This window comes from Mugil cephalus, chromosome 18 (genome assembly GCF_022458985.1).
Source record: "Mugil cephalus isolate CIBA_MC_2020 chromosome 18, CIBA_Mcephalus_1.1, whole genome shotgun sequence".
NCBI lineage: Eukaryota > Metazoa > Chordata > Actinopteri > Mugiliformes > Mugilidae > Mugil > Mugil cephalus.
The window spans coordinates 4,376,749-4,665,106 of NC_061787.1; the positions used below are offsets into that span (position 1 = coordinate 4,376,749).

General features: G+C 42.5%; 4 protein-coding genes across 8 annotated transcripts in view; all 4 read right to left on the reverse strand.

The window, feature by feature from the left end:
- Nucleotides 1-6,537: 6,537 nt before the first annotated feature.
- Nucleotides 6,538-158,226, reverse strand: sema5a (sema domain, seven thrombospondin repeats (type 1 and type 1-like), transmembrane domain (TM) and short cytoplasmic domain, (semaphorin) 5A). Of its 2 annotated transcripts, XR_007110754.1 has the most exons (23): nt 157,854-158,226; nt 118,364-118,575; nt 106,176-106,275; nt 103,528-103,573; nt 93,928-93,990; nt 89,230-89,328; nt 81,548-81,761; nt 79,933-80,218; nt 78,403-78,538; nt 72,187-72,391; nt 68,075-68,282; nt 66,482-66,599; nt 60,444-60,625; nt 57,476-57,619; nt 52,184-52,331; nt 40,410-40,635; nt 21,522-21,731; nt 18,297-18,467; nt 17,924-18,079; nt 14,615-14,659; nt 12,969-13,180; nt 9,229-9,450; nt 6,538-8,001 (listed from the first exon to the last, which is right to left on the reverse strand). XR_007110754.1 is itself a non-coding variant. In XM_047568522.1 (22 exons), exons 2-22 carry the CDS (start codon nt 118,509-118,511, stop codon nt 7,882-7,884), a joined length of 3,237 nt encoding a protein of 1,078 aa, XP_047424478.1. In that variant the 5' UTR covers nt 118,512-118,575; nt 157,854-158,221; the 3' UTR covers nt 6,538-7,881. The 2 variants fall into 2 exon arrangements, 1 of the variants encoding a protein (XP_047424478.1); XM_047568522.1 differs by lacking the exon at nt 9,229-9,450 and having other exon boundaries at nt 157,854-158,221.
- A 23,587-nt stretch (nt 158,227-181,813) lies between these two features.
- On the reverse strand, nt 181,814-195,830 carry si:dkey-118j18.2. Its single transcript, XM_047568378.1, has 5 exons — nt 194,407-195,830; nt 193,864-193,951; nt 192,893-193,052; nt 188,538-188,670; nt 181,814-183,777 (listed from the first exon to the last, which is right to left on the reverse strand). Exons 2-5 carry the CDS (start codon nt 193,881-193,883, stop codon nt 183,575-183,577), a joined length of 516 nt encoding a protein of 171 aa, XP_047424334.1. The 5' UTR covers nt 193,884-193,951; nt 194,407-195,830; the 3' UTR covers nt 181,814-183,574.
- Nucleotides 195,831-196,595: 765 nt separating this feature from the next.
- timm21 (translocase of inner mitochondrial membrane 21) lies at nt 196,596-199,709 on the reverse strand. Its single transcript, XM_047568340.1, has 6 exons — nt 199,224-199,709; nt 198,200-198,262; nt 198,002-198,099; nt 197,826-197,899; nt 197,604-197,709; nt 196,596-197,130 (listed from the first exon to the last, which is right to left on the reverse strand). The coding sequence occupies exons 1-6, from the start codon at nt 199,531-199,533 to the stop codon at nt 197,038-197,040; spliced, it is 744 nt and encodes a 247-aa protein (XP_047424296.1). The 5' UTR covers nt 199,534-199,709; the 3' UTR covers nt 196,596-197,037.
- Nucleotides 199,710-201,722: 2,013 nt separating this feature from the next.
- The window catches only part of neto1l (neuropilin (NRP) and tolloid (TLL)-like 1, like), an 87,371-nt gene continuing 735 nt past the window's right edge, over nt 201,723-288,358 (reverse strand). The window contains exons 2-12 of one of the 4 annotated variants that reach the window (XM_047568825.1): nt 287,798-287,854; nt 287,544-287,678; nt 286,997-287,245; nt 229,899-229,940; nt 229,512-229,639; nt 221,865-221,947; nt 220,025-220,170; nt 213,260-213,373; nt 209,601-210,228; nt 208,615-208,689; nt 201,723-202,511 (exon numbers count right to left, since the gene is read on the reverse strand). In XM_047568825.1, the coding sequence (XP_047424781.1) occupies nt 208,629-208,689; nt 209,601-210,228; nt 213,260-213,373; nt 220,025-220,170; nt 221,865-221,947; nt 229,512-229,639; nt 229,899-229,940; nt 286,997-287,245; nt 287,544-287,678; nt 287,798-287,854 (1,643 nt within the window). In that variant the 3' untranslated portion in view covers nt 201,723-202,511; nt 208,615-208,628. Of the gene's footprint in view, nt 202,512-206,015; nt 207,701-208,614; nt 208,690-209,600; nt 210,229-213,259; nt 213,374-220,024; nt 220,171-221,864; nt 221,948-229,511; nt 229,640-229,898; nt 229,941-286,996; nt 287,246-287,543; nt 287,679-287,797; nt 287,855-288,358 lie in introns of those variants that run through there. The other 3 variants (XM_047568826.1, XM_047568824.1, XM_047568827.1) reach the window with 3 other exon arrangements.

The window sequence follows — 288,358 nt, forward strand, 5'->3', positions numbered from 1 at the left end:
TCACAACGTAATGGCTTGTTCATGGTGACCTAAGGCACAAATAAATACTTCACAATGAGCAATTGGCCAGCTGCTCTTATAATTCATTGTTGTATATTTACAATAGAAATCTATTTTGACATTTAATTTTGAATGAATAAAAAATAGATTAGAATCAGTTCTGAGTTAAATTGCCTGTGAATAAGTTTTTATCTGAATTGTTTGAACTGCAGATCAATTTAAGGACATATTTATTGGTTAAAAGAGACAACAAAACAGATTGCTTTGTTTGGATAAGTCTTTAATTGCTTTTGTAGAGTCGTCACAAATTGAACAACCACCGCCGGGTCCAGTTGATCAAACATTTGTTAAGTGAGTCTGCAGGCGTGCAAAACAAACGCTGATTTTAAATTCTTTATGTAGAAAAAACAAACAAACAAACAAAACAAAATACGATAAAAATGAGACTCTTGTTTGTGCCCGAGGTGTAAAGAAGTAAAATAAACACACACAAAGTTTATAATAAGCCCAAATCATCCACACACGCAAATAAAATGCAGCCCCACACTGAAATGACTGGTGGTACAACAGTGTTAATGTCCACTGAGATAGACGTTTATAGTCAAAGTGGTTAAAAGCAGCTGAAGAATAAATCTGCCCCAAAAAAAGTTATATTATTTCCCCCCCCATGTATATTTTTTGTTCAAGTATTGTTTTTATGTTTTTCTTTGTTTCCTTTTTAATATATTTATTTATTATTTATTACATTTTTAGTCTTATTCTTTTCCTTCTTCTTATTTTATATATCCATTTTTTATTATTTTATTCAGTCGTGTTTACATCCTCCATGGACAGTTTTTGGATAGTTAATACATTAATGGCGTAGTTTCTTCTTATTTTTTTTTGCATATACCTTGTATTGTTCTGTTGTTTTCTTTTTGTTTCTTAAAGGTGCAGTGCAACAATGTGATGGGAGCTAGTTTTAGCTGTCATAAAGGCGTTTTCTACTGATTGAAATTAGGATATAATGATGCTTGATGTTCTTTTGCGGTCTTGAAATGAGACCATGTTTAACACGAACAAAGTCCATACTAACGGACCCATTCACAACCTTGTAAGTGAGTTTTCGGGTAAGTTTAAAGCTCACAAGTTGGTAGTAAATCTATCTTCATAATACTTTTATAATAATAACATTTCGATATTCTCAATAGCTCATCCTATCGTTATGTATTTGCATTTCTTACATTAGCATCCAGTAGTTTGCTAAACTGCTAGCATGGACAGTTTATAGATGACAAGTTGTCTTCCCGTGTTGTAACTGCAAGCTCACAACTTCTATTTAAAGGCAACATGCTAATATGAGCATGCTAGCATGATAATAATAAGTTTAGAAGAGCTTTGCCACATTCACTGCCATAGTTTAGCATGCTATCTGTTTATGCTAACGTTTAGCTCTAAACACACGGATTACAGCAAGTTAAATGTCTCGTAAAATAACCTTCTCAACAGTGACCAACATCTTCAGTAATACTGCTACAAGTATATATCGGAAAAACAATGGATTTCACTGTCGCAAACACGATTTCCATTTTCCATTTTCACTACTGATGGTAAAAATAGAATTCAGAATATATTATAATCAACACAGCTCAGTCATTAAACTCATCACAATCGCATTATTAAAAACGTCCACGGTTCACTGGACGTCAGACTTTGCCATTGACGTTGCACTTTGAGAGGCACCTTCGCTCCGCTGATAAGACCCGCGAAAACGCCATCAATAGCCCTCAATGTGAGTGAATCCAGCTCAGACAGAGCCCCTCTGTTCTGAAAGGTCTCCCCGATACAGAGGAAGGAAGCGGCAACAGCGCCAAAGCAGCTGGCCACGCCGAGGAGAATCGGGGCTTGTGGGGAAGCTGGCAAGGAAAGATGGAGGAGACACGGTTGGTAATTGGAGCGCGCCGATATCCGCCATCTTGGCTCGTTACCTAAATAACAGCTTTGATTGAGGTGAATAGGCCCATAAAGGGATGTGGCGGGGCTGATAAGCTTCACTGTGGCTTGGCCCGGTCGTCGCGAAGGCTTTTTGGCACCCGCGAGGACTTCTGGCTTCCTGCAGCTGAGACCTGGATCGTCGGGACGGGCACCTGGGATTCCAGATGCCTTGGGGTGGAATCTATGGCGGCATCTCTCAACTGGCATTAGCGCCTACGGTGACATTCATCCTTCAGTCTGGCATGACTGTGCAGGCAGCGGCGTGCCAGCTTCCTATCTACCCACACATATCTGTCTGAATGAGCGCTGCTGGAAGTTGTGCCTCCTTCTGTCTGGATTGAAGAGAAAGCTGAAAGCGGGAGACACAGAAAGCTGGACCGCGATCTGGAGACGTGGAAACTTGCATCAATAGCAGATACGGATGTAATGAGGGTATAGGATTTGGATGTTTGGAGCAGTGGCGAAAGCATCCTTTTCCTTGAAGACGTCACAGAAACAAAAGGAAACATTTGACTTTAAATATGGCAGCAAGGGTGTTATGGAGATTAGAGCTGCTTTGAAAAATCTCTCTCATCTGTTTTCTTTGAATAATGCTAATCTGGACCGGAGCTGCATTAAGGGGATGCTGGCTTGAAAAGTACAGAGAGAAAAAGACACTTAAGGGAAAGCTCTAATACACGGAGGGATAGTTAAAGCATCTTCTGTCTGGGTCTCGGTCTATTTACAGCCTCTAAGTAACAACAAATAAAGTGGTAAATCCACAGGGCTTCACCTCGGCCTCCTGTGGAAAAAGATACAGGGAGATGGTGAGGTAATGCAGACTTCAGCCGTGCTATGCTATGAAAAGTATCTAATTTAATCTGCGCTAACCGTAACCTCCTTCTGTGAAAGGATTCCTCTCCGTGACAGGCGTCAGTAATCACTGTTATTTTCCGACTGCAAAGAAACACAACATTTTTATGACAGCTCATAAATTGTTCAGTAGTCTTCAGTCTTCCCCGGGGTTGTTTAGTCAACATCTACCCCCATCACTTTTCTCCCGGCTCATACAAACATAGCACATCAGCATACATTCATCACTGCGTTTCCTCTCTGAAAGCATTTTTGGTTTTTTAGAGCATGACTGCATGAGGTCTTGTCCTCGGCCTCTCGGTTTAAAGTTCTCCTGGTTCCCTGCTCGCTAACAAATGCCTAAATAGTTTTGGCTGGCGCCGACCAACATCTGCGGCTCGCCGTCTGGGGACGCAATCTTGGGGCATTTGAATATTCTTGGTCCTGCTGATAATTCAGTGCTAACAGGGTGGAGGATGGATCCACTCAGGGATGTGCTGCAGTCTGAAGCACGGTGATCCATGTGAATGAGAGAAAATCTGGTCTCGATTGAGAGGAGAGAAAAACAAAAAAAGAAAGAAGAAGAGGTGCTTAATGGGGTGTTCACGCTCTGTTACCTGCCTGACAGGTACAATCTCACTCACTCACCTTGTTTGCCACTCAGAGGCCTCTGTATACAGGCTTCTAATTAACTGCATGCTTCGTGAGCAAAATGGCTTCATGAACGGAGACGCCCAGGCTGGTACACCCATCAGGCATAACATTATGACCACCTTCCAAGACATGTGACTGATCAGAGACTGGACATGGACCTTCTGAGGGTCTTATGGGACTTTTCCTGTTAAACGGTCATAATGTTGTGGCTGAATGTTCTTTTTAGTTTTTTTGGAACTCACTGTTAAGCCTTGTTGATGTGTCTTCGGCCTGACTTAATGAAACATTGGTGAAGGGCACTTGAAAACCCCAGTGATGTGCGGCATATAGCCCACTGCTGTTGGCTAGGCTAGTTAGCTGGCTAGCTTCTTGTTATTGCTAGCTGGTAGCTGACTGCTAGCCTGCTGGTCGGTTTTCAGTTGGATTGGGCTTCTAAATGTGTTTTGCCTGGGATCTTGGCACAAGGGATAGTAACATCTTGTCCTGTGTTGTCCTAATGAATATTTTTTCGTTAGCATGCTACCATGTGCTAAACAGCAGCAAGCAACGTACAGATGACAGTTTATGGGGGAATTTCACAGGTTTTCCGTCTGTTTTCAGTTTGTTGTGACACGGTTTGAAAGCCTCAACGCAAACAGAAGCAGACATTCACCAAAGATTTATATCAGTACACAAATTCCTACAAGAAAAGTGCAATGATCTGAGCACCCTTGAGAACTCAGTGATCTCCAGCAGAGAGAGGGAAGTGTAACAGGTGTGTTAATCAGGCACCACATGGCGTCTCTTGATGAGAAATCAGGGAATCACCGTGAAGTCACTGTGAAAAATCAAATAGGTGTTGAGATAATTAACTTAATAATTAAAACAGGAATGACCAATCTCATGGTGGTGAAAGGGAGAAAGTTATAGGCCTGAGTAGCTGTTGGGATATTTCACAAAGACTGACATTCCCATTCCCATCCTCGTTCCACATCTCAGACTCTTTGACTTCTTTATACACATGCGAGCACCCGCGCAGTTACTCTGACATGCAGAAGCCTTGCACTCGCGACCTTTAGCTGTGACCTTTAGCAGTCCCCAAATGCCACTTTGGCAAAGTCGTTTATCGTCCGCGGCCCTGCTGTCAAAGTGGAATGTCACATGTGTCTGACTGACTACGAGCCGCATGGCTCATGTTGCCGGCGAATTTATTGAATGGTGGTGAAACTGCTGAGGAGCACTTACTCGTCCGCAGGCTGTAGAAGTGTACGCGCCGCCGGAAATGCACATGCGTCACGTGTGCGCCCAGAAATGATCGAGGTTTGGCGAGGCCAACGCGAAACAAACTACTGAGAGAGATAAGTGCACATTTACTGCTGCTCACATCATTTTTTTCCCAACCTTAAACAAACTCCCACACTTTACTCCTCTGCCCCACAGACGTCTTCACAGTTGGTGATGTTTTTTTGAGGGGTGTGGCTTAACTGGAGGCAAAAGATTTCAAACACTATAGCCTGTAAACACCGGTTAGCATATTTCAACAGACTATTTTGGCTGGAATGGATGAGAAAAACGCATATTTTAGAGAATATACTAATGTACTCACTCTTCAAGACAGTGGGTGTTAATTTAAAAAGTTGACGATATTCACCGACCCCTACACTCTCACTCTCTGGATGGACGATTTGATCAAAGGAGGACGTAGAGGGGACATAGTCTGGTCTGTCTTTATCTACAAAGATATTACAAGTAGTAAGTGGAACCACTGTGGAGGGTAACATAGTAAATCAACTTCTGCTTGGACACCCCTGAAACACACAACTAATGTTGTGTTAGTTCGTGGTTAGCATTAACATGTAACAAGAATCCCCAAAATACTGATTAAAGTAATTTGTCAAATCATCCATCACTCACTGGACAATTTGACAGGACTGCCCACTGTGCAACATTTACACAGACATAACTGAGAAACCCGCCGTCTACACGAAAGAAAAGTTAAAGGCATAAAAATCATTAGACGCCTTTAACAATGGCTTGAATGGACATGATTTGCAATAGAAGAATTTGTCTGTACAAACACAGAAGGGCTGTGTTTATCAAGTGAACTTCTCCAACAAAGATATTACCAGAAGTAAGTGGAGGGTAATGTAGCAAATTCAACTTCAGCTTGGAAACCCATGACTCATAATGTTATCCAGGCTGAAACCGATGATGCATTACACATTAATCTGACCTGATATCAAGTATCAGTGCCCTTTGGTGATTGTCTTACTCCAATCATTTCTTTTAATCGCCAAAACTAAAACTAAGACTGTGACAAAACTTCATGACATTTTCTTTTCTTTTTTCTTTTTTGAAAGTGACAGTGTTTGCCTCCAGCTAACACAGTGACGTCACAGGCGTAGGCCACGTAAGGGTCTATAGTCTCCATCATATACAACCATGTGTGTCCGTGTTGCCGTACTGTATTTTCCTCGGGTGGAGAGAATGAAGTCAAGGCAAAGAGAGATTGATTCTCTGAAGTCAGACCCTCAACCAGCCAAACAGCAGGGTGATTAATAACACCCCCTCCATTACCCTCTGCACACAGATGGGACGTCAGGTTGAAGGTTGATGGAGAACAGCGCGGCGTGTGGTAATACACCCCATCATACAGATTAGAGTTTGGACATCGCCCCCCTCCACCTTTACCCCGCTGCCTTGCGCGATTTGTATCCTTCACGCATCCTTCCAGTGCTGCCGTTGCCATTTGTCACTGCTGAAGACTCCTTTAAAAACAGGTGGAGGAGATCTTTCCCTCTGGTTTTTGGATGATTTATGAAGCGCTGATGCGCCGCTTATGGAACGGTGGTTTCACAGCGCTCTGCTCCAGGAATATCAAAGTCTCCGAAGTTGTCAGAGCAAACCACGGCGGGGCGAGAGTGTCTCACACTCATAAGCAAGTGCCTCTTATCGTCTGCTTTCACTCAAGCTGAAGTCATCTTTAGGTTATTCATTATGGCGAGAGAGGAAATAAACATTTATGGGATCAAAGGCTTCGGAGCGTTACAAATGAGATTGTGAAGAGCTGAAATTGTGTAACTCACACGCTGACAAGTCTTTTGTGTACGAAGCAGTTTTAATTTATGCACAGTAACACAAGCAAACATGTAAAAAGAGTTAGTTGCAACTGAACCATTGAATAACCCAATATTTGGTTATACACTCTGGACAGAAATATCTGAATTGAATGAATGAATTTCATCTTACAGTTTACAGGCAGCGCTCCTAGAGTCTGCTACGCTCTGTCTGTACAGTAAATGCTGTTAACATCCTGCTCTCACAAATACATATTTAACTCAGAAGCCAAAGGAATAGTGAACACTATCAAAATTCAAAAACATCATCATTATTATTTTTTTTTATTTTACAAAAAATATATAAAAAAGTACGATGACAAAGACTAAACTTGATGCAGGTTGATATGGATACTCCCAATTAATTGCCTTTTTTTTTCTTTCTTTTCAAAAGAAAATGCTCTTTTAACACTTGAGACATTGAATAAATGCATAGAAAAATCTACAGACATAAGCTTAGAACGTAACCTCCTGTACAACAACATAGGCCAAAGAAAGGGAAACATTTATGAGAAAATAATTTTACATTGATCAGTCCAATCACTTCTAGCTGCTAAGAACAAAACAAAAAAAAAAAAAAAAAGACATGGAAACTTGATCACAGACTTCAGATATCTACATCCTGACTCTCGGACAGGGGGGGGGGTGGTGGATATAGAGCCGTCTGGAGATTGCTGCAGCGGGCGGTAAATGGTAAAAGCCACCGGGCATCAGTGCAGCCTTTTGTTTTTCATGATGTGTAAAACCAGTCCAGAACCAATGACGAGCAAAAAAAAAAAAAACGCTGCCTGCATCGCCCCGAAACCCTGGAATGCGATCAATCATGCAGAACAAAACAAAACAAAACAAACAAACAAAAAAAAAAACGAAACAAAAACGGAGAAAACACGTAAGATGAAGTCATGCAAAGCGACTTGTGGTTATTTCCCATCGTTACAAATACAGGTCTGTTTTAGAGGCGTCACAGGAAAGTTAAAAGGGATCACGTTCCCAGCAGTCTCTTCGAGTTCAATTCTTCTTTTTCCCCTTTTTCTTTTTTCTTTTTCAGTTGTCCACATTGAGGATTCCAGTTTTCTCAGTGAGAGTCGAGGCAGGGTTATGCCCCCCGAATATCGAGCTTTCCGAGTGTACCCCAAGGCACCTGAGAGAAAGTGGGCATTTATTTCCCTCTGTTGGCAACACCGCGTGTCTTTTTTCTCGTTACATACCAGCTGCCATGGAGTCTCAGAGCGGGACCGCCCCACTCGTTGTGTCACGGATCTCAATACAAAGCACGAAAGGAATAAAAGGATGATAAGGTAGGTAGGTGTCCCCGCTGTGGCATGGATTAATAGTCATCGTAGGTGTTGAGGTCGGTGAAGTATGCGTTGGTGTAGGTCTTCCCGGCAAGCTGTGGGTTGAAGTACTTATTTCTTTCCTCCAGAATCAGATTGTTTTTGTTGAAGGCCTGCAAATAAGTAGACGGAGAGAAGTAAGGGGTGAGTACGGACTTGTTTGCGACACATGGATCAAGTGATTATTCAAGCCAAGATGGCAAAGCTAAAAGCAAATCCATCTACGAGCAAACCCCCCCCCCCTCCCCCTCCCACCACCACAACCACCCACACAACCCGCAAAAGCAAAAAAAAAATAAATAAAAAAGAGCAACACAAATCAATGCGAGGCCGCTCAGTGAATGAAACATACATTTCACAGAGCAAGGTCAAAGCATTTGCAAACAGGCTGGAAAAATGATAAGCCGCCGCAGGGCGAAATTATTTTTGATGCGCGTCCGCGTGTCCACCTCTGTCATCGCTAATACCCGGCATCAGCAGTTTTTTATGGCCCTCGGATTGTCGGTCCTCCAGGACAATCCGAGCCATAAAAATCGATCAGGGAAGAGTCGCTTTTCTGTTAAACAATAAGGAAGAGCCATGGGGGCATCTTCTCCGTCCCTGCATGACGCGGTAAACATGGAATGAGTCTCTGATGTGGTGCTCAATACAACATCAGCAATTTGCCAAATAGATGTGTTCATATCCAGTCTGTTGTAGGAGAGTGTGCGCTAAGAGTCCCTCGGGGCAGCGTAATTGAACACTTGATGATGCTGCATTTGCAGCTGATGGATGCCTCCGACTGACACTGATAGGGAACAAGTGCTCGGGACAAAAAACTCATATATTTCACTCAGTTCTCATTATGTGATTTGCACACAAAAGGAATGTAATCAACACTGCAGCAGCCCCGGAGACGGCTATGTGTCTCTGCAGGTGGCTGCTTTTAAGCAGCTGCGCTCCCGCGCTTGTTAGCATCGCTTACTTTGTCGTCTTGCCTTAAACATATTTAATTGGCTCGTGAATGATTATATTTAAATTTCTGGTGCGGTAAACACAATGTGCTTTAAGCGGCATTAGTGATAGAGAGGGAACAGGGGAGTTTAATAAAACAACATCACAATTAATCGTCTTTGTTAGCCCATCAAATCAAAAGCATCAAGTGAAAAATACAACAAAGCAAAGAAACATGAAAAAAAAAACATGCAAATGAAGGCACTTGTTGACGGAGAGACAAAAATAAGAGGGGAGGATATGCTGCCTTCTCAAAAGCCGAGAGGGAGAGGAGAGGGGGGAGTCGTGATGGTGGGATGAGGGGGGTCCGAGCAAGAGAAAGAGAAACTAGAGTACTGTACGCCAACCTGCCACACACAGGAAGTGCCACAGGAAGTGGAAGGGCGGGGCACGTTGGGGAAGAGGAAGTAGTAGCGGTTGGGGTCAAAGAGTTGTTGGGAGGAGGGGGGTGTTGTAGAGGTCAGAGGTTAGTAGAAAATCTCCAGTCCACGCATAGACACCCCCATGTTAGCAGAGAGAGGCTGGTGCATGGCGGGGTCGTCCAGGGGCAAGAGTACCGACACGTCTGGCTGCAGGGAGGAGAGGAATGGGCAAGAGTCATCCTCAGAGAAACCCCAAAGCTGGGCTCAGACTACAGGAGTTTTTAAAACACTGCCACATTTGAAATTGGTTGCATCACACACGAGGGGGGAAACTTCACAGACATTCTCTCTGATCTCATACTTGCACACGCTGCAGGATTTGAAAATAATAGTAGCGCAGCGCCCGCTAAAGTGTATTATTTATGTTACCGTGACGGATCGGCGGGCGTTGAAAAGCGCCGCCCGTGTGGTCTCACGTACAAACGCAAGGTACAGAGGCTGTGATGCAACGACGTGCTGTGAATCTACAGATCCAAGCTGGTTTATCAAACCACCAAGCAAACCATAGACGCTAGCTAGCTAGCTAGCATGTGCTTTAATGTTTACCACTGCTTGCCTCCACTGTGAGCAGCTTCAGAATCATTCCTGTCAGTACTTGTAATGCTTCAGGTACTGGAGGTTTATGAGCTGGTTTGTAAACACACATCAGACAATCAAGGGTAAATCTGTAAATTTGTCGAAGGGTAAATTGGAGGGGATAAATTAGCCTCAAACTCCTGTAGTCTGAGCCAATCAGAAGGCCACATTCTGTCTGCTTGAAATATGATAAACTGCAATGGTGACCTAGGTTTGTAATCACAAACTAGACGGCTGGAAATACTCCATCTGGCCAAGAAGCCAGTATGAAGGGTGTCTACGGTGCGTCGTGCATGCTAATAACGGCTAATGTGTCATCAACAGTACGATTTGAGCCAAATACTACAAAACATGGCATCAGCTGTTCATCATTCCTTCCCATAAACACTTTAAAGAGGCATGTTATGGTCCCGTGCACTCGGCAGAAATGGCAGAAAATTCACCACTGTTGGAGGAAAAGCTGGAGGCAGAACGTGCCTTTAGAAAAATTAGACATTGTTCATTTGTCACGCAGCTCCTTCTGTATTTTCACATCAACAGCCTGTTCCCACATCCGCCACTATATGCAACCGCGCTAACTGAATTACGCTCGACGCTCCTGACTGTAATTGCGTGACAGATGAGCGCACCTCACACCTTCATCCAGTGATAAAATTACCTTCGGAGAAGTTTTTCGCTGCGAGCCAAAGGATACGTTCACACCCGGTGACAGCTTTACCAAACATTAACATATCTGTGATCCAGGTATTGACTTGAGTTTTTAGCACCGAGGAGCCTCTGATCCTGTGTACCTCCTCCTCAGGCTTTTAGATTTAAAGCGGAATCAAGTGGACCGAGCTGAATATTATTTTCCAAGATGATTATTTCCAAATGACTAGCAATTATCTACCATCACAGACTTGGCGGCCGCACTTAATTACAGTTGGTTGGTCAAATTTTGGACTTTTCAGTCTTGTGCAGCAGTGTGCAACGCGCCGTGGCAAGAGTCGCTTTTAATGCCTGGATTGTAAGGTCTTTATTTTAAGTGTAATGAAAGGATTACTCAACTTGTAATTGTTACAAGGTCGTCTATTAGCTTTCTATCTGTAGTAGAAGCCAAGCATAACCTCCAAAGCCGAGCATTAGCACATCATTAACTACCCTCATCGGTTTATACGGTCATTAAAAAAAGGCCCATTCACCAAAGCAGTAGTAACTGTACTTTCTGAAAGCCGGGGCCGGATGCTCTGAGAGACTCAGGTAACTGGAGCAGCTACGTCCTGCTCTTTATTGGATTGCAGTTTATATCTGAGAGAAAACCTGAGTCGTGTTTAACTGAAATTCCCACAGCCTCATCCTCCGACCGACTGTTTCGCATTTCCTCACCTGTTTGTTAACTTGCTAAACTGTTGGTCTCAGTGGCTTTTAGAGCTCAACGACTGTGTTCTCACTGTGCACCATCACTGTGCACCATCACTGTTACCGCAGCATTTTGTGCGCACGCCTTCCAGTGTTTCTGGGATAAGCTCACAAATTCCAATTGAAGAGAAAAAACGTCTTTGTCTTCCTCTGTCTGAATCAAGGACACTTAGTTTTACTATTTATTCAGACACTGTTATTATTGTAAGCTGCATATCTGCCGCAGTGATTTCCCAGCAAGTTACAATAAACGTTAAAACACCACAACGTTTTTTATATTTTCTTTCTGGATCTATACACTTAGAAAATTATATCATGCTAAAAGGCTAAAGCTACATGTTCATCACCTTAAATGTTCAGAGAAACAATGCAGACAGACAGAGAAACTAATTCAGATCATGAGACCAATCATCAAAAGTCGCTTCTAAATCAAGGGTTAAAATTATTCATAGTTTCTTGGAGTTCTTCCATCACACATACAAGTGTCTTCCTGAAGTGTCTGTTCTGGAAACAGTTCTGAATATTTAAGAAGCCAATTGGATGAGTGGAAAGACATCTTTATGAAACCTCAAACAAGTCCAGCTGCCTTCGTTTTAGCCCCCAAATATTAGAAGGGTTCTGCTCAAGGTGTCTTCAATTCAGGCCGTACCAGTAACATAACAGATTAACAGCCTATAAGTACCAACAGAACGTCCAGAATGTTTCCATTTGCTTTAGTGCAAAGAAGAACAAATAAATTTACATTTCATTGAACTATACTTAATAAAAATAAGTGCGACTTGGCCACATCGCTGTCTGCTGTTTAGTCCTGGCTCTGAGTGTTGCCTTCTGTCCACTTTTCTTACTAAAACAAATTAGGAACAGTACTTATTTTCACTGAAAAATTGCAGTCCTCTGTGTAATTTCTGCACTTTGCAAATTTGTGCTGCGGGCCAGATCAGACTTGGCTCATCAGGGAGATACATAAGTAAAAGAAAGTCTCATTTTGGTATTTTTATTCTGTCTAAAGGCCATTATTTTGGTAAAAAATACACAGGGTGTAAGAGCGGATGAAAAGCCTTTAATGCGGAGCTTAGGGAATCCTTGAAAAAGCCCAGCTGGGGCACAGAGTATCTGTGGACAAGCACTAATCACCAGCCCAGTCTGGCACTAGAGGCCTGATGTATCAGTGGATAAGAGGCTGTTTGCACCACACGAGTAGCTGGATCCCCTTCACTGGCTCAGATACGTCCGACTGTCTGCTCCGTAGGACGCAGTAATGACACAAAGAACTGGTCTAGGCAGGGAAATGTGCAGATGCAGTGCCGCCTCGCTGATTACCTACCCACGCACCGATAAGTAATTGCATTAGTATGTTATGAGAAAGCTGCGTATGAGCACTGACACAGAACAAAGTCACACACTGAGACACACAGCACACGGAGAGAGGGTGAAACCGCCTATCTGTTACACAACTAGAGAGGGAGTCGGTGTGACAGCGAGAGTCGTGCAGTAAGAAGTGTATTTAATCACAACTGACACTGGAGGAAGAGGCGAAACCGTTGCTCGCTGACTCGCAAGTGTGAGCGTGACATCGATTGATTAAGTCAAACAGTAAGGAAATGCTGCGAACCCCCTGCTTTGTCTCTACACATCCTGGAGACCTGTCAGACATGACCCTCGGCGGACCCGGAGCGAATCTGTCTACAGACCTTGATGGCTTCCACCGAGTCGTACTTGTCCAGCTTGTTGATGTGGTTGGTGATGCTGGTGTTGAGCGGCGCGGCCGAGATGGGGTGGATGACGGTGGCGTCGTGCGACTGCTGCTGGTAGCGCTGGCAGTACGAGTAGACCAGCAGGGTGACCAGGCAGCCCAGGATGGAGCTGCTCAGCCCCACGGCGATCATGTGGAACAGGTTGAAGTCTGGAAGGAGAAAGAGAAGAGGGGGGGGGGGTGGTGGTGAGGCAAGGACCCGGGGGTAATTCTCTGGCCATACACGCAGGGAAGAGGTGGTAATTGAAGTGGCAATGTAGATGGGTAACGATGTCGTTTGGTACAGTGGGGAAAAAAAAAAAAAAAAAAAAAAAACCTTTGGGAGCTGTTGCAGAAAATAGAGAACATTGGTGGCATCTTTTTTGTCTTTTTCTGTTTATGTGTTCACGCTGTGCGCTAGAGGAAACCACTCAATATTCTGCAGTAGCATTCACCCATCATCTACATAACAAAAAGAAGAAAAAAAAAACGGATGTATTTTCATATGCTGCCACACTCTGTTTGTCTGTACGCTGGGGCTGCATTTATATAATGAATGTGAGCACAAAGTGCACCGACTAAAAATGTTTGTGATGATTACGTTAACTCGTCCGACCACTTTCAAGGCCTCGTAAATAAGAACTCTGTGTAAAGACAGGTGTAACTTCAAAACCCTTCCTCCAATTTTGATGTGAAAACCTGCATATTAAACACCTTTACACATACATGCTACAGTGGTTCCCAACCTTTTCTCCTTTTCCCCCAAAATACAATTTCATTCAGTTTCAAAGTATACAAAAATATTCTAACTCTAAATTGCAAACAACATATACATCCTCCTAACTTCTTAAATTTGCTGTCCATCTTTCCGACAACAGTGACTTCAATGAAGAAACGCTGGCTTAGATGATGCCTTCATGAAAACTTGGAAATTCTAATTCCAACTCGGAAATTTCACGTTACAGATTAAAACATGTTTGGTATATTATCACCATTTGCTGAACATTAAAACATGTGCAGCAGCTATTTTATATTTTGGAATGAGTCATTTCTGAGTTTGTCAACTCAGAACTAATTTTTCCCAAGTTGTCATGAATGCAGCATCAGCTTCACCTCGATCTCAACCTATTTTTGCAACACCCGCCCCCCCACCCTACATCTGACTGGCTAATGATGTTAGCTTGGAGCTGGAAAGCTGTGTTACTACCACTGGTGGTTTAATCACAATCAAATGCCTCATGCTGCAGATCCAGCACAGTAATACTGGTTAAAAACTGATGAAACAGGTGATGGTGAACTGATCTCTGGTGCTCCCCCTTTGCAGACCCCTGATAGGCTCTATAAGGTCTTTTAATAGACTACTGGAATAACAAAATAACTGCAGATCTCGCAATTTGCAGTCAATTACTCGCGAAATCTTCTCCCCCAAAACCCCTTCACGATACATGATTACAAGTATACACACATTACATCACTTTGAAATGAGAGCTGCCTTCTTGGCTTGATCACCGTTCTTCTCCAGCGTATCTTGGATACGCTTGAACGCACACAGAGAGATACACAAACAGAGATGCACGCACAAACACACACACATAAACAAATTACCTCCACAGCGCCTCTCCTCCTGACTGGAGCGGGCAATCGAGACTTCTGACAAAGGAGAAGAAACAGAAAAGGTATGAGTATTAGATCCAAAAACCATCCCCACAAATGCAGCCTCCCCCCATCCTCATAATCCCCAGTTAGCAAGACAAATTGTAACCCCCCCCCCTCCCCATCTACGAAGGTGAGAACGGAGATGAAAACGACACTCGACACGAAACAGATTACTGTAAAAAACACCGCGAGCTAATCGAGCTAAAGGCACCCGGGGTGGGTTATGAGAAGTATCAGCTCCCATTAGAGGAAATGAAGTACAAGACGCTGCTAATGAACCTTAATGGACTACCTTTCCCATAAAGGGGGATGGATGATAAGGTATAAAGGTAAATGGGTAATTCTATAGCGGCTTGTGAAGGTTTTTCCGCGAGTATCATATCCACACTAGTTAACGCAGAAAGGTTGCAAATGTGCGTTTCAGTCAAATGTTTATTCTCTCCAATAATGAATGATCCTTTATGAAACATGGTCACTCTAGTAATTGCTTGCGTTCCCAGTGAATAACATGAGCATCCGTTGTTAAAGGGAGGAGTGATAATGATCTGCGTGCAGCAGAGATCAATGCTTCCCTGTCTTGCATTACTGCCTGTCAATAGAGAGATGCCCGTCTAAGCAGATGCCAATACTAATGGAGTGTTTGAGATATGAGTTTGTGTGTGAGGTGCGTGTGCGTTGCAGGATGTATTTTTAGGTTCCACAAGGAAAGGAATTTCTCAGCTTTCCGCCTTTATGCCAGAACGCATTTAAAGAACCAGACCAGGAGACTCTCATTAAAACTGAACTGGACAAGAACATTGTTGTTTTTCTTCGTGTAGTTCTTCACGTATCTTTTACACGGATCGACAGCTTGTGCTGCTTTTTTTTTTCTCTTTGTTTGTTCTTTTTTTACCTGAGACATGCAGCTATTTGGACACGATTATTCTCACCAGGATATATTTTTTTGTTCTATATTCGGTTTTTAAAATGCCATGAACATATTTCAAATGAACCAAAAATAACAAAACTCTCTCTGGATGAACGGATGAATATGTCAGTTATTTGTAAACTGAGTTGTGGGAGCGTTCTCACAAACCATGACCCTACATTAATTATATATACTGCTGTTCAAGTTTGCTGTAGATATATCTGCTCCTGACCTTTATTTTGTGTTATTTATTATTTATTCTGAAAGTCTAATGTATTTTGTACAGTTTTGTATTTTTTACGCTTTGATTTTTACGCTTATTTAAGCGCTGTACTTGGTACCAAAGAGACCAGAGACAAATTCCTTGTATGTGCACATATACACAACCGAACAGCATCAGTTTCCTCTGGTATATTTGGTCAGAGCTTCATCCTACAGCAAGATAATGACCCCAAACTTTAGTCCAAGCTCTACCAGAACTACCTCAGGATAAAAACTAGATGGAAAACTTGAAATCATGGACCATGGCCCAGTCTCTACGAGTGACACACATTTCTCAGAACTTGTGCAACGAAACTGGACTCTCTGGAAAAATATTTGATTTCCGTTTTAGAAAGAAAAAATTTCAAGTGTGTTCACATGTTAAATCAGACAAAGATGGTTACTGTGATGAATCCAACGTTTAGAATACATTCTGGGTTATATACTGATTTATTTTAAATTTTTTTAAACATCAGTTATTTATTTGGCCAGTCAAAGGTTTAAAATGCACACATTTGTGTTTTAAAACCTTTGCCCAGTAGTGGCCAATAAAGATGATTCTGATTGTGAATTTGTCTGAAAGGAGAAGGTCATGATGCATCTGAGAAGTAATAATAATAACGATCTCCTTGAAACATGTCCTGCAGTAATAATGTGCACATTCCTGAATGTGTCGTATGTGCTGCTCACAAAATATTTTCAAAAATATTCAATTAAAAAAGTTTTCATTGACACCCTGTTGTTTTAATGTCCCATATTTAGTTATTTACTTCAAAAACTGAGAGTGTAGTTTTTACACCGAAAGTCAAAAACAGCTAAAACGCAGTCTAGGGACGTCTGCTCTGTGATAAACTGTTTGACTCTAGGCTACAAACCTGCGATAACCGACCCGCGCACGTGCAATTAGATCGCAGCTTATCCTGAATTTAGTTCTGAAGCAATAATGTGTGAAACGTCTGCCGTGCCATGTGTGTAATGTGGAAGGCAACTCACAAATGTATTGATTCTGTTGCTGCCTCGAGCTACAAGTGCTGAATAAACACAGAGGCTCAAAGCCTCAGCTCACGTTCTTATTAAAAAACAACACAGATTACGTGTCTAAGCAACATCCACACGAATGAATGAAAGGTCCAAAAGTTTCCCAGAAGAACACTGAATTATCATGCTCTGAAGTTTATATGGACGAGTATCGTCCACTCCATGTGCAGAAAAAGCCTTTTTAACCTATATGAATCCTGAATGTGTTTTTAATGGAGGTTCTCCTCATTTGGATGGAGATTTGTTCGGCTTAAGGAGCATGAATCAGAACCCGAGTGGCGTCATTCCAGGTGAGCAGTTTGTTCCCCGCGTGAAATCAATCTTATCTTGTTTTACCAGAATCAACGCCTAACGTGTGGTTAATTATATTGAACTGACATTTAAGAAGTTGCACCTGTATTGTTAAGACGTGACTCCCACGCACTCTCCCCTTAACGCCGCAGTTAATCTCGTGAAGAGGGATTCCAACATTAAAGGTATTAAGGAAACACAGCTGCCAGAGAAGATTGATTAAACGGGCAAAAATGCCTCATTGACCCGGTTCAGAAAACAGCATACAAGAGCCATTTCTCCCATCTGAGGAGGGTAAAACTGCTGGTGTAAGTGCTTTTTGCATGGCCCGACAAGACCGGAGGCTCGTAATGAAACTAATACAGCGGCGGGATTGTTGGAATGAGTAAGGAGACTGCCCTTAAGTGCAGCACCGGGGTTCACGCCCCCATGTAATCACCTGCCGCACTCTGAAGTCCTTGAGCAACACGCGACTAATCCCGACGCTCTCCAGAAGTGCTGCCCTGTCGCTGAACCTGACCTCTGACACGGGACGGGTCCCTCAGAGGGATCAGTAACGTCTTTCATTATCACAGGATTCTTGGAAATGAGCTGAAATTACCGCTGCGAGCATCTGGCGGTGGGTGGTGCACGAATATGTGTGTGTGTGTGCGTTAAGTCATGCATGAATGCCAAACACATTACCGAAGAGGAAGTTGGTGTGTGTGCTCACGTACTGTGTATAAAAGTGTGTGTGTGTGTGTGTGTGTGTGTGTGATTACCTGGTATAAAATTGGAGTCAGGAGAGCACGGCCTGGTCTCGGTGTTGTTTCCTGAGCACTGGTTTCCGGTGGGGAAAAGGACATCGCAGTGACGCACGCGCATCTGGGCGCCGCCGGAGTCACAGTGCGACCACTCGGACCAGCTGGACCAACTCTCTGGAAACGGCAATGACAGCACATCTCACAGTCTGTCCCTATGTGTGTGTGTGTGTGTGTGCAGGATTAGTTTGTGTATATTAGTGATGCATGGGTGCCCCACGAGAGGCCGAGAGAAACTAAAGAAAATAGGCAATAAACTGGTGATGGATTGGTGGCCGAGTCAGGGCACTAAGCTGCTTATCACAAAGGTGTGTGTGTGTGTGTGTGTGTGTACCTGGACAGGACTGTGTGTTGCACAGCGCCTCCTCAGTGTGCAGCCCCAGGCAGATGTCCCCTCCGTAAGCCGGCGGGGGGTTGCTGCAGGTTCGCGTCCTCATGTAGTGTCCCCCTCCGCACGTCACCGAGCACTTGGACCACGAAGACCAGCACGACCAGCTGCCGTCCACTAAACAGAGGACGGCCAGTGTCAAATTGTCAAATGCGAGAACGCTGTCAGCGACCAAATGTGCACGTTGGTATTTTTAACGTCGGACAGAAAGATGGAAAACACAGGCCGTGCAGAGGAGGTCACAGCGCGAGTGCTCGGCTTTTATCCGGTGTATCATGGAAAAACATCGCCGGGCTAAGTGCACTCGCTGGATCGGAGGTGGTATTTTTTTTTTTTTTACCAAATGAGAAATGATGGAGAGCTTGCGAAATGTATAAAGGACTAAGGAGATCACAGAGAAGTCTTGTGTTGACACAGAAATGGAGATATGCTGCTAGGAGACGGCCACTCTGACATCTGTTCTGAAACATAATGGGCAACAAAGCGTCTATGACCTGAAGAACAGGGTACTCTGCCCACTGAAATCATAAAACCCAACACAGAGCTCATTTCTTTGGTCTGTTCCACATTCATTTTTCACAATGCAGTTTCACAATCCCTCCCACGGGTTCAAACAAAGCCAAATAAAGCAGATTGACAGTTCCTTGTCTTCTACAGTTGCTAACATCCATGTTTTGATATTTCCTAGGATTTCTTCTCCAGAACAAAAGTTCCTCTGCACATCAGGTGATTGGAAGTCGTTCTAACAACAATGAGGACTCGGTTCGATTGGGGAGCTTTTTTTTTTTTTTTGGTTTGTCTTTTCCATTCCTCATTTGGTTCATTCTGCTTTCAAACTGCAATTTCTGAGGCGCACCGAACTTTCTGAGCAACGTCACGTGTTTGAAAGGGACGCACGTTGACTGGACGAGGACACGGAGCAGCAAATGACGTTGCCCGTTTTGGAGATACCTTTACGACAAATGCTTTTTTCCTCAAGTTTATTTTTTACATGTGCAAATAAGGCCAAACAAAAGTTACAAGGGTGCTTCCGAAAATGCAAATGGAGGCTTTTCCAGAGTGGAGTTTAGCCATTAGCAAACCATGTTGTAGCTTCAGTAGTTGGTAACGCCGCACAAGACGCACTGTGTATTGCGTCTCTTCCTGATTCTGGTCCTGTGTTTACTCAGTTGAGCATTAACGCTGCCTACGAACCGCACCAGAGTTTACTTCCAAACGAACCAAGACCCCCGTGTCCAAGCGGACCAGACTTCACTTGTTTGGTCTGGACCAGAGTTCGGTTCTCAAACGACTATCGGAGGAAACAAAATCTGGTCCATTTAAAGCCGACCAAACAGCTGTGGTGCGAAAGCCACTTAAGTCACGGGTGATGTAGAAAGAAAGAGTGTGAGAGTCTTGAACGACATCCAGCTGTTGGAGCAAATACCCGACACCTACAACCCTTGAACTCACAATCTCTCCTGAGATTAATAAAGACACATAAAAAGCACCGGGCCTCCCTTCGTGTGGTGCCAAACAGCAGCCGCTAAAAAGGACATAAATATTCATGACAGCATTGGCACGCAGACACACAAAAGCCCTACTGTATAAATAGATGAATGGATTAAGAGAAGGAGATAATAAAAAGAGAGCAGTAAAAAAAGACGAATCAAATGGGGGGGCAATCTTTGCACATGAATCACAGCAGGGGTAAACACCCTCGGCCAATCATCTGGATGAAAGCGTCACTTCATCGTAGCATTGAGCAATTCCCTTCTCAACTGCCATTAAAGACCTGAAGGTGGCTGCCAGCGCCGCGCAGGTAATTGAAGTTGCCGATGCTTTTTGTCATCTCAGGGTAATTTCTCTATTGCAAAGTGACACACGGGTCGATTTCTGGCCCTCGATGACTGATCGTCTCATCTCTGGCGCCGATTCAAGAAAAACACGGATTCATTTGTTTCCAAACCGGGCGGATGCTAAGCACGACACCTTTACCTTCTCACTCTTCACAGGTTTAAAACGCACTGGATTAGCCACGGGAGGATCTGCCCGCCTGGTTCGCCTGCCTCAGAATAATATCTCACTTTCAGAGCGGTGCTAATTGGACCCCTCTGCATTAGTATTCATTGCTACTCAGGAAGGGTTACGTTGGTTCCTTTGGGGTTGGGGGGCAGGAGCGGGGAGTTGTTCATCAACATACCGTAAGCTGTGCTTTTATTACAGTCAACATCCCTGAATGGGTGTAGTACATGTATTAGCATAGCGATGCGGCGCAGGGAAATCAAAGCGCATTCACCTGACATTTTTCTCAAGGGGAACACTTCGACAAAGCAAACCGGAAGCTTTTAGACCCGTCCGAAGACTTCATCGGTGATAAAAGCTTCGCGGCGACGACGTTTAAGCTTCCCGAACGGGGCGCGCTCTCTCCGAATGAATTAACTGGCTGTAAAAACACTATCGATGGCCGTCTGCACCGTGGTCTCCTTCGCTTGCTTACAGCCTGGCAGCAGTTATGAAGACGGATCGCGGGGCGCTGAAGGCGACGCCGCAGATCCAGGCTTTCAGCAAAGACGCCTAAGCCTTTCTCCAGGGCGCCTGATTAATAATCATCGGAGATAACGTCCTGCTTGTCTGCTTGGCGTCCGCGCTGGATACCAGGTGTGCTTTATGCCAAACTAAGCACTGGATTTCCATTTAGACAGCTTACTTCCCTTGTCAGGCGGAGTATTCTTTTAATTAGAAAGCTTCCTCTTGCCGTCTTCCGCCAGAGGAGTGTTGAAAATGCATTGTCTCAGGGCTTTTCGCAACAGAATAAGGCCTCCCTTAGCTGGCAGCATAATTACCCAGCAATGTAATTACATACTGGAGCGCCACAGGGATTTTCCCTTTGATTCTTGGTGTAAATTGGGGTCTTCGTCATACCTCTTATCTGCAACTGATTTCTTTTGAGGTTCCTGATGATTTGGTAAGTCATTTTGTCACTGTAGATCTTTATCCATTAAGGATAACAAAACAGCTCACTGTGGAGTAGTGTATATTTATCTCTGACTGAAAAAGATAGCTCAGTTATTGACTCCCGGTCTTGTCTCGGTGTGCCGTATTTGGCTTATGGCGCCGATTTCGTTATTTATGCGTGTCTTTGCTGCTATAATGAATTAGCAGCTTGTGCGCACTGTGTTTGTTTCTTACCCGGACACGGTGTGATGTTACACTCCTGATATTCCTGTGCTGGGCCCAGGCAGGTCTGGCCTCCGTACTTTGGCTCCGGGTTGTTGCAGGTCCTCTTCCGGCTGCGGATCCCCCGGCTGCAGTCTCTGCTGCACTGAGACCAGGAACTCCAGGAGGACCAGCCACCGTTTACAGTGTGGCCGGAGATTCTCCCAAGACGAAGCACTTCGCCTGTTAGGTGGAAGGGACAAAACCTACATGAGACTCTTGTCAAAACACCCCTGATATTGTTCGTGCTTCTCAGCATTCTCAGCATTGAGTCAGCATTTCCTATAAACCCTGATGTTTTCTCGAGAAAAAAAAAAAAAAAAAAAAAAGCAGATGACAGTTGTCTTCCTTTCCCGGCATCAGTGTACGCATTTGTTTTGAAGAGCAATAAGAGGGCAGGCGGTCAATAGCAGCTCTTGATAACAGTGAATGCGCCTTTACTCTTACAGCTGGAAGATACTCTAAAAGCTTTAGCTCGATTTGTGCTGAAAGAGCAGGGTCCATCTATTGGCCTGTGTGGTTTCTGAACCAGTTTGTGCTGTTGCGCTGACAGGCAGAGGCTTTTAGAGGCTGTCACTCTCAGATTCTACTCTATGTGTCTGAAATGATATTGATGTCTCGGGCAAACAGAAATGCAAAGTCTGATTTCATGAATTCATGAATATGTTAATTAGCTGTGCTAGTGGCATGGTTCTGGGGATGACAATGTCAGTCTGTCATACTTGGTTAGTCCAGCACCTCCATTCAGACGGATTAAAATTTATGGTACGTGGAGGATGAATGCTAATGACCCCTGCTATCTCCATGAGTTTGACATTTTGTGGTTTTGGGTGAAACGCCTCAACTGATATTGGGCCATAAAATTTCTTCCTATATCAGTGATACCCCCCAGGATACGTTGGTTCATGAGCTCAGCCTCAGAGTTCCTGATCGATTCTGAAGCCCGTGCTGGCAGAGCCTGACTCCGCCTCATTTCTGGCTAATCCAAAAACAGGCAAATAAGGGAAAGGTGTGTGGTGTTGCCCAACAAAGTGGCCTCGCCTTGAGTTATATAAAACTACAAACCTTTGTACAATCCTTGAGTAATAAAAACGTTTTATTATGAATGAGGACATTTATTTCTGCGGTAAATTCAGTTTTTTGTTCTTCGTTTTTTTTAACATTGAGCTTTTTTAACCATCGACTGTATACAAACATGGACAACACGTCCCCACTTCCTTACATTGGCCAAACTGACGCCAGTTTCCCGGGGATACGGGCGGCGCCATCTTGTGAGTTTGGTGCCAGACTCTGATCAGTACTGTCTGAGGGTGGAGCCATGATATCAAGGCTCCGCCCACACCTCCTCCAGACTCGAGTATCGTTTAATTAGTACTGCACTTTGCTCTGCCTCCACCAGTTACGAGGAAAGGAAAGGATTATAGACTGAGCTTATTTATTAAATAGTTGTTATTTTTATTTTCTCACGGAGCGGTTGGCACGGCAACTTGTAGTCATTGTAGTGTCAAATCCTGTTTCTGTAGCTCCAAATAACTGTTTTCACATTCAAAAAATTGAATATGACAATACTACCAAAGTGTTTTAATTTGACTCAAGTCCCGCCCACTAATATGGAGGGGGTGGGGCTTATGACCTATACTGCAGCCAGCCACCAGGGGGGGCTCTACTTGCTTCTCACTTACTTACTCCTGGAGCCAGAACCCAGATGGTCATTCGAGGAACTGCAGTTTTTGTCTTAATTTTTTTCAGAGATTGACACTTTGACATGCTAAACTGAGATAAGGAACAGTGTTAACATTATGCATTCGGTGACAACCTGTCAGTACGTTGTCATTTGCATTCAAATCAAAGCATCCCTTTGCTAAAGTTGCTAGCCTGACTGTGTTCTTTATGCCCTTTCGTGTACTAATTTTTAAACGAGTAAATGCACAAATGTCATTCATCATTTAATTCTTCCCAGACCCTTTGTCGCTTTCCACAGATGGATTCAGCGAGAGCTCAACATGTCAACATGCCTGCACATCAAACAGCATCAGTGGGCTAATCTGTGTACTCTCGTCTGGAGTGAGTCGAATGGAGGATTCCTAATGAAATATGAAACCGTAATTTCTATTAAACTGTAATTACTGCAGGCATCAATCAGCGCGGTGGAAATGTGCCTTGCGCCCAGAGAGGGGGGAGAAGAATAAGACGCGAGAGGAAGCTGCTGGCCTTTTTGAATGAAAAGAGTGAATGATTATCATCTCCAATGAAATTACAGCCACCATCCAAGCACTTGTCTGATGACTCACTCATTCGACAAACTGCTATTATTTTAATATTACTTTTTTTTTTTTAATATATTTCAGATAACAATGCAAATCTACTTCCTGCGCTGCTTCTGCTCTAACTTGTTTTGACTTTTCTTTTTATTTCCATTTCAGTGCCGTTTAAAAAGACAGCGGAAGCGCATCTGGATTCTGAATCTCAACCATTCAGACATGCTACCATAACCTTCCCCTTTTTGTTTGATTGTCCTTTTAATCTTTTTTTTTTTTCCCCATTATCACAACCTCACCTATTTCGCCAACTGTATCTCTTTATCCTTCACTTCCTCTCTGTCTCTTTGCCATTAACCTTCTCTTGCTTTTTGTCTAGCTACCTCCCTCTCTTGTCCTCCAGCCTGGCCTCGCTGTTTTGTCAGCGTGCTCTTTTCACTGACAGTTATCACAGCGCTGCTGCTTTGTATTCTCAGGGAGAAGACAGTGTGTTTACCTAGCGCGAATCCTCGACCTCTTCATAACTACGGCCGACCTTGGCGGTGCACAGGCCAGCTCACCCCGGCATCAAGCTGGCGTGAGCGCTGACAGGCCCGCCGAGAGCTCGAGGCCCCCGCTCCTTATCGATTCTGAGCAGGCAGTGGCGTGGACAGTCCCGCTTGCCACTGTGACCCGTACTCTTTATCAAGCCCTGTGCAGCTCAAGAGACTGGCCCGCTGCACTGAAGGCGATGGAGCGATTCACAATGATGCTTTTCATATGTGCAAACATGTACACGAGTCTGGTTGGAGTCTGAATCATAGACTGTATGAATATGGACAAACCCATTGGATTCCGAACCTTGAAAGTAAAGCCTGAAGTGGATGAGCTTTACTCCGCCCACACTTGGGTACAACAAATATGGACTCCAAACTCCATGCTACCTGTCAATCAAAGCAGAAATGCCTTAAATTATGCAGAATTATAAACCTTAGTAAAAAATAAATGAATGAGTTAGAAAAAATTCATCCCCCGAACAGTTGTCATGAATAGTCAAATAAACTATTGAGACCAAAATCGTTGGGCTTTATAACATGGGAGTCTATGGGGATTTGCTCCCTTTTGGAGCCTCAAGTGGCCAAAAGATGAACTGCAGATTTTTTGCACTTCCTTATGGGCTTCATCGCTCAGACCTGGAGGTTACCACTTGTCTGAATCATAAACTGTAACAATATGGACGGCGGAACTGCTCATTAAAGCGAAGCCTAAGCGAGTAGAGCTCCCCCTGGTGACGACAGCTAGTCACCAGTATCGTACCAATACTAGCCAAGGCTAGTATCGGTATGATACTTTATTCAAATCCTAGTATCACAGCAGCATCACACTGATGCCGTTACTCGGTACTCGGAAGAGAAGACAATTACATGGGATGCAGACCCACTTCTTTGGTGGAAAATGAATGAACCATCATTTCCCTGTTAAATTGTTTTATATTGTAATGACTTAATAATAATAATAATTATTGCCTAAAATATTTGCCCTCTGTTTTATCATTGTTATAATCAACTAACTAAAGGCAAAATTATTAAGTTATTCAATGACCATGACATTTCAAGTAAAAAAAGAGTATCGGTATCGACGATACTAGCCTTGTATCAGATTCATACCAAAATTCCAATTCCCATCCCTCCATGCAACATCATGTTGATGCAAGTTCAAGTGTCAATTCTTTGCTTAGTTTAATTTTAGTTTGATGCTATAGAAACAGAATGTTAAAACAAAGAGTCGCACACTCGTAGCCCTGAAGATGCTGAAAGTAAGAAGTATTTTAATGAAAAAATTGCAGGCATCACCAGTCACTCTGTGAATTCGCCCCGTGAGAGTTGATTAAAACTATTTTTAAGAGTAAGCTGAGTGTATAATCCAACATTTCCTTGTAACTGGTGGAGGTAGAGTAGAGAGTGTAGTATTAATTAAACGAAAACGCTAGCGAGCCTGGAGGATCATGGCTCCAAAGTCGCAAGATGGCGCCAAGGAAGTGGAGACATGCCGTCCATATTTATACGGTCTATAGTCTGAACACACACACACAAAATGCATGGACTTTTAACTACACCACAACACACACACACACACTACACTTTGCTCATTTTGCTTTAGCCTGAGACTGCCCTGATGTACTGTGCATATTGTTAACAGTGTCTCACAGGGGCTGTCCTCCCATCTGCAAAACAAACAGCGTGGTGCCCTCCCTCTCACATAGGTAGAGGGACCGGATCCATTGATCCACAAAACAACCACACACAGCCAGAGAGAATTAATCCTCGCTCTCCTGACGAGCCGGGCTGAGCCAAAACTGGGAAGGACACAGCGCAGCATCGAATAGTCCCCACAGCAAAGAAACTAGGACATGGAGAAGGAAAAAAAAAATAAAAAAAAAAAAAGTCCCCTCCTCCCTCCCCGTGCTCAAGCTAACAGCCAGCTCCCAGGCAAAATACAACGCAAACAAACTCATGAACCACTGCGAGAGAGTGTGAGACCTTTCAGGCCGCACACAGACAGACACGCAACGGTGTGCAATCTAATAAACTGTACAGGCAACTGTAAAGGCAGAGGAAGGAAGGAAGGAAAGAAGAAAGGAAGAAGAAAGAGGCAGGGATTGAGACGCGATGACATTTGCAAGATGGAGAGACATCTGGGCTCTAACATGGAGAGGTGGAAAAATGGCTAACTTTAAGGCGAGAAGATACGCACTGTTGAGATTTATCAACGCCAGAGAAACACTGGACCACACCGAGAGGAAAGAAGTACTTGTTCCAACCTGTCCTAGATTCTCAACTGCACATTTACACCCCATTACTCTTCCTCCATCCTCCACCTTAACTTTCCTGATCAGATCGGCCCTGTGTCTATGTGTAGAGGGACTCGTTTCTATGACATATTCTGAAATGAAAGCCTTTTGTAAATATGTTACATCTGCTAAAATCATACAATCCTGACTGTTTTACTCTGTATTCTCCACGGTATTCCCCGTGCCGTCCTGGGGTCTGCAAAGACAACGTCGACCAAGAAAACCCTCCAGAGGACTATTCTCGTCTTGGAGCCAATTAAAGCGCCATAAGAGTTCAATTAAAAATGCAACCCCGTAGAGCGTGAGGGATTACAGGGAGTCACTGAACGCACTGTGATGGGATGTTTCTTCACCTGAGCTGACTTCTGGAAGTCTGTGATGTTTTTAGGAAGATTAAAGGCCCAAGCTACACCTTCAGATTGTGGTGTCCCCTGCTGAAACTCACCCCCTGTTTTATAGGTTTGATTACAGAGAGATTTATTGGAATGAAGGGCTGCAATATCTGGGTACAAGTGCAAGATTAGACCTTAACGTTTAAGGGGATTTGCAGTGTTCAGTTTCTGGTTGCAGTTGTACACCATTAACTTTAAACCAAGTGTAGGTTGCATGACCGCCAACTTTGGAAATGCAGAATTTAAAGCACCGATCAGTCCCAATATTAAAACCACTGACAGGAGAAGTGAATAACTTTGACCATCTTGTGACAATTCAATGTTCTGCTGGGAAGCTTTTGGACCTGGCATTCATTTGTGTGGATGTTATTTATGCATGTAGCACCCACCTAAAAGAGACCAGGCATGGATGGTAAATCAGCTTTCAAATGCAGGTTCCAAGTCATCAAGATTTGAATTTAAATTCTGCTGACATTAACTCTTTGACTTACACACTAAAAATACGATTAATCGCGATTAAATACCATTGATCTATTTTAATCACGTGCAATGCAAACTGAGTATTTTGACATATCCTTATTAAAATGTTCACACGATTGTACAGATTCATACAATATAAATACGGAAGCTGTATGATGTATATTTTAAACTGTTCAAAAGTGCTATAGCTCAAAAAGTATAAAAGCCACATACAAATTTGTGTTTCCGGTACTTGTTTTCTGTACCGTACCGCATCGACACATCATGGTTTAGACTGATATATGATATGGGATGCATTCATTTTTGCATCATTGCGCATGGACTACACACAAAGGTTGACACATCCTCCATGACTTCTCTTAGCTAAAGCAAAAATGTGCCAAAAGACGGAGCTTGATAGGAGTTTACATGATAGTTAGCCACCTGAATCTGCACCAACCTGTTACTCAATGCACGCTAAAATTTATTATGCATATAATGGGCTGACTTATGTAAAAATTCACCCTCGCACAGTTGTCATGAATGGGAACATTAGCTGTAATGTTAACAAGACTTAGTTCTGGAGCCTGCCTCCTAGCGCCCGCATGAGGAACTGCATGGAACAACGCTTAGACACCACCATCTTCTATCACTCACAGGTTCTACCACCTGGGAAATTTTACATGCAGTTACTTGCCCAATCAAATAGGTGCAAACGACTCTCAATCACCTTAAAATGTCAACCACTTTTCTAAATCAAACAACATTAGTGAACAAAGGGCACCCAAAAAGAGAATAAAATTTAAGACCAGAATCTCTCCACTTATCTCACTTGCCTGTAATCTCAGGTTCAACAAAATACCAACAGTCTGTTCCATATACTACAAGTGTTGCCGGAGTTTTGACCTTTTCATACATCCACTACTCCTCAACAAACGTTTCGGTAATTGAAGAAACAGTTTCTCATACTTCAACCAACAAATGAAAAGACAGATTTTTTCTGTCAAAGGAAGCTTCCATTAATGAAACATCCTTGCCTTGGGTTATTTGAAGTACCACAGATTGGCTCCTCGGTCTGAGGTAGCATACAGTCTGGTCAGAAAAACGCAACAAAGTGGAAAGTGAACCAACGGGCACAGAAAAGCTTAACGCTAAGAGTCTGAATGTGTGCACCCACTTTTCTTGGGTGTTACCCTGATTAGAGGGAACTGTCAAAATCTTTGTGGTTTGATGTTTTGAAGAACTCAGAGAAATAATTTCACACATACGCCGAGCAAAGAGAGGATTTTTCTCCTGACCGGCTGTGTCGTTCTCTGTTGTTGCCTGCGCTGGTTTGCTAATTTGTTTACTCTATGTCATCAGAAGTGCCAGTGCCATAGCAGGGGCGAAGGTGAGGTGAGGTAGCGTGTCACTGCACTTCCAATCTTACCCTGCAAATTTGGTGTCAAGTGAATTGCAATTAGGTTGCGAACTCTATCTGGCAGCAATCAGGAACAGGGCACAGGCTATGAGCTTAGCTAAGGTATAACCGGCAGACGTAAAAGGAGGGATTGTATCATCAGAAACTTTGTAAGAGGTAGAGTAGTATGAATACGAGCTATTAAATACCGTTCAGTGTTGTAATTGACCTGCAAAGACAGACAGCCAGCCAGAAATGGAAAAGACGAGATGGATTAAATACATTTCACCTAGTATATTTAATCAAATTTAATAGCTATTGTGTAGATTATAACTTTTTAAATTAAGACACACTAATTAAGATTTAGTGGCTTAACTATAAGGAGCATTTTCTTTTTCTCTGAGAGTCTGTCTTTTCCACTTGAAAGATTATGAACCCCCCCTCCCCATCACTGTTACGATCGTCTGTCTTTGTGGGAGAATCACATTCCACTGCCTTTCATATTCTAACCTTGATTTAAACAAAACTCAATCTCTTCAGGCTGCAGAGCGGAACTTTTGTCTCCTCGGTCTGAACAAAGACGGTAATTACAGAAATACAACGAATGCGTATGTTTGGTGCCTCAGTCCCTTTTCTTAAAGGGGCTAAAGGGAAAGTCACTCAAACCAGGAGACTTAGACACTTAGACTTAGACAGACTTTAACCTCCTGAGACCCTGCGTCCTCATATGGGGACATTAAGCTTTAGGTTTTATTGTAGCTTGTTCAGCTTCCGTCATGTTCAGGTATTAAAATAAACAGTTTTATATTTTGTCACATATTAGGTGACTTTATTGTAATATAAATAATGAAATAATTGCTGTGTCCACATTTGAGGACGTTCTACTGATCCCAGATATCGTGGAGAAGCCAGATAAAAGCTTTGTCTCAGGAGGTTGATGATCCACAAAGGAAACTGCTTGGTCATAGTAGCTTAATTGTTACAAAAAGATGAGCTGATGGAGAGATTAAGTAGGGACCTCCTACCTACTATATGTGTTCTATATTAAACTTGGTCTAGTGCTATTTATAAATATACATTATTATTATCATTTTGCATTCAACATTAAACTATCCCTTATCCCTTCACTAAAATATGTTGGATTCATGTTAATGTGTATTTAAAGAAAGAGTGTTGAAGAGTGTTTGGTGTAGTGGGTTGGATGGATTGTCCATAATGGATTGTCCTACCAATCACATGTCCAGCCTTTTGGATCAATTTGTTGATCCTACTGATGTCTTTTTTTGCTGGCACTACTCCCCCAACAAACTACATTAAAAGTACAGACTAGCAGAAAGACTCTAGGAACTCACTGCACACATTGAAAGACCTGAGCTTAATCAGAAAGCAGAGTCTACTCAGGCCCGTCTATTTCGTTCTTTCAGACCAGCAGAGACAAAATTCGCAGAACCCAAGTTACATCGCTAACTTTTGTGTCTAGTCACTCCACCACTCTTCAGCTCTGGCTAGCAATCACTGCTGGTCGATGAACACAACACTGAGGAAGCCACATGGTGGGAATGCCACTAAAGACACTAGACAAAAGTGATATAGGTTCAATAAAATATATGCAAAAAGCACCAATATTTACCTACATTTACGCTACTGGTTAAAAGTTTAAGAACAACGTGCAGCATCCTCTGGTATAGTTGGTCAGAGTTTCATCCTACAGCAAGATAATGACCCAAAACTTTAGCCCAAGCTCTACCAGAACTACCTCAGGATAAAAACAAGATGGAAAACTTGAAAACATGGACCATAGCCCAGTCTCTAGACTTTAATCCCATGCTGCTGGTTTGTGATGAACTGGACAGAAGAGAAGAGTGCCACACATTTCTGGGAACTTCTGCAACAAAAATTGGGAGGATTTTCCAAGATGGTTACTTTGATGAGTCGAAGGGTTAGAATATATTTTTGGCTCCATACTTTATTTTTTATTTTTAACTTCAGTTGTTTATTTGGTCTGTGCTTTCATTTCAGAGTACAATGAGACATCAAACTGCATACATTTCAATAAAAAAAGAAATATTGAAAGTGTTTGAAAACTTTTGATTGGTAGTGTATGTGCGCAATCATTCTTTTTACAAATGTTTCCTATAGAAAGAGGCACTTCAGTGACCATGGATGTACAGTATGTGTTGCATTATACAACACATCCATTATACGACTTGTATAACCGCAACAGCTTCTGGTTTTCTCCTTTATGAACAGTGAGGCGTCCCCAGAAGATGAGGAGTACTGACTACAGGGAGACGGAGCCAGGCAGACTGAGACAATAAGGACGGTGGAGCGGTTGTCATCCGTCAGAGTCGTCCCTCAGCTCCGTCCTGTGTCTGCTCAGTGTCTGCTCATGACATCCACGCTGAAGAAACTAATCTGTCGTCCAAGAGAGGGCCCCAGCCTTGATGCCGGATCAGCTGAAGTGAAACACATCAGGCTGCTGACACGCCACCGTTTCTCCCAGGGAAGAAAAAAAAAAAAAAGACAAAAATGAAGCCATCACTCACCGACACAAGCCGGCAAAATTACAAAGTCTCAACCTTCTTCAGAAACGTCTTTCATCTTTTCACTGCCTATTTCTTCCCCTTCTGTGTGCCAGCCTCTGCCTTTGTTAGATGCAAATAATAAGACACAAGGGCAAATTGTTGATTTTAAGACGATATGCGACTCAACATTTAAGGAGTCGATTGAAGCAGGCAGGAGTGTCTGTTTCGCGGGTATGTGACTTCGCAGAAATCATGATAGACAGGTGACTGGTTTCAATTCTAGCTGCAGTGGGAGGGTGGGTTCCAGCTGTGTGCTGATTATAGCTGGCTGGTCTATAACGGATCGATCATGAAACCCTCCCCCTGAACAACGGGTTCACAGTCGCAGCTTGGCAATTTTTAATGTGCATGGCAGGGAAGCGTTGGATCTTGTCATTTTGGCAAAATTAGAAAAACTAAATCAGAAGTGTAAGAAAAAGAAACTTTGTTATTGGCTCCAACATAAGCTAAGATTGTTGTTTCTAGCTATAGAGGTGCTCTCTATCAGTTCATCAGGTTACACATTGAACCTGTTGATCTATGCAGGTCTTTGCCCAGCAGGATCACCCACTATTGATTACACATTGATCAAGCGTAACATTATAGCCACGTTCCTAATATTGTGTAGTTCCCCCTTGTGCTTCCAAAACAGTTGTGACTCATCAGAGAATGAACATGGGTCTTCTGAGGAGTTTGGTAACACAATGTTGGTAGTGGGGGGCCTTTGGGTCCTACAGGTTGACGGGGTTAGGGTATAGATACTTGACTAGTTTGGGATCTAGTGAATTTGGAGGCCAAGTCAACACCTTGTGCTGATCTTCGTGCTATGGGGTAGGGGTCCCTGGTCTGTCTCTGGGTGGGTTCTACATGTCTAAGTAACATCCACATGAATGCCAGGTCCAAACGTTTACCAATAAAACACTGAATTGTCACAGGATGGTTTAAATGTTGTTCACTTCTCCTGTCAGTGGTCGTAATGTTTTGCTTGATAGGTGCATGTTCCCCATTTTGGTGAAGTTTTTCTTGATCAGTAATCACAGTCAAAATTGCACACTTACAATCACCAAGAACATTAGTGAATCCACGTCCAAAAAGCTCTTTTTCTTATGTCTTATACGTTTCCTTCCTACTTGAATCAACACTTTTGAGGATGCTGACTTTCAGCCTGATGTTAGATTTAAGTCTTATCGTGTGCAGCATGTAGCATTCAAGTGCACATTTTAAATCCTATTTACTATTTCAAAGCTTTCATAAAAACTGTGATGTCAGCTGACTGAAGGAGCTATGTTAATTATCAAGGTAGTTAAAGGGGAAAATAATCAGTGAAAGCTTCAGCTGCCTGCAATAGTGTCAGCAGTGATCAATGTGTGCTTAACATCTGACAGATTTATCATATTAAAATCCATTTCTGCACTCATGTGATGGAGGAATAATCAGAAGGAAAAAAATCACGAGTGGGAATAGTCACTTGAGAGTCTACACGACGACAACATCATCTGAAAACCACGTGAATGCACTGTTTGACACCTTGAGTTTGAATAAGGCATCAAACTGTTGGGATACTAACAACAAATACAAACAAGGCAGCGTGCACAATGGAGAATATGCAAAAACCCATTTCCTTGTGTAAACCACAGAGAGGCCGTGTTTCATAAATTGCCCATTTTGCTCCGAGGGCGATTAAAAATACATGCCTATACGGGAAATTATGCAGATGATGAAATGTTTGGCTTTTCATTCAGGCATGTGAAATGTGATAAGAAGCAAAAAACGGCTGCAGCGGCTTCTAGACTAATCACTGGCTGTACTTGACAAGAGAGGTCTTTAAATCAGCGCAGATCTTGTGTAATTAACTCGTCGCTATCATTACGCCATGATCACTGATACGAAACAAGCCGGTATGTTGAATATAAGCTCATTGTGAACGCTTGGTTAAATCATATATGCATAATTTGTCTCTCATAATGCTGACAGATTGAGATCTTAACATGAGAGACACAAAGGAGGAGAACCTCAAACATCCATTCATGCCGAGCATTGACGGGACTAATTCTCCTTATCTGCACGTCACAGACAAGAGTTCCAGGTGAGTGTCACTAACATCTGCCGCGTCTATGAATATAATCCGAATCGTCAAATGTCAGGTATATCTGGTGGCTGTGATGCTCAAAATCTAACAACATGCTGACATTCTGCCTGAGCAAGGGGGAGATGAAGGAAGACGTGGCAGAGCAGGCTTTTTATTGAGTAGCGACATTAGCGTGGCAGCGAATGACAGGAAAGTTCAAGCATTGACTTCAGATGAGCAAACAAGATATGAAGACATTGTTGGTTGGAGTGTGGGAAGAGTCTACAAAGAAAAACCTGCTGTGGTGTTCGGTTTTAAGAGGAAGTCTTTTGTTTGCACATTTTTACACCTTTTACCTGCTCTATTATGTGCATATTAGTGGTGGGCCGTCAGGGCCTGCAAGACCTTCTCCACTGGCATAAAAAATACCGGAATAACAGACTTTATTATATTTTCCATGAATACCTATTCACATCCTTTTATTTGTTCTACATTTTTAATTTCTCCAAGATATTTGGGATCAGTAGGACATAATAAATTTAAAAACTATGCATCATCTTTCAACAGGAAGTGGTAGCTTTTGAAAAATGTCCTCAAAATGTCCTCATAGGTGGGGACACTGGTATTATTTCATCATTTATATTATAAAGAAGTCACCAATGTGTTTATTTTAATACCAGAACATGGCTGCGCAGACAGAACAATGAAGTCCCAACATCCGCAAACAAGTACTTTCTTATTTGGGACATTGTAGTTCGTTGCTATTGATAAAATTTGTTAAATTTGTGAGTCTTATTAAACTAGAAACATTAATAAGCATAAATAAATAAGTTTTAACCTTTGCTACTGCTAGAGGACAGACTATCTCATCCACTAATGAGGACGATGGGTTTAAATGAAGCAGAATAAGCTGCAATAAAACTTAAAACTTCATGTCCCCATATGAGGACGCGGGGTCTCAGGAGGTTAAATAATTCCTAAAGGTCTGATGCTTCCTTTCATAGTTTTTTTTGTATTTTCATACAAAAATTCCCATTTCAGCATTCATTTGTTGCTAGGGTCAAAGAAATCTGCCTTGAGGCCTTCAGAATCAGTTCTGCAGGCCCTGCAGCATAAAATAAGTGTTGTATTAAACTGTTGCTTCAATCAATCAGATGCTCCTGCTAGCATGCGTACGGTGACGTCAGCGTATTCACAGCTAGCCAGAGCTAGCATCTGTTGTGAGCTGGAGGAGCAAAAATATAGTTGTGTTAATTTAACAGCTGTTTTGTTACCACACAACGGCTGAATGAGGAGAAGAAATGGATTTGGTAAAAGTAATTTTCAAGATGGACTTTTCAAGAATAGCTGGACATCATTAAGATAAGTTGTGCAACTCAGAAGCTACAGAAAAGGAATCGTCAGCCACTTTCAGGGGTGGGTGGGTGGGGGGTGGTTGTATATAGCTGGAGGGCATTGAATTCCTAGGTGGACAATGCACGGCCCAACACTGCCGCATATACCATTTATATGTACTTTCTGGCAGTAACACATCACGCGTCACAAAAGTGTGCTGCTTTTTCAGCAATGAGAATTGCAAGGGATTAACTCACACTTGGTACATTATAGTTCTAGTAAATCCCAGTAACACTTCAGTCGGTTCGGTTGACTTGTTCGCTGACTTGACAGGAATTTAAAGCTCCTTCTGTGTGCTTTCAGAGCATAGGTGGCTGCAGTGTGCACTAGCTTAGAGAAAGAGAAGGAGCTTTGGTTTTGTGTCTCTAGCCTCCAACTTGCCACTGCTACCTTCGCCTACATTCTATTTTTGCTTTTACCCTGTATTATTCCCCCATGAGAAAATATTTTCTCTGCATTTAACTTTGGGGGGAGGTTTCCATTCTTGTTCAAGGCACCTAAGCTGTGGACATACAAGGGGTTTGAAGCAGTGGCCTCATGGCTCCAAATCTGCTTCTGTAGCCACTAGTCCACATTCATCCTTGAGGACCCAGCACAGAGCATCATCCGTAAATACGTCCTAACCTTCAGCTGGTTTTAAAATGTAAACATGAAAAGGGCAAGCGGGAACTTCCAAGATCTGCAGTTCCACAAATGGCCACTAGATGCTGACTCCGAAAGGGAGTCGATCTTCGTTGGGGATGGGCATCGATAACCAGTTCTTTTAAAGAAGAACAGTGCAACGTGAAATTTATGCAGCACCGTAATTTCAAGAAAGGATGGCCAACCAACAGGATGAAACATTTGATGACAAAGCATAGCACAAATAAATTGAGTGCTATGTGTTAGACGATCTCCAGCAAGTCTCTGTAGTGCTAGTGAGGATCCAGTGACCAATTTCTTATTTATTTTCATACACAAGCTCTTATCTCTTGTTTAGAAACTCAATAAAATTGCTAATGTTTACAAGAAACCAAGAATGCCTACTTTTTCTAAACCAAAGAATCACAGGAGGATCGATAAGCAGAATCGATAATGGCATCCGTATCAATAAAATCTCATCAATGCCCATCCCTAGTCTTCATATAATGGAATGTTAAAATATCAATTTACAGCAGAAATAATCACGTTTGCAGCCTGTTCAAACATCTGTTTTTATGTGTCAGCTGTAGAGGGAGTGACATTTTTATATAACAACCATTGACATTGCAATAAGTCTTATATTTATTGTGAAATAAACCCAGGGCCTCTTTGACAGATATGTGGGTGTGAGCATCGGTCAATAACTACCAGGCTAGACTTGCTTCTAATCGACTGGTTGCCTATTTTTGAATTCCGCTAGAAATTAGATAGAAACAGGATGGTGAAAGCCTGTACCACCACCACTGAGCTTTAAAACCAGATTTATCTTGTGTTCTCGATCGTCGTTATAAAAAGTCATTTTTCTACAATACGTGTGACCTTTGTGTGTGAAGCACTAAAGAGTTTTGTAACCTGGGCTGAGAAACGTGTTAAGAAAAGAGTACGAAAAAAGATTAACTTCTGCAAAAGTCTTCACACGGCGACGTGTTTTTTTTTTTTTTTTTTTTTTAGAGGCTGTCACCAGTAAAGCTGAAGATGTGTGTGGAGTACTAATCGATCGCTCTGAGCCCGATGCAAATAATAAATCTTTATCGACTGACACTCCATCCCTTTCGGGCGATCATCATCTCAGAGGAATCTCGGCGTCCTTTGCCCAAACCGTGGACGTCAATACAGATATCCACCGTGGCGGTAATTATCTTATGACGGCCTCTTGCTTAAAGAAAAGTTAACTGCCGTCCTCCGGGGGAACAAACACTCGATGCACACATTCACACAAACAGGTGCACACGTCCGCCGACCACACACACACACACACATAAATACACACACCAGTGCTCTCCGGATGGATGGCAAGTTTGATAATGGTTGAAATGAAGAAGTGGATCACTGGAGTCTGTCCTCTTTTTTGACAGTTATGACTTAAAACTCCTCTGAGAAGTGAATCATATTGAAGTCTGGAGATGAACAATCAACGTGGGATAAAGCGAGGTGTGTGGGGGGGCGCTGAGGCTGTGCACACCTCAGCAAGCCTTGTTTACTCTGCAGCCGAGTGCAGCTGCACTTTTAGGATGAAGAAATTGTTTAATACGTTGACGTTTCTTCCCTCCAAAGCTCGCGGCTAAGAAGAAAAAAACCCCAAAACATTTCTTTGATTAAGCCAATGTTGAAAAGAATTTAGTTGGAACATTTTAAGAGTCGTCATTAAGTAAATGACGGGAAAAAAAAAAAGATATAAATTCACTGTTTTATTAAAAAGGCTATGATTTGAGGCGATGCAGACGGGAAACGTAGCCTGAAGTGTTGTTTAACAGTTTATCTGGTTAAAATCCCACATTGAAATGAAACGCTGATAACCTCTGGCACGGACTGCCCTAATGAAGTCTGTCTCCACAATGCTGAAATAAAAATCTTGCCTCCAAAATAAAAGCCTAAATATAACCCTGCAGCACTCTTGATACATAATTTGCACTTTAACGAGTTGAGTTAACAGCACTCACAGTTTTTCCTGACGGCGAAAACACAGCAAAAAAAAAAAAAAAAAATCCCACAATATATTTGTTGAAAGGATTAAAAACTCTTTACCATCTGCCTTCCGGAGCCTATAGGCTGCTTGAATCTGACAACACTGACTGACACGTTGCCAAAAGTAGTGACATTGTGTGTTTTTTTGTTGTTTTTTTTGGTTATTCTGTAATTAACACTGAAGCTAATCTGATGTCAGGCTTTTTTTGGTGACAACCCTTAATGAAACACATTGTGTCTGTTACTTCCTCCCACTAATCAGGAACGAGACAGACCTATTAAAGCTTGAGCCTTTGTTCTCGAAAATGTCTCAGATGTGTGGCTGTCACTCGCCTTAAAGCTTCTGTCTCGCAGTCAGGTTTTCGTCTGTGCTTGTCGGCGCTCATTTAAGACCCTTCTGGAACATTTAAGGCGGCTTCAAAGTGCGAAGGGGGCCGACTTGCACTGGAGGAAAAGGCTGATATTATATTATAATCAGAATTGAGAAAATATAGGAGAGAGGAAGAGGCGAGAGGAAGGAGGTCCCAGTTGGAGACTGTATAAAGTGGGAACCTCGGTGGTTACCGCAGCATGTGGCGTTTGAGTGGAGTAGCGACAGACCACCCAGAGACACAGATGAACTCAGAGTAATGGAAGGCCACCGCAGCTTAGTCGGGCGCTAACTCTTAAATCCCTGAAAAACAGCTTTTCCCTCTGAGGCACAGAGCAGCGCCATAAACAAACTTTAACTGCTGCATCTGTATCTGAAGCCCTCTTTGCTCTTTACTGACTGTGGTGCCGTGCCAACCCGCCTGTCTCCCCCTGTAATACGGATACTTCCACTTAACAACATAAACAACTTGTCAATTAGCAGCCCCGCTTGTGCAAACATTTACAGCGTTCAATCCACCAGGGGCGTGGCTGGCGGAGACTCTGCGGTGCACCGACTCGAGCGTGAGGGAATCGCTGCGAGGACGCTTCTTAGAGGAAAACTGTAATTGAACTTCGCGTCTGCGGGTGTCTGTTTTGCAGGGAGCTAAAATTTGCTGTAAACCGCTGATCGGCTTTGCGGATTGGAAGTTCATTAATGTGTCTGCAGCTTTGATCCGCCGATAAAGTCGGGGGAGGGTGAGAGCACAAACAGATGAAAGTTTTACAGGACAAAAAGAGAGAAGAAGTTCTAGTAGGTTGGAAAGAAAGAGGTTATGAACAACAGAGCTGCAGAAATTATGGATTAACCTCCTGCGATCCTGCGTTTTAGGTTTGTTGCAGCTTATTCTGCTTCATTTAGACCCGTTGTCCTCATAAGTGGACGCTTTTGTCTGACATCTAGTAGCAGCAAAGGGTCAATACATTCTGTGGACAAAACCTCATTGAGTTTTATGGTTGAAACTTGCTTTTTCTGTTTTGATATCACATGAAATTTTGGTCGATATGAAATTTAACAAATTCTATCAATAACGAGCTTCGACATTACTAATTAGCAAGCACTCGTTTGAGGACGTTGTTTGCTTGTGATCCTGTCTTTGCACAGCAATGTTCAGGTATTACAACAGTTTTATGCATTTGTTGCACATCGGTGACTTTATTGTATTACATGATGAAATAATCCATGTGGCCACACGTGAGGATTTTTTTTTTAATAATTCTTCTACGCTAGCTGGGGAGCATGCTAAAGGTAAGGCTAGCTGAGTGGTTTTAGTAGTTAATAGTAGGGCTAAGCTAATCTCTCGGTTGAAAGTCACATGGTTGTGTGGTTGTAGCATGGAGGCGGGAGACTCCAGGACGCAGGAACTCACTGTTAAGCCTTTTTGAGGCGTCGTGGGCCCAACTTGAAAACCCCAGTGATGTGCAGCATATTTCCTACTGCCGTTGGCTAGGCTAGTTAGCTGTGTCTTCTTGATGGTAGCTGAATGCTAGCCTGCTGCTAGTATTTCAGTTGGACTGGGCTTCTAAATGTGTTTTGTTTGGGATACTGGCACTAAGGATGTAATAATGAATGCTTAGGTTCTACTAATCCTAAATATATTGGGGAAATTAAAATGTGTTGCAAACAAAACTTTGGGTGTCAGGAGGTTAATATAGATGGTATTAATCTAATACATGGAAACTAACAGAGTAAGGGAAACTAAATGTTTGGGTGTTATGTTGGACGAGGATTTGAGTTGGAAAGCACATATAAATTATACAAAGTTAAAAATATCAAAAGCAGTTGCTATGTTACATTAGGCAAAGGATTCTATATATAATAAAGCACTGTACATTTTATACCACACTATATATATAGAATCCATATCTGAATTGTAGAAATTCCAAGAATTAAAAGTAGATTACAATATTCTGCAAATTATGTTTAAAGCTCATAAAAAATGTTACCGATCAACATTCAGAAAAGGTTTGAAAAAGGAGAAAGTGAGTGTAACTTAAAAGGAACAGAGACCTTTAAAAAAAAGGACTTTTGGAACGTTGTGTTTCTGTGAAAAGAATCTGTGTTAATTTGATTTATTTATTTTTGTTCTGTTTGTATGATGGAATAGTATCTTGGGAACTAAAATGGAAACGTGTCAGTCAGTGTTGGCAGATACCTATTTTATTTTATTATTATCATTTTTTTTTTGCTGTTGTTGTTTTTTAATTTAAGCTCTTTGTAAATTGATTCTTTGGGGTAAAGCAGCAGATTATATAAGATTATGCTTCTTTCTGTTCCCTTTCATTCAGATTTGGGAAAGTTTTTATTGTTTATATTGAACTGTTTTGTTTTAATCAATGAATGAAATACAAAAACTAAACAGATAAATAGGACGAGGAGGTCGTGAACTGGCCTGAGAAGACGCAGAAAGTCAGATGCGATGAGACGAGAGAAAGACTCACCGTCGGTGGAGCAGCCGGTGGATCCGTCGCTGGAGCAGTAGCGCATCTCGATCCTCTGCCTCCCCACTTCCAGAAGGCTCGGGTCCGGGATGCGAGCTTTGCACGTGTAGCGGAAGCGCTGCTCGTAGTGGCCGCCGTTGTCCGAGATGTTGACGGGCGTCCACGGGGTCCAGGGCGTCGTCTTCTTGAGGTCAGGACACGGCAGGGTGTTGCACGACTGGTACTCCTGCGCCAAGGAGAGGAAACATTTCAAAACTTAGCTTAGTCAGGAGCTTCTGTTATTTCACGCTTTTTTCCAAGAAGGCGAATTCTAAGTAAGAAGAGATAATCATAAACCATTAATGTAATAATTAGTGCCGACAAAAATTCCTTGGTGTATTTTCCAGGCGTAATTATGGACAGGACAATGGCTTTTGAAATTAATTCCAGTGGCTGGTTTGAAATTAAACAGCTTATTATATGAGGAAATAAACAGCCTTTTCAAAGCTTTCATCATCGCTCATGCTTGAAAGCCTCCTTGATTCCAGTTCTGGCTGGTTTACTGTAGCGTATACGTTACCAGATGCACCTCATCTTCAAAAAAAATAAAAAATACCTCTCACAAAACCAAGAAAACAGAAAATTCTTCCTGCACACGTACTGACCGGGGACACATTCCCATTAGGCTGCCTACAGAAAGCAGAAAAGGTCAAAAACATTCATTATGTCTACTTTAAGCTTTCAATAATGGTGTCTGATTCTTTTGGTAAGACAAAGGGTATAGGTAAGATTTTAAATAGCTGATACGTTTCCTTCAGAGGCATCATCTAGAAGTAGATGAACATATCATTTTAAAAAGGTGCTCCTCCTGCAGGCGTTGGCCACCGAGGTCACACCCTTCAAAAAACTCTTCCTACTTGTGGTTCACCCAAAAGATAAAAAAAATGCAACATCATTTACATACGGAAGAGTATTAGGGCCACCCATGAGAAAAAAATCAGAGGAGGTAGAACGAGGGCTGGGCGATACTGGGAATTTTGGTATCCATTTGGTACCAAGTTAATGACGTTTGTGAAGGTTCTCAGTCATCCAGGTCATGGTAATCCAGAAAAGGGGTTGAATAAGGTCAGCAGGACTTATAGGATTTCTTGAAGACGTTTCACCACTCATCCGAGTAGCTTCTTCAGTTCTGATAAACTAGTGGGAAATTGAGGTTTAAATAGGAATAAACTCTGTGGGTACCACCCACCAGGAACTTGCTTGACCAGAAACTGGGGTCACTAATTGGCATAATGGCTGGTACTTACCTGTCCTTGAATGGGGGGAACTGTGTGCCTAGGCTAACTTATCCTATGAATAGAGCTCTGATGAAGCTATTGTCCATGGGAGCCTGGAGGCTCAAGGTGTGAATGGTGTTGAAACTTCTTGGGGACAGATGTCAAAATTGAATTATAAATAGATAGTAAATTAAATCTCAGTCCACCTCCTCTGTTTAGAGAAGCTTTCTCCACTTTGACATAGATGGCTTCCTTAACTCCTCTCTCAAACCACCTGTCCTCTCTGGCCAGGACTTTGACGTTGGTATCTTCAAAGGAGTGTCCTTTGTCCTTCAGGTGGAGGTGGACCCTGATGAGTCGTTCCCTGATGAGCCGGTTCTCCTGTGTTGGGCCATGCGTTTGTGGATGGGTTGTTTTGTACAAGTCTGTACATTCCTCACTACACTGAACAGCAACACTACATTACTCTGTTTTTGTCGAGGTGTAGCCTAGGCACACAGTTACCCCCATTCAAGGACAGGTAAGTACCAGCCATTATGGAAATTAGTGACCCCAGTTTCTTTTCAAGCAAGTTTCAGGTGGGTGGTACCCACAGAGTTTTTTCCTATTTAAACCTCAGTTTTAGTTTATCAGAACTGAAGAAGCTACTCGGATTAGTGGCGAAACGTCTTCAAGAAAGTCCAGCTGACCTTATTCAACACTTTTTTTGGATAGTTTATTATGATTATAACAAAATACAGGACAAATAATTTGGTAAATAAACTGTTTTTTTCTTAACTAGTTACAAACAATTTAATAGTATAAAATCTAAATAATTCCTCTTTTTCTACACACAATTGTTTTAGAATAAAAAGTCATTAGTGCAAAACAAGAAAAAGGAACAATGTGACAGAAATATAAGCAACACCACAACAATGGAAAATAAAATCAGCAACAAAGTCAGTTGAGCAAAATAAGTAAACAAAAGCAACAGTGTAATAATAAATCTAAAAATTGCTCAGAGAGGGAAGTGTTGGCTCCTTCATTTTCCACCACAGAGTGAGTCTGCATCCAGTGTAATTGTCTTCTCTTCCGAGTGCCGACGCATTTCAATAACAGCATCACGTCCAGCTGTGAGATGCTGCTGTGATGGAAGGATTTGAGAGTCAAACTCTGTCCATATCCACCTTTTACTACAGGTGGAGATGGAGAAGCTCCTGACGCACACAGACTCAGAGAGAAGCTGTAACAAAAGCATCAATCTCATATTCTTATATTGATCCAGTACCGATACTGGCATTGGTAACGATACTATAAATATTCAGACCGAGCACCTTTTTAAAACGACACTTGTACCAGATGACGTCTCTGAAGAAGTCTGCAGGCGAGAGTGGAAACTAAATCTTACCTATTTCCCTTTGTCTTACTTATTATTGAAGATCATTGATCAAATTTAATTCATAACCGAGGGGAGAGGAGGAGACTTGGAGACAGAGAGGAAAGTGTAGAAGGTGTAGAAGAAGAAGACGACATTAATGGCGGCCGTCAGAGCGTCCGCATCCGGCTTCACGAGGGAGGCAGGAAAAATAAAAAACACAGCAGCGAGGCTCTCCCTCTCCCTCTCCCTCTCCCTCTCCCTCCGCCTCCCCCTCTCCCTCCACGTCAGCCAATTTGTCTAGTTATTTAAGAAATAATCTACTTCTTCTGTGGTGCTATGTTTGAATATTGAAGAAAATAATAGGTCGGTGACAGCCGGTCCAACTCCTTCTTTTGTGCCCAGTGAAAGAAATAAGAAGTGAAGAGGGGAGGGGAGGGCGGGGGGGAGAACAATTGAGGTAAATGACACCGTAGAAGAGAAGACGGCCGCCGTTTCCCTCCCTTCTCTTGTTTATTTATGCTGAATAGGACTTTCTTGAGCGACGGCCAGACCTTGGCAAAATAAGATAAGAGCTCCTTTCTGCTCATCCGTCAACCTGTCGCATGGGATAGGATGACAGGTCAGCTGAGGAGAGGAGCTCTTTACATTATACAGTACGCAGGCCAATTTTTCACCTCCTTTACCCCCCTCCCCTCCTCTCTCATGCTCTCACGTTGAATCCATCTGTCTTTATATTCCTTTCTCCCTGTTTTTTCTTTTTTTTTGGTTCCTTTTCTCACACCGCTCATAACTCACCACGCGTCATCTCTATCTCCACGTTTCTTCTTCCTCCCCAATCTCCGTTTCATCTCCCTCTTCTATGCCTCTCACACCCCTCCACCCCCACCCCCTCCTCCCACCCCCCCGGGGGGCCAAGGTTAAGAACACAGGGAGGATTTAGATTCTGTTAGAGGCCCCCGTGATGAATGAGGGTGTCGCCTACCGCCGCAATTCCCGCCTCTCTTCCGTCCACGGCCGCAATCATCGCCGCGACATTAATATTTAACATCGCCGCGATCTGTGATTATCAGCCAATGATGAGGAGGAGAAAAAAAAAAAAAAAAAAAAAAGGGAAAAACCAAGCGAACCAAATGCAAACGATCTGTGGGTGTTTGTTGGTGTGAGTTGTTGATGGTGGCCAAACACAGTAAATATTTAATGAGCCTTGTCTGGTAAGCGTTTCTCCCTGTACTCTCTGAGGATTAGTGTCGATGCACAGGGCTAAGGAGATAATTACTGGGTTTAAAGCTAAACCTCATTCACGGTCTCCGAAGGAATCCACATTAACTACAGTTTAAGTATACGCAGTTCACAGAAGGGCGGTCAGTATATACTGTACTCAGCCTCATAAAAAGACACATAGGCTTTATATAATATCTGTACCGTGGACTCATTAAATCAATGGTCCCATATAAAGACCATATAAAACCAGGAGTGGTAGTAGAAGAAGAAGAAGGGGTCAGGTTTCCACCATGACCCCTGAAAGAAAGATGAATGAGCTCTCCGTGATGTCGCCCACAGGATTCCTTGAAGAGCTTTTCGCCGGTAATCCATCATTAGGCAAAGGGGTTTGAGAGCGGAGTGGAGCTTAGCAGGTGACACTGAGCCGGACGTTTGGAGACGTACGGTGGCAGCCACCCGTCACTCAAAGAGGCAAAATAAATGTTAATAGGTGAGTTCTATGGACCGGCTGGTAAACGTAGCTATTCCTAGTGTAAAGTTGGGTATTTTAACGTGGAGGTCTGTTCAAGGAGGTGCAAACTGTCTTTGGGCTGCACAATTCATGCATAAAGTCTTCTTAGACATACATTATATGTTGACCATTGCAAGAGTGTCTAAATAAAAAGAAAAAAGAAAAGGGGCCACATCTGAAAAACATTTTTCCCAGATGTCTTATCTCGTTGCTTCCAGCTGACAGCGGTGAGCTAACAAAAACAAAAACAACGCAACCACAAGACAAAACAACCTGCACACTTCACTCAGCCACTGCCTCTTTCAGAGAAGCGAAATGCAGCGAACACGGCGGAACGCAGCCGAATGCGACAAGTGCCATGTGGAACACAAAATTGGATTCAATTAGTCCGCTAATTTTTCACTCATGCACCCAACCAACCCCCGCTCTTCCCCTCCTCCCCGGGCTAAAGCGGCGACGCGCGTTATGGCCGAATGGGGAGCAGCGATTTTATGCTGTGAAACACCTTTAACAGGCAGCTGCTCAGAGACCGGAGGCTCTGTAATGGGTTTCTGTCTGGGGCTCAGGAGGGCCGTGTAGGAGGACGCTTGATAGCATCTTTAGTGCCTCACCCAAACAAGTCGCTTGGCCGGTCAGTCTGGAAGTAGTGGTCGGGTTGTTTGTGTGTGTGTGTGTGCGTATGCAAAGCTGTCAACTTTACTATTGAGTGAAAGTTTTTGCCTCAGCCCGGCACCCCGGCACCGTCTTTTGGGAAGCGCGTGCGTGCTTATAAGTTTATGCATGGCTGGGTTATGGATTCAGGCAGCTCCTATCTCATTCTGTCTCCATCCACAGTCCTCTCTGCTCCTTATTTTTTATTTTATTTTTTTTTTGCTATCATAGACTGAGGGGATACAAAAAATAAAAAAATGAAGAGAAAGAAAGTCTATGTGTGTGTTTGGGAAGTCTCAGGCTCCTCAGTCTCTTTCCTTATTTTAACATATGAACATCGGCATAATCATGTGTTCACAACAATTAATGCAGTAGCTTTAATAAGGATGGAATATTTTACTGTGATAATGAATAAATACTGTAGAATAATCTCACACTAGTAGTAAAACATGTTTGCGTGGCCCCATGTTAGCGCTGATGTGTAAATCTGGGGACATTTACGACTTGGAGGTAAAAATAAATAAATAAGTAAATAAAAATTAAACATTATCATGAATAGCAGAAACAGCCAGTACGTTTACATGAAAAAAATAGTTATTGCCTTAATCCGACTTTAACTAGACAACTTGAGTACATGTAAACACGTTCTCCTTATCTGACTAAGAAATCCAGATCATTTTCTCCAGCACGTATACGCCTTAATTGGACTTTAACTGGACAATGCTTCACAACCGATGTACTGGCGTATGACCCCGGAACAAACATCTAAGAAAGACAGCTGCAGAAGAAGAAGAAAGTAAACAAAGCCAGTTGAAGAACCACCTGAGGGATAGCGCCATCTTATCTTCACCAAAAGTAGTGCGCATATTACATACGAGATTAAAAACGTTTAAATATTATCCATTTGGTTGTTGTATGAAATGCTGGTCTGTTGCACGAGCGGCTCTTGTTTATTATATGATGTAATTGGTCAACCTGAAAGGGGGCTGTATTAACACATATCGCCACCTAGTGTGGAGGAGGAGGACGTGTTCCCGTCAGTTATTCGATTTTCTCCGTTGCATGTAAACTGGGACAAGGACCTCATTCAGAAAGTCAAATTTTGAGCACAGCTTAATTCAGTTGTGCATGTAAACATACTGACTGACAATTACGGTTTCATGTTCTTTGACATATTTATTCATATTTAAACTGCTATGTCTGTAACGTCAACATCAGCACGACTGGTTACCATAATAACTATAGTCTGTGCGCAACATTTTTTTCCCTCATTCATAAAAAGCTAAAATTAGGGACATTTTCAGGGACAGCTTTAGCCGGGGGACAGGTCATCTAAAACGGGGACTGTCCCCAGGAATCAGGGTTATGTCTGGTCACCCTAAACAACAAAAAAAGAAATAACCGACACGTCACACCATGTGTGTTTAGAAGCGCTACATATGTCCTATATGAACGTAGGAATACTGAGTGGAGGGTGAAATAAACTGCATGTCTTTAATTCTGTATGTGTGTGTGGATGAAATACAAAGTGTGCAAAAGGGGCTCTGTGGTTTTTCCGGTCAGCTGTGGGAGGTGAATAATAAGGAGTCGTGCCTCTCCAGCCTCTTACCATCATTACACTCATTATGATTCTTATTGGACTGGGAGGTGGCTCCAATATGTGTGTGTGTGAGAGAGAGGAAGGCGCTGATGAATACAAAGATGGCTACATTTACACACTTGTACTTTCATGTTTAAGTGTACAGTCCGCATGTGAGTGTGACTAATACCTCCATCGCCCCCCCCCTCTTCCCCCTCCACCATCACTACATCCTCCCCGGTGCTTACATCTTTATCTACCGAGGCCGTGGAGACGGAGTCCTAATGTTCTTCAAGTCTCTGTGACACATCAGCTCAATTAGCGGCGCCGACCACAGCGCACTTTGTCAACCACTCACTCCTCTCCCTTTCTCTTTCTAATGAAGCCTGCACCGGGCTGGGAGAAGGCTACACACACACACACACACAAACACACACACACTGACACCCAACAATGCAAAAAAAAAAAAAAAAAAAAAAAAATACACGAGTGTGTTCGTGCATCGGTCTGCCTACACAAACACAGCGTGCTTAACTTTCATTTCACAACCAGGCTGAAACGACTGAGCTCCTCGCAGGTAAATAGAACAGCTCTCTATTTTATTAGGCAGCCGTGTGCGCCGTCAGTTCTGCGCGGCCTTTCGTTTGACTTATTTTAACTCCGGGAGGCAGATTCGACAGAGAAGAAAAGGTTCCTCTTGATCCTCGGATATGAGAGATATTTGATGTGCTTTACTGTACAAAGCAGCAGACACCGCAGTGAGTGATATATTCATGAAGACAGCACAGGTCTCAGGGAACATTTTCTTTTATCTAATACTGGGATTTAAAGAAAACACCAGCACCGACTTTAAAGACAGAACTAGCTTCTCTCATATGTGCCGTAAGTGTCGGAGCTTTTTAACGTAACAGAATGTTGTGCATTAAATGAAGTTATGTAACTTAGGTTCAGAAACATCCAATTCACAAACCCCTCCCTCTTCTTTAGTCTCCTTTATAATCTCATTGATTCCTCCATCCACACATCAGAGGACTGTTACTTATTATCCTGTGTAATAATGAATGAAATTGCACTTTCAAAGTGTGTTTGTGTAAAGCTCAAATGAATGAGAACGGGCGGTGACATTTAAACAACTGCTTTCTGAAGTAAAACAAAAAGAACTGAATGAAATACTTACTTAATCTCAATGTGTATTTTTTGGGTGGGGAAAAAGGTCGATCGTGAAGTGTTTATGTTAAGATGCCACAATCTCTTGTGATAAAATACATTTAGAAGCCCAGTCCGACTGGAAACTGACCAGCAGTTGTTGCTAGCAGCCAGCTACCAGTTAGCAACAACAAGCGGCACATCGTTGGGGTTTTTCGAGTGGGCACCTCTCTTCACCGATGTTTAATTAAGTTACTTTAAGCCCACAACACCTCAAGAAGGCTTAACAGTGAGTTCCAGCGTCTGGGAGCAACAGGACGCTAACCTACAGTCCGGATTGGTGCGACTGTTTCCTAGAAAAGCTGCTACCTAGAAGAGAAGTTCACGTGACTTCTGCATCTAAGTGGAAATACAGCTTTTCACAACTAGAACAGACAACCTGTTTGAATTATGAGTCACTGCTTCAATGCTGCAGGAGGGAAATTATTATTTTTCTTCCAATTTATCCAAGGTTAACTCACTGCAGAATTGAGGAGTCGTCACACAGGAGGAGACGCGGTTAAGAGCTGCACTAATGGTAGAGGGCGTCGTCGCTGGGCTGCTGTTTATTTCCAGCCCCAGATTTTTGCCAGTAGCTCTAGGGATTCAAACAGTGCAGATACAGTGAAACGAGACGGACGTGCTGCACGGACCAGGGCGCAGACTGATGAAGTTGCAGTCATGTGGCCTTTTGAATCAGCAAAATGAGGCCAAGAACGCCCTAGGAGGAAAAAAAAAAATAATAAAAAAATATGTTGATTACATTAACACCGAAGCCGATGTTCTTGGCAATGACACACGGGGCAGCGCGGGTTTGAGAGAGTTCGTTCTGAAGCGCGTGGGAGCATTTTGTTTTCAGGGTAGCGGCGTTGCACAGTCGAAAAAAAAAAACAAAAAAACTTTGCCCTTGACTTGAATACCTGCTAACTTCAGTTGAGCTAGTCTGTATGCGCCTGAGGTATCGGCAAAGAAACTTCAGGGATCAATAGAGTCACAAAAAAACAAGTAACAACCGCATGGACTATGTTGTTTTTGCTCAGTGATTCACTTTATAGCATGCTAGGAGTCATATCGACACCACTGCAGCAGAACGTTTTTTTATCACCGACTGTGGTGCAGCTTTGCACACTCTTCAAATAGTTCCAGGAGTCTTGTGAATCTGCAGCCTGACATGTGACCTGGAGCTGAGCACAGGTAACTGCGACCACATCAACACAAATACTGAATATGCATAAGAGTATAAGATGTAGACTGGGCTCCGTTCAGGTCTCAGTAGGAGGCTAAATCTAAAAAAAAAAAAGTAGCTGTGATGACAGCGGCTCCAACATGTGTGCGTGGTCTCCTCCGGTTTTAATTAAATATCGACGTGTCCGGGGGATGAAACGCAGACAGATGGCACTTAAAAATGAACTCCATCACACTTTTTTTTTGGGGTACTTGATGAAATTAAAAGAACTTCGCTCCCATCTCTCGTCGAGCGATGAAATACTCAGCTAATAGCGAAACCGCCTTCAAGATGTACCTGTTTATAGAAGCGCATTGAGGCAATTGTTATACAGTAACAGCTGTGCCATTTAGCACCTTATCACAGTAGTAAATGAAAGGCAGCAAATGTTTCTTTGATCGGAGTAAATATGCAGCTAAAATACAAGCTGTCCAAATAAAAAGTCCTTCCTGGCAACGAGGTGTCTGTGAAGTCTGCATGTAATTACAACTCTGGTGGCTGCGCCGGCCCCAATTAAGCCCGTGTCACAACGCTAGAAGACAGGGAGTCGATGAGGAAACAAAACAAAGGGAAAAGGGGACAACAAGTCACAGTCCAAGAGCAAAAAGGAGGAAGAAGGACAGACAGATGGAGCGCCGCGTTCGTAGGAGACACTCATTTGGCCTTTTCCGCTGACCCGGATCAGGTTTGTCTCGTCCCCTGACACCAATAAAATACTATGTCTAACATCTCCAACAACTGAGACCTGAGCGCTTCTCCAAACCGAGGGTTTGGACAAACAAGTGGCGATGAGGCACTGAAGGCTCGTTTAAGGTACTAGACGGCTTAACCTAAGCCGGCGCGAGTCATTTATACTCGTGTGCTCGTCAGTCTGTCTCGTTAACGGAGGGTACGAACGTGACATCACAGTTAGCTGAGGAGTAAATGTTTCGCTACATTAGAAGAAACAACTGGAATCCAGACACAGAAACCTGGTGTTGTGGTTCACATTTAGTGTCAGGTAATATTAATTTATGCTGTATTTGTCTGATGAAGTCAAACCTTAAGTTACTTCTTAAGTTCTGGAGGGCTGTCAGATAAGTTTGTGGATGTTGTTGTGTTGGCGTAGTTACGTCCGACAGTAACTATTTCAGTTCCAACAATAAATAACAATGAAATAAACAGCTTGAATAATAAAATGAATATTTGTGATCACGTGGTTTTAATGCTACAACACTATTATATTGCTAACGTTACTTCTCAATAAAGCTCTTAGCGTTAGCATCTTTTATTTAGCTACGTTTATCATAACTGAAATGAGCTAAAACTAACTCCACTTTTCCAAATGAGAGGGTATTTACTGATACGTTTCACCATGTTTTTACCCCTCAGGGGGCGTGGCCCCAGGTGGAAGTGACGTCATATGCATACCCTCTATAGGAGCTGTGAATTTTTGTTTCTACTTCCTGTTTCCCTTCTGCAAAAGTTATACATATGTATCCTCGAACCTCCTCCTTCTTTGATGTGTTCGATATTTATTGGTCCAAAACAATCTATTTGAAACTTGGAGAAGCAGCTGGGAATACAAAAGTGAAAACACACTACTACCGTCTGCGTTGCCGTTACACATAGTTACATTTCAGGGGTGGTGCGTAGGGTGCGTAGGGTCTGGGGTAGGGTTGGGGTTAGGTTAAACAAATTCACCCTGGGACGATTCAGTGAAGATAGTGGCTGCTGTGCAACAACAGAAATGCGTTGTCATATGTGAATGTGTGCGTTTTGGTGTGTGTGAGAGAGTGAGAGTGAGGAAGCAGGATGTGTAACACTGGATGATATGGTGTCACTAGTAAATTGCTACTTAATGGGAGGTCAGACTTTTCATTGTGGGTGTCATGCAGCCAGGTACTAATGTGTCATGGGCAATTATCAGATGCTACATGTGTTCTTGAGGTGGCAGAGCCTTGTGTGTGTGGGATGCGTCGTAACGCTGGCAGTGTATTATTTAGCTTCACTACAGGCCATTACACAACCTGTAGGATGTGTTTTTACAGCTAAACGTGTCTTTTCCGCATTGGATTGATTTTTTCTCTGAGAACAAATTTCACCCGTCATCACTTTAATGTGAAAAGAAGTGAACGTCTGTGTCCCGGAAAATCATTCTACATACGTGCAGATGCAAAGAAAAAAAATGCACACAGTTTGCTTAAACAATGCCAAAAATGCGCATCTCTGGCATGACGACAAAGACACAAACAAACAGAAGAACACTTCAAGGATCCCATGCATCCACAAGGCCCTGACCCATATCCTTTAATCCATTTCCAAGAGGGACATGAGACGCTACAGCTATCATGTTCATTCTCTTATTTTTACCAGGACTGCAGATGAGGGAGTGTGTGTGTGTCACTGTGTGTGTTTGTGTGTGTGTGCGATGATAGCACCAGAAATAACACAAGCATCACATCATTCTGTCAACAAGGCTCGTATTTCAACACTTCCTTGCATCATCTGTGCTTTGGAGAAAGCTCTGTGGCAGAAAATAAGCCCGTTCATATGTGCAGTGGTTACTGTGTGTGTGTGTGTGTGTGTGTGTGTGTGCGCGTGGTATTAAATAGGTCTTGGTAATAAATCTGATGCCTGCTGCCACACATAAATACAGCCAGGGGATTTGGTCGTGTTAGATGTTCCGGTTTCATCACAACTCGCTGTTCATCGCATCAACTGTTCTCAGGCTTAGCCCCTCAACAATTGGTAGTAGAGATCTTTTCAGAGGTTTTTTTTTATTATTTTTTTGTGTGTGTGACACATACCTGACCACACCCAGGGCAGTCGTTGCCGTTCTCGCAGGTCCTGCGCCGCGACTGGATGCCTCCGCCGCAAGGGACGGTGCAGCGTTCCCATGCCGACCACGCCGACCAGTAGACGTGTGGTGGGCAGGGCAGGTGTTCGTTACAGTATCTGGGAAGAAACACAACAATGGATTTTCTTCATATATTTTCTGCGTAATAATGGCCATTAAATGCACACTCCCCCTTTAAATGATGAAATTGGATGAAGGGTATTGGACCGTTTTAATTGCACTCGCGTCTAATTGTATATATAGCCAAACAACCGACAATCTGGCAGCAAAAGTGACAAAAGCAATTACGGCCATCAGATTATAAAGCTTTAAAATCCCCAAAGGAAACGAAAGAAGCTCGAGAACAGGAGTTTATTCGACTTAATTAGCCTTAGAGGCACTGCAACAAGCTGTTCAAACAACACCGGCTTGTCCTGCTTCAATGCAAACGGCTCATCAGCGTCCAAGTTTCCTGCTTCTTCTGCTGAAGTCCAGTCTCATTCTTACGACTTCAGTCTCCACCGTCTCCTGATTAAAATATCTGGTGCACTGATAAATGATCTGCTGTCTTTGCTGGCTGGTTTTGTCTCTCTCAAGCAGCAACAAGACTGAAAAATGGAAGCGACTTGGAAGTGACAAAAGAAAAAAGCAGTCGCTCAAATGAACTCTTCAGGCTGTCTCGGAAAATTGACCTCCGTGTAGAAATGTCCAACTGTGGTGCAGAAATAAACAGCACAAAGACTCATTGGGGAACAGCGACAGCGTGTACACCATGAAGTGTTGCAGACTCTCTCCTCCCGGATCCGCTGAACCTCAAGAGAAAAATCTCTGACATATTCTCTCCCTAAACTGCGTCGTCTTCAATAGCGATAGACATAGCAACAAACCTATCCAATGACGTAGGGAGTGGCGTAAAAAAGAGATGGTGGAGCAACAAAACGTAGCAGAAATGCATTTTGAAAGCTGATTTTCTTTAAAATGGCTGATTTTTACGATGTTTTATATCAGCATCATGTTTAAGATATGTAAACTTTAACTATGTTGGTGTATGTTCTGTTTGTTTCACGTCCACTTTAAAGCTTGGGACAAAAACTCAAGAGCTAAATAAATGCTCCATTCATCAGTACGTTTACATGCACGTGAAAAAATTATTGCCTTAATCCGACTTTAACTGGACAACTGAAGTGCATGTAAACACGTTACTCCTTAGGACGCCCAGATAATGTGATTGGAAATTGATTTTCTCCGCCATGTATACGCCTTAATTTGACTTTAACTGGACAATGTGTGTGTGCACGCTCCATGATTGCTGCGCTGGCGTATGACCATGGAACAAAAACATCCAAGAAGGCCGGTTGCAGAAGAAGAAGGTAAACAGAGCCGGTAGAAGAACCACCTGAGGGATAGCGCCATCTTATCTGCACCATAAATAGTGCGCACATTACGTATGAGATTAAAAAAGCTGAACTATTATCCATCTGGTTGTTGTTTGAAATGCCGGTTTGCTGCATGAATGACTCTAGTTATTTATATACGACGTAATAGGTGAACCAGAAAGGAGGCCGTATTAACCTACTGACAAGACACATATCGCCACCTAGTGTTTCGGAGGACGAAGACATGTTCCTGTTAGTTATTCGATTTTCTCTGTTGCATGTAAACTGGCACAAGGACCGCATTCAGAAAGTTGAATTTTGAGTATAGTTCCGATTGAGCTGTGCATGCAAACGCAATGAGCGACAGAGTTTAAGTTATGCGTAACTAACTATGGGTGCGGCTAATTTGAGTGACCGCGTTGCCACAGGTCCACTCATCATGCTCCACCTCTTTGCTGTGGAGCGAGGGGCCGACTAGCAACGTCCTCCACATTGAGATTCTTTAGGAAACCTTTGGGTGACATCGCGGTGGTGATTTATATTCAGTTCATGTTCTGTCTCCTGTTTTAAGTTGGGCAGATAGCATGCTTTGGGTTTATCAGAACTATTTTTAACTTGCTAAAACACTCCATATAGCTGAAGTGCATACTCGGACGACTTATTTGATCCACCGCTATCGTAAAAAAACAACGATAAATCCGTCTTTCTCTAATTACGCAACTGTGTTCTGTAATTACTAATATAATAAATGACAGGAGGGACAGTTTACAAGCGTTGACAATGGAGCGTCACTTATTGGATCATGTACGCCGCTCCTCTGGGCTGTCTGTGGAAAACAGAATGGCTGCTTTAGCTGTCAGACCACTAAAATTATACGTGAAGGGCACCGAAGACGTCACCGCTCCTCTGAAAAACCTCTGCACCGTACAGGAATAGCTACAAAGAATCCAGACCACAAGACAGGGATGTCTGAGAAGGCGTGTAAACTTCACTTGAAAGAAACCTTTACAAACCCGTCACGTCTCTTTGATGTGTGGAGCGCGGAGAACGCCGCCGGGAGCCCGGACATACTGTATTGTATATGTACCAACCCGAACACGGCCGAGGCGCGGTGGCGGCGGAGGAGGCTCCGTCTCAAATCTTAATGAACGTGCGTATACGGCTTTGCATTATTCATTGACGGGGACTATTAAAAAAAAAAAAAAAAAAAAACAGCCACAAAGATGCATGCATCATCTCTAATTACGTCGTTTCACAAGGCGGGATTACTGCGACGTCTGAAATACTTTAACTGCTCAATCCTCATTATACATTAACGGCAGACGATTGCCAGGCTTATTAGAGCCGTTTAATTTATGTTTTAACTTTTACGCGCACTATAAAATTGCTTTTATAGCTATTTTGTTGTGTTTTTGGCACCGTTGAGACTTCTCGGGCTAAAATAGCTTTAATTTACAGCCTTCCTCCAGAGGCTCAGACTAGACGTTTTCTATTGTGCTGCTCACAAATAACCAGCTATTCAAAAACTACATTCTGTACACCGTGTTTGTAAATTACTCAGAGCTGTGTCTTCCTTTCCGCTTTCACTAATCTGCATGCTGGCAGTGGGATGATACAGTAAGGAGGAGGAGGAGGAGGAGGAGGAGTGTTGAAAAGAGAGGACAAGTGTGGATTGCAATCTTGTGCACGCCTCAGAGGAGGAGAAAGATGCACGCGCTCACATAGACACTTGCGCGAATGCCCTTGTGGCCCTTCTGCTGCAACACAATACAAAAAAAAAAAACAAAACCCTGCGACCGATTCAGTCCTAAATCATCACCATGCACGCTTTAATCATTTCCGACCACTCTTTGTTATCTTATCCTCCTCTCTCCTCCTCTAAAACACACAGAGCTGATCAGACTAAAACGGGGCTAATTAGCCGCTATAGGCTGAGTAAGCAGTGCGGACGCTGTCAGTGTGCTGAGGGAAATGCCAACAGAAGGTTCATAAACGCAGGCATTAACCAGACAGATTTAAGCCCGTAGCGCTGCTGCTGCCGCTGCGTACGGCCGGGGCTTCACGGCATTAGCTTTATCTTTAAAAGCTCTGCTCGCTGCAAACAATCAAACTTAATGGAAATGGAAATAGAGTGTTGGCGAAAAAGACACACACACACACTAAAAAAAAAAAAAAAAAGAGGTTTAGCTTTGTTGTTTTTTGGGGAATATCTGTGTGTTTACGTTCTCACGTCAGACGCGCGCATGTCTGGACATAAGGCGGCCGCGTTAATCCGTGAACTCCAGTCGAAAGTGTAAGAACAAAAGACGCCTCAGCGCAGATGCCTAACACCTCTGAAAGGAGCGCCATAAAATAAAAGCCCGTCGCCGCATTAAAAGAATCGTTTGGTAAAAGCGAAAAGCCGTCAGAGTGCCAGTCCTTCTCGTGCCATTAACGCAGATTAAAGCTCGTATGGAGCGACTATAAACGACAGATGGCGCCGCGCGGATTCAACGACAAGTTTTACCCATTTGCTTTCCGAGTGCTGGCGTTAAAGATTCCTGACACACCTGGACACGTTCATACTGAAGACACACGTTTTTGAGCTTCCTTTCTCTCCCTCAGGTAAACTGATAGTCGTCTGGTAACAGGATTTCTATCTCTTCTATCCACACACACAGACACACACACACTGCACAATGATTCTTTTCCAGCCGTCCCAGCTGGCCCCTAACTGACCTAAGGTGTTTTGAATATCTGAACAGTGCAAGTACCTCAGAACAGGAAGAGGAGATGAAACAAATGAGATTAAAGCTGAGAGAGAGAAATAGAGGGGGTGGCAAAGAATCTGCTTCTGGCCTCCCGTGGTCTTTAGTGCCAGCCGACGTTTTTTTTTTTTTTTTTTTTTGGTGCGGTTGCCGAGTAACTGGGCTGTGCCGGTCACTGCGTATATTTTCCTCAGGGCTCCCGGCTTTTTTTTCTTTTCTTTTCTTTTCTCAAGGACCGTTCCACCAGGAGCGGCAATGAGTAAGTAAAAAAAAAACGGAAAGGGTGGATGGTCAGAGGAGGAAGAGAGCAAATAAAAAAAGTGAAACGAGAGTAGAAGGAGACCTAAAAAAAAAAAAAAAAAGAAAAATACTAATAATATCAGGTTCATCCTTAAAGGCCGCATCCAATTACTCGTCCATTACGATGCTGCTTCTGTTGTCATGGCGACAGTTTACCTCTTTTCTCTTCCCTGTACACCCCCCTTGAAATGTTTGCGCTTTTTTCTGTCTTCACCTCTGGTTAACAGCTGGATGAAAAACATCACCGCTCATGAAAACTAACCCGAGCTTTTCCGGGAGGGAATTATAATTCAGGCCGATATTAAAACGCAGGGGAAGCTGTCAAGCAAACTTTGAAATAACCACAACAAACTGAAGGGACAAAACTTTTAACACAATTCTTGACCTTTTTCTACCTGTGCTTCTTTGTCTCTTTGTGCTTCTTTGTACCTTTTTTCCTTGAAAAACTGATTAATTTAAGGCCTTGTCGGTTGCTTAGGAACCATGCAAACAACTTTAAAAAGGCGATTATTCTACGGCGAAGCTTCCAAAGCTTCAAAACGCGGTCTGTGTGTGAAAGCCAGATAATTACCCAGGCACAGGCCTACCCCACTCATTCCTTAATTGGCTGTCACACAGTTGGACAGAAGTGAGGAGGAAAAAAAGAAAAAGAAGAAAACAAAAAGTCAGAGTCGAAGTCATATTTCTGAACTGCAAGTTGCAAATTAGAAAAAAAAAAATAAAAATTTTTAAAAATGTGCACACATGCTCAAACACAGCCTGTATTTACTTTAATCAGTACCTGTCAACAAATGGGTAAGCATGTGTGTGTGTGTGTGTGTGTGTGTGTGTGTTGTTTACCTCTCCTCGCGGTTCTGGCCCACGCACACTCGGCCGCCGTGGCGAGGCGTCGGGTTGCTGCAGGAGCGCTGACGCACCTGGAAGCCGATGCCGCAGCTCGTGCTGCAGGGGGACCAGGAAGTCCAGGGAGTCCACGCTCCGTTTCTATGGAGACGGCGTAAAATCAGATTGTTTAACCGTCAAACTGAGGCGTGATGCAATTCTGTCCGGCAGATATGAATTTTTAACTCTTCCGATCACACCACGTGACCCGCTCCTTTGTGGACAGTTAAATTAATTCCTCTGACGCAGACACAAACACGCTGAAGATGAACTACTGTATATCTCATACAATCACATAAAACACCTTTGCTGTTTCTTGGGACGGAGTCTGGTGTTTTTTTTTTTTTATTGTCGGAGAAGAAATAAAATCTCAGGCTGGGAAGCACATTCCTCATTAGAGGCTGCACAGAGGAACGGACAGGACGCCATACATCACCAGAATGAAACCCGGTGTCTCGGCTGCCAAATGACGAGCGCTGGGAAATTATTTAACTTATGAAAGTGTAGAATATACACGCGCGCACTTGCCAGTTTATTAGGTACACTAGAGAAAACAAATCCATTTTTATATAACAGTCCTGCCTTTTATAAAGTTCAGTCTATATTGTAACTGGGTAAAAAGGTTGTAATTCAACAGTGTAATGGAGGCTGTAGTTTGTGGTTCTGTTAAATTGGAACAAACGTTAAAGGTTTTCAGTTATTTAGCCTCGTCTAGGGACAAAAATGGGATGTCAAAATAATAGAAACACGTGTCGGTACTAAAGGTTTTAAAGGCTGTTGTATCATGAAGTGTCGACGAGTCACTACATGGACATGTACAACGTGGATGCTACCATTTAATACTAGCTGAATTCTATTAGCCGACACTGCTGCTGTTTTTGTAGAGAAAGTGTCTTTTGTCCTTGATGTCAGTGAATGCACCACACGAGAGACGGAAGTTATGCAAGAGGTACATTAGAAGTGTCAGACAGTGTTTATGGTCTGAGGTGCTACATCTAGTCCAGGGATGGGCAATGTAAATGATTTAAATGAACTTCCTAACCAGATATATAGCAAACATTTTAAATATATATAATATATTTTTTAAATAAGCGCATACATATTTTTATTGAACCAACATATATGACTGTATCTCGATATATTTCATGCTCAAATGCATGTATAAAGAATTCAGTCTTCAACAACAAAGGGTTTGAACATACTTTGATTTTTTTTTTTTACAAGTTCAAAGGGCTTTCATAAATAAAAATTACCATTCAAAGACGGCTCAAACCTGCTGCACAGCAAACCAACATAACGCGCAAGAACTTATTTTGCTCATTTTTACAATTCAAACATCGATATTTTTCCTGCAGAACTGTTCTATGTCTATGTCAGCGGATGCCACCAGCATTATGGGGCATTATCGCCACCTACTGGCCCGGGGTTCTTCCTCGCTGATGTAGAATAGCTGGTGGATGCGCTAGGAAATGTTTTTTATATATTTCGCAAAAATGAAGCCAGGGGCCACTCGGGTCGCCCATCCCTGAACTAGTCTGCAGAGACTAGTCGATTGAACTTTCACCACATAATAGTCGACCTTAAAAAAAATCTAAGATTTCACGCAGGTTGTTTTATTAACTGAACTGGAAAGTGAGTGTATAAGTACATAAGAAACAGACTAAATCAACTTCCAGCTAATACTCATGAAGTCCTAAACCGAGCCACTAGTGGCTGATAATGGGCCTATTGTTTGGACGTGTAGCGAACAAACGAATCCAGTCTTTCCATTTTTCTACCTTACAATGTGTTTTATTTCCTGCCGCACTTTGATTCATTAAATAACAGAGGTGGGAAAAAATAATACATACTTCTAATACACATCGATTTTGAATGTCTTAATATCAATTTTAAAAGAAAAAGTCGTATTTTGGGCCGATTTTTGAACGACTTCCACACCTCCATCACCACTTTTGTACATATATACAACATGTATTTTAAGCTGCATTTAAAATTTCTCAGTGAACTATGTCATGATATTGCAATAAGTATCATATTGTGATACATATCGTATTGTGAAGTCCTGGCCAGTACCCACCCTTATTAAATAATAAGTTACTTCCAATTAATTTCTCGAAAATAACATAAACCACCAAAAACATCGTTGATTCGCGTTCAGTCAAAAACAGTTTTTTGTCGCCATCAGCGTCTTTGCCACAATAATCAATCAACTTAAAGCACCAGTCGCAACCCTCAGCCTGCAGTGCAGACACCGTGTGGCTGCCCTCCTGTGGCTCGGAGGGGTATTACGCCTGAAGACGAATTACGGCTCTTAACACTACTCTTGTGCGAAGGTCACATAAGGCGTATGTATATGTACATATATATATAACAGCATGCATTAAGCAGTACGATTTACAGCAGTTTAGCAGCTTCTTCTAAACCAGGTCACTGAATTAAACAGAGGTTTCAGATGAGACTAATCTTTTTCACACCTATCAGAAGCATTTCTGCGCTACAGCTCTCTCATTTTAAAAATAAATACGTTGCTTCCGGATCACTGTGAATTGAATACTACTGCTACTCTCGGCCATGTTTTACACTAAGAAAAAAAAAGTTGGAAAGTTTTCAGTAAATAATGTATTGACACATCCCGTATATTTGGTAGGCAGAATACTGATGCGGCAGCAGCTCTTCAAGGCAGAGTGTTAAAATCAGTACTATGTCAGCCAGTGCAAAAAACAACACCCAATCAACACTTGTTAGCCCCAAATAGCTGACGGTGAATATGCAACATGGAAAAGTTTACTGAGTGTGGATTCCTAATGAGTAGGTGCGAGGCAGAGGGAAAAAAGTAATTAATTAATTTCGCATATCTATCCCTTTTTTTTTTTTTTTGTGTCTCATTGCCATATCCAGAAAATGATTTGGTTCATGACTCATTTACCTGGAGCAGTTGGCGACCTCAACGCTGATCCCGTGACACTTCTGGCCGCCACACTGGGGGGCGGGGTTATCGCAGGCCCGCGTCCGACACAGACAGGACCCCGCGTTGCCTCCATCGCTATGGCTACAAGTCGACCATCCTGACCAGGAACCGAAGCCTCCATCGACCGTCACGTTACGGACCTGTAAGGAGCGGGGGGAAAAAAAAGGAAAAAGGGCCAAAAACAAAACATTTTAAAGTAATGGCTTTTCTCAGAAACTGGCGATTGCATTAGAGCAATGCTCTCAGGAATGTGTTGCTCAGGGTAACGCAGCCCACATGTACGAGTGGATGCAAGCCCAAATCAATTTCCCTCAAACAGATGCAGAAATAACTGCATTACATCATCTGTGGCACATCCTAAAATTGTGCAGTTATGTGCTGTAAACATGAGGAAGATGTATGAAAATAGTCTCGGGATATGATGAGGTCCCAAGATGGAAGACGTGAGATTCGGGGAGAGGGCAGATGAAAGATGCGAACAGACACATTTGAGGGGCAGGAATATGAGGAAATAAAAGTGGCCCCCTGTAAATGAAAATCTGCAGCAAAACAGAATCAAGCAGGAAGGCTTGGATATTGCAGAAGCTATGAAGCTATGAGTGGCGTCCTGAGCCACACACACACACACACACAACACAAAAAAATAATAAATAAATATGAGAGCTGCAGATGATATGCACCATGTCGCAGCCACATTTCAGTGTGATTTAAAAATGCAAAGAACATTCTCGCACGAGGAGAAGAGAGAGCATGATCATCAGCTGCTTTGGCAGGAGCAGAATAACGCCTGCCCTTCGCTCACATTTGTAATTGAACTCTGCCGCGTGCCTAAATAGGCGACGCTTGGCTGAGACAGACAACATCTGCATCAGCCGGCTGCCTAGAAATCAAACAGCCACGCGAGAGACAGCCAATATCGCAACACCATTTACAGCTGGGACTGTAAAGGATTTGGTGGATGGGTATTAAAAAAACTCTGTGAATATTTTATGCTGCATTTTTTCTCATTAAAAAAAGCATTAAAATAAAATGAATTCTTTTTAACTGGTGGGACATGTGTAATATCTTTCATTAAAACGGCAACATAGAAGAGAAAGGACACCAGAGAGAGGATTGAGGATTAAATCTGAAGGATGATGAAAAGCACTCAAATTTGAAAGAGAAATAATTTATTTTACAGACTGAAAGTGCAAGAGATTGTCATTTCTTATATTCTAAAGCATACTATAACAGTAAAAATGGAAAAAATGTGCTTAAAAAAAACCACATATTGAGTGGATTTACTTTACCAGAGTGAAAACTTGTGTTGCTACGACTACTTCCCCCTAAAGCTACAGAGAATCTAATTTTTGCTTCCACGCAGACATGGGGCCGCGGTGCCAGATGGCGTTTGTGAATAGGTCGGTAAAGCATATCTCCTGTCTCTGCCTACACAACAAAACTGGGCGCGCAAACCCTCCACTGGCCTCCAACGTCTACACTTCCACTTTGCCGGAGAACAAGCGGTGCAGTCATGAAAGTCGTGAAACTGTAACTGTGATAAAAGACCACGTCTTATTTCCCCAGTTTCTACGTCTTAAGACAATTTTTTTTCCCTGTTGTTTCCTGTTTCCTGTTTTTTCCCGGCCTCAGACCAAACTTATCGTACGATCGTTTCTCTTAATCCGCGCCCACACCGAGGGTGTTTTCACACCTAGTCCGCCGGTGCATTTCCTCACAAAGGTCGCTTTGTTTAGGCTGGTGTGAACACAACAACAGCAATCTGTTTCAGAACAAATCAACCGAGCTGCAGCCGGTTACCGTGGGTGGTCTCAGGGTAATTAGATAACCACAGACCAATAGGAACAGGTCGTTGTGAAGCCTCCAGAGCAATTACACTTCCCGGAAATTTACGACCAATCACAAAACAGTTTGCAAGCAGCCGGGTTTACATGGAGACTTTTTTCTTTTTTCTCAGTGATCTATTCCGATTTGATGTTCACATGTGCCTCTACTTTTAATCTGAACAGACTTTTACAGACGTGAGACAGATCGATGAAAACATCACGTGACTGATCAAAGATGGAGGTCTGTCGTCTACTCAGCAGTAGTTGCTATTGTTTTTACACTTTTATTATTAAAGAAAGAGCTTGATTCGTAAAGTTTCTGGGGTCATATCCACTTTTCATATTGTTTAGTCTTAGCTGGTCTTCAAGGTTTTGCAGTGGTTCCAAATTTGTTTCATGCTTCGGTTTATCCCGGCTTCGATGAATTTTTGATCTGAGTGTGCGATAACGTCTAGTTCTTTCAGAGTTGTTATTAGAAACAAACTCTCCACGGAGCCGCAGACCAGTTGAGTTGAAACATTACTGCACGTTTACGCTCAGGCTTCATTCAGAGACACCGTTTACCGTTGACTTTCCATCGGTTTAGGAAAAGGAATATTCTACCGCTGTGAAACCAAAGGAAATTCCATTCTGTTTGCGGCTGTTTATTCCAACTGAGGTGTTTATATGGAGCATTTTCATTCGGTTTTGGCTTCAAAACCGACTGTAAGCAGAATATTTGACCCTATGTTAACACATAATTATTGTATTCATACGACAGTTTCATGGTCTATGCGATATAAAAAGGGCAAATATACGATCATTTACCATTTGAGTGACAATGAATAAAGCAGCTGTTTCATTCAAATGTCCTCCTTAGGTTATTCCTTAGGTCATAGGGGTCCGCAACCACTAGGGGAAACATTTTTTTGGTTGATTAGACATTTGTTATATATTTTTTTCAATTTCCCTCCACAAATTATTATTTTCTTTCTTTCGGTAAAGTAATAAATGGAGGCAGAAGGAGTTGTCTTTCACTCATTTAGCGATACAGGAGCTGTCTCACTAGACCTGTCAATCTAAGCCTCAGTAGGCCCCTCCCCTATCGCCGCTGAGCCAATCACAAAGCTGCATATTACACGCTGACGTGTCAGGTTTCCTGCAATTGGCCGAGAGCCTATTCAGTCTCCAGGTGAAATCCCAGAGGCACGAATGCAAAATGATAATAATGATGAATATTTCTAGACGGCACTAGGCCGAGTTTAATATACATCAAATATAGTAGGTAGGGGGTCCCTACTTAATCTCTCCATCAGTTCGGGGAACTGAGCCTGAAAAATGTTGAAGACGAAACGCAACAGAATCATATTTCTTCATTTCCCACCTGGCAACACTGGTGCGTCTTCACAATCTGAATCTGGTTTAATGCAACATTTGAACGATACTGTTTAACACAGGTGTGAAAGCACCTTAAATAATAAGAATAAGTGAGTAAATAAATATTCTAGCAGCGGCACAGCAGCCACCAGACGATAAACCATGTATTAGTGGCTAAGCTAAGCGAACATGCATGTTATCTTTGATCAAATCCTGCATTTTAAGTTCGACATCTCAGGAGAACGTACTTATTTTTCCCTCCCCCGTGAGAGTTAGATGAGAAGATTACCGGCACTCCCATTTCCCTCCATTTATTATGATGCTGGAGACAGGAGACACCTTAGCTTATCGTACTGATAGGAAAGTGTGAGGGAGCAGCTTATAAAAAGTTCTATCGTGTTCGTTTATTCTGAATAAGAACTGAAGAATAATAATAAAAAAAGAAGAAGCCGAGGGTTTATGGAGAGGTAAAGCTTGTCTTTCTGACACGGATTATAAAAATGTGAGAATACTGCTTCTGTGTTCTTGGTTTTATGGTGCCAGGCTAACTGTTTAGCCCTGTTTTCACTCTTTAGACTAAGCCTGTCAAGCTTTATGTCTGTCATCAAATGAGCATATTGTACTATAATATGTACATCTGTACTATAAGCAGCACACAAACAGTCTGATCAGCTCTGGAAGCTTTTGCCCCGAGCACAGCAATAAATAAATAAATAAATAAATATATAAATAAACGTTGCCAGCGTCAATTATTCCTGCACGTTTATGCCCGTTTGATTGTTTGTCCACGTCTATGTATGTGCACGTGGTGTTGGCCAAATTTTCTGCTCCGCTACCAGATGTCACTGAGTGCTCGGTGACTCTGGTGCCAAGCATCGCTCCGAACACGAAGCCGCATTAAAATGGGTACAGAGGCCCAGCGGCACGACGCTCGGCTGTGACTGGCCCGAAAATGACGCCCCCGTGAAGTCGCTGAAATTGATGGGGCTCGTCGCGCCCCAATGCTGCTCCCAATTTTTTGGTGCATGTTAAAATAAATGGAAGAGCCGTTTTGCTAACGAACCAGCTGTCAGAGGTGAATGGCTGAGGCACTGAGGGAGTCGGCTCCCTTAGTGCGGTTCAGTTCCTTTCTGTAGCGAGGACAAGTCTGGTTTTAACCAAGCGGCCACCTCCAGGTCTGAGCGGTGAAGCACATGCTGAAGAGCCAAAAACTGCAGTTCACCTTGTGGCCACTTGAGGCTCCAAAAGGGAGCAGATCCCCATAGACCCCCATGTTAAAAAGCCCAAATTTACAGAATTATTAAACATGTTTACAGCCTCGTGCAAAAAACGATTTTGGTCTCTTTTAGTTTGTTTCATTGTTAATGACATTTTTTTAATGATTTGCATAATTAAGGGCGTTCCTGCTTTGAGTGACAGGTGGTAGCCTGAGCTAACAGGTAGCGGAGAGTTGGGTGGGAGGATCTCAACGTCCGACATGACCCTCCATGTCCATATTTGGAGTATCTGAGTGTGGGTGGAGTGACACTCAACCACTCCGCCCACTTTGGGCTTCCATGGCCTCATCAACCAGCCCAGTCTTCATGGTCTGGAGTGATGTGTATCAGACCTGTGGAGCTCCATAAACCACATCTGCCCCAGTCTTCATGTCCTCCTCCAGTTGTCCACTCCTACCTGGATGAACAATTCGCCAACCTGCCCAAGATTTCTGCCCAAACATAGATCATCAGCTATGTGTTATATTACTAGATTCTACATGTTTCCTTCAGCTTGATGTTTGTATCTATGACAGAAGTTTGTTTATCTTGTTTCTCCTGCTCTTCTTTTCTCTCTATCCTCTCTGTTTCTGGCCTTCGGCAGATGTTTCCCTCCATATGAGCTGGTTCTGCTCAAGGTTTTTTCCTGTTAAAAGGGAGTTTTTCCTGCCACCGTCGCCCTCAGGTTTGCTCTGGAGGTTGCAGGCTGGTTTTTGTGAAGCGTCTTGAGAGGATTTGTATTGTTGTTATTGGTGCTATATAAATAAAACTGAATTGAATTGAATTTTCAAGGTTCAGAATGCAATGGGTGACGTCAGGATCGTTTGTCCATTGCATCAATGGTTTTAACCCTTTAAGACCTAAAAATCCACCCGTAGATAAAAAATAAATAAATTAAAAAAAACCTTGTGGTATTTGAATTACCGTAACTCACCAATGGACACAATTCAAAATGTGGCTGACGGCTGGGATTTTGTGCTTTCTGGAAACTGCCATTACAGTAATTATGATGCATCACTGCAGTTGGCTGTAGGTCGGGAGGTGACGCAGGAAGAGAGAGTTGTTTGGAGGAGTTTGCTGGTAAAAACGAAGTTGAGAAGTCACGAGTTCAGCCACACTTTGAATTTTGTGAGTTACGGTAATTCAAATTTTTTTTGGAGAGGTCTTAATCGTCACAGCAGATCAGTTTGATCTCATTTGGAGAAGAAGGGAGGTGGAGGCAGCCTCTCCTGTGGAACCAGCTCCCAGTTTGGGTTTGGGAGGCAGGTATCCTCTCTACACACTCTCCTCTATCCTCTAATGTTTTATCTAATTTCTAATATTAGTCATGCAATTTTGTGCTTCTACTGTATAGCAGGTTAACTGCTGTGTGCTTGCTCTGGGGGTTTCAGACCGGATTTTTTAAAGCACCTTGAGACAGTTTATACTGTTATTGACGCTATATAAATAAAATTGAATTGAATTGAATTGGTTTTAAGGGAAGGACGTAGATTTCAACCAGCCAGAAACGGCTACAGTGATGTATGATCGGATCAGATGGCGACTGAGTGATACTCACGGGACATTTTGTGATGCTCTGCTCCCACTGGCTCATCCTGACACTTTCCTCCAGGGTGGTGCACTTCTTCAGCAACATGTCCCACCCACAGTACGGGTCCCTGGCTCCCACACAGGCTCTAAAACAAGAGGAGAAAGTTCAGATATAATGGGGCTTTCATTAACCTGTCACGTTAAGAGTACGGACGGCTGAAATAAACCCGACTGAGAGGGGAGGTCAGGAAGAAAGCGAGAAAGACAATGTGGAGAAGGGAATCATGAATGGAAAGAGATAAGAAGGTAGAAAGTGGAGAAAAAAAAGTAATTTTGTTTATGAATGTCAAATGACGATATGGAATAGATTGAATCAGCATCATAAAATTACGTCTTGACACAGTTTTTCAGAGTTATTTTTCAGGTAATCTTCAGCCGAGCAGCCGGATTAGTTCGCCGTCGGGTTCGAAATGCGTTAATTCCTGAACAGCTTATCAGGCCGGCCAATATTCACGGCGAGAAACACGGCGTCGCGGAGCGGAGAGCCCGGTTCTGTCTTCGCCGTATCTCCTTCGAGATGGTTTATTGAGTGCAATAAAAAAGCCTGATGTTAGTCTTTTCATATAAATAAAAGCCTGCGGTGACAGCACAATGGCATATCTTTGAGCCGCAGGCGTCGACGCCGCCTCCCCGGGCCCCCGGTGAGATGTGACAAAAGTTGGCCGTGAGGTTTCATAACAGTCGCAAACAAGTGCGCTTATGCAAGAAGAGGAGGGCGATACGTTATCTATTCATATGAAATATCAGAAAAAGACAATACATCGCGCTTGGCTCCACGGAGAAGGAGGAAGCCGCGGAGTCGTCAGGGGTGACGACAGCAGAGCGAAATTAAAGGGCGAGGTAACGTGCAAGGACCTGTCAAGGGGCCTTCAGGGCCTCGCAGATCGCACACAAGCCATCAGCCATAAACAGAGGCAGCCTGCTAATATTTCAAACAGGTAAACCTCAAAGAAATGTCAGTGATGAACTCGGTAATTCCCCCGTGTCTGCCACTCCGTATCCATCTTTATTAGTTTTGTCTTCTCTAATTTTCTTGCGAAAGCATGACAGATGCGCGGCGATGGCTGCAGCATATATCACGGAGCCACAGCTGTAATATGAAGCCCGAGCCCTTTTGTGCGTTCCAATAACGGCTCATTGTGCGAGAGATAAGGAATGCAGGTGTTATTCCTTTTTTTTTTTTTTTTTCCCTGCGTGCGCCCGATGATGGATGGGATCCCAATCTCGCGACGAGTCTTCCCACCTCTGCCTCGGGTTTTTCTCTGCCAATATTTATGCCTTGATGGAGCGTCTTCCGGACAGACAGGAGCTCGATACATCTGATAAACGCGCACAATCGCCGCGGGGCCGATGACAATGCGAGACGGCGCAAAACGCCGGGGCGGCCGTGGGCACCTCCAGTGGCTCCGACAAAGCTGATTTAGAGGGTTTTAAATCTCGCCGAAGGCCCCTGACCAACACAAAGGGGCCTGTCCCTCTCCGATAAAGAGAATCTTAGAAAAAGGAGGCGGCTTTAAAACTTATCCGCGTTTTGACGGCCTATGTTTGTGCGTGTACTCACTCCCTGCTCTTGTGGTAGCTGCATCTCTTGAGCGGGATCTTGATGACCTGGTCCCTCACGCCCACGTAAAGCTCGCTGCGGCTGTGCAGGATCAGCAGGCTTCGGATGGGCTGCCTCTTCCTGGGCGGGAACAGCTCGATCTCCTCCAGCAGGCAGCTCCCCGTGGACTGGTTGAGAGGGGAAAGCACTTTCCTGATAGTGCCGTAATCTGGGAGGGTAGAAAGAGGGGAGGGGGGGGGGGGATTCGGTCAAAAGGAGGGTGAGAAAGGTGAGGATGGAAAGCGACGGAGGAGCAAAGGAGAGTTTGAAGAGCGGCGGAGTTTGAAGGGGATGAATAAGGAGCGGCGCATGCCAAGCTCGGTTACGCCATCAACAGGCAGCGCTGCAGATGCGACCGGGGAATCGACACGCCACCGGAATATATGATTTGTGGCCTACTTTTCTTTAAGGGGGATATTCCGCTTTGTAGTTCTGAAAGGCGGCGTGGAGTATGGAAATCAGCGTCACCGTGAAACACGTCCTGACCTTTATTTTGCGTAACTCGGACCCCCCGCGGGATGAAGTTAGGGGCGAATTTTCTTCAGGGAGCACTAGAACAAACACCATCTATTATACATGCGTTCCCCCGGGTGAGGAGAGGGTAATTAGGCGCGCGGTGATGCCACGGTACAGAGAGGTGAAATGCTAATGATAACTTTAAGGCGAGGAATGCAAAAGTTAAGTTTTGCTCCGAGCTATAGGGGCAATAATGTAATTTCCAGAAACAAGGAGGGGAAACTGAGAAATTAAATCATAATCTCAGGCTGTTTTTTTTTTTTTTTTTTTTTTTTTTTAATAGAGGCAGGTAAGCTTCATTCTTTAGTTAGTAACTATATCCAGTCACTATTACCTCATGTATATCACACTGTTCATTTAATACAGCATGATCTGATATTTAATGGTGGTTGTGGTTCGCAGCAGGACTTGTGATCCCATTACAGGCAGCTGACTCGCTGCAGCTGGTTGCAATTATGACTTGCGTTGCCCTTTTACCATTTCTCTTTTTATTAAATTTTTAAAATCATTAATATTTTATTGTACTTATGTATTTAATTATTGATGGGTTTAATTGCATTTGTACACTGCACCACTACTACAACCTAATGCCTTCCTTTTGGGATCAATAGAAGCTTATCTTGTGTTATTATGTTCATGTTTTATTAAAATTGTGACTAGTGTGTGGTCTTGTTTTTATTATTAAAGTTTTGTCAAGGAATACTGACCTTTCGGGGGCCATTTCTGATTGATGGACCCAACAATCAAACCTTGTTAACACCTGGTTTATGGTAAAGGTTACCTCAGACTTCAATTACAACTTAGAGGCTTGTCATATGCAGACGTTCTCTGAAGACACTGCAGTTGTCGGGTGTATCAGGGATGTGGAAGAATGTGGTGAACAACTTTATCTCATGGTGCAGAGAGAACTAATTCTGAGCTGAAACTAAGGAGATGATAGTGGATTTCCAGAGGTCCAGCCTGCAACCATCGACATGGAGTGTGCAGAGGAAGGTTCAGTACCCGGATCTAAATCTGGATCACAAACGGGACTGGTCGGCTAACTCAGCGTACAAAAAAGGTCAGAGCTGTCTCTGTTTCCTCAGGAGGTTAAGGTTATTTAATATCTCCTACACCGCGGTGAGCTGGGGAGGCAGCGCTAAGATGAAGGAACCTTGACAAACCGATACAAAAAAAGAGGCAGGAGCATAGCTGGAGCAGAGCTGGGCCTTGAACAAACTTCCAGTCCATCATGAACAACATCCACCACCTCTCTACACGACACCACAGTCAGACAAGCTGCTGTCTCTGCGATGTATCCCCTCAATAGAAGGCCCTCAGAATGATAGAACCATTTCATATGTGTGTGTGGCTGCCTACGCTATGAGTAAGTGATATAATTTCTTTTTCGTGCGTGCACTTGGTTAAAAATTGATGAACCAGGAAACCATGAAAAAAATAAAAAAATGTTAGCAACTACGAGATAAAGAAAAAGCACAGTTGTGAATAGCAGAGCGACATCGTGGAACGAAACAAACCCCGCACCTTGACATGTTTTGGACCCCTCCAGTTTGAGTTAGAAAGGTTTCCCACAATGGCCTCAATCAGCAGGGTGCGTTTAAGCGTTCATAATAACGTGTGATTAGGTACAGTACGCGCGCTGGCCAAAGGGCCTTGGCAGCGTTTCAGATGTTTTCATTAGTGTCTGGTTAGTGTCTGGGGAACTTGCAACGTGGGCAGCTCTGGCCCAACATTGATCACAGCCCCATGCAAACACAGAGAGGGGAGTTTTTTTGAGGGAGATGCCAAGCACAGAGGCAGCGAACTGGAACGGGCGGCGTGTGTGTGCGCGCAGGGATGGCGTTTGTGTGGATATGTGAGCCGTCCTAAAATAACACTGAGGATGCAACAGGAAGATCATGTTGACATTTCCCAGAGGGCTTATGGTACATAAACACGGTGAAGTGGGTCGCTGTGTTCACATTCTGCTCAGTACACCTGTATATAATACATATATGTATAGCATAATGCATTCAAACGCTGACTTGGTGTCTATCTGGTGACTCGCTGATACAGTTTTGCACCCACCCCCTCCCTCCCTTCGCCAAGTCTAACATCACACACTGTCACGCCTGCATGATCAAACAGTCGGCTGATAAGCAGACGGTGCCAGGCGCATCAGACATCCTAAACGCGTATGGGCTGTACGTGTGAGTTATTAATTACCCGTCTGTCTTCTCCTGACGCTCGACGCTTTCGCGGTGTTCGCGGTGGTTGGTGTGTGTGTGTGTGTGTGTGTGCCGGTTTTGCATGTGTGCAGGAGTTTCAAATCTGTCAGCGCATATGGACGACACGCAGACGTAAGAAGGGATCGCGTCAAAGACGAAGCTTGATGATGATGCGGATCGATCGCTTCCATTATTCTTGCTGCAGCCTTTTTTTAGTTTCAAGCTGAGTGTTCTCCAACAATCGATTCCTGTATAACTAACAGGCAATATCTGAAATGCACGATATAATATGTTTTTAACATTATACTATTGTCTTGCTACAGTAAAAGCACTTTTATAGTATTACACAGTAACCTATGCATGTAGTCATGTAGTCAAGCCGGTGCATAATATAATTGGCAACAACAAATACTATTTTCTGATTGGCTGAAGCAAAGCCTTTGCCTCATTCAAGGCAAAACAGTAGATTAGATATAGATTATTATCTTTTTTTAGGTGTATGTGTGGCGAGTTTATTAGTCTATTTTGCTTTTTGTTTTTCACTTTAGCAGCTGGGTAGGATTAATAAACACTTAAGCACAGCATTGGTTTGAACTGCTTGGTCCATTAATTGAGAAAACTGACAGCGGTACCACACACACATGAAAATATTACCAGAGTTTAACCGTCCCGGTGTTAGAACAACTCATTCTTTGCGTGGTCAATATTAAAGCATTTTATAGCTTCCTCTTGTGTATTTTACTCTGCATATTTGAAAATCTTCTCCTTGAAGTTCACCTCAAATGTTCTTATTTGCGCCATGCGGCTAAAGCTCTCGGTTATTTTGACAAAGTTTCGTTGGAAATCTGGGTTCATTTGGCACTTCAAATGTAGCTACTGCCACCTGTGGCACCTGTGTGTTACTACATCTATAATTGGCTAGTGCACCTTTATTTGTTCGTGTAAACCTCGCCCCTCAGGTCATTATAACTGAATACCGGCCACTATTAGAGGAAATACGGTAGTTACATTTCTGGGGAGGTGTACGTCAGTCTCGGCGCTAGTATATAAGCATATAAGTGTGGTCTGATCTGATGCTGTTGAGTGAAATCAGCGATTTCTAAATAAATTGTCCCCAGTTCAATAGAGCAAAAAATATTAAAGTCTGACAGAAAAAGCTGTGCCTTTGTGTAGGATCACAGATAAAGCCTGTTTTCAGCACCTTTATAATGTCACGAAACTACATGAAAATTACGCGAAAAAGTGCCGGCGATGACAAATGAGGCGGTAACATGTTGACGCGAGCACTACACACACACACATACACACAAAAAAAAACACATGCAGAAAAAGTGTCAGAGGGAAACCTACCGGTGGCCAAATAAATGATGTGGAACAGCGTGTCTTTCCCCTGCACCACGTCCACGGCCACGTGACTGAAGCGCACGTTGTCCTCCATGAAGTAGGGCACGGGAACCACCGGTTGCACCACCTCATGCATCAGCAAGAACTTCTGAGCGTTCTGCAGGTTCCTCTGAGTCAGGTTCACGTAGGAGCCCGAGTCGATGGTGCCGCACTGTGGAGAAGTCGAAAGGGACAAAAAAAAAAAAAACTGCATTAATAAAGGCAGAGCGCTTTGAGACCGCGAGTTTTATAAGATTAAGATTTTTGTCTGGAAGTAGCACCAGAGGGACTGAATGGTTAAATGAACAAGACTTTAATGTCAATTGGTGCCTCAGCGAGATGCTTCTCTATCCTCACAAGCTCGAGGCTTTGCAGTGAACACACTAAATGAATGTGTGACTAAGCAAGTAGTTTCCCTTTTATTCGATTTTTTACGTTTCTCATATGCACATGGTGAATTCTGTTAATAACCCAATAAAAATGTCTGGGTTGTATCACGCTTTACATAAAAAATAGTATATTAAGAAGGATTTCAGGGCTTCAAAACACAGCGATATCATTCAAACAAAGAGGTAACCTCTAAAAAAAACCAACAACATATAACAATACCAGAAATATCTCATATCAATAGGGAGATTTCACCGGCACAGATTAATTTAGTTCTATCAGACGCTGACTGCTGGGTCCACGTCCTCTGAGTCTTGGTGGAGTTTTGCAGCTGAAGCAGAAGGATCTGATATGTGAGATATTTCCCAGAGTTGATTTATTAAAAGAAGAAGGAAATATTACAGCGTCAAAGGCATGTTTCATATTATTGTGCTGCCGGATGCTGTTTCAACTTCGGGAAAAACTGGTAATTCCTTGTGTTTAAAAGGCGTGATTATTCATCTGCATCTCTTTTCTCGGAAGTTAATAAACGATATTTGACATTTTGAATTAAAGCTGAAAATTATTCCAACAAGCGTGAACCTCCTGAGACCCGGTGTCCTCATACGGGGATGTTAAGTTTTAGGTTCGTTGCAGCTTTTGTTTGCAATGTACTGGTAGTAGAAAAGTCAAAGCACTTGTTTATTTATGATTCTCTAGTTTGATGCGACATGCAAATTAAACAAATTTAACAAATTCACAAGCACACGTTTGAGGACGTTGGGATTTCATCGTTTCCAGTTCTGCTTTTGAATTAAAATAAGAGTTTTAAAGTTTGGTTTTATACAGTGGTGACTTAAATTGTAGAGTGAAATAGTCCCTACTCTCTACTACTACTTCCAGTTCAAAGACGATGCTTATTTTTTTATACTTCTTAGGTTCCTACTAATCCAAAATACCTAAAGATTTAATTTAAGATCTTAATTAAGATGTATTCCAAACAAATGCTTGGGTCTGAGGAGGTTAAACATGTCATTGGACCATGCAAGGAGTAAACAACATATCTTCTTACTAACTTTGAGGTATCAAGTTAGGGCGTGTACTTCTTAATCTAAATAAACTATTTAAAGTTGTCACAAAACTGAAGAGAGACACTTCACTGAGAGACGATGATGATAAAAAAAAAAAAAGTGGAAATATAGACTCTTTTCCTCCACCGAGCTGAACGGGAACAAGGTGAAGCACGGAGTCATTCAGCCAGGAGAGGTGGGGGCTGGATGAGTAAAGCTAACCATGCATGTCCTTCTCAGAAAAAGAGGTCCCAGTCTGGGGTCAGGATAGCGGATCGAGGCCCTTATCCGCAAAAAGAACGGGCTTACGCTAAGACAGAGAGCGGGGAAAACAAAAATAACCCGCGCTCGGCAATTAAACCGACCCAAATGACTGGTACCGTTTTAGTTCGGAGCGTAGCCTCGCTCCGGGCTAACCATACGCCGCCTCTTCTCCGCTTAGCCGAGGCCGGACCTCGGGTGCCGATTAGTTCCCGCTGACTACCTACGATAGGAACAGCGGCACGACCGCTTTATCCAGATCAATCCTCGGCCTTCTCTGGGCTGACACATGAGAATCACGGAGGGCTTCCCCGGGACGGCGAACGGATCAGGAGCGGTCTCGCCACATCAGGAGCTGGGAAATTAAAGCCCTGAAGGAAGCGCAACACCGCGAGGAACTGTGAGTGAAATATAGGAAAAATAAGAGGCGTGCGGTAAAACAAATGTCTCCCTTTTGTGTTTCGTCCTTGCGTCGCGTCTGCATGACAAAGTCGGGCGCTGGTGCGAAGGCGCGACGAGATGGATGCTGTGATTTCCTCGTTACAGACAAGGTGAGGGACACAACCGTCATTTGGCCGAGTTCCCGTACGACGATGCTCGTCTCCAGCGTGCTCTGCCAGGATGATAAGTGCCGCGCGGAAATAAGGTCGTTTTGCAGCATGTTTTCACAAAATGGACTGTTTAAAAAAAAAAAAAAAAGCCTCTCCGCTGAGATATCTCATCCCCTTCACTTTTACTCCAGCTACCTCCAATTTCAACACGTTGTTAGGACCAGATTTTGTTTTACAATTACAAAAAATACTTAGCAGGAAAGCAGAGGAGACTTATTATTTTGAAGAAAGCAACTACACATATGTCCCAACGTATGGAGCTTAACAATAAATGTATTTTTACAGTAGGCAATTACAGAGTGACAGAAACCCTATACAACACGGATAAGGTATTAGCTCCTAACGCACAATGACTCATAGCTTGAATAAACCTAGCAGGATCAATGCATGTTGTGCAAATAAATGGAGGGATTTTCTCTGAAGACAGACAGGGAATTAAACCCTCAATCAATGACCAGTGAGAGTCTGTTGAGTGATGAATTCACAGTTATAATTATCCCCATTTGGCAGAAATCTATAACCTTTTTTGTCTTGTGGGTGTATTTGTGTACAGTAAATAGGTACGTGGCCAGCGGTTTTTCACCGCACCGGGTTTTTTTTTTCCAGTAGGTGTTTGTTTGTGTGTAGGTGGAAAGAAAAAAAAAAAAAAAAAGAATTGGCCATAAATCCTGCGCTCATAAATCTAATCCTCCAACATTGACAAATGCTTGATGAAGATGTCACCGAAACCTAGATAAAGTGTGCATCGGTCCAGCGGTGAGGAGCAGCCATTGTGCCCGGGCTTAAGTGGAAAGATGGGGATGGAGAGGAAGAGCTGATCCCTGTTTATCCTTGAGGAGCACAGCCACATAAAAGCCCACGGTACAAAGAAACCCCTCTTTGGTGTTCCTACAGCACGCTGAACAGGAATAAATCTGTAGTCAGCTTCGGCCAGATAGGGAAAATTGGTTTTCCTGAAGGTAAGTGAATTTCCGTCAACTAGCTGCTGACATGTAGATATGTGAGCGCATGACGACGGCGAGAAGCATTCTGCGTCGCGGATTCATAGGAAACTGTCACAGCTGGCAGTTTCCTTCGATGAGCGTTTTATCCCCTCTTTCTGCATGAGCACGTCTTCGCAGATAATGTGCGCATGGAGCTCCTCGATAACAGCCATTCATCTGCCGGCTCGATGGAAACATGATCGCGGGGCCGTGATTTAAAAACACGTTACCCGTCGGCGGCCGGGCCTCAGAGGGGATTCAGCCGCCTCGTGGAGCCTCCTTCTCTGCACAGCTAACAAACGAGAGCTCATGTTCTCCTGCTAATAAAACACCCCCTCCGTGTCATCAGTGTGGAGCGGCGCTTCAAATCAGAATAAGGCGCTCGGTCTGCCCCTCCGAGTTTTAGGACGGGGCATAAACATGAAGTGCCACTTGTGCAAAACAAGGACAGTTTAATAGGAGGGACTAGAGTTCACACAACGAGGCTACGAGACGTCTTCGAGGAATGATTGCGCCATTGTAAAAATCACTGGATTTTATAACGAGCGGTCGTAACGTGTACGTTCCTGAGCGGAGAGAGAGAGAGAGAGAGGGGTGATTGAAAGAGAGAGGATATTAATAAAAAGTGAAGAGCTTGCTGGGAGTCTGATTTCCGTTCGGGGCGAATGCACATTTATTTATCAGGATACAAAGCACATACATAAATGTCCTCGGGCAACGCACCTTGACGTACACGTTGTATGACATATTTAGCGATGTGCCGCGTCTAAAATACCACTAGCATTAACAAATGATCGCCCACGATCATTGAAGGGTAGCTCTGAACTCGGATGTGGATGCACAGCTCATAAATTGCCTTCCTGAATATGTTACCCCCCCCTCACACCTACGTGGCCTGACTGATGTAAAGGTTGGTCAGAAGAATGATCCAGAATGAAACATGTCCGCTATATATAGTATAATCGTTTGCACAGATATTAATCACTCTCAGAGGATCATTGATTAAAGTCATCTCTATTTTTAACTCGAACATGACATGAACACTACTGGGCTTGATTAGACATCCCATCAGCCCCTGCTCTACTTTGTGTTTCTTCGTTAATTAACAAATGTTGCCGTGTTAAGTTAAGATTGAGAGAAAGCTGAACATTTCAGCTCATTAACATGACTATATGCGGCCCTTTTCAGCTTGGTAGCATTTAGTTTCAATTCGATTCAATTCAATAGACCCCTTCACAGTTTGTAAACAGTGTAATGTTTTTTTTTTTGAGGGGCGGGGCTTAGCTGGAGGCAAAACATCAACAACAACACTATAGCCTGTAAAAGCCAGTTAGCATATTTCCACAGACCGTTTTGGCAAGAACGGACGAGGAAAACTTATATTTTAGAGAATATACTAATACACTCACTCCCCTGAGACTGTGAGCGTTGTTTTAAAAAGTTGACTCTGACTGACGGGACTTTATTTACCGACCTCTACACTCTCACCCACTGGATGGAGGATTTAACCAAAGGAGGACACTTCTGTCTTTATCACCTCTCCAACAAAGATGTAACAAGAAGTAAGCAGAACCACTGTGGAGAGTAACGTAGTAAATGCAACGTCTACTTGGACACCTCTGAAACACACAACTAATGTTGCGTTAGCTAGCGGTTAGCATTAGCATTGACATGTAACAAGAATCCCCTAAATAATGATTAACTTAACCTAATTTCAGTCACATTTTATTCTAATAAATCGTGCAATAACTCATGTTCACTTTCTTGTCATATACTTGAACATATTTCTTTATACATTTATTGGACTCTGGACTCACCATGTGCAATAATTTCCCGCTGTGCGATACCCCATATTCAACACATGTTCATTCGTACTTGTGCATAGAGTTTACATTGATATGTGTATTCTTATTCTAATTGCCTACTTATTCTAATTATTCGTATTGTCTAAACTGCTCTTTCTTCTGAACACTGGTTCACTTTGAGTAGAAGCTGCTGTAACGAAAAGTAATTCCCCCTCAGGATCAATAAAGTAATTCTGATTCTGATTATCCAGGCTGAAACAAAATGATGATGCATTACATATTAATCTCATCTGACGTGAAGTGTGCCGTCGTTGATGATTGTCTCACTCCGCTCCTTTCTCTTAATCGCCAAAGCCAAACCAAAGTTGTCTACGACTGATGGTGGCTGGTATGTGATAAAACTTCAAGTTAGTGGTTTTGATTTTTTCGGTTTTGGCTCCAAAATTACAGCAAGATTACTTTTTTGTGGTTGACAGTGACAGTGTTCGCTTTGCCTCCAGTGAAAGACGTGATGTCACAGTGACGTAGACCATGAAGGGGTCGATACGACTTTATTTGTCCCGAAACCAATTGAGTTTGACAGCGATAAGCAGTGTCCATGTCTACACAGACAGCAGCCAACACTCAACAATAATCCATGCTTCACTTTATTTATTACACTTTATTCATATTGTTTTTCTTACGTATTGTTTTTTATATTAATTCCGGCCTGCCATCACACACAATATGATGCTGCTTTTGCCCACCCACTTTTGTGATTTTATTCTGTGGCTCTTTATTTTTACGTACCACTCTGGTATAAATAAAGTTTTTTCTGACTCTTATTCTGAATAATCAACACTGTCGGAGATAACACAGGATGCACAACTGCTATATACTTATTTAAAAGAAGTATAAGAAGTTTAATAGCAGAGGGGGTAAAGGATCTGGAATAATGATTTGTTTTCCTCTTTAAAAATGCCTTCATGAGGGCTGAATGTTTGCAGCTAGCTTTCTTGACCACCCTTTCCTCCCAGATGGAGGGCAAGTCTTCCTGCAGAACTCATAATTTTATTCAGCCTTCATTTCAGGATAGCTTCTTCATTACCTGAAAGTCCGGGTTGGGGTTGGGGTAGGGCAACCAGGCCGACCGCGAGTTCTCCTGGTACTTGAAGGGCCCGTTGAAAACCTGCGCGATGGCACTGAGGTTGAAGGCACACACTGCAGAAGCGGCAATGCTGTTTCTGAACGTCGGGAACAGAGATGTAGGGGAAGACGGAGCCAACAGAGGAAGAGATGATGAATGAGACAAGGAGAAACAGGAAAAAAAAAAATGTTAGAATGTTCTGATTTAGAAAATTACACTCGAGTACAAGCAGGAAACTGACCTCTGTGTGTTTGTGTTGCTCTCCACCAACAACACAAATCAAACACCGGGGCCGACAGACGCCGGCGTAAGTGATCGTCATTATTGGATTATAAATCCAGCAACGGGACACAATTAAACTGCTCCGCTTGTCTGATTAACTGTACAGATCTCAGGCCTGAAATACAGCTTTGACTTTTTCAGCTGTCAGTTTCAACAAGTACCGGTCTCCTCCCCTCGGAAGAGAAAGTAAAGAATGAGAGTATTAGGCCTCGACTCAAACCGAGAGACTTGAATGTGAATTATAATCCAGTGCAGCTGTTCATTAAACTCTGTGCCTGCAGGGAGAAATGTTTCCAATACCCTTCAAAAGGACTTCTTTTTTAGCGGCGCGAAGGCATTGACCATAAAGAATTGATTACTCAGCTTTTGATAATGGTCTGTGCATCCGCGTGTGTGTGTGAGCTGTGTGTGTGTGTTGTGAGTAACAAAAAAGAAAGATGGAGCGACAACGAGAGGCGACAATGTGGTGTTTGTTGAAAACATAAAATAATAGTGTTCATTACACTCCAATATATGCAGGAAAATACAGTTTAGAGTTTTTAATAGAGTGTTGATGAGCTTCTTTTGTGGGATGCCGGTCCTGTTTGTGGATAGCTCGCAGTGTGCACCGATCAGCCACAACATTAAAACCACCGACAGGAGAATAACACCGACCATCTTGTGACAATTCAGTTCTGCTGGGAAACTTTTGGACTTGGCATTAATTCGTGTGGATGTTACTTTTCAGCCATGTTGCACCCACCTAGACAGACCAGCCCCCCCAGCCCCATCCAGATGCATTTACAAAGTCAGAAATCTTCTTTAGAAGCAGTTTCCATGCAAATGAAAACATTGAAGAGCAAATATGGGAACAGTTTGTAACGGATTGGGAAATTTACAACAGTTTTTTTTTTTCCATGTTTTCTGTTGCAATGAAAGACTATATACATGTATGACACTTTTGCACCTTTTATACACATTTTATAGATTTACTACTAGAAAAGCAAGGTATGGCAAGATTAATTTAGCCATATATGATAAAATGTGGCAGTTTAACAGTAATGAGACACCTATTTGTCTTCTTATGTCTCTGGAGCGGCTCATTTGCCACAATTATTACAGCAAAGTGAATTTAAGCCACGTGAGAAAATGGGAGTGCCTCGGGTTCAGGCGTGCACGTAAATTGTAATGAAACATTGTACGTTTTACATCTATAAAAACGTCACTCACACGTTGGTGGTGAAGATGCCGTAGAGCAGCTCCAGCTCAGGTAAGTAGAAGGTTCCCTGCAGCTCGTTGTAGTTGAAGGGGATTTCTCCGGGTCTGGAGCAGTTCAGCCGGGCCTTCATGAAGGTGGTCCAGGTGTCCTCCAGGAGGAACCGGCCCCCGATGTCGTTTTTGCAGACGCGGCCGGCGCGGGAGAAAACCGTCCGGCCGCAGTCGTGCTCCACCGCGTTCTCCCGGAAGAAGAAGTAGGTGAAGTTGCCGATGTCGTAGGAGGAGACGAAATTTGGTTCTGGAGACGAGAGGCGACACGAGAAGGGAGGAAAATCAGTGGGAGGAAGGAGAGGAAGGCGTAGAGAGAGAACGAGAAAAAGGTGAAGTGCGGAGAGACGAAGAAAAATAGCGAAGGATAAATATTTAAGGTTGTGGGAGTAAGAGGGAAGAGGAGAGCAAATGTGTTATGACTGATTGACTCCCAGTGTGTGTGCGTGAGAGCGAGGCAGCCCACACAACAGCAGGTGATCAGGATTAATAACTACAGGCCACGTTATTAATGGCATTGTGTTGTAATAAGAAAACTCATTTTTCACTCCCCAAACCTAAAGGTTAGGATGAGAAATGACCAAAACAGGTGTAGCGTAATAGCTCTCCCCCGTATCTGAGACACGCGACCCCCGCGACACTGTCACGGATAAGACGTTCATCTTTATGTATGGCATTATTGGATCTAAACCGCGCACTTTATTCTCGCTGACAGTGATTTAATCCAGCTTTAAATGAAAGTCCCCCCCCCCCTCTTCGCCGCTGCCACCACCACCCACCCACCACATTTCAACCCTTTTCTCCTCTGCACCTTCGGAGGGCAGTGCAGCGGGAGACAGAGGAGAAAAATCAATCCGCCATAAAATTAGTTATTAAACCTTGTCCCAGAAGGTTGCTGCCAAGAAATGTATGTGGTAGTTTTTAATTTTTTTTTTTTTTTCAATTTAACTTTAAAATGTGAATCAGATAAAAGTCACTCGCTGACAAGATACTGATTGACCTGCTCCTCTGCAGGCTGGACACTTTAAGCCGTCTGAAGTTCTCCCCCCCAATCTGCTCTGAGGAGGTTAGCGCTTGAAGTGGGTCTTTCAGGGAAACGAGACATTGATTTTTTTTTTATATTTTTTTCTTCTCCTCTTCCTCAAAGATGGGGGAGCTAAATATAAAGGTTTTCTCATAGCTTGCTAACTTCGGAATTAATTACGCTCGCCGATAAAAGGCGAATGAACAATTATGAGGAGTGGATCTCCATTTTCGGAGCATTCGCCTCACTACAATGAGCGGAGGTGATTTGAGGAGGAAAACAATCCTTCAAGAGAGACAGACTCCCTTTGCAGAGTCCCTCGCTAGATAAGCGCCTGCCACGCTCAAGCATCTTTGAGCAAGGAGTGAAATCCCCACCAGCTGCAGCGCTAATGTCAGCGCGAGAGCTGTAAAGGAAGAAAACACAAAGCGAGGAAAACAAAACTCCATTATGTTTCCCCTCTGCTTTAAAGGGTAATTTATCTTCGTGTCAGAACCTTTGCACGCATTTACATAAAGTGCAACATTTATCTCGGTGCCAAAACACCTTCCTCACCGTTCAGCCACTTGGAGTTGTACTGGGCGGTGCGTAGCGGTGGCAGGCCGCCCAGGCTACGGTAAATGGCCGGGTCTCGTCCGGAGAAGTCCATGGCGGTGGCGGCGTAAAGCTCCCCGCTGGACGTGATGAGGGCCGTGGAGTTGTGGAGCGGGTTGTAGGGACACCGGGCCATTCCACTGATCTGATCGTGGATCTCCGTCAGATTGGTCAACTGGGATGCAGAGAAAAAAGAAGAAGATTGAGCAGGAAAAAATTGGTTCTGAGCTGGTCGCGTGTTTCATGGGCGCCAATATTCACCCATAGAGAAGTGGCAATAACAGAGAATTAAACTGGATTAAAAGTTAAAACGTGCCACAGGCTGCAGCGCCGGGTCGGGACATGGGAGGAAACTCCACCGTTTCCCCGGAGCAGCAGAAGATTAAAAGGACGAACTGGATGTCAACTGATTTCTCCCCATTATTTAAGGTGAATGTCAATGTCTCTCTGACCTTTAAGATTTTATACAGGAAAAATAAAGTCGTACCATCATTAATGTGAACTTTAATGTGAAATTTGTGCTTTACAAATGAATGAAGTTTGATAGGATGTTCGTCTTGTTCTCGAATACAAATAATTTGAAGACGAAATAAGTAAAAAGTCCAAGTCAATCAAACCTTTCCAAACACTGTATTCAGGTTCGGCCCCTATTAGTAATAAAAAATATCCTATGAGTTAAAAATAAGATGCAATCCCATGGGAATGAGATGCACTTTCTTCTTGTTTCCACATAATAGATTGTTGCAGAAAGCCAGCATAAGAATATAGGCCGGCGTATCAAAGGGCAACATTAAAATGCAAACCGGAGGAGTCTGGTAATGTTTTGTTTGTTCCTGCCAATATGCAAATGGAACAGCGGAAAAAAAAAAAAAAACACTTCAGCTCGTTATGTTTTGTTTGGTTTACATCTACTGTGAAACACACACGAAGATATATATGAGCAAAACCTTCAGTAGCAGGAAACATAATCAGAAAGCACATTTAGAATCATTAGTAACGTCAGACACACAGCACAGCAGCTGCTTCGATGTTAAGAAACCACCTGTTAGAAAACCAATAAAATTCCTAAAACAGGCATCTTAAATCAACGCACTCCTGGCTGCAGTGTTTCATGGTTTGGCTTTTGATGTCTCTACAAGAAGGCCAGCTGTTTGTCTGGGTATAATATTATTATACCACATCTTTGAGAATCCTTTCTGAGCTCCAAAGAGGCTCGATGTGAGATGCAGCCTCCCGCCTTTGAATGTGAAGCCAAACCCCGCGTTTTAAAAATACTTTACAGTATAACCCTGGCTTAGCCCTCGACACACTGCACTGATTCCTACTTAAAAAAAAAAGAAAAAAAAAAAAAGAAATGCAGGCCATAGCTCTGTGCTTCAGCCTTGAATATCAAAAATATGAGTAATGCAATTTTTAAATCCAGGATGTAATTATATTTTATGGTGCAAAAGTAAACACAGCGTAAGGGGGGATTAGCTCATGGTTTGTGCTTCCATCCAAGTTCATCTAAGTTCTGAGGACATGTACATGATGCAGACTGCACTAATCTCAGGTTTAGAAATGCGCAAACGATCATGCATTTGAAATTACTTTTCCCGTCAATCACTCGGCTTCTGCATCTTTGATTGCGCTGCAGAACGTCCAGAGACAGCACACGCCTGGAATCATTCAAATCTCTGCTCTCTTCACATATTTTCACTGAGTGAATGATGTGTGGATTCCCTCGCTTCTTTCACGGAGAAGAGCCGACTCTATTCAGGGTAGTTTCACTGGGAGAACCGGTGGACTCCTTCATCCAGTTTCCTGGAGCTGGTCCATTTGGATCCGGGGTTTCCGTTAACTCCCGCCGCCTCTGTTCATACCGAGCCACGACAAAACAGAGCAGCCCTGTCAGAGCTCCGCCCGGGCCTCAGATGAAAGCCTGGTATTGACTCTTTCTGTGGGACCGGAACAGTCATTTTTGGGTCAATTGGGTCATTTACGAAAAAAACCAGAGTAGGAGTGATAAATAGATCGCAGCGCATCCGTTGCATTTTGAGGGAGCGAAGTGAAAAGTCGTCTGTGTGGCGGTCCCAAGCAGCTGCACGAGCAGGACACTGGGACGCCTCTGATGGAGGGTTTTCAGAAAAGAGACGGCTCACGGTTTAGCTGTGAGAGCCAGTTACGACTGAGCCGCGACCGTTTGCTGCTGGGAGGATTTTTAACGGTGACAGGAAAAACCTCGCCGCGAGCTCCACGTGTGATCTGAGATGTGTTAGTGGACAGGGCTGTCGATGGCGTCCCACTGCGCCGGGCGGCAGGCAAATGACACATCACAGGAGCTATTTGTCAAGTGAGTGTGACCAGAATGTCGTACATGGCTTCTGTACACACTGCAAGTTGGATGATGTAACATTAATAAGTTGCAGCTTTATTGCCGTCAGTCCAACAAGATCCTCCAGCTCGTGCAGGTCACGGTACATCCAAAAACGTTTAGAAATATATATATAAAAAGATCTAATCAACCAAAGATTTTGCAACCAGTGCCTCTGGATTTACGCCTTAAAGAACGATGCTCTACCGACTCATCATCAGGGTCCGGTCTCAAGGTGTGAACGGGTTTGAAACTTCTTGGGGACAGAAGTTAAGACCGTACTGTAAATTGATGGCTGATTATAATTCAGTCCACCTCCCCTGTTCAGAGAAGGTTTGGCCAATTCGTCACAGATGGCTTCCTTTACTCCTCTCTCAAACCATCCGTCTTGTTGTTGTCTTCAAAGGAGTGTCCTTCGTCCTTCAGGTGTAGGTGGACTGCTTAAGTGTGGTTTATGTCTCTACGGGACATAAATGGCGCACGCTGTAAAAAAAAAAAAAAAAAAACTCTACTTCCTACTCCACTTCCTGCTTCACTTTCAATGACTGAAACTTTCACCAAAATTTCTCTGAACATGAGTCATACAAATGTTTGTATCTCTGAACCACCTCAGTTAACCTTTTGTTCCAAAACAATCCACTGGAAAAGTACGGAGGTGGAGAAGCAGCTGGAAATACAAATGTGTAAATACACTACTGCCAAACTGACGAGTAGTAGAAGTATAAACCTATAAACCGTGCTCTTATAGAGCAGGTGACTGACTTTCTGGGAGGAGGGGAAGGATATGTGTCGTACAACTGTTCATCCGTAGAGTTAATGAATTTTTAGATCTAGAAAAGCCCCTCTCTTCAACAGGAGGACCCCGAGGGGGTCTAAATTTCTTTTACACATTGACATGAATCCAACATATTTTAGTAAAGGGATAAATGGAGGCAGAAGACATTATCAGCACTTCAATCACAGGAGCTGTCTCATCAGTGCACCGTTCCACACTAAACCTGTCAATCTAAGCCTCCCATACACAGTAGGCTCCGCCCCTATCACTGCTGAACCAATCACGTGTTTGCATATCACACGTTGACTCTCTCTATATATACAGATAAAAGAAAATAATTGACAATTTCAACTTTAAACATAGCTAAATGTTTTGTCATTAGGGGAACCTGACAGAGTCAGTGTGTCATGTGTGGCTTTGTGATTGGCTCAGCTGTGACAGGGGCGGAGCCTATTATTTAAAAGAGGCCCCGCCCCTATTGCTGCTGATTGGCTTTGTGATTGGCTCAGTAGTGATGGGGCGGGGCCTACTGTGTACAGGAGGCTTAGATTTACAGAAAAAAATTATTGTATTATCTGAATAGGTTAATATTGAACGCAAAATGGTAAAGATGATGTACTAGTTTAATATAGAACACATATAGTAGGTAGGGGGTTCCTACTTAATCTCTATCGGTTTGCAGGTCCTTGCCCTGGCCTAGTCTAGTTTGCTTGGTTCAGCTTTCATGGCCTGAACGGGACATGCAATGCAAAGCTGGCAATTGGGAGACACCTGAGATAGTGAAAATTCGAGAAAGTTCTTAGTTGGATGCCAAATTTGGATTCGCCTCCCAAAGAGCAGACAGATAATAGTGTCTGGTTGCACTGTAGGATACATGGGAGGAGGTTTCGTTCTCTCTCTTTTTACAAGTCAGGTGCAATAAAACCACTGCAGAAGGAGAAGACACAATAAAGAAAGCCTGTCAACTATCAAACAGTTAACAGCTGTTTAATCTAAAACCTCAGGAGCGCTTATTAAAGTATTAATATTCAACGCTCATTCCCCGTTCATCACCGCGGCCGATAGTAAATCTGCCCCGGCGCGATTCCGCCGCTGTTGCCGTTCCCAACCCGTGTTTCACATTAACCGACGTACAGTGGGTAAATATGACAGCGCCTGATGAAATACTGCTATAATAATGTCATGACATTTCAACTATATGTATTTTCACAGTGGTAAACAGTCATTATGAGCAGGTGACCTTTGGATGCGGTGCTTTTGGACAAAAACAAATGTCATCATAATAGTGTACTCACGCCTCCTTCTGAAGAAATCCAGCAGGAGGAGACGCAGATGTTTGACCCCGTCACTGTTCTAAGGTGGGTACAATACGCTGACATTTTGAATGTTGTTCTATACTTAACATCGCCGGGCATGTGTCACCCACTGCGACACGGCACAAAAAGATAGTTAGAAAGATGATAATTAGCCCAGTGCGACTTTATAATAAAACTGAAAGGTGGATTAAGGGCTACAGCTAATAATAATAAAAAAAAAAAAAAAGCAGAAGAGAGATATGAGTGAAAACTTTGATTTCCACTAGAATAAAATATAGTGCAGGAAAATAAAATGTGACAAAGAAGAGCAGCTGAGTAAAGGCAGTAATTCGTGGAGAAGGGCAAAGCGGCGCACATCAGATAAAAGAGTGTGTTTACTCGGAGGCCGGCGCCGCGATTATCGGGAGTAATAAGCTCAAGGCAATATTTTGATTACGACACTTAACAAGTTTGAGGTAACACGACTTCTTAAATAAGAGAGCTTAATAAGATTCATTTCATAATTAGTGTACATCCCTGGCTGCACAACGGGGAGGCGACGAAAGTCACAACAGCTCGGAGAGTGATACCAAGATCACAGCTCATTTGCAACTCGATTAAATGTCTTGATCATCCCTGACCTTTCCTTCTGACATTGTCGGTTCAATCAGCAACGTTTCAGTCTAATTTCCAGTGTTTACGGGCTCGAGACGTCACTGTTATTCAAGAGTAATAACTTAGTGAAAACATCGCTTGCGTAAGTAGAGAAGTTGTCAGCTTCTGTGCCGCACTGAGGCACGGATAGAAGGACAGCTACACCTCACAAGGCCGGACTAGTCAAGAAAAAAGTTTTTGTTTTCAGAAACTCTGCCGGTTGTACTGAAAGATATTAATTATTGACGATGCACCTAACATCGCTGAATAATTGAGGAAAGGCTGCATTTCATTGCACAGGAATTCATATTGTAATTTGGAAAAGGGAGAATGCATCAAGTTCTCACAAAATTACTTCTACTCATACTAAAGAAAAAGGCGGGACCCAATGCTGGGATGACACAAAGATGAATAATTACAATAATAAAAGATATTTTCATGTTTAAATAAATGCATTGCAGCATCCTATTTTTCACATGGTTAGCACTGATGTCTCACAGCACCAAGGTTCTGGGTTCGAATCCCTCGAACCGACTGTGGCCTTTCTGTGTTAAGATTAGATGTGTTTGTGTGGGTTCTGTCTTTGGAACCAAATTAGGTTCACCAGTGATTCTAATTCGGCTGTAGGTGTGAGTGTGAATGGTCGTCTGTCGTTCTGTGTTTGCCCTGAGACTGGAGACCTGGAAAATCTGTCAGCACAACCTGGTAATCCACAGAAATGTGTTCATGTGTTCCCTGCCATGGCCGGACATTTCAGCACAAACAAAAACACCCAACAAGACAAGACAAGACAACCACCTCGGTTTGAAACTGGGATGGAAGAAGCAGAACTTATCTATATCCAACCCCAGTCGTCACATATACATAACCTGACTTAAGTTAATAATAAAATCATTAATAATGATCCTTTTTTTGTTCCCTGATGAGAAAATTCTACCATTCATTTGTTCATTGCTGCAAACGTGCCCCATTGGGTTGAGAGAATAAACATGAACCTTGGTTTATACTTCCAGGTGGAGCCGACACCGTTGGTTGTACCAGTGAAAGCATTCATACCTGTGTGGTGGTGTGTTAGCATTGTTCTTTAAGTGCGCCACTGAAATGCTACGCGGTGACTAGCTAGCTCTGTTGACTAGTAAACAAAGCTAACTAGTCACCGCCTAGCTAGTTAGCTCTGTTGTGTTTCACTCTGTACTTCACACAACGACGAGTGCAACGTTTGGAGCCAAACCACTAGCCAAAATAATGTATCATTGTAAAAAGTAGCATGAGTGGGGGAGGTCTGTGAGGATTCTCAGTTCATGGCGAATCTTAAAGCTAAAAGAAACAAACCAAAAAAGTGTGAGTTACGTCTTAAGTAGATGATTTACTTCTAGTTTTAGCTTTGCTTAGAAAGTCTGACTGAAACTAAACATGCTATCCAGTTAGCATGCTAGCCAGTTTGCTAGCTACACTATAGCACTTCAAGGTTTGGAGTCTAAGAACTGACTTTAGTTAATAATATATTCATTAATGATGATCCTTTTTCTATCTGTCGTGGGAAAATTCATTAATTCATTCTTTCATTGCTGCAAATGTTGCCCTATTGGGTTGAGAAAATAAAAACAAAGGTTGGTTCATACTTCTTTATACTGGTTTATACCTGTGTGGTGGTGTGTTGACATTGCTCTGTAAGTGCGCCACTAAAATACTAGATGGTGACTAGTTAGCTCTGTTGACTAGTAAACAAAGCTAACTAGTCACCGCCTAGCTAGTTAGCTCTGTTGCGTTTCACTCTTTACTTCACACAACGACGAGTGCAACTGGCGTCCGGAGCCAAACCACCAGACAAAATAATGTATCATTGTAAAAAGTAGCATGAGTGGGGGAGGTCTGTGAGGATTCTCAGTTCATGGCGAATCTTAAAGCTAAAACAAACAAACAAAAAAAGTGTGAGTTATGTCTTAAGTAGAAGATTTACTTCTAGTTTTAGCTTTGCTTCGAATGCCTGACTGAAACTAAACATGCTATCCAGTTAGCATGCTAGCCAGTTTGCTAGCTGCACTATAGCATTTCAAGGTTTGGAGTCTAAGAACTGACTTTAGTTAATAATATATTCATTAATAATGATCCTTTTTCTATCCGTCGTGGGAAAATTCATTAATCCATTCATTCGTTCATTGCTGCAAATGTTGCCCTATTGGGTTGACAAAATAAACACAAAGCTTGGGTCATACTTCTTTATACTGGTTTATACCTGTGTGGTGGTGTGTTGGCATTGCTCTGCAAGTGCGTCACTAAAATGCTAGATGGTGACTAGTTAGCTCTGTTGACTAGTAAATAGAGCTAACTAGTCACTGCCTAGCTAGTTAGCTGTGTTGAGTTTTACTCTGAACTGCACACAACGACGAGTGCAACTGGCGTCTGGAGCCAAATTGTTCCTACAACATGCAACTATTAAATAAGCTTATGTGTTTTTCCCCTGACTGAAATAGTAAAGGTCTCAATAACTGGCTTAAGAATCATTTCTGTTAGGGTTTAGCAACATAAACGTAGCGTGGTAAACAACAAGAGCTGCTGGTCGTACCGTTCGGTTGGTGCAGATGGGGGTGAAGGCGTTGGTTCCACAGGTAAACAGCCTGTTTCCATTCACCAGCAGCACCCTGATGTAGTTCTGGCACTCCTCCTGTGGAAACACACCAGAAAACACACACATATCACAGTTAGCAGCAGCGCCATTATCTACCCACCGACAAACAGCAGCATTAGGCAGAGGCACAAAATTACACTATATGAGAAAAACACCTGGAACCAAAGGAGGGCTGACGAAAACATGGCCAAGCTACAGAGAGTCAAATCAAGGCTAATGTCCACACGGCTTAGCCATGTCACATCTTAATTCAGCAGGGACCGGGTTTGGAGAGGGATCTGAATAAGGTGGAGAACAGATAAATACGAGAGCCGTGGGAGAGGACCACTCAGGATTAGTTTAGAAAATTGCCTTGGCTCTGTTGACCGGTCAAAAAGTGGGACAAAACGCAGCCCTCTCACATATTTCATTCATGCTTCTTCTATGCCGGCTCTCTACATTAATCAATTCAAAGCACTTTTCTCTAAATGATGGTGAAGTACATGTTCGCCGCTCTGTTCCTGGCCCTCGCTCCTCCTCCTCCTCTGAGGTTTGGGGCCGTGCAGTTTTTTCTTGCAAAACCACTCAGTACCTGGTTAAAAGCGCTCGACATACATAAAACGAACCGGACGGCGGGAATGATTGATTGAGCGATCGACTGCCGCTGAACGTCGCGAACACTCAGCATCACCGTGAGGCTTTTTTTTTTTTTTTTTTCTTCGTGGAGGTTTGCCGGTGATTTCCATCAACGAAAGTCATTCGGTAGTAGATGTAGCAACAGTAGTCTGTATTCATGTCAGAGAGGAACATTTATTTTTGTCCTAGGACAGGGTAATAAACTCACAGGGTCCCCTCCATCTGTAAGGGGCCGGGGCTGGGTTGGTGAGGGCCCCTCGCAGAAATTTAAAACCTTGTAAATCTGCTATTGTCTGAGCCACTTGAGGTGCCTAGGGCGAACACTCCTCCTCCTCCTCCTCCTCCTCGCTCCCCCTCTTGAGGGTCTGATTTAGGAGTGGAGGGCACGGTGGCGGAGATGGAAGCAAGGCGGGGTAAGGGCTTTTATTTCCCCCTATCAAGATGAAGGCTGGCTCGTAAAACAACTCGTTTCCTGGTGCTAAGCACAAGCCTTAAGTATGTGCGCACGAGTTTATATGTTTGTTTTCGAATCAGAAGGAGTGCGCATGAGTAGGGACACTTGTAAAGAAAGCCTATATTATCTGAGCTGTTTGTGCTGCCTGTTATGTGCCGCATCCTTGTATGCATGGGAGGGGGAGGGGGGGGAGGTGGGTTCTTCTTCTCTGCGGTTTGTTTCTGCAGTAAATAACGGCACATTTAATATTTGCCCAGCTTCACAGTCTTGACTTGTTTATGAAAACTTCCTGACAAATGTTGCGCGCCCGTACCATAATACGGAGGCTGCTGCGCTCGGCTCTCGCATTATAAAACAAAACAGAAGCGGCAATCAAGTCCCGTCAAGTCAATTTAACTCTCTTTTCTTCTCCCATATGAAATAAATCAAACACACAAGAGAAAAGAGGATGTGTGCATTAGGGGGAAAAAAAAAAAAAAAAAATACAATCACTTGCAAATTCACTCAAAGCACAATGACGGTTTCTGTGTAATAGCTTAAGCGATGGTATATTGCTGTGCGTCAAGCTTTGTAATAAACTATCGAAAGCCCTGTCAGCTGCTGGAGGATGAAGTCTTTTAATGCTATTCTTAGAGCGCAATCGCAGGAGCTGGTCCTCGGAAAGGCAGCAGCAGCGAGCAAAACAATTCGACTTTGCCAGCAGACAGCAGCGGCTCTCAAGGACCGAGGTAGCTTCGCTCTGTAATTTACAATGGCTATCTTCTGCTGGCCAGCCTGTGCATGCCTATTATGGGTCCCTAACCACCTTTCACAGGAGGATAAATACACAGCGGCGCGCTCACATGCACACAGAGAGCGAGGGATCGGGGCCCGGGCAGTTCACCTACAGAACGAGTTCAACTTTAAACCATCTGTCGCCGACTATGCCCCGCTAACCGCATACGAAAACACACACTTGTGCACGGAGAGAAATTACTGAAACAATGGGAACTCCCTTTGTGCGCGAATCTATAAATAAGATTTAGGTGGGGTTGGGAAGCTTTTTACTTCACGATGAGTTGATTTAAACCCTCTTTGAGGTCAATCCCACACGCGAAGAAGGGATTCCCAGAGAGTCTATGTGTGAGGATGAATCCTTTCATCACGTTTCATCATAACTCGACCGGTTTGAATTTAGTCTGACGTTTGGTTGTGATGTATCCGTAACAATGAAAGGAGACATCTTTTTTTTTTTTTTTTTTTGGCTGTTGTCACAGCCAGTTATTATGTACCACCAGTGCTGGTGGGAAAGTGCAACATCTGGGGCCTCCAGTTGCTCTTGTAAACAGCATTCAATCACGAGTTATTTTTGTAGGTATCCAAACCCGTAGGAAAACACTGAATAATCATGGCGGCTAGGGCAACTCAGGATACTGTGCAGCAACGGCGGAGGTTCTAGTGTGTAATGGTTGTGGTGTTGTTATTCCACTGGGATATGAGGAGAAAGTCAATCATTTCCAAACATGAGTGTAATTTCCCGTCAAATCAGAGTAATGAATCCACAATAACTACGAGTAAAGCTCGGACAACTTTATTTTTAGGCACGCCGGCACAGACATAGCCTGGAAGATGGTGATGCCAAATATTTGCAAAACCAAATCGCTGCAAATGCGATAACGTTCACATCCTCATCTTCGATGTCTTCGGTGCCCATTAACCAAATGGCAGCGTGCAATCATTTAGCGCTATGTGGTAAACAACCCTGAGCAAGTCACTGAGCCCCCTGTTGCTCCCAGTGTTTGGTGCTGGTGTGTTCTTGTGTGAGACAATGGGTAGATGTGTCACTGTGACTGTGAAGAAAGTAAAGTGTCAATAGGTAGAAAAGCGATAAATAAATGCATTTATTTATTTATTATTTACTGGGGATGTAACGATACACTCAACTCACGATTCGATACGATGTCCGATACTGAATTAACGATACGATTTTCTCATGATTTTTTTTTTAACAGAATGAGTAGAATGAGGTAAAAGTATTTATATATATATAAAAACTACTAATTATATTTTCTCTTAAACAAATTAAAGAGAATCCCTTTTTTTAATGTAGTGACGTACGATGTCGATCAAGTGAATTACAAACTAGATTTCGCCCTCTGCTGTTTAAAAAGGGCATCACAGTCCATTTTTTATCTCAGCTGACTTGAAACATCGCACATTTGTATCAATGACATTTGTACCTGTGACATTTACCATTTGACCAATCACCTGCTGGACACCAGCAGGTTAGCAATGATCATGTTATCATGCTGCTGTTGCAATTTAGCTGGTGAAATAAAGACGGACGGCGCAACAGCTCCTCAAAAGCAAGTAGAGCTGCGCTAACACACTAAAAATCACTAAAACATTTATATTTCAAGGACGATTTCAGCCCTTTTTGGTAGCTAATATCATGTTGATACATAAACAAGTAGCAATATGATATGAAAGGTGATAATATTATTTGAAATATGAAATTAACGTCACCTTGGACGCTGTATAGCACCAGCACACATTGTTTTAACTTTAATCAACCTAAATGCAGGAGGGACAGTGAATCACCAGCCATTTTGGCCTCAGTAGTTGGCTGATGGGAGTGAGCTACACTCTTCTACTAATATTGCAGTGTGCGTCTGGGATTTCACCTGGGGACTGTGATTGGCTCAGCAGCGATGGGGGCGGGGCTTACTGTGTAAAGGAGGCTTAGATTGACAGGTGTAGTGTGTGAAATGGTGCTTTGTTGAGACAGCTCCTGTATCGCTAAATGCCCCCATTTATCCCTTTACTGAAATATATTGGATTAATGTTAATGTGTATTTAAAGAAATTGAGAGGAGACTGAGGGGGGAAATTGATAAAATCTTTAAAAAAATACACATCAATCAAAGATTTTGCAAACCCCCTGCAGCACCTCTGCCGACTCCCTAGGGCTCGCAGACCCCCCCGTTGAAGACCTATGATCTATGGTTTAGCTCAAAGTGCTGCATCACAGAGACGCTAACATGTCTCTCTGTAGTTATCCTGCCAAGACACTGACTGGCGGAGTGAACTTTATGCCGCTAGGTTTCTTCATGTATATCAAACAATGACAACTGAATAGGATCACGTTGGAGCTGAAGCTACAAAATGTTAAACAAAAGCTTCTTTTTTTTTTTTTTTACAGAAATTACCATAATGAGGAAAAAAAGAAAAGATGTTGGAGGATATGGCAATTTCCAATTTTGATTTAGTATTTTCTTCAGCCACTGAGACACGGACCAGGAGACACACTTTGAACCAATCATAGTTCCTGACGTCTGCATAGCTGCAACACAAAATTACATTACCGGGGAGGTGCATTTCAAGCCACGCAGCAGCTTTGATGAGTTTGCAAGTGGAAGTATTTCACTAACTACATGGCGTCTGTGCACTTCCTCTGGACTGGAAGTTAAACCACTGGATAAGATGATTTCTTCTTTTAAAGCAGTGTTCTTTTCGTCTTTTACGATACCAACACTGAAAGTTTTCAATATAGCGACAATGGTGTGTTTGTGCGTCGCTTCCGCTCACCTCAGATTTTCCCCGGCTGAAGCAGGCTCCCTTGGTGAACTCATCGCAGTGCCACTCAGCCTCCTGCAGAGACACAGAATAGTAGCGTAAGACTCACAATAAATCATCGAGAAAGAATAAAAATAAAAAAAATAAATAAAAAAAATTGGATGCCATGTGAGCATGGAGCACTTTCAAAACCCAAACAAAAGCATGTCTGCCTCTCGACTGTGGCAACATTCCCGGCGTTTTGAAGACAATTTGGACAATTCACATGCCACAGAAGACTAGAAAACACACTTAGAGAAAAAAAAAAAAAGTGATATGAAAAACCGCGGCGTGATGAGTTTTGAGTCTGCAGAACCGATCCGTGGGTGCCGGTGATTCTTGACTCGGGTGGGAGGAATGGATTAAAACGGAAGAGAGAGGTAACCGAGTTTGACATCGCATCTCCACTGTGCTCTCAGTGTCGAGCAAACACACTTTACAAGCACGCGCAAGTTTTGCTAAGCCACGTTAAATACAGACACAGAATCCAATTAAGGTGTATACCGAGCCGAGAGCTCGAGAAACAAGTTGCAAGGGGCGACGTCGATTTGATTTATGTGCCGGGGAAAAAGGAGGGATCTTACGACATAACAGGCGAGTCCCCGGAGTACGATGTCAACGTGATTTACATGAGGGGGATGGATTTTAAGTTTTACTACAGAGGGGAGGAGAATAAGACGAGAAAAAAAAAACCTCGACATGTCTCCTCCGAGGGTGAAGACACCAGCGCGCTACGGGTTCTACCATTTAATTTCAACCTGACCTCTGGGGAACGGGGGCTCTCCACCCCCCCTCCCCATCTTTGTTAAAATTCATGACATGAGCGTTGGCTCTGGGAGAACACCGGGGCCACCGCAACCCTCGCAGTTGTGACAGGTAGAATTAACCGTTGCTGGCTCCGGCTCCGGCTCCGAGTGACGGACGGGAAGAGGAATCCTTGACGATGATACTCGGTGGCAGGTCAGGAAAAGTCTCCAGAAGTTAAAACTTCCTTTTTCCGGCCACAGAAATACGACTTTCCTTCGGTAATGAGTAGCCAGAGGTGCAGGCTCCACCGCTCTCCGAGGGAATATAGTAAATATCACTAACTGATAATGATAATATATTACGTTTCACCTTGGTATCAGGGGCTGTTTTATACCAGGACAAAGTGGGAAAGGAAATCTGAACTCGGGAGAACTTCCTTCATTTCCTCTTCAAGTGTACTCTTGTGTTTTATGACAAGGCCCTTTGCTTTCTGCCTCAGCAGGCAGCGCTACACACACACACACACATAAACGCACACATACAGAAGGGAGCTTAGAGGGAGGAAAGAGCTCAGGGTGTGTGGTACTATTCAACGAGGATAAGATATGGAGCATTAATGGGAGCTGGCTCCTCTCCTCCGTTTGTGTGTCAGTTCACATTCCAGGCCAGAGCCGGGCTATTCCGGGGCCGCGCATCCTCCGCAGCCGCAAACCACACGCATCAGCACAAACAGCACGAGCAGCACAAGCGGCGCAGGCTGCACACGAGAGCGCCACAGCTGGCCCCCGGGTGGATTCAACGTGGGCGCTAGTCGCAACAGGAGAGTGGGGGGGAGATGGGGGAGAAAACCTGTTAATGGCCTGAAACCTTACTCACTCACGTTCTGCGTGAAAATCAATCGTAACACGATGCAACAATTACAACTTGAGATCGCGTTCGCAGGAGCAAAGCGGTTGCTTTTATCATTACGGGGAGATTTCATGTGCGATTCATCATCGTTCGTAGCGTGGCATATTTTCAGAACACTGCGTATCCTCGTTACATCTTACAGACATCAGCTTCATGGCTACTGGAGGGGTGGGTGGTGTCCATAAGCCGGTTAATTCGGGGGAATGAGTTGGCATCGCTGACCACTGAAGGCACCCGATCGGACTGCCCCGTCTCAAATGGTCCAAAGTAAGGAACAGCCGCGCAATGGCAGACACCGGAGTCATTAAGAAACATTAAAAGCTCATTAACATGCTATTGTTCAGCCCCTGCGCTCCAGAGATGAAGCTGTCTCGGACTGAAATATGTCTGGAATGTGCTGTCGTTAAATAATCATTTTTCTTTTGCTTTATAAGAGGGAGCTGCTTTGCGGAGGCCCTACACTGTGCTCCTGTCACCGGGAGGAAACTAGAATAAAGACACGGAGGGGAAACAAAGAAGATGAGATGGAAGGAATGAATTCAGCAAAGGGGGATAAGGGTGTTGAATTAGATCAGAAGAAAGAAACTGTATATAAATCATGACACTGTAATAGTGTTTGGAGAAAAGCTCAACATATACAGATGATAGAAGACTATTATAGTTTAGAATAACTATTTGAGTAGTGAGTTGTCAGTTCCAACCACTAATTGGCAGTAACACAGTGCAGTAAGTACTGTAAACCAGGGATGCGTCCAAGAAAGAACCTACAAATTGCCGTTGCAGTTCTGCAAATGGCCACTAGAGGCTAGTTCCAAAAGAGAATGAGTTTTTCTAACTAGGGAATGGAGCGTCTGATCTATCCCTCTATGCTGATTGGTTCTGAGCTGGTCACGTGTTTCATGGGCGCCATGTTAGATACATCTAACCAATGTTCACCCATAGAGAAGTGGCAATAAAAGAGAATAAAGTTGGATTAAAAGTTAAAATATGCCACAGTGCAACACAGGATCAGGAAAACACACCAAAGGAAGTTATGGGAGCAGAAGATTAAAAGGAAGAACTGGATTTCTCCCTATTACGTGAGGTAAATGTCAGTGTCTCTCTTTGACATTTGTTGAAATTTTATGTAGGAAAAATAAAGTCGTACCATCATTAATGTGAACCTTGATCTCAAAAACACCGCTTTGCAAATGAATGAAGTTTGAAGGTAACTTAGCCTTATGCTAACCTTATGCTAGCTAGTTATCTAGACTAAAGACTCAGAAAAATAGCAGCTAGCGTCATATATACTGTGAAACTCCATGTGTGCATGTAATTTATGTCCATGTAGATAGATAAATTTAACTGACATGTAACTTTTCCTCGGGTACTACTAATTTATTATGGCTAGCGTGCTAATGCTATAATCATAATTCTACTTACTACTATTAGTAATTTCAACCTTTAAACGGTGATGGTTGAACACGGAGACTGAGGAGAAGGTAAACACAGCTCCATGACTGATGAGGTGATTGGGCTACAAAGCATTTTACAGGCTCATTTAAGATATTTAAAGGAAGTAGACGTTGGGATATTTAAGTGAGGACCTTTTACACATTGACAGACATTAGCTATAACATTTATAGGCCTGTTAATGGTGAAAATAAGACATTAGCTTCAACGTAGCACATCCGCCCCATAGGGTTACACTGTAGAAACTAACCTCTGATGTAGCAAACATGGCGCCCATGGGTTGAGTTGGACAAACTCTCTCTAATAGTCCATGTTAAAATCTCCAACTCTGAAATAAAATGCTTTTAGTTTCTATATCTAATCTCCCTGTTTATGACAAATCACATCAAGAATTTATGCAGAATTGAGAGCACAGCTGCTTTGAGTGACAGGATGATGAACTCTCCGGTCGCCACCTGTCTGACTTGGCATCACCCACACTCCACCTCTTTGCCCGTTACTGAATCAGTCAAGAGTCAGGTGGAACGGCACAACAGCCACCCACACACATCTTTAAATCAACAGTCGTATCAGGTAGTTATCGGTGATAGGGCATTTCTGGGAGGCATTTCTGGTGCGCTGGTCACGCCGTACGCTGCGGGACCATGTGCAGCGCTCAGATCCAAAAAAATACATTCCACTCAGACCAATACCGTTTAGACCGCAACACCGTTTAGAAAAGCGGATCACTTCACGTCGCGTTGAGACAATGGGGAGTTTGCGGCGTCTCGAACGAACGCGCTCTCAAATAGCTCGCCTCTCTTTGGGCTTAAAACGCTGGAAGTCGTGAGGTTCTTCCACGACATTCTTGGCGAACTTTGATGTGAGCCACTCGAGTAATTCTTCCACCGCCGTTCTTTTGTTTCATCTCGCAACCGCGTTTGGCAAAGCGGCGACTGGTATCATTACCGGCGGGTACGCTGGCAAACGCTCGGAAAACAATACCTACGTTGTAATGGGCTGGAATGATCCTTGAAGTGAGATAAAGTGTGGCAGAGAGACTTTGGCAGACGTTCACAGTTTCAGGGAAGAAGATGAAGAAAAAAAAAATTCCTGATATGCCGCGTTCCGCGTGTCCACCCTTCTCGCCTGCCCCCGTAATGGGCGCAACCTTCAGAGACGAACCATTGTGCCCCCGAGCTTCTCGTCAGGCCTCACACTGAGGGGCTATTGTCACCGTCGGGGTGAAAAAAAAAGGACAGAAAAAAAGAAAAAAGGGACAAACAGACGAGGAAAAAAAAACAACAGACGAGAAGAAAACAGAGTCCAACTTAGGAGTCGGCCAGAAGAAGGGAGACTGTGTGGGCAGAGAGAAGTAGGCAGGGAGACGGAGGAGGGCTGAGGGCTGAATTCCGAAAGTTTCCAGATATGATATGGAAATACATTTTTGCATAAAGAGACTCGCCGCTGACAGCCGCCTGGCTGCACGAAAACGACCGGCCTCATTCACAAGTGGACGGACGGGTTGAGGTACGAGAGCCGGACGAAAACCCCCGCAGGGGGAAAATCTAATCCGTCTCATGAATAGCTGATATTAGCTTTTTTTTTTTGATGTGCCCGCGCATTGTTTACCATTCAGAGCGCACGTCTGCTGATGTAAGCTGCTGAAAGATTTACACATGAAACAGGTCTCGGTGTCATGTCTGAGCGCGGGGGCCCCCGAGTCGTCGTCGTCGTCGTCACGCTGTAAACAGATAAGTCAGCGTGGATGCGACCCCCTGTTACGCCTCTCACTAACGCTCACCGAACACGCTAGCATCCGCACCTCCGCTTCGCGTCCTGCTTTTCATTCTATACATTCACATGGCCGTGCTAGTGTTCTGGTAATTGCATTAGCGACGCTTCCAGAGCTAAACAGGAGGGCTCCTGTTAGCGGCTGATTAGCAGGCCTAATTGTCTGGACGGCGGAGTGTAATTGCGGGAGATAGGCTCGTGAAATACAACACGGAAGAGCAGAAAGGAGCCTTTTGTTTTCTTTGGACCCGCCTTCCTTCTCAGTGGCACCGCGAAGAGAAATGGAGGCTCAATGTACGTCTCAACACCGCGCACAGTCTGTTGCCAAGGGGAGCTGTTATGGATAGTGCTTCTGCGTGCCAATGCAGGAGGAGAGAGGCTGGAGTGGATCCCCACTATTTCCTCCTCCTCCACCTCCTCCTCCTCCTCCTCCTCCTCCTCCTCAGCTGTATTGAATGGTGAACAATGCCACTGATCCTCCTCATCCCAGTGCTTATTGACTAATGCTGCTACACTGTGTTTCTGATGAAACTCTGCCTCATTGTCTGCATCCTGTTTCGATTTCGCACGGAAACGCCATCCTAAAAGTAGATTCTTAAAGGCTGCGTCGTCTTTTTTTTTTTCTTTTTCTAATTTCTCCTTACATTAGCGCCTTTGACAGGAATAATGGGAATTCAACAGGGTTTCGTTGTGCCTGAAAACGTGGGCAATTTGGGTCCTTTCAATTAGGGCTTTTTTCAGGAGCAGCATGGAAGTGTGCCGCTTTTTTTTATTTAAGCAGGTGTGAAGCTAAAAAATGGGCAGAGGGGGATTATTTTATTTGGGTATTGAACGGCGTCAAAGGGCATAATTTGAAGGGCTCAGGTGAGGACGGGAACACGAGGCCGACTGGTGCATGGAGCTCGCTTGGCCATTCATCAGCCCTGGCAACACAATGGGAAAAGGCCCTGCCAGCATTGATTCGCCTGCCCAAGGTTGGCAGCAGCCGAGTTCAGGGAACTCAATGAGAGACACCGGGGGCAGGAGGACAATGCTGAACAGATGTGGGATATAATGCGGGGTTCACCTGTAGGCGGGGAAAGGAAACTGTACTTTGCAGTTTTTCTTGCAAATTCTTTCGGCGGTGGTCGGCCTAAATGTCTCATTAGCTCACAGAGAGTCTTTTCTTTTTAATAATTATTTATTTATTTTTTCCTACACAACTTTGAAAGTGGAGCAAGGGGGAAAAAGTATCCACCTTTTGTTCTTGACAGTGTTTTCCAGATCAGTGAGGAAGAGGGCAGAGGGTGACAGGGAGAGGAAAGGCCTCTTCAGGCGCTGGAGAAAAACTCCTGGAAGTTTTTTTCTTTTTTCTTTAGAGACTCAGTTTGAGACTATGCTTGGAAGTTTGTGTTCTATGATTTAGTAAATGCCACCTCTTTGCTGTGAAGAGTTCCTTAGACGAGCTACTATGCACTGATCAGCCACAACATTAAAAGCGTTGCCAGGAGAAATAAACAACATTTAAAGCATCTTGCAACAATTCAGTGTTTCTGCTGGGAAACGTTTGGGCCTGTGGATGTTACTTAGACATGTAGCACCCACCTACACCAGACCAGACATGGGGCGTTTGTTGACCTGGCCTCCAAATTCACTCGATCCCAAGCTGATCAAGTATCTGTGGGATGATCCACAGAGACCCGATCCCTTCAACCCATCTGCTGCCAGACACCACGGGACACTCTCAGAAAGAACCATGTCCATTCTCTGATGAGTCACAAGTGTTTTGTAGGCACAAGAGTGGGGGCAGTTGATGGCACTGGTGCCTCACAGCAAGAAGGTCCTGGGTTCAAATCCTGGAATTAGGAGGGTTTGATTCTCCCCTTGTTTGCGTGGGTGTCCTCCAGGTACTCTGGTTTCCTCCTGCCCCAAAAACATGGCTGCTAAGTGCTTTACTTGCATTGTACAATTTCCTTGTTTAATTACAAATTTAGGCACTTTACTTTACTTACTAGATGGTCATAATGTTATGCTTGATCCGTGTATCTCTTAAGGTCTTCAACATGTTTCAAACTATGCACCCCCAAACTGATGGAGGGATTAAGTAGGGACCCCCTACCTACTATATATGTTCTATATTAAACTCAGCCTAGTGTTATTTATAAATATACATTATTATCATCATTTTGCATTCAATATTAAGTTATTCAAATAATGCACAGGTTCAAATATTCTTTTTTTTTATTTCAAACATGTGCAACTACCCTAAACATAAACATACATGGGATTTCACCTGGGAACTCTTAAATTTGTGGGGGAAAGTTTAAAAAATATATGAAAAATGTCCAATCAACCAAAGATTTTCTGCAGTACCTCTGTGAACCCCCTGTTGAAGACCTGCATCTTAAGGGACTGAACCCTTTCTACTTGGGGAATCCGTGGGGTGGCCTTAAAAAAACACACAGGTAGTTGAAAAGTAAAACTTCTAGTGGCTGAACATGAACTCTTTTAATAAAGGTCATTTTTTCTATCCAACTTCTGGTGTAGTTGGTGTTTTCTATTTTTCATTACCTCCAGCAAGGAGGGCATTTACTGAGGAGATTAGGGTTGCTGGCGCCCCGGCTTGATCAATCTCCTTGTCTCAACTCGATATGTGCAATAGACCAGTAGCGTTCGGCTACCACCCGTAAGCGTCGGTGCTCTCTAAACCCCCTGTAATACAGGCCACCAGGTATTGAGAGTTTATTTTCTGCAAAAGGTTTGAAAACAACTCATCGCACCACATTAAAGGGCGAGAGGACTAGCAGATTTCTCCAGAACGTGTTTCTTATGCATGCACGTACGGGAGGGGGGATCAGTCATCGATCATGTGGTGATTATATCCAACTCTTTAACGTATTACGTCTGCTCTAAGCCTTTCGCCCTGTCAATTCATACACAGCCCCTCTCTTAACGCTGCCAGTCATGCAAGAACAAATCACTGCCACAGGGCTTTATCCGACATGGCTGATGCGTGTGGATGGGGTGAAATCACAAAGACAAGCGTAGGTGTAGCTTTTAGCTTGATTTCCTTTAGCGGGGAAAGAATAAAAAAAACAAAAAAAACAACAAAAAAAAACATAAAAAATCCTTTGAACATTAACGCGCTGAACTTCTAGACCCTGAAGTATTTGTGCCCAAACTTTCTTTGTTGACTCTGGAGCTCTCAGCACCATATTTCCTTGTAAATCTATTTGATCAGCCGGCAATGAGCGCAGTGTGAGTGGAGCAACGGCGCCAACGGGGAAATTCTTTCAGGTTCTTTCATATCCATCAATAGTGGGAATGAGGAATATATGTAAACCCAGCGGCGACAGTCAAGCAAATCTCTGTGCAATTAATCCCTCGGCTTCATGCTACGCTGAAAGGGAAGGAATTAAAGAAAGTGCTAGCGGTTAAACCTAAATTTCCCCTTGACTCTAAAGCTTGGGTCCATTCAAATGCAAAGGAGGGTCTAGTGCACAGGTCAGCCCAATTTTGGTCCCAGGCCCCGGCGAGGATTACCAGATGCTGTTCTCTCTGGAGATGACGTCTCGGAGATGAGGGCTTGATTGGCTCAGAGGCTCATAATAAATCTCCTCGCTGATTCTGAAAGCCGAGCGCGGGGTGAAACGAGGAACGGAGGAGGCTGCGCGGAGCATCTTTAAAAAGCATGTGCGTCCCAGCGAGCGGGCGCACAATAGACGGGCCCTGCGTGAGTCCTCGTCTATCTCTGTGGGAGGGGGTCTCAGCTTTTTTCCCTCTGTCTGTGTGCTGCCGTCTCACTGCTTCCTGATTCCTTTGTATTCACCACCCTCTACTCCCTCCTACCCAACAGACTTGCTTCTTATTCCGTCTGACCGTTTTCCTCATTTTCCCTTTCCATTCGGCTTTATGTCAACGGCGCTCTCCCCGCAAACCTCCATTCTTCTCCTCCATCCGGGGCCGTGTTTTTCTCCTCCCCCTCCTCGCCCTCTCCCCTGGTTTTGTAAATGGCAAACATCACGAGTCGTCCGGGCATCAAAGAAGCCTCGCTGCTACCGCCCACAAATAAAGCCCTCTCAACGCGTCAGTGTTTGCATGGTAACTCGGTGGGTCACAAAATGCTTAGCTCCACAGGTGGGGCTCACGCAGCAGCGAAGAAAATACAGCACAATGACAACAAGCGGGAAAGAAACGGAGATTTAAAACAATAATAATTGCCAGCTTTACTGCTATTTATGCACATATTCTACACCGTAGGCAGAAGGCGAAGCCCCGAAGCTAGCGCACTTTGCATTTCAGAGCATTTTATTGTCTGCGAGGATGTTTTAAGAAAAGATTTAACCAAAACATATTAAAAGAGATTGCACAAGGTTTTTGAACCAACTCGAAAAATGCGGAAAAGTATAGCTCGGGAGTATATTCCACATAAAGTTTCAAATTGGATTTAAACACGAAGGGTGTTAACACAGACTTCACTGTCATCACTCTTCCCTTCCTCCCGCGTATCAGCCCACGGCGCCGCCGAGCGAACCCAACGGGGAGCTGTTGTGACGTGTGAAATGCTAAACCCTTTTACTGTAACAGCTTTAAGTCGGCTACGGCTAGCGCAGCGTCTGTTGGGAAAAAAAAAAGAGTCACACGAGCAGACGGGGAGTGAAATTCACTCGGGAAACTGGGTGAGTCAGACAAAGCGAGAGCATTAGCACTCACCTGGATCAGTGTCAGGTCTTCCAGATTGAGCCTGAAGAGGTGGTTTCTGTGAAAGGAAGGAAACGTGTGAGTCGAGGCTGCCGTTTTCTGTAAATAAGCCAAAAAGGAGGAAAGAAAAAAAAAAAAAAAAAGCATTTCAGCATTTTTTTTTCCTCGGAGTCCTTTCATCTTAACACCTCTCATCAGTAGTGCCACCTGTACTCCAAAAAGAGGGCACACATAAAAGAAAAAAAAATGCTTAAAAATAGCATGAAAATGGCTCAGATAACTCTGAGACGTGTCTGCAAAAGACAGTTTGGATGGAGATTAATTCTGTGCTTGTGGCGTCTAAAAGCCTCAAACTGCTGAAGACACAAAAAGCTAAATAAATTTCCTCAGGCCCATTTCCAGTCTTTTTGTTGCATTTTTTTTTTTTCTTCAAACAAATGCAGCGGAACTCGACAGCAATGCAAATATGTTTTATTGTGTAAAATCGGTACGGAGCTCTAAAGCTCCCCCAACTTAGAGGTTGAAATTAAAAGGTTCAGTGGTGACATAAGGAGCTGCAGTCAGTAGAGATCGACCGTTATCGGCCCGATATTTGCATTTTTTTGCCAGTATCGGTATCGGTCGATGCGCAAATGAGTTCGCCGATACATTTTTTTTTTAAACCCAGGATTTACAGACAGGCGCATCCACAGGCAGCCCTGTGCTGCTGAAGAGCTGCAGAGCGGTGCAGCCCATACATGGCCCCTCCCCCATTAATACAGTGCATGCAGCTGGAAGCTGGAAAATGCTTGTGTTCACAGGCGTGTTGAGTTAAAAAAAATGTTTTTTTTTGTTTATCACTCAGCACCAACACATTACAGTCATTAGCAACAGTCCTAACTTTTACTGTTTACTGTTGTTCAGTAGGAGTTTGCTAGCTGACCTTTTTTTTCTCTAGTATCGGTCGATCTCTAGTAGTCAGACCACTTGAATGACCTGAATACAACAGACCATTGCAACAAAAGATGGACCTCTAGGTTCCTCCTATCTATAATAAAGAGGCCAAAAAAGTGTGGCTAAAAGGTTTTATTTTGCTTTTCCTCAGGGCGTTATGAGTAATATTAAGAGAGAAGCCAAAGAAAACAGACTGAAGGACAACTAAAGCCTGGCGGGGAAATCACAGTCAGAGCAAGTGCCTATCCCGCTTTGCCTGAAGCTTTTCTAATTTGCGAGGCATAAACAAAACGGTTTCATTGGCATTTCCTAGCTTTTCAAGAACATTAGATTCTATTGAATTCAGTCTTGAGAGGATTTTGACTTAACAACGTCTCAGGCTGTCCACTAAACGAATTACGCTCCATTACCTGAATGAGATTACACAAAAACGCGACAATTACGACTAAAATCATTATTTATTGTGACCTTTGAGACGTCACATTTATCCGTGTTTTGTACCACAGGTCTCAGTAATCCCATTCCACTGAAAAGATAGACATTTGTCTAAAAAAAAAAAAAAACTAAAACCGGTAAGACCAGCATGTAATTTCGAGATCTAATTTTAGAGCAAGAATCTTCCCACTAACACCTGCTCTCTCAGAGATCCATCAGTCTCCATGGAGAGTGGCCATCAGCCGGGGTGTCGGTGTGGCCCGGGCCCTTTGTTTTAGTGTATTGATATTTGCATCGATCCCTCTTTGCTCCCATTATCGCTCATACTTTTGACCCGACCTGAGGAACATCCATCTAGCCGCCTTGCATTTCACAGTTAGACACTGGACAGCTGTCGAGGCCGGCGGTGAGAATTGAAGTTAATCGCTTATTTGATTTTTCTTGGAACTGGAAGTATGTGTTGATAGGACTGTCTGTAGTGTAGCTATAAATATAAGATGGACACAACACTAACCTTTCATATTATATTATATTATATTATATTATATTATATTATATTATAACACATCTTTGCTATGTGACTCAGTGGGAGTTTACTCACGTCTCAGACCTTCATCCTTCTACTCCTCCATCTAAAGTTCGTAGGTGCATTAGTAAATTCCCCGGACTCACTTTGTCTCAGTTTGTTTTGCTGCTCTCCTTCCTGACGGCCCCGCTGTTATCTCCTGTAGAGATTGTTTCTTCCTATTGACAACTCGAGCCATTAAGTCAAGTGCCCGGACGCACTTCATCAGGGATTTAGATACAAAGTCGCCCCACGTATGAAATATAAATGTGTAAGGAAACGCTAAATAAAGAAGCTGCAAGTGCACAAAAAAAAGCATGCACATATCTTAGTTAAAGACCACTAATAATCCTGAATTTACCCTCAAGTTAACCTCAGTCCAACCTTCTATTTAAATAATGGGGACTTGATATACTGTATGTCCCCGACAGTCAAGCTGGTCCCCACAACGTGGCTGATTTATGATGCTCCAGCGCACGAGCAGCGCAAGTACACACACATTTTGGCTGGGCTCGACAAAGACAATGGACTTGGAAACAATCACCAAAACCATTTATATTTGGCTTGTGAATACATCCACAGAGAAACTCATCATTACTCATGCAACGCACTGACAAACACTGCAAAAGAAGAAGAATGATAGGAGGCGCAGGCAACAAAGGACGGAGACGAGTGGGAAGACAGAGAGAGAGAAAGAAAGAAAAGAGAATGGTTGGATAAGGGTTACCTTGCACCGACGATCAGTTCGTTCTGGCCGGGGTCAAAGGTCAGCTGTGAGTAATCCACCGTGCCCTCCGCTTTGAACCTGGAGATCCACGGCTCCATCTCTGCCAACGACACCAGAGGACACAAGGAGAGTGAGCCAATGAGAGCGCGGCGTTTACGACCGCGTGACAGCTGCGCTGAGGAATCATCAGGGTTCAAAGGGCCGTAGTAACTCTTCTGAAGACACTCAAACAGATTTGTAACAAGCCTGCAACTCTTTGCGCTCCTGACTTTGCTTAGATTGTGACTAAGGGGCCATTTGTTCTCCGTTCATTTTCAAATTTCTACGTAGAAAAAATGCAAACTTGATGTAAAAAATCTGACAGTAAATCAATTGTGTTACAGGTGAAGATTTTGACCTCAGTTGAGTAAAAATTTCCTTAAGTATTATTTACATTTATTCTCACAAAGCAGATGAGTTTATCGAATATGATCCCATTCATTGAGCTCAAAGTTTTAAGTGTAATGCAAGAATAGTAAGAATAATGACAGTGTTATGATTTTTTTTTCCAGTATCCAGATGCTTCCTCCACCACTGACGGCCGGTATCTTCTTCTTCTTCAAAATAATAAAACACCTTCACTGTCTAACATGCTGCACAGACCATAAACTCCCCTGACACTTGAGAGATTTCCATCTACATAATTAAACTTTTAACTCATTCACAGCCCGGCGTTTCTAAAGAGACAATGGCATTTCGTTCCGATTGTTCGGATCCACTCATTCTTAAGATTTAAAGATGGCAGCTGGCACATTTCAGAACGAGTTTAGCGCCTTTTTGTCGGAGCAGTTCTTTAACAGGTTTTTTATTAAGTGAGATAAGCGCTCTGAAGAAACAAAGCGGCGTAAAAGGAAGAACGAAAAGGCTTGGAGCTGTCACACACACACACACACACACACACAACTGTTTCACATATCCACGAACGCACACACACCCCAAACAAAGTGAGATGTCTTATGACTCAACGGGAAGCCCTTGGATTTTTATACACCGTCGAAAACTGCTGCTGAATGAACGGCCTCAAGGAAATCTATACTCTGCGCACATTTTATAGAAACTGACCTTGTCTCTGTGGGGAATTTGCAGAGATATCCCAGACAGACGCTGACATATTATCCACGACATGCCTGTTCTCACGGCGCCCAAACTATTAACCCCTGACCAATCGAATCACGCCATGAGGACGGCCTGTCTACTGTCCCGTTACTTGATAGGTTTGGCCGAGGGTGGTCAATCCGTCATTACAGCGACCCGTGTTCTCCATCGCTCATCGCTTGCATGATCTGCAGTCATAATAACGTAGCGCAGCACCACTGCATCACACAGGTTGGGTTACATGCGTCTATGCGTTACTTCTACTTACTGCAGTGTCTTAACTAAATGCAACATATTAACCAGATATAAAAGCTTAAATGAACGTATAAAACTTTGCATTGCTAAGCACCACCACCACTGGAACAGCCTCCTTCTATAAAGGAAAGCTGCAGCCTTGCTGCCTTTAAGAGCCACATTTAAGCTTAGACTTGATCAGACACGTCATCATGTATAATAGCCAGTAAAACTCTTTCTCTTTTAGTCCATTTTTCCAAATCCACACTAGTTCATTTAATCTGATAATCCACGTTTTCCCTGGTCTGTCTGTATTTACAGATACATTTCACCTTGTTTCTGCCACTCAGGGGGCGTGGCCTCTTTTTATCCATTTCTTTCCTTTCATTAATATTAATATAATAACATTTCTCACATGTTATACGTCACTCTTTTTAAATGTGATCCTGCGTGTCCGCTCACAGCTACATCCAACCAGCCAATGGGACTGCAGATGGAAACTAGCCTAATGTGGCACATTTACATTTACACTGTATTGTTCATTAATGTGCATCGTCCAGTTCTTTTCTCGAGGAACTAGAACCTGCATGAACGTCTTGGACTCGGACACCAGCACACAGGGAAGCAGCGGTTTTGCAGCAGCGGTTGCTACAGCGATTTAAAATCCTTCAACGCTACATTTGCGAGCTATTTCCAGACTCCAAACTTTCAAAGGGACTCTTTTTTTTAATTTACCGGAGAGCTTTCCACCGGAGTCGTAACGGAGGGAGAGGACAGCTTGAATATCCTCCTCGAAACACATTATCTGCTTCTTCAGGCGCACCTGTCAGACAGCGTTTCAAATGAAAGCACGCTCTCCCTTGACTGCATCAAAAAAGCGAGCGGCTTCGGGTTTCTGTGACAAACGTGGGATTTCTGAGTGGCTCGAAATAAAGACAAACGGAGCCGAGGAGCGTCTGCAACACGCGCAGAGGGACCGAAAACCCCGGCTCTCCTAACAAAAAACAACATCATCGTCTGCTGAGAGATGCAGCGCCGCTCGGACGCAAAGACAAATTCCCTTTGTTTTCTTTCAAGTCTCCGGAGATAAGTGCATGAGGAATGAGGAAAGAGCGCCACAGCTTCTAAGTATCACCAACGCTACTACGTTTTCATTAGCCGTGGTGTCATAAATATCTGGGAGGTCACGACCGCCTTCACCCCAGAAACATCTCACTTTGTTTAATGGCTGCTGCTCTGCCTGCTCCAGAAGGACACGACAAGTTTTGGATGTGCCAATCCTACTGGCTCCACTGGGCTTGTTTTTTTTTTTTTGTTTGTTTTCTGTTTTGTTTTTTTTTACGCCATCCAGAGGATCCTCGGCATACAAATGTAGCCGCGACACCCCCGGGGGGAAGACGGTGCTTGACGAACACAGCTACTCCCCATAAATCTCCCTGACGCGCCAGGGGAGGCGCGCTAACGGGGTGATGGAGTGCGCGTGTCTGCGTGGGAGACACGAAGAAGAGAGGGGAAGTCTGTCGGGGGGCAAAAGGTTCTAATTGAATACGATAGCAGAGATGAAGGATTTGCGACCGTTTTTTGACGAAAGCCAAAAGGAGCCATTCGTAAACATTTGGGCCTTCGTAAGGACGTGAAGCTAAATATGCAGAAAGCTCTGGCTGGGCTGTACTCAGAGCTTGACATTAACATTTTTGGTCACCAGCCACTGCGGCGAGTCGTTTTCCAAAGTTACAGCATTTCCACCAGCCGCAATTTTGTTGTTGGTAAATTATGGCCCTCGTTGCAGCGTGGGTCATTATCAAGTATCAGCTCCGATAAGGTTCTGCGTCGGCCTAAAGCTCCTTTTACATGAAAATATGCAGTCTATAGTAATAAAAAGTGTGTTTTTTTTTACCACATATTAAAAGCTCACTAAATTATTCAATAATGTTGCACAAAATAATGATTCAAGGAGATTTTATTTGTGTAAAATTAGCGTAGCCTATAGTTATTGTCGCCTCTCTTACCCGTCCTGTGCTCTTTTCTTTTCTTCGTTGCAGAGGACATGTTATTCTTCAGCCACGTATCCAGTGTTTTATCCTCTCCAAATAAATTAAATGTTATTTTCGGAAAATACTGCACTTTGTTGGTTATTAAGTGAGTTGAAGTCGGGCGTCGTTGGTTGCCAGGGACAACAGTGTCTATCCCGTTGCCAGGGGCAACGAGGTGAGGTCCATCGAGAAGTAATCGCCGTTGAATGATTGGCGATTCGCCCAATCAGAATCGCATATTCAAGAGAGTCGCGTTCTAATATTCGTTAAACAGCTTTTTTATCTTTCTGCGTTCCATCTTCAGCTTTTCTTTTGTTTGTCTCCTCCTCGGGTTTTCAATATGAATACGACCTCCACTTCACTTTCGCCCAGGAAATGCCTGACTACAGTGACGTCGGTCACGAATGGACCAATGAGCAAACACCGTGCGCACGCGGTGCTCATGGGAGTTGTAGTGTCGTAGTCTCACTCTGCATTTCGTTTATTATTTCAGATGTCGTTTGAGAAAACTAAATTCAAAATTCAGCCCGCCAAGGTGGCTAGTGGGAGTGGCTGTATTTGAAATTCACCTGTGTTTGGCGGGTTGGCGGGTGTTAATGTCAAGCTCCGGCTGCAATGCCGTGAATTGAAAAGCACACTTGGAAAGAGTTTTGAAAAACAACACTGCAGGATACCGAGCCACGGAGACTAATTTGAACCATATCTCGTTATATTTATTTGTGTTCGGATGGATTGTAATAGCTAATTTTAGTTGCACCCGGGGAGGTACTTACGATCGCGCGTAGAGCCAAGAAATCAACCTTATCGTCAACCCAGCAGAAAAAGAAGCTAATAAGTCGTCCTAAAAAAAAAAAAAAAAAAAAAAAAAAAATGTAATCCTATGCCCTATCTCGGGAAATGGATTTCAGTTATGCTTTGCGTGCTACTTGCGTGCAGCCGCGTATTTCAATAATGTAATCACATCACGGTCATGCTTGTGCGGCGGCTGAGTGAATCAGGGGATTGGCTGCTCATGAGACGAAGGCGTGATCACACACAAAGACACGCACAGACTCGCACACATGGATTGCGGTGAAAAATGCAGTGCAGCCAGCAGGGCTCTGAGCCAACAACATCAAATATATAAATATATATATATATATATACCCCACCCCTCCCCCACCTTTTCTGGTCGCAGCTTATCCCCTTAACCCCTGTCTAGCTTCTCCTCAAAATAGAACCTCCCCCCCTCCCCAACATCACTCATTTGTTATTCCTGGCTCTGACACGAAGCAGTTGACACAAAGACAAAATGACAGGATATATAAATATTTACTCCCAGCATCGGGGGCCACGCCAGTCTCCAGTCAGCCGGCGCGCTCGAAGTTACCGCTCCACGGGCCGCCGCCAGGCCCGGCAACAATGGCAACATGTGGAAGCAATTCTGAAACATGAATGGCTTTTCTGTGAGTGGTGCAAATAGAGTGTGGCAGCGGGCGCTCACATAAATGAAGAGCCAGTTCGCTCTAAACGCAGCCCCGCGGTAATAGGCGGCGGCGGCGGCGGCGGGCGAGAATGGGCGCTATTTGTTCAGGCCGATGTAAGGAAGCGATCGGTCCGAGCGGTCAGAAAACAAACACCTGCTCGGTCGGAGGAAACCTGAAGGTCACGTAAGGCCTTGGCGCCGGGCTCCAAGGTTCCTCGACGCTATTTCGAGGCAAGAAGCTAATTTAAAACCCCGAAAGGAAATAATCAAACAGCTGGAATCGCTGTGCTGCTGTGGCCGAGGGGCAGTCAGTAAATCCTGCGAAACAAACCACCGTGAACCCACAAATAAATGTGCAATAAAACATTTAAATCAGTGTGTGTTTAGTGGCTTTTGACCAAAGCTCTTAAGGAAAAAAAACTGAAAACATATAAGTAATGACATGAGGGACTTTTATTGCGGTGGGCAAATGAAAGACACACAAATCCAAAAATATGGACAGGCGCTTATTCATCCCGCGACAGCTTGTCGTCCATTAAAATAAAACACGACTGGAACACGGCTGACCTCGGACATTAATGAAGAGAAGCTAATGTTGTGGAATTGAAGCCCTGAAGACCTTGGAGGGCTTTACATTTAAAAGAACCACCCCCAGCTGACCAATTAAAGCATCTCTGGACGCTCGTTGGAGCCTGTTGCATTTATGAACGCCATGAGGCCATTTGTTTATTTGCCTTGCCTTGCCTTGCCTGCCTTCCCTCCCCTCTCCCTAACGATGTGCTCGCTGTTTCGGGGATGATAAAAGCCGCGTTTGGTCGGTGGCTGTAAAACAAGTCCACTCCTCAGAGACGTGGCCCTCATCTTGGCCTGCGAAGGCATTGTTTACACCACAGTTTATAACCTTTAAAAGCCTTCAGGCCTACACCCAGGAACGCTTGCTTAATACGACACTTTATTAATAAAAAAAAAAAAAAAAAAAAGAAAAAACAGGGTATCTCAGGGGCTTTCGGCTAAAATAACAAATGCTTGGTCAGGAGTCTGTTTCCAACAAGATCAAATCTTTCAACGTCCCCCTGAAAATAGCCCTATACATAAATGGTAGACATTTACATTGGACCTCTGCTGCAGCTATATTCAGCTGTGTTTTTGTGAAAGTGCAGCGAGCGTACCTTAAGGGTAAACATCGCCGTTGAACTGCACAGCGTACTTTTTTCTATCTCAAACCCCCCATTTCTGAAACCGCCACACAAAGCAAAAAAGCAGTCTTTAGACCAGAGCACTCTTGCACCACAGTAGCAGTTCTCTCAGCCAAGTGTTGTGCCAAGTCAGAAAACCGCCATCCCCAGCGGGGTCAAACCCGAGTGAGGCACGCCCTTCCACAGTCAGGCCACAATCATACAGATAGAAAGAAACGCTGTCACTGGAGCCCTCTCACACAAACCTAGACCTTGGCTTCTCACGATGGGTCACAACCACTCAATATGCTTTTAACTTCTTCTTTTTTTTTAAATTTTATTTACCGAATCAGCTGAGAATTTCAGGCGTCTAGAAGGACTGAACATCTACGGCTGTAGCAGTGACAAGACTTGTTTGTTCTTTTTTTTTAAAAAAAAAAAAACATGAATACTCTTGTTTTAGCTCTAACAATGGACTGAAATTAAGACGAGATGAATGGACAATCTATTTCTGATCTTTAAATGGCATAAACGTTTTAACTATTACCATTTCACGGTCCTAAAACACAAAATTAACAATGGAAGAAAAACAAAATCTTGTATTAGGAGAATGTAACCAAATAATCACTGACTTTTCTGCTCAATAAATGTTCAGCTTCATCTTTTTTCTCAGTGCTCCAATGATGTGTTGAAGCATCAGCTAATCTCTTGTGTTTGTTTCAACAGTTTTTAAACTTAACGTTGAGGTTAAATTTAACCTCAAGGAAAGATTAAGTAGCAGCGGCTCACCAACAACAACCATGCTTGGCTGCGTCGTAGCTTTTGATTAGTTAACAGCATTAAAAGTCATCAACTTGACCTTAAAGGAATAGTTTGCTTCTCGCAAAGAAGTTAAATGACATAACGATATCGATTTGTATATGGTGATCAATAGGTTAAAATATTTAATCGCGATTAATCGCACGATTTCCACAATTAATGTGCATTGACGCACGGTTTAAACGTACATTGGAGAGGATATTTTCCAAGTTTTTACAACTTGCATCAACGTGGGAGTGGACAAAATGTTTTCTTTCTGCAGAGCATATGGACATTTGAGAGCTCTCTGCACTGTTTGTTTGAACTGGTGACAACTCAACTCACATCGACAAATGCAGAGAGCCTCGTCGTACTGGAGCGAACCATCTGGCAGGGCTGTGAAGCTGAACTTAGCATTCACTGAAATAAGTGTTTCTAAAAAAAAAAAGTTTTTAACTCAGCATCAATATTGTTTCTTTGGCCACTTCTTGATTTCACAAACTGCACTGTGGGTCCGAGTTATAATAAAACACATATGTTAATTTGTGCTAATGTGTTAACTGTGACAGCCCTAATTTGCACTGCAACAAATTTAACTCCAGCAAATTATGTTAGCCACTTAGCTAAATACTTTTTTTGCTGTTTCTCATTTGCTAATCAGCACAAGACAAGAAATCATGGTTTTTATGTATTAAGAAGGTGAATTTTAGCAGGTTTTGTCGCTTCCAAACAAAGTTAAGATCCTCTCTGTTTTGAATCTGTATGCTGAGGCAAGTTAAGCAAGTACGACAATACTTATACTTATATATATATATATATATATATATATATATATATGGACAAAAAACAAATCTCCATATGAATGTCTTTGTTTGACCAGAAGGATAATATATGTCTGTTTGGAGTGGGGAGTGTTGGGTTGTTGTTATCCACAGGGGTATATTTAATGTGTTTGTAGTCCTCCCAGCTAAGCTTAAGAGAAGTCATGGCAGCTTCACACTGCACACTTAACAACCAGGGATTACGCTACATTACACGGAGCACAATGACTCACAAAGGAGAATGATAATAGGTTTAACGAGAGGTTTTGCTTGCGTTGCATGCACAGTTCATGCATGTGAACACATGCCAACGTGCATATATGTGACGGCATTTTCTGTAATGACTCATGGCCTTTTTTTTTTTCCCTTTCTCTTCTGCTTTAATTGCAGTAAAGCAAGGGCTATAATTTCTGCCGTCCCTGAAAACGCTTTGTATACAACTCTGAACAATGGGTTGTGTTTGAACTGCATAAAGACAATCATCAGGCCATGAACGAAGAGGTTAAACTGTGCAGTGGAGATATAACTGTGAAGACATTACTAAATGAACATATTCACGACAGAGAGGCATTTAGCAGGTTCTCAGCAACATATTCTTGGAATAAATACAACTGAAATGCTGGTAAATAGGCTGATAGAACCGCCGTTAAAGGGAAACAATCAGTCCTCGTATGAAAGAAATGAAAAGGTCTACAGAACATCAGAGCTTTAAAACAAAGCCGGTGTGTAGATGGTGTCAGCAGCCTTTAAAAGCAATTTAAAACTACATGCGTTCCGTACTTGCTTCTGCATCAGTTCCATTTTATGACAAACAGCTCCACCTTCGCGTACTTCAGACAGTTTGACTGCGGGTGTGAGACGAGCCCAGTCTTATGGGAGTTCATGAAATAGTCACAAAATTCGATTAAAATGATTTGAGTCCTTGGATATGAATTTTCACTTTTTTTGTTTCACGTCTCTGAAAGGAATGCACTTCAGCTGCCTTTTCCTGGTGTTTTTGTTTTTCGCAACCTAATGATACCGAGGCCGAAAGAAATGGAAGCAAATAAAATAAAATGTAAAAAATAGAATGAAAATGGTGTGCGCAGGACTCAGACTGGTCATAACTCCTTTGTGCAACCACCCTCTTTCTGGTACTGCACCTTCACACTGCCAATTGCAATACATCTTTTTTTAAAAGCCTTTCTCTGTCACGAAACAAACTGACAATTTGTCCGGACAAACACAAATCAGTTGCTTATATTATAATCTGTGTCTATTTCACAAACGGCATTGGCACGGCACTGAGGTGTCTCTGTTTACCGGTTTACTGTGAACCCTGAAGTCGGAAGCTATGGACAAAACAAACCGACATCAAGGATCTTTCGCTTCGATTCGCCGGCGTCTGGGCCAGAAAGTCGATCTTGGATCCACCGCCAACAATGCAGCCAGCTACAATGCAGGTTCTGCATCTGTGCGAAAGTAAATGACTCTTCACACCCAGGGCCGTCGCAACTTTGTGGACAGGCAAACCAGACAATTCCCTAGGGCTTTGAGCTGGAAGGGGACGATGGCCGATATTGCTCCATACCAGTGACAATGATGGAACCCCTATACACACTGCAACAGTGACACTTTGGGCAAAATTAAGCAAACCTACCTCTCAGAGGTAGAAAATCAAAAAACAAAAGGTTCCTCTTGCCCTCAGACTGTCTTGCAACAGCCCTGTACATTCAGCTACTTTAAGCTAACAGGACAGGAAGGTGGAGATGTCTACAACCCTTTGCACAGAGCTACTTTTCTCTTTTTTTTGCACTGATTTGTTGATCTGAGCAGCCAATCAGACGACTGACCAACTCCTCCTGTCGCAGATTCAACAGCCGCCAACAGGGGTACAATTACTGTCAGCGGTGCGGCCAAAACTTGGGTCACAGCCGCTTACTGACGGCCCGGCCCGGGCGCTGGCCAGCGGCCCGAGCTCTATGCGTCATGACCTTTGTCCGCAAACAATGGAGCTAGAATATGCCATCCATTACGCTTCGAGTCATTCTGCCCCGGCACTGAGAAATGTTCAGCTCTTTTTCCAGCCGATTGTAATTTCTCGCATTCGACTCCCCCCGGTAAACCGTGTTCTTTTTTTTCCGATCGTTGCTTTCAACAGCTTCCTGACTCCACATTTAACGAGATACCAGGAGTTGAACAAGAGAATATGTGGAAGCACGGCGCTCTCCGGCAGCACTTTTCCACACTTCCCAGGGGATCGCGGGAGTTTGAAAACTCCCCTTTCATACTGAGAAAATACTGTGTGAAGTGGATTTGTTCCAAAAATCGAGCTTATTCTTACAGTGAAAATAAATGAAATATATGCCTCGGAATCATCACGTTTCAAAGTAGTTGCTGTTTGTTTTTCTTTTAGTATAAAGTAAATCACTGATGGTTGTACATAGAAAAAGTAAATGCTTGTTGAATATTCAGACTTGCCTTGATTTAAGCTGCTTTGAGCCATTAGTGCCTAAATATGTATCTGATAATACACATTTTTCTTGGTCTCTCTCTGTATTTGCTGCTACATTTCACCATGTTTCTGTGTATGTATATGCATACCCTCTATTCCACGATATAAAAAAACCCCAACAACATTTAACTTCAAATGTTATCCCGGCCGGTGTGTGGAAGCGACCTCGTCTAAAGCATCATCACAGCTGATCACTCAGACCAAAGACTTTCCTCTTTGGTGGACTGCGTCCGAACACCGATTGAAATGTCGACCCTTTTTTTATTAATGCTCCTATATTTCAACCAAAGCGTCAAACCGCTGGAGCTTAATGGGCCAACACGGTGCATTAGAGAACACAAACGCATTGACCGCCGCTGACCCGCTAGCCGGTGTGCGATTGTCCTCGCGCGGAAAAGCACAAGGCAGGAGCGTATTACATTAGCTGGGCAGTTAGTCATCATCACCGCATTCAATTGGCACACAGGGAAGAGGGCCACCTCAGCTAACTAGGAAGTGACAAAGACCGGGAGGAAAGATGGAACGGGGGGGGACACGCTCGGGTGCAGAGTGTCTGCGCCGTGCGGTAGTATTGAATATGAGGATGCATATGGATCTTTGCACACATGCAGTGACCTTGCTCTTCCAGTCAATTTGGCCCAGACAGAATGCTATGTGATTATCTGACTGGGACTCTGCTGTACTGAAAACAGCTCAATGACATTTTGCTGCTTCGCCGTGGGCAGACAGGGCCGCATCGATCGCTATCGATACCCTTTGTCGACCACGTTTCAAAGAATTTCATTGCAGTGTAGTCGGCCGATAGCGTATATATGTAAGGGCGATGAAACTGGATGCGGAATGTACTGTATCTAAAAACTGCTGCAGAGTTAAAGTGCACGAGGAAAGCCATGCCCGCTTCGCAAGAACAAATGGGGAAAGGGTTTTCTGGACGGCAAAAAAAAAAAAAAGGAAAGAAAAGAAAAAGTTCATAATCACTTAACTTTTCCAAGTGTAAGTTTTCCCCTTTCAGCACATTTGTAGCTCTGAGCCGTGATTGTGGGTAAATTTATCCTTAAAATATTCCTTTTTTTAAACAATGGCTCCTTGATTTCAGTCTGACATAGACAAAGACAGGCTCCCAATTTCTACTGGGCGACCTTTGATTCTGCCTGATGACGAATGGGAACAAAAATTGTCAAGATGGTTTTGACTTTTAAATGTTTCCAGTGCACTCTTTTAAAGTAACACAAATTCACTTAAACGTATACCTTCCCATTCATTGAGAATGTGTGTCCAAACTTTTGACTGGTAGTACTGCACTGGAAGGCTACAGATAAAAAAAAGAGGACATGATTCTTAAAAAGAAGTATCACTCGGCAATTACGTAACGTCAAAACACGAAGAGAAATCAAAAAGCTGACAGGCCTGCCGCGTCTAATTGCAGTTGTCGAGATATAATTGGATATTCACAGTCGGTAGGGAGGTTAGCAAACACTCAGTTCACATTAAATGGACTTATTCTGGGTCAGACGAGTACTTCTGCCTAAAGCCTATAACGTAATCAGAGGCTCATCACTCGCCACGGCTTGCAGATTTTAACCAATATTTTTTTCGAGTCTCGTAAATTTTTGATGTTTTTCTCCCAAGACTTTATGTTCGAGCATAAAAAACATCGGTAGAGAGTACATGCTTACATGCTTCACACGACAACTAATTGCAAACTTTCTACTCTAACAGAAACCTCAGGTACTTCAAGGTCTGCACTTTCTTAATCTTAGGTCGTCGGTTTGCTTGTAACTCACGCAGACGTGTGTGGGGAAACGGCTTGTGTGTCTCTTAGCAACGGTGAAACGCTGTGTTGAAACCGTCCAGAAATGATCCATATATAGTCTACGAGTTTAACCGTGTGAGAAGCGAAGGAACGGAGGGGAGGTGAAAAGGATATAAATAACCGTAATGATGGAGGAAAATAAAAAGCGTAATGAGCCATTCTCACGATCTCACCCTGGTGTGTGTCTGTGTGTGTGTGTGTTGGTGTGTTTGTGCGTTTACCTGAGTGTGGGACGAGTGGGTGCTCCGTCTTGTAACAGGGCGATTCGGGCAGCAGAACGGGCCCCCTCCTACCGGCCACGCCTCCGGGCCGCAGGACCAGCATGCACTGCAGGAGCAGCAGTGCATGCTGGGCAACAGGGCGTCCCATCGGGGCCTGGGCTTGGCTCACTTCTCCTCAGGCCTCAGGGGCCAAGAACATCGGAGAGACACACCTGGAGGAGACAGATTTCAGGTTTAAACAAAGGTGCGATTTGCCACATTTGATCCGAGAATTGCACCTTTGTGTAGCTACAGTACGTACGCTGAGATGAAAAGCAGCGAAAATAAATCTTTACCAAAAGGGAACGAAGGAGAGAGTTGGAAACAAAAGAGATTTGCAGGAAAAAAGGGCAGAATATGTAGTGATGTGCTACCAGGTCGAGTGTCAAATCAAAATAATGCAAAAAATACACAACTTTTAGGCGGAATTTACACAAAGTATTGGTATCGGATCGGTATCGCCGATACCAGCTTGAATTTCACTCAGTATCCGATCAGAAAGTAAATCGGTGGAATCGAACACGGAGCGAAAGCTCCTTGCCGGCACAGAGTGACCTCTGACCTTCCACCTCCGACACCAGGTGTATGAACCGGACCCGGTCTGCATTACCTCAGCCTCCTAATGCCTGCGCCCTTTGTGGAAAGTCGCCGCTCCCTCTGCAGAAAGAGCTTTGTTGTGTGCGACGATGAAGGGCAGAAATAGCTGAGAGCGCGCAGTGCACCGCGCATCAATGTGTTTTCCATTATTAGGAGTCTATTTCTTTGTGTGGGTGTGTGTGTGTGTGACTGATAAATGTACAGAGCTGCACTACACTCCTCACGGGTCAATTAAACCCTATAGCTGCTGTAAATCTGACGTGTTTTTTTTTTTTCTTTCACAACCGAGCCGTCCAATTGCTGTGTGTGATTATTCTATAATGCTCTGGGCACATTGGTGCTGCTCGGAAATTTCACGAAAAACAAAGCAGTTTGCACAACACTGTCGTGCATGATTTCGTTCTTTGTGGGGGTGAATTGATGAGCAGTCTAGACCATCTACATCATTACTTTTTAATCATTTGTGTGATGCTATTATCAAGAATGATTCATGCTGTGCGCAGCAGAAGAATAAGCTTTCCCTGAATGTACAACGCATTACGAGCAGCATGTGTGGCGGAGTGAATAAATACACTGAAGATCCAGGCTGTACAGTGCCATTAATGGAAACAACTGGTTCTCATAACCAAAAAAAATGGGATTCTGTTGCTGAACCCTCGGAACAGTCTTATTATCTCTATTGCATGTGAAATTGGCTTTTCATCTGTCGTCCAGTCACTGGAAAAAATGGTGCTTTGTTGAGCGGGAGCAGAACAATCCTCCCTCTGTGGCCGCGTTAATTTAGTGTGAATGGAAGGATGCAAATACACAAATACTATGACTAACACGTTTGTTGCGGGAGAGCAGCATAAATATGGAAGAATCTGGCCACTGCAAAAAAAAAAAAAAAAAAAAAAAAAAAGATGATGTGAGTTAAGAAAAAACCTCGTCTCTATTTCCCTCTGAAGTGTGAATCCCCCTCACTGCTGGAAAGCTGCAGGGGCTCTGGGGTAAAACACAAGCCACCTCTCTGAGCCAGCTTTCAAATGAAAACCTTAATGCAGAGAGTCTGGTGGTTTTATTTCATTTTCTCCTTGAGTGGAAAGTTTGCTTTGCCTTTTACTGTGCATGAATGAGCTCCACGATCCGGGGACCTATATGGAATTCCCTCAGTGTCCAGTGCATAAATGCACAGGCGGTGGAGATATGTGCTTTTTCCCTTCACCCGTGGAGTAATGTAAAACACCTGTCAACTACAGGAGGGAAAGCTAGTGACAGCCACTGCCAGTTTCCTCGCTCTGTTCCATTTATCTTTTTCGTCTTGACGGTTCTCACGTCAGCTTTTCGTGCTTTCGCTTTAGTCAAGCTGTCGTTTTACATGCCACTTCTCTTTGTAGGCTGCTTTCTCTGACAGCCTTTAACAGTGTTTTGCACACCAAAAAAAAAAAAAAGAAAAAAAAAGCCATATTACCTGTTGCTTGACAGCCAGCTGAGACATTATTCAAAAAATATACGTCTGCGTTCACTTAGGGAAAATATTTCATGATCTGCTGGGCACAGAGGGGGAACCTGGTTTAGGAAATGAGATTGTGGATGTTTTTACAGTGAATGTCTGTGGGTTGGATGGATTTGCTTGAGCATACAGTACGGGCTGAGTCCTAACTTGAACACACACAGACAGAAACACACTAATGGGTGTCTGACAGGAGCAGACGCTGAGGCCGGCAGGTTGAATGCCCTCTCTCAGCCTCGGTCACTCCACAACAACCCTGCTGTCATTTCAAACATCCATGTTTGGAAAACCAAATTTTACCAACTTTTAATGCTATTTTTTTAAATAAATGTTATATAACAACATCTCAGTATATATTTGTTCTTGTTTGTGTTAAAAATTTCAATTTGCATTCAATGATTTGCCGCATACTGGCTACTGCTGCTGGCTAGGCTAGTTAGCTGGTGTTTCCTTGTTGGTTGCTAGCGGTAGCTAACAGCTAGCCTGATTTTTTTCCAGTTGAAATGGGTTTTAAATGTGTTTTGCCTCGTGTTACGCAGAGGGTTGAAATGTAGTCGCATATCCCATCACTTCTCACCTACTGCTGTTGGCTACGCTAGTTAGCTGGTGTCTTCTTGTTGGTTGCTAGCTGCTAGCTGAGTGCTAGCCTGCTGGTCGTTTTTTTTTCCAGTTGGACTGGGCTTCGTAATATTGTTTTGCCTCAGATCTTGGCACAAGAGATTGTAACATCTCATCCTGCGTATTAATGAATAAAGATTCATAAAAAATCCTTTTGTTTTTATTCTGTTACGTTTACATTAATGTTTAATCATAAAAGCTCATTAGCGCTAGCTAGTAGTGGTCACAGTTTAATTTAACCACAGAATATAATCTTGTGAAATTGGTTGAGGTTTAAAATTATTATTTTTAAGTGTCAGTATGAAAAATAAATAAGAACTGTAGCAATTTACAAGTGAACACTTAATTGCCTTTATCTATTTTTGCATAACAAAACAAACCCATAATCAAAACCTCCTGATACACGCTGAAACAATTAAGACCTCCAACATCTAAGATACTGTAAACAGTTGCCGTAAATTAAAGGGGAAAAAAAATGCACGTGTCATTTTAAAAACAACATGACTCAACCCCCTGTGTGAATCATGCCTTTTTAAAGTAAGTAACAGACGAATCCAAACCAGAACCATTTGTTGTTTAGTTCCCCTAAAGTGTTTCTGGTAGATCCTATTTTCTCTTTAACTCCCCACAAGCCACTGACTGGTCCTGTGGGAGAAAACTGGAAGAGGTTCCTGTGCTGTTCAGTGCATCAACTCTAAATCATCTCCAGGGCATTAGTACGAGCCTCCGCCACCTACTCCTACTCGCTCTCGTACATGAGAACACACGTACAGTGCCAGCGCATTCAAGGCGCACAAGCTGAAATCATCCAGGGACCTGGTGATGGATGACATCCCGGTACATTTAGGGCACAGATCAGAGGAACCACTAGCCACGTTAAAAGCTAAGCTATGAGGTCCTTTTAATTTTGAGAAAGAGAAAATAATCTAAAGTCAAACAGCTCTCTTCTAATATATCACGGGTAAAATGTTCACTGCTAGTGGACCATGTGTCCACATAACCTTTAAAAAAAAAGTCGCTACCTGGGGTACCGGCCTCCTACTGGATAATTACTGCATGGGTGATCATCTTTCAGCCAGTTATTTAAGTGATGCAATGAGTAGCTTCTCATTTCTTAAACAACCATGTAGAAAGACAGATCCCGTGGTGGTGGTGGAAAATATGTTTGAGGAGGGTAAAATCATTGGCTGCATCAAGCAGAGAAAACATCTAAGGAGGTTGAAGCAGAAACTACTAAAACTGGGTTAAGAACTGTACAACGCTGCATAATTAAAAACTGTCTCGTCTTCAAGGAAGAAATGTGGTCGGTACATGATCAGTACATTTACATGCATGAGAGGGGGAAAAAAAGTATTGTCCTAATCCGACTTGAACTGGACAACTATTATCCATGTTGTTGTTGTTTGAAATGCCGTTGTGATGCTGCTGCATGAACGACTCTTGTTTGTTATATGACGTAATAGGTCAACAGGAAAATGGGGTTGTATTAATCCACTGAACAGACACATATAGTGTGGAGGAGGAGGACATGTTCCCGTCAGTTACTCAATTTTCTCCATTGCATGTAAACTGGGACAAGTCGAATTCTGAGCATAGCTTGATTAAGCTGTGCATGTTGATGAACTGAATGATCACTTAAACGTTCGGTGAAATCAAATCGAACAAGGCTACGTTTAATAACTCAAAGGATTGGGACTGAACAGGTGTGAAGTCTTAAGAAAACCACTTATCAGTGAGGCTAACGGGAAAAAAAAAAGGTTTCAATTTGCTTGGGAGCATAAAGATTCGACTCTGGAGCGATGGAAGAAGGTCATGTGGTCGGATGAGTCAAAATTTACCCTGAATGATGCCTCCATCATGCCTAGTGTCTACTGTACAAGTCTGTCGGGGCAGTGCTGTGATCTGGGGTTGCTGCAGTTGCTCATGTCCAGGTTCAGCAACATTTTGTCCGAAGAATGAATTCAGCTGAGGTTATTCCATCAATGGATATTTTCTTCCCTAAGGTCGTGGACATATTCCGAGATGAGGACGCCAGGATTCATGGGGCTCAAAGTGAAAGAGTGATGCAGGGAACATGAGACCAGACCTGAACCCCACTGAGAATCTTTGGGATGTGCTGGAGAAGTGCAGTGGTCAGACTCTAATATCATCAATACAAGATCTTGATGAAAAATGAATGCAGCACTGGATGGAAATAAATCTTGTGACATCGCAGAAGCTTCTCACTGAATCAATAACACAGTGTGCTGTAATCAAAGCATGGAGGTCCAACTAAATATTTTGGTGGTGACTTTTTTTTTGGCCAGACAGTGAACTGGAACCTTCAAAAAGGCTTTATGTCTGGCAAAAAAAAAATAAAAAATAAATATGGAGATAAAAAAAAAAGAAGAATTGATCAGTTGTTCCTGTGCTCTCAGAGCCAAAGTGTTTTGCCCAGGGTTTCGTTTTGCAGGATACACACAGGTTGGTCCACCTTAACACTTGGCAGCTACTCTACGTTTCGATTGTGGCTTTATGGCTTTGTTTGCTTTTTTGTTGACTAACTTTGCCAGTTTTTCAATGATTTGTGTTCTTCTTTGATTTAAAAGAAGCACTGACGCCATGCTACATAGTTAAATGGCTTCTTTTTTTCCCCTTTATTGTGATTTTCAACCGCGTTTTATGATAATCGGGAATACAGACTTGCCAATAAGATGAGTCATCCATTGTCAAAATCCTCTCGACATCCGAGAGTCTAAACACGGTTCTGAAAAACTGTCCGGACGGCCTGTGCTGTTCTTGTATCAGACTTCCTGCTCTGTTGGACCCGTCCTTCAAAAAACGGACCGCCTCATACAGTATTCATCCGGGACGCTTCTGAAATGCGCAGCAGCCAGTCACCCTCTCTGCGGAGGTGCCCATGCGAGACTCTGCAGACTTGGGACAGATGATGGAATTCGTGTGAAGCTGCCTCGGATGTGGACGGTGGTGGTAAAGCTTGGATCGGCTTTTGGGGAGAAATCGATATTTTTATTGACTCGAATTTGCAGCCGAAATGAAGATGAAGTTTGGAAATGATACCCATGCTCTTTCGATTCAATCCACAGCTTTATCGTTAAGCATCAAACTCAAATTGTTCAAGTTCTTTAAGCTCTAATGCAGGAGTCTTTTTCAACGTTTTTCAAGCCATGGACTCCCAAACAGACGGAGAGATTAAGTAGGGACCCCCTACCTATTATATGTGTTCTAGTGCTATATATAAATATGCATTATTATTATCATTTTGCATTAAATATTAAGAAACCACTTAGCCTTTTACTAAAATATGTAAAATCCATGTCAATGTGTATTTTATATATATATATAAAATGTATACTCAACCAAAGATCTTGCGACCCCTCCTGCAGTACCTCCACGTACCCCCTAGGGGGCAGGGGTGCCACAAAATCTTTGGTTAATTACACATTTTCTTGTATATATTTTGTTAATTTCCTCCACAAATTAAAATTTTGTTAAATAAACTAATCTGAATCCAACATATTTTAGTAAAAGGATAAAAAAATAGCTTAATATTGAATGCGAAATGATAATAATAATAATGTGTACTTATAAATAGCACTAGGCCGAGTCTAATATAGAACAAATATAGTAGGTGTAACGTCTCCACTGTTAAAGACAATATGTTTGTTGGATTACACAGATGATAAAACCACTTGTAGCACAATGTTAAAAAAAAAAAAAGGACGCGTCAGGATGTATGTGGACAGCGCAACACACACACAGACACGCACACAGATGCACCTTTGCGTTTTATGAGTGGGGGTGTCGGCTAACCAATCAATGCGAGTCTTCCTCCAGTAACGAGTGGAGAGAGGATCATATTAACACCGCTATTGATTTTGTCTGAGGGGGACTTCATGACGGCTGAATTGCATTATACATAATGAATAAGCTGCTAAGCAAACGCTGGCTTTGTCACTTTGACACACACACACACACACACACACACGTTTGTCAAATGCGAGCAGCGCGGTGATGATCCATCTGTCCAAACACAGTCAGGGGAGTGTGAGATCGGGGTCACACCACAGTGCTGATAGATGCCTCTCAGGCTCCCACCGCTCTCCCCGGCTAGACAGGACTCACACACCACTAAAAAGCTGCCCACTTTAAAACCAGAGCACACATAGACACAACTCATCTGCTTTATATAGCTGTAGGTTTTTGAGGCAAGAAAGCCTATACACAGGAAAGTTTTATAGCAGCACCCAGTTTCCTCTGGTATAGTTGGTCAGGGCTTCATCCTACAGCAAGATAATGACCCCAAACTTTAGCCCGAGCTCCAGCAGAACTACCTCAGGATAAAAACAAGATGGGAAAACTTGAAATCATGGAGTGGACCATGGCCCAGGCTCAGTTTAATGTCAAGTGGGCCTGACCAGTAAGATAACAGTATTTGTATTTGTTTTAGTGCAAAGAAGAGCATGTAAATTAGGAAAACATTTAATAAACTATCCTTCAAACAAAATAATTTGTTAAGAAAAGTAAGTGGAGTTTGGGTACATTGCTGTCTGCTCTGCTAGTCCTGTGTCTCAGTGTTAAAATTAGGAGTAGAAGTTGATCAGTTCATTGAAAAAATGCCCTGTCTTCTACGTAATTTTGCAAATTTAGACCAGATTAGACCATCTGGTGGTTAAATGAGATATTAAACTTACATTTGAATAAAAAAAAAAAAGAAGAAACTTTTGACCAGGTAGTGTTTTTGTGTGTGTGTGTGTGTTTTGAGGTTACTGCCAGTTGGTTTCTTTTGGCGATTGTGGCGTCTTATGTTTAGACGTGACAGGAATGATTGAGATATTTGCTTTTTTTTTTATTATTATTACTTTCGCTGTCTGTATAAATAAAGGACATCTGAGTCAGATTTTCTAAAATGTCAGGCTGACTGATTAGGTTATTAGTGGACTAAATTATTGGTTGATAAAATAATGACTGAGTCAACAAATGGAAAATTCCACCATCGACCAACAGGTGAATAACCGGTTTTGCTGAGCAACAACCATCACATGGCCGAGGGGCCGGTGGACGCACAATCTGATCTGATCAAGTAACAAACCAGGTGACTGAGTGACAACGTTGCTGCTGCGTAAAACACAACTTGATCGACAGAGAGGCCAGTGGTCCGGCTGCTCTCCTCCTCTAGCTGTCATCTCTTTTAGGTCAGACGTTTTTTTTTTTTTCATTCTCCTCTTGTTATCTGTCCTCCGACCCGCCCGCCTCTACCTTCCATTGACCTCTTCTTCCCTCGCTGTTTACGCTTTTAGTCCGCCGCAACCTGCTGGGTCTCTCTCGGGCTCAGCGGAGGATGACGGGGGAGAATGATGGAGCGATGATTTTGCCATCGAAGGCGTCGTCTCCGCACAGCGGGGTCCTTTCCGCTCGGCGACCCCCCCCCCCCCAAGATCAGAGGGCAGATTAATTCCGAGCGAAGAAATGTTTGTGTCCCTCCAAGAGTGGGATTGGATCAGATGGCGTTTGTTTCAAAGCCTTATCTGTGCTTCCCAGTGTGGCTGTCGAAGCACAAATCAAATGTGCACATGTACAGTTTTGCACCCAGTCCTAGAATGCATTTCACACCCCAGCTTCCTTATTCTGTGCAAAATAAATAAATAAATAAAAAATCCCTTCCCGTAAGTCGTGCTGTGTGTGTGTGTGCATGTGTGTGTGCATGCATGTTATTACGCTCTGTACTCAATTATACATTGCTTTAAAAATTTGATGCAACAGCGCGGATGTGAATGTGGAATGAAATAAAACATTCTCCATAAAAACATACACGTACTGTACATGAAAAAATAAAAACGGTAACAATGGTTCCCATATGTTCTCATATATGAATCAATAGATAATAAGCCACCTACGTCTTCTTGTGTAACAATTAAAGACTTTCATCTATACAATAGCAAGAACACCTAACAATACAATTATACCTGAGCTATCTTCAGAAAAGCCTTGGACTTATACAAGATGTTGCATTTTGTATTGAATTATAGGGCTGGGCGGTATATATATATTTTTTTCGTTATGATATGAATTTTTAATATACCAGCATACCGGTGCATTTGATTACACAACGTCTGAAACGCCACGAGACACTGTTCCAGACCGGACCATTTTCAGTGTAGCGCTTCTAAACACACACTGTGCGACCGTGTCACTGTGAGGCGAAGATGGAAAGGTCCGAAAATTAAGGAGCAGAACGAGACACGGAAGAACTTGTCTCAAAAAAGGTGCCATGACGGTTGTTCACGGTTTTCTTTAAGGTGACCAGCCGCTTTGCAAATGAGGAAAAAAAAAAAAAGTTGCACGCAGACTACAGTTATTACGGTAGTATTACGGTAGCTAGTCGTGCTGCTATTGACATTACAGGCGTAGCAGTTTAAATATGTTTAAATATTGTTAAATATGTCAAAATAAATTAAACCGTAATTGTCCCAGTTTCCTAATTTCATCTTGAAAACATTTATTTATTATATCTCTGAGCTGTAAATGTCCCCAAATTTCCAGATCACGGGGCCACGCAAACCTGTTTTACAACTAGTGTGGGATTATTCTACAATATTTACTCATCATCACAGTGAAATAGTCCATCCTTAGTCAATCAACTGCATTAATTCCTCTCTCAACCGGTAGAAAATGTTGTGAATATGTGAAATACGGTAATAAACCGTGAAATTACTGTGACATACATTTTCGGTCATAGCGCCCAAACACACTGAATTATAATAGTGAATAGTGGTTTGAAAAATGCTACAATAACAATTGCAGTCTGTTACTGGGTTTGGGACCTCCGCGTGAGATCTAGAAGACACAACTGCATGTCTTTCTGTTTGATTTCGTGCTCTCGGCATATGGAGGGAAGGGAGACAGCTGATGAAACACAGGCGCTGGGGGATGAGAAACAGAAGTGAGCTTCTGGTGGTGGAATGTAACATTGCACACTTCTCTACTTAAGTTTCTGTGCGCAAAGTTTGTTTCACAAAACCCCTTCGGAAAAGTTTTACAGTAGATCTTCTCGGGGTCAATTTAAGATAATGTCACACTCCTCTGCTCCTGAGTAATGGTTGTACACAGCTCCGCCTCTCTGCTATATTATTATTATTATTATTTTTCATCAAGCTGGAAAACACAATGAACGTCAAACACACCAGAAGCTTTGTACGCCTTTAGTGAGTTGTGTTTTTTTTTTACCACCCTTGATGACTCACCTGACCACAAGCACAGCTCTGGAACAGTTATATCTGGGACGTACAAACGCGCACATTTGATACTCACAGAGCCACAGAAACACACACACACACACACACACACACTCCCGACTCTCTCCACTGTCAAAAACACACCCAGCAATTTCACCCGCGTCCCACCCTAAGCCTCCAGAGATTCACGGATCCTGCAGTTATTTATACGCATCTCACTCACGCTGACGCTTCACCACGTGCCTGAATGTGGTCCGCGTTTGTGTATCTACGCAACGCAACTCCAGACGAGGCAAAGGCGAGGCTTCGACGACAGCAGTGCAGTGTGTGGAAGAGAACCTGACATCGTGCCTGAGAAGAGGGAAACATCTGGGTGAAAAGCTCTCGCACGCTAGCAGATTACAGCCGGCAGCAGGGACTCGACTGTTAATGCATCTGCTGCTGCTGCTGCTTCCGTGACAACTGAAGGAAGCTCAGTGTCACCTGTGACTTGAACCCATGACAGAAAGGTAGGCCGGTAGGGCTGATGTCAAAGGACAAAGAGTATTCACCTCTAGACTTGGGTCAAGGTGCGGCAGAGCCAGGATTACTCCGAGTAATCTTTTCAAATGCAGCTGGAGTAGGGCTCGGTAGAAATGTACAATCACAACATTTTCTACTGGTTGAAAGTAGATTGACTAAGGTTGAACTATTTTACTGTGATGATATATTGTAAATATTGTAGTAGTAGCAGTAAAACAGGTTTGCATGACCCTGTGTTAGCACTGCCGGCTGATGTGGAAATCTGAGGACATTTACAGCTTGGAGATAAAAAAAAAAAATAAAGAATTAAATGTTTTCAAGATGAAATGAAGAAACAGGGACTAATAAGGTTTCATTTATTTTGACATATTTAATTATATTTATATGTCTGTAATGTCCATAACAGCACGACCGGCTACCGTAATAACTGTAATCTGTGCGCATTCATTCCTAAAAAAGCTGAAATTGCTCTCAGCAGTGGGGACAGCTTTAGCCGGGGGACAGGTCGTCCAAAATGGGGACTATCCCAAGAAATCTGGGACATCTGGTCACCCTAAAAAAAAACACGAACAACCAACACGGCACCTTTATTTTGGCGCAAGTCCTTCGGTTCTGCAGCTTCTTCGTTTTTTGGAACTTTCCATCTTCACCACGCCTGCAGTGACGCAGTCGCACTATGTGTGTTTAGAAGCACTATATTGAAAACTGTACCATTCTCAGCATTGTGTAATCAAATACACCGGTATGTAGGTGTATTAAACATTCCTTTAATAACGCATAACGTGTATAAGTGAGATTAGCACCAACAATTTGAGGTAGCTAGCTCTAAAATACTCTGACAACTACCTAATAAACATATCGCTGCTCATCTAATGAAGAAAATAATTCCTAAAAGGAAAAATTTTGACTTTGAGACCCTGATTTTCTAAGGAGCTTTTAGTCCTTGGAAAAATGTCAGACACAATGTGTAAACGATTTGGCTTCAGAGGCCCCAGGACTCGGCTCAAACGTAGCCGGCATGCGGGCGCGAACTTGTAGTGATCAGCGGATTTCCTCAAACTTGTCAAACTTCTCGTTTAAAGTTTTCTCCGCACAAAAACCGGCCCTGACGGCGGCTCAAAAGACAAACAGAGCTACATGCGGCTCCCACCCGAGGAACGGCGCTATCAGCTATCAGGATCAATGAACGGCATGCACTCTGTCTTTCAGAGCCAATTACCATCATCCCACAGACCCAGAAAGCTGATGAAACCTCAGCGTCCGGGCGGATGCTGCTCCTGAGAGGTGTCTATACAACACTGTCAGCTTGGGAAAAAAAAATGCAACTGATCAGCTGTTGACACGGCGTCTCTGACACATAGTACAGACCCCGAGGCTCCTGTCTGAGTCCCTCTCAGTGTCAAGAAAGTGATGTTCACAGGGACCAAGTTGTCACAACAACCTTGCAGCGCTGGAGTGGAATCCGTCCCAAAACTACATTTTAATAAGAGCAGATTTTTCCAGAACATGCCCAGCGATGTAAAACAAAGTCAGTCCTCTGATAAGAGACGTGCTCCGCCATTTTTTTTCCCCCGTACTTCTTCATGTGCCGAAATCAATGACGACTAGCGACGAGGATCCACGCCAACCTCGAAAACCCCCGAGCTCATTTGCAATCGTGTATTTTTCTTTCCCTCCCCGGAGACGATCAAAACAATCCCCTTGTCGATGTTTGAAGATATTTCTGTCACTTTCCGAACATTTAACTGCTCGGGTATCAAAGATTCCCTGGCACTTCAAAGCCTTTGTTCTCGGCACGGTGTATTAGCAAGGCCAATCCACATGAAAGGAGCGGCGCCTGATGACTGATGACTGATCAAGGCAGTGGCTCAAAGATAGCCACGGCTCTTCAGGACTCGGGAGACAAATAAGTTACCACACACGCAGGAAACGCAAACATTAAACTCACACCGGCGCATGCACATTCACCTGGGACCGCGGCGATAAGGGGCATAAAGCCCACCACTGAGGAATGGTGACATTTTTAAAGCTTTAATTACATGCTTGGCTAACGGGTAGCCGACTGTCTGGCTGGGCGCAAAATTACACTATCACTGTCTACAGCTGTGCACAGATGCAAAGCTTCAGCCTGACTTGCCATTCACACAAACACACACACACCTACCTTCTGATCCTCTGAGGTGAAGGAATAGAGTGAAGGGGCTCGCTGCCCTGCCAGTATCAAGGGTAACTGCTAACTACAAGACCAGCTGTTTGATCCGAACTCCCGAAAGGCCACAGAAAATGCTTCCTTGATGTTAACCGGACGATAAATGAAAAGAAAATTACAGTCATCCAAGGGTAAATTCTCTCATTCGACTACGAATGTGGAACGACTGAGTGGAGGCTTTTTTTTTTCTTTTTTTTTTTTGTTCTGCACAGAATACCGCAGCTTCGAATCATCCAATTTCTAATATCATAATCAATCATCTGCTTTAGCAATGACAGAATATGACCGGGGGGATTGATGGATGAAATCTTTCACACACAGATTCCACTGCAGGGGTGAGTCGAGTCTCTTTCGTTGCACTCGCGGTGAATGAACGGGGCTTTTATCTACTTGTGCGGTCGAAGCTGGAAAGTAAGAAACACTTGTGCATTTCTGCATAATTTGGAGGACACATCTTCATTGTGTGCGGTTACACTACACCCAGGCCACGTGCAGACACACGCTAAAAATTGCATTTTGTATCATTGCCCTCCAGGACGTCAGTGGGGAGAATTCCATCCTTGGTTTTCAAGATCTTGTTTCTCGATACAGCATCGATTAAGGTGCTTTTTGACTGGAGAGGGAGTTCGCTTAAACGAATGGTGTCATACATCTACGACAAACTGAACTCACAGGAATATGTACCCACATCTGGAATGAAGACCTGGGATAGAAATATGACTGAATTGCTGGATTTGGGCATTTGGGCATAACCCAAACCATCAATAAATCCATCTAAACTTTTGCCCTGGAGCACATGGGACTGGTTCCTGACCCGTATTGGTCGTTCTACCCTCAAGGAACCACTGGCTCCTTTGCACGTCTTCTTTGGGAATGTCTGAAGGTAATTGAAACTATATCAGTGCTGACAGGGGTAGAGTTTCCAATGGATCTTGCAGCACATCTTTTAAGCTGTCTCAGCTGATTTCACACGAAAAAACATGTAAAATCTGGTTGACTGGCTTAACTGCAAGATTATAGCCCGACGATGAAGACACAACACTTTCAGGACTCACTGGCTTCGGAGTTTTCTGGACATTTTGTATTTGGAACGTTTGCAGAGATAAGTGCATCATCTGAAAATAGGGAATCCTTCATGGTTGGTTGAAAGGTCGAGGGGGATGGGCTGGGTTGGGATGGGGGGAGGGGGGTCATTTAAAATTGTAATTGACTAAGTTGTACCACTTTTTTGTGTTGATGTTTAATAAAATATTAATGAGACAAAAAAAAATGCATTTTGTGTGACCTCTCAGACTCTGAAGCTGGTATAATTAATATCAGCTGCGTGTAATGGGTCAGCAATTAACCCCAGAAACTCTACAGCTTCTTTAAAATCATCATGTTGAATTCACATTGACCTGGTAGACAGAGACAAGATCCCAAATAATAGTTAATTATAATGATATCAATTTAAGAAAATATACTCTTCAATGTAATAGAACCTGTTTAAGTTAAGAAATGATAAAATAAGAGGGATTATTTACATTAAAGGTAGAATGAGAGACTTTTTTTTTATCATTAATGAACATCTGTTACAGTTAAGGCTTCATCAAACATGTTCACACAATACTCTCTACGTCTCTGCGTAATTTGCTGAACCCCCTGACACTTGAATTGAAGTTTCTGTGCAGACGTTCCCGCACTGGGACACAGGTAGAGACGTGTTTTACTTCAACCAGCATTGATTGTTTGCCAAAGTGTAAAGAAAAAATCAAACGCAGTGAAGATTTAGTGACCTACGGCAAAAAATAGATTATTACAGATAGATGGGATAGTCCGTGATAAACGAGGGTTACTAATGTTACTCGGGTTCTGTGAAATCACTTTTTTATCTTTTTAAACAGGATCTCTGAAGCGTTGAAGAAAAGTTTCTGAGGCTCAAGATAAAAAAAAAGAAACTATTTACCATTCAGAATTACAGTCGAAGCAAGAATACAATCTACATCAAGGACAAATACGGATTGGGTTTGGAAACCACTGGGGCAGAGACGAACATTCACTTCTTGGACACGTTCGTATTCATAAAATATTTGGAGTGGGTCATTACATTTGTTCGACCTAAATAATTGATTATTGTCTGTGGACGCTTCTGAAGACCAGTCTGGGACTTGGGCAAACAAAGATTTTATTTTTCTGCATTATATTTTACATCCTTTAAAAATGAACTCTGCTGCGTTTTGAGGGGGTGATGAAAAAACCGCTAAGGAGATCTGAGTTGACATCGGTTTAATTTAGAAATAATTGAATGTTGTTTTTGCACCGCAAAGCGTTTTGCCACTACAATACAGTACATTAAACTCATCATCACTGTTGTGTGTTATATCAGTAAAGTTGAAATGAGTTTAGTTCAATTTTGGAATTCAGCAGTTTTTCTTTAATGGAGTTCATTCGTGAGTTTTATTTTATTTTTTTATTTTTTTGAATTGTATTGTATTAATAGTGTATAGATCGAACTACAAACTGAGCTTTTTGACATTTCAACTCTCACGTTCAGTTTCTATGAATGACGAACAGCTACAAATCTAGAAAGCTGGTTTTTCCCACTTGTTCAAACCCAAAAGGAGGCGAGGGGACAGGGAGACCATAATCATGTCTTCCCGCATGTTACTTACTCGCAATCAACACATCTAAGTTTACAAGCGTAACAGGCTCCTACAGCTCAGTAATTATATGCCTGGAAAACAACAGCCACCTCTTTGGAAGCAAAAAAAAAAAAAAACATACTTCTACACACATAAGGGACCTACAGTTGGGAAGGGAGCCATAAGGAAGCTGCCTTGAGATGAGTCGTCGCTCGGTATCTGAAGAAATGTGGCAGGAGGGATAGTAAATTAGCTCTCGGCTCCACTGGAACCAATTAATTACCCGGCTGTGTGTGCATGTGTGCGTTCGCCTGCGTGCGTCTGGCCTTTGTAATTTGTCCCGTTAACACCAGAGATCTTACGCAATGGCTGAAAGTTATAGGATTAATGAAAAGGGAGAGAGAAGGGGCTTGTTTAACGATAGTCGCAGATAGTCTCGCGCAGAAAATGATGCAGCGGCAGAGTGTGCGTGTTAATGCATGTGTGTGTGTGTGTGCGCCTGCCTCCGTCTCCGCAAAACCTGTCTCCCCGGGGTGAACTGGAACAACAGAGGAGCAGCAGCAGCAGAGTCGGAGACGCAGCCTGCGGGCATGCGCTGCTGCGATCGTGTCTCAGCGAGACGGAGCGAACAGATGTAGGCCTGCATCTCCTGCTTTCTCCGAGGAGCCGAGGATTGTATTTCACCGAGAGTGGAATGGACAAACTCCAACTCCTGACAGTTAGTCCCCCCCCTCGCAAAATAGAGACACACAACCTGCACGCCTCAGCCCCGGGGCTACTCGAGTCCGTGGATCTATTAAAGCCACGTGAAGCACAAAAAAAAGAAACTTCTGCTCAACTATGAAATGTACCACTTCAGTAATCCTTCCCTTTTGGTTAATTTCTACTGGAGCAGGGCCTAAGGGTAAAGGCTTTAATTGGGCATTTGATTCCCACTTGGTGTCTAGAAGAAGACTTTATTAGTCAGTGGCACAATTAGGCAGCGCAGGACTTCAAACCTATTGATTCCACAGTTACACGTACACTATATCAAACGCACTGGGGTTGCAGTTGCAGATAATGTCACGAAAGCGAGCACCTGGAAATTAAAAAATGTGTTGTGTCGACGCTAAAGTTAACGAGTAGCAAGTGCTGTGCAGGGGGAAGTTTGGGATGTTTGCACAGGTGCACCTCCAAAACAGATTTGCTACACCAACAGAATTTAATAAATTAAAAAAAATAAACTAAATTCAACTGCAAACATATTAACTTCACTGGTGAGACGGAATAAAGTCGGTGGCACTTCTTAAGGTCACGGGACCCACACGTTAAAAATGGCGAGCTAATAAGCTGATTTACATCCCGTGAAGAAGGGAGGGAGCAAAGCAAATGATCTGTGGTGTGTCTTTGAAATTCAGCACATTAAAGAGGCTAACTTTTAACATCAGGACTCGGTGATTAGGATTCTGCGGGGAGGCGGTAATTGCACTTCCTTCTGTGTGATCCGATGTATTTCCCCCACGAGAGCGGCCGGGCTGTTTTCAAAAAAAATAAATAAAATGAAATAAAAATCACAACAACATCTCGCAGCAGCGACGCGCTCTCGGAGGGGAAGGGAAGGGGCAGCGGATGGTGGATGGTATTAATAGATGGGGAGCGATCCATTCCTTACGCGGCTGCATCGTGATGTCTGTGTAACACAGTTTCCTCTGGAGGACGACGGCAGCAGAAGCGCTTTAAGACGGTCCCTAATGACGCCCGACAAAAAAGACGATAACGTCAATCAGATGCTATATTTTGTTCATTAATCCTCTGCAAAATGCCAAAATCTGTTTAACGCAAACTTTGTTTTAAGACTTCAGCTCCGTTCACCACTTTTTCTTCTTTGTTAAAAATAACTTGTTAACCTTAATACCATCTTTGCATGAATATTCAACACCCTATTTATAAAGCACTAAAGCTCATAGCTGACGGCTCTAACGCCCCACATTTTCACAGCTCTACTGACTTTGTGTTACTGTAAGCTTAAAGGGCTTCAGCCTACACCGTCGCTCTTACGAATACATGTCATCATCTACATGCTTAGGTCTAAAGGCTTAATGACCAGGTTGTCCTTCAACGTGTGCTCATTAACCACTACGGCGAAGGCTTCTGTGCAGGTAAAGTCCGTCTCTGAATGCCAACCGGAAGGTCACGAGAGGCGGTGATTTGGAGCCGACATTGCATCAAAGGAGAATCACGGCTTAAATGACAATATGCCCCCATGACGGTGCAAAGAAGGAAAATGGTGGCACATGTTAACCACACTTAACGTGAACTGCTAACTGGGGTTGCAAAGGGGAATTTGTTTGAATTTAAAGTCTAATTTAATTTAATTAAATTTACGGACGTTAACGTGAATTACCTGGAAATTTGGGATAATTTAAAGAAACATATATGAGTCACATACCAACGTAAACATTTTCACGTTCGCCTGGAATAGAACTCTCGTCCGCTGCATTTGTTGAGTTCTGGGGGAACTTTTGTGGCTTTCTTCACGTCTTTGCACGATATTTGCACATAAACAAAGAGTTTCCATCAACTTTAGCTGGTGGGAAATGCTTCCGCATGCTGGATGGCATTTTTCTGTTAAATGAGGTTACAAAAAAAATATGTAAATATGTAGTAAATAGTAAACTAATGGAAAGGCCAAAACATTTAAAACTGACCTATGAAATCTTGTGTGGTTACATAAAACCATGCAGCCGGAGGCAGAAGAAACAGCATCACATTTTACGCTAGCTAGCATCATGATAAGCTAACTTCTTTAATGAAACGGTGCTAGCTAGCTTACAGTTAGCATTCTGGTTTACCATTAAGCTAGCAATAGGTTTTGCTAGTTAAACTTTAACACCATAGATCAGATTTTATCTACCTCATATCATCTTCAAAACTTACTTCACTGTGTTGTGGGTTCAGAAAAGTTGTTGTATTAGTTCAGAATTCTAGAAATTATTGTGCATGTGATGGAGGAATGCACAACAATGCATGTAGGGGGTGTGGCCTCAATAGCTATGCAGGAAGTAGTGTGCTATGTCCCAACAACACATATTATACTCAACTGTACTCACATCAGATCTGAGAGTTTTAGTCAAGATTACGCTCCAGTATATTTTTCTCCAAGCTGTATTAATGCTCCTCCCCTTCAATTTGATAGTTTATTCTTGTTAAATCCCATAAATTCCCAAGGAAAGTTTCCAAATTTGAAAATTGACGTAATTTTGCAACCCTACTGCTAACACCAGTGAAAAATCTCTTTGCAGCTGAACGTAGCAGCGTAGAGGTGAAGGCCGTGCTTTGTAGACAAGGACAGAAGGGGAGAAATCTTCTGAGGGGGAAATATGAAACCGAGACTCAAGCAGATTTTCTCCGGGTGTCTTTATCGATGCTGATCCCTCTGCGCGTCACGCTACCCCTTTACTAATCAGGCCTCACCGTAAAGTTAGCCCGCTGTCTCTGCCTCCGATCAGTGACACTCTGCCCTCCTTCAAAAGCACAAACTGCACGGTTGATCCACTCCACTGATGTACTGCTAAATCATCAACATGCCACATTAGCTGGACAGATGGACGGCGAGCGAGGCAAGAGATTAGATCGCAGATTTGGAGGCCGCACGGGGGGGACGAGTGAGGACACACAAACAAAGTGAGCGATTGTCTTTGAGGACAACGCGTCTGATCTCCCTTATCAGCATCAGCCTTTGTACAACTTGATTCGGGCCGTACGCAAACAGATGTGACAGAGTCGCTTTAACCGGAGCGAACTGTCGCTTTCTGAGTGTCCTTAACAATAAATACATTTTACTGTGAAGGAAAAAAGCAGTTGGCCTTTACCGTGGAACAGGGAATGCTGACCGTGCCATTTGCAGTCAGCTAGTATTACTAAGTATGGACTTCATTTATCTTATTAATGACAGGCTCTTAGTGAGTAAAGTAAAGGAGGAAAAAAAAAAAAAACACTACAGCAGAGCTAGGGAGCATTAATTTAGAAGCAGCAAATGCATCATCAGCTCAACACTGCACTCTGCACATGGAGGCAAAAAAAAAAAAACTCAGTGGATGTTAGTTGAGAACGTGATGTGAGAATATTCATTCCACTCATCGGTGATGGAGCCACGACTGGAACAGCGGAGGAAGGTTCGGCTTCTTTGCCCCCCGACAAGGCACAATTGATTTATGCTCATCAAGGAAACACACACCTACACACACATCACCACTCAGACTACTCCTTGAAGAAAGGTCAGATCAAATCATGTTACCACCACCTTCCTCTAATGCGGGGGTTTGTCAAACATATGGCCAAATTTGCTAATTTGCAAAAAATTAGGTAGCTGCCATTTTTAACGCTCTGGAGTCAACGACGTGCCAATTTAAGAGGACGTAGCAGCAAGACGCAGCGTCGCTGAATCTCCGTTTCAACTGTTGTAGAAAGTGCTAAAATTAACCTATATAGTAGTTTTTAAATTGTGTTGACAGGCCAAGTAAAACTAGACTAATATATATAAATAATTTACGCCACAATTATTCCTTAATATTGCTGTCGCGCTAGCAAGCAGAGATCGCTACCTAGCTTCAAGTGCTCAAAAGAAAAAAAGAAAAGAAAAAAACGTGACATCCGCTTCTGATTGGTGGAAAAATGCATCCCGTCAACCAATCAGGAAGTGATGTGTCAGTGGTTGCTAAGGAAGAGGGAAGAGTTGTGGGAGTGACGCTATATTCAATCTATGGAGTGAAAGAAGTCAGAGATTTGGGGCTTTTAAATATAATTACTTGTTGTTACACCTGATAGTTTGGTAAATGGTTATAAATAGTTCTACAAAGATGCCTAAATAATTTACTGCATTTTATTGGAAATAGTTACAGATATCTTTGCTGTGTGCTAAATTTGTACATAAGATTTTGAAATCTACACTTTAGATTAGAGGCAAAATGGTTCGTTAAACATGTTGAAAAATGTAACTTTTTCCTACTTTTAGGAAAATCCTACTGTATTTTGTAGTTTTAATGTGGGTCTAGGTCAAATGTGTTAATAAAAACTGTTAAAATTAAAGAAAATGACACAAGTGAGGTCATGCTGAAAAGAATGAAACCAAACAAGGCAATGCAAACCGTTTTTAAGATGAAATATATATAGTCAAACATCTGTCCACTAGAGGTTACACTGTTTAAGTCAGAGTTGCAGATACAACACCAGATCCAAACTGTGCACTGCCGCAATGCAACGAAATGAGCAATTAATGAAGGCTGTTCATGAAACGTTTTTGTAAAATGATAGTTCATTAAACGTAAACGTATTCATAGTCCACGCTCTAAAGAGTCTCAGCATCAGCACCGTCATCCCATAGACTGAACAGTATCTTTGAGTATTAGTATTAAGTTGAATAATTTACACAATTACAACCGGAGCTTTGCAGTCCAGACTGTGCCCAACAACTGCTGATAGATGCAGACGTCAAAAGTCAATATCGCTTTTCAATCACTTTAAAGTAAATAACATACTTTTCACAACGTATTCTCATTTAATTCTTTGTTCCACACAGAGGAAAGGCCACGTTGACATTAGCGTTCATATTAAAGTTCATTTCAATGAAAATTTGCTCTGAAAACAAATATGAGAATGAACCGTGTTATTGCAAATTTTATTTTTCTGGTGTCCTGTTAAGTAATTTATGATAATGTAGGCTTTAGGAGAATAATGTCAAATTGTAAATCCCACATGCGGCAGCTTGAACAAATCTGACACAATAACAATAATGAGCATCCAAGTCTCAGTGTTACGATTCTACGATAGCAACGCACCTGAAAAGCATTTAGCCTTCGACGGCGGCGTTTCTCTTTTCAGCTCACGTTACATCCTCCCTCATAATAATAAACATTTGTTTGGCAGTCGGATAATTGCGAGTCTCCCGGGGTAACGGCGTCGCCATGCCCCCGAAACCCCCGACAACAAGGAACGCCTCTAATTGAGGAAGTGCAACATACAGAAATCACTTTGATAGTGTGTCATCACTTCCCCTCCACAAAAAAAAAAACATAAAAACAAAACGAGAGAGCGTCTGGGATTAGAGTCTACAAAGAGCGAGCGTGTACATCCTGCCTGTCTGGCTGTTTGTGTGCAAACCCCCACAAACAAAGGTGTATTCACAAATGCATTCTGATGGGACAAATTGCACATCAAACAGCTGTAAATTGGCGCGTATCGCACAACATAATGCATGCAGAACATTTTTCTTTGTCTGGGTAAAAACCACAAATGTGACACTATCAACGAGAAACAGAAAAAAAAAAAAACCTCTGTCTTGCTAGGAGGTGGGTGTATGGCCTATAATTGTTACAAGAATGCATGTCTCAGCAGGTATACAGCAGGTGTGCATGGGTGTGTGTGTGTGTGTGTAAACTCCAGGCTTGGTGTTTGTGTTTAATGAGTTTTTGTAGTGGAAACTCCACGGTTTCCGGGATAAAAGTGGGAAGCTAAAGTCTCTATTCGGGCCAGTTTAAACTCTGGAGCCTGCGTAGCTGCAGGCTCCTCTGCTAACGTGATTAGGCAGGTATGGGCCAGGAGAATTGTGGAGAAATGAAGGCTCACGCAAGGACAAGCTGAAGGGGACACACACACACACACACAGGTGATCTTTGTCTTCTTCACACCTTCTTTTCTGTTAATGCACGTAGGCAGTTTAGGCCACGCCCACATGTACCGAAACAACTGTTTTTTTTTTCTTTGAGAATTTCTCTTTAAAAATGGATCCTTTGCAAAACTAGTTGTAGAAGTGCTGTAGTGCATATCCCAGATCTATGTGTGGCGCTGTTTTTTCTGCTACAGCCAAAAACAACAAGAAGAAGAAGAGGCGGAGCATGCACATCAACCCTGCATGTCTTATACAAATATACAGTCCACATTACAGTACTTTTTAGTTCATCGTAGTGGTGAAGTAACAGTATATGTTGGACCTCGCCACCCAACAAGGGTTAATATCTGCAGTACCGTCACAAGCCTGTAGTCCACCATTGGTGTTGTTGTTGTTGTTATGAGACATCGGGGCTAGAGGAGAGAGGGGGCGGAGACCTGGATGCAAAAAGTTGCAATTCCAGTCACCAAAAAATATGGTCTCAGCCTAAACACGCCCAAAAATCGGATTCGTGCAGACGTGGCCTTAGGATTCTACGTCAATTTGTTAGCGCAGCCTCTAAACAGAGCCTATGCAAACCCTAGCGCCATAGCCTGACGTGCACCTCCCCAAAAATCTAACGACACGCCGCCATGATGCAGAGCGCGAGAGCTGTAATTGGTCCATTTGGCAGCAGCGTGTTTCCGCTTTAGCGTTGCACAGGTGTCTCCACAATTTTGGATCAATAAAGATGGGACACATCGAGGAAAGGTTAAGGAAAGTTTCAGTCGCCATTGTTGAAAGTGAAGCAGGAAGTAGACTAGCGCCTAGCATTTGGGTAGCTAGGCTCATATCGGCATGTGTGTAGGTTACAGTGCATAAGTTCCGTCATACCCTAAAAAAGCCTTTAGGTAAAAACAATACCGTAAAAAAAAAAGTGGCAACAGCTACATCAACGTCCCTCGATGGAAGAGGGGAAGCACAAGCAGCCGTGGCATGTGTCTATGGCTGTGACAGGTCTAATTTAAGCTCACAGCTAAATATACGGTACAGTGCAACACTACTGCCCCTCTGAACCGGGCACTTTCATGATGCCTTTGATGGCCCCACATCAAAGCTGAATATCATCGCTTTTAACTCTAATATATTAATTCTATGTTTAGGCCCCGCTTCATGTTTGAGGAGAAGACAAAAAAAAAAAAAAAAAAAGGATGAATATTCATCATTACGACACCTAAGAGCCACGAGAAAAAGCTGCATCGAGCTCCTCGCATTTTGGTCAACTGACCTACATTTCCCAGAAATTGCGGCATGTATTAATTTGAAAATACCTTTCCTGTGTCATTACCGTAGCAATTACAGGTTGTGCTCTTGGTTAAAACCCACCCCCCCCCACTCCCTCACTGCTTCAAATCCCCAGGATGCCTGTCACAGGAACACCGGGTGTATTTAATGTGTGGTCTCCACCAGCCCTGGGGTCCATCTGAGCTCGACTGCGGGCCAAAAACAGATGTTCCTATGCTTGTGTTTGTATGTGTGTGTGTGTGTTCTTCCCCACCTTGAAGTCTGTGTGTAAAACACATGTGTGTGCACAGATGTCTACCTGACCCAAATGTATCTATTACTGCTGAAATGCCTCTTTCTCGGTGTGTACCTGACCCACTTGTATCAGTGTATGTTTACTAGCATGTCCTTGTGAATTTGCACCTATGTGCCATCGTATGGACCCATTTTAAGGCGAGATTTGCTGCTATTTTGCTTCGCTTAACATGTCTTCTATCAAACTACATTTAAAAAATGCACATTTAGGTGTTCGTTTCACTGCACTTTGTCTGTGTTGCGCCTCCCATTTACTTACTCGTAGCACCGGCATATGAGCTATTGTTGCGCAGCTCTTTTTCTCCTGCAAAAGTCTGTCAGGCCAAAATATGGTCATATCCTTTGTATTGGCAACCAATTGTGAAAGTAGAAAGGCTGATCCAAAGCTAAACTCGAACTCTTATTGGTTGGTGTCGTTTTATACCAGTCTATGTTTATCTGGATATTTAAAAATGCTTAAAAAGTCTTCGCTAAGAAGAAAATTACAGCTCAGATTAACAAGAAAAGTCAATGAAAAGAAACATGAAGGAAAGGAGACGGGAAGTCAAACTCATCTGAGTTCATTCGGCATTAAATTTTCTACATTTTGATATTATATACGTTGATATGATTATATGATATGTTTTGAAGGATTTGAGTAGATTTGGTTTTGGTTCGTAGTGGTTTCCAATAAAAATATATCATTTATATCGTCGTCTCAAAATGAGTTTTTCTTCATATTCTGAGCCAGAAATCTCCACTTCAGTAGCACTTACACATACCAAACTTTGCATGTACATTCATAACTACATTCTGCAGGTATTTACTAAGCAGATTTCTCATATATCATTCAGAGCATGATTTATAGAACATTTTAGTCCTAAGAACAGGGCAAAAATAGATTTGTTTTGGACAGTATTTTGTAATTTATGGAGTAATTAAGAGAGATTTCCCAAATTCCCTCTGTAAATACCCGGAAATCCAACACATTCACAAAATGAAACAATAATTTTGAACCTCGCTCATTATTCAGATTTCTGTTCTGGAAACGTATGGAAATGAGTGCATATTTAAGCAGATAACTCCTCATTTGCACATTTAAGTATAAATTCACAGAAAACTTGCAGTACAAAAAAAAAAAACCACTGTATTTATATAAGTAATCAACTGGAGAAGTTTCATGGTGATATCTGTTAGTTAAAAATTTCACCCTATTCACCTGTGGTGTCTCGCCTTAGGTCATTTCTGTGTATTCGTCTGCACCATTTCGCCTCTTTCTCAATATGCAAATATGATAAGCTCATATTTTTGTAGAAAAATGCAAATCCTCATGTATGAGACTGATTCTGTTGTAGCTCTGGAACGTATAATTGATCAGGTTCTCAAATATGATTTTTGGGATATAGACTGAGTCAGAAAGCATGTTTGATAGAACAAGATTTCCATGTGCTCTAGGAAATGAGTGTTTTTGGAATGTGCTTGTAAAACCTTTGGCTGTGTTTATTCCACTTACATATGGGGAGAAAATATCTGGGCAAAACTCAAACTCAATTTCAACCTGGTTGCAACATAAAACAACCCATCTCAGCCTGTAACACGCTCAAATCGACCTCCAAACGATTCGTTGGATCAACCGATTAGCTCAGTCGAGTGCAGAATGACAAGAATTCCAAATTTCTCCAACGACTGTTAATTTTCAGATAAGCAGGTTTCACGGGTCTCTTCCATACCTCTTCCACACCCAGAGCAATTTCACCTCTGCACTGCTGCCCCAGTGATAATATGATATCCAGTAATAAAAGGTAAATAAAGATACTGGTGATTATGCACATGCTAAATGCACATGGCCACTCTGCAAACATGAATATGTCACTTTTTAACCACTTTTTTAGAGGAAATTATGAACATACTCATTCAAAATGAGTTGTCTGGGATTGTTTTTTCTTCTATGAATGATATAAAACCTGCCTTACGCAAGTGCACCCTTAGTGAGTCCTTAACACAACCTAGGATGCATTGGATCTCCACCACACGACTGCCAGTGTTGTACCACTTGTACCCAAAACTGGCCACTTGTGATCGGATGTTACTGCAATGAGACCTCATTCTTTTCAACAGCTCTTTGGTACAAATGAAGAAGTCGCCTGCAGAAGTTCTCAGACGACGCTACGATTGTGGGGGATGGACAGGAGCAGGAGAACAAGAATCTGAAAGTGCTGAGAGAACCGTCTTCTCATCACTACACCTAAAACCAAGGACATAGTGGTGGATTTCCGGAGGTCCAGGTCCCACTTGCAGCATGCAATCTTCAACAAGGAGTGTGTAGAGGTGGTTTAGACCTGTAAGTACCTGGATCTACATCTGGATCACAAACTGGACTCAGTGCAGAAAAAAGGTTAGAGCCGTCTCTACTTCCTCAGGAGGCTAAGGTCCTTTAATATCTGCTGGAAGCTGCTGGACGTGTTCTACCCGACTATCGTTGCCAGTGTCCTCCTCTACTCTGTGGTGTTCTGGGGAGTAGGAACCTGGACAAACTGATACAGAAGGAGGACTCTGTGGTGGGGGCAGAACTGGAAGCCCTGAGATCAGTGGCAGATGCAAGAACCTTGAACAAACTAGGGTCCATCACGAACAGTGGCCACTAACCTCCACACGGCACCGTAGTCAGACAGATAGATATGAAAGATAACCACCTCACAGTTATTGTTCTGGCCCAAGTTCACACCACAAAGTATTTCCCACAGGTTAAGAAGGTGCCTCATTATGTGAGTCGAACACGAAGCATCAATGGAGCGCAAACGACAAATATCATTTAAAAGAGGATTAACCCTAGACAGAATATTGATCTGATCCCATTCCCATAAAAGATCCATAGCTCCTGACGTCACTGAGTCTCAATATGATGTTTCTTTGGGCTCCACTGTAAGCCTCTGTGACCTGTGGTTACTCCTAACAGCCTCCTCTGAGTGGGTTCATGTGTCTCCGTAGGGGCGCACGAGTCTGGAGATGTTTGTTTTTTTATTTTTATGCAGCATTGGGATCATTTGACCACGGTATTTTCTTTGTATTAAGTTTTCCAGGCTAATTTCTGAGTGGCAGATTTCAGCATTTAACATGAATCTGCTTGTTTCAGTGACATGCTATACCGTTATCTCTACCAGCGCACCCGCTGGAATTCCCTAAAATAATGTTTGTTTGAAAGTATTCTCACGTTCAGCTTTCAGCACACCAGTCCTGCACCTTCATAGAAACCAAGAGTGTGTTATCGCGCAGTCACGCTATTTTTGTTCAGATGCGTGCAGTCGGGGAACAAAGTTCAGATGTGTACGTGCGTGACGATGGCGTCTCATAACTACCCTGTGTTTTATTCTCCAGCCGAACCCTCCAGTGAGTTTGTCTGCATCTGTTTAAGTGAGCACGTGTCCCCGAATTTAAATGTCCATGTGAGGGGGGAATATATTTCCGTGCATGTGTGTCGTTTATCCGAGGCACCGCGCGGGACCCGTCCGTCTGAAGCATTCGACGGAGTAATGGCCTCCAGTCTCACGCTGCCCGGCTCTTCAAAAAGGCAAAGAGACTGGACGAGAAAGTCGTTTGGGTTCACTTGAGGTAGATTACTGGAGAGAGGCTGGGAGTTAATGAGAGGAATGGAAGAATAAGGAAGGGGATGCAGGAGGGGAGGACGGCTAGAGGTTGGATGAGATGAAATTGAGGGACGGGGTGAGGATAGAGGAGGCTGGAGTGAAGAGGAGAGGGATGTTAAAGAGGTTAGGCAGGGAGAAAAGGAGCGAGGTGGAAAATGGAGAGGATTAACAAAATAGAGTTAAGATGGAAAGAAAGAACTTAGGAGCACTTCAGAGACAGGGAAAGATGGGCTCTCCATAAATAACTCCCATCGCACCAACTAAAAGTGCAGTCCCTCAAATGTCTCGGGTGCTTGTGTGTGGATGCCATGTGTCAGAGTGGTCCCACGGAGGTAATTGAATCGGGACACGAAAACAACAGGAGGACTAAGTGAGGGCGAGGCGGTCAGGCACAGCTGGAAAAGCAACATCCCCACCCCCTCTTTTAAACTACAGGGAAAGGAAACACCGGGAGAAACAGCGGCATTCAGAGCATCTGAGGCGGCAGTGTCCAGAGAGCTGACTCGGCGTGGCCTTTCAAAGGAGCCACGGCTCCAGGTGCAACCCAGACCAGGTCTGTTTAACATCCACCTCTCCGTGTCTCGTTTTTTTTTTTTTTATTTTGTTTTCCCAGTCCACTTCTACCTGCCTTGTCTCTAAAACCTCATATTTTTTTCAGTTTTGATAAACTCCAATCATATGGCAATCATCCATCTCGGTGTGAAAATTGATTCCAACTTCTGGCAAAACAGGATCTGGAGCTTGGATTAAAAAGGTTTAAACAAAAAATAAAATAAAATACCTCTAACGACACATGCGCTTTTACGGGCGGAAGAAGCTGAAATCGAGTGAGAGGCGGCTTAAAGTGCCTTGTTTGCGCTTTTAACTGGGCTCATCCAGTAAAAAAACACCTCTATTGTAAAGGGGAAATTGCCTGTAAAAACTTCGCCTCGGCAACCTCGTCCCTCAAACCGGAGCAAATCTGGAAGCGAAGGCTGGAGTCTGGGAGCGGCGTGTAAATAAACATAAACAACACGAGGTGTAAACGAGCCAAACAGGAGAAAGAGGGGCGGCGGGGGGGTGGGTGGGATAAAAAAAAAAGTGTTTGAGTCGCATCTACAGCTGGGCCAGACTGTTAGAGTCTGCACTTTTTCTATTAGATAGGACCCCCCGGCTGCCTCATACAATTATGTTATTCATCTGGGGCTGTGAGTGTGGGTGTCTGCATCGGGAGACAGTGTCTGGAGGTGATAAAACAGCAGAAAGCACATAAATAATGACTTAATGATCCCCTCAACCCTTAGCGATAATGATGACGATGGAGTTTTCCCGAACGGGGACGCTGGTGGGGGCGGGGTGATCCACATGTGGCTTCCAGGTGTGTTTAACTCCAGCACTTTTTTCTTCTTAACCTCCCAACACTCTGTTACTTTTACTTTGTTCAGGTCCTGCCAGGCCTCTGTCACTTAAAAAAACCTCTTTATTTAAATAAGGGTCAGAGCATATTTATGAACATTATAAATAAGGTAAATATGCCAGATTGTAGCCAGGGCTAATTTCCATCTGTTGTCCCCTAAAATACTTCAAATATCGGGCCGATATTTGTGTTTTTTATTGTTATCAGTATTGGGCGATACACAGGTGTTCGCATATATATATATTTATACACATATAGATAAAGAGAGAGATATTTTTTTTTTCCCTAGCAAGATTTACAGACAGGCGCACCCATGCAGCCCATACATTGCCCGTCCCCCACTAGCAGAGTAGCTGGAAAATGCTTGTAGTTTATTTTTTTAAACAACAAGTCAAACAAACTTCAATTTCGTTATCACTCAGCACGAACACATAACATTAGCACCAGTCCTAACTTTTACTGTTGCTGTTAAGTAGGAGTTTGCTAGCTTATGTTGTTTTCTCTCTCTGGAAAGCTAATAGTGCAGGTCGTCAATCGACCACAATAAAGGTTGATGTTCGTCTTTAAGTTGAGACTTGCAACATTTGTTATCATCGTGTTTTTCCATGTGAATGGAGGGAGGAAAAGCAGTATCGGCTCCAAATATCGGCGCAGAAAAAGCGGCGGCACGTATCGGCCATTGGTATCAGCACAAAAAAAATCCACATTGGTCAATCTCTAGTCCCTAAAGCAGGTTGATGTTCATAAAAACATGAGAGAGAGAGAGAAAAAAAAGTACATAGAAGAAAGTGTAGAATATACCCTGGAAGGAACAAAAAATGGGCTTTCATTCATTAGCGATTAAGACAGGAAAGGAGAAAGACCCATAATCCAGATTGTACATAAGCTATTATTGCACATAGCCCTATTCCACATTCATACCCAAACATATTGCAATTAGTCCTATTGCACATTTCAACTAGAGTAACCAGACATCACTCTATTACTGCCTTACTGGCTGGTTCCATGGTTACAGGACTGGGTTGATCTGAGCCACTCCTGTGAGCGTGCAAAAGCCCCACGCTTTCAGGAGAACATTAATCATTCCGTCAATTTTTTTTTTTTTTTTTCCATACCAGGAGAGAGCATGAAGTGTCACAAAGCAAAAGAAAGTAATTCTGAGTGATAGACTGCGCGGAACCACGCAAATCAGGCGCACGACTAAATTATAGCCCAGCCGCTGAGGCAGAAATAAAAGTATGATTTTCATAATTGTTTCTTTAGGTGCGTTCTGCTTTACAACAATAACAGTAAATCATTTGACTGTACACTGCAATTAACATCCTCCCCGGCAATCGCCCACCCCCCCGCGGCTAAATGCGCGCCTATTTGTGTCGAAAATGTTTTTACCGTCTTGCGCCGAGAGGGTTTTTTTTAAATTATTTTGCCAACACACAACTGGCTTTCGCAGCCTCTGCAAAGCTCGGGAGTTCAGCGAGATCTCCGAATGTCGTGGATTTGCGCAGTCGGAGGGGAAGAAGTAGCACTAAAGAGTGAGAATCAGAGATGAAACAAAGAAGCTGTAATCTGCCAATTACTATAATTGCTTCAGCTACAACGCGTGAACCCTGGAAATGCGAGAGGGCGAGAAATCATGGGAGCACGTACTAAAGCACCGAAGTCGTAAAAATTCAGAACTTACTAAAAGAAGGCCAAAAAGAAGCGTACATTCGGATTGAGAAGGTGTTAATTGTAATATGTGGGGTCAATGGTTGGGGTAAAGAGGGAGCCGGCGTGGGCGTGAAGCTCTGCTGATGACAATGACAGGTTACGGTGGGTCTCCATGTACGCGGAGGGAATGAAATGGGTCCAGGAGGCTGAAAACCGCACACGTTGCTTTGTTTGGTGTCATTCTTTTCAGCACAACCTCACATTTAAGGTTATTTTTTTCATTTTGACAAACTTTATTAGCACAAAGCCACACTAAAACCTTAAAATCCGAGTAGAAAAGAGTTGGATTTTTCACTGTGAACATGTTTAACCGACCATTTTCATAACTTGGAATGCAAATCTAAAGTGTAAATTCCAAAAGTTTGTGTGCAAATTTACCAAAAAACAAACCTGTTTCTAACTATTTCTGTTAAAATGCAGGAAATGCATTAAGGAATAATCTAAAAGTCCCAAATCTATAACTTCTTTCTCTTTGACTCCCATAACTTGACCAACCATTGACACATCATCTCCTGATTGGTTGATGAGATGCATTTTTCCACCGATAGGAAAAGGTTTTTTTGTTTGTTTTTTGCTTTCGTGCGTTTGAAGCTGGCTAGCTCTCTCCGCTAGCTAGCGTTTTCCTCTTCACCGTTTCTCCGTGCACCGACATGATGGTGAATTTCAGTGAAAATCGTGGCACAAATGATGTATAACAAGTCTAGTTTTACTTGGCCTATCAACACAATTTAAAAACTGGTATATGAAGTTGAAGTTAGCACTTTCTACAAAAGTTGTAACACTTCGTCTTGCTGCTCCGTCGTCTTAATTTGACCACGTGATTTAGACTCCAGAGGATTAAGACACTGCTCATAAAACCAAACCCCGGAGTCGTTCGTTTCCTTGTTTAAGTTACTGCACGTCGACCCTGCACTCTGACCTTCCCGTATCAGAGGAGGGCGAGGGAGAAGGATTATTTCCCTCTGGGGATGAATATAATATTGTACAACATTATGGTTTCAGCGCAGAGCGAGGGGGAGGAGGAGGAGGAGGGGGAGGACGGTGGGGGGTGTAATGGGGTTGGGAAAAAGGAGACAAAATGTCCCATTTTCTGTAAAAACAAACTGCCTTGTAGATCTCCAGCTGCAAATTTTCATTTTTTTTTTTTTTGCAACTCCAGCATAGGCAATAAAGGGCAGGGGGAAGAAAAGAAACAACCTTTACGTGCACAATTACCTCCTGTGCATAAGCTGCTCAACGGCGTCTTTACCGCCCGTGCAGCACAACTCCTTTTTGGGAGCTTTTCTTAAGTCAATAAAAAGACGTTGACCCTGCAGTAAAGTGTCTGCTTTTCGCCCTTAACTGTTACTCTGCTGCCCGGAAAAGCCTTCGGGGAGCAGCGTGGAGCGCAAAGCAGATCAGGATGCTACGGGGCACCAGCATCAGAAGGGCGGAGGTCTATTTTTAATGACAACAAGAGCGGCGTAACAAAGTGTTGTAGCAGGGCAAGTCCAGAGGAAATATATCCTCTGCGTGGGAGTTCCCTCCTCCGCTGGGCCTCTTTTTTTTTCTGAGGAGATGTGCAGGAGCTTAAGTCAAAAACAACTACGAAGGATTCCTGCAACAAATCCATTTTATCCTCCATTTAAAATCATTTCCCTGAGCTGATCTCAGCTTATCCCCATTAAGGAATATTGGCCCGATTGTCTTTTCTTCTCTCGCTCCCCTGGCGCCACGGTGAAGTGTGCTTCCGCTGCAGTTTTCTTGCACGCGAGTGCAACCTGGAAAGACGGGGGTCAGGGTTGGGGTCGGGTCGGGTCGGGCCTTGTCACACCGAGGTCAGAGCCATCTGAGAAAGAGAAACAAGAGCCCCTTTCCTTTCCCCCCCGCACCCAGACGACCTCCAGCGTCCAGACACACGCACCTGAGCTGCATGTGAACGGGACTGTTAATATTCTCCGTATTTGCGCACCGGGATATTTTTTTGCTGCCTCCTCGGTTTGCTCCGGTTTGCTCAATCTTGGGGATGTATTTGTTGATTTGACTCCTCTGCTCTTCCGACAGCCTCAGTTTCGAATCTCAGCCTACGCTGCACGACGCTGCAGGGTTCTTACGCTCACTACACACCTTAAAACGAGGGGATGTGTGCTTCAGTTTTCTCTTCTCCGTTTTTTTTTCTATGCAAAGGAAAGAAATGATAATAAAAAAACACATCTCATCTTTAAACAATCCGCTTCGGTCCCAGCAGGGCAGCGCGGCGGAAGAAGCGCGGGCTGAGAGTCAGCACAACTCTTGAACGTAACTCGCTTCTCTGGGGAACTCTGCAACACAATAGAGCCCGAGCAGGAGAATAGAAACATTCTCTTGTTTCATGAGCAGCATAATAAGACCACTGTATTAGCCAACCAACAGAGTGTATGGGAAAAAAGGACACCCCTGGCAATGCCTCTAGAATTACTCCATTGTCTTCTGCAGCAACTGATATCCTTATCGCCGTGGCCCAGTACCTGGATAGACTTGATATTCCGTAACAATCCATCCACTGAAACCAAGCTCCCACTCGTGTACGACGCCACTTAACTCCAGGTGACCACGTCTTCTCGTGCGCGCAGCTTTAAAACTTAATCAAAGTCAAGGCAGGTGGGCGAGTCGAGAAAATACGGAGCCTCTGAGCGCTCGTTCTTCCCGTCGGTTTATTCAAGGAAGAATGAAATGTTATTCGGGAGGTATAATAAGTGGTTTGTTATTCGCTGCTGGTGGTTTAGACCCAGACCACACATCCTCCGTGTGGTTTCACCTACAGAACTGAGGCAGCTTTGTCTCCGCGGCCGCGCAGGCTGCGCGTTTGCACGGTGAGACCGGTGAAAGGCGTGAGTCATTAGGGTTTTCATGTCTGGCGAGTGTGGAGTGCTGCAGTCACAATTTTTTTTTAGGGGAGGGGGGGGAGACAAAGAGTGACTGTGTGGGAGCGCTTTGCCACTTCACCTCAACTTCTGCACGCAACATGGCGACGTATCAAAATCCGGCAAGAAGGCGAGACTTTGTGCAGCGCAAATCCGCACAGTATCGTGACCCTAAAAGCGAATGAGGTTGTTAAAAAGTGGAGACACGTCCCTGTCTCCTTTCTTTGTCTCGTCTTGTCCCTGTCCTCCTGTCCCTGTCCGAGGATCTCTCAGCTGAACACAGCAGACAGAGGCGTTCAGGGCCCGACCAGACCGCCGCCTCCCAGGGGAGAAGCTCCATCTCGTACATTTAACAATTTTCCCTCGAACCCGCGCATTGTTCCCGTCTCGCTCATATCAACCCTTCCAATCTCCGTCTCTTCTTTCTTGCGCCCTTTTATTTTTCCGCCCATTCAAAAAGCAAGGTGCCTCCCCTCATTGTCTGGGAAACTCAAGTTCCTTATCGTTTCACCTCCGCCGGCGTTCCTCAATCTGCGTTTCTCTCTCCGTATCTCCCCCCCCAATCTCCCTCTTTATCTCGCTTCCGTTCCCATTTTTTTCCTCCGCGCGGCCAAAACTACAAGCGGCGGCCCGCTTTATCTTCCAGATGCTATCGCGAACGTTCGTCTGAGGTCGCCTACAAAGAATACGGCGCGCTCTGTAATTCCACTCTCGCATCCACGCGCCGGGGGAAGCGGCCCCTTTGCAACTCGAATGTTTCTCTTTCTCGAGGATACTCCTCTCTGATTAGCCCTTCGTAATGATTTCAAGGCACAGATAAATGTTTTCATTTGCTGCAGATTAAAGGATTTTCTGTATTTATATCCTCTCGCTGATCAAATTAGAGCTTCCCTGTCTGTTTTGCGGCGCTGCGACAGATGAACTTCCAAACGCATCACATCAAACGGGGCTTCTTATCGCTAAAATCACACGCGCCGCGAAGATAAGGCGCGACGACGGGCGTCCCAGGACTCGAATTTCGAGCAAGACTCGAGCTACGCCACCTCCTGCTGTGGATATTAGAAAACATATGGAGAGCGCGACGTCACCAGCTCGCAGGAAGTGCACAGCCACGCGCCTGCTTCAGTAACGGGTGGCAGGCTAATTTGGCTGCGACTATACATAGCGAAGAGCGTCAGAGTCTCGCAGGAGGCAGTCCAGTTTTGCTCTCACCTAAGAGGTACAAGCTGCCGCCCTGAAAGAGGAGGAAGCTCCCGCCGAGAAAGAGGAATACACGAGCCGAGCGCCATTATCAAATGATCCTCTCATTCATGCTTCAAAGTCATTCATCTCGCAGAGAAATACAGCTGGGTGACGGCTCGGGGGACGGACGAGAGGGAAAGTGTGCGCTGCCGGCGTCTCTGTGTGTGTTTGGTGACAACTCATGACTCATTTCACCCTTCAAACGGCCCCGTGGCGCTCAATCAGTCAATAAACAAAGACCAGCGAAGCCTCCTCGCTCCCTCTCCTCCTCCTCGGTCTCTCCTTTTAAGATCCTCTTTTGCCGGCTCCTTCCCCCTGACTCATTACACCTCTTCACAACGTTCTCGTCTTCTCCTCCTCCTCCGCCTTCAGCCGCTCTCCCTCCCTCTGAGGCACAGGTGTCAAACATAAGGCCCGCGGGACGAAAGCGGCCCGACAGAAGGCCTGACCCGGCCCTGCGGCAATTTGCAAAGTATATAGAACAGAAGAGCAGTTTTATAATGAAAATGAAAATGCTATCGCTAATTTGTCCGCTGTTTTAGTAAGAGAGGCGGACTGAACACAACAGACAGCAATGTGCCCAAATTGCACTTATTTTTAGAGAAGAAATTAAAACATTCTCCAAACTTACCTGTTGTTTTTGACTCTAAAACAAATGGAAAAGTCTGGAGAAGTCGTTACTTATATTGTTCTGTTATGATGCTGATCCGCCCACAAACTAAAATGAGTTTGACACGTTAATGTCTATATTAACTCCTGCAAAATCTTTTTTTGCAGGAGTTTATATACACATTAACGTGAGTTCGACATATGTAAGCAGGGGGATAAATGTCTCAACAGCACATTATTCTACACAGAACGCCACGCCAGTCCAGACCTGTCAATCTAAGCCTCCTGTACACCGTAGGCCCCGCCCCCCATTGCTGCTGAGCCAATCAGGAGCCTCATATTACATGCTGACTTTGTCAGGTAGGTTTAGGGCAGTTGGCCACTTCACATATTCGAAATTAAAAGAAAAATAATAATTATATTGGATGCAAAATGATAATAATAATGTACATTTATAACAGATATAACATATATAGTAGGTAGGGGGTCCCTACTTAATATATCCATCAGTTTGGGGGGGTTCTTGGCTCTTAGGGGATAAAAGTGCAACAAACTCCAAACTGAAATAAGTTCACAATAATGGCCTCTCCTGTTTCCCTCCTGCAGAAGTTCGGATCCATCTCTGTTCAACCTTTCACACGTCCCCTTGGCTTGATCCCTGGTGAAAGAGAGGCTTTGGGGATTATTTAATCGTGACCCACATAGAGTCTCCCTCCCATCACGGTTAAAAGACACACTCCTCAGTTATTTGAGTGTTGTCTGAGGCTGCAGTCGAGAGGGAGGGGGGGGCAGCGCTAATAACTGCTTCAGAGGCGCTATAATTCCCTCTGACGCGCGGACATGAGACGGGACGTTTTTCCTTTTTTCTTTTCACCACAAAACCCGCAAACCTTCATTCTTGGATCCAGGCGGCAGAAATGAACAGCGCATCCTGTCTGAGCCTGAACGCTCTGGACTCAAATCATTTCCTACACCTGCCCTCGCTGCCGTTTTCTGCTGCTTAGCATGCAGTGTGAAATTACCACCGCTTCCCCCCGCCTGTTTGACGAGGATTACATCCCATCACGGAGCTGGAGCCTGCGCGCGTCTGTCTCATCAACTCATTCCCAGCTCTTTCCACACATCGGCCTCTCAACTTCTGCGTGCGTTGTGTTTCGTCTTTAGACCTATCCAGCTGTGAAGCATTGTCACAAAAAAAAAAAAATAATATTCACAGCACATATTTTAAGATCGTGCCTGTTTACGAGGCAGCCTCGACAAAGAAAAGAAAAAAAGTGATCTAACTCCATCTCAGCTTTTGTGAGAACGAACAATTCGCGCGGACGCACACGTGCCACGCGGCTCCGCACCTTCTCGCCTGATTTCTGTGGCAACCGCCGCGACACCTTTGGCGTTTATAGAACAGGGAGCGACGCGGACGATAAACTTTCATTACGCCAACATTTTCATTTGCTTCAGTGACCGACAGGCGCTCAAACGCCCTCGTAGGAAACTTTCCGGGGTAGCCATAGCAACACCCCCGTGTCTGGCTAAATGACTGACAATGGCATGAAATGAAAAAACTAAAAGAGAAAGTTTGCTTTCTCTGCTGGATTTGGGGGCTTCTAACATGCGGGATGAGACAGTGGATCAACTACAGTCGTGATATCAGAAGCGGAGGGAAGAGCGAGGCAAGGATGCGATAATGCCTAAGTGGTTGTGGAGTATAAATAGCCCGAGAGCACAAAGCGCAGCGGGAGAGAACAGCAAACCACTTCAAGTATTGTCTCCGAGTTTACTTGAGTAAAAGTAATAAATCATCCACTGAGGGGCATTTGTATAAACGGGGGCTTCCACGCAAGTCTCAGCCAATGAACCCGGGATCTTTTTTTGAGGCTTTGTGTGTGTGTGTGTGTGTGTGTGTGTGTGTGTGTGCACAGACAAACCATCCCCATCTTGTCGGTGTCAAAATAAATAGGTAACCAAGGGGCCTTAAAGAGCACCGAGGGGCCAGAGGGTAATGGCTGTTTAGTTTACACGTGCATGACAATGCCTTTCACTCTCACTCCCGACGGGGTTCGACCCCCAGTCATGAGGGGGAGGAGGGGGAGGAGGATCGGGAGAGAAGGGGGAGAAAGGAGGAGGAGGGGAGGGGGGCGCCAAATCACAAAGGTCGCCGACAATGGGCTTGTCATTCAGCCGGTTTCCATGGCGACCGCGCGGCCCGCCGATGCCGCCGGGGTCATTTTCATCACGGATTTCTCCTGGCTGGGACTAATTGCCGTGTTTGTGCCGGCGTTCCGTGTCAGCGCGCGGGGTAAATTCCCGACACGGCGCAAATATCAATCACGCTAATCATACGCTGCTCTTACAGTCTTACAGGGGGCTGTGCTGGGGTGGTTCTGTGGCCGGGTTCCTCCAGTACCTTCTCATTCTCATGTGATTGCATCCCAGTCTATTGCTACACAAAACTAATGACCGGGTATTGATCAAATCAGCTGATTGTAATCACACGTTCAGGTGTGTGAGGGGTTTGGAAATGCACCTAACAGCTTCCCAAAGTTCAATTTCCCATTTTATCCAGCAAATCTAAAAAATATCAAGTGCTATTATACCAGAAAAATCAACAAGTTCACCCCTGGGAGCAGGAGCTTTTCTCTAGATAACTAATCATTGCAGCTCTAATGCTTTTTTTTTTCTTCCTCCATTCAGTATTTCTCCAGTGGTTCAGATGCAATATAAACTGGCGTCTTTTGCCAAAAGGCATCTCATCTTATACTTTCTTGATTCAGCACTTTCCTGTCTTCACTCTTGTTTTGTATTTCCTTTCCCTTTCTTTTCCTTGGGGAGGGGGGGGCGGGGGGGTTAGCATCCGACATCTAATAAAAGCCTGGACACCGAGACGCTAAAGTAATTCATCCACCTGGACGAGGGGGACTTATTTCCAACTGCTTCAGTGTAGGTGTGAAAGAGCCCAGCGCCGCCGTCCTGGTGCGTCTGAATCCTTCAGATCTGAGGATGCTGAGCGAGTTCATGAGAAACGTGGCTGTCAAGTTCAGAAGGGAAGAGTGGCCGAGACAACCGACAACTTCCCCTCGAATACCAGCGAACAGAGAGAGCATCTGGAGTTCTCCACAATCACAGGAAAAAACGTGAATGTTCTCTAAGAAAAGGCGCAGACCTACAAAAACAAAGCGTTAACAGCACTTAACCGCACACAGATGCTCATGGTCAGGGTTGGAGATTAGCATTTATTTATCTGCGAGGAGAGAGAGCCGTAGCACCTGAGCCGCATTAACTCCTCAAACGATAACAGTTTTAAAAGATTTAATCAAGCGCACTGGCCACAGCCTCAATGTGAGTTTTGTGAAAGAATATGAATAGTTTATATTGTAATTTAAGACGAAGGGAAGTTTAAAAGATGATTTTATTGTGTCGTGAAATAGCTCTTTGGTAGTCGTATAAAACCACAGAGAAAAGAAGAAGAAGAAGAAGAAGAAAAAAACCTTCAAGGGCAGCTCTGGCTCCGCAGTGGAGAAAGAAGGAAAGTTTGAGGTGTTTCGCTTGGAAGCATTGAGAAGCTCAACAAAGAGCATGAGAGGAGTAAAAGAAACGTCTTGCCGCAGTGATTAAATGTTAAATAATCAGTGTCTCGGAAAGGTCACACATTCTGTTTGTGTCCTTTGTGTGTCGAACGCAGTGACATCTTTTCACAGAGGCAAATGGAAATCTTTAGTCCATCAGGGCACAATAAAAGACATCTGAACCTGTGGCAAGAAATATATATATTATATATATATACACACACACACACACACACACACACACAACCAACCAATTAAGAGTTAAAATGTCTTGCATATCAGCTGTCAAGCCACTAATATATTCATGTGTTTACTATAATAACGTCTGTTTGTTCATTTTTTCCCCGTAAGAAACCAAGATTCTCCCAAAACGCACCTCTGCACATGCGAGACTGAGCGCACGAAACTCGAGCAACTAAAACTAGTGCACATGACTTTACACCTTAATCGCCTGAGCAGACATTAGAAAGTAAAAGGAAAAAAGGGGGCAAACACTGGTGAATTTGCAGGATATTAAAGATCCGACGGGAGCTCCGAGGGACCCGGCTACGGCTGCACTCTGCCAGCACCACCAAGCGGTCAGACACCGCAAAGCGGAACGCAAAACTTCTCAAACTGATTATTTATCTTCCCGTGATTTTTGCGGACAACTGCGCGCACCTCTTCGATGCGGGCACATTCCCCAGTTTGCGTCGTTTTTTTTTTAATTTTTTTATGGCACGTTCGCAGGTGACACGGGCGCATAATTGTGCACCTGACGGGGAGTTTAATCCAGAGAAAACAAACACCTCGCGTTAATAAGAGGGTGAAATTGATATAAAAGTCACAGCTCAAGAATAATGCACACACACATGCCCGTATGACAACGAAAGCCGGTGCAATTCAGAATAAAATACGCGTCTTCTTACCAAGTGAGGTGCCCAACTCCCGTTCATCTAGCAGGGAGCGAAGCTGCGAGTCTTGTCCCGGTGAGAAGAGGAATGGTGAGGAAACACAGAAAATAAAGATGAGCCGAAGATGAAATATCCTCTGTTCTCCTGCCTCTCTTGCCAGAAATCGACCTCGGTAAACTCCTTCTTTCTCTCCCTCTGTCTCTGCAGAGATTCCTCTGCGCTCTGGCTCGTCCCTCCGGAGCCCCGTGTGCTATTTCTGCCCCCTTTAGAGAAGAAGCGCTCTGTGCCGGTGGCTCCTCGGCGCACGGTTTGTAATCGGACACCGCACCGTCGCGCTGCGCCACAGACAATATGCCTCCGCTCTTTTGGGGTGGGCTGGTGCGAGAAAGCAGCGGCGCCCCTTAAGAAAAAAAAAAAAAAAAAAAAAAAAACTTTCCTTGTACTAAGACGGTCGGTGCTTGTGCAGAAAATAAGAAAAAAAAAAGAAACACAGCCAGGGGAGTGGAGGTGGGTGGTGGGGTCCAATCCTGCTCTCGGCTTCAGCTGCGCAGCTCAGGAGCTTTTTTCTTTTTTCTTTTGACTGCTGAGGACTGCGCCCCCACTTTGCGCGTCCACTCCAGCAGCGAGGAGGAGAGACGTGGCAGCGGCGCACAGCTGTCCTGCAGGTGGAAGACAGGGGACACAGCTCGAGTGGGGCGACTGGTTTTTGCAGCAGTTTGATCCACGTTGACATTTTCACCGGGGAAAGAGGCATCGGGGGAGGTCAGGGGTCATTTCGTTCGTGTCACGCATTGTTTTGAGACACGTTGGACATCCACTCTCCTCCTGGACATATTCAAAAACTTTATTTTTTTTATGACACATAGCAAAAAGTCAGTGGCAATTCAGTTTCGAGGAGTCTTCAGCAGACTAGTGGAAGTAGAGGGATGATGCCGTGGAGAGTTGGACCGTACCTTTCACATCCTAAAGCTTCCATTGATCAGCAAATCGACCTGTTTAGAAAGTAAATATATGTGTGATGTGAAAGAGAGATGAGGAGAGTGCTGTGTTTCTGTCCCTTCATGCATTTTAATAGTGACGTCCCCTCGGTGAATGAACAACACGACCTCCATCGAGCTCCAAAAACCAAAAGCGCCACACGCACACACACAGTTTTGGGCCTATGACAAATAAATAAAAGTGTGCCCGTCCTTCTGACAGATAAAGCAGAGTCAACAACAGTCGGTTAATACGCCTCTTCGTTAAACAGGAGCGTGCCTCGGCGCATGCCTCTGCTCCCGCGTACCCACATCTAAATTCAAATCAGGTAATTTTCATAAAAATGTCGCTACCCACGATGGGGGAAGTAAAGCCGAGATTTACATTTCAAGTGGCCTCTGTGCAACTCTGGGAAATGCGTGGGTAACCTTTTCCTTTTCTCTCGCTGTGCGGGGATACGCGAAGGGAGCAGATCTGCTTTTTTTTTTTTTTTTTGAAATAACAGGATTGAAAGGAGGCAGAGATCCTGAAATACAAAGCAAACATTAAAAGAGACAATCCACTGAGTTCTGAGACAATAAACTGGCTTTGTGCCGTGTCAGAACAGGCTACTAGAAAATCAAACGTAGCTTCACACAAAGAAATGTCTGTGACCTCCAGATAGAGGTTCGACTCCCTCGCGGTCAGAGGAGGATCCCGCGGAGCTCCACGGAAACGTCCCGGCGAGGCCTCGGCATCTCTGAGCGCGTTTCGTCAGTCAGAACAGTGCAGTGTTTTTTGAATGGGCCGTCGGACTCGGTGAGGGATGATCGCTGAGTACATCAGGGAGGGATGAGACAGAATGAATCAAAGCTACGGTGGCATTCGGGTCGTGTTTGTGGACGCGTGCGTCCGCCTTTGTGGCTCGGCGCTCTCGCTTCACGTCAGGCAAAAAACACACTCAAGTTGCCAGGCAACCGCAAATAATTCTAGTTTCACGAGGAGCCTCCTATATATTCCACCTGGTCACGTACGCGAGATCTCAATGGGAAGGAATCGTGTTTGAATGTGGCTTCACCTTGCAAATTTTCAAGGCAATGGGCTTTTAAAAAGGTCATATTTACTCTGATGTAAAGCTAAGACTTAGATAGACTTTACTGAGCCACAGGGGAAATTGCTCGGTCACAGTATCTCAGTTGCACATAAAAAAAAAAAAAACACTTTTAAAAGAAGAAAAACATAATTATATATATATCCTGACCACTTGGCTGTGCCTCTCCATGTACGCTGATCCGTACTAAAATAGTACATCATTTGCATATGTTCAAATGTACAAAAAAATTAATACAAATTTTGCTTTTGCGTGTACATCGGTACGTCTTTAAATAAATAAACAGATGAATTTCGCCACATTTCAAAGCCAAGAACTTTCCCCGTCTGGTGGAGGAACCAGTCAATCCGCTGCACAAACCCTCTGCGTGAAGCTCAGCGTGGTCGTTTTGGCCGCCTCCATCTTGGCAACGCCTGACTCCGCCCACCTGACTCAAAAAGAGTGGGGTTGAGGTTGGCCCCTAGCTACCTAGCTACCTGTTGTATTAAAGCTTTTATGTACAACTGTCACACCTGTGTAAATGGAGGTCTCAGTTTTGGAGCTAGCATTGAGTGGGTTTCGTCTTCCTCACAGCCTGGACTTTTGAATATGATCTGGTGATTTTAGTGCCTCTGTTGTGATCCTGTTTTTATTCAGTAAGCTCCTTCCTTGGGTGTTTCTTGTCCTGCTTTACTTCCCGTTTTTCCCCTCTTTGATGATTGTATGATTGGTTTCTCCATGTGTGCTCCTCATTAGTTTCACCTGTGTCATGTGTGCTCATGTATTGTATAGTCCTGCCTTTGAGTCGCCCTTTTATATTTTGTGTGAATGTTCACTTCCTCATGTTCCTGGGTTCTTGTCATGCTTTTTGGGTTTCACCTGATTCCCAGTTGCAGCACTTCTTTTTTTATTCATGTTACCTTGTTTCCTGCTCCTGCCTCCCTCTGGGTCCTCGCAATTCAGAACGTGACAGTCTTGGCTCATATTTCCAGCCTCGGAGTCTGTCGTTTGTGTGTCTGTCTGTCTGTCTGTCTCTGCAATAGCTTGTAAAATATGTTTGCTAACTTTAAGTCTGGCCTTTCGAGCCTTTTTGTTATTACTGATCGTCTCTTCTCCGGTGTTGACACAATGCAATAAGCGCAGTCACCGGCAGCACGGCTCGAATCCCCTCGACGGTTATTACTGTCATAGCATCTCTGCTTTCTGTTTCGTCATCATTGCCGGTTGTTGTATAGTCGGACGCAAATATAACATGTAAAGACAGATGTTGCTTTTTCACAATTAATAATTTTTTTTTGGACCACAGTGGAGACCAGTTTAAAGGAACCTTCTCATTTCTGGGTGGACTCGTGTGGTATTTTATGCCTGGTGCGTGCAGCAGGATACGTTTCCACCCCAGAAGCTTTGTTTGCTTATAATCACGTTCCGACAAGGTTGTAGGTGATAAGAAATGAGTTGGCTGTCTGCTTTATGATTACTGTTTAAGCTTTAAAAGTGGCTGCTACCAATATGTTCCACTGAGGGCGGGTAGGTGAGGCTTATCTATAAATGCTTTTTGTCTCTGCGCAGGCGGAGCGAACTCTATACACATGCAATAAAGATGCTTGCTCTTGGTGAACTCACTTAACTATAGAGTTTCTACAACATAAGTCCAGCGAGCAAATGATAATTTCAAAGCCGTATCGCAAAGAAAGGAACGGAAGGCCAACTTTTGACCAGATCTGAGGAGAAAACCTTAAAAGACTTCACTGGAGAATTAATTCATTGTCGCGTCTTTATAAAGCGATGGGAGCAGACCGACCGCTTGTTTTGGCGGTAAATCTCAGCTGACCATAGCTAAGCCTCCCGAAATCTCTCTGTCAAACAAGCCATCTGTCAAGCAGTTTCCCTTCCATTTCAAGCCTCAGGTCACCTCACACTTTGCAAACACCACCAGCCAACAAGCCAGCACAGCCACCGGGGCATGCAAAACACACTTACTGACACGTAAGTGCAACATTTTCACAAGCTGACTTTGAAATAGTAGCTCAGGTGGCAGCGGAGGCGCACAGGTGACTGCGAGAGTAAAAAAAAAAAACAAGGTGTTTTGGTCATTTTCCCGGGAGAGGATGAGGAGCTGGGGAATAAGCGCGGGACGTGACTACGAAAAAGACAGCGAGGGTGAGGAAGGGAACGAGTGAAGCTGGCCAGCTGTGAAAAACTGCAGTCATTCCTCACTCTGAACTCCATACCTGCAGACTCAATGAGCCGTCCCACGCTGCAGCAGGGCCAAAGCCGTGCGATTTCTCAGGCTTACTCAGCCTTAGTGTCCCTGCAGCAGCAGCAGCAGCAGCAGCAGCATCCACAGCCTTGTAGTGCCAGGACTCCGCAAAGTCTACTTCACCAGCCACGCTCTGCAGGAGGAAGAATTGGACAACGATGCTGTAGCTGTCACAACGTCAGAAGAAGAAGTATGCATGCGGCAGGGTAGAAAGCTCCGCAGTGGGTGTCGGACTAGTTTATCACTTAAAAGATCTGAGATAATGCATTTCGATGCTTGATACGTGCTAACACCGAGCCTCCATAGGGATTAAACTATTGGTCTGTCAACTACTTAATGGATGAATATGAGATTTGGCATAAATATCTATGGTGACCATAGCAACCCGTAATACCTGCGGGAAATGCCTACGGGCCAGCGTTTTCACTGTGGAACATCTCACGTTCCATTAGCCCATTTTTTATTTTTGTACATACACAAAGCAAATGAGGGCTAGGTCAGTATCAGCAGAAATAAAACAAAATGAAAAGGTGCATTACATAAGACAGTGGGCTTGAACAAGATATCAGTATTCATCCACTTTCTCCTAAAGGATAAAGGTAATTTTCTCCATAACATAAGTAGAGTTCACAGTGCTTGTTCCTCTGGAGCCAACGTTTCGTTATTGCTTCTTTTTTTTTTACTAGCTACCACGAAAATCTTCAAGAGGTTCATGTCCCTTTTGATGAGGCCTTCTGGATTTTTTCTGAGATACGGAAAACTAAATATATGAAATCAATTTGGACTTCTGGTTCGGTGTTACCAAAAACTAGATCAGGTTCTTCCAACAGAAATCAAACCAAAAAGGACAATTTGTAGAACTGGATTGTTTTTATTTTTCCAAGTTTGGAGCCATGTTTTTTCTGAAATTACTAAATTAGCTTCTTTTTCCCAGCGCTGTTATGTTCCTCTTCAGTAAAATAAAGCTCTTGTAAAGTTTGTCAATGACACCTTTAGTGCCTTATAAAACTGTTAGCATCAAACAGTATTCACGTTCATTCTTATTTAGCTGCTACTACCAATGAGCAAATGTTAGCCACGATGTTTAAAATAATAGCTGGCACCAATGCAAACATTCAGACGTTTAGCTAATGTTAGCATGCCCACAAACTGAATGTAGCTCGGGTGCTTTTTCTTTGCGGCTGATTTAATCAAACGGGCAGTTTATGTCACTTTATTCTACTCTGTTTTGTGCGATTTCAGCTCGATTTGATGATTTCTCTTATTGTTTTTAACTCTATATACTGTCTGTTATGTCATAGTGCATTCAGGTCTTACATAAGGAACTCTGAATGATGTTATTGTTGAAAGTAGCAACCTAACTTGCGCTCTTATCATGCTAATGTTAGCATTTAGCGCAAAGTACAGCCTTATTGAGACGTTAGCATGGCTGTAAACTCACTCTAACACGTAAAACAAAGTCAGACAAAAAGAACGACTCCAATGGCTGAACTTAAAACTCACTCTCAATGTTAAAAACATTATTAAAGTTTGCTCCATCTTTATTTTATCCTTGGAGGTCTGTCCAGTCCTCATCACCCGCAATACATTGCAGAGTGGAGGTATGATAGAGTGTTTTTGGGGCCAAATCTGTCCATAGGTTGTGAATAAATGGACTGAGTGAGACAATGAAATGCAGCACCAGAGTCCAGGGAGGTCATCTTTCTCGTTTTCTGCCCAGACTCTGGCTGGCTGTATTTGTCTTTGTCCTCCCCTCTATGGCCCGTGATGGATAGCGAGAAGAATACGGCGGATGGCTCTTCTTCTACCCTTCTTCTCTTTTTTAGTGTCTTCTTCTTCTTTTTTTTTCTTTCCTCCACCCGATCACCATTAGCGAAGTGGCCAAGTTAAGGGCTGGAGAGATGAACTCTGCGAAATTCAATCTTGAGAACTGAAGGTTTGGAGGCGTGAGGTCTTGGCCTCATGGGCAGTTTGGAGATTGCTTCAGATTAATTAATGTCAAAACGGAGAGGGTGAAGCCGTAGAGAACAATTATGTATGTGACTGCTGGCCACGATGTCCACTCACAGGAAAAAAAAAAAAGGCCAGTGTGCTGATTTTCGTCTGTGTGCTAAGGAGATATTTTATTCCCAGTCTGTAATTTTGAGAAGCCAAAAGCAATTTAAGTGGAGATAGAGTAGGCAAAAGCTACCCATGGCTAAATGGATAGAAAAATAAAGCCACTTATGTAAGTACTCAAGGCACGCATAATCCAGAGGAGCCACAGTGGGGAAAACTACCACCATCTCCTGTGTATTGTAATCTTCTGCAGGCAGCCTCAGAGTTAAAAGGGGAATACCACTCAATTATAGTATTCAGATTTCATTTACGAAGCTTGAAATTGTACAGCCACCTCGCACGTCTGGACGTCCGAAACCACCGTATGGCACCTGCTGCGTGTCTATTTGAGTATAAAAATGGATTTTCGGAGTGGATCCGGTATTACCAAGGCGGCGCTGTCAGCTTAAAATACACCCCCATCTGGAGAAAATCATCCTGCAGTTACAGCCACTTCTTCACCTTTTTCCCCCGTGCATTCTTCCCGGAGGCTCGCGTCAACGGCGAAACGGTGCAACATCTCAGTTTGAAAAAGGCGGAGAAAGTGTGCTCGGCTCTGTTTGTGCCACATGGGAGCCACGCTGACCAAACTCTCTCAGGACACTGGAATAAACCCACCAGTTTCAAACTTAGTTTCTCGTGTTTCAGGGTGAATTCACCGGCCTCTCTCGCCGCACGGTTGGCTACTGCCCGTTCTCATCCACAAGTCCTCAACCAACGAAGGCACAGACGTCATCCGCAATAACATTAGGGCTCAAAAGCACTAGATTTCCCAGTCGTGCACACATTTCTAGACACGGCTGACGTGCTTTGCGGCTTTGTTTTATCTCAGACGTGGAACGCACCTACACCCTGTAGACAGAGCAGCGCGGAGGGAGCTTGATTTTGCTTGAACCGGAACACACAGGAAAACAAGAACGGTCTCGCTACGCTGCAAAAAAAATGATCCTTTTGGAAACACTGATCCACGTGCACATCGTAGAAATACGAGGGAAACTAAATATGTCAAAAACTAAGGTGTATTCAGACTGAGGAAATGTTTAACATGCATCAAGACATGTCTGCAGTCTTTGCATAATACAAAGAGCTGATTTTTGTAAACCGACTTCCAGAACTTGCACGTTAAAGGAAAGAAAATCCCCAGCGAGGATGCCGACATCAACCGAAACATGCACTGAAACTGATAATAATCAAAGTCATTACTGGGATGTTATCATTTCTTATTATTCTCACTAATACAGAGCCTGTTTTTTAATATAGCAGAGGAACTCATTAGAAAGGACGCCCCATTGAAAATACACACATCCATCACTGCAGCACCTCTCTCTGTAGTGGGGAGCTGCTGCAAAGCCTAGTAACATGCTACTCATGCTTCTCATGAGAAACTAGCTTTCCTGACAGGGGAAAAAAGGGTGCTAGGGTAATTGTTTTTGCCCCACATCAGACAAGTTAATTAATTTCAATTACTGGCGGCTCTCCAGTCGAGGGTTAGAAGTTAAAGCCGGGCCAGGCTGTGTGGAGGAGGTAGAGTCTAATATTTATTTTTCCCATTTATCAAAGAAGACACAACCGTGCACTGAGGCCATGATTTACCTGTGAAGGCAGACTTCTCTCTGAAGTCGTCTTAAGAGCTGCTCTGCCTACTGATAGAGCCAGTGAGCTCAGGAGAGTCTGGCCGTCCTCACACAGCAGGGCCGGGGACCGTCGAAACAGCATCAGAAGGTGGAAGCACCGGCTTGTTTACGACGAATTTAGGCCACTCTGCAAAAAGAAAGAAATTCTTTTGGTTCGGCTTTGAACGTGCCCTGCCCCCCTGTAGACGCTCTCACCTTTTCCCATCTTTGAGGCATGCCTTTGGACAAGATGAAAGTAGATGTCTGAGCACTTCAGTCGGGGTACACTAGAAAAACTATATGGAGGCAGCTCATGGGAAGTAAGTGCCTCTAAAAGCAGGAATTCAACAGATGTCTGAATTGGGCACAACGCCGTAATAATGAAGTCACCTAATGAATCTATCATGCTAATTAGGATATTTAAAAATGTTCTGTAAAGCTAATGGACAGAACACTATATTTATATATTATGGTAAAATTTGTCAGGCTGCAACTTGTCCGTAGAAGAAGTCCCATTGAACACCTTAACTGAATCTTCTGACATATAACTGCCCTCGTTGAGCTAAATGCTAATTCGCTAGCTAATGCTAATGGTGCGTTCCATTTGTACTCAGAAATCGGAATTTGCGAGATGGACTTTTCAACTGGAACATCCCAAGAAGTCGGATTTTCTACTCAGAAAGTCGTAGAATCCTCACTACTCCCCGACTTGAGTTATTAGAAATTAAGAAATTAATTAGAAAATCCTGTAATATTCTGTTTATTAGCACTTCTGTTGCATTAAATTGGTCATACAGACAGGATGTTTTCCGCGTACATGTGTTGAAATGCCATTACAGTGTAATTAAGTTTTTCATGTGTTATGTGGGAACTACAAGCCCATGTCGTGCTAACAACGGCTAAAAACAGTAGCCTGTTAAAAGCAAAACAGAGTCAAACACCATCTTGGCAAACTGTTTAAATTAAACAATTTAAATGTTTGAATATTTTTTATGCATTTCTGTCTTGTGTGGTCTTGTAGACTGTTCAAGTTATCTGTTCAGTTTACGATTTATGTAACTTAAATAGCCTAAATTTAGTTCAACATTATAACAATAATGTGAGTTAATATCAACACACCAAGTTATATTGGTTCAAGGCCAGAGCTTTCATGGACGTGGCCACCTTTCCAACTTCTGTGACTCCGAGGGGTAAATAGAACCTACCATAAGAAGAACAACAACAACAATAAAGGAGGTCAGTGTTTACTGTTGCCCACAGTATTCATGGAGAACTGGTTTGGGGCTCTGTGTGGCGACTCCATCCATCACCGTCTTGGTGGTGCCTGATGGTGCGTTCACACCACAAGTGACACAAACTACAGCTCAGTCAGCGCTGCAAAGGACACGGTCGCAGTTGGAGCGTCACTCAAGTGCTCGATGATGGCGAGAAGGTTTGGAACAGGCGTCGACTCGGGGGTTCCATTGCTTAATATATATAAGATGAATTGCGACACACATGTATTGATTTATGTTTAAGATCGATGATTAAATCTATGTTAAATTAGGATTCAGTGTTAGTGCTCAACACCTTCTGGTCTCTTCCGTAGCCGGCTGCATTTATGGAAGGTATCCATGGCTGAGTTAATTAAATCTATTGGGGGCATGTATTTCATCTGACTGTTCAAAGTTCTGATAGATTGATGGGTATACACCGATCAGCCACAACATTAAAACCACCGATTTATGTGGATGTTACTTAGACACCTACCCAGACCAGACAGCCCCCACCCTACAGCAATGACAGCAGCGGGATTCACAGTTAATGTCCATTTCACTGACGAGTCACAACTGTTTTGGATGCACAAGGGAGACCTACACAGGAAAAATAAAGTTAAAGTCACCACCAACTTTGTGTCAAGTGTCAGATGTTGCCCTGCAGCCACTCACTTAATTATGCATAACTATGAGCCATTCTATAATTTAAACATTTGAGATATGGGAAGGTTAGTTACAGAGAACAAAAACTCTTCTGTAGTAGGCTGAAAAGAAGTTTATATGTTGGGTTTTAACATGTATTTTAACTCAGTAGTTCTTTATTAATTGTATATCTGTTCAAATCCATTGTAAATATCTGCATCTGCCCTGTATTTATTTATTTATTACTTTTTAATTTTTTGTCTGAATTCTTTATTTTCTATTTGTTTTCTATTTTTTGCACTTTTATTTTTATGCCTATTTTTGTCCTTGTCTTGCACCCATTGAGCACTGATTGTGATTCTATTCTATATCTATAGCTACAGATTTGCTCTCGGAACCAGCATTACAATGTATTATTGTGCAAATTTGCAAATTATCACTGAGAGGTTAAGAAAATACCAAATTTCCTCAAATCCATTAAATTGTGTCTGAGAAATTTCACTTAAAACCAGTGCAGGAAATGTGATCGAGCTTGCAGCCAATAGTTTAGATTCTTTAGATTGTTTATATAAAATGTCATGTTGCCGCATCTGGTACTCGCAGATATTTCCGTAGCTCCACCACATTGCTGTCATTGGCTTTTAGCGCCCGTATTAGAGAGGGGACATTTCCATCACGCCTACATACAACTGAATGTAGCTCGTGAAAAAATGGCTCAAGTACTTTCACAGGAGTGTCATTTTATTCCACTTTGTTTTGTACGATTTTAGCTCAATTTGACGATTTCCCTTATTGGTTTTAACTCTATATACTGTCTGTTATGTCTTGTCATGGAGCCTTTCAGGTCTTAAATAAGGAACTTTGAATGATGTTATTGTTGAAAGTAGCAACCCAACTTGCGCTGTCATCATGCTAATGTTAGCATGTAGCTCATAGTACAGCCTTATTGAGACGTAGACTCATTATAACATGTAAAACAAGGTCAGACAGTGGATAACAAGCAAATGAACAAACAGAAATGGGAAACAGAAGCTATATTTTCTGAGTGCCATCAACGTTCGTATAAAACATGATGTCGCCGCATCTGTTAGTCGCAGAGATATTTCCCCCACATCGCTGTCATTGGCTAGAAGCGCCCGTATTAAGAGACGAGGCATTTCCATCAAGCCTACATTATTAAAAACCCAAACCAGTTCAAACCCCACAGTCGTCTCGTTGGCACCTGTCAGCGCCCCATCGTGATTGACTGATTGCGTTAATCACGAATGCGTTGGTTGATATTTGCCGTTTGCAGTAAACACACCAGATTTTATGTTGTAATATTCAATATGACATCTTGAGCATTTTCTGTAGCGGTAACAGCTTCCAACGGTGCTTAGTCATACATCGGTTTTCCCCAGCACAGAGCAGTGTTTAACACCTAACGGCAGCGGCTCCATATGTGAGACAACTGATGCAGGGGGATGAATATCATTCTGCCTCGACGTGATCGGCAGACGGCGTCTATAAAGGCGTCATATGAATCGTGCAGCGGAATATTATAAGCAGTTTGGAACCGATTTAAGGAATTAAATGTTTATTTTCTTGCGGATCCATTATTAATTTAGGCATTCGTCAGATCAGTCCGGGCTCCTGGAGTCTCTCCAGCCAGTCATTCTCACAAATTTTCCATCGCTTTTATAAGATCAGAATGTGTCCGACCTCCCTCAGCGGCAGTAACACGGGAGGATTTATGCGCGTGAGTCTACGTCTCAAGCAGCCAAACGCTAATTATTTCTTAATTGTGTACTTGAAAGCCTTCCCGTGGGACGGCCACTGATTTCCCAAGTGTGACCTCTCGGTTCAAACTGGCAGCAAAATGAATAAACAGCCCGAGTTCGGTGCTTCGTCGAGCCAAGCGCCGAGTGCGCTTCTCACTTCAGCAACACGTGTATTACCATAATAGCTACACAGAGCCCCATCAGGTCCTTAATTGATTGGTTAATTGCTCAGAATCCCCCAACTGCACCCCAATGACCGACTGGTGTCGCCTTAGGGATTGTGGGATTTGTGTCAACATTGCCCCTCGTCATCTCATTCATCCCCTCTTCCTGCTTCCCTCCTACAGAGCGTGAAGCATGAGATTGGATTTACAGTGTAATGGAATAAAGCACATTGTTTCTCATCTGTGTGAGAGGAGGATAGAGCTGATAAAAACCTCCAACTTGCCCGGCTGGAAAGTTGATCAAAGACCTCGGATACAGGGGAGGCAGATTTGTATTTTTCTTGTTAAGTTTGCTTTCCCCCTAAGTAGTTTCGGGTTTCATGACGGTGCTGCTATCGATTTGCTCTTTTGTCTCGTGATGGGTTTTGGAAGAGGAGTAGGAGTGAATGAACGAGGTCGTCGCCGGGCGATCAAAGGCTCGGATATGACAGGTGTAGTGTTTTTCTCCGAGAAGCTTGTTGAGCAATTTGTATGGAAACCGACGTGATGAAATTCATACTCGTTGGTGTAGGTCGTTGTTGTGCTTGCAGCTGTGATAATGATTACTCAGCACACACGCCAACCCGATGTGAAACTTAATCAGGAGGAATAAAATTAGCTGCTTTCCTCTGAGATCTACAGAATTTTTCCTCTGTCGCGCCCAGCCTTTCTACTCACTGGCTTTCATTTCGGTGAATAGCGTGCCATTATCAGTTAATTAACTCTTATCTGCTTTGCTGTTACGACGATAACGCTTTCCAGTGTCACAACCAAAGCACAATCTCGCAGCTACCATCTATATTTTTTATTTCTATATGCACGAGGTAAAAGCAGAGAGAAGAACATCTATTTGTTTCGGCTGAGGCAATGAGACTTGAAGGTCAGACTACGTGCAGCTGGTCCCAATCTCGATGGCTTCTTTTCGGAAACCGACTCCAGCAAAAAAATTGACTCTTGACTTTTCTGGTTGCTCTTTACCAGCTGGATAATGCGGGAGTTAATCGCTATCTACTTGCGATGCACGGCGACCGGATGGAGCCCGTAGGTTCCTCATTCAGGAAATAATGTAATAATAACAATTGAAATTAGCATTTTAATTGCTTTGTAATGGGCTGCGGTTCCATCCGTAGTGTAAATGAGACACAGAATAAGTGTGGTCCTTCACCTGGTTCTTTGAGGAACAAAGCAGAAAAACAAACTAATTTAAAGGAATCATTGAATGGGGAAAACGGGTCTTTTATAAAACTTTGTTCCAACTATCTTTCCTGAGTGATATATCTCAATATTATCATTCACAGAATTGTTGAATTTGAAGAGTCAATAGTTAATGTTTATGTGGTAACATCACCATAAAACGCCATAAGGTTCCCTCGCTAGGCAACTGTAAGCTGTCCAAAAGTCATTGAGGCAGTTTAGCAAGCTAATGACCAGGGGACTTAATGCAGGGAGTGCGTAGGTATAATGAAAATGACAAAGCTGTGGGAATAGTAAAAAAAAAAAGTCTATACAACTAAATTGTATTGTGCCTTGAATTAATGTGAGGGCAAACCTCACAACTCAGCTCAGAGCTGCTGAAACTTTCCACTCGAGAGGTTTCGAATATGAAGTCTCATGCCTCTTTCTCCAAAAAAAAATTAAATAAATGACAATGTTACACAGTAACAGGTGGATCAAAACCATATATATGATTTGCTGTCTGTACCAACTTTTATGTCGTGCTCCTCGCTCGATGCGTAGCGACAAGTGTCAGATGACGGCCTGTCGCCACACGTCGCCTCTCGGCTGCAGCTTGTTGCGTCCTCGCTTCTACTGTGAACGCATCGTTAATCTCAGGTCGCTCAAAAAACGAGCAAATGGGTGGAGTGTGACAGGAGCCAAGTCAGGAAGGCGATGCCAAGGCTTTCATGAACACGAGCCCATTTGAAGGCAGCATAGGTTTAAGTATATTTTGGTGATGGCATCGGTGGTTTCGTGGATGCTAATGTTGATGGTCGGTGAGGCAAACAAACCGACATTAGCGAACAAAAACGTACGCTGCTAGTATGGATGCTAGTGTTGATCTGCCGTTGACTCCGCCACCCGTACCCTGAAATTAATGACGTGAAAAGTGTCAGCGTTTACTGGATGGATTGCCTTGAAACTTGGAAACCTTCCAACAACTTTGGTGATTCACTTACAGATTCGTAGTCATATATTAGAGAGAATTTGTCCAACTAGGGAATGGAGCGTCTGATCTGTCCCTCTATGCTGATTGGTTCTGAGCTGGTCACGTGGTTCATGGGCGCCATGTTAGATACATTTAACCAATATTCACCCATAGAGAAGTGGCAATAACACAGAATAAAGTTGGATTAAAAGTTAAAATTTGCCACAGTGCAACACAGGATCAGGAAAACACAGAGGAAACTCCACCGTTTCCCCAGTGAACAAAAGGAGAAAGTTATGGAGCAGAAGATTAAAAGGAAGAACTGGATGTCAACTGGTTTCTCCCTATTACGTGAGGTAAATGTCAATGTCTCTATTTGACGTTTGTTAAGATTTTATATAGAAATAATAAAGTCGTACCATCATTAATGTGAACCTTGATCTCAAAAACACCACTTTACAAATTAATGAAGTTTGAAGTTAACCAAGTCTTATGCTAACCTTATGCTAGCTAGTTTTTTAGACTAAAGGCTTAGAAAAATAGCAGCTACCGTCATATATAAAGTGTGTGCATGTAATTTATGTTCATGTAGATAGACACATTTAAATGACACATGACTTTGCCTTGGTTACTATTAGTTATCATGGCTAGCATGCTAATGCTATAATGATAATACTGATGATAATACTAAATAACAGTAAGACTAGTTTAATTTTCACTATTTCTGAGTATTTATAATTTTTCTGAATAATTCCAACCTTTTAACTGTGACGGATGAACAGGGAGACTGAGGAGAAGGTAAACACAGCTCCATGACTGATGACGTGATTGGGCTACAAAGCATTTTACAGGCTCATTTAAGATATTTAAAGTAAGTAGACGCTGGGATATTTAAGTGAGGGCCTTTTACACATTGACAGACGTTAGCTATAACATTTATAGGTCAGTAAATGGTGAAAATAAGACATTTATTTCAACACAGCATATCCACCCCATGGGGTTACACTGTAGAATCTTCCCTCCAATGTAGCAAACATGGCGCCCATGATTTGAGTTGACCAGACTCTCACTAATACACGGCTCTGCTCTTAGTGCCTCAAGGTCATAAATGAACTGTAGTAGAACTGTGGACTTTCCCAGTAGCTTCAGCTGCACTTGGCGTTCAGTGCTAATAAGTGCACATCAACTCGCTAACAAGCTAAACACATGGTGAAAACATCACACCCGCTAGCCTGCAGATTAGCATTGCAGCATTAACGCTGCGATCGTTAGCAAGTACAGCCTCGCAGAGTTGCTTCAAAGTCAGCTACAGGCCTGTAGTCTGCACCCACATATTGTCTAATATGATACACTAAATAGATGTAAAAGTTAGACCAAACAAAGACAAATGCTGACAAATCACATCTTTTTATCCCATATTCTATTAGAATCTCACACATCAGCAAAGTTGGCCAACACGCTACATCAAAAAGAGCGGAGGAGTGGATGCATCCATCCTAATTAGTATGTTAGTCCGCTGATCTGTGAGTGATCTGACAACACAGGAAACACACACACACTCACACTCTTTCACACACACACACCTCGAGCTCTAATTCTCTGCAGTTTTCAAGTTCCAAGAATATTTCTGGCAGCGAAAGCACAAAAAACCCTTGGCTCGTTCAAACTCATTAAAACACATACGAACTGATGTGTAAATATGCACACGCAAAGCCCAGCTGTGGTTTTGTGATATTTCTAACACACACATAAAAAATCCAAGGATATTCCCGGCGACGGCAGAAACGAGCAACCTTGGCACATGCAGTCGAATCCTGCGTCGTCAACGTGAGCGCCTCCGACTGCCTGTCATCTTCTGTGGACTCGCGCTTCGAGCCCGTGAGTTGTTTGTCTGACTGGGCCCCCAGTTACTCAGCAAGTATAGTTTGGCTCAAACATCAGGATTCAATTAAAATGTAAATTCCCGCTAAGCTGATAAACTGGAACAACAGTTCCTCTGGCTCCAGACAGGAGGCGTCTTTTTATAGGAGGATTTAGATTCAGTTGTTGGGGACGGCAGGTGAGCGGCGAGGCCCCGTCGGGCAAAAAGGCGAAATTAACAAGAGGTCGAAGGCCAGCAGGATTCAAACCATTCACAGGGATTAACTGACTGCTCTTGTCGTTGCTGCTCTTTCCTTCACGGCTTCTCTTCTCAGTTCCTGTCAACACACATCTTCTGTGTATTGCAGGTCTTTGACTGCTTTATTGACAGCTCCCGGAAAAACTCAATCTCTTCTGCACCTGCTCCTTTTAAGTTTTTCCACAAACTTCACAAGTGGAGAGACATTGTTTGCAAGGAACTGACACGATCCTTTGACTCACTGTAGCTTTAAAAAAAAAAAAAAAAAAAAAAAAAATGGAAGTGAACCATGCACGTCACGTCAGATCCAATACACTGAAGGGCAAACGCAACACTTTGGAACACTGAGTCCTGATAAGAATTACTACATTTCTTCAAGTCAGATAGATGTTCCCAAACTGTTTCTGCACTAGCTCTCAGCTGATTTCTGACAGTGCTGAAGGCACAGCAGCGGGGCCAGATGAATGGTTTGCCTCACAAGCCAATACTGGAGAAAGCTGCAGGTCCTCCAAGGAGGAGAGAAATTTCTCATTTTCTCATTTCGGGTTCTCAGATGAAGCCAGTGGTTGGTACAAGCCGCTCGCCGACATGACAGCTTTCCATTTGGAGACATTTTCCGGAATTAAAAATGCAAAACACGTCGGCTCAGGTTACCAACAAATGACCTCCGGGGACGGCTGCACCGCTTGCAAAACTCATGCCATTTAGCCAAAAAAACCCATCTAACATGAATCTGCATGATTACACCCAGGAGGTTTAACAAATTCTTACATTAAGCAATCGACTAACTTGACAGGCAAATGATTGCACCCAGACACATGCATGTCTAGACCAGGTGCTCATCCTTCCTTGCTGACATTCAGACACCCTCACTTATCCTGTCATCACGCAGACGCAGACACAGGAGCAGGCATGTCTCTGCCCTCCAGATTACACCGATAGCGGCGGGGCCAAGGAGAAATGATCAACCCGCTTATCATCCTTTCAACACTCGATGAAGGCGAACGCTAGCGTCCTTTTTGAAACGCGCATGCAGATTGTCTTCCTCTCATCTAACGCTGCCTTTTCTGACTTTAAAGCGCAGAATAGCAGCTAATCTCCAATCAGTTCCATTTTATTACATGATAACGTGCTTATTGCCAACCTCGGGCCACCTCCAAAAGATCACAGACTAATCTAATCTTTGTTTAAGTGGCACGAGGTGACTAATGCTAATGGTGAACAATAGAGTGTGATGTGCGCCTGTGGACTGCTGCTGCAAAAGTGAAATTAAGTATAAAGTATTTAGTTTAGGAAGTAGTTGCCTCTTTAATTAAACAATTATTTAAACACGAACGTGTGAGACGTTCGAGGAGGAAATGTCTGATCAAGCATAACATTATGACCTCCTTCATAATCATCCCACAGCTGCTTTATCAGTTTGAGATCTAGTGAATTTGGAGGCCACACCTTGTGCTGTTCTTCGTGTTTTTTTTGGAGTTGTTCCTAAAGCGTTTTTTGTGTGTCTGTGTCTAAGAAACCTGCAGATCTTTGTATTCACAAGATGGTGACAGTGGTTTTAATGTTGTGGCTGATTGGTGTACATGTAAACAAAAGCTGAGGATAAGACAACTTCGGACTTGTATGGACTACGGACTTGAGTTTTTTTCTAAAGATGTTCCTCCACCCACTGAAAGTGAGTTCCTGTTCAGGATTTTATTTTGAAAAATCTGTGGGTGGTGCCCCCTAGTGATGTGCCGAACGATACCGAAATATCGATACTTCCCGATACCAGATCTTTACGATCTAAACCCGATTCTCAAATCAAAATATCGATACTTTTTGATACTTCAATCATTCGAGATAATGTAGAAACACAGTGGAAAGTGACTAAACTGTTGAGTTGTTGCAACACAACAAATCTTGTGAAACACAAACTCACAGAATAAGAGGTATTTATGACAAGTGCTATGATGGTTGTGATGTCTATACAATACAGTGCAAGCTCGGACACCGGTTTTTGGGGGGGGATCACGCATGCTCTATATTTTATATTTGTATTTTGACACAGTGCTGCCATTGTAAGCAGAAGTCGCCATCATGGGAAATGTAACAGTTACATAGTATCATTATTGTTTCAATGTTTGGCTTGGAAACATATGTTTGCGAGTATAATAATATAATACTTAGAATACCATGTGTTATGTAGATTATTATATGTATTATTTGGATTACCGCCAATCGTGGCGAATGTTAGCGTAAATGCATATACATGCATTTTTCCATTGATGTTAGCTGGAAGCTAATGCATCTTTGTATAACTCTATGTGTATAAAACTAATTTGTATATTTTGTTTGTCCAGTTTTTACAGTGTTTCTAAATTCTGCCCAGCTGTGGTAGATTTTATAAGAGTGTTAGTTTTGTTACAGTAATCTGAAAGGAAACCAGAATTCTCATAAGGGAAGCAAAGAGACACTGGCGGTAAATAGTTCCAAAGGAGCAGTTTTGGGTCAAACTTTTAAGTACTACAGTTACTTTTTTAATCTATATGCCTTACATAGAGCAATAAATCAGTGCAGGGTCTGATAAATATCTTTTAAAAGATGGTCTCTTGCCAGAGGTATTTCACAGAAGAACTGAAGCTACGCGGGCAGTTTCCTATAAGTAATTACAGTCAAATCAATCTCTTATTGGGTTATATGCTCCAGATGCATCTTGCAAGCAACAATTAACAAGGAAAGAAAAGAAAAAAAAAAAAACGACATTACAACAAAAAGTAATGAAGGTTTTCAGGCTGAGAAAGGAAGACATCTGTTAGGAGTTAAATGACCTGAAAAACTCATTTAGGTCGCCTCTGTTGAGGGTTGTGATGAGGACGTAACACGAGGCGAGATAAGAGTTGCAGCCGTGTAAAATAACACCTTTGCTCGGGGATGGTGATGGGCACCACATCTGAAAAGACTCCGAGGTGGGAAATCAATAACAGAAGCATTTTTGACATCTTATCCATCCTGACCATGCCTGGAATGTGCTTTAATGCGGAATTTAAAAGGTGAGGCTGCGTTTTTTCCTTCTCCCCCCTTTTTCTTTCCATGGTCACCGCACGCATACCTCAAAATACCTGTCACTTGATAAGGACTGCACCTATATTTGCACAGCTTGGAAGCATAATAAGTCTTTGACAGCCAGCAGTGGGTAATTGAGCCATCTATTCTGTTTCTCAAATGGCCTTCGAGACCTCAATAAACTCGAAACGGGTTCAGGGAATATCCTTGGGGATATTGTTTTGGGCTGTATCCATTATACGGTTGTTTATGCCAAGATGTAATGATTAATAAAGTGGTATACATGATGGATCGTTGCCCGTTTCCCAGAATGCAAATATTTCCCCAGAAAACATCAGTTACTCAAGGAAAAAAACAGTTTGCTCCGAACATGGGCTGTAAACTATATTTATAACAGACAAGATAATAGACACTCACGCATGAATACATAAACAATGAACTGTATTTTTAATGGGCTTTGTGGTTCTGCTTACTAGCTACACTATTACTTTTTTTTTTGGCTCGTTAACAAATTCCCACTTATCAGATTTGCCTCACCCGCCATCATTTTCCATTCAACGGGAGCCAGCACCGAAGCCTGCGCCCGCGCTTATGTACATTGCGAGCGGCTCCGCCTCAGCTTATTTGTATGCAGCTTTCACAGGCTTACGATATAAAAAATGAATGTCCTTGAGCGCACATTCCACGAGAGGGCCCTACAATTGATCTTGATCGAGCCCAATTATATTTCCCATCAAAAGTAGAGAGTTTTTGGGGACGAAAGTCAATGCAATTTTTCTGTCACTTTAAACGTGCGATAAAAGGCATCAATCTGCACCGCGGCGGCGTCGAGCTGCATGTTGTGTCGGCTCGGCAACAGGTGCAGGGATCAGGGGGAAAAAAATAAATAAATATACACAGCATGAAGGGGAAACCATAAGTAGTGAAAGACTGCCCTCTGGTGGCACATTGTAGAATGTCCTTTTCACTTTTTTTTTTTTTAAACTAAATTCAGATTCACTTCTTATTAATTCGTGCTCAGTGGAACCACCTCTCCAAAATATGTTACATATAAGTCATGATGAAAGTTTTTCATTGATATAAATAAATAAATAAATAAATAGATCCCTCTTTGCGTTTCCCCCTACTACTGCAGCTGGAAAGGAAGACGGACACATGGACTTACACTGAAAAGACTTTAATGCTGGATTATCTTTCATACAAAGCTTTATGCCTGACTACCATAAAGAGCAGAAGATGCAGCAAATCCCTGTCAAATAACTCTTTAAATCTTAGGTCTTAACCAGGGGGTCTGCTGCCCCTAGTGGGTCCCTGGAGGTACTGCAAGGGGGTCGCAAAATTAAAAAAAAAAATACATATTTTTTTCAGTTTTACCCACAATTTCCCCCACGAATTATACATTTCTGTAAATACACATTAACATGAATCCAACATATTTTAGTAAAGGGATAAATGGAGGCAGAAAACGTTCTTTTTCACTCATTCGGATACACGAGCTGCGACCTGTCAATCAAAGCTTCCTGTACACAGTAGGCCACGCCCCCTATCGCTGCTGAGCCAATCACGAGGCTGCATATTACACGCTGATTCTGTCAGGTTACCCACAAATGCCTGAAAGCGTATTTAGTCCCAAATGCACGCTGCAGTATTCGCAGTAGAGAAGATAATGTTTATTTATAAATAGCACTAAGCAGAGTTTAATAGAGAACACATATAGTGGGTTGGAGGTCCCTGCTTAATCTCTCCATCAGTTTGGACCCCTGCTTTGAATGAACTGTGCTGTTTTTTTTCCACTTTCTTTCAAATTAAATGAACTCCAACTGTTCCCCAACCCTCTCCAAGCCTATATATCCACGGCGCACACGGCTAATCGCCTCACCTCATGTGATTAGGCGCATCCCCCCCCTCTCTCCTACATCTAAATCTAAAAAGCTCGAGCTCTTGCATTAGCGCCCCTCAGATGTGAGCGTCGGCACGAAGACAACTGTGCGAGGGCCTGTTAAGAATGTGTTTAAGCAGCTGTGAAAGAGCCTCGAATAGAAGCTGCAGATGGCTGGACAACTCCTGACTGAAGCAGGTTTTACACACTTTAATATTTCTGCATAAAGAAATGACTCGAGTCCTGAGAGCAGACAAGCTCAGATATTATGCTCAAGTACCAAGTGCCTAGAAGAATTGATGCTGGCTGGAAGGCAAAGGGTGGTCACACCAGATGTTGATTTGAGTTAAATTTCTCTTCTGTTTTTTCACAGTATTTTGTTTGAGGAGCAAAAATTGTGTTTCAAAATCTACTCAAAAGATGGATTTTAACATTAACAACAAGGGATTACAACATTTCCTGTGTAATAATGAATGAAGGCCATGACATTAACTTAAAATCTCACATTTACTTCAGCACAGATCTGCAGTGTTGGACAAGTTATTTCCAAAATGTAACATATTTCATATTACAAGTTACTGGCATTTGAAAGTAATATGTTTCTTTACAATATGAACTTCTGCGTAGAGTAGTAAGTTACTCATTTTAGTTACTTGCACCACATTAAACATTTACGACAAGGCATTACAAAATGAAAGTGTGCAATATTTTGTTATGGCAAATAGTCCTTTAAATATTTTCACTTGTATTCAGGTTTTCTTCTGTGAATGATTTTTCCTCAAACACTGAGACACAAATCTCCAGTGACTCATAACGTTATATATTTCTGTCCATATTTTTTCTTAGTTGGCGCTTTGTTCATTATCACCCACAGTCTCATTTATGAGTATTGTAAAACATGGAGATGTTTCATTGTTTTATTTAACTGTTACAGTTTTCTGAGAGGATGTGACAATAACCTCCATGAAAATCCCTCTGCAAACACAACTGATTTAACAAATTAAAACAATTTTTAATCACTGAATTACATCCAACTCCACCTGTAGTGTCTCATCTTAAATTAAATATCTGTGGAAATGTGTTTATATTTATATATATATATTATATTGTTTTTATATTTTAGATAGATAGATAGATAGATAGATAGATAGATAGATAGATAGATAGATAGATAGATAGATAGATAGATGTGTGTGTGTGTGTGTGTGTGTGTGTGTGTGTGCGTTTTACCTTGTCACTTGAACGAACAGGGATTTTGCCGACAAGCTTTTGAAACGCCGGAGACTGTAGAAAGGACACATTCAGTCACCAGCCTTCTCACTTCTCCTGGGTCAAACATCTTCATCTCTGGTCTGGAGAAATCCAACTTTCGATGTTTACACTTGATCGTTCCGTTACCTTCCGTCTGTTTGATAGCAAGAGGTCGTTTAGCCTCTAGCTTAACGTTGCTGTGCACTTTCTCCAGGTGTTTCTTCAGGTTACTTGTACTATTTTTATATATATTTCTGTGACAAATTCAAAACAGTGCGAGTATAACCACTTCGAAAACTTTGAGTCAGTTGTTGCCATCTTGTCGTCGTCTTCTTCTGTTGATTTAAATCGGGTTTCTTCTTCTTCTGTTGATTTAAAACCGCCGCCGCCGCCGCCGCCGCCGCCGCCTTCTTCTTCTTCTTCTTCTTCTTCTTCTTCTTCTACTGTTAATTAAAAACCGTCTTCTTCTCCTCTTTGTTAACGGCTGTTGTGCCTGTGTTGTTCCAGCTCGGATTTTAACGCGTTACCAGACTCAGTAACCGTAGTAATATTACCAAAATATAGTTAGTAACGCGTTACATTACTCCGTTACTGCCTGAACGTAATATATTACGTTAACGCGTTACTTTTGTTACCTTTGTAACACGTTCATGTTATCACAGACACACTCCATGATGTTGAGATCAGGGCTCTGTTGGGGCCATGCCATAGTTCTTAATGACCTTGCCTTTATGTTTGGGGTCTTTATCTTGCTGCAGAATACATTTGGGGCCAATCATCCTCCTCCCTGATGGTATTGATGATGGATAAGTATCTGCCTGTATTTCTTAGCATTGAGGAACATTAATCCTGGACCAAATCTCCAAACCCATTTGCAGAAATGTAGCCCCAAACTTTTAAGGAGCCTCCACCATGCTTCACTGTTGCCTGCAGACATTGTACCACTGTCAAACTGCCTTCAGCTACAGCCAAACATTTTAAATTTTGACTCATCAGTCCAGAGCACCTGCTGCCATTTTTCTGAGCCCAGTCCCTATGTTTTTGTGCATAGTTGAGTCCCTCGACCTTGTTTCCATGTCAGAGGGATGGATTTTTGACTGCAGCTCTTCTGGCCAGACTGGTCCAGACAGTAGATGGGTGAACCTGGGTCCCACTGGTTTCTGTCTGTTCTGAGCTGATGGTTCTGCTGGACATCTTCAGATTTCGAAGGGAAATAACCTTTATGTGTTTTTTCATCTGCTGGACAAGTTTCCTTGTCTGACCACGGCATTAATTGATAAAAGATAAACGTTTAAATTTTTGAAAGCATTCTTAATTGCCAGCATTTTTCACCTGTCTAAATCTTTTGCATACTACTGCTCTTCTTTTCTGTTTCTAGCTGGCTGGCCTTAGGCAGATGGGTCCCTTCATTTTTTTGTAAAACATTTTGAGACAATTCCTATTGTTATTGGTGCTACATAAATTTCTCAAGTGTCGTCACATAGTTTGTTCAGCAGAGTGCGCTGTACTCCAGCGTTCACAGTGTTCTGTCACAGCAGAGCAGTGGTGCCTTCACAACACCCTGAAAGTTCCTCAAAATTGGTATCAGATCCAAAATTCCCAACAAAGATGAGCTCCACTTCAAACACGACGCAAAGAAAGGAAATCAAACTTGGGATATTTTATATAACAACAGTTTAATACAGAAGATGTATTTATTTTTTCTCTCTCCCCCCCAAATCAAATAATAAAATAAAAATTAGCCTCGACTCACAACGCTACTAAGTGGAGATCTGATATGTCGACCACTGTGGGAATGAACACGTAACAGGACGCAGGTTACAGAAGGAGCCCGTGACACTAAGGTTTAAGTAGTCAGTCGCCATCAGGGTCATGCTGAGTTCTCCGGAGCTTCTCTGTCGCATCCGTCAGATCGGAAAAGCACAGGAACAATTTGGTAAAGGCATCAGTGACGACTTGACGATTTGTCACCACAATACAAAAAGGATTTCGAGCTTTTACTTCCGATTCACCATAAAGACGCATTTTATACACTTCCCGCACCCCCAAAAAGCTCAGTATACAATTATACAGCATTCATTTTTTTTTTTTTTTCTCTGTACGTAGACAAAAGGCATCGCTTACATGGAAAATGGATTATTTGGATCTTTTACAGTGTTATTTTCGATTTATCTGAAATGCAGTGACAAAAAAAAACGAAGCAATACACAATGAAATACACACAGTTGTCTGAAGTCTACCAACATCATACATGTGGCAGATTAACATGGATTGCGACGGACGAAGGCTGTTTTGTTTGTTTTTTTTGTAAGATTTTTGGTTAGTCTCACATTCGCAACAACTGTTAAGGAAAAATCGATTCTTAATTTCTTCTCAGTAACCAGATTGCCCTGCAAATATTCTTGCAAGATAGTTTACACATTATTTATTATTATGTCAACCCAACGCTCAAGCTCGTCTTCATGACAATTCATGACATAACATTCACAACTGTCCAAATCCCCACAACTTTTTTTAAAGAAATAACTATGTTTATGCTGTTTGCCTTCTGGAGCTAATGGAAGCAGCAACAGACAGAACCCGTGAAGAGTTTCTCCTCAGATCTTTCAGGCCAAATAATCACCCATCATTTATTAAAACACATCCAGTTCCAATAACGGGGTGATCGGCGGAGAGAATTCATTATCGAATGCCAGTCAAGTGCGGGAATAATGAAGCAATGAGCACACAGGTTGGAATAGAAACTATTCATTATTCACATGTACACAGCGAGGCCCCCGCGAACGTAATTAGATTGTCAGCACTATGAATTTCCTATCGCAGGTTGTTACAGAGTTGAAGGAATGTCCCACGTATTATGCTTCACAGTAGCAGGAACAAAAACCCCGGCATGCATCGAATCATCTTGCCCCCCCCCTCCCTCCCTCCCTCCCTCCCTCCCCTCTACCCGATCATGCTTTTAGAATGACTCGACTGTTTTGTGAAAAGAAGTGGCCCCGGGCACGCAGCAGGGGGGGGGGGGGGACAACTTCATAAAACAGAGCACATCTTAAAGTCTTTCTTGTTTATCTGCAGCTCACGGATTACCTCGGAGCTCAGAGAGGTCAAGGGTATTAAGATGGTCTTTCTCGCTGGGAGGCAGGTTCTGTGGTCCTGACTGAGGCACACAGGCTTCCTGATGTCATCTGTTATCGGCAAACTCATCAGATGACTGCTTTTTTTTTTTTTTTTTTTTTTTTTTTTTAAACAATACAAAGTAGAAAAACAACTTCTAAAAACTCAACATACGCGCACACAAACATCCAAATAAACGTTTGCTCCCACGTGATGAGAGTCAGGCTGGCAACGATCACTGATCACTGAGGTTGAATGTAGGAAGGCAGTGCATGGAAAAGGCAAACTGGCATCAGGGGCTGACTTAAGTGGACTGGGACTGGCCCGCGGGGACGTCTTGCTGCCCGACTTGTGTAGAGGGCGATAGCGTGTACGGGGGCGGGGCTTCGGTTACGCTAATGGAGTCCGCTCCGTCGGAGATGAGGGGAGTGCGATGGGAGGGGTGGGCGGCGTCGGCCTCGTCGCCCTGGGCGCACTCGCTGTAGGGAGGAGGCTTCAGGTCGTCCTCTGGAAGGAGAGAAGAAGAAGAAGAAAAAGTGCACCGGTGACGTCAGCCGTTTGGGAAATCAATCAAGTGAGCTTCAACATTATAGCAGCAGGATTATAAAAAATAAGACCTTGATTTATGGCTTTATACAAAGTCCTGCTAAAGGTCACACTGCATTAAAACAAACCAGTTTACATCCAAGCTGCATCAACGTATTCTACAATTGCTGCGTTTCCATTCCTGAAAACCCTGTAATGGAAACGCCTGCAAAACCTCTAAAATATCTAAAGCTAACACATTTGTACACTCTCATGAGGTGGTTTTTCAGACTTATCGATACAAAATATATGGCAAAAGTGCAATGGAAACACTTTTGCACAAAAGAATAAAACAAAAGTAAAACAAAGTACATTCAATGCAGTTAAGACAAAAAATATAAGAAAAATGAAACCCAGATTAAAAATGGCCATAAATTGTTCTTCTTCACGAAGGTTCTGGTAATTTGTTTCAACTAATTGATTTGACATTGATACTGAATTGTATCGTGTTGTACTGACATGTTTCTATTATTCTGACAACTCCACCTTAGTCAGTGGGTTAGGCTAAAACACAGAAACACTTATCACCAACGTTTTGTCAAGTGACTACGCATGTGATGGCATTTCTGTCTCGTTAAAACTCACAAGTAGATCCATTGTGCTCATATATATATATATATATATATATATATTATTGAGGATCCTTAGCGAATCAATGTCAAACTAAAGTCTGGAAACCAAATGATTGTTAAGTCCTTAACATTTCCTCACTTTGGATGTCAAACATTCAGGTCGTGGGCCAAAAGCGACCCACCAGAGGGTCTAATCTGACCAGCAGCATGAATTTGCAAACTGCAAAAACTACATAGAAATTTCCAAATTTCCAATGAAAATAACTGCTCTAATCTCTAATTTGTCCACTATTTTACTCAAAGAAGTGGACAGAAGACAACACTGAGACCCAGGACTAAACAGCAGAAAGCAATGAGCCCTAATTTCAGCTTTTTCCTTAAGAAATTACATTTTTTTTAAAGGTTAGTTTAGTAAATGTTTAAGATTCTCCTGGTTTCCTTATTAGCACTAAAACCAGGACTTATCATTATTTATAGGTTATCATGTTGTCATGTTACTGGTCCAGGATGCTTGAGATCACAATTGGGTTGGATGTGGCTCCCGAACTAAAATGAGCTTGATTGTGAAACATAAAAACACAAGTGTGACAGAGTCCAACAATATATGAATAGTGATGGGCAACAACACTCTCAGTACTATAACGGCACCGGTGCTGACGCTAACTGTAGCAACCAGACAGAAAAGCAACTCGGGTTTCGGTGCCACTGTATTTTTTAATTAGCTTAACCCCCTTAGCGCCACTGGCCCCTTAGCATCAGTTTCACCCACATGGATGGAAGTGAACGTATGCAACTGGCCAAATCACCTTGGACAACATTTTGCCAACTACTTCTGTATATTTGTTCATAATGCTAATTCTGCATATTTTTTTTTTTTAAATTATACTATTTATTTTATTTTACTAGATAATAATTAAGCGAAGCTACTGTGACCAAGTAATTTCCCTCGTGGATTAAAGTCTGTCTAAGTGTAAGTCTAAGGCCAAAAGATGCAGACTGTGCCTGCAACAGGGGAGGGAAGATGCGTGCACATAGTATTTTTGTTAAAAGCAGGGAAATGTTATGTTACACAGCTTGTGAGACCCCACGTCGAATTAGCAGCATCCCTGGAGGAATCCCAGTCTCATATTAGCCAGAAAAACTGTTGACAGTTTAAAGTTTAGGTGCTTTTGAAACACTTAAACTTAAAGTTGATTAAAAGTACTGTAAAATCTTGTAATTTTTTTGGCATGTTCTCTGTGTTGTTCTGTATTGTTGCGAAATTTATTTTACATTGGTTCATTTCTTTCTTAGCCTTAGTTGTATTTGTATTATTTAAATGGATGTTATCATTATACACTGTGATATTTGCTGGATTCATGTGTCACTTGCCTTTTTTTGGGCAATTTGACTCTTGGTTCCCTGGAAACAAGGTGGTGCCCCTACTTGTAGTAACTATTTATAGACATTAACGATTATTTCCCTTAAATATTCATATTAATTGCCGAGAGTCAAACTGTGCCCCACACTGGAGCCCAACATTAATATTCGTCATTTGTGGACAAAGTTTGTGTGTTTTTATTCTTTAAGCACCGTTTCAAATGTACCGGTTTAACACCATTGTCGGATAAAATCTTAACGATACCCACACGATACACTACATCTGAATTATGAAAACACAGAGAAGAACAGATAAATATATTGATCCCAAAGATCTGCAGAGAAGGGAAATCACCTGAATCCGACATAATGACGTCAAGAACTTCCTTAGTACTTTACAATCACTTCTCATTTGTTTTGTTTTTTTATTTTTTTACTTAAATGGTCAGAAAAATAAAACCAAACAGTAAACTATAGTGCTCATTATACCCTTATGTTTTTATTTAATGTCTCAGCCCTGAAAGCTCCAGTAATGTGCACGTTGGGCAAACGTATCGGATGGAAGGAATGACATCGTCTAATCACATTACAGCTGAACTGTCATCATTTCCGACCTTTGTAACCACATCCTGCTCTCAGCCTGGACTAGCACTTCAGATCAAATGAGATGCCATTTGTAGCAGAGGACCGTTTGAAACCGGAAACAAAGACTTATCGAGGTTCGCTTGTGCGCTTCTCAATGAACTCACAAAAACCACATTAAGAGAGCACGGGTCACATGGCTGAGAATATTCAGAGCACAGTTTACAGCAGATTTAACGCGGAGAAGAAAGGTCATCGAAGAGATTAGGGGGAGAAATAAATAGATAAATAAAATAAGCCAAAAATCAAATGACTGTGTGATGGGAACATGTAATAAAAATGCTCAGACTACGAGCTTCTTAGTGATCGCAGCTAAAATCAGAAACGAGTTTCCGCTGAAAGAAAAGAAACGCTGCGACACAAAGAAGTCAGAGGGTTTAATTATAATTAAGTTACTGTCACCATGTACTTTAAAAAGTACAAAGCACAGTGTGTGTGTGTGTGTGTGTGTGTGTGTGTGTGCGCATTCAAGCAACTAATTTAACTAAGAAGAGACTCGAGGTTTAACTGTATCTGTCGAGAAGCATTTGTCACACGACGTTAAGTGTGAAATTCCCTCGGTTCATGACGCCCCGTGAGACCAACAGCTACAGCCAAACATTCCTTGGGAACCGAGTTGTCGTCCGCTAATCGTAGCGCGCTAGCAGGTTTAGCATTGAAAGCTGTGGAAGTCGTGTGAAACGCTGCGCTACAGGGTACGACTTATTAACCCACGCTACATGCAGAGGTTGAGGTTTAATCAGCGACAATCTTCAACGTCTGACTCCACAGGAAGGCTGGTACCCGATGTGTGAAAAACCGAGCTCACATTTAGGTAAACACTCAGCCCCCGCCCCCACCCGGGCAATTTTTGTCTAACTGTAAAGTGACAGGACAGAAATTACTCACAAGGTTTACAAAGATCTGAAATGGCTTTATTTTTTTATGTTATACCTATGAGTAGCTTTTCTTATTGACTGCATCCTGTATTTATGGAAAACTTTTGGTTGATTATACATTTTTTATACATATATATTGTTTTAATTTTATCCACAATTATTCCCCACAAAATGAAACTTCTTGAAATACACGTTAACGTGAATTCAACATATTTCACTAAAGGGACAAATGGCGGTTGAAGACGTTATCCTCAGTCAACACCGAGATCTGTCAATCTGAGCCTCCTGCACACAATAGGCCACGCCCCTTCCGCTGCTTAGCCAATCACAAGGCCGCATGTTGCACGCTGACTCTGTCTGGCTCCCCGCAATATTAGCAGAAGAGAAACTAACAGTGCATGAAATATATAGGTACGTTTATGTCTTAAAAAATGAATATTTGAACCGGTGTATTATTTGAAAAGCTTAATATTGAAAGCAAAATGCTAATAATGGTTATTTATAAGAAGCACTAGGCTGAGTTTAATATAGAACACATACATTAGGTATGAGGTCCCTACTTAATCTCTCCATCATGGGGTTCTTTGGCCTGAAAAAGGTTGAAGAACCCTGTTGTACAGCATCCATTGATGTGTAGTCTTGCACAGTGAACCTGATTTTCCTACACAGGGTCAGTTCAGGCTGCTGCAAATTTTCTCAGACTCGACTCAACAAGAAAAACTTCTCCTTTTCAGTTACACATAACTGTCTAAGTCACTTCCACTCCAGAGCCGCGCAGCTTCTGCTTTCATTGACCTCCGCTCTGATTCACAGCGAATAAAAACTATGTTTACACAAAGACGGTGGAGAGAATATTCAGTCAGGAAACAAAAGCGTACTTTCCCTGCCAGTCCGCTCGCAACGCGATGTGAAAGAATCGATGTAAATGCAGTTACATAATTATGGCTAACCAATCTTGGCCATATTTGAGGCATCGATTTGAGCGCTGCGGCGGTGCTGTGGACCGGTGTAATCTGACACTGAACTATTAAATCTATCAGCGCACGCATCCAAAGGGGGACCCCGGGTTCAGGCCTCGCACCAATCGAATATCCAGCCCTGCCTGTTGGCGGCTGTGAAGCGGGGAAGGAGGAAGTGACTTTCATAAGAGACAAAACGTGAGAGGACAGAGCCGAGAGGAAGTTATGAATGAAGAAGCAGGAGGGAAAGGATCGCGTATTAATGCTAATACCTCCAGAGACGGCCTCGTACGGTGGGGGCATATCCAGCTGGGTGAAGGACGGGGCCGGGGGCAGGACTGTGGACGGCTCCTCTATCGACAGGTCATCCTGGACACCATACCAACTAGGCCAGATGGACGTTTGCTAAAGGGAAAATACACACAGTCAATGATACAGACAGAAAAAAAAAAAAGCAGAACCATATAAAAAACGCACAAGCAAATATACACACATTCATGGAGTAAGAATAGCTCAAAATCTAGAGCTTTTTCTGCACAAAAAAAAAATAAATGTCTGCTGTGTGTGTTCTTTCTAATGAGTTAATAACTTAATTTAATTTAAACCAACGCGTTAAATTAACATTACATTTTCAATAAGTCACTGTACCAAACAAAAATAAGACACTTTACATGAACATTCTTGAGCAGAGTGAAAGGAATATAAATAGAGGGGTATGCGTGTGTGACGTCACAGCTAGCGGTGTCTCCATGGTAACGGCCACTGAGCGGCAAAAAGAGACAGCTGAACATGGAGATTAGCAGCATTAGTTTGAATGATAGACTATAACAGCATCTAAATTGTAAAAGTTAAAAAAAAAAGATGAAGAGCTGTTGTGTGACTGACTGAACCAACAGATTTGAGAAGCAGTCAGAGATATATTTTTACAGATATCTGCCAAAGAGTTCCAACAATAAATAACCTTGTCATCCTTTTAACTCTAAAGCTCTGTACGGCTAACGTTACTTTTCAGTAAAGCTCTTAGCGTTAGCATCTTCTATGCCCCAGGACAGCTGTGTTTATCTATGATAAAGTCCTATATATTATTATATTAACACAATTAAAGTTAAGTTTGTTTAAGGCAAATCATGTTGCATGTACTAAATTGAGATGGCGTAGCTAGAAAGTCTTGTAGCGTGTACTCAGTACTAGTTAAGTTGAAAGAACTGTCCAATTTGATGCACTTTGTTGCATCAAACTACGTGGACATTTTTAAGTTATTTTAAGTTGAAGTTTTTGAGCCAGCACATAACTTTTTATAGCGTAGAGACATAAACTTTTGCAAATCCGCGCAGTTCAAATGTACTTTTTTTTAACGGAGACCATTTGCTAAAGCCAACACTATTAAGGTTCTAACTGTGCTGGTTTTTATGTACACATCACTGAAGACGCCTCCGGCTACCATAATGTTGAAGAACCCCTTAAAACTCTTTGCTTTCGGGACGAGACTGATGAGAACAGGTCCACAAACACCGAAGAACAAACAGCACAAAGCAAACAAGCGAGGGCACATTTTCTCAAAGTAAGAATAATGAGGCAGCGTCGCGTTAAACCTCCCGCCTGTGTTTTCCAGCACGGAGAACGACCGGCATGAACTGTTTTCACCCGGAACCTGTCGGGCCACCGCATCCCTCTGCAAAGTCGTTTACACAAAACGCAAGGGGCAACAATGCCTGGCAGTTCTTCACAAAAATACCGAGGCAGATGTTGTTTACATGACACTAGAATGCAAAAGGTCTTATCAGGATTCGACTCTGAGAACTGAGGGATGGAAAAACGTTGCAGTTTTAAACAAAGCTTCTTGTCTATTTTTTCTAAAACGCTCCAAAGAAATAACAATGTGTTGTTAATTTTTATCAGCTGGTGGAGGGAGTGAGTTGCTACTCGTCTTGATAGCAGACGGGGGTTTTTATCCCCTTCGTCTCCTTTAACTCTCTGGAGTCGACGGATGCGCCGGTGCGTTCAAATCACGTGAGCAACGTAGGACGACGTAGCAGCGTCGCTAAATCTCCGTTGCAGAAACCAGTTTTTAAATTGTGTTGACAGACCAAATAAAACTAGACTTTCTCCTGAATAATGTTAATTACTCATTGTTACACCTGATAATTTTGTAAATATGCATTATAATGTAAATAATTATAAAAAGCTTTGTCGTTTGCTAAATTTAAACATAAGCTTTTGAAATTTACACTTAAGATTTGCATTCTAAACATCTTTGTGGCTTTCAAAGTTACAAATCTAACTTTCTCTACTTGGTTTTTATGGTTTTAGTGAGGTTTTAGGTCCAATGTGTTAATACAGTTTGTCAAAATTAAAAAAAAATACGAGGTTAAGCTGAAAAGAATGACACCAGAAAAGGCAACGTAACCCGTTTTTTAAAGTTGAAATATAAAAGTAAAACCGAAAATAGTCGAAAACGAGTTAAACAAGCTCTTCCCATAAACTCAACATATCAGAAGAAGAAGCACATAACACGACAGACTAAATTAAGACCTCGTAATTAGTTCAGAACAACCATCCTGTTGTGATGGGAAACGATGAGGAATGATGCGGCACAGATAGACCAGGACGAGTTCAAGGTGAGCGCCACACAAATCACTTTTTAGACTTTAACAATACATAAATATCAAATTGTATCCTTGTATCAATGCCTATCATACATACCAACCACCTAAAACTCGTTAAACCAACACCAACTACGACAAATCCTTGGGATCTACAAAACTATTCATCACTTCCTTCTCTCTCCAGGGATTTTTTGTCACAGCTACAGAGGCAGCGGTGAACAAGTCCAAGAGGTTTAGTGATACTACATCATTCAGGCCCAGGACCTGAGTCGACTACTCCAGAAAACTTTCAGGGTACCGGGTTATGGATGTCCACGGGGCCTCCCCCGCCGCCGCACATTCCATTAAAATCTAAACAGGGAACGTTATACACCCGAGACGGTAGACGGAACGAGGGAGGAGAGGAAAAGACAAAGAGGAGCAGGAAAAAAAAAAAGAGAGACGAGAGAAACGTGCGTGAAAGGAAGTGGGTGTAAACAAACAAATTAGAGATTAATATCAAAAAAAAGGAGGCAGACGAGTTCAAGGAGGTAGGAGGGTTTCCGAGACGACGAGCCGGACCAGCCTATGTCTGCGAGGCTGGACCGTGTGTTCTCTAAAATTAAACAAACAGTTCAGATAGCGCAACCAGTCTAAGGGGGGGAAACCCAAGGCCAAAAAGCCCAGGCATGTCTCAGTTTCAACAGCATCATTTTTTTTTTTTTTTTTTTTTGACAAATGGGGCATTTCCTGTTTCACAAGTATTCCAAACAAAGCTAAAAATATCGTTTTCTCTGCCTCTTACATGCAGCTGAAACAAAGAAAAAATTAACTCGACAAAACTGACAAAAGGGGGGGGGAAATGAACGGCCCAATTGTTTGGTGCAGATTTTCTATTTACACGATTTACAGCCACGAAAATGTGTTATTGATGCAGCATCTTCGGAAAAGGGGAGTGGATGGTGTGGGCAGGGGTTGGAAAGGAGTCAGAGAAAACCTGTTTCGTATAATTCATTGGAAATGTTTTGAATCGTAGAGATTGATTCCAGGTGTTTTAGAGAGGCAGTAAAGCTGAAAGGCCCTGGGGGGGGTGGGGGGGGGGGCACAAATGCGATGTCTAAACCTGTGGTGCAGCCCACAGAGAAGAATCTGTATAAACTAATGTTAGAGAAAGGCATTACTTATCTAAAAATACAGCACAAAAACATGCAAAACAATGACATTTGAAGGGGGACGGTAAAATAGAAGTTTCGAGATGAATGTTGTCTGAACAAAATGTCAAAAACCAAACCAAAAGCCACTCGTGAAGGTCATGAAAAGCAGCCCAAACAGTCCACATAATTCCCAAGGATATTGAATATTGCTAGATGCCACTTCTTCTTCTCCTTTTTTCCTCACGTCTTATTAAAAGATAAACGGGAAAAAGATGAGTGAAATGGGGTCTTCGAAGGAGCCTGCATTGCCCCTTTGTGAATTAAGTCTACTCTTGGCGTCTGAGCTTCTGTTCCGACAATATTTGAACAAGAAAAAGTCCCAACAGGTAAAAATTTTCACAAGATGTTACGCGCGCACAAAGACCCGCACAACCAGCCTTCTGACAAGCAAGCTCGACAGACAAAAACGACACAAGAAGTACACGCAAAACCACAAACGTGCGCGTATTTGGCACAGCCGAGAACTCGCTTGGAACGTCACCGTAAAAGTGAAACGTAGCCCATCAAAGTAAAAGTGAGTGGCTGGAAACCGCATGCCTTTTCAAGAGAGAGAGAGAGCAGACAACTCCCCTGCAAAAAAAAAAAAAAAAAATATGTAACACAACCGTGACCTTATTTGTTCGTGTCTTTTCTCGCTCCTCTTACTCAAGTGTGCCATGCCCGAGCCCACGTAAAGAGAGTCCCTTTATTACAAAAGCCCTCGAACGTGTGCATACTTGGGCCCGGGAGTCGAAAGGAGGCCCAAAAAAACCACCTTCGGCAGCAGGAGCTGGATTATGCATTTACAAAACAGGACATGTTTGCGCGTAAGTGGGGCCCCGCACTTACACTCTGCCTCTCGCACGTCTGGTGAAGGTAGGCCCGTCCTCCAACGATGACTATCTGAGCGTTGCGTGGGTTGCTCAGGTATGCTGCTAGCTGCCTCTGTCTTGACCGGTACCAGCAAACATAGAAGAATATCTTCACAATGATGAATATGATGACGACTCTGGAAAACAGATGTGAGACATTATTATTATTCATGGGAAATTACCTTGTTGCAGTAGCTCAAAATTTCACAAGAAAATATACAAAAAAATAATAATAATAAAATTCACAGGAATAGGTACAGCCACACCATATATAATGTATAACAAAAAAAATTAAAATAAACAATAAAAAAGATATTCCATATACATAATATACAAGAATTAAAAATGAAAATGAATTAAAATAAGTGAACAAGTGCAGTGTTTGTGTACATATACAAAAAAAAAATATCGATATGGCAATATATCGCGATACTTTGTCTTCCGATACAAAATCAAGCAATAAATTGGAAATTAATATAGTTTTTTGACTCAATTTGTCCGATGAATTATCACTGACATCACATCTGCTGTACATATGTACAACTTTTATTTTAAGCTGCATTTAAAATGTCTCAGTGAACTATGCAGGATATTGCAATATATCGCAATATCGTAATATCGCAATAAGGGGGGGTGACTCAAGTATCGTGATACATATCGTATCGTGAAGACCTACCCCTAATATATCTATATCTTATTTACAATATACTTTCCTTTTTTTTATATATATATAGTTCACTCATATGTGCACTGTGTGTGGTGGTAATTAAAATTGCTGAAATTGGTAAATAACTGCTGCGACTATAAAACCGGTGTAAGTGGTTTGGGCAAAAAAGATTTATTAGCGTAAAATAAATAGCTGTAAAAAAAATAAAAAATTAAAAAAAAAGGCAAAGAGAGAGGGGGAGGCTTTAAATTCTACTTTAAAAAAGAAATATTTGTACTCACATGTACCAGTACAGCTCCATTTTAATGAGATGCCAGTCACTGAGAGGAGAGTCTCATGGCGGATTCCAGGACTAAACCACGACTTTTCCTAGAAAATATTAACAACTGTAATCACTTTAAGCCACCTTCGCTCCATTTCTTTTTGGGAAGGGGATTTAAACGCGTTATTAACAAAGGTCATAATTCAACTTCCTTCTACCTATGAGAAACCAGGAGCAGCACTGTGGCACTGTGCGTAACTTAAAACAGATGGCAGGTTTAGCTCGACAGGCTCCTCCGTTAAACTCTTAATTCTCCTTCTTCCTATTTCAGCCAAAGCGAACAAAAAAAAAAGGGCAAAGCGGTGAACTCACTTCGTTTACGGGGGGATGTGATGTTATGAGTGGAGCCCCCCCAGGAACCAAGAGGAGGCCACGGCTAGTTTAGCTAGGCCACCGCGTAGTAAGGTAAGGTAAGGTAAGGTAGGCCACAACAACAACAACACAACACAACACAACAACACAACAGCAGCGGCGGCGGCGAAGGGCCGTCCTCTTCTTTTACCTTTGCGTGGTTTTAAGCTGCTTTACGCGCGGACCTTCCTGGCGTTTTAAACAGTGTCATTAGCTGGTTATTCCGGCTTAAGGCTGAGGAAACAACTAAAGTAGTCCCACAGAGTTTTTAGCCAGCCCTCACTGACTTAGCTCATCACTGTGTGCAGAGCCGCCTTCGTGGGTTTCACAGTGGGCGGTAGCGATGGGAAGTTCGCCTCCTTTTTCTGAGAGTCGGCTCTTTTGTCGCGGCTCCCAAATAAGAATCGGCTCTCGAACAGGCTCTTAGAGACACCGAGGCTCTGAAAGCTGAAAGTTTCACGTTACTGAAGCACACTGGTTCGAAACGTCGTCAAGGCTTGCGTCATATCTCTTTGGTCACATGGTCGATGACGTCTGAATCTTCATACGTCACACAAAGTGTTGCACAACCACAAACACATCCCACCAGTGCAATTTTCTCATGCACATTTTATTCCCACACTGCCATAAGCAAGCAGAAAAAGTACCTCTACTGTGTTTAATTTGAATCTTTTCACGCCGTGTGTTACTTTAAAACCATGTTCTCTTAAATGACAATCAGGAAAAGGTATATTATCAAACTCCAGAGATGTCCTTATTATCATTTCCGATGAAACCTACAGTCATATTTCCAAAACACTGATGTTGAAATACTTATCGTCTCACTTCACGGCAAAAATATTTCACATCTAAACCATATTTCAAGTAATAGACATAAAAACAACACAGTGACTTGGCTGAAGTGTGAATCATCTGGAAGTTCGTGGCTGCTACATTTGCAGCTGGGCCAATATTAGTGTCTGTCTTCAAGGCTTCGAAGCTTCAAATCTTTGTTCAGTACAACCAGGAAGAAGCCCCAGAGGCTTCACAAGGCATCATCATTCGCCCATCTCCACAGCAACAACTACCCTTTTTCATTCGATGGTTTCATGAGAAGCCCAATTAATGTCTTATTTTATGCAGTTATTCTGTCACAAAGGCATTCTTAATTGTGTTTAACATTTCAATAAAACTAAAATTGTGCAACCAAATTAACAAAACACTGAAATAAAATCCACACAAGCAAAAACGGAACCGAACTTAGTAAACAAGCGGTATAAATGTCATGAGTCTGACTCGCTCTGTAACGACACCAAACCACCAAGTCTTATTTGCCAATTGGGTTAATTTATGTTTCTACTTCCTGCTTCACTTTCAACAACGATGGCTTAAACTTTGGCAGAAATGTTGGTATTGTGTAATTTGTAACTCAAGTCAGCCACATTGCCCTCCCTCCTCTCTGCTTTCCCATAATGGTATGATCCAAGTCCTCACATGTGACTGACCACACTGCATGGCCACAAAAACAAACTTCTGCCCTCTGTCATCACGCCAGCAGAGATGAACAAGCAAAACGACAAAAATAGTGAGGAGCGGACTCTCACTCGTCGGGAATCGGCTTTTCTGATACACTACCAAGCATCGGCTCTTGGAGACGGCTCTTTTGCGCATGACACATCACTGGTGGGCGGTGTTTACGTCCCCACGCTTCCCGTAAACAGCGTCCCCCTCAGCTCGGCCTCAGTTTATTCCAATTAATCGGTTAAAGTTTCCTTTCAGGGGCTGTGGGGACGGAGTCGGACTCAATATCGAAAAATGGTGATCGATGTTCACGTCCAGGCAGCACACAAAAAACGAGATCTCAAGGTTTTTTTTTGTTGTTGTTGTTGTTTTTGTGCTTATTTTGTTGTTTGTTTTACCAATTACCGATTAGCACAGTCTAACCCCCAGCATTAAAGAAAATACCGCAAACAAGTACACTTTTTAAATAATTAAATTAAAACAAAATAGGTTATTTGCAGCAGCACTTGTATGATATATGCGTAAAAAATAAAATACACATACAAAATATATTCATTATCCCTAGAAAACTGTTAATTCTTATAAATTAAATATTAAGAATTTAAGAATATTAACTATTGGTCTCTTCATTGAACCTACACGAAATTAAAATAATGTGAAAAAAAAATATATATATATATATTCCAATTTCAATTCTTTGCCTCCATCTAGTGGTCACTGATTCACAATGCAATCTACCACTTATAAAAAGTCACTAAATACATAGTAGAAGGAAAAAAAAGTCTTAATTAATATAAATAGTGGATATAAAGTCAGCAATTTGCAATATGTTCGAGTCTGTAAATTAAGAATATTTTAATATAATATTAATACAATATTAAGAATAATACCTTCTGAGCCTAAAATATTTGCTAAAATGACTTCAGGTTTGCAATGATGTCACATTGAATTGTTGTGGGAAAAAAAGGAGATGTGTTTTTTTTTTTGGTTCTCTTTCTGTCCCTGTGAAAAGGGTCATTTATTACAACTTTAAAGCATTGCCCTGTGGTCAAAATACTGCAACAAATAAAACCAAACCACATGTAAATGATTTGTAAATCAGTGGTACACAAGAGTCAAATTATCCCGTAGAACAGTACAGTGTCAGAACAACCATAATTGTTTATGTTTCACATAACAACTTCGAAAAGAAAATGAAAGTGAAGTTGAAATCTTTTGATTTTTTTGTCCACAAACACAAAACTAAATCACATATTTCCATAATGCTGAGCCAGTGTCCGTCTTATCTGTTGTCTTCCACAATGATGCTCCGTCTGGGGTACGTGTCTATGTCCACAAATATGTACTGAAACTCATATTTTCCAGTTTCAGGATTCTGTAAAATAACAAGGAAGATGCATGATTAAATGTAGTCACAACTTGGCAGATAATAATAATAAAATATTTTGTTATTTAACCCTACACAAGCATATGCCGTTACAAATTAATAACAGCACTTTGCATATAGTTTGAATATACAAAAATGTGGAATTGGGATTAAACACACCCAATTTTTATTAATTTTATTTGTTATTATTATTGTGCTGTCAGGAAGTGAGGAATACATACTGATCTATTAAGAATGGGTGGGATAAAATAAGTTTATATACTTCCTCCCACTTCTTTTCGAGTACGTAGAACATGGAATAGTCAGTTTATGTTTATTTTATTTTTTATTTTGTGTTATTTATGTTCATTGTGTCCATTCCCGTATGATTTGTCAGATGTTCGACTAAACTAAGCTATTTTTTTCTGGGTTTCAGTACGTCACATCAACTTCGCATCTTTGCGTTTTGAATAAATACCAACCTCTTTTGATTCTGTGTGCACCGTTCCTTTAAGACCTGGCTCCGATCCTTCGATGTAAAACTTCAGTCGCATGTGCTTCAGTCCGTCCTTCAGGTACTCCAGATGACTAGGGTGGAAACACACAAACAAACACTAAAACACTACAATACCTTGTCACTTTTCTTCATTGCTCTTAATTTATTAACACTTCAGAGGTTGTTTTAAAGAGTATGCAAACCCCACCTGACTTGCTGTCTTCTTCCTCGACGTGTGGTCTCTCCATAACACTTGACCGGTTCTCCAAACGCACCGATCACCTGCAATTTTCACAGTGACACTTGAACTGAAATAAACTGTCCATCCTATTGTTCAGTAAGGAGATACTGTTTAGCTTTGTCCGTCTATAATCTCACACTTACCTCTGGGTGCGTCTTGACTTTGTCAAAGGCTTTTCCATAGACTTTATTTGGACTTGAGGAAGAAAACAGCTCCTGGAACACCACATACAACAGCCCACCTAAAATACGCACAACAGGATGGATCAGTACCACTGTTTGCTGTCTGAACTGGGAAAAAAAATGTCATGGAAAGTGGTGAAATCTTGATGCTTGGTTCACCTGTCACTCCCAGTCCGATGAGTACGACTATCAGGTAGGTGAAGTCTCTGCCGGCAGCTTTCACTGGAAGACACGAAGATGACAGTCGACTGTTTTGTTTTGTTTTTTGTTGAAGTAAACTGTTTGTGTGTCTGTGTCAAGCTGCATCCTACTGGGGATGGCTGCTACCATCAAGGAGTGTCAATAATATGGGGTGGCTTCTACATGTCTAAGTAACATCCACATGAATGAGTGAATGCAAGGTCCAAAAGTTTCCCAGCAGAACACTGAAATGCCACAAGATGATAGATATTAATTACTTCTCCTGTCTGTGGTCATAATGTTGTGGCTGATGCTGTCTATCGTGTGCAAGTAAAAATCCACACAGCTATTTTGGACGTCATGGGTCTTTCTCGAATGTGCCTGGATTACAACGTCATACTGGCGACGGTGATGAAACTTTTTTGACGTTTTGTGACGTGCTCCCTGCCCACTGTGTAACTGGGCGACTGGACTCCAGGTGGGATTTGGTGGAAAGGGGAAAGAAGGCAACAACTGGATCCAACCATTTGACTCAAAAGTGCAAGCATGGAAGGAATAGTGTGAGATAATGGAACATATTACTCAGTGTCGTGGGTGCACAACCTCACAGTTTTTGATGAGAAACCAGCGAAGACAAAAACTGCAAAACATGGAGTAAAAGACTTGGTAACTTTATTAAAGACCCACTTTAACCAAGTGAAGTTGTTCAAATGTTTAAATCTGATCCATGCATGAGAAGAACCACTGAATCTGTGGCTGAATATGCTGCTGAATTAAAGAGACTGGCACAAGATTTTGACAAATGTTACAGGACAGATTGGTATGTGGGACAAATAATGTCCAAATTAAATAATGAGGAAAACTTCTGCTATTTGCACATCAGTTTTAATATATTATACTAAATAGTATTTGACGGTGCGGCCAGTGCAGAAAACATCTTACTGTGTGGTTCCTGACAGCAGAGGAAGGACTGAAATCACTCGCATGTCTCTGCCTTGTTTACCTTTTTGTGCAGCTGAAGGCTTTGGGCTCCCGCTTTGATACTTGGAAATCGACCTGTCTCTGTCCTCGGGTTGGCTTTTATTTCTCGCCGTGGAGTCCAGAGAAACGCGCCTCTGTGCTTGGAGAAAGCAGGCGAGCGCCGGAGCCTCTTTTGCTCCGTGGAGTCTCAGTGTGGACACCGTGGACACGTTCCTGTGCGTGTGGACGAGCAGGCTGATTTGTGTCAGCTTGCACGTCTGCACGGAGAGACGCGTCGCTGCTGCGCGCTGCAGGCTTCTGTGCAGCGCTTTAAAAAGCTGCGTGTAAGCCATGGGTATGGACAGGAAACTGGGCTAGTTTGTCCTTTAGCGAGGGACACGTCTGGTTTAAGCTGCGAAAATGACACGGAACTTATTTATTATTCGACATAAACGCACAACCTCCCGCACTGACCTGCTCCAACATACTTTATTAGAGGGGAGGGCACTTTGTGTCGGAGCAGCCGCTTCCTCCTCGGGCGCACACATTTGTCGTCACTCACCGTTAAAGTGGCACTGAAATATTTCCATCTCATATACAGTGTATGTTTGGTCATTTGATTTTACATTCAGAAAAGAATATTAAAAACAAAACAAACAAAAAAAAATAGCGGTTATTTGATTTTCATTTTAAAATCCATAAATTTAAATTGAATTCAAAGAGATGAATTTATATTTATTATTCAAGGAGTTTTTCTTTATCGGGGTCGATATTTTTCGATATTTTTCTGGAGTGCTACTTTTTATAGATATTAATTGGCACAAGGCGTGGCTCATTCGTTTTAAATTTTGTGTCACCAATAAAATCAGATAATTACATTTAAAAATATTACATGACAAATGCCCACCTGACACATATATTCCTTGACATCAAAACAAATGCACCTTCTGTAAAAGTGATCCTGAAAGTGTAAACTAATGTGTTTTATTGTTTCTCATATAGCAGTTTATTTTGGAAAGAACTTAAAAACTACATACTGTGCAACACAAGATATAAAATCAACACTGAAGGGAAAAATATTATTACTATTCGAATTCAAAGAGATGAATTTATATTTATTATTTAGGAGAGTTTCACATCCACAAATGTAAATTTCAAAAATCACCTCAAATATGTAAGTTGTTTTTGATCAACGTGGGTGATTATTTTAAATCTCTTAATTAGTTAATAACATGTGTGGGTTTGTTGAATATCCATTCTGAGGTTTTCAAACAGTGTCACCGAAAATTCTGAAGCCTGTCACATCAGGGTTTTGTTATTCTTTTTATTTTATTTTATTTTATTTTATTCCTTCCTTTGGTGCTGCTCTTCATGACCCATGTTAATGCCATAATGAACTGGAATTAATTTTTTTATTCTTTTATTTGTATTTTTTTCAAATATTTAATAAAGTTTTATTAACAGACACAACATTAAAACATGACAGACTTTTACTTTTTAATTAAATTTAATTTATATATATTTTTAATAATGATACAGTGGACAATACGTGTGCCTAAATAGATAAACAAATAAATAATAAAATGGATATGAGGCCACGGTGACAAAACTTTGAATTTATTTAAAACTGTATAACTTTCCACGTGATTGATGAAAAAAGTGACAACAACTAGGATGTGTCTTACACATAATAGTGTCATTGCAGGAATAGGGCCTAGCATTTCATTAGAGCTGTATTTATAATTTCCAATATATTTGTGCATTTTATTTTAGCTCAAATGGAAACTGGACTTGCTCAACGCTTCAGGGAGTTCAGGATTTTATCTGGAGATAGATGTTAAACCTTAATTAGTTTTAACCTTTGCTGTCACTAGATGGCGATGACAATGGGTTTAAATGAAGCAGAATGAGCTGCAACAAAACCTAAAATCTTAATGTCCCCATGTGAGGACACGGGGTCTCAGGAGGTTAAAGTTACTTTGTCAGTGGCCAATAAGTGTGTACACACGATACCATTGTCTGTTTAAACCAAATAATAGGCATGACAACAACCTCTAACAGGAGTCCTGTAGCTAAGCCTCACAGAGCCCTGATCTCAACATCATGGAGCCACAAAGACATTTAGAAGACTTAAATCCACAGAAAGACTGTGACAAGTTCACTGCCCCTTAAGAAACACATTTAAAGTGTCAAGTCTAAAATTAAAACATAGAGATTGCATTCAAATAAACGTAAAAGTCTGGTCTGGCCCCAAGTTCACTATCAGCATCAAAAAACAACAAAAGAAAACTTCATGCAGAGTCACTAATAAGACATTATAAATAATGATAAATAAATTAAAAAAAAGATTAAAAAAGAAAAGTAGTTATTTTGCAGAGCACGGTTATTTATTTGTCTGGTCTGGATTTAATATATTTGTTTTGTATAGATTTTTTCCAAGTTAAAATTCACAAATTCAACAAATAAAATAATTATGATAGATCCTGGAGAGAAGAGAAAATTAGAATTACGCAGAACTCATAGAATAAGTCATCACAATAAGGTCCGTAAACATTAGTTTATTGAAAACATACGGTCCAGCATTTTTTTTAATGTGTTATCAAATAAATATGGATTAAAAAATACATCACAATGCGATTAATTCTGACAAAGATTAAGACACGGGGGGGAAAACAAATAAGAATCAGATCAGTGAAAGTGGGAATAAATAAAGATTAGTTAAAAGGCCAGTAGAATCATGTATGCACCCATTTATAAAGTTGAATATCTCTTTATTTGAGACATCCTGTTCTCTCGTCTTCTTGACACGTCTTTCAGTAACTGCTTTGATATAAAAACAACCTGATACTCTACGGTAAAGAGACATCAAAATAGGAACTGTGTGAAATCAGCAGCTGAAATATGCATTTTCATATTTTGATGGTTACATGAAAAATAAGTTTTAAAAAAACCTGATTCTGTTTTTTTTTTTTTCCTCCATGAACAACTTTACATTAAAGGTACTGTATTTTTCAAAAAAACAAACTTTAAGTCCTGTATCTGAAAGGATCACTGCTCCATTGCTCGTCAGTAGCCCGGCGTGGAGCACAGCAGGCTGGAGAAAATGCACCTCTGCAGTCCAATGCAAAGAAGAAAAACTAGATGCATACATCACAAACCTTTTTTTTCTTTTTCTTTTTTTTTGTTAAAGAATTGTCTCATCACGACACTCTACATCGGTAAAGTTGTTCAGGGCAACAGTTCACTCAAGATGCACAGGGGAGAGAAACCTTAGCTCCGAAAGCTGTCAAAGTTGCAAGATGCAGAAGAATGATGCATCTGTCTGATGTATCTGCAGAGAAATGAAAACACTATTACTTCAGATCTCCTCTGGGCCGTGCACGTTTCTCATCTGGTGCCTGGGCAGCTAGCGATCAAACTGATCCAGGATCATTGTAAAGGGGATCTATTACGCTTTTCCTTGTTTTCTGTCAGGTATATAATACTACGACGATGTACTTTTTTATTACATTTTGCCAGTGTTTAAAATAACGGGGTAAAAATAACTTATGCTAGCCAAAAGCTCAGGATTTGGACTGATCTAAACGAGTGGTTCTCAACCTTTTTGGGATCCTGGGGCATATTTTTGATCTACACTGAGGACCCCCACACGGTAATAATCTTTTTGATTATTATTAAGGTTTTCCTCCTCATTAATGCTGGGGTTCAAACCGAAAAAGCTGATTCTCGCTGTAGAGTGACAACTACATTTTACGTCATTACCCAGACTGCATTGCAACGTAAACAACAACGGCGACTTATGAGTGAGATTATTTTTTTCAAATTTTAGAAAAAAAAATGAAGATATCAAGGATTTTCTCACATTAATATGACTGACACCAACATTAATCTTATGAAGCTTACATATAATTATAGTCTGAGTTCCCTTTAATTTTAAGTGCTAACCTGAAAATGTAGGTTAATGACTCTCACAACACCTTCCTGCAGATGTTTCACAATAAGAGCATTATTAAGCAATGAATGGTGTATGCCCACTGAAACAGTAGGGGCTCAAAACTTTAATCGGATGCAAATCGTGTTAAGTTTGCATTAACAGTGTCATGCAGTGACTTTGAACAATGCAACCGGGAGCGAGATCACTTAATAAAATACAGTAAATTACACTTGTGAAACAGATGTAATAAGAGAGAAAAAAAGTCCTCTGTAGTTTAGGTAGATAAATGTCTCAGTCACATTTGAGTAAATATTTTTTTACTCCTTGCAATTACTCGGCTGACCACTAGGAGTGCACGATCCCCCACTTGAGAATCACTGACCTAAATGACTGGTGTGACTGGTTTATGACAGGCTGACTTCAACTTGTCAAAGATTTCTTTACATCTGCTCCAAACGCAACCTGTCCAAATATTTCTAGCGTCAGTATGGGATGGTGAGATTTTAGTAATTATATACAAATTCTAGCTAAATAGAATATTTGAGAAGTATTATAAGCATTTAATATGCTCTGGTGAACAAATAATCTTCACTATGTCACACAATGAGAAGGTAATAAGTCACATGGCTAGACACACTCAAGTCTTATCAGAATATGAGTCTGGTACTTTTGGATTTCATTATCGGCATATTCAACCAATACAATTTTGTTGTTTAAAAACAAACAAATAAATCAACTCCACCACGTTCACATGACCATCACCACATAAAGCCCTAAATGATTTGAATGGCCCAACAGATCTTTGCAGGACTATTCCCAAATTCCCAAGTCTCCGAGCCAATTTCATGAAGGAGTATGAAAGAGCCCACTTGCAGGTCTTCTAGTAGGCGCAGAGAGTACGGCGACAACGCAAAAACCTACACAGAACCTTTTATATGACTCGTGGTCGGTGAAATTTCAGCCAGTGTAGGTACCAGATCTGTTCGGGGAGAGCACCCAACACCTTCAGATGATGTTGCATAGTCATAAGGGATGGTGATGTTTATAATTGGTTGGACCACAGGAGGAAACGTAAGTAGAAGAGAGGTTAGCAGTTTTAGCGTTTAGCAGTTGTTATTGAAGCATAGCAACTTAGCGGTTTTGTTTCGTCCTTTTATTCTTTGAATACATTTTTCAGGATAAAACCTCCTAAATCTTTTTGCACCTACTATAGAAATTAATGGATTGAACTTGAATTATTTTGTCTTTTTTTTTTATGAATAATGTGTCATTGTATTTTCTGTTTTGTGGCAAATTAAAAATTACGAATAAATTTTTTATCAAGCAATCTCTTCCAAACATATTGTGTAAATAAATTAGGCTGGTGTTGTCTAACCACAAACTGATCTCGCAGTCTGAGCCAAATGGAGCCGAACATATATGTCATAGATGTCATCTAGCAGCGCTGGATGCTCCCCGAGCAGATCTGGTATCAACACCGGATTTCGGCAAAAGTCACCATTGTTGAAAGTGAAGCTAGAATTGAAACAAAAATTAACCCAACTGGCAAAAAAAGACACAGCATCGATTAGTGTCTGAGTGGCCAGACTGAGCACAAGTATAAATGGTTTGCACCGGCTTGGGCTGCGTACGTAGGTTACTGCGTCAAGGTCCTGCAGTACTATAGACCTCTTCACAGTTTGTAAACAGTGTGATGTCTTTTGAGGGGCGGAGCTTAGCTGGAGGCAAAACATCTCCAACACTAAATCTCGTAAATGCTGGTTAGCATTTTTCAACAGATTTTTTTTTTGGCAATAAAGGACGAGGAAAACACATATTTTAGAAAATATACTGATACACTCACTCCCTGAGACCGTGAGTGTTATTTTAAAAAGCTGACTCTGACTCTTTCACTCACTGGATGGACGATTTGACCAAAGGAGCACACAGAGGGGACGAAGTCTGGTCTGTCTTCATCAAGTGAAGCCTCTCCAACAAAGATATTATACTAAGTAAGTGGAACCACTGTGGAGGGGAACGTAGTAAATGCAACTTCTGCTTAGACATTCCTGAAACACACAACTAATGATGTGTTAGCTAGCCTAGCGGTTAGCATTAGCATTAACTGTAACAAGAATCCCCCCAAATAATGATTAACTGATCAGTCACGATTTATTCTAAGCCATAACGTTATCCAGACTAAAACTGACGATGCGTTACATATTAATCTTATCTGACATGAAGTGTCCACGTTGTTGATGATTGTTTCACTCCAATCCTTTCTTTTAATTGCCAAAACCAAAACAAAGTTGCCTATGACTGGCAGTGGCTGGTATGTGATAAAACTTCAAGTCAGTGTTTTTGCTTTTTCGGGTTTGGAACCAAAAATAAAACAAGACAACATTTTCATGGTTGAAAGTGACAGTGTTCGCCTCAAGCTTCCCTCTGTTTTGCCTCCAGCTAACGCAGTCACAGCTGTCACAGTGACGTAGGCCATGAAGGGGGTCTATAAAAGCGTCTTCATGGTCTAGCTAGGAAGCTTCCGGCCACTTAAGTTGAACCCAAATTTTGTGAATTATCCGTGATTTAGGGGGAATCAATCACAACCAAGGTGGTGACGACCACAGTCACCACGCTGAGCTTCAAAAAAAAGCTCTTGTATGTTAACATGCTAAATATTTTTTATATAGACCCCCAGAATAAAAAAAAAATACAGAGCTGGGAAATTAGTATAATAGGTCCCCTTTAATTTGTGGCATGGCAATCTCCACCTATAAACAGGCAGACGAGTTTGTCACTTTTTCTATGTGTGTGTCTAATAAAGTGAGGACAAATAGAGAGAACAAAGGGATTAAAAAATAAGTGTTGGTAGAGTTTGCGAAGCAGAGACACAACACACAGAACAAGCCTGCACGATGAGAGTACAGAAAAGAAAAATATTTTATTCAGTAATTTGCAGGAATATATGTCGTGTATGACTATGAAAGGAAAAGAGAGTGGAGAGCATGGATGTAAAGAAAACACACAGAACACAGAAAAATAATGTACACACAGATGGTTAATGTCAGTGAGACTGACAGCGTAATAAATCTATAGTGTAATGTGCTGATTTCATTGTGCTCAGAGGTGCTGATCTCACGTTCCACATGACGCAGGTTGTTTTTTTTGTTTTTTTTTCCTCCTCTTTTAAAACTAGCCTGCCAACAGTGAGGGTTATCAGAGAGCGAGGCTGCTCCTTCCCTGCTGCAGTATGTATGGGCTAAATCTCAACAGGGCAAACACAAAAAGTCAATTAACTTGTCTGTCAGATACCTTGATTACCTGGAATCATTTAAACTGTCTGGGGCCGATTTTATCGGCCTGCTTGGTGAAACAAATCCCCTCGGTTTGGGTCTGATCTTCCTCTGAAGCGACAACAAATAAGAGCAGCATCTAAAAACGTTTGATTGCGAGGTGTGAGTGGTGTGTTGTGACAGCCTGAGGACACACTAAATGGACAAATGAACTTCTGACTAAAATCCAATAAAACGGAGAAATAAAAAAGAGATGAAGCTTCATTGTTATTTATTTTATAAAGCATCAGTAAAATCAGCCCTGAAAGATATCTTGAGTAACTGTAAAAACTGTCATCCTCTCAATTTGCCTTAGTATAAAACTTGGTTTTAATACAAAGATATTAAGCTCCTACAGTAAAAGAGAGTTAGAAGTCAAATAGACTTGAAGTAAATATTTTTTTTTGCCAAAAAAAGCAAGTACTCTTTGTTAGAATAAAATAAAAAAATGTGTGTCAAATAGTTAGTCGACATATTCAAAAGGGAGATAAAATGAATAAGTTGGAAATCTATCTACGCAATGCTTTTCAATGACTTAGCTAACATGCAATGCAATAAAGTCATTCTGAAGATGCTTTTAAACAGACATCTCATGAACATATGACTTTGGTTTTAGTGGATGGAAGCGTTTAATATTAGTGTGTTAATGCTTTAATGGATATAGAAGAAGCATGCACAAGCCTTACAACTTTAATCGATGAATACAATTGTTATCCAAATTAAACTGCGTCTGGTTTCTTCAATTCGGTTAGTAATTAGTCTCCAATTTCCACTCAAAACAAATCGTCCTAAGCTTGACAAATTGCAAGAACCTACAATTTGCTGTTAAAATCATAACATGTATGCGACCGATCTGAAAAAATGCATGCGTAAAAATGTTTGACAAGATGCTTGATCACATTGTTATCAGTGAGGAGTCTATGACGATGACAGATATGTTTCCTAATAATCTAAAGTTCAGTAATCATGTTCATTGTAAAGGTTCACATCTTTACAGTGACACAAAACTACACATAGAGGACGGCGCTGACTGCTTTTCACAACCTTCCCCGCTTCACAGCATTGCAGCTGGAGTGCTTTCATCTCTGCGTTCATCTCTGCAAATGTACACACATTCAGTATCCTTTCGTCAAAGTGTCCCTTCATCATCATCATCATCATCATCACCATCATCACCACCATCAGCATCATGCTGGTGTAAATCTCCGCTCCGCTCTCTCATAAGTCAGTGACGCCCGTTCGTACTGATCCAGGATTGCACTATTCTCAAGAAGTCTACATGATGGAGACAATGCAACATAATGTAGAAAATAAGCAGACACACACACACACATATATCAGGACAGCACATTTTTCACACTAAAAGACGAAACAACGGGTAGCACTTTATGTGGCAAGCTCCATTATATGCAGGCATGAAGCTGCAAGCGTGCAGCTCTGCGTTTGCATTTTTTATTTCTCTTTTGTAACTTTATATCGGGAATTTTGCAACTTCATGAAAGCAGTCATGGAGCGTATACACATGAAATGTTACACACAGGCATAAATACAATGCTTTAAAGTTACCTAAACAAAATACTACTAGTACTACTACTGACACAAATCATGCAAATCTACACAAAACGTCTGTGTACGTGGGTGACGAGCAAAGATTAATAAGATTATGTGTGTGCTTTCTCTAGTGTGTGCAAACATTATTCATTCAAAACACGTGGGATTGTGCCTGCTTTTTGTGCTTTTATGTGAACTTGACGAGTTTTTCTACATTTGCTGTAGGATTTGAAAAGGAGGAGAAGGAGGAGGAGGAGGAGGAGGAGGAGCAGAGGTTAGAAATATTAACAGCTTGAACTGAAGATGACTGAAAAAGTCCATGCCGATGAATATCCACTGAGTGACATTATGTATGTCTTCGAGGGAAGAGGACATACAGTAAACTTGAGCATCACAAAGACTTCAAACAAACTCACTAAGAGGGCAAGATGGCCGCAAGCAAGAAAGCCATCTTGGTGGAAATGAACAAAAACAAAAATAAAATAAATAAACACAAAAAACAAAAAAATATATAAATCTGCACAAAAAATCACAGAAAAGGAAAAAATAACTAACATAAAAGTATATATTGACAGGGCAAATGATGGCTACACAACAACATTTAATAAGGAAGTTGATCGTTGGATAAGGGTGCTTACCTTGAGATTGTCTCTTAGACCCTAGTTGTGTTGTACTCTGATTCATGTTTGCTCAAAGAGCCAATGAGGCAGAACCTGAAATGTCATGGCTCTTTCATTTAATATCAAACTGCTTTTGCATAGAGAGGTCAGAATGTATAATGTGCTACATTATTAACAGCAATAAACTTCATTAGTGCTTTGATAGCCCTTGAGAGCCATTGCATGCAGACTTGTAGAAAATACATACAGCCAGGGAAACACTCTGGGAAGAGCACACAGAAAGTGCATGCAGGTAAAAGTTTTTTGTTTTTTTTTCCCAAAAGATTTACTCTGATACCTTCATGTAGTTTTGTTACTGTATACATTTGCTTTTGAAGCAGTGCAAGGTGCAAGTATACAGTCAAATAGTTGTTTTGTTTGTAGAAAATGCTCGTTCATGCCAAAATTTGGGCTACTCTACACAGAATATAAGTCATTTTAGTATCACAGCTAGGAATAGAAATGTATATTTCATAATAATTTGCATTCATGTCTAAGAAATGAGTCATCTCTGTGAGGCACAGGTTCAAGCCCTTTCGTTAACAGTCTGAACTGGACTATTATGGTATTAACAACAGATAAAACGAGGTCTGTATTCGCTTAAAGATCTCTTACAAACCTCAAAGCGAGTTTAGAGTTTGTAGTAGGTGATCTGTAAATTGCTATTCCTAAAAAACTAACTGGGGGAGCTTGGCATGTTCGCAAAAAGGGATTTTTGTTTTTTGTCTACCGGAATTTAGCCCTTTGTGATTTTTTTTTTTTGTAAATGGTAGGAAACGGGGAAATAACAAGGATCAATGCAAAAATGAAGGTTATCGTAGTATTAAACAAATAATGAGAGGGAGAAGAAGAAAGCTAAAATAAGATGAACGTAAAGATAAATGTAAATACCCCCACCACACATTTCCCCATAGTTAACTCTAGGGTGGTAGTTCTTCCCTCATCAGAAATCTATGGATACTGACCGCTGAACTGCCTTTTCGTGGCGTGAAAGCCGATGGCTGGTGGTGGGAACTTCGTCCAGGTCGTCGTCCAGGTCGCATCCATTGTCCGCCGCTTCCTGCGAGTAGCTGTGCTTCATGACCAAGATGCTCCTGCGGTTTCCCGTGGCCGGCAGCAAAGGCCGCACCGACATGGGCGGCTGCGGGAGGTCCGTGAGGAGCGTGGCGGCCGCCGCCTCGCGGGCGTTCAAGTTGCCGCGGCTTCCTCGTCCGCTGAGCGACAGCTGGGATATGTGTGCGGAGCCGGGGTTGGGAGAGGAGCCACAGTGGTGATCGTGCACACAGCGCGAGGAGGCACGGCGGAGGGCGTGGTAGTTCTCAAAGTCCTCCGCGAGGTCGACTAAATCTGCCGAGGCCGCTGTGGGTGTGGCGGCGCTCCGCAAAGTACACAGCTCGTAGTGAGGGGGCTCAAAGACCTCTTGGAACATGGTGGGGTCAAAGTCCTCGCGCCGCAAGATGTACTTTTTACGCGGCTGCTTGATCTGGACGATGACGGAGACGATGAGGAGGATGAGGACGATGCAACAGGTGACGCCAATTATGGTCCCGTTTGTGTTGTTCAGGTTGTCCAGGATGTTGGCTTTCCTCTTCTCTGTACGGACGGCAGAAGACAAGAGAACTTCCATGAGAATATGACCCAAAAGATCAGAAAGAGACAACTGAAGTAGGATTAGCAACTATTTGCTCAGTGGCTAATACGCTGGATAAACCCCCTGCTGTGGAAGTCCAGTCTTAGCTTAGCAATTTCCAGAACATCAAGTCCGTCTGAGATCATCTAAGATCATAAATAGATGAGTGCTTTCTAAAATCACAAGAGCAAAAGCTTATGAAACTGATTTTAATGCATTAGCATATTTGCCAGCTAAATTTCTACATGCTAAAGTAACCTAGCGAACCAATTACACCAAAGTCTAGGCGGATTTCACACTATTTTATTTAGTAGGGTAGGAGGTTACGATAGCACAGATATTTCTGTGCCATTTGGAAGCATCTTTTATGTTAGCCACTGTACGACAGTGTGAGCTAACGTTAGCGTTTCTCTCTGCTTTTCTAATTGAACCATCCTATTCTAGCTATTATGCGAGTTAGCATACATTTACCAAAGGAAGGTGTAACTGGACAGATACACCTACCTGTTTCCTAATCTTAAGTTCAATAATGAAAAACATTTGATGGTGGTAACACATGTTTTTTTTGTTGTTGTTTTTTTTTTCATATGAATGGCGCCTTCTTGGGGTTTTCACAAACTTGTAACTGGACATTTTCAATCTGATTGAAGTTTTTGACCTTTTCTGAAATGGCTGTGGTGCATGGTGAGTTAATACATTGTAATTTAGTCATGTACAATTAGGCCTATACAAATTATACTTCTCCATGGAAATGTTGATGTTCTCAACGGCCTGTACCTTCCATAATGCCTTGCACTTCTTACATTTAGTTATCTGGTTGTTACTTGTTAATTTTATGTACGTAACTTCCCACATAGTGACTACAAGTTTACATTTGAAGACATCATTTTATAAGCTTATCAGGGCTTCTACTAGTAAACAAGCCATCTTTTTATCTGGCATTCTCTGGTACCGAAATCTCTGAGACGAAGCTACTTAATGTTAGCTTAATTAGCTTGCTGGCAACAAATCATAAAGGCTGCCATGAATAAGAGTCGTGTAAGCTGGCAAACGTAACTGTTGTGTCTATCGTTTCACACTTTGCTTCTCACACCATAAGGCTTCATAAAGTGTGTCTTTTCATACTTGTCACTGTATTCAAAATAGCAAGAATAAGTGTGCGTGGGTCTACCTTGGTTTAAAATCTAGGACTAATTACTTAGTGTAACTGTTGTGAACTGCATACGCGTTGGGCCACATTGGAAAGCTGGGCTTGGAAAACGGTCAAAGGTTCCCTTATCAGAAAGACGGAGGAGGCTTAGTTCATGTGCAAAGATATCGCCTGACAAATGGGCCGTAGCATGTACAAGATTAAGGTCGTGACATCCATGAGCTATCAAACAGATGGACAAAAAGGTCACACTGGGTCACAGCTACAGTCGATTTGTCACAAGGGGCTCTACAAAGAGTACTACAGGCAAACAGCATGTTGAGAGTGGATCTGTGGGGAGATCTGTGACATTTAAATGCTGGGTGAACTTGTAGCACAGTGTGCTGAGCTTCAGTGACCGTAAATGGTTACATTTAGACTTGTAAAGGAGAAAGGAATAAAACCTGACATTTTACTACTAATGAGGACAAATGTGGGCCCTACGCCTTACTAGAGCAGGGGAAAGAAGGAAGACAGAATAACGGGCTGAGAAACATTGCTTCTTCTTGCTGAGGTCTGCACAATTGCCGACTCAAACTCTAGGGTGGAAAGGTATTTTAGTCTGAGGAATAGGTCATGTGGAATTCACCTAATTGATGCAATTTGTCAATGGTTATGCTTAAAGCGTGCAGGAGTACACACATATGCAATCATTTCTACCTAAAGGGGGAAATATATACAAGAACAGGAACTGCAAGCTAGGCACAACAGTGTAATGATCTTGAAAAGCACATTGCATTTATTTTTGTGGGAGGTTTAATTGTAATTAGGGCTCAGGGGAGCTACAGGATAGATCTCATCTATGTCTTTAGAATACAGCGTTGGGTCATGAAAGGTCAAGGAACAGAAGACTAATTAAAGTCCGACATAATGCAGAGGAAAAACAAGCTAATTCCCAGTCCTCTTACACCTCGGCTAATTATTTAAATGGCATGATAGTTCAGAAGTGTAAATCATGGAACTGTCAGTAGCAGTGGATCAATTTATGGATCTGGTGGAGATGAATTACAGGGGAAATGAAGACACTTTCAAGGACCTCCTTTACCTTAAGGCACAGGGTGAAGTAAATGTGCATTTGTAGAGCTCACAAAAATGAGACACTGGACTAACCTGGACTAAAATCTGGATCAGTCTGAAGTTTTTAGGGTTTTACTGCCATGGTCTTACTTATAAATGGTATTATTAATATTTAATAAATGAGCTTTTTGTTTGAGGGGACAATATTGATTTTTAAATGTGAATCCACAACTGTCTTGTACATACCGTCCATCTATAAATTTAATCTACAACGTAAATGGTCTGAGCTTACATAGCGCTTTTATGACATTTTCAGCTTTATAAAGCACTTTACAAATGGATCCGCCATGCACGGCAACGGACTGGCAGTCGACTCGGGAGCGACTTAGGTTTCAGGGTCTCGACGCTTCGGCATGTGAAAGGGGCAGAACTGCCAACCCTATGATTACCCGACAACCCGCTGCACCACCTGAGCCACAGCACACCTGCTCCAGCTGTATAATACATCTATTCTGGACCATTTATACCTGAGGGTAGGAATTATGAGTGTGTCCACAGATGCAAAAATATAAGTTGCACAGTGCATGAGGCTCCAACCGTGAGTGATGATGGAAATCCCGATGAGTTAAAAGTTCATGCAAACTAATTGCAACAAAGGGTTTTTATTTCCGTCGCTCTCCGTGGTGCTGAAACCTTCAAACACAGTCTCTGCTTATGGTGCAGCTAACTCATGGAGACGAATGACTAGCGACGGTGTCGAATAACAGAGGCTGTGTGTGACATCTCACCTTTACACTGGTTCTCATCCCAGGGGTAGACACAGTTCTGCATCCCATTGCACACCAGCGTGTTGTTGATGCACATGTTGCTGTGACAGAAGAAGGTATCTGCGTCACACGGAGCTGGAAGTGGAGAGATGGAGAGTGCACACAATTACCATACTGAGAGGGCTGATTATCATATGACTGAAGAGATTACAGAAATCTTCTTTTATATACCACTTTCTCATCCGCTCAGAGGAAAAAGTTGTCTTAGAATTAAATGGATTTTCAGTAAATTTCCTACGCTTATCATCAGCAAAAAAGATTTGCTACCACACAAATCAGTGTTTGAGGTATAGACTGCCAGATTTGCAGGAAATCATTTGGACCCGTTCTCCCTGAATCCATCTGCTCGTCATGAATTTTCATCCTCAACCTCCTCTTCAAACATTTGCAGGGAGAACATGTGGGTATAAATCCTCATAGTGTGTACTGTAGACACCATACGTCGCACAATTACCTGTACACAAACCCTAATGTCGTCGATTTATCCACGGTGCACATTTCTTGCCACATGCAACCTATCCACAAACCACCATTATATGCGGCGCGACCTGCCTCAAACGTTACATCCTACGCCTCCGCCTTCCTATGATGGCTGCGCGAGGCAGAGCCATCTGTCAGCGGGACGCGGTCGTAAAATCAATGTGGGTAATGTTACAGGCTCCGATGTCATATATATGTAGCGGTGGAGCGACAGAATTTAAAGCAAAGGTGCCCTTGCTCTCAACAACCAATCATCCTAATGCATAAGCCGGCTGAATGGTCAATTCATCGCTTTCGGCTGTCAATCACACTGAGGGGTAGTGGCACGCCAGGTTAAAGCCAGTCTTTAGCGGAGGCCTTGTAATTAGTTTATACAATAAGCCAGCTTTCTTTTTGGCATCACTCAATAGGGGGTAGCTGAGATATTCCACAGCAAAGAATGTATTTTATTTATTTTTTTATAATTTTTTTTTTAAGCTGTTTATTTAATACATCCTAATTCAGTTATGGTTGCTTTGAAAAATGCGTTTTTAACAACTAAGTTACTCTGACAACGCAATTTGCCTCAGACTAAGTCTAATCTGTAGCATGCATCGATTAGAACATGGTGACAAGCGACTGGCGCACCAAATGAATCAGTAGACAATATTACACGGTACTCATCAGCGGCAAAGGCATATGGTATAAGTTTATGGTAATAAAGTTTGGAGCTGTGAGCATCTGGTCTGTCAAACCTGCCCAGTGTTCATTACTCACAGTTAACTGTTGTGCATAATTTTTTTCCTGCCGGCTTAGGGCACTTTGTATATTCATACGTGATGCCAATCGTACATTTGTTACCATCGTCGCCTGACACAGAACGGCACAACAAGAAGACCATGAAGACATGGAAGACAATAAACGTGCCGTGTTGGTTGTTTGTTTTTGTCTTTTCCGGGTGACCAGACGTCCCTGATTCCTGGGGACAGTCCCTGTTCTGGATGACCTGTCCCCCATCTAAAGTTGTCCCTGAAAATGTCCCCGATTTTAGTGTTTTTTATGAATGAGAAAAAAAAATGGTGCGCACAGACTACAATTATTATGGTAGTCTGTCACCTTGTTATTGACATCACAAACATAGCAGTTTAAATATGAATAAATATGTCAAAATATAGTTCTGGGTTTAGTGAAGAGCACTATCAAGTCCCTTCATTCACTGGATTATACTGTAATGTGTTTTAAATGAATGCTACCATACGGCTCCATGTCCTTGGAGCAGCACATTGAAATTGTGCACCACTGGTTGTGTTATTTGAATATGCAGCTCGACACATTGTCAGAGAAGCAGGTTTAAAAAAAGATCCTTCTTTTAGACACTATTTAGAAAGTTGTCAGCCATCCACACCATGGTAATCCAAAAGGCGTTAAAAAAAAGGCAACTGGACTTGTAGAGTTTCTTGAGGATGTTCCGCCGCTCATCCGAGTAGCTTCTTCAGGTCTGAGAGACTGGTGGGAAGTTGAGATTTAAATTGGAAACCCATCAGAATCTTGATGGACTTGTGTCTGTAATAACCAGAAACTGGTTCCTCTACTTTCCACTAATTCTACAAGTCCAGTTGCCTTTCTTTAAACGCCTTTTGGATTATTTAGAAAGTATTTTATTATCACTCCAGATGAATTAAAGTCAATTAACACAGAACACTAACACTTATAGTCTTAAGGAAAAGCATGTGGACATATTTTGACTTCCAACTCCTGTAATGTCTGGGTTTAGTTGCCGTCCGTTTGTCTGAGGTAGAAGACGTCCTTCCAGCGCATCTCGCTTGTTTCTCGTCGTCTTCTCTTTATCTCTCACTTTGTCCCCCGCTCACACTGAAGCAGCTTGCCAGTGGTATGGCAGAGCCGGGGACTATTTGACAGCGTTACTGCTGTGATGCATGGCTGCTCTCATCCCAGCTCACGTCCCCAGTGAATAATAACACACCAAATTAGAGTGACTTATATCTATCTGTCTGTGTAACCCTTCACTCTCTGGACCTTTGCCAGCATTTCCTGATTGGCTCTCTGTGTCCTTTTCTTTCCTCTGTTGTTTTTTGTGATACTATGCAGTATGTCCAGAAGCAGTAGCAGTTTTTTTTATCATTATTATTATTATTTTTAAATGGACACCAGAGGGAGCCCTCTACTTCTCGCTTCTTTGCTTCCCGAGCCCCGGCACAGGGCGAGACCAGACATTCTAAAGAGCTCGATCCGCACTAATCTCCTGCAAAATTAATTTCAAGACATCCTGTAATAAAAGTGGCCTTTTGCCCGCACGGACACGTTCGCAGTCGCTGCTGGAAGCATAAATTAACTCCTAAATGAGTGTCTGATGAAAATAGCCCGGGTGTCTCAGAAAAGTAGGGCTTCAGGAGCAGAGAGGCTCCTGCAGGAAAGCGCTGCAAGTAACACCTGGTTTTCCTAATTCCATTACACTCAAATAGGTGCTGCAGGATGTGTTTGTTGCTGAGGACGACCGGGCTTTATTTGTGTTTTCTCCCTCCCTCCAAGCAACAATGCAACTGCTGTCAACTGTTGTCATATTAGACCTAGCATCTCCATCCATCCATCCATCCATCCATCCATCCATCCATCCATCCATCCATCCATCCATCCATCCATCCATCAATCCATCAATCCTTTCGATCATTTATCTAACATACTGTACATCCAATCATCTACTCATCCATCCAAAGGTCTATTTAACCATTCAATCATCCACCCTTCATTCAATCATCTGTCTATTAATCTATCCAAGCATTCAATCATCCTCTCATCCATCCATTCATCATCCATCCATGCATCCAATGTACTATCTAACATCCATCCATCCATTCTCCTGTCTAACGCCCTTTCACCCATTCATTCATCCATCAGTCAACCCTCATACATCCATCCAATGTGCTAGCATCCTTTCAGCCATCCATCCATCCATCCATCCATCCATCCATCCATCCATCCATCCATCGCGCTAACATCCTTTCATCCATCTACCCATCATCCTATCTAAAATCATTTCATCCATCCCAGCATCAAATCTATCATTCACCCAGTCAATCATCCATCCATCCATCCATCCATCCGTCCATCGTTCTATCTAACATCCATCCATCCATCCATCCATCCATCCATCCATCCATCCATCCATCCATCCATCCATCCATCCTTCTATCTAACATCCATCCATCCATCCATTCTCCTGTCCAACCCCCTGTCCACCCATTCATTTATCCATTAGTCAAATCCATCGTCCATCCATCCACTACTAAGGAATCTTCTCTACTGTACAATGTTACAACCACTCTATTGCAATATACAGTGTGTATACACACACACACACACACACACACACACACACACACACGTACAGTATATGCATATGCATATGCTAACAAACATTAGCACAAAGTGTCGGTCTCAAAAGCTTTCACTCACGCAGTAGAGAAACTCTGCAAGAAACGAGAAGTGATGTGTGTAGTGAAGCCGGAGGATATTTCCATCTGCAACCCCAGAGACATGCTGCAGATGAGGCGTAACAATGCTGACAGCTTGCATGTCACACAAGCACATTTATCACATAAGACGTAATTGCTTCTCTGGTAAAGATAGGTTTCACTTTCTTAGACTTCATAATTGTGCCACTGCTGCTCCGGATAGCAGGACTGTATGTGAGTGTGAGAGTTTGGCAGCGGAGCAGGCCCAGTACTGTACGCAGGTGAGAACTCTGCACAGGATGATAAAGGTGGAAGTTTGCGTTCGGGAACATTGTTCTCCCCACTGGGTCACCTCGTTGGGAGTCAGCAGCTATGGATGGGTTCCACTGGGAACCAGCTGTGAACAAACACATAAAAACCTGGGATGTGTCTGGGGAACACTTATTGCTAAAACTGCCCCATGAGCTGCAAGTCCAGCTGCACACACCTGTAACAGAGTCACACACACTGGCGGTAATTACACAGCATCTTTTCACCTTGGGATAGGACTTCTTAGGTAATTTGCTGCAGTATTTTTGTGACTGAACACATTTAGTTTTGATTCTGATGATCCCTTTGGATTATCAGAATATCTCTGCTATTATTAACTAATATTAAGACGCGGTTTGTACTTCTGCATTAAATTGACTCAGAGGCTACGGCGACAACGCAGACATCTACACGCACCTTAATTGACGTGCACCTCCCTAGAAATGTAATAATACTAATAATAATAATAATAATGCATTGATTTTATTTAGCACTTTTCCATTTTAGATGCTCAAAGCGCTTCCAGTTGGATGCATTTTTCATTTGCTCACACAGTGACACCCTGGTGGTGATAAACTACCTCAGTAGTCACAGCTGATGGAAACGTGGCTGCCAATGTACGGCAACGGCCTCTCCAGCCACCACCAAACATCACTCACAAGCTTGAGTTTGTGGCCTGGGGGGCAAGGTGGGTGATTGGTCCACTTGGTAGTAGCTTATTTGTGCTTTAGTATTTGCAGCTGCTTCTTAATTTCCGCCTTTATCGAATTGATTGTTGTGGATCAGTAAAGATGGAGCATATCGGAGAAAAGTGAGGCGGTTCAGAGATACAAACAGCTGAATGACTCATGTTCAGAGAAATTTCAGTCGCCATTGTCGAAAGTGAGCACAAGTATTAATGGGTTACAATAGGTTATAGTATCTATGTCCAACGATACTATAAAGGCAACTTAAGACAAAAAAAAAGTCAGTGAAAGTGGGTCTCTTCCTCTATCTAGAGTAAATCACTGTCAATACACATAACACAGGTTGTCTTCTGGATAGAGAAGTGAACACTGATGTCAACATTTAATGAATTTAATTAACAATAAAAGTAACTTAAAGTAAAAAAAGAGTAATTTTATCTTTTAATACAAAAATAGGAACTGAAGAATTGTCAAACTGATTGGAATTTGAAATCTCGAACACTGAGGCCACCGTGATCTAAATCATAAAAGAATACGCAATAAAATTAACATAAACATCAGATTTGCATCACCTGTTGTATAAAAGTAATTTTTTCATGCATGTCTAGTTAAATCTCTGGTACCACCGGAGTGCTGAGGTTGACTACGAGTACAGACCTCAGCCTGGACAGAATTATTTCTTGTACTGCGTTTTCCAGAGCTAGGGCACGTGTGCGAACGTTCCCAGAGTTGGTGCATTGCTGCTGAGCTGTGGTGGATGCTGCTCTAAAGGCTGAGGTCTGGACGGGGATCGCCCGAGTGACTTGGGCAGAAGCGTTGCCCCGGCAACAGCACATCCCGGCTCTGCGTGGTGAAAAGGCCTTTCAGAAGGGACACCGGCTCCACAACACTGCTGCTGCTAGCGCTGATGACGCTACTAAACTCTCACATTGCTACGATGAACAATCGGTATCGACAAACTGCAGGTCAAAAACAAACTGTTTCAGGACTCAAATTAGAAGAAGTAGCCAGTTTGTTTATCCGAAATACATCCTTTCTTCATCTACATAACCACGACATCAGTCATTACGGGCTCTTTGAAACTCCAACTCCAGTTCTTACATTTTTGTATTGTTTGCCTTCGGAAACACTTGTACGATAGATCAGCACGTGTTTGTGTTGTGCAGCTATTTCGCTTCTGTCTGCGCCAATAAAAGGCACCAACGCACTGCACGCTCTCTCCATTCACGTCAGTAATACAAAGAATGCCCTCTGAAGCTGCTGTCACACTACAAGCTGCGTCAATGAGAAGCTGCTGAATGAGAAAAAGGACAAAGATTTGTGTGTGTTTGCGTGTAAATTACATTCTTTCTTGGGTGTTTGGCCCAAAGAAAACAGGTGAACGTGGACGCACTGTGCCTATTGTAGCTCATTCTGAAATTCTCACCCACTCACTTTGCACCCTTTGACAAAAAGGATCCAGTACCTGCAGTATTTCAGCAGTTCAAATCCACCTGCGCCGTCAGCCACAGGCAGCAGCACCTATAATGGAAATCATGCTCCTTGGTTTCCCCGTGTTCTGCTGTGTAAATGGTCATAAAGCTAAATGGAAATCTCTGACAGAACCCGTTCAAACATTCTTTTTCTGACATAACTCGCCATAAACGTGGTCGCTGTCCCTCCATCATCCGTTAATGGCTACAATTAAAGTCTTGCCCTTCAACGGCGCTTTCAGGGAGTCGGGATGAATAAAGCTAATGTGTTTCCCTTGGCAGCTGGTTGGTGCTGCAGTAAACACTGGCGTGCGTGCGTTTCCTTACGCTCTTGGTAGGTCGTGAAAAGGATGCGGAAGCGGCTCTTGCGGCTGGCCTCGTCGGCCCACATGCGGACGACTCCCAGCGTGGACACCAGCATGATGTCGTTGGCCACCGTGGAGCAGAACTTGCTCTTCAAGTCTTCCACCGAGCTGAGATGAAGACGGGACGAGAAAAGAAATCATGTTAAGGCGACGTTCATTGCAGGCATTTCAATAATCCGTCCAATAACCGGCATCACTGCTTATTATTATCATGTGATAAATATTCGGGAGATCTCAAGATGACAAACAAGGTAATATTTGCTTTCAAGTGTAGATAATGATTCACTCATATCCATATCTAAATGTATTGGATATTGTTTTTTTAATATCTTATTATATTTGAGATGATATTAACAGATTTGTAAATGAGACGTGTGCAGGAAGCAAGTGTGTTGCTGAGTTAGATAAGAAGATCAATAAAACTCTAATATCAGTCCTAATAATATGAAGCTACAGCTGGCAGCTGGTTAGCTTAGCTTAGCTTAGCTTAGCTTAGCTTATGAAGCAGACTGGAAGGGAAGAGCTAAGTTATAAGCAACAACATCTACCTCCTAAACATGGTACATTTAGTTCCTATAAAACCCATAATGCTAAAATGTGATGTTACTTTAGTTAGATTTATTCTTGAGTGGTTGTACGCTGCCTTCAGATGAGGTTGTATTTCCATGTTCACGCGGGGAATCGATACTGAAATGTCAATATGTCCGATACCAGGTCTTTATGCTCTAAAATCGATTCTCAAACCAAAATATCGATACTTTCGATACTTCAGTCATTCAAGGTAATATAATTACACAGTGGAAAGCAACTAAATTATTGAGTTGTGGCAACACAACAAACCTGGTGAAACACAAACTCAGGTTAAACCGCAACACAGAATACGAGGCATTTATGACAGAAGAAGAGAGCAGTGTCAGAATTAAGATGCAAGTTTTCATTTTATTATAGTTCTTAATAGTTAAACAGTAATTTATGCTAATTGTCTTGTTATTAAGTGTGAAACAGAATTTTCACATATTTTGTATCATTGTGTCTCTGTTTGGTTTTTCTGTTGTTGTATTTGCTCAGCTATATAGAACTGAGACTACTAATATACTTTTGAGTTTGAAATAATTGAATAAATTACTCTGATGTCTCGTATTCTTTATGAAGCTGTGATTTGAAATACAGACACATTAGGGTTTATTTACACAAAGTATCGGATCAGTATGGCCGATACCAGCCGGAATTTTACTCGGTATCGGATTGGCTGCTCGGATGAGTAGCTGTGAATGGTCTTCTCAAAACTCTAAAGTCCATCTACCTTTTTTAAACGCCTTTTAGATTTAGAGTTTATAAGTCATGATAATTCTTATTATGATTTTAAAGTCTTCATCCGGTACGTTTTCTACATTAAGTTGTAACCTTGCTAAATTGTTAGCGTCTGTGGGTTTTTAGATGGCAACAGTTGCGACACAGTGGCGTTCTCAACACATCTGGTTGATGTTACCACTAGAACGTCAAGAACGTTTTGTACAAGGCCTCGCATGAGCTCACTAGTTCAGTCTTTAGGCTTTAAGCTAAACTCATCTACGCTAACTATAGCGACATGAGACATGAATTTTTTCTTTCAACAGGAAACTGTTTCCCAAAAAGTTTCCTAAAGTGACTCTGATTGAGAAGTTGACAATGACAATGATACATCCCCAAGCAAGTAAAATCTGACCTCATAATAATCTGCAACGTGGAGTAGATCACTACTAAGATGAAAAGCCTTGAAAAGGAAGGGAAGGGGTCTGTTTTAAATCGAATAAAAGTCTCACCTGCCGCCATCGTACACGGCCACAAAGTTGCGCTTGCATTCGTTGGAGTTTGCCATCTCATAGTCGAGAAAACGCAGGTAGATCTGTCGGATGCAGAGAGTCAAGAGAGATGGAGAAAACCGAAGAGAAAAAGAAGAGATTGAGTGAGGAGCATTGACAGACGCTGTAAAATCTGCACATGATATGGGAACTACACTGGTTATTACAACCGATGCATCTTACTCATCACCCAAGTGCAAGAATTGCAGCAGGTGCAAAGTCAATACGAATCTAATGAGGACTCGAATACAAACAGAGTCTATTAGCGTCAGGCTCATTATCCATATCTGCTCAGATAATGCATTACTGCAAACCTTTGAGGAGACCTTGGACATTTTGCTATCAGATTTGAACGTAGAGGAAAGAAAACATCGCCATTAAAAGTACTTTTAGTCAGATGGACTCATATTCAGTCAGATGCAGTATTTTATTATCCCAACAATCCCTCGTTGAGTCCAACCTCGTGACCCACCTCGACTCTTCACAGTACTTACTCCATACTTCTCAACTGCTGCATCATCACCTGCCACTCATTCATCAACCTGAGATTGCCCAATCACAGCCATGGTTCTGGTCCGCCGCGCGCAGCACCGGCCATCATTACAGCTAATGAGCGGACCGCTCCCGAACTGTGACAGGGAAGTGTGATGCCTTAAATGCCCAAAGACGAAAGCTGCATCTGGAGCAGGATAATGGACCTTGCAATGTCAACTCGCCTTCCACAACATGACAAGTGAAACAGATCGGAGGAGGAAAACAAGCTAGCCAGTTTCCCCCCCGAGGTCTCGTACTGCCGTCAATAATCCTCAGTCTAATAAAACCTGTCTCATTCAGACACTTTGTTGGTTGTATTGGCTTTGCCACAGGAAACGGGTCTTTTTTTGGTCTGACATAGTCTGAAATTGGAATGAAGTACTGTTTAGTTTCATTGCAAGCTTTACAACAACAACAAAAATGGATTATTAGTGTTATTGTGGTGGATTTCCTGCACAATAATGGCATTGACGGTGTCTGATCTGGTCTGGTCTCCACATGAATAAATGCCAAGTCCACAAGTTTCCCAGCAGAACATTGAATTGTCACAAAATGTTATTTACTTCTCCCATTAGTGTTGTTTAATGTTGTGGTTGATCGGTGTACCTATACACTACCTATAATACTTTGGTTTTACAGAAGATGGAAACGCTAGGCTTAAGAGTAACTGTCAGAAATCACTTCCGCTAAGAACAAAGTCGTAATTATGGGGGGATGATGGCTTCGTTCCATGTGACAGATTGCCAGAGGTGTCAGATTTAATGTTGCACTCTTAAGGTTATAGTCAAGGTTAAGGTTATGGTTAGGTGCTCTCAGCCAAATTAGTCTCCATTTATTTTAGAGTTCAAGAGGCAAATAATTGGAAAAAGCGCCAATCAGCATGTTAATTAGGACACTTGGCTCCGTCGCTCCCATCGTTAGCGAGCGACGGGCAGATTGGACGTGAAGTTTCCCAGCACAGAGAATGCACTAAACGCAGCCGTCTGCGACCATTAAAAGACGTCTCAGGTAAGGAAGACTGATGCAAATCCAACATCAACAAACTGGAATGGAGCTTGGTGCATGATCCTATGACATTTTATTTGACATCAACATGCTAATGCAAACATGCAAACCTCTTGGTAGTAGCATGTTTCTGCTTTAGTATTTCCAGCTTTCTGCAATTTTCAATTCATTGTTTTGAAACATTACAGATGGAACACATCGAGGAAAGTTTAACTGAGGAGGTTCGGTGATTAGAAACTTTTGTATGTCTCGTGTTCTGCAAAAGTGAAGCAAGAAGTAGAAACAAAAATGAACCCGACTGGCAAAAAAATGACACAGTGTTTGGGTGTTTTTAAGCTACCGCAGTACTTTAAATGAGACTTAAGACTTAAAGGAAAGTTATTATTATTTTGCACAATTAAAAATATACATAAAATATTATGGAGACAAAAATATAATGAAACAGTGCAGGGAGAGACAAAAAAAAAAAAAAAGTGGGCCGATTTGAATTTTCCACCTTAGAATACTGTTATAATATATTAATGAGAATTTCACGTTGTTATAAAACACAAAACATCAGAAAATATGACTACATAAAGATTTATGGTGACTAACAACAACAATAATGTAGGAATAAGAACAGAAAATGACAGTGGGTTAATGTGCATACGTGTTAATATAATATATAATTTATAAAAATCACCCTGTGACGGTATTTTTCCTTTACTGTTACTTAATGTTTCCAAAACAATGTTTGGACGGCTTATTAGAAATGTTTTCACACTGAAAAAGAGCCTGGGTTTAAGTATGTTCACAGGGAGGAGGAGGAGCGAGTGGAACAAGAAGGTTGAAGAGGGCAGCTCAGATTTCACATACTCTGCCTTTAAGGCTCTTTTAGAGCAGCTGCTGCAGGACCTTGACTCTGTATCTATGTAACCTCTGCAGGTGTGAGACATTCACACTTGTGCTCTCGCTCATCTGGCTCATAAAGTAAAAACGCCACCGAACACTAGTCGGCGCTGTGTCTTTTTTGCCAGTCGGGTTCATGTTGGTTTCTACTTCGTGCTTCACGTTCAACAACGGTGACTGAAATTCTTCATTGATCCAAAACAACAAATTCTAAAATTGCGGAGATGGAGAAGCAGACGGAAAAACTGAACCGGAAACACGCTGCTGCCAAGTGGACCAATCACAGTGGACATCAGCTACGGCGCTACGTCCACACAGGCTCTGCGTAGCGGGTTACCGTAGCCTCTGCAGTATAAACCGCCTATGTTTGGTTACAGGTGCACATAAAAAACCCTCTTGAAAAATAAAATAAAATAAAAATTTATCTGCATATGTACAAATATAAGTCGTACAAATAAGTATAGATTATTTGCTGATATATGATGAAAACCCAGAGCCCTGCTGTGTGACTTTAGGCCATGCGTGATCTATTTGTTGCTACAGAACGTCCACGTCATAAAAGATGACAGTGTTGTGGTGTTTCTTTTTATTAAATGAAATGGTGTTTGTTTTTTTTTTGGCATCGCCCGGTTGCATTCCCATTTCACCAGCGTGCATCCTGCGGAGTTTGAGCACAGGAAAAAAATAATAACTCTCCTTTGATCAGCTGTTGCATACACACAATCATCGCCTGACAGATGCGGTTACCGTGAGCGCCTTCTGAACCGTGAGCCTCATTATGCGTCAAATACAGAGCAGGAACTAACAAATACACAAATAAAAGCTTCTGATGTTGTTTTTTTTTGTTTTTGTTTTTTAGCTGACCAACTATGAAGAAATATCCGCGGCGTCGCAAAACCAAATGACACCAATGGATCAGATAGATACGATCACCAATTTGTAAGGTGAGAAATTGGCTCCAGGAGGAAAATGGGGCTGCCTCTTCATTGACTGCAGCGCCCAATAACGACGCACAATCCATCACTGACTGAGGAAGAATATGTCCTCTCCGTTGCTAAGCAGGTGCCTGTAACAGAACATGCCGCTCATTACGGTCACAATGAATGTCCATGCTTTGGCCATTATCCGTTTGAAAAGATGCAGAAGGTGTCAGACAGCGCCGGCCGGCGCCGTTATAAAAATCCAGACTGTGTAAAACAGTCGGGGGAAAAAAAACACGGCAACTGATGAGGCAACTAAAAATACAAGCAGCGGCTGTCAGCTGAATTTGGACACCTGTCGGGACAGAAATGCAGAGACGAAGATGAAATGTCACAAGAAGCACTTTGCAGTTTTGTAAAAATCTATTGCACAATTCTTTTCAGCTGATTTATTCTTCCCTGAAAAAAAAAAAAAACGGTTCGAATGCGCACAAACATCTTTGAAAGGTGACATTTTGTGGCTATTATTTCGAAAGTTTCTGAGAAATCTAATTACAAGGAATTAAAGCGACACGCAGCGTTGTCAAGTAATAACATCACAGCATTAAAAGTGGTGCAGTGCTGTCACTTCTGGCAACAACACATGGTCATTACTGCTTGCTTGCTTGCAGGTACGTCTCTCAGACGGTCTTTTTTCCCCTTAGTTTTCACGCCCTCCGTCTCTTTGCCATCTGCCATCTCACCCCTAAACTTCATCCCCACACATTTAGATCTTCGATAAAATGCATTATTAAGTGTCTTTTTCCTCTTATCCCCTCCTTTCTTGTTCTTCCTCCTCCCCTGTACCCACTTCTCCTCCCTTCTCTCTGGAGTGCTCCGGTGCAGTCTAATTAGAGCCTACAGTATGGGATGTCATTATCCCTCCGCCGTTTCTGGCACACTGGGTACAGTGCAGTACTGTATCAGCACTGGGAAATGAACGCCCCTGCCCTGCGCACGCGATGCAACACCACGCATGCACGTACGCAGCGATGCGTTTACAGGCATTCTCTGCAGTAGCATGTGAGCATGCATGCGTTTTGAAGCGAGGGACCAAAGCGGAGAGAGGGACACTCTAGGTTTTATATATTTCATGGGTAACTGAGAGCGAGGAGTCACGGTGCAGGTGAGGGCTTTCAGGACTGCATGTGTGCGAAGATAAATTCGTACTAAGCCTGTCAGACTTTTGGCCCTCAACTTGCCCTGTGAGGCACTTCTCTGGTGCAAAATGTGACATTTCAGTCAAGTGAAATACATATACTGCCAGGCTCGCTTGCCCTGCTGCGTGCACGTACCCGTCCTTGCACACGTGGATGCATGCATGTAATGCACTTCCCTATTGAATTATAGCTCTCTTCAGTTGTGTCTGCAAAATACTCTCTTAGGCACTCCACTTAGAAGGACTAAAGAAATCGATGTAACATTTTTTTTTTTTGAATCGACCACGAGATTTAAAAAGGGCCAGAGTCCCTATTAATACATGTTTCAGAGTAACGCTTATTGTGTGCCTCCATATGAGGGCTGACAATAAGTAAAAAGTCTGTAGGTGGATGGTGCTGGTCTTATTAGTTCCCATGGCCTTGGGTTTCAAAGCAGCCGAATATGAAGGTCATTTTCTGAAGGGAAACGAGGGCATTAGCAGGAAATATGCTACCTGAAGAATATGGCCGATAACAGCAACCGCTGTGGCCATGAATCACAGTCGCACCAGTGATATCAGCAACTCATATCATAAGCTGGTGTGTGCGTGTGTGTGTGTGTGTGTGTACAGTACAAAAGGCTGCACTTCAGTATGAAAACCCTGAAATACTATGAACCTAATCAGAGTTTGCATCTGGGATGGAACCCAGCTTAATAGCTTCCATAATGTGTCCTGTATAACCCCAAAACGACCTCTGCAGTGGCCACAAAAAGAGATGAATAACGTCATCCGACTATAGGAAGTCGAGTGAAATAAATTTCAGCACCTGTAATCTGGCAATGCAGCTACTTTAATTCTGCGAGTTACAGGAAAATGAACGCATGTAACATGATGAAAAGTAATAGATTAAGTACTTCACGTGGAAGTTTTATGATAACCTATGGCAGCATCAGCTGTAATGAAGCTAAATCTGAAATGCATTCTCACCAATCGGCTTAATAGCCACTTATGGCTAACCACCATGACGTAGATACTTATGATGTGGCTCCACATGAGGTCTGACTTTTAGGAAAAAGTCTTAGTACAAAAAGACGTAGTTAGCTGGAGGCAAAAACCACAGTGGCTAACGTCATCAGCATGTTGTAGGGGTTAATAAGTCCAGACTAGAATTTTATTGCATACCAGCTGTCACTCTGAGTCAAAATGATCGCAGAAGCCTTTGGTTAAACACAATTAAATGAGCGAATTGGACCGAGGCGATCATCAAAAATGTTTGTGCCTTCACAAAATAGCTTTTGTTGGCTCCCACCAGAAAGTTAGCTAACGTTAGAAATAATCAGCTACTTTGGTAGCAATTCATTCGCTTCATATTTTGATAGACATGACACAGCAAACAACATGTCACTTTTACATTAGTCTATTAGCTATTAGCCTGTGTAATAGCCTCCATTGGCATATGCATTAGCCTATATAAGTATCGCATATATGACACATACGTAGTTTACTCTATCTTAAGAAATCCCAGATGAGGTTACTTATCCAGCCATGTTAGTGTCCTTATCTGCTAGTCTGTGTTAATGAACGTGTTCATGTGGGTTGTTTTGCCTCCAGCTAAGCCCCGCCCACAGAAAAATAAGCATCATGTTCACTGACACAGCAGAAATAAACATGATTACAGTCTAGTCCAATATAAGAATTAATCTTTATAGCTAATTTCTTTATCTGGGATAGCTGTAAAATGGAGAAATTTTTATGTAACCCAACCCTTTGAAATATATCAACCCTTAAATGTGTGAATAGTTACAGGTGTGACCTGTTTGAGTGCCTTGACGTCCACCGCTCAACTCACTTCGATTCCACTTGTCCGCCCATTTCTGAATTAGCTAGGTGGAATCAGGCATAGCCAAGACTGTGACAGCCATCGCCACCACTCCAGGCTTCAAAACTGCTCTTCAGGGAAACTTTAGAGGGTTTGTCCATCAAAATATACAGTCCATGATGAAAACCCACAACATTTTAAAACGACCTTTATGAGCACCGTAAAGCCATTGTATTATCATATGCAGGTTTATTTAACCCCAACACTTACGATTACAGTATTATAAATGTGACCAAATCTTGTAGCTCCTTAAAATGCAGACCTCATAAGACTTGGTGTCCTTGAAAGAACCGCTCCAGCCATAAAACTCCAAGTAAAAATGTGATCTTATTCCATTAAATCAAACGCACCCAAAAGAGGGCCAGCGCTATTTGAGCAGTGGATTTACTGCAGTCACGGAGCGGCCTTTGTGTGTGCGCGTAGGATCCAGCCGTATAGACTCACACGAGAGGTTGTAGAATTTATAAAAATGTGGCCTTTTCCTGCACCCCGCGCTCTACCCTGGGGAAACTTTTAATCCCGTGGCATTAATGCGGCACAGGTACTTCTGTAGATAAGAGAGAACCTCTAGTGTGCACTAGGGCTTGGGGCGAAGGTGTGCACGTGTGTGTGTATGCATGTCTGTATTTGTATATGCATGCAGGGCCGCGTACCGACTGCTGGCAAAGAAAACAAATCCACGCTGTGAGGCCAGGCCTCGGGGTCAGACCGCATGGCAACACCATTTCATCAGCACTAACGCCGCTGCCTGCTTCGCCCCGTCTGTCCAGGCTAACCTCACTCCCCCTTCCCTTTGCAACCTTCTATCTCTGTCTCTTTCTCCTTCCATCCCTCTATTCCTCTTGGCAACGGCTCGCTGATTAAAAAAATGCGCCTGACCCCAAGGAAGAACTTTCTGCCTATCTGTCTGACCCTAGCGGGGGAAACAAGTCTACCCCGCAGCCACAGACACTCGCATCGGGATAATGCTGACAGCTGCAGACAAACAGAGATGCAACATCAAAGCTCCCTGATGCAACTTCTGATCCTGCTGCATGTGTACAGAAATACAGAATGCAAACAGCTAATTAATAAGAAAGAAGTATCCCAACGGGAGCGGGAGGAGTTTCACCTCCATTTTGTCTCGCGTGACACTTCACTTCCCAGTTTGTCTTTAAATGGAGCTCACAGTCGGATGGGGGGGCGCAGCTTACGTCACTAACCTTGGAGCGCGGCGGAGCGCGGATGTACCATTTGCAATCGACGGCCTCGGCAGCACCAGCCTTCCCGTCTCTGGTGATCTGATGGGACTCAACGATACCCTCCGGACCAACCATGTCGTACTGACAGGCTGAAACACACACACATAATGCAGCAGAAACACATACGAACGCACACACACACACACAAGCGTGCACATCAAGCAACCAAACATGTGCTCACAAACACAGCACACGGAAATTAGAAGAAAAATGTCAATTCTGAGGAAGCATACTGGAAGACACAGTATAAATATGCTTTAGACAAACAGGGTGTAAAGAAGGGAGACGGGGAAAGAGAGGAAGAGGAAGAAACAGAGACTGAAAGGGAGGGAGAGGGAGTGTACCTACAGGGCAGAGGTGGGGGTACTCCCAAGTCTGCAAAGTCTGGATCTGAGGAGAGAGCAGAAGAAGGGCGAGGGGGGTGGTGGGGGGAGAGGAAGCATTCATTTTTAATGATATGATAACGAAATCAGAATCTTCAACGAGGCAAACACAACCAGGTGTTACGACGTACAAAGGAACTTCCTGCAAAGATGACAAATTGCTGCCCACGCTCCTAAGTTATTTCGGCAGCCTTTAAACGCAACTCCTTCCGCTTCTTAGTCACCCGCAAGAAAGCTGCTATTAGCGCAATACTTTGTTGAAAGGTCACACACGACCTACGGTGTGAGATTCTTCATTTGAACATTTAATTATGCATGATTGCTGCGCTTTTTTTTTTTTTTTTTTTTTTTGGGAGACCTCTGCGGTGCATATTTATCCCCCAGAATTCTCCCCGTTAATCTCACAAACCGTAGCCGAGAAGACAGAAGACAATCATCTATAAATTGCTGGTTAAACCTCCTACCAGAGCATTCATATTCGAAGACGCTTTGAAAAAATAAAACCCTTCTCCAATCAACACCTCTCGCACTGATTTCTCTCCACATCCAGACGTCAGCCACATGTTAAAAAAAAAACAACAGGCATGAGAGGCTAAAAGATGCAGTGGTTTAAGCTAAATGCTAGCAATAAGATAACACTTTGGTGGCCACTAGCGCACCATCTGTGAAGGTCGATAGCCCTGCATGTAAACATGCTAGCGCGTGCTGACTGAAAACAAACACATGACATGTAATGTATTTTTTGAGTAAAGTCTCTCTGGTGATTACAGTTTTTTTTTTAACCTGATGGCTGCGCTAGACCACGAGGGGTGCATGAATTGTCCGTAACAAAGTGGTAATACTTCAGTACTGACGAAAGTGGTGGGGGCTCGCATATATTAAATATGCATCCAGCAGAGTAATCAAAACCTAATTTGGCTTCAATAATGCTTTTCTGGGCAAAACATCTTCTCCGACTGAACGCAAAGTGCAAATGCATTCAGTGAAAACCTCATTTTGACCAAAAAACAAACTCTTAATGGCTCTAATGAAAAACAAACGAAGGGAGCGAGTTCACCACTGAATCACCGGCAATAAAGTAAACTCTTGTGCAGAAGATGTCCTCTTCGGGCTCCATTCAAGATTTTAATCAGTCATATTTGCGGCTGTGTCTTACAGTAATTAGGTCCAATTATGTTGGATGCATAAAACCAGAAGATACTTCAGAATCAGAATCATATTTGTTGGCCAAGTATACAGTTTGCTCAACGGTACAAGAAAGGGCACATAAATAAGGATAAAAGTACAAGCAAACAGAAATAAACTGTACAGCAGAAATTAGGCTTTCAGAACAAAATAATAATAGAAGCAGATATATCTGAGTTCATCAGCCAGGGGGAAGAAGCTGTTTTTGTGCCGTGTGGTTTAGGCGTATAGTTCTCTAATGCCACTTCTGAACAGACTGTGTCCAGGGTGTGAGGGGTCAGTGGAGATTCTTCTGGACCGGTACAGGTCCTGGATGGAGGGAAGGTCAGTACCAATAATCTTCTCCGCAGACCTGATTGTCCTCTGCAGTCTGTCCCTGTCCTGTCTGGAGGCTGATCCAAGCCAGACTGTGGTGGATGCAGTCAGGACAGACTGAAGTATTGCAGAGTAGAAGATGATGAGAAGCTCCTGGGGCAGGTTCAACTTCCTGAGGTGACACAGGATGTACAACCTCTACTAGGCCTTCTTCTTCACAGAGTCAAGGTGGGAGGTTCACTTCAGGTCCTGTGAGATTGTTGACCCGAGGAACTTCAATGAGTCCACAGTAGGGACGGTCCTGCTAAGGACTGTAAGAGGAAGGGTCGAGTGGGTTTAGCTCCAGGTGGACCAGCTGTTCCACTTCTCCACTGTATGCAAACTCATGCCTGAGTCCAGGAAGAGATGCAGTCATTAGTGCAAAGAGAGAAAAGCAGTGGGACCACTTTTGTCAGGACTTGTTCAAACTTTCGAGAAGCGTTAACAGTCGTGTTATAAAGTTAAGGCGTAAAGTCGGTATTTACTTACAGGCCAGATGCTACTTTAAGTCTCAGTGAGAATACGGTCGGCAGTGAAAAGCTCACCACATATATTTAAGTCTTATCTCCGTTTCATTTGGCAGCATCGGGACAAAATAAGATAAATGGAAGCATTAAAAATGTCCTCAAGAAAGGTTTTCGATGATGTTTGTTCCGTCTGGAACTATAAAACTTATCCTTGACCAAACCTGTGTCTTACAGCTTGGGAAACAAAGTGTCTGGTTACAGTTTGGGAAGTCGTCTTGGAAGTTTTGAGCAGCTTCTCTGTGTATAATGCTGCAGTAAATTACACCAATGTATCCGAGCACCTCGCTGAGGTGAGTTATCTCAGTGACCTATCCCCGAAGACTCGGCATCACTCTGCAGATGACTTCACACAGGATTCTCGAACAATCTCACAGTTCTTTTACGTCACCAGTGGTTTTTGTGGGAGTTTTTTTGCACGTCATCATCAGAGTCTGAATGAAAATCCAGTAACTGATAAAAGACCCAGACAAATGACTTTTGCCAAGGTCTGAAAGTAATTAGGAGATGTTTTTACCACAACAATGTGTCTCTCAAATTGTTCAGACATTAGTTGTTACTCATTTGAGTGTGGTCGACTGCAACAAATAAAAATTTAGAAAAAGTACAGTTAGTCCAGAATAGAGACGCTCGATTCGCCCTGAACAACAACATCCAAATGCACATTACCTCAGGTTGGTCCTTGGTGAAGGATGAGACAGTTATTTCTCTGCTCTGTTTTATAAGAAATATTTAATTATGTAAAATCCCAAGCGTCCTTTACCATCATCTGTCATATAGTAGTGATTTACATGACTTAAATCCTAGGCATGCAACACAAGGTTGTTTTTCACTTCCTGCCTCAAAAACTAGAGCGAGACAACGAACTGTTACGTACAGAAGAAATGTCACAGAACTACCCTTAATCCGAATAATGAGTGAGCTGTAATGAACGGTTTGTAGACTATTGTTTGAATGCTATTATTATGGTTTTTATTATTATTATTATTATTATTATTATTATTATCATATGTTTGTTTTTTTGTGTGTGTATTTTGTTGTGTTTTGTTTGTTTTTTTGTCTTGGTGATGTGATGTGGACTTGTGTGTTGACCACAGGAAGAGTAGTTGTTACCTTTTGGTAGTGACTAATGGGGATCCAAATAAATAAATAAATAAATAAATGAACGATTAAATTTTCCAAATAATTCTGCCTCTGGACCATTTTCAATGCAGCGCTTCTAAACACACATGTTGCGTTTCTGTGTCATGAGTGTGTCACTGTGAGGTGTGGTGAAGATGGAAAGGTCTGAAAACAGAAGAAGTAGAACAAAAGTGACAAAAAAGGTGCCCTGTTGGTTGTTTGTTTGTTTTTTTTAGGGTGACCAGTCGTACCCGATTTCTGGGGACAGTCCCTGTTTCGGATGATCTGTCCCTCGGCTAAAGCTGTCCCTGAAAATGTCCCCAATTTTAGCTTTTTATGAACAAGAGAAAAAATGTTGCGCGTAGACTACAATTATTACGGCAGCCGTGACATTACAGATATAGCCATTTAAATATGTTTAAATATAAATAAATATTTCAGAATAAATTAAACCGTAATTGTCCCCGTTTCTTCTTGATAATATTTATTTATTTTTTCCACATCAGCAGTCAGTGCTAACACAGGGCCATGCAAACCTGTTAGTATTTAATATTTAATCATCGCAGTAAAATATTCCATCTTTAGTCAATCTACTAAATTAATTCCTCTCTCAACCAGTAGAAAATGTCATGAACACGTTATTACATATGAAAAAATAATAATACCGTAATATACCGTGATGCAGAATTTTGAAAAATACCATCATATACATTTTGGTCATATGGCCCAGCCCTAAAGCAGCATATTGTCTGCAATGGCACAGAGTAGAGATGAACAGTAGTAAATATGAAATAAATATAAAAAATTTAAAATATCAGCAATAAATAACGTGAAACATGGATGCAATTCTTCCATTGTTGGATAAATAAAGTTTCTTCTGTTCTGTTCTATTAAATTTAGAGGCACCACAGTCGTCTTGTCACCACGCCGTCACATACAGCGCCGTCTTTGAAGTGAGAAAAACCTCCACAGCCCTTAAAACACATTCTTGACGATTTCCATTTTATTCCAGCCCAGCGACGGAGCAGTTGTGCTTTCAAAGGTACGCCGTTAGCTGTGATCTCCAGGCTGCGTTCATTTGAGGACGGAGCCCAGCAGATGTAGGAAACACAAAAAAATGGCTTCACATTAAATCTGATTGTTCCTCGCTAAATCGAGACAAGGCCGCCGCTGACTGAGCTCAGTGTGGAAAACGAGGCCTGATTGCGCAGCGTGAACACCTTGCCTAAATGTCACCATTTTTTTTTTTTTTTTTTTTATTCTTGTCTGTGTGCATGAACTAATTTTTTCTGTCTAGACATGAGTCAGAGCTTCGGCGTGTGCACACTGGGTGCACGAGGTCCCGAAAACCTGGAATCAATACAAGCCCTGTGACAGAGCAAAAAAAAAAAAAACAAAAAAAAAAAAGAGAAGTGAATGAAGGAGTAATGAGCGGTCAGCAGTGTGTTTGATGATGACACTCGCCAGATAAAACCTATAATCAAAGGAGAGATTCTTGGCCAGATTTCTGCCAGGCTCTGTAGTCAGAAGAAGAAAACCTCCCCGCGTGTTGACAATACCTGCGACAAATCATAGCAAGCCAGAAGAAAACCCCTTCCCTCTTTGGAGCTTTCAACGCCGCCCGGGATGGTAAAACGTTCATGTGAACACAAAAGCAGTCAGGAGACATGCTTAACGTGTACTCAAGAGTTTCTCCCGAGGCTTTTACTACACTTCCCACCTGATTAATTGTTGCTTTCAGCGAAGGCTCAAATGATTCAATCTATAAAAAGCTGAATGGGGAATACCGAGCTGTGTGTTAAAAGCGGCACCTCTGGCCTTGGACAGCTAATGGTAGTGAACAACATTTTTTCTTCTTTTCCTTTTGGGGAAAGCAATGCTTTGCTTGTTCAGCTCAAACAAATCCACCCACTCTGCCACTTACCATCTGGTGAGCTGGCGAGAGCGATCGTGTGTTTACAGTGTGACACTTCCAACAAAATAAGCAACTTTTCTTTTCTTTCGAGAGGGAAAAAAACAGGCATTTGCTCCGATTCTCTGTCTGTTATTTTCAAAATAATTGCTGCAGACATATGCACAGACTGGTTAGACTCGCTGATAAATGGGACTCCTGAGTGTCTTAAACCACGAGTGAGAAAATACACTCTACTGTTAAAACCACTTGAGACTTTTTTCTCTCTTTTTTTTGTTACAAAATGACAGTAATAAAAGACAATTCCAGTTCTAATTCATACTAACATAACACAACAAGAGGTATCCACATCTGAGAAGCTGAAAACTGTGAAATAAATTTACCAGTCAAAAGTTTTAGAACACTCAAATATTTATTTCTTTTTTATTGAGATCTATGCAGTTTAATGTTGGCTGATGTGTGAATACACTTGTGACGTCCTTTCTTTCTAAAAAGGAAATCAAATATTTTTCAGAGTTCTTCCCAGAAATGCATGCTTTCCATCTAGTATTTATCCTGAGGTAGTTCTGGTCGAGCTTGGACTAAAGTTTTGGGTCATTATCTTGCTGTAGGATGAAGCTCTGACCAAATATGCCAGAGGAAACTGATGCTGTTCTAAAGCTTTTGACCAGTAGTGTAGATATATACATATTGCAATAGGTTTGTTTTTTTCTGTGCCATGAAAGCACCAAAAGATGCACTGTTAAAAAAAAAAGTGTCACCAATTCAAAGAAGTCTCTCTGTCTCGTGTTGTTTTGAGGCATAGACTGTATCTAAATATGGATGATGCGTTCCATATTCAGATACAGTCTATGCCTCAAAACAACATGAGATAAAGAAGAAGAGAGCAGGTTTTTCTTTCATGCAATATATGACTTATTTTCAGTCATGCTGAAGTACAGATAGAAAAAAAATGAATGAAACAGGATGGAGCTCTTGGTAAATAACTTTTGAAGAGCATGTAGCTGGGAGAGTTGGACAGTTAGTGGATCTTTGTTTTTAGCCTAACACGGATCCTCATCCTCTCTGTTGCACCTTCACTTCCTCGTACACTGCTTATGTCCTTTTCCCCGGCAACAAGCAACAGGCAACAGCCAGGACTGAACCAGTACCAACTCAAATTTGAATATCTTATCCAGGAGATCATAAAGAAGGTTCGCTGCTGCAGCATTGTCTGGAGATGGTGGCTACAAATCTGGTGTCTATTCAAAATGGGCAATAACTTATTATACATGTTATTACGCCAAAAACAATCCCCACAATAAGAATTTGCTATCTCACTAAAAAATTTGACAAACGCAAGTTGATGACGTAAGTGCGATGTCCTCGCAGCCATAGCTCACTTGTGGCTGTTGCTAACCGCTAACAAGGCTATTCATCTCATCAATAATATGGAAGCGGTTCGAATATCATAAGATTGATGTGAAACTAACCTGTATATGTCAATAAAAATAAAAAAAAAAGCAGGAAAAACAACATTTTTTGCACTTTTGATGCTAATTAGCCAGGTTCTGACCAAAGGTATCACAAGACCACAGTTCACCAATTAACATAAATAACATATTAATCTCCTGAGGACATGCGTCCTCATACGGGGACATTAAGTTTTAGATTTTATTGCAGCTTATGCAGGTCTCAGGAGGTTATATGATGTGTGTTTATAAGTCACATTGCTTTCTCTAGGCACCTCAGGCATGGACATCGTCCGTCCTAAAGTTGCTTCTCCAGCCACTGTTGTTATGACATGTGGTTTTACAATTAGGCTATGTGCTGAACTATTTTTTTTTGTTCTGGGTGCCATGGTATTTTGAAGTCACTATCCGTTACCTGGCAACCTCACTGTGGCAACCTCAAATGAAGCTTGATATTTAACAGACAGATATGAGAGCAGTATTGACCTTCCCCTCGAAAAGCCATCAAGAAAGCTAATGAGCGCATTTCCCAGAATGCCAAACTATTCCTTTATGCATGCGCGCCTGCACGACTCACAAAAGCAGGCGCCCCCTTTATCCATGTCTGTGTTGCCCTCCAGAGCTTCTTTAGGTGGATGTAGCGGGCGGTTAGGCAAGCAGGGAAGCGGACAGGCATGAGGGATGAGAAAATCAAAGTGGGAGACAGTTAATGAAACAGTGACCTTCAGGTCATGTACGCTGGTTACGCCAGAGATTTACTAGTGGGCTTTGGCTTCACTTACCCAACCACGATCACAAGGCCAAGCAACCGAAGAGGAAGACATGCATGTGGGGAGGTATGTGGACACACAAGCACGCCCATGCACATCTCATGTACCTTTGATAAGGGCGACTCTGAACACAGCAACAAAGGTATCACTGGGGAGGCTGCTCTGCCTGTAAATGTCTGCTGTTCGACCCTTGACCTTTTTAGACTCTTTCTGCTGAATTTCAATCAGGTGGGTTTCATCCCCCCCCCCAACCATCCTTCATCTCCTCTGTCCTCCTTGATTAATCGATTCAATCAATTACATGGATTGGTAAAATGATGGATGAACTACATAAACTATGTGTACTCTTTCCACAGCAGATAATTTAACCTCGCTACATTTGGAAGTCGCTGCAGAATCTCTATGGTCCTTTCTGCACTTCCCCACATAAATGCCTTCGCACGAGCGAGCTGAATTCAGAGCACATCCACTCACGGCCACGCCTTCTCCTCTCTTCATAAAGCTCGACCAAGAATGTAATCTTCAGGGGCTTACTGTATCTACCCTTTGCAACACAGAAAATGCTCACGTTAAAGTCCGGGACACAGACGTTTACATGGCTCTGTCTGCACAATTCATCCACGTATTTGCCTACTTCCAGAGCAAAAAGCCTTGAATATAGAATTCTGACTAAACTATGTCTGTGTACAATGGGCATAAAAGAATAAAATAAAATAAAAAGCACAGAAATTCTTGTTGCACAGCACATTAAATGTTAAATAAAATGACAAATATTCCATTAAAGTGTTGCATTTTAGCTCAGTTTATGTAAATAATTAAAGTTGGTTATTGAGATTCAGCCCTTTTGCCACGTAGTAACACAAAATGAAAAGCACAATTATTATTAATTAAAAGGAAAGTTGCTAGATGCAGAATTAGTTGCAGAGCTCAGACACAATAAAGAGCTTAGAATCGTAGTTTAGGCCATAAACTGTATAAAGTTGGATGATGGGAATGCTCCTCTAAAGTGAAGCTAAACAGAGTCTGTCCAACTAGGGAATGGAGCGTCTGAGCTGTCCCTCTATGCTGATTGGTTCTGAGTTGGTCACATGTTTCATTGGCGCCATGTTAGATACATCTAACCAATATTCACCCATAGAGAAGTGGCAATAACAGTTGGATTAAAAGTCTGAAGAAAGTAGAGCTCCCCCTGGTGTCTGTCTGCGGTATAGGTCATAATCTCCACTCCATGTTCGTGGACAGGACTTGTAATTTTAGCGTAGTAATATAATGTTGATACTCAGATGACTACAAGCTGCCGTGCCAACCGCTGTGTAAAACAAACCCATAGGACCACGATGACCATGATCTATGCTTTAGAGTTGTCTGTGAATATGAGTAAAGATGTGTACATGAAAATAAATGACTAGAAAATTGTTTGTATGATGGGAAAAAAACGAATCCTTTATGAGAGCAGGTCAAGAATGCCCTTCATGGATGCCTAAATTGGATCATTGAAAGACTTCATGAGTATTCAGCACAAGCTGTAAACCCCTGACAAGACTCAAAAACACTAAGCCGCGGTTTGCAAAAACTTGCAAAGAGAAGCATCAGGAGTGTGGAACAAAGAGGAAAGTGGGAACGTGAAGAGGGACAGATCATGGGCTAGAGCGATGAGTGGGTTCGGATTATCCCCGTTTGGCTGTGTGGCAAATGTTCTTTATTACATGTGTCATTTGGGCACACAAAAATTAAACTGAGCACTGCAGAGGTGTACGGTAAGATCCCAAAAGTAACATGCTGCTCTTTTCATAATGCAGGCACAACAGAATGTTTTATTAATGAAACACAATACATCTCATTTGGAACCGAATGCTAGGCCCCATTTCTACACATTTCCTTCAGTGTTAGCTGTTGTGGCCAACGCATGTAAAACAGCATGAGAATTCATGGCTGTCATGTTGGACCAATAGCTCAGGAGCTAAGCGTACAGGGTCCACACACACAGACAGACTAATGCAGACAAGCAGCCCACCCGCAAATACTCAATCTCCCCGTGGCCACATTTCCTCTCAGCTGCTCGGCGGTGACATTTAAATAAGCATCTGATTAATAATCTCTGCTAAAGTGGTGGATCAAGTTAATGAATGGCTGCCATTAATCAGACCAGGCACAGCTGTGGATGGGGTTTGTGAGATAGAGAGAAGAAGAAGAGGAAAGACTTTCAGCAGTTTGGTCATTACCAGCCTTTCCAGTGACAACTAAAGAAGTGTTCTGTCAAACACGCCGCTGCTGTTGTAAGTGCACACTTTTCATTAGGTTTAAACAAACATAGAGCCACTTTATTAGGTACACCTTGCTGGTAAAAGGTTGGACCCCTTTTACCTTCAGAGCTGCCTTAATTCTTGGTGTCATACTTTCAACAAGGTGTTGGAAACATTCCTCAGAGATTTTGGTCCATATTGACATGATAACATCACATAGTTGCTGCAGATTTGTCGGCTGAACATCTATGATGAGAATCTCCCGTTCCTCCACATCCCAAAGGTTCCTCTATTGGATTGAGATCTGGTGACTGTGGAGGCCATTGGAGTACAGTGAACTCATTGTCATGTTCCAGAAACCAGTTTGAGATGATATGAGCTTTGTGACATGGTGCATTATCCTGCTGGAAGTAGCCGTCAGAAGATGGTCCACTGTGGTCATAAAGGGATGGACATGGTCAGCAACAATACTCAGGTAGACTGTGGCATTTAAACCATGCTCAGTTTGTACTAAGGGACTAAAGTGTGCCAAGAAAAATCGAGACTTGTCAGACCAGGCAACGTTTTTCCAGTCTTCTATTGTCCGGTGTTGTTGAGCCTGTGTGAACTGTAGTCTCAATTTCCTGTTCTTAGCTGACAGGAGTGGCCCCCGGTGTGGTCTTCTGCTGCTGTAGCCCATCTTCTCCAAGGTTGGACATGTTGTGCGTTCAGAGATGGTATTCTGCATTTCTTGGTTGTAACGAGTGGTTATTTGAATTACTGTTGCCTTTCTATCATCTCCAACCAGTCTGCCCATTCTCCTCTGACCTCTCACATCAACAACTGCCGCTCACTGGATATTTTCTTTTTTTCAGACCATTCTCTGTAAAATCCTAGAGAAGGTTGTGTGTGAAAATCCCACGTTCAAAGTCACTTAAATCTTCTTTCTTCCATATTCTGATGCTCGGTTTAAAATTCAGCAAGTTGTCTTGATCATCTTTACATGAATAAATGCATTGATTACAGCCATGTGATTGGCTGATTGCCTATTAGTGTTAGCAAACAATTGAACAGGTGTACCTAATAAAGTGGCAAGTGAGTGTGTACGTTGCAGTCTGTTTGCAGATTTGTTTTCAGTCACTAACACACTCGACGGGGCCTTGTTGACCTTACGGATGACGGACGACTCTACAGGACAGTGGCTGCGAATAGGGGAGGCCACAACATCTGTCGGCGACTGATAGGATTCACCACGCCCCGTGTAGTCATGGCCACTGAGCTGGGTCCGCGCCCCGAACGGCGATTAGCACAGTTGTCATCCACCAGCTACCCACCAGTGGTCATGTTTAAGGCTGTACTGAACTAGGCTGCAGAGGAAAAGAGAAATAGTATGTCTCATGCTGTACGAATTGATACTATTACAACATTTCTGTTTATTTTTTTATGCCACTGAGCTCAGTTACCACGACCTCTGCATGTGAAATATAGTAAAATGAGCTCAAAACTGGGGATATTCCCCCGAGAATAAAGCTACTGAGTAATCTTCACCTGTACCCTCAACCATTAATGGTTCAAGTGCCCTTGAGCACAGCACTTAACCCCAGCGTGTTTCTAGTGGAGGCGTTTGGGATCCAGAAATATCCCTTCAAAAATAAATAATAAATAAATAAATCCTTCGTCGACGCTTCGAGGACGGACTGTTACAGTATTTTCGGAGGCGTATGCATTACAGGAACAGTGTGATCTCTGCCCTTGTGCGTGAACTCATGATTCACACGATACATTATTGATCCCCGGCTATAGAAGGGCAGATGCGGATACGGTGTCTTGCTCAAGGGCACCTCAGCAGGGCAAACGTGACTCTTGGGGTCATCTAGTTCCTTTCTGATTTCTGTATATGTGCCAGGGTCTCATTCATCCCCGTCACCATGGATAGACTTAACCTTCTGGACTAGGTCTACACTCTTCATTCTCCCTCTTTCATGCTTTGCACCTATTCGTAGTTATTTCACACTTTTACTTCTCATTTCTCAGTATTATGCACTTTATGCATTGTTTTCAATTCTACCTTGCACTTTAATGTGTCCCGTTTTTTTATTAATAGTATTTTTAAGTAGTATTCTTATTTTGTCCTTGTCCACTGTGTTTCTGATGCCTGCTGCAAAATTAATTTCCTACGGGATATCAATAAATCTGAACTGAATTGTATAGTTGTATACATATATGTTTTTTTGTTTTTAATAATTTAATCCCGCTGCACAGAGTTCCAAGCTCCAAATTACTGCAATATGCACTGATGTGTTGTAATAAGCCTAATTGTGTGTTTTGTTCATTTGCATCTCTAATTACTTTTGATTTAACTTGCTAAAATGTGGCTATTTTCTCCAGACCATTAAGCACGTTGTCACTGAAGGAGAAAACCTCCTATCTGCTAATTAATCTGCTTATTTGTCCACTCGTCCGTCTCTTTCGTCCCCGCGTCCGTCGATATTCTGTTCCTGTAACACGTCTCCTGCGAAGAGTGCGCTGCAGTTATTTATACTCTGTACAGTGTGCACGCCACATCGAATAAAAGTGTCCATCAAGATGTTTGCTTTGAGAGGACAGCGGGGAATTTGGTCACAGGGATGGAGTTTCACTTCATTTTGCACCTTTATTCACAGTGATGGATTTCTGCAGACTTCTATGTATGTGTGCGTGTTTTCTCCAGCTCTTCCATTGATCAAGCTGCTAACTGCTCTCCTCCTTCTCTCCTCCTTCCTTCCACCCTTCCTCCCAGAATACCCCGGGGGAAACAATGACAAGGACACAAATCTGATAATGAAACAACCCTACCCCGGCACCTTGCGAACAATGCCCACCTCCCCCGTTCCTCCCTCCTGTGCGTTTTGAGTGCTTGTTGCTAAGCACTGACATGCTGCTGTTGTCGGTAAATTGGGTAGTTTAACAGCGTAGCATCTTTTCTAAAACAATCGCTGCGAAGTAACACAACTTGCATTTGCACAGATCAAAGCCGGAGGTGGACGCGTTGAGACCATAGACTGTATATAAATACGACGATGCTTCCCCACTTCCTTGCATTGGCCAAACTGATGCTATTTTCCTGGATACCTGGGAAATCTGATCAGCAGTTACGAGGAAATGTTGTTTTACACACTGAAACTACTTTTAAAATTAGTTTTTACGTGGTGGTTAGTATGGCGAAAAGCAACATGGAACATAGTATGATTTCATTCGTCAAGATTGATATGACTCAATGAGAAACAAAAGGTAGCACTAACTTATTCAAATCTTATGTCAGAAAAATCAGAAAAGAAAGTTTGTTGATTTTAACCTCAACACATAGTCCGATGGCAAGTCTCAGAAGTGATCTTAACCCTCAGTAGAAGGAAAAAAAATATTTTTTTTGGTTTTGTACTTAGATACATTAGTTAATATAACTTAAATGTAAATGTGTTTGTTTAATCGTGTATAGCGTCTGTATTTCTACTCTACTCTCTTTCGTTTTATGTTTAAAATGAAAAAATTAATAGAGAGTTGGGGGAAAAAAAAATGTTTTTATAACTTTCACAGCTCCACAGGTCTGTTGGCATGGCAACTGGTGGTCAACATGATGTCAAATTACATTCCTATACATCAAATAACAAACAAAACTTATCCAAATTACACTTGAACATGCATAAATATTATAATAATTACCTAAAATGAGTGAAACCATTGTTGAAAAAAAAATAATGATAAAACATTTACATGTATTTTAATGCCCCATCCACTAACATGGAGGGGGCGGAGCTTGTGACCTATACTGCAGCCGGTCAGGTGTGTTACGCTAGTGACACTGATGCCAGTTTATGTCAGCTGATTTGGTGCAGATCCCTTTGGGGCCTCTGGATTTGTATGCAGCCTTTTTCCTCTTATGCAGTAGCACTGAACAAGAGCTGTCAAAAGGCTTTTGCTGTGTACGTTTGATCCCTGGCCTGCTTCACTGCAAAAACAACCTCCCTTCAAAATCAAACCAAGAGACTTTGCTTTCCCTTGATGTCGACTGATCCATTGGTGGGTAGCCTTGGGAAAGGTTCTAAAGTGGTGTAGTAAAACACAAGCATGTGAAGCCGACACACTAAAGCACGCTGCTAAACTTTGTTAAAGAGAAACGCGCTCTGACAACAACCACTACACTACAACAGCAGATTCTGCAACTACTTTGCATTTGCAAATACATTTTGGAATTGGAGCTGGATTACATTTTATGTATTCATCATTTTGAAATCTTTTTTAATTTATATATTGTTTAAATATATTAAAAAAATATATTCAAGGTATTGGTGATATGTATGTGACAATTTATCACGATTCAAGTTGTTCTGACAAAATATTAAATTTCACATCCAACCAAAACCTTGAACTTTCTCTTAGTTAAAGTAGAAGCTTTATTGTATAGACGCCTACGTCACTGTGACATCACAACGTTAGCTGGAGGCAAAACAGAGTAAAGCTTGAGTTGAACACAGTCGCTATCAACTGTGAAAATATTTTCGTGCTGTATTTTTTGGTGCCGAAACTGAAAAAGCAAAAAAAACTAACTTGAAGTTTTATCGCATACAAGTCACTGCCAGTCACAGAAAACTCTGGTCGAACATGATTAAAAGAAAAGACTGTTGTGAGACAATCATCAACAACTCTGTTTGCAGCACACACTCGATATCAGGTTAATTTCTGCTGCATCATCATTTTAGCCTGGATGACGTTGTGGGTTAGACTAAATTGTGACTGAAATAATGTTAAGCTAATCAATATTTGGAGGATTCTTTATACATGCTAATGCTAATCGCAAGCTAATTCAACAATAGTTGTATGTTTCAGGGGTGTCCAAGCAGAAGTTGCATTTACTATGTTACCCTTCACAGTGGTTCCACTTACTTCTTGTAATATCTTCGTTGGAGAGGCTTCATTTATAAAGACAGACCAGACTTCGTCCCCTCTGTGTCCTCCTTTGGACAAATCGTCCATCCAGTGAGTGAGAGAGTCAGAGTCAACTTTTTAAAATAACACTCATGGTCTCGGGGAGTGAGTGTACTAATATATTCTCTAAAATATGTGTTTTCCTCGTCCATTTTTGCCAAACAGTTCGTTGAAATACGCTAACCAACATTTACAACCTCCAGCTAAGCCCCGCCCCTCAAAAATCCTCACACTCCATTGTGGGTAATGAAGGCACTAAGATACTAACAAGAAAGAAGAATGGGTGGATGTTGCATCTATTCTGATTCTGACAGGTGCAATACTCTTTTCTTTTTAAAGTGACAGTCGCATATAATTGCTGCTACTTTTGGTAGAAATACGATAAATCTTCCCTAACATGGGCGAATATACCATCATCCACCTTGACTATAACGTTTGTGCAGCTAAATCTGATCATGAGCAAACTGTGTGAATGATTGTGCTGGTTTATCGGTGCATATTTATTTATTTATTTATTTATTTCTGTGATAGCGATCGTGTGTCTGTGTATGCTGTTGATGGCCCAGGCGGGAACCCATTCTTGACGGAGCAGCTAGTTGTCCCTAGGCATCACAGGTGCTTCTATCTAAGTGACGCCCCAATGACAGACACATTCCATCCAGGTTCCATTTGGGCAGCCATGCAATAAATCAACACAACATCGCCACTCTGCCACTCATTACTGCGCACAGTGTCTGCGAGAGCATTAGAGTTAGAGAGATGTGGCGGCAGAAAGGGACAGAGCGAGAATAGTTCTGCTGATCTGCACACAATGCCCCCCGAAGAAAGGTAATTTAAGAGTGTGATTGCTTTCTTGAGATAGTGTTTCATTTCACTGTCATGGAATTATGAGAGGTACCAGACTCCTGTTTCAATTTTCACTGCCGCTCTGCATCTGTTCCAGTGGGCCCAGGGGGGCATCAGTGGCTCACAGACTTTTCTATGCCAGCTACAGGCTGCAGTTTGACCCAGCGTGGTGATAAACTGCCCGCAAACACACTTAGCCAATACAAACACGTGCTGATTTAAGGGATGGATGCCGAGCAAATTGTTTGCCATGTTAGCGCGGTAGCAATTTATGGTGACATGGTTTACGCTAGGAAATACTTTCAAGGGAAAACTGTGTCCATTATTAGCCTTTAAATGAATCCAAAGTCAGTTAGCGGAGGAAAATATATTAAGAAGAAATAGAAAGAGAGGGAATGAAGATTTGAATCTAATACACACAGAGTCAAACTGAGATTTTGTCCTCAAAGATCCACCTTTCTTCCATTACCAAAGTGACGGACAAATAGTCGAAAAGCACCGTAATAGGATTTGCGGCTGCATTAGGGATATTACACCACCAGTGCAGCAGCATAGCACAACAAGAGCTCTAATGGGAAGTGGTCATTAAACCAAAGGCAGAGCAAGCTGTAACAATCACAAGTGTCAGCCACGCTGGATACTTTTCCAACATTCGTGTTCCCTTTGAGGACATAATCCCTGCAACACACGACACCAGCTACTTCTGGCAGTCTGGCGCAGGAGTGGAGCATGGTTTTCAAGAGGGATATGACACAGAATCAAACATTTCTACACAGCAATTTGATGGAGTCACAACAGTTTCACATGATTTTCAGACTGACAATAGGGAGACGTACTTCAATTAAACTGGGTTTTTAATTATATGTTAAGGACTAATCCAAATTAATTCTCCTGAATCCACTTAAAATTAAATGTTTTGTGTATTTAAATAGTAAAATCTAGGACGTTTACAACGTGTTAACACGAATTCCTTTTGACATCATTAATATTTCACACACGCACTTTCTGTAAGTGGCCCCAGCCAGGATCACGGTATGTTTTCTTTTTTCATGCATAATCATGTGTTCACAACATTTTCTACTGGTTGGGAGAGGAATTAATGCAGTAGATTGACTAAGGACGGACTATTTTACTGTGATGGTGAGTAAATATTGTAGAATAATGCCACACTAGTAGTGGAACAGGTTTGCATGTTATTATGTTATGAAGATAGGGACAGGTAATCCAAAATGGGGACTGTCCCCAGACATCGCGGATGTCTTGGGGACAAAAAAACAAACTTTTTTTGGCACAAATTTACTCGTTCTGCCACTTCACTTTTCTGACCTTTCCGTCTTTACCACATCTCACAGTAGTACTATTGCACCATGTGTGACTGTAGAAGCTCTACACTGAAAATAGTCTGAAACAATGTCCGGCCCTACTTCAGCCCAAATTGTAGTTTGTAGGAGTAGAAATTCACGAAGGAATCCGAGCAGCAGCGAAGTTGTGGAGAATAAGCAGAATCTAAAGTGTGGCCATGGTGAATCATTTTACACTGTGGAAGGTAGTTGTACGTCCCAAAGCGTCAAAATTGTCAAAAAAAAAAAAAAAAAAGTAAGCACGGAAAGTAAACAAATGGAAACAGGAACTGGGTTGGAGCTTTCTGAGCAGCTGAGATGTTGGTGGGAGTAATAATAAGTTGAAAAGCATCCCTTCAAGCTAAATCAGAACTAGACATTTAAAATGGTGAGATTAATTTGCATTTACGAGGATTGACTTGACTGAAATCATGCATATAAATATTGAATACATCTTTTGACAGCATTAGTTAAAACATTCTCAAATGACTGTACATATCTGAAGTTGAAACAAACTGTTATGTTTTGTTTTCCGAGGCTCCAGAGAAGCTCTGTCAACACTCCGGTGATATATATCTCATCTCTTCATGGAAACCTTTGGAAAATGTGTTGTGTTTGCGAAATGTACCATCCAGTGTTTGTGTCGATACACCCGCATGCCTCAAAGTTAGAATATCTTGTGCTCCTGTGTCCTTATTTTTATTCGTCTTTTTTTTTTAAAAAAGAAAAAAAGTCACCTAATACACGCAATGCTAAATTATTCTTTTAGTATTTCCTTGCACATATAATTTATTTCCTGGCTACTAGAATGAGGAATAATCGGCGCTGACATTTTGACCTTTAAAGCTGATTCAGTGAAATAGGTAGCAAACACAACCTATTTCCACAGCCTGCAGACACCGAGCTACATTAGCATGCCGATCAGTAACACTCAGTGCATTACCGACTGAATGTAGCTAGGTTTTCTTATCCACCAACTTCACTTCCAGCTGATAGATGCTAGTAGTTAACTTTCTCCGTCTATATTTTGTTGCTGGGAGGGTAATGTACGGAAGAATTTGAGAGCTACTTCACATAAACCAAAGATAGGTGAGGCAGTAAAGAAAACATAGTGGTAGCCAGACAGAAAACAAAATGCTGAAAGTTGCTAAAAAAGCATTGTAGAGCTCAGCGGAGACGCAGAATGCGTTGGTTAATCCTTAGAAACACTTAGCCATGCGATTTTCGAATATTTTTAACTGCTTTATCATTTTGCTTTCTGTCAAGCTGTATCTGAACGGGGCTGGCTTGTTGTGTGGGTTCAAAGCTCCCCGTCTCCACCTGCGACAGGATACAGCAGCTTCAGAAGCTCTACATGCTCTACACACCTTCTGCTCCCCTTGAAAAATTCCTCCTATTATTTGCTAAGCTGTGCCCCTAGACCTCTAAGGGGTTTCCCCCCTGAGCAACAACTAATAACCACGCTTTCTTTACACATTAAAACACCAAGCTGCTGCTTTCTGCTGTCACCAAGGACATGCTGCTGCTTCTTAACTATGGGACAACAGAAAATACTGCAGGAATCTGGGCCGAGGAAGGAAAAATGATGTGAAGCTACACGCTGACATGCACAAATCTTCGATCGTCTTTCTTTTGACCCCCCCGTCTGTTGGGATGTGCCAGGTTTCAAATTGACTGAATATAATAGATATAGTTTGTGTTGTGTGCAGGCCGTGTTAGATCTGACTGAGTCTCTCCACACTGAGTCCAGAGGGGAAACTCGTGCAGCTGGTGTTTCCAAAAGCATTGGAACTCCATGTGCATTGGGAAACCTAAGTCCATTTTGAACACCCCTCCTCCCATTAAGTACCTCTACATTTGGTGAAACTAAGCTTTTTTTCTTTCCTCTGGTACTTTTCCATAATAACTATTTGACAAGCAAAACCGTGGTTATGATCAGTCTGATTCAGCTGGTTTAATTTTCTCTCTAACTTCAGTCATAACCTCATAATATCCCCACTGATTGTACCAAGGCTAAACTATGATCCATTGTCTTTCTCTCTACACAGTCTATTTCCAAAACACTTAAGCCTGATAGATTAAGCCGCCAACCAACTCCGACTGTGCATTAAGGCCATAACGGCAAGAAAATATTCATGCCAGTCAGCAAATTATTCTTGGACAGACTACTAACCCGAGTGCATAAATTCATCGTTAAGCTGGTGTTATTTGGAGAAAAAAAAGTCTCACTTCTACCAAAATGTCACATTAGGTATGAAATTGGATGAAATCGCCAGGTAAGTGATTGCCCAGAGTGGTTAAAGATAATAATGGCAAATATGCAGCCTGAGTACTTTGCTTGAGGCACAGCATACTTTCAAGCTATGGCCATTACATACAAATAAGCAAGTGCTATCACACAGGGACAAGAGTGGGATTACATTGTAGTTACACACTAATACAATCTAAATTTCTTTGTGCGCATTGAAACCTCAGGTTTTGCTGTTCCACATAACTCCCAGCAGAACAGACGAGAAGGCAGTGGAGGGTGACCGCAGGGTTGGACTTCATTTTGTCAGCAATTTGGGAACAATGAAGGAGCTAAACTGCCTGAAATCGGAACAGAAATGGGGCTCGCTTTAGAAATTCATTTGAATCGTTGAGTAATTTGAAGCCATCTATATTTGCATTTGTCTCCTTTTTAAAATTTTTCAAAAGTGGACTGGTCATCAAAAGATTTGGGGCAAGGAACTCTTGTTTCACCTTGCGGTCCATGACCTGTGCTCGTGAAGGCAGGTTTGGAGCAACAGCGAGCTTTCGACAGTTCATCCATCATATTATAAATTCACTCTGGTTGTCTGAGATAAGTGCTGCATGCGCCGAATGTCCACCAAGAGCTCATTCGGGTAACACAGAAACCCCTGCCAACGGCCCACATTTTACATGACTATACTTAACCTTGCTTGCTTCACACTAATGAGCACCTGTCTGGAAAATCTTGCAGGTGCCCTCCAAGGAATAAATACAGATAGCGTTGGTTGTATTTCACAGAAGCTATGGACTAAATCCATTCCAGCTGCAGAGTGAAGTCGAGCTGTTGCAAATCTTTGATTATCTGTCAATCCCTCTATTATATTGATCCACGTCCAAAAGCTCAGCAGTTCTGCACATTTGCAGCCGTGGTTACTCTGCTTTCATCTACTTTGACTGCAGCCTCACTGGAAAGCCAATAATCAATAATACAGCAGTGATATAGCAGCACTTCAAACCCATGCTCTTCAACACACACACACAGTTGACACATGCCTAACAAATGCATTTATCTGGATTTTATGCAAAACGTGAACATCAATTGAATTTGTTTCATAGGAGCATAAGACAGTGAATGCATAAATGCTAATTAATATTTAACAGAATCTAGAAACGTAGGTATCAATACTAGCTTAAAAATGTTTAGCCTCATAATTAAATGAGCACTTGGGACATTAGAGAATTATATGCCAAGATCAGTAGTGCTTCCAACAGCAGCCTGTTAGCTTAGCATATGCTAAACACAGCATGGAAACACGAGGGGACATCTAGCCTGGTTCTGTCCAAGTGTAGACTGTAGAACGAGGAAACAGCTCCTCAAAAGTGAAGTCAAAGCAAATAGAGCTCCCCCTGGTGGCTGGAGGCTGCAGCATAGGTCATAAGCTCCACCTCCTCCATACTAGTGGGTGGGACTAAAACATGTAAAATATATTGTCTATTTTTTTTTATTTTTTTACCCTATAGAAACAGGATGTAACCTCACGATCACAAAAAGCCAAGCCACCCAATCTGTGAAGCAGTCCTGTAGGACCATGAGTTGGAAAAAAAAAAAGTTGTCCGTTTGGCTAATGCAAGAAAGTGGAGACATGTTGTCCATATTTATATGGTCAAAAGCTATTAAAGTCGAGGAGATAACTATAGAGATTAAACTGGAAACACATCTTTCCTAAAATGAAAAATTGTTCATTAAAGTCAACATCTGCACAACAGGAAAACCCTTTTTAAATGCATGTGTTATTAAATCCCTCCACTTCAATCAATCAGACACAAATAGATTTGCTTGCACAAATACACCACCACTCCACTCACTGCAGAGACACTTGATTAAGTCCCCGTTGGCACAGCAACAAATATCTGGATGCACACAGGGAGCTGATGATGAATTAAGAGCCACCCACATGTGTCCATCTTCCCTCCTTGCCGTTACCACGCTACACGCCAGAGATGCTTGAGTGTCACGCACCAGATTTCATTACACCTTCTTCACATGTCATGTGACCGATGGCTGTCACCGCTGATGGATTTCTCGAGAGGCCGGTGAGATATGATGTTGCCAAGGGGGTCGATCAAACTGTAGTTAAGAGATCCTGCAGGAAGAGGCCGGGCAGCTGTGCCTTGTCTGTATGTGTCTAAACGTCTGCATGCTACTCATGTATTAACGCATACTGCATCCAATTACATGGCTGCATGCGCGCATTCAAGATTTGCATGTGTCTGCTGCTTTCAGTGTCCAGATGTTCCATTTTGTTCTGCCACTGCTTTTATGGCAGCTCTGAAATCGCTCGCATAAGGACGCATCTTTAGTGATTTCAGTCAACGAGGGCCTCTGAAAAGCCTTCTAATACGGCTGGACTCCTGCCAGAGTTCACACTGTGACCACTGAGGCACAATCACATCCATCCCTGCGTTTATAAAACAGTTTCTCAACTTTTCCCATTTAGCTAGCGTGGATGTAATGTCACAAGGAACACTCTGTACACTTTACTGCAGAGATTGACCGATATGGATTTTTTTAGGGCCGATATCGATACCGATTTTTCAACATCAGCGGATTTCTCTGAGCCAATATTTGGTACAATGACACAACGATAACATATGTTACAAGGTAGGGCACAAGCATTTTCCATTTTCTAGCTGCCCACACTCTGCTGGTTGGGGAGCAATGTATGGGCTGCATGGGTCTGTAGTATCTCTAGCAGCACAGGGCTGCCTGTGGATGCCAAGATAAAAAAATATATATGGACAAAAGTTTGGAAGCAACATCAAATTTGTACATACAAGATTATAGATTCATTGGTATATGCTGCATCAAAATAAACATGATCATTATATAAAGAGCAACTTATCAGAAATACCTGATAATTATTGTAAAAATGTCTTGAGTTCTTCTATCTTCAAAGGAATCTCTTTTGCTTTAACAACAGCATGGCATATATGAGGCATTCGTTCCACAAGGGATATTTGTATGCAGACTCTCAAAACCCAAAGAGTTAAAGTGAATAATGCAAACTGTGATTTGTTTTGTTTTTTAGGTGTTGTTGTTTTTTTGTGACTCTTGCAAATGTTCTGTACCCTAAAACTAAGCCCTTCTTTTCTTCTGATGACATTTATTCAGCAATCGTCTGGTAACATCAATGTACACCTAGAGGTAAATTAAGGAAAATGGTGCATTTCAATAAAAGCAAAGTCTGATCATGCAGTAAATCCATCCCAAAATACATAGAACTCACAGCTGTTTTTTTAAGAAAGGGACGTGAACAGAAACTTTAAGTTGCTTCCAAACTTTTGACCTGCAGTGTATGTATTGGCGAACGCACCTGTGTATCAACCAATGCCAATACCAGTAAAAAGCCCAAATATCAGCCCCGATATATTACTATATAATGGACAGGCTCAATGTCATTTGAGCATTTTAAGACGGCCTGCCCCTTCACCAACCTTGTAATTTTACCTCTACATCGGTCCAGACTGAAAAATCACAAAGAATCCTAATGACTTTGGTGATACCCTGACATTTCCTCTAGAGCCACCATTAGATTCACATTTGTGGTTTTCAGTGATATATCGCCCCTATTATTCTGCCAAGAAATTCTGGTATCCGCATTCATGCTTCCGTGACGACGTAAACTAAAAAAAGAAAAAGAAAATAGTTGGCTGACATTGGTCCAGGGGTTAGAGAAGCGAGCGTGTTCAAACTGGATGGAAGGTGAATAGCAAAAACTTGCACGTCAACAGACATTTTACATTTAACTTGAACCGGAGCTGCTAATGCAAACAGGATGAGGCTGCTGGAGGAAAACTTTAGAACGGCGCATGAATGTAAAATGAGGCGCTACTGAAAAAGGGGTAAATAGTGAATTGAAGATCTTGCGGGTCAGAGCTTGGTGAAATATTTACTAAAATCTTGACTGTTACCTTAGAAAGCCGAGAAAACCAGCGGGATGCTCCCTTGGTACTGACATCCTTAGTGGAAGCGGGAGAACAGTCAAGCTGAATCTATAATCAGTCAGTATCGCAGAGCTCGATGCGAGACTACCCTTGAGGGCTAATCTATATGTGTCCCTAGTGCTTAGGATGTCCATAAAACGTAGGAACGCCAGGCCTGGACACAGAGACTTAGGAGCTAGGGAGGAAGTGGGAAAAAGCTTAACGACTTAATATGACTTTCTTTTCTTTGGACGTTGTTCATATCCTGTTTCATGTTTTCATGCACCCCTACTTCAATACCGGGATATTTCCACTCTCTATTGTCAGCCTCAGTCCTCTGGCACCACATCGATATGTCTTGGATAGATATAAGAGGAAGGAATAGTCCAATGGATGTTGATACAGAAATATTTTGCTTTGCCCCATAAAGGGCTTTTTTTTTTCTTTGGAAACTAGGATAATACATGACTGAGTCGCTTTATATGCTTATTTTGGATTTTATGTGAAACCACACACAAACTGCATCTTCATGATTCACACTGTTGCAATAAAGGTTAGATTGATTTTAAGGTCAAAATCATTGAGCAGCCTCATTCATTAATTTGGAACTGCCCACATGTGTCCTCTGGAGGACAGGGTGGGGTATGGTGGGGTGTAGGGGTGCCATCACATCTGTCATTGGCCGAGATACATCCTGAACAGGTCTCCAGTAAGTCTCAGGGCTAACGCAGAGAGACACACAACCATTCACACTCAGTATGTTTACGTGAACATGCAAAAACCAAATCGTTGCCTTAATCCAACTTTAACTAGACCATTTAAGTGCATGTAAACACGTTACGCCGACCAAAATCGTAGTTCTTCTTGATTAAGATGTGCATGTAAACGTCTCCTCTCTGCATGATCGGTTCGTGGCTAGACAACACAAATTTAATTTATTTTCGTGAATGTTTGGAATTAATTTCCCACTAAACACAAAAAATATGATGACAGCACATTATTGATAAAAAATAAAGTAATAAACTGACAAAATAGTTCTGGTTCAACCCATTCATTTGTAAAGTAGGCGCAAAAAGATTAAAGAAGTTTTATCCTGAAAAGGATTAAATAATAATACAGCTTTTATCAATTTATCCAAAGAATAAAAGGACAAAACAAAACCGCTAAATTGCTCTGCTTCGATAACAACAGCTAAAACTGCTAACCTCTCTTTCACTTCCCCTTCTTCCTGTTGTTCAAACAATTATAAAATGCAACATCACCATCCCTAAGGACTGCGTGACCAGTCGGCCGATTCGAACCCAGATCCTATGCCAATAAACAACGAAGAAAAAAACAAATGATAATCCATGCCACAAGGCCTCTGTGGACTCGATGTACTTTTAGCTTAGCCTTCCATCAGCTCCCGCAGCAGACTTTTTATAATATCCTGCTAAAATATTTTAACAGCTGTCTCTAGGGAACTGCTGGCACACTTTGTATCCTGGAGCGTAACTTCACAGTCGACTCGTCAAGGTGATCGCTTTGACAGGGCACCTAACCCTTTGATGAGAAAAGCCATATGCCAGACCTCTGTCAGGAGCTAGGCAGTACAAATGGAGTGAGGCGTCATACATAGACGCCTCTTTTGTATTAAAGCCAGCCCCTATAACATATGCATAGCTGGGAGTCGATGTGTGTGTGTGCGGCCGAGAGAGATTGGAGCTGTCAACATGCCATCCTTCCTCCTTCCTGTCCCGTCAACCCCTCGTTGCTTATGCGTTCTATCCCATGGTGCAGAACAGAAAGGAGCTGGGAAAGCCTCTCCTCCCGCATCTTCCTGCCTCTGCACATCATCCTCGAGTTAAAAACGTCAAAAAACACGCAGCCACTGCACCGTCGCGTGACGTGCTGTCAACATTTTCACCCGTCCGTGCGAGTGTCCGATGCACGCGTCGCCCCGGTAACCGTCTTACATCAAAACTCACCCATCCTGGAGTTCACGTGTTTGACATAAACCGCGTTAGTGAAGGTTTCTAGGTCTGTTGTCGCTGTGCTGCGCTGTCATTGTCGAGGTCTAAGGTCAGCAGCCTTAGAGTCGTGATGACAGCCCAGAAACAAAGACAGCAGCAGACTCAGACCCGGAGGTTTGCATCATTTTCAACATGTCAACCACACATGCATCACAACACTTTGCACTGGGGATGTTGAGTATTGTCTTGTTGGGAATGTGGCATCTGTGTCAAGACATTCGACTCGACGGGCAGCAGCGCACATTCACACATACACATAGTGTATAATTGGTCAGTATTTCTTTGATTATCCCCCATAAGAGACAAACAAAAGGATTATCTTATCTTATCTTATCTTAGTATAAGTCATTACATGGATGCTAATTACAATAATCAGATGAGATGCATCAATGAATAATTACTTTTTTTGACATGCCCCACATGGTTTCAGCCGGCTGTGCAGCATCAACTCTGTCAGACACTTAACAGAAGAAGATTTTTTTCTCCTCCAGTTTTATTGACGACGACAGAATTCCTCCCGTAGCAAAAGATCATGATGGACTCTCTCTTTTTCCAAAGGTGGTGGCCTTATCGATTCTGGCTTCACTCATCTTTTCAAACAACTCATTTTGTTGCCGCCATATCTCCGTCTCTCTGGAAACTCAAAGTGGAGGTGTTTACATGTTTATCAGGCATCGATATTTTCGCCACTCTCAGTTTGATACTAGTGACCAAGTAAAGGCAGTCATCATCTAACTATCTATCTACGGCAGCTTGTCGCCGAACATGAGTGACGATTATACCACGCTAAAATATGTAATATGTCTAAAGGTGCCCTGTTGAGAAAAAGAAGTTATGTTTACATGGAAAATGTGAAATTACTAAAACGCATTTAAGTCTAACAGAAGGTTTGTGTAACTGCAACTACTGCCCCTGTTCAGACCTTGCATTAAACATCTGAGCATTCAGACCTGGTCCCGGTACCTCTGGGCAGTAGGACCAAAAATGTATGTTTTTTTATTTTTCTTTCATGCATAATCATGTGTTCACAACATTTTCTACTGGTTGAGAGCGGAATTAATAGAGTAGATTGACTAAGGATGGAGTATTTACTGTGAGGATGAGTAAATATTGCAGAATAATTCCACACTAGTAGTAAAACAGGTTTGCATGGCCCCGTGTTAGCGCTGCTTGTGGATGTGGAAATCTGGGGACATTTACATTTAAATTAAAAAAAAAAAAAGAGAGAGAGAAAAGAAAAAAAATTAAATATTATCAAGATGAAATGAAGAAAAAGGGACAATTACGGTTTCATTTACTTTGACATATTTATTCATGTTTAAACATATTTAAATTTCCATTTCTGTAATGTCAATAAATAAACGTAATAACTGTAGTCAGCGCGCAACTTATTTTTTCCTTCTCATTCATAAAATGCTAAAATTGTGGATATTTCCGCAAGAAATCGGGGTCGTCACCTATTTTTGGCACAGATATGCTGGAATTTGGTGTGAACCGGTACCACCCAGGCCTAACCTCTGGTAATTAAGGCAAATAAAGACATCGGTAAATAAGGAAATTCATAACTTCACATACGTCAACACGACTGCATCAGTAATTAACAGAGAGTCACACTCATGTACTCATAATGAATGATTTCATTTGTAAACTCCCTCTTATATTTATTTAGTTTTTAGTCAACAGCTACAAGGACAAAATATTTTAAGGAGCATCCCCTGTTGCATTCAGGCCGTCTTTACTGTGACACCAAAGGAACGCAGACACATTTGACACATGCAACCCACACCTGTCTTTTACGCGATCGTTTCGCCCAGATCGGATCTTAATGCAACGTCTGTCAAGTCAGACCTGCTCACATTCTTGATGTTCTCTGCCTTTGTTGGTGCATTTCATCATTTTTTCATTCAGTCAATGAGTGAAGCGGCATGAAAACAACACCAGGTTATGAATCCTTCGCATGTGAGCACACAATAAAAACCAACAGAGGCTCATATAACATGCTCCACGTGCGCCACTAGTGGTCAACGGGGAGTCTTTCATTTATAATTGCGAGCCAGCAAAGATCGTCCCATAATGGCAAGTGGCTGAATTACGGGCAGTGATAATTAAGTTGTTTGCACTTTGAAATGACGAAACTTTAATTATGAAAACAATTAAAATAGTTGCAAAGAAATCACCCAAAGCAAGAAGGCGACATCATGTGAAATTAAGTTCAAATGAAGTCATCCAGGGGATGTTTTTCACGTCTGATAGCGTTCTCCGTGTAGTAATTATGCTCTTCAGATTGCTCCCGCACAGGTTGCCGTGCCTGTGAAAATAGCTCACAGCTCAACTGTCGTGTGCCTTTCATTCTGCAATCCTCAGCCCTCAAGATTGGTTTCAGTTGTGAGATATTTGAAACCCATTTGCCTTTTGACTCAAGTGTCTCACTGTCAGATGTTTGACTGTGGAGGTGAACCAAAGCAACAAGGTCTCCAAACGACCTCGGAGGCTACGTAGACTCTTCTACATACGGTATTTAGGTCTGTATATCACAGTAAGATATATTGTACCTTGAGTTTCCCGCAAACTCTTCAGCAGTTCAGATCCATGAGTTTGCAGTTCAAAGATGAACTATTTCACATGCACCTCAAAGCCCAATAAAATTCATAAAATCAGAAGCACAGACATGAGTATTCTTTCATTTCATACATTTTTCATCACAGGCCAACACGTAGTATTTGAATTCAAGAGCTTTTTATCATGATTATGAGTTTGTATTATGAGTTTTACGAGGGCACACTTGAAAATTAAATGAGCCGTTGTGCGTTTGTGTGCACTGTCTTAGTAATATGAGGTATGCACACACCGTGGACGTATGCAGTAAGGTACAGCAATTCCTTGCAGTTTTGTACATAAATGTTTGCTATGCGAGTCCATTAAATGCACCTCCAGCTGACTTTGCAGCCACAGGGGGGATTAACAGTGGCTTTAAGTCGAAAACTTCCTCCCAGAGTTTGCTGAAAAAACACAGGCCGAACACCTGGTGAACACTGCCTGATCTCCATCGGCGAGAGAAAACCATTTAAAGTTATTTATATGCCTTCAGTGAGGGAAACGCAGACTTTAAATATCTTCTTTCTGTGAGTGCAGACTCTGAAGCAATTTCTGTAAAAGCGTTGCCTCCATATGTGCAAAATTGCAGGTGTATGCTGGATATTCAACAGTGTGTGCTGGGTATGAGGTGAATAGTTGGATGCAGAAGAAAGTGCAGCTGTTTGCCGGTGGATAGAAAGCAAATGAGTTAAGTGCAACTGAATGACTTAACAAATAAAGTATGTAGGCATGTGATCAGGCAGAACGTTTTGACCATCTTCCTTATATTGTGTGGGTCAACTCCAAAGCAGTTGTGACTCATCAGAGAATGGAGCCTTCTGAGGGTGTCCTATAGTGTCCTTAATGGGAGCCTTTGGGTCCTATGGGTTGAGGGGAGGGATCTCTGTGGATCATCCCACAGATACTTGATCAGTTTGGGATCTAGTGAATTTGGAGGCCAGGTCAACACCTTGTGCTGTTCTAAAAGCAATATCCAAGGTCCAAAAGTTTCCCAGCAGAATATTGAGTGGTCATAATGTTATGCCTGATCAGTCTATGAGAAAAAAAATAAATCAGTTAATTGAATGGGGAAGTTTACTTTCTATTTTATTATTAGTTCTTCTCTAAACTACACGGTGGCAACGGCGGACATTTCTTTTGCTCTGTAATTATAGATGCACTTGGGCATATTTATTTTCATCACCTCAGTCATTTACTTATTTATTTGTCAGTTTTGGTACGCCATAATTTTCCACTAACCATTATTGTAATTTTAGAATCTGTTAGTATTCATTAGTAAAGCAGGAGGTGAAGTCAAAACTCCACTTTGAGAGTTTCTGTTACTTTACAATTTGAGTTTTACAGAGTGAAACATTTCTGCAGTCTCATTTAACAGGTACTTTTTTTATCCAAATAATAAATGCTACTCGGCAAAGAGACTGCCACCAGCACAATCACAAGGCAACGGGAAGCTAGCCAAGCACTAGCTCTGAGCACTAGCTGGAAGGATCCAGGAAATCTGTACCACAACACATCTACATTTGCTACGTGTCTGCAAGATTCAAACATGAATAAGTGAACGCAGCAAGATCTGCCCAATATTCCCCTCAGCCCAGAGGCTTTAAACCAGAATACCTCTGACACCTGCTATGATCATTCATTATCCTTTCCTCACATGCATTATTTCGCATATGCCGACTTAAAAATAGTTCTATCTATTTTTGATGGATGCCAATGAGTAAGCTAAAGGAAGACCACACTTGCGACGTTGGCGGACGAAACAAAACTATTGATCGGCTCTTGGAAACGAACGCCAGGAACCGAGCATCTTAATATCAACAATTAAATAAAAGGAGCCAGACAGGGGAGTAGCAGAGCCAGCAGACGACGCCACGTTTTCTTATTTTAGTTGAGCGGCACTCTTACCGTGGACAGACGTTTGCTCTGGAGCCCTTTTTAACACTTTAATTTTTCTTTCTTAACACAGTGTGACCTTCGTGTTTCATGCAGCCTCTATTTTGTTCATGTATGAATAATTAGCAGCCGTACAACCGGGCACGGTAAGGTCGATGTAGCCTACAATAAAGGACGAGCATTGTGGAAACCCCAGTTCAGTGTTCCTGCTGAGCTAACTCAATCCACCAACACGGACCTCTTTGACATGAATGGATGCACAAGACCCAGATCCCTTCAAAGAGCCGTAAATCTCATCCCCAACGCGGTGCCAGGTGAGGATATTACAGCTGGATGAACTGCGGTTCCCGCATCGGTATTACTCCACAGGTCACAGTTCACTTGTTGGAAAACAAAAGCGCCTTCTGGAGACGAGAAAAATGCATAAAACAACAATTGCCTGCTCATCAGGGGTCCAATTAAACAGTTATTTTTAATTTTAATGTTAAATGGTTTAGGAATAAGAGATCAATACAAAGTGGATTCCTTCGAATATATATAAAAACAGCTTATAAAATTCAATATTAATGCACGTTCATTAGAAAAGCTCCATTTCATCTTGTGCTGGTTTCATCTGTTATACTTTACAGAGTAATAAACTGAACTCTAGTCAGCAAGCTTCTCTGTTTGAGCCAAGCTACCCATCTTCAACCACGAGCTACACGTTCCATATATTTGTCATAAATCACTGGGTTTATTGAACTGAACACAACACAAACATGTCAAAGACACAACGGCGCTCAGCTGCACTGTGCACTGAACTGTGAGTGAAAGCTACACCCGTCGAAAGCGCGCCAAGCAATCAGAGGCTCGCGCCCTGGTGGGATACCTTTCAGAAGAGCTACGGAGGCGCACACTGCAGCGCGTGGAGATACGCTCAGTGCAACCTTGGCTGCTGCACAGAGAGGCAGAGAAAACTGGAAATGGAATGAAAGGAGGGTATAGAAGTAATGTAAGGGAACACTCAGATTACTGCAGTGACATTTAAATTTTTTCCTCCTTTTGTCTGTTGTTCACAATGAAAATAATCAAATCTGAATTGGGAAATTGCTTCTGCCACCAAATTTGAAAGCTTTGCCATGTTGTTGCACATTGATCACATTCATAAACCGATTATTATTGTTGTGTTGTTTCACAGGGCACAAAAGAGACATGTTTTTCCAGTTACACTCTATTAACCCTAATTGAGTATAATTGGCTGTTTTTGGTTTTACCTTTATATTTCATCTTAATTACCTTGTTCGGTTTTATTCTTTTCAGCACAACCTCACCTCTGTCTTTTTTTTCTTTTTTTTTCATTTTGACAAATTGTATAAACACATTGGACCAGAAACCACACTAAAACCAGAAAATCCAAGAAAAAAACGTTAGATTTTTCACTGTGAAAGCCACAAACGTGTTTAACCGATCTTTTTTATAACTTAGAATCCAAATCTAAAGTGCAAATTTCAAAATCTTATGTACAAATTTAGCAAACGCTAAAGCTATTTATAACTACTTCCATTAAAATGTGAGAAACGCATCACACATTTTTGCACAGCCATTTACACTGACACCTCATTTCCTGACTGGTTGATGTGACGCATTTTTCCACCAACAAGAATATTCAGGAGTGTGGTGTAAATTATTTAGAATAAGTCTAGTTCCACTTGGCCTATCTACATGATTTAAAAACTAGTTAGCGCTTTCTGCAAAAGCTGAAATGGAGGTTCAGTGACCCAGCGTCTGGCTGCTACGCCGCCTTAAATTGGTCGTGTGATTTGGACGTCCATCAAATCCAGACGGTTAATCTTTAGAGAACAGGGTGGCGACAGCTTTTTTTAACACACAAAAAAAATAGTACACATGTCACATGACGTGCCGATTTGCAGAAATTCATTTTTACTTGACGTTATTCAGAACTGTTCGCTTGGTAAACAGGAAGACCGGCATCTCAGGTAGATGGTTTCCAGAGCAGCTTGGTAAATCATCTAGCATGACCCAGTCAGTGAGTTGCCCAGCGTGGTGCTAAGAGACAGAGGCAGGGAAGAACCAGTCCACCGCAAAATGACACGAATAACAGGCTGACACACAAAGACTGACACGGGCCAGAGAAATTGGGCCCGGCAGTCGAGAAATGAAGAGAAGGAGCCAGGCAGAGACAGAACGGGGTTTGGGGAGTATAAACAGAGGAAGAAAACAGCAGAGTGCGGGGAAAATGGCAGGAGCCAGATAAAAAGGAGCGAAGTGAAAGTACACAAGCTATTAAACGGAATTGAGAAATGGGAAAAGCTGGCGATGGGGGAATGGGCAAAACAGTCCCTGACAGAAGCAGAGAGAGATGAGGAGGGAGAGAATAAAAAAAAAAATAAAAAAAGAACACGAAGAAGTGCATTCAGAAGAAAGAGGCAGGTGATTAGAAGTGATGAGACGACTTGAAGTGAGGGTGCATATGGCTGCTGATGAAGGATAGCTTTCTAGCAAGTAAGGAAGAGAGGGGAGGGGGAGGAGGGGGGAGGGGAAGGCCACCAGCCAAGTGGTCTAGTACCATCCTGGGAGAAGCAGCATCTGTCTCAGCAAAATAGAGAGGAGCAATCAATAACTATACAGTTAAGGTGTGGGTGCACACACACACACACACACACACACACACACACACACACACACACTCCAGTGTATGTGTGTCACTCCCGCATTGGCTGCTGCAGCTGTTCGCACACTGCATCGACGGCGTAGGAGTTGTTGATAGAAATATGAGACACGTGAATCTGCGGACGGGCCTGTTTGTGTATAAATTTTTAGCTTTGCCAGCAGCCCCGGCTCTGGATGTGTTGGTCTGTTTGTTTATGGACGAGATGAACCTGATCCCGGAGCAAAGAGTGGAACACAAATCTGATCACAATATATTGGTCAACGGCAACTTTTTCTAAAACAAACAATGATAATAAAGGAAACAACAACAGATTTAGTGGTGTATGACTCTGCTTGGGACATTAAATCTACTGCAGCATTACCTGCTGTGGGATATATAGACCAATAGCAACATCTTACTATTATTATTATTATTATTATTATTATTATTATCATCAGTCTCTAGCTCTAGCTAAGAAATGGAAATATCTCGACACCCGACAGTTCCGGTCCACAGATTGATCTCAGGCTCATATTCTGATGGCGTTAGTAAACCCCTGAAGAAGGTGGTGGTTACTTCAAGAGTAACATTTCATCGATTACTGGATGGAACATCATGAAATTAGGTTCGTAAATTGAGTCCACATGGACGACACCGTCTCGTGATATTCAAAACCCATTAAGTCGAAATTGAAATGAGTCAACAGGCCGTGACATTTTTATCAACATGTCCATGAACGCCGGAGGTGGACTGTAAATCAATATATCCTCCATTTCCTGCATTATGTTACTTGGTGGTTGGATTGCTACCCTGCAGGTTCTAGTCACCAACAGTTGCCACCAGCAGCTTCCTCAAGACTCACGGCAGATGTCGCCTCCTGAACGGTGCCATCCCATCACAACTGCAAGCTCATAATTTGGCTGTACCAATCAGACAGACCGTAAAAAACATTTGGAATATTATAGACTGCCAAAAGTTATTACAAATCAGAGAGAACAATGCCAAAAGTTATCAGAGGAAAGGAGGAAATTTGTTCGGCCCATGTCTTGTTATTGAAATGTTGATAGCAGCAGCTCTTAACGCTTTAAGACCTGAACATAAGACCTGCCTGCACATAAAAAAAAAACTTGTGGTATTTGAATTACCGTAACTCACCGATGGACAAAATTCAAAGTGTGGCTGAACACTGGGAAGTCATTACGGTAATTATGACGCACCGCTGCTGTCGGCTGCAGGTTGGGGAGCGATGCAAGACCAGGGAGACCCAGGAAGACAGAGTTGTTTGGAGTCAGTTATACCCTTGAGATGTCACGAAGGTTTCCACACAAAAGCACAACTTCCCAGGGTTCACTCACATTTTGAATATTGTCAATAGAGCAAAACATTGCGAGTTGCGATAATTCAAATACTGTGTGCTTTAATGCATCACCAGCGATACGTCCAGGCAATTTTCTAGTGTAATGATAATAATGTAATTCACATCAAGCTCAGGTCCCCTTTGCTGACGTGTCATTCCAACAGATGGAACCCAATCAACCTTTTATTAAAGGTTTTTATCTGGAATACGATGAGAAATACGGCAGATTTTAGCTCTACATTTTAAGAACGTTTCGCTACTGTAGCAGGCTATTAAATGTCAATAATGTAACATATGGCAGCATGATATGAATTACATTATCATCATTACACTACAAAATTAGTTAAGAGTTGCTGCTATCAACATTTCAATTACCCGACAAGAAATGGTCCCTCGTAGCTCCTGGTTTAGCTTTCGCTTCGTCTGATTTTGGCATTATTCCTTGTGATTTGTAATAACTTATGGCAGTCTATTAAATTCCAAATCATTTTCACGGTCAGTCTGGTTGGTCCAGCCAAAAACACGCCAATAATTCACAATTTTGAGCTTTGTTTACGTTGCTGAGTGCATCCAACGTGGCGACTTCTGGACGCGCCGTGAAAACCCTCTATCTGAAAGGAGCATCAGTGCTAATTAGCAAATATTAGCATGCTAACATGCTAAATTAAACTTGTCTTTAATAGAAAAATGTAAGCCTATTTTTCTCTGATTTGTAAAAATGCTGTTTAATCGATTAAAAAAAACTCCTGTAAATCATTTCAACCACAAATAAACGGCGTTGCTTCTGTTCCACGTGACAACAAACTGAAGAACGTGACCTTAACATGATCAATTTGGTCCCTTTAGTTCATCTCCAGCACCTTCCTCTCACAACATTATGGCCATTAATCCATCCGAACGGGTCGTGGTGGTGGTGGAGGTAGGAGAATAATACCAAACAACAATTCTACTCTGTGCACAATCCGAACTAGAAAGTTCCTTTTAATAGTGGGAAAACATGGATGATGATCTGTCCCTATGGAATTCAGAGTGAGACCTGATTAGCTTTATGCAAATATCTGTTTCTGCCGCCTATGGAACAAACAAAGCGCAGTTCACGTAACGGATTTTCATATTTTAACGCGGGTTTACTTGTTTATTTGCGACTGCCGCTGAAATATGCAAATATTATCCCGCACGGCTCTGACGCACACAAACACACAGATTCATGATGGATTAAAGTGCGTCCGCATCCATGACGAAGTATATATATATATATATACTGTATATGGGCTGCATTTATTTCTGCATGTAACCTTTGAAGTCTGCTGAAAATGGGGAGAAACACTCTGATCTCCCAGAGAGAATAACCCTGTTGGTCAGATTCGCCGCAATCAAAAGGACCGTCTGTTTCTCAATGCATGTCAGGGGGAATTAAGACCCCTGAATGAGAAATCAAATCACACAGCATTTCCTTTCATCTTCTCTTGAATCGATAGCATGTCATGAAGTATGTTGGAGCAGACCTCGCGGCGCTCTCTCTGCCAGTCGAACAACGGCTGCTTCCCGATTCTTTCGCACGGAAAAGAGCCTCTTGCGACACCTGCGAGCTAAACCCCCCCTAAAATGTCAGGTTTATTCACAGTCACACCGACAGGGTGGGATTAGACCTTCATCAGAGTATCCGTCCTTACAATACAAACATTTCCGTCACCCAATTTAGTCAATTTAGGTTTTCCCCCTGCCTCGGTGTTGATGGATGCCCAGAGTAGTTGGCAGTGGAGTGGAGAGTAGGCTTTGATGTTCAGGCCCAGACTGTTAGAGTATTCAGGTTGACTTTGATAAACCCCATTAGAGTGTTGTTACCTCACCCCATCCTCTCTCTTTCTGCCTCGCTCTTCCTCGCAAACACTTAAAGGCTATGAGCCTCAGAGGAATGGGTCTGAGGGCAAGAATACAAGGTTGCTCTGACACTGCGTTAAAAAAAATAAATAAATAAATAAATAAAAAAATAAGGGGACGCTAGTGAACTGAGAAGATAAATGTGCGACCAGAATTAGAAGGCGAATTGATTGAGGTGACCGAGTGATGAGTGATAAATGGATCAGATGATGGCGCACGGGGAGCGCGTTGCAAAAGATTTACATACGCAATTTTCAGGGGTTTATTCCTCATAAAAGGGCCGGCGCGACGCACATCAGAGCGTCACCGGAGGAGACAGCTGGTGGTTTGGCCGAAAAAGAGCCGCAGTCGTAACGTCGGCCCGATCGTAAAAAGAATGAATGATTTGTCAAGTAGCCTGGCGGAGGTCGGCGCTCTGCGCGCACGCAGACGCAGCGGCCCATTCACCGCTCGTCACTATCTAAATTGAAATGAGTATTTATACCAACGTAGGGATCGGAAGTTAATGGAGGCGGTCATGCATCAGTTGAGTTACATAAAAATGTCGGCTGGAAACGGGAGAGATAACTACATTCCTTAAAAAGATTTTTAATTTTCTCAAATTGGCTTTCTGTGTCCGATAGAGGGTGCATGTGTGTGCATGAGTGTGTATATGTGTGTGTATGTGTGTGTGTGTGTGTGTGTGGACGGGAGTGGGGGTGGGGGGTGCAGTCACATTACTGTGAGAGTTTTAATCAGACATCAGAGGGGGTATTAGAAGGAAAATGTGCTAAAGGAGTAGGATCAAATAAAGATTTCACTCCAGTGTAATGAAACACTGATGCTTTTGGTGGGGGGAGGCTAATTATGCCGAGCAAGTTACAGCACAGATTGGTTAAAAAAGAAAAAAGAAAAAAAGAAGAAGTGCAATGGCAGAGGTGGGAAAGTGATAAAGTGATTAATAACTGACTGGCCTTTTTGCTATAATCCACGTAGTGAAGATGTGACACATGACGGTCTCTTTGGTTTACATGTCCCGCCCTCGTGTAAACCCCCGTGTCCCTCCGTCACCTTTCATCATCCCAAGCGTTAGTTTAGAGGAGGAAAATACCATTATTTCTGTTGCTCCACACATCGAGACCTCGGGCTGATGAAATCCCCATCGCGTTTAATGAAATGAAAAACTCCGTTCCAATCAGGATCGCCCTGGGAGGACCCAAAAGAGATTTTGAAGTGCACTCGCAAAAAAACACCAACTGTGCTAAAAGAAAGAAAAAAATAAAACGCTGTTCAATCGTCACTTTGGTGCATTTTATTTTGTAATATATTATTAATGAAGTATTAAATGAACACTAAACGTTTCATTTTAAAGGATCAAAATCACATTTATTCCAGTGAAACTCTATTACTGTAAACAGCCTAACATCATCCCACAGCAGATGACTCACACTCGTCACTCACATCGCATGCTACGTACGTTGTGTACAGTATGTGGCAAAGTACCTCCTACTCTGAGTGGAAAGTTGTGATTTAAACCTTCAAATAAAGCTTTATGAGGTGGGAGCACGGGGGGAAATTCCACCGACACCACAGCTCAAAGCAGCGGCAGCAGAAGCTTGATGTCACATTTTGTTAACAAACACAGTGGGAGGTGTGCGCAGGATGGGAAGGCAAGTGAGCGGTCGTGTCGTAAATGGCAAATGTTTCTGCTTTATGCTCTGACGGGACGCCATTTATTATGAATGGAAAATGGAAAATGACATCCCAAATTCAAGAGATAGGGTAAACTTTGAGACGCTGCGGCAGTAACAGCCAGTCACATGTGTACGTCATCTTCAGAAAATGGATGTACACCAATCAGGCATAACATTATGACCACCTTCCTAATATTGTGTAAGTCTCCTCTTGTGCCTCCAAAGCTGTTGTGAGTCATCAGAGAATGGACGTGGACCTTCTGAATGGTGTTAGTGGGGAACTCTGGGTCCTGTGGGTGGAAGTAAGGGGCCTCTGTGGATCATCCCACAGATACATGATCAGTTTGGGATCTAGTGAATTTGGAGCCCAGGACACATTTGAGTCCACATGTCTAAGTAACATCCACATAAATAAATCCCAGGTCCAAACGTTTCCCAGTTGAATTGTCACAACATTGGTCAATGTTATTTACTTCTCCTGTCAGTGGTTGTAATGTTGTGGCTGATCGGTGTAAGCTAAAGGCACGATTCGGAATAAGATTTTACTGAGCTGCAAAATATGGGGGAAAATAAAACAGTATAGTAGCAAGAGGATGCCAGAAATAGAGAACTTTATTTGACTTTTGTGCTTTTCTACCTTTATTCTGATACAGGTGATAGGCAATAATAGTGGAGAGAGGGTAATGTAGCACATGGTTCTTATAGCTTGTGGTGGAAGAAGGAATTTGGTCATAATTCTTAAAAGAATTCTTGTTCATGTGAGATCATAGGATATTCCTCCTTGGACGACCCAAATCTAATCAGGGGACCAGATGTAAGGGCATTCTCTCCAGGTTTTCCTGAGTTCAGCCTGAACGTTTTTTATCCGGGGGAGTGGAGAGCTCATCAAGCTAATTAATAATTAATTTGAGGAATTATTCAATTAGCAAATTAGCCGTTTAAAGATCATATTCTAATTCTAAATTGCAAAATTAACATCCTAACATTTAATATTAGTTATTGTTATTTATTTATTTTACTATTTTGTAAATCCTCTGTAGTTCTCCTAGCTTCATAAATTTACTCTCCATCTTTCTGACAACAGTGACTTCATGAAAAAACGTACGCCTGGATGATGCATTCAGGAAAACTCGGAAACTCTATATTCCAACTGAGACTTCCGTTATCACAGAATTCACGTTACAGGTTCTCCATTTGCTGAACATTAAAATATATGCAGAAACTATTCATTTTTACTTTGGAAGCAGTAATTTCTGAGTTTTTTCCCAAGTTGTCTTAAATGCAGCATCAGCTGGATCTCAACCAAAGTTTTCCAAGACTCACCACCATCCTATGGCACTGATTGGCTAGTGATGTTAGATGCGTTACTCTCATTCCATTGGTAGATAAACTCAATTGACTGCTTGAACCTGATAATTTCCCACATCAACATTTTTTTTTTTTTGCCCTAAATGTTTATCTCTTTTTAAATCACCACATGCCTGAGATCCAACACAGTGCCGGAATACTTTAAGCCCTGCCTGAGATGCTGCATCGACAACAATGAGACAGACTTCCTTACAGTGTTGAGCATTTAAACTAAAGGAAGCGTCTCGCATCAACGCTGCTCATAAAGGACGACAAACATTTATTCAAACTGGGGGAACCGTGTTGAAACAGCTGTAAAACATTTCACATCTCATTACCAGACTCAAAAAACTACAACCAGGTGTAGGACATCGGGTATTTGCACAAAACATTAAATGCTTCACAAGGCAACTACAAAAACGCCAGATTTTTCTTTCTGCAGCCAAACAGCCGGAATCCCAATTGTCTGACAAATGATGCGTCAAGAGATCCACCGCTAGGATCTAAAACCTCGCTCCAGAGCTGGCGCCACCAGCAAATTAATATTTGAGCCACGCCAAAGCCCTCCTCTCCACGCACTCAATTTAAGCATTTTTCGCTGAGCTCTTTCTACCACAATCTAAGTTTCCTCAAAGCCTCGCTCTTCAGAGGCAGCGCTCGATAAAATCAACCCCCCGATCGGCCTCTCGTGCGAGATACAGAAACGCACAACACAGATTTTTAGGAGGGTTTTGAATCCAATACCATTTCGCACCCTTTTCCTTTATTTCTCCATCTGATGCATGACCCCGGGATTCCGTCTCAGGCCTTTTTCACAATTTGAGAGTATGTCAAAAAACAAACTCAACTCAGGTCTTTAAGTTGATAAGTGAAGTTCAAATTTTCCCAGCCACCCACAGACATGTAGAGACACAGTTTTAGATTGAGAATATCAGCTAAATCATAAGGTAAAGTTGGCAGATTTTGGAAATACAAGGAAATTAAACGTTGCCCAGAGGGCGTCAGAATTTTCAGCCGAGCTCCACAGATTCAACCTCGTCTTTTCTAATTTAAGAAAAAGAAAATTATGTCCTTGTGGCGCGCGGTTATCTGGGGGAAAAGGACGGCGATTTCAATCTCACTTGAATTCTACATCTTACACCAAGAGGCCCGAAAGGATTATGCCTGAATGTTTAAGATTACACGGCGTACATGGTGAGGTCGGTTATGAATAAGTGATGTATGAGCGCTCCACGTGAAGATAAAGCCTCTCTGCTCGGGGAGTTCACATTATTTTACCCTTGACTCTTTCCTTTCCCTCGCAAACACGCCTGGTTTTATTGCCAGCGCTCACACGCAGGAGCCACGTCGGACCCCCTTAGCCTGTAAATAAAAGTAAATATGGAACAAAATGAGGAGGACTTTCTGATCTGAGGGTTCAGATGTAGCTGCTCAGCGGAGGTCCGGAGTGCACGTCTGTGTTTGTGCGCAGGGATTAGGAGCAGCATACAGATTTGAACAGTTTCCCCCCCAAGTACAAATCCTGCCTGACTCAACTCTTGGATGAGAAATCTCCTCTCTGCCCAGTGGGACATGAGCATGAGAGCAACGCTGGGTTTGCATGTACGTCTTCATAAATGGGCTCAGTGGCTGAGCCTTCCACTAATAATAGGAATAATAGTAGGGGTGGGAAAATACAATACGATACAATAACGTTTTTGAATGTTTTAATATCGATTTTAAAAGAAAAAGTCATGTTTTGGGCCATTCATCAACAACTTCCAGACCTCTATCACCACTTTTTCCGTACAAGTGCAATAAATTATTGGATTAATGTTGTTTCTTCACTCAATTGTCCAATGAATTATCACTGTCATCTGATGTACATATAGGTGTATTTTAAGCTGCATTTAAAATTTCTCAGTGAACTATGTAGAATATTGCAATATATCGCAATATCATGATAACGCAATAATGTATCGTACCATGAATCAAGTATCGTGATACGTATCGTATCGTGAAGTCCAATACTGACCCCTAAATAATAGTCCAATCTCTTTTTTGTAACCACCTGAATAAAGAACCGACCGGCTTCATCACTGTACCACGTTTCAGACAATGCTTTGGCACCGTGTTAACATTTGATTCAATCACTTCCCTCTGGATTGAATAATTAATTCTTTCTGCCAATCTTTGTCCCACGTGTGGTAAATCATCAGTGTTTTCCCCTATCATTATATTAATGGGGACGCCCATCCACCCACTTCACGATCAAGTTAATTTTATTCAATTGGATTTTCTACATCGTGTCAGGTCACAACAGAAGCAATTTGAGGTTACTTTTCCCATAGAACAGGTCTTTACCTTGTTATTTTATTAAACAAATGAAATAACCTTAATGAAGAAATGTTCGGTTCAATGTACAGTTTAATAACTCAAAGAATTGTTCATTTGTTAGACCGACTACTGTCATTAAAAGAAATAAAACATGTCGGTGTCCATCTGCATCATAGCACAACCTGCCCACCCACAAAAAGCAGTAAACCTTGGTACAAGACTGCATTAGGTAACGTGACGAGTTTGTAAAAGGGGCAGAAACATGGCTCACAACGCCAGAAGAGATGCTCTGAGGACTGTATGTATACTGATCTTGTAAGACCATTTTGCTGAACGTCCATGTACAAAGATGAGCTGTAGTCTCTATTCAAAATTATTTAAATTCTGTTTGAGAACACTGTTCATGTAAACACAGTCGATGACCACCTCAGAAAACACAGAAAAGACTCATTTGAGGATACCCGCTGAGTAAACATTTCCCAGAGGCTCAGCAGTATGAGAATATCTTAAAAGCTGTTTCACGGCAAACCGATCACAACTGATGATGTCTAGGGACGGGCATCGAGAACCAGTTCTTTAAAAGCATCAGCCTTCATGCTTTTCGATTCTTTTCGTGCTGAATCTTTAGGTCCCAGTCCAGATGGTGGTAATGCACATAAAAGTAGTTTACCAACCGCCATAAAACGAAAGAAGAAGAATCTTTACGTTGAAGCACAGCATTCATATTAGAGATCGACCGATACATCGAGCCGATATTTCCATTTTTTAATGGTATTAGTATTGGCTGATATACGGGTCCGTCCTCCAACACATACATATTTTAATTTTTTTCCATGGCAAGACTTACAAACAGGCGAATCCACAGGCAGCCCTGTGTTGCTGGAGAAGCTGCGGACCCGTGCAGCCCATACATTGCCCCTCCCCCACTAACAGAGTATGTGCAGCTTGTGTAGAGCACTCCTACAAATAAGAGTTCGGGGGAAAAAAAGTGTTTTCTTTTGTTTTTTTAATTAATTAATTTATTTTAACTCTTTATTTTTAATCACTCAGCACCAACACATTACATTCAATAGCCACAGTCCTCACTTTAACTGTAGGAGTAGGAGTTTGCTAGCTGACGTTTTCCTTTCTCTCTCTCTGGTAAACTAATAGCGCAGGTTGTCAATCAACCACTGCCCACAGTTTATATTGGAGCTGTTGTGCTGTTGTTAAGCTTTTGGCTGGAATATGTGTTGATGTTCAAGCCAAGGTGTAGGACTAATGCTGCCTGTAAGCTAAATATACTTGGCTGAGAAGGACCACGGGCCAAAGCAGGCTCCAGCTGTGATGTCCACTGAGAATCAAGCACGAAAAAGTAATCGACAGATTTGCCTCTCTCAAGGTGAGGTGGATTAGATTGGAGTCTGCAAGGTCTGTTCAGTCCAAAAGGAGAGACAAAGGATAGAACGACGTCTCTCAGGCAGGGCTGCCTATCTTTATTGACCTTCATATCTTTATCTTTTCTTTTGGGGAGGGCGGCCGCGCTCTGACCGTGGAATTCTTAGAGATCAATAAATGTTTTTGGTTAAATTGATACTTGTGTCTGTTTTATCATGTAAATGGAGGGAGAAAAAGCAGTATTGGCTCCAAATATCGACAAAATCGGCAGCACGTATCGGCCATCGGCCAGTGATTATGTAAAAAAAAAAAAAAAAAAAAACATGCAATTTATGCAGCACCGTAATTTCAAGCAAGGCCGTCAACACCACCAACACAATGAAATATTTGATGATGATGAACAGTGAACAATTTCCTACTTGTTTTCTTACACAAGCTCTTATCTCATGTTTAGAAACTCAATAAAATTTCTGTTGTTTACACAAAACCACGAACGGCTACTTTTTAGAGACCACAAATTCACAGGAGGAACTGATAAGGGTATCGATAAAGAATTGTATCAATGAACAGAATCGATCGGTATCAATAAGATCTAATCAGTGCCCATTCTTATTCATGTGTGTGTGGAGTGGAGGAATAATCTGCTTTTCCTAAAACAACTTCCCCTCACAGCAGATCAGATAGTGAATTAACAATATAATCAATTTCAATCCCCGCATACGAACCCAAACAACTGTCACAGAAATATATATATATATATATATAAATAAAATCTAGCAATACGTTTTTCATGCCCAGCAGTTCACACCATGCAGAGACCAATTGTTACGGCCCTTGAGGCCGTTTCAAGGCTCTTCACACAGGAACCACTATGTGTGTTTGTGTGTTACGAGGAGTCATTTGTATGCATGTTAGGCACAGAGGCTTATTAGAAGCCACGAGGTAAAAGCCAATTGGCATCCTTTCATAGACGGTGGCGAGAAAAGCCAGTGTCAGCTCAATGAATATTCAGATAGAAGCGGAGCCTTGAGGGGACGTGGAGCGGCCCCAATATTTTATCAGTCTTCCTCACAGCATGGCCATAACCTATTCAAAGCAATCCAAATCTTTCTCTGTACCGCCGAACCCCACGTTCATTCACTCCTTCCCTGTTGTGGTTTCTTTTATCACTCACATATACTGTACACCATTTGCAGCTGCATAGATATTGTATAGCGCTCTTGTTGCTGCCTCTCTCCCTCCCTTTCCCCCCAGCTGTACGTTTTCCTGCATAGGGGAATAATGAGAGCCAGCAGCGGTGGGTGGCCGCGTGCGTCGCATTGTATAGGAGTGCTGTGATTAATCGAGCTTGCCAAATGGAAAATGAAATGCCAGCAAGGCCACGCTGTTCAGCAGACTGTTAGTGTTTGTTTGAGAGAGAAACACAGATGAACACACATGATCGACCTCCAGACTTTTCCAGGTCCTTGCTCTCGGCACTCCGCCAGAAAGACTCGGGTCGCCCGCTAGGAGAAGACGGTCTTAACTGACTTGGGTCGACTCCGCCGGTGCACAGACAGCAGTCTGCGGAGGAAATAAAAAGCACTCTCAACCCCCCTCCCCCCCCCCTGCACCTCAATAACCATAGATGGATGAGCAATTTGAGGGAGGATGAGAGAGAACGTGTGAGAAGAGCTGATGGAAACCAACACCTCGCTAAGGATGTGTTTATGTTTGCTACGCTGTCACTCTGACAGTTCTCTCAGCGTCGGTGACTCAAGGATTCGGAGCCGAGCAAATGCTTGACACCTCCTGCATAAAGGCTGGAAGTGAGCTGAAACAACTGCACGGAACGCAATCTGTTTCGCGCCCTCCGGGAAGCCAAATGTCACACGCGCACCTTTAAGACGACAAACAGTGCACATTCAAATTTAACCTGGTCTTTCCCATTTAGCATCCCGCATGCACACATAATGGATCCTCTGGGTGCTTTAACAATCCCTCACACAAATGGGGGACAAGAGGAGGAGGCAGGCAAACCAAGCAGGTCTATTCGAGGAAAAAAAAAAATAAAAATCTGCACAGGGGTGTTGGAAATTCAACCATTATGGTTATGAATGGGCTGCAAATCAGGCATGAATTCAATCAACACTCCAAACTATTCTGTTCTGCTTTATATACAATTTTTGCTCCATTATTATAATACCGAATATTTGTTCCTGGGTTGAACCCAAGGAATAAATAGAATATGTTGGATTGAGAGGAGAATTACAGAGTGTTGTAAACCATAAACCACTTGTCATGGCTTTTCTATAAGCCTATCAAATGGTAATGATATGCATTAAACCTCCAACTCAGGCCCGACCATAAATAGAGCAGTATAGCTGGTATATGACCCAAGCTGCGCTATTATTTCATGAAATGCGTCATCAACTCATGTCACTGTCACTTCCTATAGGGGAGCTTTATATATTGCTTTGGCCATCTGCCCGAATCCACCACTGTCGTATTGTTCTGAAATGTTGTGAGGATTACTGACTTTCCACATTTCATAATCCCATCACGGTCTTTGGCCCGCCTCATTGTTGAACGCTGGCATCATTTTCCCAGCAGCAAAACAAAAAGCTTGCCATTACATATTAGATTACCTCGATGCCAAATGCGATTCGGGTCCCTCTGAAATCAGACATTTGCTCTTAGACGATAAGCGGGGAATGTCGAGTCCGAGCCACTCCCAAAGAAAATGGGGAAGCGAAGTGTAGATAATGAAACGCGAACGCTTATCCTTCCCGCTCCTTGTGAGACTCTTATTAGTTTTTTCTTTTGTTTCGTTCCCGTCCCTGTATGTTAATGCACCAGCTCCTGATGCGTCCTCCTGATGAGGAGATGAAAACAGAAGTAAAACCTGTCGAGCATGGAAAGCAATCTGCTCTGTGATGTCCTCCGAAATCAGAAGTGCAACTCGGGAGCCGTGCGCGAACGAATCCCATTCACCTTCCAAAAAGATGAAAAGACCTTCCCAATCAGTTCTTAAGAGAATAATGCTCTAAGACATCTCTGATGGGTTGAGGCCTCAATGTGCTCCATCTCATCGCAGCCTAATACAGTACGATGGTGACAGTCAGGCTCTCAGCACGACAGCAAAGGATCCAACATGGCGATAGGCTAATGAAATAAAGAGCCCGAGGCGAGCTGTTATGTCTACAAAGGAGAAAGAGAAGAAAAAACAACAAAAAATCGAGCTAATTTTCAATGCAGTTCTGCAAAGATATTTGGCTCATATGCACCATGTGTGCGATGCAAAAGACTCTCCATTGTGGATGTAGCGCAGTAAAGGACACGGGGGTTTGAACAGGAATGCAGCCAAGATGCTAGCACAGATTGAAGACATGCACAGTGCAGGCAAACACACAAACACATGTGCTCCAGCATACTGTATGCACGCAAGGGTACCGGCACATATGGCGTGTGTGTGTGTACAGTAGCTACACATATACACGCACGAGCCCTCCGCTAACATCCCCAAACAAGACCACAAATAAACCCCCGCAGCCGGCGCACTTCCCATTTCTGCAGACTTCCAGCTACAACAGAGCGGTGCCCTGACCCCCGCAGCATCTGTAGCTGAACAGCAGGCCTGGCTAACAAACCGCCACAGAGGACGGAAGCGGGAGGCAGGCTGAGCCACTGATTGATCTGCGGGGTAATTGGCCGGGAGCGGCTCCAACAGCCAGAGGACGTAAATATCAGCTACCCCTGCTGGACGGGGAGTTAAGTTCCACAGGAGCGATAAACTCCGACTGGCTGTCCCCCCGAGTGAAGGCGCGTTGTCTGATAAGCCCCCGCGAACACTCCGTGCCCGGGAAAAAGAGCAAGGTGTGATATCGAGAGCGCGGGGGAGACGAGTGGGGCGGGAGAACAGAATGAAGTCGCAGTCACAACAGAAAGTTGCAGAGCGAAATCACGCGTCAGGACTAGCGAACTAGCGCGGCTGATGAGCCGAGCGCTGCCGCTGCGACGCCGGCAAGTCACAGCAGCTTGTCAGTTAGCTAGCAAATAAATTTACCGTCTCAAAGGGTGTTGCTAGTTTGGTCGGTATGATTTTCTAGTTGACACATATTTGACTGTAGGATTAGACTGTACTCATTAAGAAGTAGAATCTGAGAACAAGAAAGCTGCACTACATTAATTAAAAACAAAATAAATAAATAACATGAGCATTCATCTTATTGAAGTTGAGAGGTGCCTTTTAGGTACTAACGTAGTATACCGGTCCATAGAGAACCGGTTGTTTCTTTGTTTGTCTGTTTTTAGGGTGACAAGACGTCCACAAATTCTGGGGACAGTCCCCGTTTTGGATGACCTGTCCCCCGGCTAAAGCTGTCTCCGAAAATGTCCCTTTCTATGAATGAGGGAAAAAAAAAGTTGCGCGCAGACTACAGTTATTACGATAGCAGGTCGCGCTGCTATTGACATTACAGACACAGAAAAACATGTTTAAACATAAATAAATATGTCAGAATAAATTAAACTGTAATTGTCCCTGTTTCTTCATTTCATCTTGACAACGTATTTATTTATTTTATCTCTGAGCTGGAAATGTCCCCGGATTTCCACAGCACCACGCAAACCTTTTTTACTACCACTAATATTTATGCGTCATCACTGTAAAATAGTCCATCCTTAGTCAATATACTGCATTAATTCCTCTCCCAAACAACAGTAGAAACTATTGTGAACATTGTATTATGCATGAAAAAAAAAAAATATATATATCGTGACTTTTGACCAGAACTTGAAAAATATCGTGATACTGTGATATTTTCAGTCAGATCAAATCACTTAATCTTAAATCCTCTCTCAAAACACATTTTTTTTTCTTTTTTCCTTCAACCCAGTTTTAGATTCTGGTTTTTATTGTTTGATTGTTTTATGATTTTAATCTAGTTTCTATTTCTTCTCTGTGTTTTATATATTCTCCTGTTGGTGTTTTTTAAAGAGCTTCATAAATAGAGATTGAGATCAAGCTGCCCGTTAGTTTGGCAAAATTATTCTAACCACTTGATTACATGCACATCAACTTCAAATTGAGCGTGTTAAAATAGAAATAGGGAGTCGTTGGCTTTTACTGCGTTTCCTTAGTGTATTCTTGCCAAAAAGTCTCATTAATCTGGAGGTTCTGTTTGAGATCCTGCCCGATTAACTTTTCTGCAGCGTTCGCTGCCAATGACTCTCGACATTTAACGCGGCGAGTACAGCGCAATTACAAAAATAAGTAATAGGTGACACTGAGGCGAAGAAAGAGGCCCTAGGTTGGAGAAAAACAGAATTATTTTTTAATGCGGAGATGTAAGCTTCGCAGGGCAGAATTTTCCAAGACCACCACAGAAAGCACAGGAATTAGTTGTGAATCAGAGAGAAAGCATGAAACATGCATGATGCGGAGAGAAGACAGAAGAAAGGAGGCAGTGTTCGCTGAAAATAAAAACAGAGAGGCGAGTGAGGGGGGTGAGGAGGGTGAGGAGGGACACAGGGTAAGGCCGACCTCGTCCACAGCTGTAGGAGGTGTGCCTGCAATGCTAACTCGCTCCATCCATCCTCGTCTAGATAAAACAGTGTGAAGAGTATCTTCAGCTGGGCTCAAACGCACCACCTGCTATTTTTCTTCTCCCGTACGAGGAAAAGAAATTCTTCTTGGATGATATTGGTGTTGGCAGCCGGAGCTCAAAAAGCACACATCTAGAGCAATGACTCCACATGAAAACTACACAGGGGACTCTACTCCGGTCTGTTCTGCTCTTTTCTTTAGCAGACATGAGAAGCATGTAAGCAATGCACACCCACGTGTTTCCTCGACGGGGAATAGACGGATAACAACGTGGTGACAGTAGGCAGCCCTGAAACTGCACAGAATACGACTTATCTGCATCTGCGGCATATTCGCGCCATAGCTACGGCGTCGCTCCCCGAAAAGTAACAACGCACTGCAGCGATGCAGATCATGACGGCAGTGACTGGTCCGAAATGCATTTACTTGTTCGCGTAAGTTCTCGTTTGTTCAGGCTCCTAAACACCATCTTCTTGATGTTCTGTGCTGAAGAGATTGTAGTGAAACTAACTGTTGATCCAACTTAAACTCCAACACAGGACGCTCAGTTTCACTTTCATTGTGTGAAGTACAGACACAGCCGTCCACATAACAATACGGACACATCAGCGCACAGGTATAAATGCTTTCGACGGTGGTAGCTTTGCAATCAGCATGCCGCAGTACTGTACATTAAGCTTTACACTGCAGGGACAACTAATGGCTATAAACACTGGAGCAAAACATTGGAAAAGAAGCTCTTTTTTTTTTTTTTTCGTTTGTTATGTGATTCATTATGAGCAGCTAAATGCAAACGGATAATTCAGGCAAAGAGAACAACAGAGAATGCACCACAGGTGACTTCTCTCTCCATTTCTACTCGTTGATTTTGTCAGCTTTTTTTTTTCCTCCAGGCTCGTCTGTGAAGCTGACACCCTACCGGTGCCCAGCCATGGAAAATGAAATTCTACTCCCACTGCCTCAGGTGCTATACCAGTGTGGGACAGAGTTTTGACAATGTTTTTATTGGATTTATGTTGGGAGGTCTCCAACTAGAAAAGCTGGACGACACCACACAAGCTCAGTTTTCACTAAGAGAATTTAATGTGTCTGTTCAAAGTGAAAATGGACAGTAGGCTCCTCAACAAACATGTTGGTCAATCTTTTCCTTTTAAAAATCATGGTGCAACAACAAGGCCATCCATCCAGGCCAGACCACTATAATGCTCAACGTTAGTGTAAATAGTACTTAACAGTTCATTTTTAACAGTGAAACACTAAGTTTGTTTACATCCAAAGTTTAATTGAACTATGCTCGAAATTCGACTTTCTGAATGCGATCCTTGACCCAGTTTACATGCATGTCCTCCTCCTCCACACTAGGTGGAGATATGTGTCCTTCCAATGGGTTAATACCGCGTTAATACAGCCCCCTTTCCAGTTGACATACAACAGGATGGATAATAGTTCATCTTTTTTAACCTCATACGTAATGTGTGCGCTACTTTTGTTGCAGATAACATGGCGCTGTCCCTAAGGTGGTTCTTCTACCGGCTCTGTTTACCTTCTTCTTCTTCTGCGACCGGCTTTCCTGGATGTTTTTGTTCCGGGGTCATACACCAGTACAGCGATCATGGGGCATTTGCACGGGTGCTGTCCAGTTAAAGTCAGATTAAGGCGTATACATGGCGTAGAAAATCAAATTCCAATCATGTTATCAGGGTGTCTTAATCGGATAATGAGAAGTCCGATTTTAGTTGGAGTAATGTGTTTAAATGCACTTAAATTGTGCAGTTAAGGTTAAGGCAACAATTTGTTTTATTCATGTGTATGTAAATGTACTGAGCGAAGCCAACATAGGATCTAGCCCGTCATGAGGATGATAAACAAGGATCCCATCGAGCCGATCTCTTCTTTGAAAGTGTCAAAATTAGATATGTACATGTAAAATAAATCCCAACAAAACACTTTGTTTTTTACAAAGTGAGAGCAACAAGCTGCAATATATTTTCAGTGGAAACCAGCAATATGAAGCAACAAGCTGGTGTCCAACACAAGACAAGAGCAGACTTTGACTCAGCCGTTCTCTCTATCAGCAAAACTCCTCATCATAGTCCACATGAGAAAAGGCTGAGTTTTAACTTTAACTATCATTAATCGTCATACACCTCCATTATACGCCTCTCTCTGCCAATCTGGTGAATGTCATCGTCTTTAGAAACCTCAGTCTGAGAGTTCAGTGGATGGAATGAAATAGATTTGATTCAAACATTTAAATGTCGGGTGCTGCCGCTGGCAAATGCCTTTGGAGACAGATGCGAAACTGGGAAGTAGCTGAACTTTCGGCCCGGGTTCCTGCGACGGTGCTGCCTCACTGAGGACCTTCCAAGAGTCGATCTCCAAGGTTCAATTTCCAATTTTCCAGTTTGAGCCCATCTAGGTCCAATCTCGTGACACCGTCTCCTTTATGATGGGCCCATATATCCTGTTCCAGCTACAATCCTAAATGTCATTTGACTCATTTTGTACCAAAATGGTTCTCAGCCCGATTGGAGTTTGGTTGGGCTTCGAAGATCAATCACTGCCATCTCGATTAGTCTTGGCCTGAATTCTAGATAGTATGAAGTAGCAGTGAAAGTAACTTTTAAGTTAGTTAATAGTTGCTCCAGAGATCTTTTAAGATTTTTTTGTTTAAAGACAATCGAGAAAATATTCAGCTCAAATACCTTGTTATCTTTCATGAATGAGCAGAGAAACCTCCTCATGTTTTATCAGAAACCTCCATGAAGCAGCAGCTGCACCGAGTCTTGGCCCTGCAAGCGGCCAACGATCAGAGCACAGGGAGCAAGAGCAGGAGGAGGAGGAGAACTTGCAGCTTTTATTTGTGCTGGCTTTGGCTTAAGGTGCTGAAACACCACTTAATCTACCCGTCTTCTGGGGTCTAAGGTCACAGCGCCCTCGGACGACCTGAACAGCAGAATGCTCAAATCCCCCAACAGCTTTGAAACACACACATACACGGAAATGCACACGCCACGGTTCCTCCACTCAGTAATTTCCCCCGCCGCACATCCCGCATTCAACTCCTCCACTCGCAGGTTTTTATATTACATGGCATTACTGCAAGGCTGCCTGTCAAGATGTAACGCGTTCCACTGTGGCTGACCTCCAGGGATGAGGTGAATCTACGGCAGAGGAGGCAACATCTCATGTGCTTTGAAGAACAAGAAGCGTTAATTGTGTTCACTTTAATGGCAATTTTACTCATCATACTTCAGTTCCGGTCGGATCGCCGTGGTGCAGAAATTAGCACGTTGGCTCAATATCACATTTTTTCCACATACTATTTCATAACTTCATTATTTCTCCGTCATGATTACATCTCGGGAGAATAATGAAAAAGAAAAAAAAAGGACAAGAGAATCGTTTTAGAAATGCAAACAATCTTTCTTTACTGGCCTGAGGCGTACCGTCCTTTCCTAAAGCACTTTTGTTGCTCATTCCTCTGTCCCAGACTTCTCTCTCTTTTACGTATATTAACACATTGGACCTAAAACTACACTAAAACCAAACGATCCAAGTAGGAATAAGTTAGATTTATCACTGTGAAAACCACCAACAAGTTTAACGAAGCATTTTTCCAACTTAGAATGCAAATCTAAAGTGTAAATTTCAAAAGCTTATGTAGTAATTTAGCAAACAACAAAGCTATTTACAACTATTTACATTAAAATGCAGGAAAGCCATTTTTATACAACTAATTCCAACCATCTACGAAACTATGAGTCACAATAAGTAATAATCTCAAGTCTAAATGTCAAAACTTGCTTCTCTCTCTGTGGCTGTAGTCACTCCATAGAACGAATACAGCGTCACTCCAACAACTTTTTCCTCATCCTTAGTAACCATTGCCACATCATTTCCTGATTGTTTATGTGATGCATTTTTCCACCAATAGTAAAGAGGATGTAATCTGCATTTGAAGCTGGATAGTGACTAGCAATCTCCACTTGCTAGCGTTTCCCTTTTCACCATTTCTCCGTGCACCAAACATGACGACAATATTCAGGAAAAAGTGTGGAGTAAATTATTATTGTCCAGTTTTACTTGGTCTATCAACAGTTTAATAGTTGTGTATAGCTTGAAGTTAACACTTTCTACACAAGGTGAAACGGAGACTTCACTTCACTCCGCTACGTCGTCTTGATTTGGACGCACCGGGGCATCCGCCAACTCCAGAGGGTTAATCTTGGCTTATACTACCAGGACACATCTACTACACAGAAGCTACATCAGAGCTTTACGCATTTGCGAGCTCTTGCGAGTACTTGTGTGTAAGTGTCACTCTGTAATTACAGCAGGAAGATTACGCACTAGTGGACATTGAGATTTGTGTTTGGGTAGCAGTCTTTATGTAGTCTCTGAACTTTTGCCGATACGCCTCTGACACAAACTCACACGCTTTTAGTGTAGCAGCATTTAACAAATCATCAACCTGTTGGGCTTCACCAGATATTCCACATTGGTTTAGGCCACCAACTATGATGCAAAATATGAATCAACTTTATGAAAAGTGGGCACTAATGGAATGCACTTAGTGATATTAAAAGAATTGATTGCCAGGCTTAAAGAAGAGGAAGTTCCCACTACAGCTCCAGCTCCAGCCTTTGTAACCCCACAGCTTTGACTGCTTCGATTTCAAGTTTTTTGATTTTAAGCTCTAATTAGGCCCGTCTGACTTGTGCGTTCTCTTGTGCCTCTAACTGGAGACGAAACTGAAGGCGAACCTTCCACAGAACCTTCCTCTTCCCCGTGGCCTCCCCCAGACTGGGCCCCATTAACCAGCACAGCACACAAACAAACCACACTCAGTTCCACCAACTTATTTACTGCAAGAGCCTGTAGCTCACAGTTTACAATTTGTTTAGGTCACGCTCAACGGCATTTCCCAATTTGATCTAGAGAAGGGCTGCTAGGAAAGAATTCGAAAACCAAATGAAGAGGATCTCACACCTGGCTGCACTAATCAGAATCAATCTGCTCATCAAACAATTATCAACCTGGTGAGGAGATGGATCCTTTGGGATTTCGGACGGGCACCAAATTCATGTTACGACCCAGCTCAGGAGAGGGAAAGTGGTGTAACATAAAGAACCAGATGGCAGGTTCAAATAATGGATGCAGGCAGAGCAGAAGTGGCAATTTTCCAATTATAAAACCAAGTTTCCTTGACAATCAAAGATAAAACAGGTGAGACTGGCACCTCTACACCTACTGTACATAAAATGGAACAATTATTTGAAAGCAAACAGCTCAGACCTTGCCCCAGCTCCAATACAAAACACATTCTAATCTAGACAAAAACGTGCTACAAAAGCTCGATTCAACTAACAACAAGATTTCAATGACAAACTGACACTGAGGCAAGCTGTTCTCAGCGTCACTCCCAGCGAGGACGGCAGACGGATTGGTGGAAGGATGAATGGATGGAGATGGGGTGGAACCAATTTGTCCAGGTACCGATAATTTGCAGCAGATTACACAAAACACAGAAATAATTTGTAACAGTAAACGTGTTAAATTTCTTTGCGTTGGGGGCAATACATGAACAATACTTGAACAGTTGCAGCAACTACAAGAACTGCAACGAAGAAAATGATGCTGCATATAACCACCGAGGCAGTTGAAGGGTGAATTTTCTGTACTTGTGCAGCTACAGCGAGACGAGCACATGCATCTCCGCCTGATCACAGTTGTTGTAGTCTGCGTGAAGTCCATTTCTGGGCAGGTGAACGTCAGCATGTGCAGGAGCTGAAGCAACTACCTTCAGGCCACCCTTCAACTCACCACGTCTTATATCACACATTGCACATTGCAGTACTTGAGTATTTTAGGCCTTACTCATTCACATGAAAAGCCTTGTTATGTTTCAGTGGCCTGACAACCTTGAAACAATGTTTTTATTGTGAAATATTTGGAGGAATTCATGCAACAGCAGCGCATTAAAGGGTAGGCAAATCAAACACACCCACTTAAATGGGACAATATTATTTTGGATGAGTAATCCAGGGCAATATTCACTTGTACTGTCATACAAATGTGCGTTACTCTAAACTGGCACACTTAATTATATGACAGGAACACACAGCTGGGCTGCATAAGCTGTGACTGTGATTCAGCTGGTGGCCCACACATGTTAGGTGGGCAGAGGTTTTTCGCAACTACACTGCAAACTGTCCTCATTCAGTTTTCTACAAGCTGGTAAGGTTTAAATATAAGAAACCCTGTATGGGTTCTCCAGACTTCTTTAAATACATTACACCTCTTGTAATAAATTTTCTACTGGTCGAGAGAGGAATTAATGCAGCAGGTTGACTAAGGATGGAGGAAGAAACAGGGACAATTACAGCTTAATTTATTTTGACATTCATACTTAAACATATTTAAACTGATATGTCTGTGATGTCAATAGCAGCGTGACCGGCTACCGTAATAACTGTAGTCTGCGCGCAATATGTTTTTTTTTCTCATTCATAAAAAGCTAAAACTGGGGACTGTCCCCATAAATCGACGCAGCACTTTATATTTTCATTCTGCCGCTTCATTTTTCAGATCTTTCCATCTTCACGTCTCACAGTAACAAAGTTGCACCATGAGTGTGTTCAGTGTCGAAGCGCTACACTGAAAATGTATGCTGTTATATTAAACAACTCATATCATTTGCTGCTCAGCCCTGTTAAAGTGTATTTTTTTCACTTCAATTGAATTCAACGAGAAACGCTTTATTTTGTAACGTAAATTTTGCCAGACTCCCCGCGAGTAAATAAAAAAAAAAAAAAAAGCTCCTCTGACGCAAATCGAGGCAGAGCGTGAGGCATCTGGTGTGTAATTTCTCTGACAAATAAATTGTGCACCACGTCATTCCCTTCACTCACGCGAGCCAAGTTCATTTAGTCACTGCTCAGTTTGAATCTCTGGTGTCAGTTAAACCGGCGTCTCTGGCTTCCCCTGATGTCACGGAGACGGCTGAATACGCAGCATCTGCAGACTCGGAGCGCCTCGCTGAAGCACTTGAACACATGACACCAGATATTACCGAGATTGCAGTCACTTGTTCTTCATTCACTGGCTGCTGTAGCGGCTGCATTAGTCATCAAGAGCATGAAAGGATACTGGAAGAATGTGGAGGGGAGGCGGAAGAGTTTTTTTTTTTAATTATTTTTTAATCTCTTTGCTTCTGAAATGACTGAGGAATAAGAGAAAGATTCATGTCACCTTTGTTGCCACTTTTTTTTTTCCTCGCTCCCATTCATCAGAGTGGAGAGGGGGTGAATTAGCATGGTTCACAGAGCAGCTGCAGATGTGAGACACCGTTCACATTGCCAGATTTCAGAGTATCAAGTTGAGTGAAATCGAGACTTTTATCTTCTTTAATTATGTAAATCACATGCCACAGATATTTCACGTCAAGTCGAGAGGCGAAGCTTTTTTCTTTCCTCTGAGCAAATTTTCAGTGAGACTCCCAAGAGGAGCGGGAGGAAAAAAAATAAAAAATACTTGAATAGTGTGGATTCTTTATCTCCAACTACCAACATCAGAAAAAAAAAAAAAGAATGCATCTGTGAATGTAGTTGATATTAATTGCATTTATAAAACGTGCTTTAATTTGTCTTGGCAGTTTTGCAGACTACCGCCAATGCATCTTAACACAGGCAGCAAAGTCAATCTGGATCAAACCTGGAAAACCACTATAGATGCAGACATAGAAATACAGTTATGTTCACATTTATGAAAGAAAAGACATATAGTGATACTTTAAAACTAAACCGGCGCCAAGATCATAAAGGTGGCCCACCAGTAACCGATCATAAAAACTCACATTTGGTCGCACTAAGCACACAAATAAGATAAACCACGTTAATCGATGAATACTATGGTGTGCTCAAACTCAAGCCCAACTACAGATGGGGGGAAACCGTGTGCAAAGTCGACAGAACGATGGGCAAGGATGGATTAGCCTAGCGTGGTGCGAGCTGAGTCGAAGGCGTGTCAGCATGAAATGGAAATGTTTCCCCTTGAGTGAAATGCGCTTCTCCCCCGACTACTTCATCAATATACGGAGACGAGAAGGAAGAGGAGGAGGAGGAGGACAGAAGTGGAGATCAGTCAAAAGCTGAGCTAACACTCACCGGCCACCATAGTCATGGGTTTGCATTTCCAGCCAATGTAGCTTAAAGTGGTTGAATTAACACAGACTGCACGAAAGGTCCAGTTTGTGTGAATAGTGAAACATAAACGCTGGTTTGAACTGTGTCTATGCTAAGCTAAGCTTCAGTTTTACTCAACACACGTCACACTGCTGTTTTTTTTTGTTTTTTTTTATTCGTCTCCTTATGACATCAAATTTTTGGCACAAGTTTCAGTTTATTTCTGGGGACTGTTAATTCAGTGGTGAATTTGAGCTCCCAATGCCGCCCACCACTCGAGCCACTCGGCCGGCCTTGCTGCCGGAGAGCTCCAAATAACACATTAGCGCTGTCACAAGGGCATTTCTGAAGAGCTGGAGTGAAGTTGATAGAGCGATTGGTGAGTAAAACACAGCTGCAGGATAAGAGGTTCACGTCTCAGTCAACAGCGTTTTTGTTGTTGTTGTTTTTTTAGCGGAGAACTTAACCATGCCTGACACTCTTGAAATTTTAATTTTGGGAAACATTTTGTTTTATTTTTCCCCTTAAAGCTCCTTTCTGAATGAAAATAACATTTAACAGTCTTGGCAGATGCTGCTGATGCATAAATGTTTGGAAAAAACCATTTACTTTTTATTTAAGAACATGTGTTTTACTGTTATTCCCCAAGATGGGCTTCACCAATCAGATTTGTGCAGAGATATAAGCTTTCTTGCAACAAGTAGCCTGAAAGGTCTAATCCCAACCCTAACTCCAAACATGTACAACATATAAACACTGACACTCTCAAATATCTAATGGTAAAATGTCCCTAAAGGGTGCAGAGGATGTGCAGATGAGGAGAAACTGGTGTACCCTTCATTTTTCCTGGCACTGTGCCTCCTTACCCCTCAAACACACTAAAAAAAAAAAATGTTGACAGTGTTATTAAACCCAGTCGAGTGTGGTTGAAGAGCTATTAATTCGGTATTATGGCCCGATTATTTGTCATCCATCCACGCTGCCACCGCACTTGAAATGGCGTTCGTCGTTCTCTATCCAAACACAAGAGATGCAAGAAATAACAAGCTACCCAGTCACACGAGTGTCCCGGCCAATGACAGCACACTGCCAGCGGAAACAGTGAGCGTGCTGAAGACAGACAATCAATAAAACTGCAAGAGACTCCCACAAGGCCTTGGAAGATGTTTGTTATTCATTTGGAGCCTTGCTGCTGGAGCAATAATGCGAGAATGTGCTTACAAAGGAAGAACTGACACAAGCAAAAAAAATGAAAAGAAAAAAAAACAAAACTATATCAACATACCTGCAGTGAAGTTGTAACTTGCTGAAAATCCCACCGCTTCCAATTCACCATCTGTAACAAATTTTATCCACAGATATCTGCCGCTACTCCTGATATCAGGCGGGCTGTGCTGGCCGCAGTATCGTCCGAGTATCGGGGAGAAGGCGAAGGGTCCATCCCGGACCTCGATGTTGTCAAATTTACATTCCCAAGAGGACTCGACTGAATAATTCTCATCAAAGTGTAGATCGATGCACTGCCTCGGCGGAGCTGGAAGACACAATAAAAATAATTACCAACCTAGCAGCAAAGCACAGAGTGAACCGTTAGCCACGCTGCGACCGGAAAATACGTCCAATTGTGACTGTTAGTCAACTAATAAAACACACGTCCACGCTGATTGTCTTTTCTTCTGATAACAGTCACCAACATCATTCATCAGCAGTTACTGTAATTTACATCCCCCCCAGAGATGCTCCAGCTGAAAATAAACAGCTACACCACCTTCCTTTTTTTTTGTTTCTTTTTTTTCTTTCTTAATTGCCGCTGCTTAAAGAAAGAGATTTACCTTCAAGGATGTAAACACACTCTGTGTCTGGGGGGTATTTGTTTGGGTAATTGGGAGAAGTGAAGAGCCCTCCTTCTGGTTCTTTCACCCACGTTCCACATTGACCCGCGGGCTTCACTCCAGAATTGTTTTTCACTGAAACGCACGACCAAGCCGAGAGAAAAGTGGGATTAGAGCGTGGAGGGAGGGGAGGGTGTCAGGGCAGACAAAAAAAAAAAAAAAAAAAAAAAAGACGCTCTGGTGGTGGAGATTACCTGCTGTGTCCTTCTTTGTTGCCCCAGACAACCCAAGTATGAGTAGACTTGCAACAACTGTCAGGACAAAGAGAAATGCAACATATGAACTGAAGATCGTGACATTATTCCGTTGCTGTGAAGGTCTGGATCAGCCAGGAACAAGGCCATCGCTGGCATCAGATTCAACATCCTTTTATAACTTCACTATAGCATCAAAGGATTCAAATGATTCCCAGAGATCATGACGTCTGCTTTAAACTATAATGTGAATTTTTATGATTTCTAAGCATTTTTTAAGTCTAAACAGTCATCCCAAACAACTGCATCACAGATTGACACAAATCACAGTTTTCGTTATGGTGCCAAAACAATAATCCTGGATGGGGAAAAAAATTACTACAAGAACTTACACTGTGACCTTCAACTGTGAGTTCACAGGTTGCAGGATGCCTTTCCTCCCGCTAAATAGCTATTCTGCTACTATTCCGAGTTTGATCTGATCTCGGGACTGCCTCTAAACTGATTAAAGGATTATCACACTTCTTCTTTCGGAGCGATTTTTGAGCAAGCGTGCGTCAG

Coding starts and splice junctions, on each gene's coding strand:
- sema5a (XM_047568522.1), bottom strand. CDS start 118,511: ATGGGACGCCCTGTTGCCCAGCATGCACTGCTGCTCCTGCAGTGCATG. Junction 89,329..93,927: donor TCAGCCGGGGAAAATCTGAG/GTGAGCGGAAGC, acceptor GTGTTTCCACAG/GAGGAGTGCCAGAACTACAT. Junction 57,620..60,443: donor GAGGTCGCCAACTGCTCCAG/GTAAATGAGTCA, acceptor CCGTCTCCATAG/AAACGGAGCGTGGACTCCCT.
- si:dkey-118j18.2 (XM_047568378.1), bottom strand. CDS start 193,883: ATGGAGCTGTACTGGTACAT. Junction 188,671..192,892: donor AGACGTGCGAGAGGCAGAGT/GTAAGTGCGGGG, acceptor TTTTCCCTTTAG/CAAACGTCCATCTGGCCTAG. Junction 183,778..188,537: donor GTACGAGGCCGTCTCTGGAG/GTATTAGCATTA, acceptor CTCTCCTTCCAG/AGGACGACCTGAAGCCTCCT.
- timm21 (XM_047568340.1), bottom strand. CDS start 199,533: ATGGCTTACACGCAGCTTTTTAAAGCGCTGCACAGAAGCCTGCAGCGC. Junction 198,100..198,199: donor CATCGGACTGGGAGTGACAG/GTGAACCAAGCA, acceptor TGCGTATTTTAG/GTGGGCTGTTGTATGTGGTG. Junction 197,131..197,603: donor TGCACACAGAATCAAAAGAG/GTTGGTATTTAT, acceptor GTTATTTTACAG/AATCCTGAAACTGGAAAATA.